At 47.0% G+C, this 288358-nt stretch overlaps 2 protein-coding genes, 1 long non-coding RNA gene and 1 other non-coding gene across 4 annotated transcripts; 2 read left to right on the top strand and 2 right to left on the bottom strand.

Moving 5' to 3' along the window:
- Positions 1–3492: 3492 nt before the first annotated feature.
- On the bottom strand, positions 3493–124846 carry LOC135908108 (sodium-coupled monocarboxylate transporter 2-like). The gene is made up of 10 exons (XM_070539547.1): positions 124716–124846; positions 95639–95768; positions 93940–94028; positions 91674–91783; positions 88631–88698; positions 86488–86574; positions 80476–80648; positions 52304–52407; positions 3673–3773; positions 3493–3611 (listed from the first exon to the last, which is right to left on the bottom strand). The coding sequence occupies exons 1-10, from the start codon at positions 124793–124795 to the stop codon at positions 3519–3521; spliced, it is 1035 nt and encodes a 344-aa protein (XP_070395648.1). The 5' UTR covers positions 124796–124846; the 3' UTR covers positions 3493–3518.
- Positions 29594–37734, bottom strand: LOC135908087 (uncharacterized). The gene is made up of 3 exons (XR_010566202.2): positions 37424–37734; positions 35810–35946; positions 29594–30684 (listed from the first exon to the last, which is right to left on the bottom strand). It is a non-coding gene; the product is annotated as an uncharacterized lncRNA (long non-coding RNA).
- On the top strand, positions 108944–109132 carry LOC135908126 (U2 spliceosomal RNA). Its single transcript, XR_010566211.1, has one exon. It is a non-coding gene; the product is annotated as a U2 spliceosomal RNA (small nuclear RNA).
- Positions 124847–242566: 117720 nt separating the features above from the next.
- Positions 242567–243055, top strand: LOC135908121 (uncharacterized). The gene has a single exon (XM_065439875.1). It carries the CDS (start codon positions 242567–242569, stop codon positions 243053–243055), a length of 489 nt encoding a protein of 162 aa, XP_065295947.1.
- Positions 243056–288358: the final 45303 nt, after the last annotated feature.

A 288358-nucleotide genomic window follows, 5' to 3' on the forward strand; every position in this document is an offset into this window, starting at 1 on the left:
TGTTTCGCTCAATCTAGCGCACCAACAAACTCCTCCACACAGGCCTGCATCCTCTGTTGTAGCGTTGTGTGCATCCCAGTCAGTGCAACGAACCGCCCTTCGTTGTGTGTACCACGTAAGATAGCCCAAAGAGCTGTACGTTAGTACGTTGTCACTGCTATGATTTTGATGACTGCGAATCAGGTTGTCGTATAGACGTAGGGTGCGCGAAGATCATAGTGACGTCTAGTGCGCTGGATCGGGCATTTTCGAAGGAGGTTGGCGGCCCGCCATTAAGAATGGCCAGGTTATTTCGATGTGCTGTGTCAAAGAGACGTCGAGCGCGGACCGACCACCTCCAGCACGCCCCGCTGAGGACGTGCATCGGACAATGCCTTTGCTTCCAGTGGGGAGAAAGTTCTTTGTTTGCTTGATTAATTCTGTTATGCATTAAAACTTGTGAACATTTATTGTACTGCATGCCTGTAGCCATGGTGTAGATACCATAAGCATATACGTGCGGCATTATGCGCTCATTTGAACTTACTCGGGTTGACCGATAAGCGCATTGGCAAAATCTTACGAGTGAAAGCTATTTGAAACGGACAATCACATTTTCGTCATACCATCATGACTTTGTCAGGTTCTTGTTCGGTATGGTATTGTTTCAACCGTCTCTTTGATATGAAACATCTGAAAAATAAATTCTTTAGGCGTTATGTGTCTCAATATATGTCGGATACGAAATTTTTCACCTCGACAACAGGGCCACAACATTTACGTAAAGGCATATTCAAGAAAATTAGGCGCAGGTTTGGGATATTGAGAGCTATGCATTTTTGTACACCGAATGTAGCGTCTGCAAAACGTAGGTAAAATCTGCTCATAACAATATACACAGGAGCAAACATCTGAGTATTTTTTGACACTGACTCGGGCATGCTTGAATAATGATTCAAATAATGCTAGTTTGGGTACCAATAGTGCACATGTATAGGGTACACTTTATTAGAGCATGGATGCCATTAGCTTTCCTAGCAACTTCCAAGGGTGCGCAAAATTGAAATGTAGCTGGTGCGTAAGTGGCCACACTTCCGCAATCAGCGTGACACGTTTGCCTTCGGTGTGAAATACCAGCGTCATTTGGGAATTTTTGAGCACGTCGGAGATTCCGAAGTGCAACAAGCACATTCGTACCAAGCCGCGCTGGGAAGTGCCCGTGAGCAGTGCGCCTGTGCTGCAAGTTCTTCCGCGCCACGCATGAGATTTATCACGCTTGGGCATGCTACATACGTGTCACGTTTACACTGAACACTTTCCGAACTTGCAAGTACATCATTCGTGAACATTCGAATCCCCGACACTCGTCGAAGTAGCGCGAGCGACACGCAGGCAACACTGATCAGTAAAATATCATTATCCAAATTCCTGTGCAGGGCGCAAAGATATGTTTGTAGTGTTAGACATATGATATGATTGTGGTTTGCAGACGCGAAAAACACAATATTATTTGCGCACAAATGGGTAATTACTTCTCTATGCACATTAAAGAACTCGAGGTGGTCAAAATTACTATGGAGTCCTCCACTAAGGCACATCTCATAATCAGATCGTGGCTTTGTCGCGCAAAGCCCCAGGGTTTCATTTTTTTTTACTTTTACATGGCAAGTGATTGACAAGTGTTCAGAGTAATTACGCTGAGGTAATTATTGAGTTACTAGGGTCTGCAATAGTAAAGCAACAAAATCAGCACGTGATTATATTTTTCATGCTAGGCGTTGTGCCAGGTTTTTGTTATAGGATTAGTAATTTTATAGCATTGAAGCACGAGTCTTTCATAACAGTCGCACAAGCCCACTTGAGTGTTTGACGAATAAGTTCTACATGTTCACTGCGTCACCCTGTCGTCATCGGAAAGCTTTGTGACACATTGAACATAATGTCGCATTGTACTCGATGGCTCGGCTCTACGTCCACAGTTGCCGAGCACTGTAGGCTCACGTTCGCCATACCGATCAAATGTTTATTTCTCGCTGATCAACTGTGGGCCGTCCGGCGCGCCGAGGAAGCCGCCCGAGTCCAACGACTCGAGGCCGTCACCTAGTCTTGGGTGCTTATGGCCCCACCCCGCCCAAATCGCCGGACATTTGCAATAAAGTTTTCACTCACTCACTGCAAACTTTTAGTGCTGATATATTTGTTCTTTATAGTAGCATGGTAACCCTTCTTTTGTCCAATGATTACCACTGTAGCCACTGCTTTACGAATAGCCTACTCTACTCAAAAGAGCAAAAGCTGAACAAACCTGTGCCATTGTGCAAGCAACCCAGTTAGAAAATATTGGCAGACGTATTCATGTCGATAATGCATTCTCTGTGATATTTTATAAAAATTTGCCACGTTTTCGCATGCTCAGGCAAGGTGATATGAATGTGTCTTTGGGAGCCTGCCACCAAATGGATGTAATATGAATTAGTCCATGCATGATACCAATCCTGGTAAAATTCACGCCCATTCTTTACACAGGATCCGTCGTGGTGGCGTAGTCGGTTTGTCACTGCGCTGCTATGCCCGAGGGCACGGGATCGAGTCCCTGCAGCGACGATTGCATTTCGTTTGGCACGAAATAAAAGAACTCCCGTGTATCGTGTGCACGGTAAAGAAGCACAGGTGGTCAAAATTTACATGAGCTGCCAATTGGGGGGCCATAAAACCCGATAATTGAATATTCTTCTCGCACAAATCTTGTTGAAACTTTTCACGTTGAAACGAATTAACTTCTCACAGTGCACACGATTTTTTTTTTCATTTGCAGAGCTCTCCCATAAAAAATGTTACCTGGGATATTTGTTCTTGCTTGTCTTTTTGCGTTCTGCTGCACACTTTGTAAAATGTTTATTTCAGAAGCAAACTGATTATCAGAAGGTGTTACCACCCGTTCTTGCGATGCAGTGAACGGGTCTACAGAGCCACAAAAATGCACACAAATTTAGAGCCGCGTCTTGATTCAACAACTTGTCTTTATTAGCTAGCCACCACCGAGTGGTATAAGGAACGCGCTAAAATTGGCCACACATGCCCTTAGCCTAAACTTTCTTTACTCTTGCCGTTAATTCTAATGCATAAATTCGCCAGACCAACTTACAGCAACCAGTAAGCGTTAGCAAAGGTAGGAGGCCGCGTGAACTACAACTAAACTTAGCACGATCTGTTCGCTACGCGTGACACTGCAGTAGTATCAACACAAAGTGTGTTGCACGTGTTCTGAAGGGCGTTCAATACATCATGATACACGTGGGAGGGCTTAAGCTATCGCTGATCTTGTTTTCTGGTGCTTCAAGACGGTTCCGATGGCTTTCTAGGCAATCCATCCTCAATCAGAGTGAACTGGACTATTACAACAATAAATAATAACTTGATCAAGGCAAATGTAGAGTGTTATTGTCCTGGCTGATTATGCGTCGACGTTTACATTATGACAGTATTTTTATATTTATAGAGATTATTGAATTTGTGACACTTCTTTATTCTTCATTGTTTTACAGTGATGACTCGTTCGGGATCGTCAGCATTGCTTCAATGTCCATATCATCTTCTTGGTTCAAAGCTCTATTATCTTTGGTCGTGTCTTCCTGTAAAGAATAAACATGAAAATTTTCAATGTGTCTCCTAAACGCTCCACAAATTTCTCACCTGCTGCTTTTGTATACGATGTAACAGGCCTGTTTTTTGCCAGACCTTCACCGCATAATCTGAGGAAAGGTGTTCTTTGCCTTGTTTAAGTCCTATTTCGCCTGCAAACGCAAATAGAATTTCGCAAACAAACGTATAGGCTTAAAGTTTTATGGAAGGATACGTACACATTCCAATCGATCAAAACACGATGCTGATTACATTTGCTAAGTGGCCCATAATTCAATTAAAAAAACAAGGCATTTTTCTACACGGTCTGAGAATATCGCTCAATAAGTGTTCAAGTTATTAGAGTGGGGATGGCTAGGAGTGTGGAGCAACGGCAAATATTTAGGAAAAATGCGGTTTACTCATGACGTTAACCTCTTCAGCTAAACTGAAGGTGACTAGCCACAAATTATTGCAGAGTTTAGCAGACGGGGTGTAAAGGTAGGGGTTAAATACGAATATGCTGAAGCCGAAAGTAGTGTTTAATAGCATGGAAAAAGATCGCGAAGTCTTGATTGGCAGTTAACCTCTACAATTGGTGCAAGAGTGCGTTTCACTAATCCAATTCCTCAGGACCACGATCAAGAAAAGGAAATGTAAGAAAATAAAGATGGGTACAAGCGCACGTGTTAAACATAACCAAAGCATGTTCGGCAGATTACCTCTATTTTTGAAAATTCTACTCACTCACGCACCAGTCCTATGGGGCTGAAGGACCACGCAACGGGCGATGGTACGACAACCATTCAGCGTAACGGTAAGAAACAAGAAGACCATGGTGTGAATTAGAGAGCCAACCGGGACAGCCGATATTTTAGTTCACGTTAGGAGGAAATAAATAAACTATGCAGGCTACGGTATGCATAGAGAGGATAATCGATTATCTGTCAAAGTTACAGATTGGGTGCCAAGGGAAAGGAAGCGAAGTCGAGGATGGTTAGTCGTGGACTAACTGTTTCTTCCATTAGTCTTGTTAGCGCTAGTAACTATGTCTCAGCAATCGAGCTCCTTTAATACGCACGTTACAAATGTCAATGCACTGTTCATGCGACAACTGCCAGAAGGCGAATTGTGCAGGCAACTTGGTTACACTGGTACTTGGTTATCTGATCGAGGATGCAGTAAGCGCGATTTACACAGACGCTGCAACGTAGGCGTAGGCCTTGTGTACCCCTACCTCAAAGTAGAACGACATAGAAGTACTTGTCCCCTACTGAAGCCGTTTCTTGTGCTCATTGGCAATCAATTACTGGAAGCGTGGTGCACTATGGCTACTTGTATGGGCAACAGCAGAGTTTGCCTTTGCCTGTATGGCACGGCATTGAAGGTAATGAGCAACACAATGTTCTGCATTGACTCGTGAGTATAGTGACGACGTCAGGTGCGTGTGTGCACTTGTGCCACTTTATTTGCATTTGCGTGAGCGCGAGTCTGTGTATGCATGCGTCAGCATGCAACGCACGGTGTGTGTTTGTGTTTGTGTGTGTGTGCGTGCGTGCGTACGCCAGCTGTTCGTGCGCTTGCCTGCGTTCATGCATGGATGCTTGTGAGTGTGCGTGTTTATGAAAGTGAAACTGACGCAAAGAAAACAGCGCCTGTGACGTCAATATCGGTGTCCTGCATTTCGTCGCGATGTAATCATGACCATCAGCACGGGATCGCGACGATCTGCATGGCCGTTCACCTTCGTTACCTTCCTTCTTTCGGCGGCTGCGCAATGTCAGGACGCTGGCAGAGCATTAAACTTGCACGATAATCGCGTCGTGCATCCTTTCTGCTGCGCAGCAAGCTTTCGACAGCCCACTTTCACTGCTATATCTATAAAAGGGTTAAGCTGCTCGCTTTCGAAAAGAGAAAGTGAATAAAGAAATTAAATCGGGCTGGCCACAAGTAGGTTGATCAGAGAGCCATTCCATTGATGACAATCACAATGTCACAATAACTTGCGCGAGGTGACGTCGACCTTATAGGTGTCCTTTTTCCGCGTAAGCTACGCATTTAGAGAACTTCGACATCCAAAATATTTGTGCGCGTAGCCCTTACAGAAATTTGCCCCCCCAAAAATTTCCTCGCTCAGTGGGACAATGTCGAGGACGGGCTCCACACCGCTTAATTAATTGCTTCAGCGACCTAAGATCAGCGATGATAGTTAAGCAACGTAGCTTGCTTAATTGCGCACTAATCTCCTTAACTTACTCTGTATGCAGAAGTTACAAATTTCAACATTTCAATGATGAAATAATGTCACAAAGATTTATATTGGTCTAACTGTTAAAATTTGGAGCAGGTAAGAAAAAATTGGAGGAGGCTTAAGCTTCGCCTTCAAGAGCGGAACGCGATAGCGTTATCGCACCCCGTTCGCACGGCCTACTCAAACGCGCTTCGCCAGCCAAACGTCGCGATCGGCACAGATAGCCGGGCCCCAACGCGTCATGAAGACGGACGCGATCATGGGGAGAGTGGCGCGCCACGTGTCGGGGCAGCGCCGTACATTGCGAGGAGGGGGCCTTCTGTGTTTGCCGCAAGATGGCTCTGCGTGTGCGCAGAAGAAATGTAGCGGAAACGTACTTCGCTACTCGTGAAACTGCGACTTCTGTAAGTTACGTGGTCATAATTACCGATATACACCGCAATATAACTTTCTACGGAACGTTTCTAAGGCAACACCGCATTCACTAGAGGTGATTTTGTCCCGTTTCCAACGAACGAACTCGTGGCTGAGTGGTAGCGTCTCCGTCTCACACTCCGGAGAACCTGGTTCGATTCCCGCCAAGCCCATCTTGCACGATGTTTTTATTTATGAAGTGACTTCTGGGATTTATCGCTCACGGCCAACGCCACTGACACCGACGACACCGGCTTTCTACAACACGAGCTCCTTAACGCTGTCGCGTTAGAACGTCCAGTACTTGATTATAAAGTTTCTTATGAAAGAAGTACGGAAAGCTTGGACAGGTTTTATTAATGCAAAGTTCATGAACTTAATCGCATGTGCCCAACCATGCACTTCTGCCTTTAAAATGGACTCTCCCACATTATACAGAAAGCACCTTATCACAAGGTGTGCGAGAACATTGTGTGCTCTCCTGTGTGTCGATTTCCGGGCAATAGTGGCATCAGGTACGGTTTCCTGGCGTCTTATCGAATAAAAATTCGAAGACACCTCAGTACTTCTTCAGAGTTGTTAATGCGAAAGCATTATAGCCGAAATGAACGACTCTGAGCGCTCAGTCGAGCCTTGCGCTGCGAGTAACGCACCATAACGGTACGTGCAGTCCGAGCCAGTAAATAGCAGCAGCCTTCGGTGCCAACGCCGCATGCCACCGACGTCCTGCGCAAGGAGAGACCGAAGCAGCAGTAGTGGCTACCAAGGCGAGAGAGAGCAAGAGAGAGAGAGAATACAGAGAAAAGCAGGGAGGTTCACCAGAGGTAGTTCCGCTTAGCTACCCTGTACGGGAAGTGGGAAGAATGGGGGATAAAAGTTGATGGAGAATACCTTAGCAACTTGCGATTCGCTGATGATATTGCCTTGCTTAGTAACTCAGGAGACCAATTGCAATGCATGCTCACTGACCTGGAGAGGCAAAGCAGAAGGGTGGGTCTGAAAATTATTCTGCAGAAAACTAAAGTAATGTTTAACAGCCTCGGAAGAGAACAGCAGTTTACGATAGGCAGCGAGACACTGGAAGTAGTAAGGGAATACATCTACTTAGGGCAGGTAGTGACGGCAGATCCGGATCATGAGACAGAAATAATCAGAAGAATAAGAATGGGCTGGAGTGCGTTTGGCAGGCATTCTCAGATCATGAACAGCAGGTTGCCATTATCCCTCAAGAGGAAAGTGTATAATAGCTGCGTCTTACCAGTACTCACCTACGGGGCAGAAACCTGGAGGCTTACGAAAAGGGTTCTACTCAAATTGAGGACGACGCAACGAGCTATGGAAAGAAGAATGATAGGTGTAACGTTAAGGGATAAGAAAAGAGCAGATTGGGTGAGGGAACAAACGCGAGTTAATGACATCTTAGTTGAAATCAAGAAAAAGAAATGGGCATGGGCAGGGCATGTAATGAGGAGGGAGGATAACCGATGGTCATTAAGGGTTACGGACTGGATCCCAAGGGAAGGGAAGCGTAGCAGGGGGCGGCAGAAAGTTAGATGGGCGGATGAGATTAAGAAGTTTGCAGGGACGGCATGGCCACAATTAGTACATGACCGGGGTTGTTGGAGAAGTATGGGAGAGGCCTTTGCCCTGCAGTGGGCGTAACCAGGCTGATGATGATGATGATGATGACCCTGTACGGGGGGAAGGGTTAAGGGGGTAAAAAGAGAAAGAGAGTGGAAGGGGGTAGAGAGAAAGCGAGACGAGCACTAACAAAGTGCGGAAAGGCGCGGCGTTATTAAAGCCTATCGTTAAGCCCTGTAGACCGCTGGAACCGTAGTAACGCGAGTAAGGCCTTCAACGCAGATTTTCTTTCAGAGCACTGACCTAAACTTTTCAGTTCTGATAGTGGACGATTGTCCAACTCATCGGGTACTTTGCACATCACTTGTCTCTGGGCACTATATCGCGGGCAGACGCAGATAGTATGTGTGAGCGTCTCTTCACTGTTGCATGTGTCGCACTTGGGGCTATTGGCCATTCCAATAAGGAAAGCATATGAGTTCGTAAAGCCAACCCCTAGCCACAGACGGTACAGCATGGTCTGTTCACGTCGTGGTAACCCAGGCGGCAGGTGCATCCGTAAGTCCGGAGACAAGGAACGCAAACGACACATGGTGAAAATGTTCGAGTCCCACAGGGGCAACGTACAGTCACAGAACATCAATCGCAGCCCAGCCGCAGCGTCTATTCGCGAAAGCGGAATGAAGACTCGTTGACCACTTTGACGTGCAGATCTGGCGGCTTCGTCGGCGTGGTCGTTCCCACTGATGTTACAATATCCTGAAAGCCATTGATAGATTATGTTGTGTCCCTTGTCATGGTTGTTTATTGTGTCCGTGGCGCATAGGGCTTTGTGTGCATTGAAGGGCTGCCTTGGAGTCATTAAAGACTGTCCATTGTTGCGGTGGTTCCTGCTTAATGAAATCAAGTGCAGCACGTAGTGCCGTGAGTTCTGCAGCCGTCGATGTGGTCACACATGAAGTTTTTAGTTTCATTTCTTCTGATTTTGCGGGGATGAAGACTGCAGCAGCAGAGCTGTTGAGTTTCACCGAACCATCTGTGTAGACATGTTGCCGGAATCTGTGCACCATGTGAATGTGTTCCAAGGTTGCTTCTTTCAAAGATTGCAAAGGCGCTCCAGCTTTGTTTGTGATGCCTGAAATTGTCACAACCACAACGGGTCGGATAGTCGTGTAGTAGGCGTAAATTGTGATGGCAAGTAGGACTGATGTCTTACAATGCTTTTGGCAAAAGTTTAATGTGGCCTTTTTGCTGGCAGGCAAGCAAGATGGGGGAAGGGAATCCGAGTCAGGTGTTCCATGTGTGCTCTCGGGACATCTGTATCGATGTAGACTGTCAAAGAAGCGTCTCGGGCAACGGCCATTGTCGCAATCGATGATGTAGTTTTTGGGAGACCGAGACAAGTTCTCAGTGATTGTGCTTGCACACTCTGTAGTTTGCGGATATTCGTAGTGCAAGTATTTCCTAGTACAGGTAAGCCCTGCCGCAGGAAGCCCAAGAAGAGTGTTTTATACAGTGGCAACATTGATGGTGCTGTTGCGCCCCAGAACTTCCCGCCGAGGAAAGCAAGAAGGTCCACAATGGCGGCCAAACGCTTTGTCATGTACGAGACGTGAGGGCTCCAAGACCAGCCTCTATCAGTGATGATGCCAAGAAATGGGTGTGTTCGTCTATATCGTATTGTTTGGTCATTTATCCGCAAATCATGAGGGGCCATCGCTTTGCGAGTAAAAGAAAAGCAACGAGTGCACATTTCTCAGCTGAAAGCTCCAGGCCTTGTCTTCTTAGGTATGTTGACACAGCCGTTGAAGATTTCTGAAGTCGCACGCGGACTTGTGCACGTGTCACTACTGAAGCCATATGCAAATGTCGTCTGCATATACGGAGAGCTGAACAGTTTGGGGTAACGTATAAGCGAGACCAAGGAGCACCAGGTTGAAAAGGGTAGTGCTGAATACTCCGCCTTGCGGTACACCACGACTGGTATAGCTAGACGGCATTGGTCCATCTTCAGTGAAAATAAAGAAATATGTTCCATTCAAATAGTTGCGTATCCAGCGAAAGGTGTGTCCACCAATCCCTACAGCTTCTAAGGCGTCCAGAATCGCATGATGATCTACATTGTCGTGCGCACCTTTAGCATCAAGAAATAAGGCCGGAGTGATTCGTTTCAGATGTTTCTGATGTTGTACGTGTGTTACAAGGTCGATAACGCTATCTATTGACGAGCGCCCTCGTCGAATACCAGCCATCACCTCTGGATAGGCATTAGAAAATTCCAAGTACCATTCCAACCACCTGTAAGGATCGTTCTCTCCATTACCTTTCCGACACAGCTGGCCAGTGCTATTGGATGGTAAGGTAACAATTCCAATGAAGATTTGCCAGCCTTGAGGAGTGGAACAAGGCGATTGGATTTTCACGTTATAGGGACAAGGCCGTCACGCCATGATGCGTTGTATAGGCCAAGAAGTGCATCTCTGGCCTATTGACCAAGGTTTGCCAGCGCAGAGTATGGGATGCCATTGGGTCCTGGTGACGAAGATCAGCTGCACCCAGCAAGTGCAGCCTCCAGTTCTTCGATGAACAAAAGCGCGTCCATGCGGGGATCTCGGGTGCGTGGCGCGACAATAGGAATAGGTGCGCAAGGTGAGTACGTGAACGCCGGACCCGTGATCCTTGCGCAGAAATATTCGGCTACATCGACTTCTCGGCGTCCTTGATGGAGGGCTAAATATTTAAATGGACGGCGCTCTTGAGGAGCTGTTCGAAGTCCGCGGATTGTTCTCCAGACAACCGACAGAGGTTTAAGCGGATGGCGAGACTCACAAAACGATTTAAAGCGTTGATCTTGCAGTACAACAAGGCGACGCTGAATTTTCTTTTGAATGCCTCTCGCCTTTCGGAGGTCGTAGACCGATTTCGTCCGTCTGTACCGTCGCTCCGCTCTCCGACGGATTGCAGGAGGCTCTGTATGTCCGCATCACAATCTGTGTATTTCTCCAATGGCCGAAATGAACGCGTAGCATCCTGCGTAGCCTTGGCAAACTCAAATTCTAGTGTGGATGAAAAGCCTTCGTGGCATGCGTCATTCATAAGTGATTTGAACACAGGCCAATCTATTTGTGTAAAATTTGATGGAGCGGATTTTGTTAGGCCTTTTATCTTCAGGTAGGTAAGAATGTGGTCGCTTCCGTGGTTTTCTATATCTGTGAACGAATGGACGCAGTGAGTGAGGCATCGCGAAACAAAAGCTAAGTCTAAACAACTACTGTACGCCCGGCCGCGCAGAAACGTGTGACTGCCATCATTTAGGCAACAAAGGTCGTGGTCGCAAGCAAAGGACACGAGACTTCTCCCTTTGGTATTTATCTTGCTGCTTCCCCAAAGTGAATGATGTGCGTTGAAGCCCACAACAAGAATCCATGGACCAGGAGTCGCATCTATAATGTCACTCAGATGTGTCTGTCGAAACGACTTGATGGAGAGAGGTAAGAGCCCACTGAATAAACGTAAGTTTCTCTTTTTTCACGGTCAAACACACATACTGATTACTGTCATGTGGCCCCACTGCATGAACAACGTAATTCAGTTCACACCGTATGTAAATGATAACTTTACTAATGTCATTACAAGTCGATGACACATAAGGTTCATAGCCTGAGATCCGGACGGGTTTCTGTAGGTTCGGTTCACAGAAGACAACAATGGGAAATTGATTGGTGAAAACGTAATGGCGAAAATCAACGTGGGATTTCAGGCCATGGGCATTCCATTGCATAATAGATGCTTCCTTGACTTGTCTGAATAACGGCTGACGCGGTAGAGCCATTGTACGTGCTACTCTAGGCTAGCAAGAACCGGATCCAGGCCGTGGAGCACTTGCAGTGCACCTCGAGCGGATGGCATCTGCATGCTATTTATCAGCACGCGAATGAATACCAAGGTCGGCATGGGTGTCGAACATCTAAGCCCATTAGAGTGCAGAAGGAGATATTAGGACCGCGCCAGCTTCCGACAGCGACAATGAAGGCGGTGGCGCGTCGCGCCGATGCCCTCTTCCTTATCCAAGACTTGGCGCGCCTTGGCTGCAGCAGGTGTTCGCCCGCTCTGCTCCGTCGAGGCGCACTCGTGACATGGTGTTGCACCCAATGAGAATTTAGGTACCATTTTGCTGCTACGGAAGACACACGGCGGCTTTATCTCCCAATGGGCCATTTGAGGCTTTCGCTTCAAAAGCAGCTCCCTGGAAATTATTTTTTATGAGAAGTACTGATAATTTTTTTAATAACTGGTATCATATGGGACTGCGTAGACACATGCGTTAGAACCAAAAATACTGAAATTTTGGGATGGGGCCTTTGCAGCATATAGTTTGGCTGGCTAAGGTAAACATCATACAAGAAAAATACAGCGTTATTGTAACTATACTGGCACACGTACAGTCCCGTTAAATGTGAGCACTGACATGGTTCCCTGGTCAAAGCGACCCCAACACTGCATGGCTACGTTGGCATACTAATTATTAGTCCACTGAAGAATGGCAATTGGAATAGTGGTTTGCTCTCCAGTGTTTGGGATGTCATTGCTGCTGTGCAGTCTTGATGGGCCCTTGCACCACGCGCACAATGTTTCATCTATTTAAGGCGGGTGTTCCATTTTCTATCTTTTTGCGAGGACCTGCAGCGCCTAATCGCTGCAACAAAGCTATAGCTTGAGTCAGGAGCTACCCGCCGTGGTTGCTTAGTGGCTATAGTGTTAGACTGCTGAGCACGAGGTCGTGGGATCGAATCCCGGCCACGGCGGCCGCATTTCTATGGGGGCGAAAACACCCGTGCACTTAGATTTAGGTGCACGTTAAAGAACCCCAGGTGGTCAAAATTTCTGGAGTCCTCCACTACGGCGTGCCTCATAATCAGAAAATGGTTTTGGCACGTAAAACCCCATAATTTAATTTATTTTTTGCTCAGGAGGTGCCTGTATGTATTTAAAATTTCCAGAATGCCGGCACCAGTTTCAATGGCGAGATTGTGAACTAATCAGATTGCGCGCGTATATCGAATACTGATGTCCGTATATCGCCGATCCCACACGAGCGCAAGCGAGTGCCCGGCAATGAACGATGATTCAAAGACGATTAACCAATGCCTTGACCCGTATGTCAGATTCCAATACCCGACGACAATGAGCGCAGATATAGTTGTGCTTTCAGCGTTACTTGGTTTTCACTGCCCAGGCTCGCCTATTAATGAGTTAGAATTGGGACACACAGTTTTTGAACTGTCTTGATCGTCATTACTACAGCATTATAACTAAAATTCCATTGAGTTAATAGTTGGAAATGGACTAGTACTTCTAAGCATAACACATTTTTAGCTGTCGTTCTCGGCGACCTCCTAGTGGCCTTGAGCCAAAAGCCAGCGCCGTTATCCCGGCACTCGGACAAAAACATTCGGGTGTCGTTGCGAGAATAAAACGAGATCATCTGGGTAACCAGTCAAAACTGAAGAAAATGCGCTCTCTGGCATCCAATCCTTTCTACAGAACCGCATTACATACCCTAGTTAGTGTCCAATAGCGACATCCAAAAGGCGGATACAGCGCAGCCTACATTTGATTGTCATCTTTCTGAGCTCTTTTCAACGTCAGTTCCGCGGTGCAGGTTTCGCGCCGCCTCCTTCGGGAGGTGGCGCCATGCTGCGTCACTAGGATGGCAACGTACGGCGCGCCACAGATGGTCAAGAGATGGGTGTTAGTAATCGTCGTAAGTATTCCAACCAATCTGCTTTTTCGGTAGCCATGTCATGCTTAAATGTACTATCGATTGCGGCAGAGCCAGCATTTTTGTTGAGTGCGCGCTTACTTTTCAGCGAAATAATGCATTATTCAGAGCTCACTTTTTCTTCTAAGAGGTTGTGAAGGAAAGCAACTTGGATATTAACAAGTGATGTCAAAAAAATTTTGCTTACTATTCAGCTTTCAGTAAACTGCAGGGAAGAAAACTTCAACAATATCTTTTTTATACTTAAAAGTCAATCCACTTTAAAGTTGTTCATTTCGGCCATTTGAGTTCCTCATTTGCACGCATTTTACCATGTAGTTTAGGTCCCTCTATTGTAAAGGCAGAACTGCATGCTCGAGTACACGCGTTTAAGTTCTTGAACTTTATTTGCGCCAGGAAAGTGAGTCGAGGCGTTCGCAATTGCCTTTTTTAAACCATCAATATTGCGGCGTTTTCATTTAACTCCACCAAAATAAAAATAAATATATGCAGGTAGATCTCGTTGACACTTTTGTTGTCAGCGAGTGTCCATATTGTTAATATATAAATGCGAAGGTGACCAGTCTTGTGCGTAATTAATAAAGCTAGATTTATTGCCTCGATAATAATTGATCTTGGGTAGCTAAAGCAAATGTGTAGTTTGGAGCCCATCCTGACGTTATCTAGCTTAGTGAAGAAATGTTTACTGAAGACGCTTCCACAAGACCTACGTAAGCAAATGTTTTGTATTAACTTGCTCGCTGAAAGTATAACTGATGCAGAAAAAGAACACCTATAACTTCGACTTCACCACGGCCTCGTTTTGTGATATTGCTAGTGTAATTAATGACATTACCTTCCCTACCGGGGGCCGGGGGCCTTCGCCTCCCGTTGCTTCAATAGAAGCGTGCAGAAGAGCCCCATCTGGAAGCGGCGAGAGCTCCGTCATGACTACGCCTGACCTGACACTGGGCCAGAGGCCACCGAATGGCCCTGAGAGCAACCGTGACTGTAAGCGACATAAGGCTAGAGAAACAGACGACGAGTCTACGCTTATTGATGATTGTGACATAGCTGACATCACAAATCTGGACGATGAAGGCTTGTGCGTCACCGCAAGAAGAGGACCGTCGGAATCTCAGTGATTATTACCGCTGCCACAGAAGGAGCCGACATGAAAAAAGTAAATCCCATTGTTCTGTCTAAGGAAATTGAAAAAATTCTTGGCGCATCGCCAGTTAGGAGCCGATTTACTCCTCAAGGAGCCCTGCTTCTAGATGTACAGACAGAAGAGCATGTGAATTCCCTTCTCAGCTGCAAGTCAATCTCAAGGACTGCAATCTCTGTACCAGTGCCCAATTCGTACCTGCAAAACGCGTCCATTATTAGAGGAGTGCCGAAGTGGTACACTGACGAGGAACTGTTGCTGTACCTAAAGCCACAAGGTGTTTACCATGCAAGGAGAGTCACGCGACGCGTTCAATATTCCTAATCCGATTGGGAGTCCAGGCGAACCAGCTCCGTGGCTCTTACGTTCGCTCCAAATACAGACCGTCCAGAGAAGATCAACTTGGGCTTCATAAGACACGATACCATTGACTACGTTGAGACACCACCTCGGTGCTTCAAGTGTCAGCGCTATGGACATGTGGTCAAGTACTGCCGTGGTGAGCAGCGGTGTAAGAGACGTGGAGGACCGCATGATTTCAAGATATGCGCGTGCAGCGAGAACGTTCTATGCGCAAACTGTAGTGGTGGTCATCCAGCTAGTTATAGCAAGTGTCCTACGCGGGCAGCGGCAATAAAGTGAAAGAAAACGTTTATCTTAGGGCCAACAGGAAAGGATGAGAAAAATACGACGAAGAAAAAGACGGAGTCGCAAAGATACCGACGAAATCAAATGGAGCTCAAAGAGTGAAACTGATTTTCCAAGCCTGAAGCCTTCTTCAGGAATCCAGGAAACAGTGGTGCCATCGCGCAGCGGACTGGCTAAAGCAACCAAATCAATGAACAGAGGCCCCGTAGACGAGAAGACAGCTGAACAACTGGAACAGCGACGTTATATGTCTGCACTGCACCGACCCCAATCACGTTGCGATGAAAAGCACCAGAGGACAACTGTCAGCAGGTGCTACGTGCTCTCTTCAAGGCCTTGCGGTCCCACATAGAGAAGATGCCGGCGAGCTCGATGAAGGACATGCTCGAAGTAGTCCTGGCTCTCGAGTCAGTGATTCTAAGCTCTACCTCTTCTTAAAACACCTAGCAATATGGATGCGGTCAGGACACATTGTTCACCATCTCGTCCACAGGTGCCACTTATTATGCAATGGAACTGTGCGGGTCTTGCGTACCATTTACCTGAACTGTCGCGCAACATGTCTGTGCCAATATTAGCCCTGTCCGAGGCTGGTCTGCCAAGTTCCAGATCAATTGCTGCTTATGTCGCACATGAAAACCAAAGTATTCCGACATTTCCGAACGGAAGCGCCATGCTATATGTCAGACGTGAAATACCAGGTTATGTTCTACCAGTTCAAGACCTTTGCAGCAGTGCTTTGGAAGTCACTGCTGTACAAGTGCGGCTGGGAAACTGGAGCCTCAGCATGGCCTCTGTATATGTGAGCTCTCGCATCAAGGTCTCGATAGGAGAAATTATAAGAGACCTCTGCAGCCGCTACCCAGCTCCGAGGATTATATATGGGGACTTTAACGCGTATCATACTTTCTGGGGCGACAAGGCGATTGATGCACGTGGGAAGCAAATTGTTAGTGCTTTAAACACCGAGGGACTCTGCACTTTTTCTGCCAAAGGCCAACGTTTTTTCGACCACCGGCCTCTTACAGTGTCATTGACTTGACATTATACTCAGCGGACATCCTCGCATCATCAACGACGAGTAAAAATAGAATCGGCAGTGATCATTTTCCTGTCTTCGTTAACATTGCTGGATATAAAACCAATGGCCGAAGAACCTGTCCTGTGACGCATTGGGATACGTGCAGGGACTGCCTAAGCGAATCATCTGGAGACCTGTACCCGGACATGGTACGTAGCAACAGATTTTCTACCGCTGAGCTGAAGCTACCCGACCACTTCTCCGCTCCGGATCTAAAGCTGAAAAATCTATGCGCTGCCGGTAGAAGTGCGGGACGGAGGCTGGTGAGGACGAAGGGCGACCCACCAATGAAGACAATATATAATATGATTAACGCAATGATTTGACGTTATACAAGGAAACTAAGAAGAGATCAATGGGCATCATTTTGTGCAAGCCTATCGGTCTTCACGCCAGTTCCAAGGATATGGTGGGTCGTTAACCTTGCTGGAAACATTCGACCAAAAAAGCCATTTGAAGTCCCAGCATTGAAGTTAGGCAAGACGCTCGCTTGTCTTGCGAATGCCTTTGCTGAAATATACTCTTCTGGCAAGTCAGCCTGCACAACTCTAATCGATGCTCCTTTCACACTCAGAGAGTTGGAACTAGCTATGAGCAGCCTCCGACGTCGCTGTGCAGTGGGACCTGACCTTATCAGTAATCACATGCTGACTAACCTACCGATTGAAAGACGACGTGATTTGCTGTCATATTTTAACTAAGTGTGGGCTAGTGGGGATATCCCACATAGAAGGTAGCATGGGTGGTACCAGTTCTGAACCCTGGAAAGACTCCTGCAGCTCTGGACTCATACAGACCGGTATCGCTGACCTCCTGTGCAGCGAAGCTAATAAAGAAGGTGGCGTGCACAAGACTCACTTGGTATGTCGAGCAGGGTCGAAAACTACCATCGTGCATGATTGGGTTTCGGCAGCGTCTAAGCGCTCAATACAGTGTGCTGGACCTGCTAAGCCACACAGAACATTACAGTGCGGATGGCCTGTCGACACCTGCTGTTTTCGTGGATGTTTCTAAAGCTTACGACAATGTGTCTCAAAGAGCCATCATCAGCCAGTTACAAGTTATAGGCGTCACGGGTCATCTCTTGCACTTCATACATACGTTCCTCAATGATCGTCGCATCAAAGTTCGTCTTGGCGACACTTTGAGCAACGAAATACGTATATTTCGCGGCGGGCCACAGGGGAGTGTTCTATGTCCCTTATTATTTAACATTGCCATTAGTAGGTTCCCAAGAGTACTGCACCATCGAACACCAGTGAAGATATCTATATATGCCGATGAAGAGGGGCAAGGAAGAGAAAAAAAAAGTGCTGCGGCAAGACAATTTGATCACATTTAAGGAGAAAACGGTACACCGCGCTGGTGAAAGAGGAATAAAGGCACAAGAAATCCAGTCAAGTGCTTCCTCTATAATAAAAGGGGACATAAGACTTCTGACTGCCAGGTCAGTTCGAAGAAGCCTTACTGCGACTATGGCCAAGGGCCAGGACATGGCACACGGGACTGCAGGAAGACAAAGGGTACCGCGAATACTACTTCAGCCTGCTGTATGACGATGGAAAACGAGGACGAAAAGCAAAAGGTATCGTGCGTCCTCCACAGTAACGAACAGAGAGATGAAAAAAACCTCTCCTTACAAGTCAACGGTATGCCGGTGCAGAACGATGAACTCTACGTCAAGGTAGCGTCCGTATTGCGAGACAATGGCAGCAACACCTTTTGATGCACCGGGCTCTCATACCCGATACTACTCTCACGGGTCCCGAGGCAATAATGTTACTGGTGGATAGCTGGAGCATCCAGGATCCAGAAGCCCAAGTGGAAATTCATTCGCCATACTTTTCAGGTAACATGGTAGCTAAGTGCTTCGAAAATCCCTTTTACGATGTGATCGTTGGAAACCTAGCCGGTTCTCGTCAACCAATGAGTCCGGCCGGCGAACTGACAACACCTTCAGGTCTTTAGATATCCCGAGACCCGAACGAATATGTCGACAAGAAGAATCTGCCTCGGGCGCCTTCTTCTTTTGTCGGGTCCCGGAAGCAAGTGTAGACGCGAAAGTAGGTTTTAGTTCCTTACAAGTGTCAAAACCCACTTTTTCTTCCGAACAAGAAAGGGAAAATCTCTAGATAGGTGTAGAGAATAAGTTGGGAAGACAGTGTCCGAAAGAAAAAAAACACGACTCATTTATTCTTTTACGACACGAGCGCCTTCTAGAAGACGTTTCAGCTTTGTCCGGGTCAATCAGTGCAGCAAGCCGTGGCACCGAAGTGTCTCAGACCCCAGGTGTTATCTCTGGCATACGAAAACACAATGGCAGGACAACAGGTCATCAAAAAGGCGACGGACTTAGTCCTCATATCTTCTTATTGACCCGGAGTGCAAGAAAACGTCCGCCGATAGCTACGCTCATGCAACATTTGCCAGCGGGCTTCTCGCAAAGGAAGACATGGCAAAGCGCCATGCCATGGCTGTAATGCCAGTAACAGGCACGCCTTTCCAGCGAGTGGCCGTCGACATTATTGGCACCCTGTCCCCCGTCTCAACCAAAGGAAACAGACATATATTGACGCTGGTGAATTTTTCCACAAGATATCCCGATGCTGTGCCCCTACCTTCCATCGATGCAGCCACCGTAACTGAAGGATTGGTGGTGATGTTCTCTCGTATTGGCATTCCTCAAGAGATCTTATGCAACCAGGCATCTTGTTTTACGTCAAACTTGATGAAAGAAATCAATGAATTGCAGCCAATGATGCACTTGAGTTTTGCGCCGTACCATCCAAAGCGCAAAGTAATAGCAGAGCGCTTTAATGGCACACTCAAGCAGATGCTGCGCAAGTTATGCCAGGAATAGCCTAAGTTCTGGGATCGTTTCCTGGCGTCCCTTCTTTTTGCATGCAGAGAAGTACCTCAAACAAGGCTGGGCTTTTCACCATTGGAATCGACATATGGAAGGCCCGTGCGGGGATCACTGGCTTTTCTAAAGAAGCTTTGGACTAGACAACACCTTAGTGACGAGATAAAGACTACATACTCTTAAGTTGTTGATCTTAGGCAGCGTCTCGAACAAACCTTGGAACTAGCACATGGAAACTTGCTGCGCGCTCAGAAGACTCAGAAGAAATATTTTGACAGGTGTTTCAAGTGCTCGCAACTGAAGGTCGGAGACCGAGCGTTGATCCTGCTCCCAATAGATAGCAACAAATTGCTAATGCAATGGAAGGGACAATTCCCGGTCATTGGAAAGAAGAATGATTATGATTACGGGGTATACTTAGGGCATTGTAAGAAGCTCTTCCACAGCAATATGTTAAAACGCTACAAGGAACGCTCTATACCACCTTGTCAAACTTCAGTGTCTGTCGTCATCGAAAAGACAGAGCGAAACACCGCTTCCTAGTTTTAAAACTGAAAAGACCAAAGGAATTGAGGCGATTACCATCACTGATGAGCTAGACAAGAGTCACCGTGCCTAGTTGCGCACGCTTTTAGAAATGTTCAAGGACACTTTTTCGGAGATTGCTCGGAAAACAAACTTACTGGAATGTCGCTCAGAACTGACTAATACCGAGCCCATCAATACCCCTCAATACCCGCTGCCGTTCACCATGAGAGAAGTTGTGGAGCAAGAAGTTAATTAGATGTTTCATTTAGGATTTGTGGTAATACATGGTACGCGGGAGTTGGAAGCATACACATATGAAGACAGTGCGCAGTGCGGTGGCGAAGAGGACCATCATCATCATCGACACCAATTTGGGAGCGTCGGCAGTAGTGACTCAAAAAGAGTGCGCGAGAGATTGAGACCCGTGGCGCTGTGGCGTGAGCAGTGCGCGAGGTTCGCCGTTGGACGTCAAAGAGCTTCTTCGCTGGGCGTCTGGCTCATAGAAGCTATCGCCGCGCGCGTCACTAGGTCACACCCGAGACAACGCTGTCTTCCACTGAGAGGCTACCTCGCCCCGGTCTTTCTCTGGGAAATTGGTCCAGGAGGGCTCGTGGTCCTGAACCGGGGTTATCGAGCGTTCGGGTGCGCGGCCACAGGGCTATACCGCCAGCTGTGGACGTGACCCGGTGACTGCGGCCATGGGCTCCCGAGCACAAACCCTGCCGGAGGGAAACCGGGCACGCGGAGGCTCCAGTATATCGACCCTGTTGTCAGACCCCGCTGGCCGACATCGGTTCCACGAGGTCTCCGACATGGCAACAAGTGCTTCCGCCTGAGCTGTAGGCCAATTATAATTGACCGATACATATATATAGCTGCATGACATCTATGAGGTATTTTGGGGAACTGTAGCGTGTGTGTGCCGTTTTCTGTGTGTTATGTGCGTCAATACAAGTCTGATGTGTGTTTGTGCTGCGTGCTGCTTCTGCCTCTTTCTGGAGTGATCCTGCACCCAATAACATCACAGGAGTTATACAGTGCCCTTAATCTACTTACGACTCGCCTTTGGTCCTTGTGCGAAAGCCTGACAGATGTTACCGTGCACGCAGTGACTTTCGCCGTATGAACAATGTGCTCACCGCCGATGCAAAACCCATCCCGAGAGCTGATATAATGTTTGCAGAAGTTGGGGCCAAGGCGTATTTTTCAATGTTTGACCCAACAAAAGGCTATTGGCAGGTACCATTAGCGGAGTCTTCAAGGGCCCGAATAGCTTTCTCCATTCAGTCTGGTCACTACCATTTTCTTTTCATGTCAATTGTGATCAAAACGGCATCCGCTATTTTCACTCGCTTGAGGAGGACCTTACTTCAGGGCCTGTAACACGTCGTCCATCATGTTAGCGATGTACTGGCGGCAATGTGGACATCGCCAGAACACCTCGACACTCTAAAGAAGCGCCTTCAACGAATAGGAGCGGCCGGTCTTATGATATAACCACAAAAGTGTGAGATCGCAGCGTCGTCAATCACGTTTTTAAGCCATCGCTTGAAAGACGGAAGTCCGACCTGTAGAAACTACGCACCAACATACTCAATGTACCTAAGCCGCAGACAAAGAAGCAAGTATGGTCTTTTCTAGGCTTGGTGGGATAGTATCGTGTCCTCTTTCCACGTTACGCTGAAACAGCACAGCCTCTGATGTAAATGACGCGGAAAGTGGAGGCAAACAAAGTGAATTGAAGGCCTCCTTCCGAGGCCGCATTCCCCATCGGAGCAGTCCGCTACGCTGCCACAGCATACGTCACACCGCCGGAGGACACAGCCAAAGGAGTCATACATAACATCCCTTCATATGACACGGAAGAAGACATTACGGACAGTCTCGTTTACAAGAAGAACCCTACGATTCTGCAGGCCCGACGCATGGGCAAGACTAATTCAGTGCTCATCGTATTCGACGGAAAGCAAGTACCGTACCATGTCTACTACCGCGGAGCAGAGTACAAATGCTATCTACATAAGAAGCGCATCGAGGTCTGCGACATCTGCGGGACCGTCGGCCACAGGGCCGATGTATGCCCCACTCCAACCCAGAAGAAATGCAAGAGCCGTGACACAGTAAATCGACCGGATGATCACCCCTGTCACCCTTGCTGCGCGCTCTGCGGCAAAGACCACCCGACTGGTGATAAGTCCTGCCATCGCCGCTTCCAGACACCACACCTCCTACTCCAACGACCATGGGAGCGCCTACGACTGGGACAACAAGGAGCTGACCAGGAGATGGGGCCATCGACTTCTGCAAATGGGGACTCAGCTCTGCCAACACCGAAGTCAACACTACAACCGCAGGCTCCCGAACGCAGCAATTCACGAGGACGCAGTCGGTCTCGTGGACGCAGCCGCTCCCGAGGTCGCAGTCAGTCACAAGGACGCAGTCACTCTCGGAGCGGACCGGATTCAACACCGTCGCAGCAGCAAGGAAACACAAGCCTTGGAACGACCACAGTCAAAGTGCAAGACGCACCCCCCAAGGTAAGCTGGGCCAGCATTGTCTCCCACACAGGTCACACCACACAACCTATAGCAACCCCAGAGAACACAGTTAGTGACGCTACCATGCACAGCTTCATGCTGGAGCTCCGATCCTTACGTGCTGAGATACAAGAACTCAAGACAGAAAACGCTAATCTCAAATCATAACTTGCAGACACACAACCCAAACATTTACCATCAAATGCAGACATCCTTCCTATCCCTGCAATAGATTGCCCGCAAACCACCCAACAACCAACCTCTAACAAACGCAAAGCTCTCGAACCAATCTCAAAAGCGGCAACACCAGCATACACTTCAGAAGGAAATGTCAACTGTGAGGCCCTCACTTGCACTGAGCTGCGACAGTGCAAGTGAGAGCACTCACTTGCACTGTTGCAAGTGAGTGCCTTCGATAACGTCACGCATGAGGCCATACTGAACCACCTGGCACAACTCCAGGTTGGACATCGAACCTATAACTACGTAAAGAATTTTCTTACAGGTCCCACGGCCACCATTACCATCGGAGGGTTGCAGTCGCCAATTATTCACTTAGGCAGTAAAGGCACGCCGCAAGGATCGGTAATATCCCCTTTTCTGTTTAACGTGGCCTTGCTCGGACTACCGCCTGCATTAGCTAGCATCCCCAACCTGAAGCATAGCCTCTACGCAGACGATATCGCCCTGTCGGTCACCGGGGGCAGCGACGGAGACATCCAAGACACGCTGCAGCAAGCCATCAACGAGGTCGTTGCATACGTAGAACCGCGCGGCCTGGCGTGTTCCCCACAGAAATCGGAGCTCCTTCTGTACAAGCCTAATTGGGGAGGTTGGCGTCAAGACCCTCACCCACCCGAGATAGAACTCCACGTGCACCAGCAACGCATACCTACAGTACCTAGCATTCGTATCCTTGGCTTACGTATCCAACAAAACAGCAGAAACACGGAGATACTCAAGCAATTAGATAATCATGTACACCAAACTACTCGCCTCATTGCACGCATCGGAAATCGACATCACGGCATGAAGGAAAGCAACCTTATACGCCTGGTAACCGCCTACGCCTTGAGCAGGATCACCTATGTCGCCCCGTACCTTAGCCTCAATGCAACTGAGAAGTCCAAACTCAATACCATGATCAAGAGGGCCTATAAACAAGCCCTACATCTTCCCATAACCACCTCTAACGAGAAACTGGACGCCCTAGGCATTCATAACACCATAGACGAGCTTATTGAAGCGCACCGTATTAGCCAATACGAACGACTTGCCAATTCCACCACGGGCAGGCACATTCTAGGCACCCTAGGCATAACCTACACCACCCAATTCGGACCAAAAGTACCCATCCCTCCAAACATTCGTGATCAGCTAGTTATCCCGCCCATACCTCGCAATATGCACCCTGAACACAATCCGGAGCGACGTGCAGAAAGAGCTAAACAACTACAAAAGCGCTACGACCAAGCCGCTGACGTAACCTACGTGGACGCAGCAGACTACCCCAAGCAAAACGCCATGGCGGTCGTCGCAGTCGCGGGTTCGCAGTACCACCTCTCCGCGGCCGCATCAATATTCGCCACGCAACCCGAAGTAGGAGAAGAAACGGCCATCGCTTTGGCCTACGCGGCTACCAATGCACACTGCATCATCAGCGACTCAAAAACGGCCACTCGTAACTACGCAAGAGGACTGATAGCACCCCAAGCGCAGAAGATTCTCTCTGGCACTCATCCCTCAAGGCAACGCCGCGTGCAGATCATCTGGGCCCCTGGTCACTCGGGTCTGGCTGGAAACGAAGCCGCCCACGATGCCACCCGAGCTCTCGCACACCGGGCGCATCATCCTTCTCCTGCGTCTTCCGATCCCGACCAGCCCTCTGTTCTGCATCGCGGTCACGCGCGGGACCGAATGGTCACGTTCCGAGAAATTCTACTGCACTACCGCAGAGAGCGGTTACGCTACCCCCCAGCACACAAAACACAGACTAAGTCTCAATCCACCACTTGGCGACTTCTTCAGACACGAACTTTTCCGAACCCCGTACTTTACAACCGCATGTACCCCGATGCATACTCACCACTCTGCAAAGCGTGCAAAGCCCGCGCCGACCTCAATCATATTATTTGGCAATGCCCCAAAGCCTCACCCACGAACACCTCCCGCCCTAACACACGCATCATTAGTACGGCCGAGCAGTGGGAGACATTGCTGCTCAGCTTGGACCCAGAGGAACAGCTCTGGTCCGTCCGGATGGCCGAAGACGCCGCCAGAAAACAAGAACTGGCCGCCGTCTGAGAAAGGGGGGATTGGGGGTTAGTCTCCCGACCCCCGCCACCCCTTAACCCCATCAAGGACACAATAAAGTTTTATCTCTCTCTCTCTCCACACTCAAGGCCGCGCTTTCATCAGGACCCGTGGTAAGGGCACACGATCCCGAAAAAGAATTTGTGCTTCGGACAGACGCATTCAACACAGGTTTGGGCGCAATTTCGCTGCAACAATATGATGGCATGCTTCACCCAGTCTCCTCTGCTAGTCGGCAACTTCGTCTACGCGAGACACGGTACTCGGCCATTGAACATGAGTGCTTGGCACTCACATGGGCGATCGAAAAATTCCACATATTATTGTATGGAAGCTTTCCCGTTGTGCAGACGGACCGTCAGCCGTTGCAATACCTTTCGCAGGCTAAACATTTCAACACCAAAGTACTTCATTGCAGCTTGGTCTTGCAGGAATACTTCTTCCGTGTGGAACACATCAAAGGGTCTGCAAATGTTGGTGCTGACTAGATGAGCCGATGTGAAAGGGCAGAGACTTGCAGGGATGTTCGGAGTGTAGAAGGTTATATTTACAACATATATACAAAATGAATCTGAGTAGTCAAGATGGCTGACCGCCAACAACCACCAAAAGCCAGCAATTCGCGATCTTGTTTTTCCCCTCTTCATTCATGCTTCCGGAACAGAACCACAGGGTGGTGAAGCGCCGTCTCGGCGCATGGCAGGCGAAAAATTGTGAGTGAAGTAGGGCTTCAGCCGCGAAACGTGAACGACGTCAACAGGCGTCGGACTTGAGGACGCATCAAACTGTAGCGGCGCAATCTCGTAATTTACGTCGTTGACTTGACGTAGGACTTCATAAGGCCCTGTGTAGCGAGAGAGAAGCTTCTGGGAGAGGCCAAACCGACGACATGGTGACCAAAGGAGCCCCCAGTACCTGGCACGAACTTAACATCGTGATGGCACCAGTCGTAACGCTCTTTTTGTATATGCTGCGAGGCTAATAAACGATATCGGGTGACATGACGTGCCATGTGATTGCAATCGATGACTTCACGAGCGTACTCAGTTGTAACATGTGGCACAGAAGGGAGGACGGTGTCGATCGGCAGTGCATTGGGTCGCAACTATACAAAAGATAAACGGGTGAATAACCTGCGGTGACATGTAGGGACAAGATATACGCGAGCGTCACGTAGGCCAGCGTGGCGTCCCTGTCGCGGTGATCGTTGGAGACGTACATCGACAGCATCTCTGTGATTATTCGGTTGAGACGTTCCGTAACACCGCTCGTTTGTTGGCGGTAGGCGGTGCACAGCTTGTCATCATCATCATCATCAGCCTGGGTACGCCCACTGCAGGGCAAAGGCCTCTCCAATATTTCTCCAACAACCTCAGTCATGTACTAATTGTGGCCATGCCGTCCCTGCAAACTTCTTAATCTCATCCGCCCACCTAACTTTCTGCCGTCCCCTGCTACGCTTCCCTTCCCTTGGAATCCAGTCCGTAACCCTTAATGACCATCGGTTATCTTCCCTCCTTATTACATGTCCTGCCCATGCCCATTTCTTTTTCTTGATTTCAACTAAGATGTCATTAACTCGCGTTTGTTCCCTCACCCAATCTGCTCTTTTCTTATCCCTTAACGTTACACCTATCATTCTTCTTTCCATAGCTCGTTGCGTCGTCCTCAATTTGAGTAGAACCCTTTTCGTAAGCCTCCAGGTATCTGCCCCGTAGGTGAGTACTGGTAAGCCACAGCTATTATACACTGTTCTCTTGAGGGATAATGGCAACCTGCTGTTCATGATCTGAGAATGCCTGCCAAACGCACCCCAGCCCATTCTTATTCTTCTGATTATTTCTGTCTCATGATCCGGATCCGCAGTCACTACCTGCCCTAAGTAGATGTATTCCCTTACTACTTCCAGTGCCTCGCTGTCTGTTGTAAACTGCTGTTCTCTTCCGAGACTGTTAAACATTACTTTAGTTTTCTGCAGAATAATTTTTAGACCCACTCTTCTGCTTTGCCTCTCCAGGTCAGTGAGCATGCATTGCAGTTGGTCCCCTGAGTTACTAAGCAAGGCAATATCATCAGCGAATCGCAAGTTACTAAGGTATTCTCCATAAACTTTTATCCCCATTTCTTCCCAATCCAGGTCTCTGAATACCTCCTGTAAACACGCTGTGAATAGCATTGGAGAGATCGTATCTCCCTGCCTGACGCCTTTCTTTATTGGGATTTTGTTGCTTTCTTTATGGAGGAATACGGTGTCTGTGGAGCCGCTATAGATATTTTTCAGTATTTTTGCATATGGCTCATCTACACCCTGATTCCGTAATGCCTCCATGACTGCTGAGGTTTCGACAGAATCAAATGCTTTCTCGTAATCAATGAAAGCTATATATAAGGGTTGGTTATATTCCGCACATTTCTCTATCACCTGATTGATAGTGTGAATATGATCTATTGTTGAGTAGCCTTTACGGAATCCTGCCTGGTCCTTTGCTTGACAGAAGTCTAAGGTGTTCCTGATTCTATTTGCGATTAGCTTAGTAAATAATTTGTAGGCAACGGACAGTAAGCTGATCGGTCTATAATTTTTCAAGTCTTTGGCGTCCCCTTTCTTATGGATTAGGATTATGCTAGCGTTTTTCCAAGATTCCGGTACGCTCGACGTTATGAGGCATTGCGTATACAGGGTGGCCAGTTTCTCTAGAACAATCTGCCCACCATCCTTCAACAAATCTGCTGTTACCTGATCCTCCCCAGCTGCCTTCCCCCTTTGCATATCACCCAAGGCTTTCTTTACTTCTTCCGGTGTTACCTGTGGGATTTCGAATTCCTCTAGACTATTTTCTCTTCCATTATCGTCGTGGGTGGCACTGGTACTGTATAAATCTCTATAGAACTCCTCAGCCACTTGTACTATCTCATCCATATTAGTAATGATGTGGCCGGCTTTGTCTCTTAACGTATACATCTGATTCTTGCCAATTCCTATTTTCATCTTCACTGTTTTTAGGCTTCCTCCGTTCCTGAGAGCATGTTCAATTCTATCCATATTATACTTCCTTACGTCTGCTGTCTTACGCTTGTTGATAAACTTCGAAATTTCTGCCAGTTCTGTTCTAGCTGTAGGCTTAGAGGCTTTCATACATTGGCGTTTCTTGACCAGATTTTTCGTCTCCTGCGATAGCTTACTGGTATTCTGTCTAACGGAGTTACCACCGACTTCTATTGCACACTGCTTAATGATGCCCACAAGACTGTCGTTCATTGATTCAACACTAAGGTCCTCTTCCTGAGCTAAAGCCGAATACCTGTTCTGTAGCTTGATCTGGAATTCCTCTATTTTCCCTCTTACCGCTAACTCATTCATCGGCTTTTTATGTACCAGTTTCTTCCGTTCCCTTCTCAGGTCTAGGCTAATTCGAGTTCTTACGATCCTGTGGTCACTGCAGCGCACCTTGCCGAGCACGTCCACATCTTTTATGATGCCAGGGTTAGCGCAGAGTATGAAGTCTATTTCATTTCTAGTCTCGCCGTTCGGGCCCCTCCATGTCCACTTTCAGCTATCCCGCTAGCGGAAGAAGGTATTCATTATCCTCATATTATTCTGTTCCGCAAACTCTACTAATAACTCCCCCCCTGATATTCCTACACTCTAAAAATTTTAACACCTTTAAGGGTGTAAATGACTTGTCCCGTGGGTGACACCCTTTTTGGGTGTATTGCTACACCTCAAGCAAAGGGTGCAAATTAACACCCTACAAGAGACGGGGTGTTAATATGACGTCACCTCGCCTATGGGTGTAAAGCTAACAACACCCTTTCTATATGGGGTGTAACAGAGACACCACCCTTTCAATATGGGTGTAGCATGGACAACACGCTTCCAAAAGGGTGTTATCCCTGCAAGTATTTTAGCGTTCACTACAGCCATGTAGTTAATGGGCAGATTAGCTGTTGTGAATGCTGCCTAGCCTTAGCTACGGTACTACCTTGTTCAGTATGAGCCAGAATCTGTGAGGCGTCGTCATATTGCGCTTCTGGTCCGTCATGTGGTAGCATAACGTGCGACCCTTTCAGGCAAACAATTGAAGGTTTCACCATTGCAGCAAGGCACACAGACCATGCTTTTCGTAATCTTCCTCTGCAGTGATAGTACACTGCCGGTCGGATGCAGAGCGCAATAACAATGCGCGCTGCACTAAGGACACAGGATCTCCCGCACCTTGGTGCACCAGTACTTATAACCCCGTGGAAACAGCACACAGCCAAAAGCATAGTTACATGCATTTCAGAAATAATTAAAAACCTCCACTTTTCTTGGTCAAACATTTTCGCAACACCAGCTCAACCAGGAGGGAAAGACACCACAGCTCGTTGTTGTAGCTCATATTGAATGCAATAGAGCACAAGCAATGCATGGATTGGCGACGGTAACAAGTACAGTACTACAGAAGCATATGTTTGCCTGTCAAACAGTTTTTTGCCGTTTTAAGCACACATTTTACACCTCTATTCATCAAAGTTGTCATTTATCGCCACGGGATGCTTCTACTACTACTTTGACACATGACTTAAAGGTAGCACTCAAAGCCAAAGAACAAAGTGCTTCCACGTCGAATCATGTTTCAGTATTTACGAACAAAACAGCATGTGTAGCTGTCCTTGCTGTTCAATATATAAGCATGCACTATTTCCTGAAATATATGTATGCTCCATTTACTGAAAGATACCTGCTTATACCCAATAACTTAGTTTATTTTTCACCATGTGCTTGCATTGAATATTGCAAAGGCATTGTAAGTTAAGCTACCAGAACAACAATCAGCTAGTCTAAGGTTACGTAATTGAACATCATTGTAAAATTTGTGACGAAATGTCAGAAGTATTTATTTCATTCAAGAGAAATGGTTACATAATAATGTTTGCACATTTTAAAAGTAAAAAGGAAGATGAGTAAAACCATACCAATACAAAGACATAAGCACCGAATAATGGCACAGGCTTGCTCAATTAAATTTTAAGCAGAACAGTTTTTTTAAATAACCTCACTACTAAATATCACGTTTTCATTCGAAAAGCACTGCATCTTATTATAAAGCACAAAAATAACAGGTCACATAAGTAAGAACAAGTCTGAGTGTGTCTTTAACACAAGGATAAAAAGTTGGGCGAGTTGGTACAGTAACATGATCTTGGATTGTAGCGCGAAGTGGCATGGACACAGACTAGAAGCAGACAGGATGAGCGCTAACTCTCAACTAAATTTTTGCAAGCTAGTCTCTTATCAAGTATACCTGTAGGCATTGCGACCACTGTGCTCCCAAGATGCATGAGGCATTAGTCATTGCAGAGTTGTAAGGACATGACAATCCTAGGATGATTATGTTCTTGAGGCTTTTTTTCCCCACTTTCCATCTTTTGAAATGTGTATACTTTAGTCATGAATACAAAAATGCTACAACTGGCATGTGATAAGTTTTGCATCTTATTTCCTAACAGCTCATTGAACCAAGCCACGATGACAAATTTAAATGCTGTTACCTCATCAGACATTCAAATTTCTTAAACACAAACAAAACCAGATAGGCATTAGAGTGAGCATCACTTAAATACATTACACTGGTTTAAAGTTATTGCGCCACTTTGTGCCAGGTAAAAACGTTAGAAACATCAAAAATGTTAAGATTCTACGGCCAACCGTGAAAACTAAATAAAAAAAATCATTAAGCTTTCTTAAACGGGTACAGGAGCTTTACAACTAGCCGTCTTGGTGATGGACACGCAGATAGATGGGCAGCCATTCCACTGAGACGAGAATGTTGAGGGCTTCGCATGGAAGTCTGTGAGACACTGCAGAGTAGTTCTTGGTCCACATGAAGGAGGTTGCTTGCATACACGTCTGGGCCACTATACTGAATGCATGGTGTTACCGGAGCTTTTTCCCCCTGCATTGTGGTAAAAAAGCATGGTTAAGTTTATAGGATATTTAATATGCAAAAAAAAAAGAGGCGAGACATGCAGACAGGACACGAGAGTAGAGAAGTGAACACGAACGCGAAAAACATGAAAAATTTCATTAAATCGTTTTATTAGATAAAATTTTTATACTATGTGTCATTCATTATGAGGGTTCATAACCGCAACACATTTAATATATAAGCAGGTAGAATTATCAGCTTGGTCAGTTTGTACAAGCTCGTTTGAGGCAAGAAATCGAGTTTCACAAACACAACCTCAACATTCTTGATTGAAAAAGGAACACTTCACATGACATGCAGTCCTGTGAGTGGAAATTTCACAGTTCAAGAAAAACAAATTAAAACTCACAGACCGATCCTGAAAAAGGAATAAGCACCTGCTACTGCACAAAGCGAATTAATTGATAGGTTTTAGTAGCACAAGGGCATCTTTGGCCAATTAGCGCCAAGCCTATACTGCAAAAAATAAACTTAGTGCATCTTTACAAAGCAAATATATAAAGATGACTAATGCCTCTCTGCACTACAGTTGCTTTGCTCTAGCGTGAAGTCATTTTAATGCATGCACACGTACATACACATGCTACACCCAAGTGTAACAGCTGCAGAATTAAAATTGGGAATCAACAAAGTCGCAACATTTAACCATTGATCCCAAGCTGTACTAGTGACTGGAGGTAGTACCAATATCGCCAATGACGAGTTGCACTCTTTCTTCCCAATGTTATGCTGCTCGTATTGTCAAAGATGAGTTACAGTCGGCATTGAGGGAAAGCTGCCCCCAAGAGCAGCTCTTATTTTTGTGTTATTTCTAACCAGAGACCAATGAAGTAATATATTTTTAGAATGAGAATGACGCCGAAAAATTGAGTACGTAAAAAATTTGGTGCATTTTTCCGGAATTAACTTGGGGGTTAACGGCTAAAGCGGCAATCCAGACACTAGAACAAGTTTTGACATGTTTGTTACCAGTGAATGCTAGAAAATATGTTGGCATTCTGTAGTTTTGTCCAACAATGCAAAAGGGATTCTTAATAACTGATGAAATAAATGGAAAAGTATCATGAAGTATATTTCGTGAATGTAACGCAGAATCACTCAACTTCTGTTACTATATAATCTCCACTAGATTAACCTGCACTTTCTGAACTAGTTCAGGAGGTGCTGAATTTCACTCCTCATTCCACCAGTTCAACGTGGCAGCACCTGCACGTTGTGATTCGTTTTACTTAGTGCAGGCTTTGTACAGGGCGAGTTCACAGCATTCCCTGCACTTGGCCGAAAGGTAGTGCATGTTTACGCAGCAGGTGTGGTGCCGCTTCTGCACGAGTGAGGCGCAGAAATCAGAGTTTCATACAATAATTACTAGAGGGAACTCTGACGTTAGTGTCCACAGGAGATCAAACAAGAACGGCTGTAGCAGCATGGAAATTATGGGAAGTACATGGATTTGCCTAAACTTCATCTGTTTGGCTTCAAACGGCTTTGTGACTTTGTAAACTAGTCATTCTCAACAATATACTGTGTAATAAATAAATAAACATGAAAATCGTCCGACGACAGGATTCAGACACAGGAACTCTAGAACAGAAGTCTGATATTGAAACCATTAAGCCACGGAGGCATGTAACGACAAGCGAGTGCAACGCCCTGATGAATTTATCGCGGGCATACCAGTGCCTTGAGACGCTTGGCGCCCTTCGATTTGGCTACCTGGACAAGCTCAATCGTTGCAATTAATAGCAATTGTGCGTGTTGACGCCGTCTTCTGCACTTCGAAGAGTATAGACTGCGCTGAAATTTACGGCAATGAGATTTATATAGCGTATAATATACGAAGCCACAAGAACGTCTGAATTCACAAGCACGATTATCCGACAAATCCATGTGCTTCCCATCATTCCCATGGTGGTACGACTGCAGCGCCAGAGTTCCCTCTAGTAATTACTGTAAGAAACTCTATGGCAGAAATAACCGAAGTGCCTCGCATTTCGTTCTGGAGTAATAAACTAAGTTTTGCTGGTTCCATAAATCTTACTGGTCATTAATTCCAAGTTTTAGTGCAGTCACATGTCTAGTAACCAATTGTGGTATTTTGCATAAACATTGCAAAGCCAACTGTGGTGAATGTTCACCCTGGTAAATTGTTTATGATGGAGTAGCATAGACTACTGAAGCAATCTCTGGAAGGCAAGTCAAGTAATTTTCTTATTAGCAGCCTCTAAACAGCATTCGAGCTTATGACACATGCACCTCAGATATGCAAATATTTCCTTGACTCAGCAAGAAGCGATGCTTCATGTTCCACGAGGCTACCTCTATCAAAGCAGTATTGGTGCTCTCTAAAAACAATGCCAATGCATATTATCCAAATATTTTTCAGGGGCAACAGTTATGCCTGAAATCATGCTAGATTAGTTTTTTTAAACATATGCTCAGACCATGTTAGAAGTGCTTCTTAAAATCCTCCTATTTATTAGACTAGTCATATATCTGTACACAAAGGCTACTAATTAGGTCCCATGCTATATCATCTTAACAAAAACTTCACTTAGTAATACACATGCTATGATAAGATTTGAGACCACATTGAGATACTGAACAAGGTGAATTCATTATTTTTAAAATGAAGCTCCTGTTTTTCCAAAGGAGAAGAAAGGATACTGAGGGTCAAAATTTTTCTTAATCACAGCTGGAAGATGCCAGGGAAGGCACGTGGAAACTTATTTGTAATTTTCTATTTAAATGTAGAAATGATAAAGGGAAATGAAAATGGTAAAAAAAAACAACCAGGCATGGGGGGAGAACGAACCTACAGCCTTTGCATTAGGCATGCGATGCACTAACCACTGTGCCACCAAGGCAGCATTCAACCGTCCACAATGGCCCCTAAGATTGTCGACGCTCGAACACGGCAGTAGTACCACAGTGGTTAGTATATCACATGTGTAATGTGAAGGTTATGGGTCCGTTCTCCACCCACAGGTGGATATCTTTTAATCCACTTTCACTTACCCAGAATTTATCATTTCTATACTTCATATAAAAAAACTTAACACATGTTCCTGTATGCTTTCCTTCGCCTCATTATCTGCTGGCTTCTTCCAGTTCTGTTACTTCCAACACTTATACATATTCTAATCTGGTAAGTAAACAGTTCTGCATGATGCTAGAATACAATATAAACATTATTGCATGGCAGTGTTATGTAGAATGCCTTACATTGCCCAGGCAAGGTGTATTTATGTCAATCTGAAAAAAAAAACCATTTCCACTCTAGGCAGAAATGCTGTGTACTGCTGTGTGCAACAGGGTTTAACGAAAACAACTTGTTCAGAAATAAAGCCACCAAACAACGAGGAAACATGAAAACTAGATGAAAATTTGTGCAGTTGCATGTTAAAAATTTAGCACAGCAACAGATAAAGACATAATGAAGGAAGCGCGAGGATGGTTTATTTTGGACACACGAGGCAACATACTTGAAAGATGCATATGAGCTTACACGTGGAGAAATATTGTTTATGTAGCAGCTAAACTACGAACAGGCCTAGAACACACTGATACAAGGTGTCGAGCATGTCAATCTTATCATGCCCTTAAGTCAAAGAAACATGGCTGTTTCTCATGATTCGCTACACATGGCTGGCTTACACAACTTAGCCACTTCTATATATGCCTTGTAATTACCAGGTGGTCTGTATAACACATGCAAGCTTTAAATATGTACAACTGCAACGTAGCTGGACAGCACCAAGGTAATGTCGTTCGCCATCGTTTTGAGGAAGTGAAACCAATTCTTGCATTTTTCGTAATTAGGTAATTAGTTAGCAACGATTACTTAACTGCTCAAATATTATATTCAAAGCAAAAGTGTCAGTGCGAAAATTGTAGAGCACCCTGAAAAATTCCCAATCCAGCTTTCTACTGCTCAATAGGTGCAACAAATGTTTCTTTCAAGCTTGAAAGAAGCCAGTGAACACATGCAAGTGCCGTGCAACTAACCGCTCGTGCACCTGAACACCATTTGGCTCCTCCTTTCATGCTTGAAAAAAAACTTTTTGAAAAGAATATTTTAGAAATTGATTAATTATTGACTATGTTTTAGGCAAAATGCATGAAATAGTGTGACTGCCACCTCCATTTTCGGCGACATGAATTGACTCCATTTTCATGTCCAAATCCAGCTATACATGGTGCGTGTTTTGAGCTGGTTCTGTAATTTAGGCTGGTTTTGACTAATTGAAGCTTCGCACTTTAATAATGGAGTCAGGTTAAAAAGAAATTGGTACATAAACAGTCGCTGTCAGTACTCCATACTCCTTTAACTTAGTGCAAAGTGCTTGTGAGCCAAGAAGTTGGTAGTTCTAAGCAGTATTTCTCATTTTGACCTAGTGTTATAGCCCACTTACTATGATGCCATGCTGCTCAGTCATGCTGGTCCCAGCTTCAATCTAGGCCATGACAGCTGCCCTCCAATGAGGGTAAAATGCAATAACGCTTATGCACTTATATTCAGGTGTACATTAAAGAAGGCCAGGTTCCCAAAACTTCAGGCTGTGACTTTGGTATGTAAAAGCCCATAATTTAATTTTAATATCTAAAGGTGCTTTATTAGGAGCAGGGGCATCATTTTGAGCTTTTACTGCACTGCCATGGCACCAAGAAGCTCTAAGTAAATAAAACAATTTCATAGACAATGTACATATCTTGCAAACATTTACAAACACTTCTCTGCATGCACCTCTGTTGCTGTTATATTTAGATCCGTATGCCAAGGCGGGTTATGATGTTAGAACTTGTTTCAAACTTGTTTTTTTACCGCTTTAAAGTTGTTGGTTACCTTGCATCTCATTGTGTGTCGAACGCACATTTCAGTGCATCAATTTCTTCAGAAAGTGAACTCCTCTTTATATATTTGTGCATGCAAAAAGGGTTCAGAAGAACTGCTTTCTGAAGGTCTGTATAAGAACAAAAAACAATTCTATGTAGGCTGCACAAAGAGAAAGGATTGGATTGTAAATATGTTATTTAGTTCTTAAAAAAAGAGGCAGCTGTCAGTATTCTGTTCCAAAGTAAAAATTGGCCCTACCTGGCTCTGCTTCAGTTTCCGATGTTGATGGTCCATTCGGGGGCACTCAACTGATAGGCTGCACTTTGGCGATGTCGGGTGTGCTGTCACCAGGCCCAAGGTCGATCGACAGCCTCACCAAAAGTCGAGTCCAAACGCTATAAAAGAAATATCATTTTGCTATCAGTTTTGTCATCTTGCGTGTTTCACACACGGCCGTCAGTGGAATATTTCGTCACTTGGATACTGAAAGAAATTCAAGCATTTTCTGGCAGCCAAGCTGATGATGATGATGTGTGGTGTTTTATGGCGCAAGGGCCACGTTTGGCCAAAGAGGGCCATGACAAGAGGTAATGTTGACGATGTATTATGGAAGATGTAACTTGGCTGTAAACTGGCCTAAAAATTGTCGCTGTAAAGTGCGTAAAATCTACGTGCTATAAAATTATGGCGATGACTAATGACAAATAGTATGAACATTAAAATCCATCGTGGAAGAATGATGCAAAATAGAAAATATACAGGATGGTAAAATTACTTCGAGCACTGCTGCCTCGCCAGAGCGCTTGAAACACAAGGGCCTAGAGGCATGTGCTATACGAAAGAGCTATCACAGCAGCATCCTCTGAAGAGAGGACGGCAGCCAAGCTGAATACACAGTAAATGGAGAACATTAAAGAGCAAATGCAGTTGTCACATTAGATTGATCAAGTACAGCAGAAATGGAAAATAAATCAGTGATACTCTGTTGGCTTTGAATGCAAGAAACGTAAAAACAGGAACTTGCAGCCACGCCACACTGAATTTCCCGCGTTTGCTACACCTCACAAGTTTGGCATCGTCCGGTACTCGGGGATAGTAACCGCTTAAAATCAAGATGAACGAGCGTCGGCATAAATTAACAGGATACTTAACCAGGCAATATTGGCGCATAAAACAACTCACGTAGCGAAGCTACTGTCAATTACCCGATGACGCATCTGCGGGCGAATTCAAAAAGGAAAGAGTTTCACTTGTTTCACGCCTACTAAGCTAAGACAGAATTCGAGTTTCTTACTAAACTATACTGGATATTTACGCTCCGAATAAAACGCTGGAAATTTTGTTACGTCACATTGCATACGTATGAAAGTGAGGAAATTGCTTTTGTTGTATTCTGCCCAGACGGCATGCAGCAGCTACCTCTCATGCAACAAAAGCATGAAAGTGGTACTCGTGACACCGAAAACAAGCATATACAGCGCCAACGTTACGCCCCTTGGAGTTGGAACTAAGCACGATAAAGCCAGTTAGTTTTCTAGCTTTCATAACGCCATGAACACGACCAAACATCGAGCGAAACAACTCTCTGCTCTCGAAAATTATTAGCGCTTCCATTTATATACTTATCGCTGCCACAAGCAAAAGTCAATGGGCTAGCTGTCCACAAGCCGCAGATTAGACTGACAGCAACATATTACGGTAACGTAAAACAATTTCCACGCTAACTTAGCAGCCGCGGTGTGCTCTAAATGCCAAAGTTCTCGTTTGCCGCTCGAAATTCACACCATGACGACGGGCACTGCATCTTTCACATGAAATATTGCACGCTTTGCGCCGGAGCTCAATAGGAGGGCGAAACGCATTTGCACGTACCTGAAATCCGCATGCCGGAAAGCCGTTGACGCTTCCGAGAACAGGGCGCACAGCCATACACCCGTACGGCGGCTTGACTCGGACGTGAGGCACTTCTACCAAACATTTCACATGCGACATGCTTCACACCGATTGCGCGAACACCAAAAAATGACGCAGGCCGCATTGCGACGCCGAGCAGACGTGCATCCACCGATGAGCTGCGTGCGCGGATTGCAGAGAACAAAGCCATACAAAACGTTAGGCGCGAGAAGATGGCGGCTCTCGTTGCGAAGACGAAGCGAACGAAGCAATGACGCGCGAATGAATGTTGCCAACTGTTGGTTCCGCGTTATGCCGGCGGTGGTTGCTTTAGTGGCGTGTGTTGCGGCTGTCTAATTTTTTATTTCTTTTTCCCAAACAGTATAATTAAGATCAGTTATTTGCTTGAATTTTTAACTGTGTCATTTGGCATTATCTTTGTCTTTTTATGCTATTAAGCGGCCAATTAGGGCCTCCCAGGTTCGCGCGCGCCAGCTGCGCGCGCAAATCTCAGAGGCCATAAGACAACTCGTTAGGAGATGCCGTTCTTGTCGTTAACGTTTCATCATCGTTTCTTCAACTGAGATAGGTAGTGTCCCTTTTCCCGGGGTTGGGAGGGGGCGATCAAGACGGCATCGCTCCGCGGGGCGCCGAGGAGTGGGTTGGTGTTGGTTCTTATCGCGAAATTCGCGAACCCTGCGATTTTTTTTATAACGTAAGCATTTATATACTTCTCCAACAAGAAAAAACATCCGTCCGTCAGTCCGTACCACACGATACGTTTCAAAATAGAACCCGCAACAGCGAGTGAATTCACCTTCGTGCTAGCTCTCGCTTCAACGCGACCGAAGCGGCGAGAACACTGCGCTCACGAAGCTCTCAGCCCATGCCGCACTATGCGCTTTTCGCAGAACACTTTCAAGATAGGTGTACGCGCGTCTGTTTTCAAAGCGAAGTAAACGGTGCGAACACAGCGCGGGAAGGTTTCAGCAGTGGGCACACTCTGTCCACAATGCAGTTCGCTTTCAAGATACGGTTCGCGCGGCCGTGCCACAAGCAGCCGCCGCCGGAGAACGGTTGATAATGTTTCGGCGCGGATGAGGAGGGCTAAAGAGCGATAACAGCTCAAAACGAACGGAACGTCACCAGCGCGCCTGGCCCCGCCACCTGCAGTACTTTGCTTGCGCCGCCGACCAGAGCAGCTCGAGTCGCCGCAGCGCTGTCGCTTATACTTGTCGGCTCAAGTCTCATAACATTGATAACGACATGGACTGCGTGTAGATGAGGAAGAGTCACAATGCTTACGCACACTTAGACAAATCCGAGAGGAGTTCCGGTGTGATTTTTTTTTTTTTTACCGGAAATGTACAGTGAGCGGTGGGACCCAGAGTTGACAATGCCTGTAAGAGGGGTGCCAAGCTTTTTTTTTTTTGTGAGAGTCTTGCCCAGCTCCCAAAGATCTGCTCAAGCTAAGACTTGCTGATGGCTGTATGGGTTTTTTTTATTGTCGCATGCCCTCGAACCGCCACAGATCCTACAGTGTAATGGCATTAGAGCAGTATTCACGTGCAAAGGGAAATGCAGCCGGTAATTGGGCTGCCTAAGGTTTGCGGCCCGGCGGCAGCTGCCCTCCCGTCCCCCGTTTCCGTTGACAAGTTACAGGGAGGGGTCTAGAGCAATCTTACACCCTCTCCCGACAGTGGCGTAACCAGAAAATTTTTTCGTGTGAGGGGGGGGGGGGTCCCAATTGGCCGTGGAGGGGGAAGGAGCGGGGCCATTGCCATAGCAGCAAAAATTTTACTGTTAGTGAGCGTTACAAGTGCCCGGCGTGCCCCACTTGGCTACGCCGCTACTAGCCCCCCTCCCTCCCCCCCGCGCAATCGACGCAAATCGAGCTATCAGAACGTGCATGACACGCATGCATGACATAACATGAATGACATGCCGCGAAGCTAGCATGGATGTCGTCACGTCATCATCATCATCAGCTTATTCTGACGTCCATCGCAGGACGAAATCTTCTCCAGCGATCTCCAATACCCCTGTCTTGTGCTAACTGGTTCCACGTGTCTTCAAGTTTCCCAATTCCATCACGTCCACATTATTCTCTGCCGTCCTCGACTGTGCTTCCCTTCCCTTAGCACCCATTCTGCAACTCCAATAGACCAGCAGTTCTCTCCCTTACGCATTGCAATGTCTGCCCAGCACGACTTCTTCCTCATAATGTCAACCAGAATATCAGCTATCCCCGTTCGCTCTCTAATCCAGATCGCTGTCTTCCAGTCTATTATCATCATGCCTAATAATTTTCATTGCATCGCTCGTTGCGCGGTCCTCAACGTCTTCCAAAGCTTCTTTGGTAACTTCCAAGTTTCGGCCCCATACGTTACTAACGGTAGAAAGCAATGGTTAGCAGTAAGCTCCCTGGTCATGATTTAGTAATGCCTGCCGTAAGCTCTCCAGCTAATATTTTATTTTTGTTAATTTCCTTGATCAGAGGCCCCTGCGACTAATTAAGCTCAATAAACGTATTTCTGCGCAGGTTCTAGAGGCTGACTGCCGACCATGACATTCGTTCTCTCGCCACGCTGCGGAACATTACTTTTCTCTTCTGCATACTAACTCTCAGTCAGACTTACACTTTCTTCGACATGTTCCTCAAACGTTTGTTGCAAATAGTCTGCAGTGTTGCTGAGTATGCCAATGTCATCTACAAACCGTAAGTTGGTGAGCTATTTACCGTTAGCCCTCACTTCTAACCATTCCCAGTCTAACTGGTTGCACACCTTTAAGCATTGAGTGATAGCATTGTAAATATTTTGCTATTGATCATATGAAGCCTTTTGCAGATATCTGGCTATGCAAAGTCTGCGCGTTAGTGTCATCCGTTCGATATCAACATTCGTGGGAAACTTCGTTTTTGACCACTGTTCGGAGCCAGTGCGCTGCTGCCTAGGTGCCCCGATCTAATCATTCCAGCTACCTGATTCAAGCGCAGGTAGCGCGCGTTTCATGTACAGCCAATATCAACGCCTTAACTGGCAATGTTCATTTATCATATACTGTAAGCTTGTTCACTTACTCCCTTATAATTAGGGTGTAAATTAGAAAGACTGTGGGTGTTCCAAGGGTGTTTTCTAGTTGAACGCCCTTTTGCGCTGAAAAAGGGCGTTTCAAGGGTGTTTACAAGGGGTGAAAAGATGAATACACCCGCATTACACCCATAAGGGTGTGAAAATTTCAAGAGTGTAGTGCCTATGCCATATTCCCCCACCGCCTTGTCTCCAGCCTGCTTTTTGCCTACCTTGGCATTAAAGTCACCCATTAGTATAGTGTATTTAGTTTTCACTCTACCCATCGCCGATTCCACGTCTTCATAGAAGCTTTCGACTTCCTGGTCATCATGACTGGATGTAGGGGCGTAGACCTGTACAATCTTCATTTTGTACCTCTTATTAAGTTTCACAACAAGACCTGCCACCCTTTCGTTAATGCTATAGAATTCCTGCATGTTACCAGCTATATTCTTATTAATCTGGAATCTGACGCCTAGTTCCCTTCTATCTGCTAAGCCCCGGTAGCACAGGACGTGCCTGCTTTTCAGCACTGTATATGCTTCTTTTGGCCTCCTAACTTCACTGAGCCCTATTATATCCCATTTACTGCCCTCTAATTCCTACAATAGCATTGCTAGACTCGCCTCACTAGATAACGTTCTAGCGCTAAACGTTGCCAGGTTCATATTCCAATGGCGGCCTGTCCGGACAGCTTGTGCTCAGTCGCAAAAGAGCGAAGGACGCCGTCGACAGCTCGATAGAAGAACGAGCGGCCATGGTCTGTAAGTAACTGTCGAGGTGCACCATGGTGGAGAATTATGTCGTGGAGGAGAAAATCGGTGACGTCTGTTGCGCAACTAATCGGCAACGCCTTTGTTATCGCGTAGCGTGTCTCGTAATCAGTAGTGCCGGCGATCCACTTATTTCTTCTAGTCGCCATCGGAAAAGGGCCAAGCAGCTAGGTCAAGACCTACGCGAAAGAACGGTTCAGAGGGAATTTCAGTTGGATGGAGTCGTCCGACAGGTGGCAGGAAATGTTTCTTCCGGCGCTGACACAATTCGCAAGTGGCGACACAGTGACGCACGGAGCATTACAGACCCGGCCAGAAGAACCGGCGTCGTACGCGGTCGTAAGTACGCAAAATGCCAAGATCTTCCGCCGTCGGCGCATAGTGAAGTTGTTCGAGAGCGACTGATCCCAGATGACGAGGAAGGACAAGGTGCAACTCAGGGCCGTCAGGGTTGACATTGGGGTGGTAGAGGATGCCGTCGTGCCGAACGAATATGCGGCACGTGACGTCAGTGCTGCCAGATTGCACTCCGGCGATGGTGGACCGTAAGGATTCATCGCGTTGCTGTTCAGCGTGCATGTCGGTCATGTCAATAAAAGCCACCACGCAGGTCACGGGATCATGCGTAGCAGGATCAGGGAATCCACGGGGTGACGAGAGAGGCAGTCTGCGTCCTTGTGCAGAGGTCTAGACTTATAGTGGAGAGCAAACGAAAATTTCTAGGGCCGCTAAGCCCAGCGACCAAGTCGTACGGTCGGGTCAAAGAGGGAAGACAGCCGGCAGGTCAGTAGTGGCCGAAAAGGTGCGACCGTACAAATATGACCGGAACTTGGCGACAGCCCAAACTAAAGCCAAGCATTCCCGCTCGGTGATAAAGTAATTTCTCTCGGCAGGTCACAGCAGATGGCTGGCGTAAGCTATCATGCTCTCGGTACCATTCTATTGTTGGTCGTGGTGGTAACACCTTTATCGAGACTCTGCTCAGTTATGATCTGGCAGGCCCGAGTCCTAGAATGGCCCCTCACGAGGAGCGACCCTTTCGGCCCAGGCAACGAGGGTTTTATGTACTTTTTCAACCGGCGTTCTGAGCAGCTCCTCCCACGCCTGTTGTGAGGGAGCTGGCAGGAGTGACCAGGGAGGGGGTAAGCCCTCGCACCCCCAAAGAATGTGATTTTGGGTAGCCAATGTTTGATTTGTGTAGTTTTGACATATTGGGTTCCATTGCCCGTTGGTAAATATGGCTAGCCAATGTGGGCTGGGGAAAGATTTAGTTTGGATTCGACGCAGGATCGAGGTTTGCGCTCGCGTGAGGCTTGCGTTTGGAGGCGGGTAGATTCGCCTTTTTGCTTGTAGTAGTTTGTTATTTCGTGGTATGTCGTCGGTGACTCATCCATGGGATCTGAGTCTGAAGGGCACACCTCCCGTTTGATTAGAACTCGGGCTACCTAGTGCGCCTCCTCATTCCCTTGATTCCCCGAATGGGCAGGGACCCATACGAGTTCAGCAGTATTTTCATTTGTAAAGTCCCGCAGGACTCGCGCTGCACAGACGCCTATGCTGCCTCTAGAAAAGTTGACTATTGCCCCTTCGGAGTCACTTATGATAGTTTGCACGGAGGTATTCATGATGGCCAAAGCAATGGCAGTCTCTTCCGCTTCCATGTTGGACGCTGTTTTTATGGTCGCGGCGTTAAGGATACTTCCCTCTCCGGTCACGACGCTCACTACGTAAGTTTGGTGATTTCGCTTTGCTGCTTCGACATAAGCGGTGTGCTGGTTGCTTTGGTGCCTTTCTTGAAGGGCCTTGGCTCTGGCAGACCGCCTCTTGTCGTCTCTCCCAGGGAGCATGTTCTTGGGTAAGGGTTTTATAACCGAACGGCGTTTGACCGCACCGAGTAATGTTGTTCTTCCTGCTGAATTCATAACGGCATTCAGCCCGAGTTTACTTAGAATGACACTGCCAGTTGCGGTGCGGGAGAGTCGTTCACGTTGGGCTGTTTTATGCGCCTCCACGAGTTCGCCTAGGGTATTGTATATACCTAGGTCAAGTAATCGTTAAGTGCTCGCATGCTTCGGGAGACCAAGGGCAGCTTTAGGAGCTTTGCGAATGACGCTGTTAACCTTTTCCTTGTCAGAAAGGCGTAGGTCGTAGTAAGGGAAGGAATACACGACGCGACTGATCAGGAAAGCCTGCGTCAGATGGCAGATATCAGCCTCCTTCTTACCGCGGTGTCGTGTGGCTACTCGTCTGATTAGGCCACATATTTGGCGGGCTGTCGTCCGTAACTGGACAATCGCCTCAGAATTATGGGTGTTATGTTATGCCGATGATATCACCATCTGGACCAATAGCGGTTGCGATGGAGAAATCACGGAAGCATTACAAGCGGCCGCGGATACCGTACAAAATTTTGTGCGACAGAATGGTCTAGCGTGCTCACCGACAAAATTGGAGCTTCTCGTCATCCGAGATAAATCAACCAAACACGCCACCTCACCTATACGAGTGAGTATAGAAGACGGCCCAGTTCCGCCAGTACTGATTATAGAGTCCTGGGCATACTAATTCTATTGTTGGGCGAGAACAGCGCCGATGCCATGTCCCGTTGTGTCAGTGTGGACTTCAGTCGGTGTAGAAGGATCAAAGTGGGCAAGTATGGGAGGGGTGGTTAGAAACAAAATCAGAGCAGTGAACGCGTGAGCTTGCTCAGGGCCCCATGAAAACGGCCTGTTCTTCTTTAGAAGATCTGTCAAGGGCCGAGCAACGTCGGCGAAGTTTTTGACGAAACGGTGAAAGTAACAACACAGGCTGACGAAACAGCGCACGTCAGAAGCAGAACGTGGTAAAGGGAAACTGTGCATGGCACAAACTTTTTCCGGGTATGGTTGGACACCGGATGCGTGAACGAGGTGTCCCAACACGGTAATCTAACGGTGCCCGAATTGACACTTCGTGGAGTTCAGTTGGAGGCCGGCTTTTCGGAAGACCGCAAGAATGGCAGCGAGTCCGGTAAGGGCATGGGCGAACAAACAATAACGTCGTCAAGGTAACAGACACAGGTGGTCCATTTGCAACCTCGCAGAAGAGAGTCCATCATACGTTCAAATGTCGAAGGAGCATTGCATAGGCCAAAGGGTATGACTTTGAACTGATATAAGCCATCTGGCGTGATTCAGGCCGTCTTCTCGTGATCAATTTCATAAACTGAAATCTCCTAGTAGCCGGATCGAAGATCGATGGACGAGAAGTATTTAGCTCCGTGCAAGCAGTCCAAGGCGTCATCGATGCGTCTTTTCACGTGATCTTGTTTAAGGGGCGATAATCGACGCAAAAACGCCAGGTACCATCTTTCTTTTTCACAAGGACGACAGGCGAAGCCCAAGGACTGGCTGATGCCTCGATGACCCCTTTGGGGAGCATTTTGTCCACTTCTGATTGGATGACTCGACGTTCAGCATGCGGCACACGATAGGGACGCCGATGAATAGAATTCGTGTCTTCAGTGTTTATACAGTGCTAAACCACAGATGTTTGGCCTAAGGCCTGTCGCCGAAATCAGACATCACTGTACGATGCAAGCAGGAGACGTATGTCCGTGGCCTGTGCAGAGGTGGGGTCAGGTCCAATCATTTTCGCGAAGTCATCCGTTAAGGGACCAGAGCTGTGAGCTGCAATTGGCGCTAATAAACCACTGTCGGCATTCAGACTCTCAATGTCAAATTCGGAACCACTAGGAACACTGGCCAAGAAAATGCCCGCCGGAATCACCTGAGGGCACAGGCTGAAATTCAGGAGCGGTAGAAGGGCATTGTTATAAGTAACCGTGACCAGCGTATGCGAAACAGCAACGTTTTGGTTCAAAAACATGTCGGTGATGGGGCGAAGCACATAGTCGCTGTCAGGAACCTGTGGCTGGGCGGTCAAAGTGACGTAAGTAACTGCCTCGGGTGACAGACGCACATCGTGAAGCGACCACAAGTGCGGTGAGGCGGTGCTCGGAGCATCGGCGAGTTGAGGCAGTTCTAACTGAAGAAGGCCGGTCACACAGTCGACGAGAGCGGAATGAATCGATAAAAAGTCCAATCCAAGGATGACACCGTAGGGGCAGTTGTCGATCACAGCAAAAAGAACAGAAGTAGGGCGGCCGGCTATACTTAAACGCGAAGTACACATTCCAAGAACAACTAGCACGCAGCCGTCGGCCACACGAAGCCCTCGGACAGCTGCTCGGGTGAGGACATTCTTTAAACATCTACGTAGGCTAGCACTAATCACAGATACGTTGGCTCCAGTGTAGACGAGTGCTTGAGCAGGTACGCCGTCTATTTTAACCTCAATTACACTTCTCCTTGTGGGCACAGACAGAGGATTTGCTGCAGTAGTCGGCAATGCAGCACCACCTCCGAGGGCTGCATTTCTACTTTTCCAAAAGGGTGCCGCCAAAAGCCACAGGGGACGAAAGGCGACATGGCTGCGGCGAAAGGGAAAATGGGCGACATGTTTGCGGTGAACGAGACTGGTGCCCGCGCGGCGATGGTGAGCGGCTGCACCACGTGTTCCTAGCAGAGTTGTCGGCGCTGTTAGACTCGGCGGTGGGCGAAACATTGCGGGCATTTCCACCAAAACGGCTCAGGTAGGTCGGCATGCGTGGTGCTGAGGGCCGCGAGTTGGAAAAGTATCAGGCGACATGACAAATGCGGCGACAGGTGAAACATATCGGCTAGTCATTCGCAGTTCTCCACTCAGTCGGGTTGCCATACCACGGAGAGAAGCGTCGCGTGAAATGAAAACAGTAGCAGGGCGTTCGTCGGCTGTGGGCTTGATGACAGCGCACACAGAATGTAAACCAACGTTTTCAAGTTCCTGGCGAACGATGGCTTGCACGAGAGGAACTGAAAATGTGGTAGCATCAGGGCTACGCGAACAGAAAGCTGCGGGCGCCATCGCATCCAGTTCACGGGTAACGATTCGCACCATATCCTCTGATGGCGACGCATGCTACTGTGCGGATTGATCTTCACAGGTCGATGTTGCGGCAGTATTGGGAAGTCGAGCGAATGGTTGCAAGATGCGTCGGCTTTTAGCCTGCTCAAATTGTCGGCACTCTTTAATGATTGCGTCAACTGTAGAGCAGTTTTTGCACATGAGCAGATTAAACGCGTCGTCAGCAATGCCCTTAAGCACATGCTTGACCTTCTCAGCTTCTGTCATGTCGTCATCGGCTTTGCGACAAAGTGCCAAAACGTCATGGATGTGCGAGACACAGGGCGTTGTGGGAGATTGAGCACGAGAGGCCAGTTCTGCTTTGCGGCACTTTTACGGCCAGCTGGTTTGCCAAACAACTCTGTCAACTTCTCTTTGCATTGATCCCAGCTGGTTAGCTCCTCTTCGTGGTTTTCCTACCACAGCTTTGCCGTGCCTCTGAGGTAGAACAACAGCTTAGCTAGCATAGGCGTAGGGTCCCACCTGTTGATTCCACACACGCGTTCGTGCATGGTCACCCACTCTTCTACGTCGGCGCCATCGGTCCCGGGGAAAGTTCCAGGATCCGTGGGTTGCACAACGACAATCGAAGGTGACAGCGACGCAGCATGCGATGGTGACGTAGGAGGCGGCAACGACGTTGATCCCGAGTGCTCATCATCGTTCTTGGTGCGGACGGTAACGCTACGTTTACTGCGGAGCTCCGTTTCCAGCCGTGGTACCCCGCACCTCTCACCAATATGTTATGGGGATGTTCGGAGTATAGAATATGGTATTTACAATATATATACAAAACTTCAGATTATATAAGATGGCTGACCACCAACAACACGCAGCAGCCGGCGTGCCGCGACCTTCTTCCTCTTCTTATCCTTCCGTAACAATATGCATGTACTCGGATCAGAACAGTTATCCTCTGTGAACATTGGGGATCTACTTGAACTCTGAACATTTTTCTTTCTTACTGCGAGCATGTGTTTCCCAGCAGTTTTTCATATTAAACAAACAAACAAAGATTTTCAAACGGGTGGCTTTTGTGATATGATGCGCGCCACATCGGACTGGTGCAGCGACGTTTTGTTTACGACTGCAACACGCAATGAATTGACTGAACTAATTTAATTTCTGAAGCTAAACTAGGCGTAAAAATTCTGAACTACGACTTGCACACGACCTACAGACCCCACAGTTCTCGGATTGTAATTTGAATATACGAGAAAACATAATTCTGTTACACGAAAACTCAGACCCCTTTTCGAGCGTTTCTATAATGCATATACCGGAGACGGCGTCCGCCATTTGCATACGCCGGTGCGTAAATATCTGGGAGTCCAGGAATCGGCGCTCCCGCTTCCTTAGAACACTTCCAAATGACGCTCGCCTCCACCGCATCGTGGCCCATGCAAGAGGCCGCGCTTCTACCAGAAAGCCCACCTTCTTGCATAGTGTTCGCTGCGAGCGTGTCGGTAACATTACGGTTAAATATGCTGCAGTTGCCGGGAAACCTAAGAAGCAGTCAGGCATCTTTGAATTCTACCGTGTTCCAGTCCTAATGGCGAAGCTTAGGCGTCGTCCAAATGTTTTTTATATATAGTAGCGAACATGGGGCGCAGAAGTGATATGACATTGCGCTGCCATCAAAGGAAAGAAGACAACAAAGGTTAACCACTACACAGCGGGGGTTTCGCTTTCATAAAGCGATATTACTATAAATCCAATGCCATTTGTGGTTGTCTCGTGGATTTATGCACGGAATTAACTGTATATGCCATTTGTATCCGAGAGTAAGTGCAAACAAGGAAATGCTCTATCACAAACACACACATACACACCGACGCAAACGCATGCATGCATGTTCACACGAACACGAATACGCGTTCGTTTACACACATTCACAGGCACCCATGCAAGCACACACGTAACTGCAGACACAGCTGGCTCATGCACGCACAAACACATACACTAACACGCGTGTACACACGAACATGCATGCACACGGACATGCCCACGCAAAGACACGCATACACACATGCATGTGCATGTAGGCTCACAGTTGCATACACGCATTAGTGTGCAAGCAAATATATATATGGGGACACACACATACGCGCACACAAACATACGCACGCACGCTCAAGAGAAGAACACGCATAATCTCCCTCTTTCCCTGCTGCAGCTCACAAACCTGCGCGTGCAAACAAAACTTAAAAAGACTCCCTCTGTCATTCCCATTCAAGCGCCACCTGTAATAAATCACTTTACGGTTTAAATTTGGCGCCTCTTCTTCAAGGCAATGCGCCTTCTGCCAGTAGCTTGCAAAACGATTTCATCGTATCCTCTGTACTTTCACCGCTCGTACCTGACCAAGGCACTGCTTTCACGCAGCATGAATATTACGAATAAGAGTTGCAATGCATATGTTGTTAGAAGGCTGTATTCTTTCGGCGCGGTTAGTTAAAACATTTTGATACCCGGCCGACCTTCTGAAATGCAATTTCCCAAAAAATCGGGCCCATTCAGTCACGCAGTTGCAATGCGTTGAATTTCCACAAACTGCCCCAAGGATCAATGTTTAAAATTCGTAGACATGCATGAGCTTCGAAACACGCGCACGGCAAAACCAAGCAAAACTATGTATGATGGGCCAACTATCAAGACCTTTGAAGCAGGTTCCATTAACTTTCTCGGTCTACATATTCCCAATGGCCACATTTGGGAACATAATTGTAGTGGCTGACTACACGAACCACTTTGCTAAAACTTTCGTCAGGTGGCGTAATTCGCGCTCTGTAGTGAGCATGCTCTTCACAATATGGTCGTGTTTCGGCACTGCGACCCCAAACACTGCTACACCAACCGTAGTGGTTTCATAGCTAGGATGCTGCGCTGCTAAGCACGAGATCGCGAGATCCAAGCCCGGCAACGGTGGTCGCACTTAGATAGCGGTGAAATGGGAGAAAGACGGCGCACCGTGGATTTAGCGCCTTTTAAAGAACCCTAGGTAGCCCAAATTAATTCGAAGCCCTCCAATACGACGTGCTTCATAATCAGATTGCGACTTCGGCGCCTAAAATCCCAGCATTCCTTTCGAATACTGATACGCGGTAAAGGTGCCAGCGTTGACGGTTGATCTCACGTCACAAGTTCTGCACCTCAGCCACATTTCGCGTCCTAGGACGATCGCATGTCCTCGCACTAACAGAATTTCTTTCTCTACGCAGACAGCGTATCAAATCCCTGTGAAGAACAGTGCATCCAGAAGTGCTTATGGGGACAGCGCCTGCGCATATCGACTGCCATTCGCAGATACCAATGCCGACACTTTCGTTCGCTACATAAGCATCTACAGAATCGCACAACGTGTTGCAAAACTTGATGACTCACGTTTACAATTTGCTGCTGCGTTCTTCGGCGTCCTTCTGCACGAAGCATTTACTGCCGCTACATGACGTTTTATTGTTTTCTTGACATTTATCAACAGATTTAGCTATCAAAATAAAACAAGGCGCTCAGGGCTTACTTTATTTAGGCCGTCAATAAAAATCAAGGTGTGGAAATATTTGGAGTTGTTCAAAACCGCCAAAACACGTCCCCAAGTGGGGGAACATTTCAATTGATTTGCTTTCTTCCAGTTATCTTTCTTTCTTTAACATTTATTATTATGTTTTCTTGCTGTGCTGCGCTGAGCGCTATAAGCCGTGCATATAAGGCACCGTACGTCTGCTAATAACAGCCTCAACGACCGTAAAATTGCTTTATCGACGTTTTTAGCATAGCGGCCAGCCGAATTATTTCAATTGAACAATGGGAATTTTAATTTTAACCCTTAGGCCGAGCTACCAGGGGGCGGGGGGAGGAATAGTTATTGAGACCGTTCAAGCCCGTCCAGGAGAGTGCATATCACGGCAAAAACTCAAAATGATGGAAGCATGTTTAGTGCGCAGACGTCTGTTTCTGCATGTTCATTTGCACAGCGATCATTGTTGGTAAAATGTGACTATAATTTTTATCACTGTCTTTGCTTATCAAATGACGGGAAATACAGGTTCCGCACAGGGAAGTTAATTTCTTTTTCATGTACACTTCTAGCCTACTACTTTCCTAATTGATCCAAGTAAAATTTCTAGTTAGATATGTTAAGAATAAAATTGATATCTTTGCATGCGATGATTCACACGCGCCTGGCCATAGCGTGTATTGGCTGTGAGTAGTAAATTCACAAGTTTCATTTCAAAGACTCACATTTGAAGCTCTGTAGAGTGTTTGGGCGGCGACATTCACGGAACTTTTAAACATTACGATGATCTCTTTGTCTTCGATTTATTTATTTATTTATTTATTCACTTATTTATTTATACATTTATTTATTTATTTGTGAATGCGTCTGGGATACTGGCTGGAAGATGGCTTTATTAATCTGAATCTACTCAGCCTTCTGCGACCCATTATCGTAACTGCAATAATGTCGCAAAATTATCGACTGAGTTACATCATGACATGGGTACCGGTAGCTTGCAAAGGTATGTTCAGCGCTGCATGGCAGATGAGCCTTTGTGAAACATGTTACAGAAAAGTGTACGCCACAATTCTGGCGCTGTAATGCCAGGATATCCCATTTTTGATTTATTTCAACCTACTTATGTCAAATGTACACGTAACCACCGACGCAAGCACGGGCGGTGAAACAAAAGGTTGTTTCAAACGCCCACTTAAACACTCTTCCATTTTATAGTAGGTGACTTGTTTCGTTTCAAAGCGAATAGCATTGCCTACCACGACTGGTATTTATCTAATTCTCTGACGAGAAGCGAGAAGCGCGAGGAAAAGGAGTAGGTTTCAGCGAGGCAGACCTAGCGCGTTTAAATTAGATAACAGGGTAAGGAGAGTGGATACGGCGTCTCTGATTGGTCTGCTTCCCCTGGCATAGCCTGCTGTAGCTCAACGATATTTGCAGCCTGCAATGGGACTTTAAAAAACGGCGCCAAAACAGATTCTCAGTTAAGAATATTTGGAACAGAGATGTCGAGGTACTTGCTGAAAAGGATCACCAAAGTTATATTTCCACACAAGAATATATTACGGCCAAAGAAATTCTCGCATGCAGCTTCGAGTACAGCCAATTAATGGACAGCAATCTTCTATTAATTTCAAAATGGGGCAGTCTACGGTTACGCCTAAGAAAAAGAAGTTCAGTTTTCGTCGGAATATTAATGTTACCTTTAATGTGTGAACGGCTCTTTGATGCGTCAGTTTCCACAGTTTTGTGATGTCGAATGACCGACAGGTGAATTAGATGTTGCCCGAAAACTTTTTCCCAATCGCGGGAGGCTACTCGTCAGTCGGAAGCAGACAATCATCGAAACAAATATTTTTTTTCTTTGACCTAATCATGCGTAATAAATGTGCACACGCCCCTTTAAAGTGGGGAGTTGTCGCTGTTTTCATGACGTCTCGTGACATACAGGTGAAGTAGGCGAGGCCCCAAATATTTTTGATGAATCGTAGGGGGTAAAGAATGAAATTAAATAGAAGGAGATTGGAATAATATTGCGTGATAACACCCCTGTAGTTGCACCCCTGTAGCTTGGTTTACCGTTGCGGAATTTCTTTCATGGGAAATTTTCGGTGCCGCTACTACTAGGGTACTTCTGCCTATTTGTGAACGCATGTTCTCTGGCTCCTCATGTTCCGTGCTTACTGTCATAGACGATACGTACGCTTTCACGCGCTCATACAAAATTGGCGGTACGTGAATCAGCTTTTAGAGCGATATTTATTACATTGATTAGGTTCATTCTTCTTTTCAAGAGTGTAAGCTTAAAACTTATAACAACGCCAAACCTAATTTGCAGTACATCTTATCAAAAATGCGAATGTCTTACTTTTTAATCAGCAAGGGAAACCTGGAGTGATGAGAACGTGATACTTCGTAGAAACAACGCTAACACTCGCTTGGACCTGTGGATTCACAACTCAGTATGAAACTAAGCTACAACAAATGCAAGATTGGGATCGTGTGAATCACTTACCTGTGATGGCGCTTACGAGCACTCCTATTGAAATGGTGACAAATATAACGAAGAAACTATTCCACAAATACGATAGGCGGAAAAGAATGAAGGTGTCGTTGGACCTGCAAAATATTTCATGCTCATTCGCAATGTGAGGTGTTCAAAAGATAAACAGCCCATTCATAGAAACATTTATTTCTTTATTACAGTCACCTCTATACCTACAATCTTACCAACCTACAGCTCATAAATGGTAACTAGGCCTCGATGGACATACTTATAAATGGCAGACCACATCACTACTCAAGCGGTATACTAGCCGTGCCAGACATCTACGAGCACGGGGATTCTTAGACAGGGTTCTTAACTCTTTCCCGAGTTCTTGTGTAAACAAGTGGGCCAAATTTAGTAGCATGCTCTTTTATTCCGGGAAATTAGTGGGCGATACATCGCGATTCGAAAAAGGTATGTCCGATGTAGAGCACCGCATGAGCGCGGGCCGGGTCAGGTAAGCTCTCCATTTCGGGCCCGGGCCATGCTCGGGCCAAGGAGCTTCACGCTTGGGTCGGGCCCTGGTCTTGGTCAGGCCCGTAATAAGCCCGGGTCTCCATCAGGACCGTAATAGGCCACGTACTCTATCGGTGTCTCTTGAAAACTACTTACTATGTGTAGGAAAAACGTTATTTCGGCAGCGTTGTTAGGTTAGGTAATTAGGCGTGCTTTCGTCAGGCGGGGCAGATGGTCATCAGTCGATGTTTCATGGTGACCTCTTCAGCTCCTTGTATGGCCGGGAGTTTGCTGTCCAGGCTAGAACTGCGCAGCCCCACCTCCCATGCTTCAGATAAGGTAGAGGCCATCAGGTAAGGAGGAGGCTTGTCCTCTTCGCCGCCCCATACAATGGGATTCAGTGTTGCTAGTTCCCCACAGAATCTAGAGTAGGCTCAGCCACTTGGACAGCGATGCAAAGCCTGTGCTACGGCCGAGGAGGAGAAACGCGCTTGCCTCTTCCTCCTTCCTCTAGCGCGCGCTCACTTTGCCCCCTACCCTCGCTCACCCTCTAGATATCTTTTCATCGCATGACCTCCAACATTGGGCACGCTGGAGGACGGCTCAACTATTTGGCACGTGTAGCACAGGCTTCCATATCATACGCTAACGCACGACTATAATGGGTTGAATATATAACCTTTCTTTCCATTTCACCTGTTCATTTATCAGCAAGAACACCAGACCAAGTCCTGACACAGTCAGACCAATCCCTAGAAAATGTCCTGTGCCGCGGACTGTGTCGTCACAATTACCGAGACCCGGGCCATGCGTTGATTACGCTCAAGGGCTAACGGACCGAGCCGGGCCGGGTCGGGCCGAGCCCCAATCTTTCGGGCCTGGGCCAGGTACGGATCAGGTTTGAGACTACTAAGTCGGGCTCGGGCCGGGCCCAGGCCTAAAAAAAACAGCCCGTGCAGTACTCTAGTGCGGTCTACCCCTGACAGTCGCACGACATATTAATAACAGTAGTCTCAGTAGAAAAATGTACCTTTGGTCAGTGCACATCATCATCATCATCATCATCATCATCATCATCATCAGCCTGGTTACGCCCACTGCAGGGCAAAGGCCTCTCCCATATTTCTCCAACAACCCCGGTCATGTACTAATTGTGGCCATGCCGTCCCTGCAAATTTCTTAATCTCATCCGCCCACCTAACTTTCTGCCGTCCCCTGCTACGCTTCCCTTCCCTTGGAATCCAGTCCGTAACCCTTAATGACCATCGGTTATCTTCCCTCCTCATTACATGTCCTGCCCATGCCCATTTCTTTTTCTTCATTTCAACTAAGATGTCATTAACTCGCGTTTGTTCCCTCACCCAATCTGCTCTTTTCTTATCCCTTAACGTTACAACTATCATTCTTCTTTCCATAGCTCGTTGCGTCGTCCTCAATTTGAGTAGAACCCTTTTCGTAAGCCTCCAGGTATCTGCCCCGTAGGTGAGTACTGGTAAGACACAGCTATTATACACTTTTCTCTTGAGGGATAATGGCAACCTGCTGTTCATGATCTGAGAATGCCTGCCAAACGCACCCCAGCCCATTCTTATTCTTCTGATTATTTCTGTCTCATGATCCGGATCCGCAGTCACTACCTGCCCTAAGTAGATGTATTCCCTTACGACTTCCAATGCCTCGCTGCCTATTGTAAACTGCTGTTCTCTTCCGAGACTGTTAAACATTACTTTCGTTTTCTGCAGATTAATTTCTAGACCCACTCTTCTGCTTTGCCTCTCCAGGTCAGTGAGCATGCATTGTAGTTGGTCCCCTGAGTTACTAAGCAAGGCAATATCATCAGCGAATCGCAAGTTACTAAGGTATTCTCCATTACCTTTTATCCCCATTTCTTCCCAATCCAGGCCTCTGAATACCTCCTGTAAACACGCTGTGAATAGCATTGGAGAGATCGTATCTCACTGCCTGACGCCTTTCTTTATTGGGATTTTGTTGCTTTCTTTATGGAGGACTACGGTGGCTGTGGAGCCGCTATAGATATTTTTCAGTATTTTTACATATGGCTCGTCTACACGCTGATTCCGTAATGCCTCCATGACTGCTGAGGTTTCGACAGAATCAAGTGCTTTCTCGTAATCAATGAAAGCTATATATAAGGGTTGGTTATATTCCGCACATTTCTCTATCACCTGATTGATAGTGTGACTATGATCTATTGTTGAGTAGCCTTTACGGAATCCTGCCTGGTCCTTTGCTTGACAGAAGTCTAACGTGTTCCTGATTCTATTTGCGATTACCTTAGTAAATACTTTGTAGGCAACGGACAGTAAGCTGATCGGTCTATAATTTTTCAAGTCTTTGGCGTCCCCTTCCTTATGCATTAGGATTATGTTAGCGTTTTTCCAAGATTCCGGTACGCTCGACGTTATGAGGCATTGCGTATACAGGGTGGCCAGATTCTCTAGAACAATCTGCCCACCATCCTTCAGTAAATCTGCTGTGACCTGATCCTCCCCAGCTGCCTTCCCAAGGCTTTCTTTACTTCTTCCGGCGTTACCTGTGGGATTTCGAATTCCTCTAGACTATTTTCTCTTTCATTATCGTCATCGGTGGCACTGGCACTGCATAAATCTCCATAGAACTCCTCAGCCACTTGTACTATCTCATCCATATTAGTAATGATATTGCCGGCTTTGTCTCTTAACGCATACATCTGATTCTTGCGAATTCCTCGTTTCTTCTTCACTACTTTTAGGCTTCCTCCGTTCCTGAGTGCATGTTCAATTCTATCCATATTGTACTTCCTTATGTCAGCTGTTTTACGCTTGTTGATTACCTTCGAAAGTTCTGCCAGTTCTATTCTTGCTGTAGGCTTAGAGGCTTTCATACATTGACGTTTCTTGATCAGATTTTTCGTCTCCTGCGATAGCTTGCTGGTATTCTGTCTAGCAGAGTTACCACCGACTTCTATTGCACACTCCTTAATGATGCCCACAAGATTGTTGTTCATTGCTTCAACACTAAGGTCCTCTTCCTGAGTTAAAGCCGAATACCTGTTCTGTAGGTTAATCTGAAATTGCTCTAATTTCTCTCTTACCGCTAACTCATTGATCGGCTTCTTATGTACCAGTTTCTTCCGTTCCCGCCTCAGGTCTAGGCTAATTCGAGTTCTTACCATCCTATGGTCACTGCAGATCACCTTGCTGAGCACGTCCTCATCTTGCATGATACCAGGGTTAGCGCAAAGTATGAAGTTTATTTCATTTCTAGTGTCGCCGTTCGGGCTCCTCCACATCCATATTCGGCTATCCCGCTGGCGGAAAAAGGTATTCATTATCCGCATATCATTCTGTTCCGCAAACTCTACTAATAACTCTCCCCTGCTATTCCTAGTGCCTATTCCATATTCCCCCACTGCCTTGTCTCCAGCCTGCTTCTTGCCTACCTTGGCATTGAAGTCGCCGATCAGTATAGTGTATTTTGTTTTGACTTTACCCATCGCCGATTCCACGTCTTCATAGAAGCTTTCGACTTCCTGGTCATCATGACTGGATGTAGGGGCTGTTACGTTTCGCCCACGACGCGCGGTATAGCCGGCGCGGATGCAACGGACGCCGAGGCTTCGTTCAAAGCGGCGGACATTTTGGCCCGTTCAGCGCTGCCGCAACACTTCCTGCCAAGCGCGTCCAGGCATGTTTCAATGCCATGTGTCTTCGTGTGTGTGTGTGTGTGTGTTTGTGTGTGTATATGTTGGTGCCCACGCTTGTCAAAGCGCGGCAGCCGGGGAGAGGGGCTCCCCAACTGTGAAGCGAGGAGGTCTGACCGGCGCCGGCCCGGCGAATGCACCACTACTCGTCTCAACGTGTCCGTCAGGCGCCGTCACGTGAGCCCCATCCCTAGGCGTTCTTTCTTGCCCTCGACCCCGAGACTATAAAAGCAGCTGCCACCGGACGCCAAGAGAGGCTCCGATTTCTTCTGTCGAGTAACGTGCTCTCCCGTCTCTCCACTTCAGTTGAGCTGACCGGCCGCTCTTTTGCGATGCTAGAATAAACAAGTTGTTCTCTTAGCAGTCGACTCACGCTTTGACAAGACCTTCGGATGCTTCCAGTTGTGCCCCAGGCCGCCAGGCCAACGCTACCCTTAGGGCTTGCAACCCAGATGCAACAGGGCGTAGGCCTGTACAACTTTCATTTTGTACCTCTTATTAAGTTTGATAATTTGAATAAATGATAATGAAAAAAATCAAATGCCTCGTGGTATATGTTTAGGTACCAATAAGAATAAATAACGAGAACTAAGTTGACGAGCTATGCCATAAAGTTAGCACACTGATTCCCACCGGTTAAGACCAAGTGCCTTATAATGTAAACCTATCCCAATATGTATTTATTCCAATCTCCTGATATCAAATTTGCGCAATCGCCGACGCAAACATCGGGCGGTGTTGTCTAAACAGACCAATCAAACACTCTCCTTTATTATAGGAAGTCGCTTTTGTTTGCTTTAAAACGAATAACATCGCCTACACTGATTAGCTTGTATTATCTAATTGGCTGAGAAGAGGCGAACAGTGCGCTCAAGTGGAGAGGGAGTCGATGGGTACGAGTCGGTGCACCGAAAATCGATAACCGGATGAAGAGGGTGGAGCCGGTGTCTAGGATTGGTCCGCTTTTCCTTACTTAGCTTGCGGTGGCTGGTCAAAAATCATGGCCGTATGCAACAGAAGGTTAAGAATGCCGCTAAAATGGATCCTTAGCAAAGAATATTTGCAGAGGGAGGTCATACGCGTGCCGAAAGTGCTCCATAACGTTACACGGCCACGTAAAAGGTTTTATTTTATGCAAATATATCCATACTCTAGGCAGGTGTGAGTAGCCAGTGCCTGAGCGATCGGTGGCAGCCATCTTTTATTTCATTCGGAACGGGGCAGCCTGCGACTATTCATCAAAAAATTTCACTTTTCTTCTGCATATTAATGCACCCTAAATGCGTGCATGCCACTTTGACCCGATGAGTTTTCGCGGTTTTGTGATGTCGCGTGACAGGCAGGTGAAGTGGGTACAGTCCGAAAACTTTTGACGAATTGTCGAGGGCTAATGGCAAAAAGGCCTCGAATCAGAAATGACTATTTTTCTTTTGTTCGACCCAATCATGCATAGTAAGTTTGTACACGTCATAACAGATGGGGAGCTATCACAGTTATCGACCAAACCCACAAACAGGCGATGTTGGGTTGGTCCAAAGAATTTTTGACCAATCGCAGAGGGCTGACTGTAGAATTGGAATAGAAAAGTTTGGAATAGCTTTACTTTATAGCGCCCCAAGTTATGCATTGAAATATACACATAAAACGATGTCATATAAAGCGGTGTCCAGTTGAGATTACCTCCAGTAATTGGTCTTCAGCTCTCCACCTAGTTCCTAACCAGGACAGTGACGACTGGCGGCCTTGTGGTGATTACAGAGCTTTGAATGCCGTCACTACTCCGAATCAATATCCCTTTCCCCACATATTCTTTGCAAGTCGCACAGACAACGTGCACAAAGAGCACCTTCGCCTTTTATTCGAGCGACTGGATGAACACGGCCTGGTCCTAAAGCACCAGAAAAGAATTTTCGGAGTTGAAGCTCTGGATTTTCTCGGTCATCCCTTTTCACCCCAAGGCATCAAGCCACTCAAAGCACGGGTGCGGGCCATCGAGGACTTCCCTTTCCCAACCTCCTTCCGAAAGTTGCGCGAGTCTCTGGGGCTCAAATTTCGCTTCATACCATTCTGTGCGCTAGTTCTTCAGCCACTTACCGACCTGCAGCGTCGCGACTCAAAGAAAGAACGCCTACCTTCTACTGTTCTTCGGAGCACCAACACTCCTTCGAGGAAGCTAAAATGCGGTTGGCGATTGCAGATTTGCTGATTCCTCCTCTGCCCGATGCACCAGTTCGCCTCATGGTAGACGCGTCCGCCACGGCAGCGGGCGATGTACTGCAGCAGCACGATGGCTCACACTGGAAGCCGCTGGGCTTCTTCTCAAAGCGCCTCAAACCTATAGAAGCTCTCTACAGCACCTTCCGGAAGGAGATGTTCGCCCTCTGTTGCGCTGTCAAGCATTTCCGCTTTTTCTTGAAGGCTGCAGGGTTCGCATTCTGACCGACCACAAGCCGTTAACCTTCGTGTTTAAGAACAACAGTTCCTCGTCCTCAGAACGCAAGCCTCGGCAATTTACCATTATCTCGGAATTTTCTACTCATATTCGTGATATCTCTGGGACCGAAAAGCAGGCAGTTTGTCATAGAATGGCGCTGTGCCTGCTGGCCTTCTGGATTCCCAAGCCCTAGCCTCCACCCAGCTAAACGACCCTGCGCTGCGCAAAGTGCGGGAAAAGGCTCATCACCCCAGCTTGCGGAAATGCTGTTTTCCTACACAACGTCGGCCACGTGTGACACGTCGCAGGCACCTCCTCGCCTGTTCGCGCCGCAACAATTTCGGCGGCCAATGTACGATTCACTGCACGGGCTACGCCCTCTCATCATCAGACACACACAGAGGCTTATCACAGACCACTTCGTCTGGCCATGGATCAACAGATGGTGGAAGCTGGGCAACAAACTGCCAAGCCTGTCAAGCCGTGAAAGGGACCGGCACACGCGTTCGCTGGTGCAGCCGTTTCGACCACCATAAGCCGTTTCGATTAGGTGCATTTAGACTTGGTGGGGCCTCTTCCGCCCTGCCAAGGTTTCAGGTTCCTCCTCAGGTATGGCAACCGGTACTCAAGGTGACCTGAGGCGACGCCTCTAAAAACATCACGGCCAAAACAGTGGTGGAAGCATTTGTTGCTACGTAGGTGTCGTGGTACGGTTGCTTTCTTTTTGCCTAACTACTGACCGAGGCCGACGATTCGAAAGTTCGCTTTTTTTCTACCCTGACGAGACTGCTCGGCACGCGCCTTCATAACACCACTACTTACCACCTACTGATCAAGGGCCTGGTCGAGCGCATTCACCGATAATTAAAGGCGTCATTGACCGCCACGCTCGACAGACAGCACTGAGTAGAAAGGCTACCCTTAGTACTACTGGTGTTACGAACAACAACCAAGGACGACCTCGGAGTCAGTGCAGCCGAGATGCTCTACCGGTCAGCTATCCGCGTTCCAGGCCAGTTTTTCGGCACCCAGCAAGGCACTCTGCCAGCGACTGTGCCGCACTTAGAGAGGCTACATTCCTGGTTCGACCAGCTTCGACCTAACCACCCACGTATCGCCAGTGGGCAGCCTGTTTTTAGTTTCCCGGCAATGGACACAACCACACACGTCTTTCTGTGACGCGACTTTGTTTAGCCACCATGGACTTCTTCCTATGAAGGCCCCTTTTGTGTGGTTTGGCGTTCAGAGAAAACCTTGAAGCTTGGCGTTCGCGGTAAAGAAGAGACATTGTCGTGCGATGGCGTGAAACAACCCTATCTTGAACATTAAATATTTATTGCTTCCGCCATTCACACCTAAGTCTCGGCAATTCTAGGGGGGAGCCACTGTAGCGACCGTCCGTCACTTCTTTGTCTCCGCCTTGGGGGTCAGTGCCTCCTACTCGAACTAAAGCGGCTGTCCAACTGGGACACCACCACTGCCAATCGGCAAACTAGCTTTTACTTTTGAATAAACCCAGTCGACTCTCCGTTCTCTACCTGTCAAAACGTGGAATCGTTGCCTTCGGTAAACCGAGCCACCTGGTGTACTCCGGATAACCGCCCCATCTCTTTCACATGCGGTGTTCCGCGCCATCCTGTACGTTTGTGACGAATAGGGCGTTTGGCAGGGCAAGAGGACCAGGAAGAAAAGGAAGAGGGCATGGTGGTGCTCAGCGGGCGGAACGCGCGCGTTTTGGTTCGGAATTGGATGGCTCGGCAGTACAATCACGTTATGGCGACGACCTGGTGGGACCGGCTCCAGAAGCGATTGAGTCGGCTACCGGTCTGTCTCGATCGCACACCCGGGCAGCCCCAACTATGAGCGGCTAACGGTCCGCTCGGGCAACCGTCCGAGGCGCCTGGAGACCTGAGAACGACTCCGGCAACCAACGGTTCATACTGGCGGCCGTGCCTGCGGTCCCGCCTGAGATCCGCCACCGAAACCGAATAGTGCTTCAGTTCGCGTGGCCGCCAGCAGTGCTTCCGGACCTGTTACGCTGGCAGGAACAAGAAAAGCGCGCCGCCAAAGGGCCTGTCACGCTCCTCGAGGCCAGTGCGGTGAGCGTTTTCTTCCCCCTCTTTCCCGGTGACGGGGGGTGGCAGCTCCACTAGACCGCATGGCTGCGGGCATTCGGAGTACCGAATGCCCGCAGTCCGAATGCCCGCAGCCCGCAGCCCGCAGTCATACAACGTAAGTCGCTGTATTACTGCCGCTGTGACGGCACACGATCGCAAGATGATCACGCGGGACTCGCCAGCTCCTACTGTGACAGTCCCCCTCTTAGCTACACGGACTGCGGGCGTTCGCTACAACCCTGAAAGGACTGGTTTGCCTTGCAACAAGTTCACGTCACTGGCATCGGCGACCTTTCTGCTCTTGTGGACACAGGCGCTCAACGGTCCGCAATACATCTACGTCATGCTCTATCCTGACTTCAAGCTTGGTCACAAACCACATCGCACTCAATAGAGACAGGGTTCTACCAGTCGGCATGTTACTTAACTTAACGATACGGACAGATGCTGGCAGCAGGCTCATCCCCGCCATGTCAGTCTTCGAGAACCTTCCTGCTAACGTTATCTTGTGGAACGACTATTTGCTCGACAATGAGGTCGTGCTCACCATTTCACAGGGGCATATGCAACTTAGCCATCCCGACTTCAACTAAGAGCCCGAAAGGTAAGCATTCTAACTGCGCTCCACCCTGAAGATGTCAACCATGCCGCTGAAGCCTTCGGTGAGGATTGTAACTGGCATCACGTTGAAGGTGTAAATCATAACGCCAAAGCTAGGCCACAGTACTCGAATAATGGCCACATGTAACAAAATAGCGGGTGACAGAACGTATTCTCCAAAGAAAGGGTGTCCAAAGTCAAACGAGAAGACATGGACTTGCTGTTATTTTTGGCGCGCCGTGACGAAGAATGCGAGCAGTCTAAATTTGTTCATGAAAGTTAGTATTTCTTCCGTAAATACTGGCAGAAGTACAGAGGAAAGTGACCTTATCGTAATCCCTCGCTCTCGGGGCTCCGGCGTTTCGAACAGCACCTACTCGACTCAATATAGGGACACATCGGTCAACAAGCCACGCTCTGTGTGGTGCAGCAGCAATTTTGGTGGCCGAAAATTAAAGTGACATCCGTCACTACGTCACCCCTTGAGACATGTGTCTGTCGTGCAAACTGCTACACGGGAACAAGCTGAGACTGAGCCAATATTTTGTACACGATCCTACTCAGAGCAACAAGTTAAAACTGATCTCAGAAAACCTGAGCCAACTCCCAGATTCTAAGTTACGGTGTCATCGATTCCGGAGCGATGAAATGTTGAAGAAAAATAGCGGTCGTACACAAGGAGATCACTATGACTTTTGACTTCCACGGGCGTGGAACAAGGGAGCACAGTTAGAGCAACGTGCTCAATGTCCCAACCGAATCTTTCGTGTTAACTTCGAAACGGCCTTCGTAATAACCGATCGCCTCGCAGAGAACACGTGGCCACTCTGCCGGCCTCGTATAGTAAGCCTAGACGAGACGAGAAATCTAACTTTCGTCCTGGACGTGTCGCGGCTAAAAACAAGTGACCATGATGCGCTTTCTTCTGTGTATTCGCAGTGAGGCCGAATGTAAGAAAGGGGAAGCGCGCTTGAACATGAAGGAGCGGTAAGTGGGACGCGATGAGGAAGAAGAGTAAAACAAGCTCTGAGAGGGAACGGTGTTCCGTCTCGCTTCTTCACGAATATATATATATATATATATATATATATATATATATATATATATATATATATATATATATATATATATATATATATATATATATATTGTAATGAAGCAGACGCGCCCCTGTGTATGTGCCGTCTGAAGAGGAAGACGAAGGGCCGTGCCGTGATCTCGAGCGACCCCGTGCTTCGGACAGCCCTTGCAGTGCCTTGTTTTGCCTAGCGTTCCACAACGTCGTGAACGAGAATAAACCTCATCGCATTTGGTGGAGGTTGCTGAGATCCTTCGCCTCGTCCTGGAGCTCCGCACTCGAACCCTGCCAACAAGATCGCCTTGCACTATGCCTGATCCCGCCACCTCGTTGCCCGCTCCACCGGCTGCCACTGTCATCTGCGCCGGCGTCCCTCGTCAGCGCGACCCACCCATTTTCAGTGGGACCGCCGAACACGACGTGGAAGACTGGCTCTCATCGTACGAACGTGTAAGTGCCCATAACCGATGGGATGACCAGTCTAAGCTGACCAACGTGCCGTTCTACCTCGCCGACGTAGCCAAACTTTGGTTCTTCAACCACGAATCAGACTTTACAAGCTGGTCCGCCTTTAAGACTCTGTTTGCAGAAGTGTTTGATCGCCCAGCTGTGCGTACGCTACGCGCTGAACAGCGTCTACGCCAGCGCGCACAGCAGCCTGGAGAAACATTCCCCAGCTACATCGAGGATGTTCTCGATTTGTGCAAGCGGGTCAATCCCAGCATGTCAGAGGATGACAAGATCAAACACATCCTCAAGGGCATCGAGGACAGCGCATTGCTGATGTTGCTGGCCAAAGGCCCAACTAGCGTATCCGTCCTCATTAACCTCTGCCAGAGCTTTGACGAGCTGCGCCGCCAACGTTCCATCGCCCGCCAGAACATCCAGCACGCCGATTCCGTCTCCAGCATCGCGGTTTCTACCGAATTCACCAACTCGACCCTCTCGCAGCATATCAAAGATTTTATCCGTGTAGAGGTGGCCAGGCAGCTCTCGCTGCTGCCTCACAGTGACGCACCTACGGCAGCTTTGCCTCCAACGCTGCAGGAAGCCATCCGAAATCACATATCTGAAGCGCTTCCTGCAGCTCCTACAACCCCCCCACCCAACCCTATGAGTGTGCCGCTGGCCCATACTAACTTTGCCAACCACCCTACGTCGCTGCCGCTCAGTTATGCAGCCGTGGTTGCACGGCCACCTGCGCAGACCGCTTCCTTTCCATCGCCCATGAATCCGGCTTCATTTCAAGTTGCCCGACCGTCACCACACTTTTTTCGTCCCACCGAGACGTGGCGCACTCAAGACAACCGGCCTATCTGCTTCGCCTGCGGCATTGCTGGCCATGTGGCACGCTTCTGTCGCCGCCGCGCCTCAACTGCGTGTACCAGCTTTGACAGGCCCCGCTACGCACCACAATACGCCGCCACGCCTCCATTATCACCGCGACGTCTCGACACTGATCGCCGGTTGGAAACTCGGCGTTCCCCTTCCCCTCGTCGGCGTTCGATTTCGCCCCTGCGTCGTCGAGTTCCCACTGAAGAGGGAAACTGACTGCTGCAGTTCCTGAGGCAAGAACTGCAAATACGTCGATTTTCTCAAGACCTCAATCTTCGCCGCAAAATGTAATTACCGTTTTTGTAGAGGGAGTACCAGCAGTGGCACTAGTCGATACCGGAGCAGCCGTTTCCGTCATTCACGAGGGCCTTTGCCGCAAGCTACGAAAAGTGACTACAGCTCGCTCTGGCCTGGTGCTCGCCACTGCCAGCGCGCAGCGAATCCACCCTTCAGCTGTATGCACGGCCCGTGTCGTCATCAACGACGTTCTGTACATAATCGAGTGTTTCGTGCTACCATCGTGCTCTCACGACCTCATCATTGGTTGGGATTTCCTGTCACGTCATCATGCTGTCATTGACTGTTCACGTGCAGAAGTGTCGCTTTTACCACTATGTGAATCACTGCCGACCAGCTCTCCTCACTTTGCCGACAAACTCTGTTGATGCCGACACAACCGTACCTCCTGAGTCGTCGATGGCTGTTGTCTTGTCGTCTGATTCCGCATCTGACGCCACCGTAGTGTTCACGCCGTCCGATGTGTTTGCTCAACGCAAGGGCATTGTTCTTCCGTTTGCCGTGCTTACTGTAACCTCTGGCTCAACTGTGATGCTGGTCACCAACTACTACCAGTACCCGATCAGCCTACTGCGTGGAGAGACGGTAGGATACTTTCAAGCGGTCGACTACGTCGACGACTACGATGTTCCTGCCGCCTCCCTCCGTCACCTTGACGCCATCGCTTCGGTCTCCGGCTCATCACCTTCAGTGGGTTTTGACAAGGCCATCGACCCTGCACTTTCCCCCTCTCATCGCCACCAACTTCTCGCTCTCCTTCACAAGTTTGTCTCTTCTTTCGACTGTCATCAGACGTCACTGGGCCGTGCCACCGGTGTTTCTCACATCATCGACACTGGTTCCCACTCCCCCTTGCGACAGCGCCCGTATCGTGTCTCCGCCGAAGAGCGCCGAATCATCACGGAGCACGTGGACGACATGCTTCAACGTAACGTCATCCGTCCCTCTCAAAGTCCTTGGTCTTCACTTGTCGTATTGGTGAGGAAAAAAGATGGCTCCATTCGCTTTTGTGTCGACTACAGACGCCTAAACAAGATAACGAGGAAAGACGTTTATCCTCTGCCTCGAATCGATGACGCTCTCGACTGTTTACAAGGCGCAGAATACTTCAGTTCCTTGGATCTGCGCTCCGGGTACTGGCAAGTTCCCATGGCCAAGCCTGACCGTCCGAAAACCGCATTCGTTACACCCGATGGCCTCTACGAATTTAACGTCATGCCCTTCGGGTTGTGCAACGCGCCTGCTACTTTTGAGCGTATGATCGACACCATCCTTCGTGGCCACAAATGGAAGACCTGTTTATGTTACCTCGACGACATCGTCGTCTTCTCAACCGATTTTCCGACGCACCTCGCTCGCCTGCATGACATTCTGACCTGTCTCGCCTCTGCCGGTCTACAGCTTAACCTCAAAAAGTGCCGCTTTGCTGCAAGCAAGCTAACCATATTGGGTCACGTTATCTCAAAAGACGGCGTCCTCCCGGATCCAGACAAGCTCCGCGCTGTTGCAGAGTTCCAAAGGCCCACGTCTATCAAAACCCTCCGAAGTTTTATTGGCTTATGTTCTTATTTTCGTCGCTTCGTACGCAATTTCGCATCCATCATGGCGCCTTTGACAAGTTTACTTTCCGCCAGTAACGGCATAGCAGCATGGTCACCTGAATGTGATGCAGCATTTCAGCAATTGCGCCACTTGTTGACCTCACCACCGATTCTTCGCCACTACGACCCTGATGCTCCCACGGAAGTCCATACTGACGCCAGCGGAGTTGGCCTTGGCGCGGTCTTAGCGCAACGGAAAGCTGGCTATGATGAATACGTCGTCGCTTATGCGAGCCGTACTCTAAAGAAAGCAGAATTAAATTACTCCGTCACAGAAAAGGAGTGTCTAGCGATCATCTGGGCATTAAGCAAGTTTCGCCCATACCTTTACGGCCGTTCTTTCGCCGTTGTTACTGACCACCATGCCCTTTGTTGGCTTTCTTCCTTGAAAGACCCGTCTGGACGCTTGGGACGTTGGGCGCTTCGCTTGCAAGAGTACGACATCCGCGTCATGTACCGCTCTGGTCGCAAGCACTCCGACGCTGATGCGCTCTCTCGCTCCCCACTGACGCCTGATTTGGCGTCGTTGTCAGCTTCCTCGTCCACCCTGTCACCGTTCACCATCCCTGACATGCTCACAGAGCAGCGCAAGGACCCATCCCTTGCAATGTTACTCGACTACCTTGCTGCTCCGTCTGATGTCCCTTCGACATGAGCACTGCGTCGCCAAGCAACCCACTTCTCAGTGCGGGACAACATTCTATATCGCCGAAACTACATGCCCGACGGACGCAAATGGCTCCTCGCTATACCTCGTCATATGCGCTCTGACGTCTGCGCGTCTTTTCACGCTGACCCCCTAAGCGCTCATGCCGGCGTCGTCAAAACTTACACAAGGTTGCGTCAGCGCTATTATTGGAGAGGCATGTACAACTTTGTGCAAAAGTACATTCAGTCTTGCACTACATGCCAACAAAGCAAAACACCTACACAGCGTTTCACAGGACCGTTGCAGCCGCTGCCATGCCCGTCTCGTCCGTTCGACCGCGTCGGCATCGACCTCTACGGCCCGTTTCCATGCAGCGGGCGTGGAAATCGGTGGATTATTGTCGGCGAAGATCACCTTACTCGCTACGCTGAGACTGCAGCACTGCCAGCAGCGACCGCCCGTGACGTTGGTTTTTTCATCCTTCGCAATTTTGTCCTTCGCCACGGTGCTCCCCGAGAATTACTGAGTGATAGGGGCCGTGTCTTCCTGTCGGAGGGCATCCAAGCCCTCCTCGCTGAGTGCAGGATAATTCATCGCAAATCGACCGCGTACCATCCCCAAACCAACGGTCTTACCGAGCGCTTCAATCGCACACTTGGCGACATGTTGCGGATGTATATTTCATCCGACCACTCCAACTGGGACACCGTACTCCCCTTTGTTACGTTCGCGTACAACACCGCAACGCAAGCGACCACCGGCTTTTCCCCCTTTTTCCTTGTGTATGGCCGTGAGCCATCATGCCCTTTGGACACCATACTGCCGTACCAACCTGACGCTACAGAGTATACTCCGCTTTCCGAAGTCGCCAAATATGCTGAAGATTGCCGTCAGCTGGCACGTGCCCTGACTAGTGAGACTCAAGAACGTCAAAAGACAAGACATGACCGTGCTCATCAACCACCGCCCAACTTTGTTCCTGGTTCACTTGCGTGGCTTTGGATACCAGCCAACATTCCTGGCCTTTCTTCCAAACTCCTGGCGCGTTATCACGGTCCATACCGTATAATCGAGGCCACTTCACCGGTCAACTACATCGTCGAGCCGCTCACCGTGTCACCAGACCTGCGTCGTCGTGGGCGAGAGACAGTACATGTCAACCGCCTGAAACCGTACTACGACCCGCTCATCTTCTCCGCGCCCTGAGTCGCCAGGATGGCTACGCTTAGCTCCCGGGGCATTGTAATGAAGCAGACGCGCCCCTGTGTATGTGCCGTCTGAAGAGGAAGACGAAGGGCCGTGCCGTGATCTCGAGCGACCCCGTGCTTCGGACAGCCCTTGCAGTGCCTTGTTTTGCCTAGCGTTCCACAACGTCGTGAACGAGAATAAACCTCATCGCAATATATATATATATATATATATATATATATATATATATATATATATATATATATTACAACAGAGGAGGAAACCTGCCTGGCCTCTTGAGCACCTCGTTTAATTGTGCCTCCAGTTCTTTCTTTCTACATGTTCCTACTCAGTTACGTCCTTCTCCTTCTTTCTTTACACTTTACAGTCACTCACACTGCATGGTAGACAGGTGAGAATCACAGCACACATCACTGTCCTCTCATGCTGTGGGGAGACGAATTCTCTTCCTAAGTCGCGAGGCGTGAATAACGAAGTGGTTCTTTCGTGGTCTGTCGAGATCGACTTCGTTGTCTGCGTTGCATACAAGCCAAGAGTTGTCACCGACGTGTTCGGTGATGGTGAAGGGCCCTTCAGTTTTTACAGACTTTTTGACCGAGCGTCTGTGCCGCTTTCTTTATCCAAACCTCGTCGCCGACTTGATGTCATGGTGCCACACCATGTCGGTGATCCAAGTAGCGTTTCCTCGTTTTTTGTTCCAGCTTAGTACTCTTGCAAAACTCTCTGTAGACAGTCTCGTATGTTGTTGTGCGCGTGGAGGCCGGGAAGTGTTGACTGCATAAGCGGCCGCCCTGAGATGTGTGTGCCAGTCGGCATTTCTGCAGTATGGAACCATTCGGGCTTAGATTCTTTGATTCGTTCTTTCCGTCAGCTATTAGCCTGCGGAAGGTTAGTCGATGCTCTACCCCTAGGCGATGGAAGTACGTTCGGAGTTCGCGGTAACAGAAAGCGCCTGCCAGATCAGATATAAGTTTTTTTGGAAGTCTGTGTCGCCATTAAACCTGATCTCTAAGAATTTAATCACATGTCTGGCAACAACACCTAGTACGGCAGCAACGTCTACGTATTTTGACATGTAGGCAACGTCGACCAAGACGTAGCAATTGGCAGCTGCCGTTCTTGGTAAAGCAACGTCATGAGCTATACCGACCGCCTGGAATATAGTCCCAGGAGGCGGAATAGGTTTGAACAGTCAAGCTTTGTACCCTGGAAGCCTCATTTGCTGTAGTCAGATTTCGCATCTCACGAAATACAAGCCGACACAACTCTTTATTTTCGACCACCAAAAGCGTTCTTCTACATTGCTATAGTGACTTGTGGACCAATCTATTTTCCCTTGTGGGTGCCGTGAACAGCACACAAAATTTGCGAACGGAGTGAGGGGAGATTGAATAATAAATAATGCTATTCTTGCTTGGTCTTGCTTAAGTGACAATGCAATACCGCCCTTACTGACACGAACATTTAGAAATTGTGTCCTACCTCCACAACACTATCCAACCGTCGCTGTTCCTAGGCATATCATTCCCGGTAGGTATTCTCGACAGAGCGTCAACAAATTGATACCTAGCCCCAGGGTGATGTATCACGCTGCAGTTATATCTTGTAACCTTATAATGTACAGAGTGAACTTCTGTTTTTGCTTTTGTTTCGCAATATATCAAGTCATATCTGTGTGGCTCTCACAATCGTAAACTTTCGTTCAACAAGGTAGTGTCTGAACTTGTGTCCGATACTCCAAGCCGCAACCAAGCATTACAGTTAGTTTAGGTGGTAATGTCGCTCTGCATTTGAAAGTTTACGGCGGGCGTACGCGACACCATGTTTGCCTACATTAGTGCCGCACTGCACCAGTACGGCTGGTGCAGCGCGGCCCGGCTGGCATCAGAATGAATCTCAACGGCCCATTGTAGAGAAGTGGATGAGCAACAGGCAAGGATTCACCTTGTGTTTGATGTCTCTAAAAGCTTTTTTTCAGGGATAAGCCTCATTCAGGCATTGCTCCTTTTTTGAGTAGATCCGTGAAAATAGACGCAGTCGTAAAATTTCCTACAAACTGTCTCAAATACGAAGCGATGAACGAAAATGACTGCACCTGCTTTAGACCACTTGACCTGGAGTATTTGGCTACCAATTCTCGGGAAGTTGCTGGACGCCGTGCTCGGAGATAATGTAATCAAGGTAAGAGAACGAATACCGGATGAACTGACATTTCTCTCGTTTCAACCTGAATGCTGCAGCAGAAAACTTTTTACAAAACGCCATGCAAGATTTAAAGACGTTCTTCACTTGTACTTGCGACTAAGATAGCTTCCAAAATATATGACCTAGGCTTTCACTTTAAGAGAGCTGAGTGAGGTGTTCATATCCCGCAGGAAGGTACTCGGAGCCTTACTTAATCCGAAAGGGGCACGGTAGAACTTGCACAATCCTGAAGTAGCACGGAACGCACTTACTTCTTCGGCAACCTCGATTCAACAATACGCCGCACGTAAATAAAATGACAAAAATATATTTGAATCCCGCGTCATATCGATGCGAGGCAGTGAATGCGTGTCGCGTTGGTATGATTATTGAGCTTTTTGTGGTCAAAGCAAAACCGCATGTTGTCCTTCTTTTTGCGAATGAGGACTGCACGTGTGGCACAAGATGGTCGGATGACTCCGGTGGCTAGCATTTTTTTTACACGTGTTCCTCAATCCCAGCACAGTCTTTTTCAGCATTGTGCCGCAACAGAACATACACTTGTGAGTGCTTAGCAGTATGAATGTGGGGGAGGAGCAAGTGGGTTTCGCGGAGCTGCTCTGTAATCTCGGCAAAGAAAGCGGCGTGGCGTTCAAAGAGCGGAGCGTGGCGTTCAAAAACACAACGTAGCGTCTACCGTCGAGAAAGCTCATCGTTCGAGCATTCAGTCACTGTGAATTGAGCAGCTATTGAATGTAACTTGCTTTCGCCGCTTGTCCGTGGCGAATGGATCACGTCTAGTGAGAGTAGACGGCGTACTGTCCTCAGTCTGAGAATGGGTAGCCGGCGAAGGGTGCCTTACATTGCCACATTAAATTATGAGCTGCTGGTCGTCTCACAGCCGGTAATAAGCTCCCAGAGTCATGTCGGCAGGCAGGTCCTCTGGGACAGCAACTCCTTGCAGTTTACTTCTTCCCGCATCAGTGCGGATCTGCGTGTCTACGATGCCTGCCGGCAGTGTGCCGCCGTCTAGCCTTTAAGAGGGAGATTCCATTCACGGCTGCAGTCTAAGTGAAGCTTGTCGTCGTAGCAACACTGTGCGATCCCCTCTGGTACCCAAAAGGGCCAAGAAATTTCCGATACCATTGACATCGATGCTGATAAAAGGAACTTGCCTACCTAATGGTGGAGGCGCTATCGTGAATATTGTGGAGAGCTCTTGCAGCCATGCTTCAGATGTCCGAAGGAAGGATGTCGCCGCATGGCGCCATTGGCTGCACAAGGCACAGACGTTCGGTATACTGGATGCTAACTGTTGGCGTTTTGCACGTACGCCACCTTGCACAAGAAGGTCTGAGGCATAGTGCCCGCTGCCAGCAAAGATACGATGGAATCATAATCGATTGATTGCAGAGGCCGTCGCGTACACACTGCTACGTACACTGAGAGACCTAGGAATGGCCGCAAGCATCCAGATGCCGTAACTGGTCATTGATGTATGCTGCTACCTATATATCCCTATGGTGCTCTCACTGACGAAATCTGATCCGCATAAAATTGTTGCCGTACGCATAGGACGTTTGCTGAATGTAGCTATTAGGGCGCGGCTCCATCTTGTCCACGTTAGGCGGTTTACATCCATAGTGCTTCGTACAATTACTAGGCGGAACTGTGGCGCTGGTGTCTACGGGAGCTGCAAGCAGGATAGGTCAGTCAGCATGGCAATGATGGGTATTACATGGATTTGCCTAAACTTCCTCCTCCTGCCTTTACTACGGCTTCGCGACATTGTAATAGGGCTATATATATGATACTACTGCGTTATACATAATTACCGAAATATTACAAAAATTATCCAACAGAAGCATTCGACCTCAGGACCTCAAGCAGAGAAGCCCAATATTTAAACTACTATGCCACAGACGCATGGACAAGCTGTACGACTGTATTTACCAGCGGTTATGCATGCTTGCAGAATTGTATCGTCGTCCGCATTCAAAATTATCAACTGCTTTGAAATGTAGCCCAATTCAGGCCCAGGTAAAGCGTAATAAATCAAGCCACAAGAACGTCTGAAGCCCCGAACACGAATATCAGATAAGTCCACGTACTACCCACTATTCCCATGTGGCTGAGCGATCGCAATGTCAGAGTTCCTTCCAATAATTGTAAGAAACACTATGGTTGTACCTCTACGTTGTTAGCCAGCGCCATCCAGAGCCATGGTGGGCGGATGTAGAATGTATTTTTCTTTGCGCGATGCCGCCACGTAACATGGCAGCCTTGATGTCATTAGATAGCATGCGAGTGTTCTTAAGTTACGTGACTGCTTTTATAGGTTCACGCGTTGTGTGACGCCATCGGGCACAAAATTATGTGCCACATCCGCCTGCCATGGCCTTGAGTGTTGCTGGTTAACACCCCCGCTAAACCTAGTAAACATAAATGCCCTAGTTATTGGGCGGATTCGGTAGTGCAACCCTCGCGTAATGCGGAGGTTGTGGGCTCCGCTCCCACCAGCGGCAAGTTACCTTTTCGTAGAGTATCCTTCTTTTACAGTGAAGCTGTATTTGACTAGCCGATTCATCCGTCCATTGCCTGTACGCTGAAAACAACTCCGGCGCAATCCCATGCGCATGCCCGAAAAAAATAAGAAGCGCGCGATTGGCTGCGCGACCTTGCGCTATCTAGGTGGTGTTGGTTTAGCTGCGGAGGTAGTGACAGTGCTGCTCTCCGTCGCAGCCGCGGGCGCGTGCAGCAGTTTCTCTCCGACTCCGAAATCGGTAGGCTATGCGTCATACGTACTTCTGACGAGCACAGCTTTTAATCAGCAACGCCACGAACAGAACCTGGAACGAGCTCGTTTGCGCCGCGCCGATGCTGCAGCACGTGTACAAGAACCGACTCCTGCAGCCGAGCACAAGTGGTACCTGTGTACTGAGGATCCAGCAGCCTACTAAGCCGTCGTTTAACGAAGCGTCCGGATTAACCTAGTGATAAACACCGGGGTCACACGTTTCAGCTTCGCTGGGTAACTATCTGTACGGAGCGCTTGGGCGGTGATTTTTTAATATTTTCTACGTTTTCAATTTATACAGGAGTCAATTTCTCCAATGGTTTCCTCGCCTTCATTGTCCATTGGGTTTATATTGTCATGAAAAACGAAAAATTGAGCCCCTCCGTTTCCCGTGTACTCGTTGCTCCATGGTGAAGGTCTCGAATATGGCAGCCTTGATATGGCTGCCTCAACAACCTTCAAAGTACTCAGAACCTTCCACACACTAAAACAGAAAATGTAATCTTACCGCTCAAAGACAAATGGCTAGACAGAGCGATTCCATCGCACTATAGCTGATATGTTATTGATCTGTATAGAAGCAGATAAAAAAGCTATGGCGCACCTCTTTCATTAGTGACGCTTGCTTATACACCGCAGTCCAACCAGCCTCTACTGGGTACTCTCCTTTCTACTCCGTATGCGCACCTGCACCGAAATTTAACCTTGACGCCTCACTCTTCAACGTCGCTACTAGCTCATTGGCGTGTGTGTCTCAAAAGCTTGCCGGATGACTTCATGAATGCCGACAACGTGTTCGACACAACACAGAAACCAACCAACAAGAACACAAGCGGTGTTAACACAGCATTCATCTCGACGTTTCCTTTCATACCGGAAATGAGGTGCTGCTCTGCACACCCGTTTGTACAGCAGCTTTTTGTGAGAAGTTAATCTCGTGCTTTTTAGAACGCTTCATCATTACAAAACAAACCTAACATGTCGAATAGCGTGTCAATTCCGTCGAAGTTCCTTCTCACCGTCACTACCGTCATTCCAAGATTTTTCAAATTTTTCGTCTCAAACCATACGGTCGGTGTTTTCTGCCAGTGCAATTGTCGGCCGGGCTGCCCAGTTACAGACACTACTAATCAATTTCATAACTACTTGTCGGCCCATATTGCAAGTGATTCATCTTAGACTTTAAGTTTGTAGGTCGTATCCACTTCAAATGAATTTCCAGGGTCACAGCTGTTCCGAGATATTATTTCCCAAAGTGGAAGACGAAATACGTGGGCATTCCAGTTACTTTCGTGCGTAAATGCGTAGAGAGAGAGAGAGAGAGAAAATAATGCCGAGAAAAGCAGGGAGGTTAACCAGAGGTAGTTCCGGTTGGCTACCCTGCGCAGGGGGAAGGGTTAAGGGGGATAAAAGGAGAAACAGAGTGGAAGGGGGAGATAGAAAGAAAGGGAGACAAGCCCGAACAAAGCGCGTACACTACAGAGCGGTAGGGGGCGGCATTCTTAGAGTCTGTCGTGAAGCCCCGTGGACCGCAAGAACCTTAATACCGTGAGTAAGGCCTTCAACGCGGATGTTCTTTCGGAGCATAGGCCTAAAGCTTTTAGTTCTGAAAGTGGACGATTGTCCAACTGGTCCAGTACTCTGCACATCACTTGTCTCTCAGCACTGTACCACGGGCAGACACAGATAATGAGATAACGTCAATGCGTAAAAGAGCATCTTGGTAAAGAACATTCTTAGGGCGAATTTGATGGCGCATACTCCAAACTGACGTCATTCTGGAGATTTATTCCAAGTGTATACGCCTTACAAACTCGCTGGCTACAATTCGTAAATTGCAACATGCGCCATAAAGTAGTTATTTAGAACATAATTTGTCAATTTTCTTTTATTAGGTGAATAGCTACTGCGAATTCTCGTGCAAGTAATGTCCGCCTCTCTGAATAATCCAGCTCAAGGACTACAAATATTTTATCTGCAACAGGCTATTTTTAAATATTACATAGAACTTAAAGATGATCATGCTACACAGTGGTTTCCTTAAAGCCTTCGGTCCAGTCCGGCGATATTCAAGTAGTCCAGAGCAACCCTTGTTGCTACTGTTTTTGCTACTGTTGTCTATTGTTGCTACTGTACGGCCACACATTTTGGACCAAAAATTACTTTCATACAATGTTTGCCTGTCAATGCCTGTCAGTGTCGAAGCCAGCGTCTTCCGCTGTGATGCATAGAAAGGGCAGTCGCAAAGCAGCTGTTGAAGAGTCTCAGACACTTGGCAGCGGTAACTGTTCGGTCTGTCCACACGGCCGATGAGATGCGCATAACGTCGACTGAAGGCGATGCCCAGGTGAATCCGGTGAAGCATGCTTGCTTGGCATCGTTTTACTTTAGCCGGGAGGCGAAAAATCCTGCAAGAGTCTATTTCTCGCAGGCTCCTATACCGATCGTGTCGGTAAGCCCAGTAATCTGGTGTGCAATCTCGCATGAGTGCAGTCAACAACGAGCACATCACTTAGCGAGTATGGAATCCTTACGTCGACGGCATTAGAAACAGCGGTTCTTGCTCCCGCCTCAGCTAGCTCGTTGCCGGCAAAGCCGCAGTGACTAGGTACTCATTGAAGGTAATTCAGTGTCCGTTCCCCTGACCAACAGTGGCGTAGCCAGAAATTTCGTTCGTGGGGGGCTCACTTTGCCGCTCGGCCTCCTCCTTACCGAATGAGTCGAGGCATCTATCTATCTATCTATATATATATATATATATATATATATATATATATATATATATATATATATATATATATATATATATATATATATATATATATATATATATATATATATATATATATATATATATATATATATATATATATATATAATTCAACAACCTTGTTTACATTTTTCGTACATATGCAAGGACCAGGGGAAAATCTCAATGACGCTTTCCTTTGTTGGAATGTATTGCGCAGGAGCAGCTGTCACCGCTCGTGTATTGCGAGCAATTGCTCCGAAATTATAGTCGCAACAGAGAGCACATGTAAAAAAGCAGGAGTTCTGCAAAATATACGAGGGCGAGTCAAATGAAAGTGACCCAATGCGAATAAATGATAAACGGGGTACTTTATTTAAAAGTGGTCACCATGAGTATTTAGACACTTGTCCTACTAACGAGCCGCGTAATTCCCGTCTCATAAAACTCCTTGGGTGGCTGCCTCAAAAATCTGTAAATAACTACACGTCATCTTCCGACACGAATCTGGTTCCCTTGAGCAGTTTTTTTTTTTCAAATTTTACCAAATGTGGAAGACGCAAGGAAACAGGTCTGGGCTGCATGAGGAATGTTGCAACGTTTCCCACTTGAACTTTGCCAGTTTCGTATTAACCACATCAGCGACGTGGGAACGGGCAATGTTGTGAAGCAACATGTTCCCAATGCTCAATTTTCGACGTCGTTTGTTCTTTATTGCGACACGCAGCCGATCCGACCTTTCACAATATCTGAAACGATTTAGAGTCCCTCCAGGTTTAGAAAATTCGATCAATAATGGCCCCTAACGATCTATAAAGAAGTCAACACTTTTCCGGCTGAAATGACCGCCTTTGTTTTCCTTGGGAGTGGTGAATTCAAATGCTTCCACTGTAAGCTTTGCCGTAGTGTTTCAGGCTAGTAGTAGCGGCACCATGAGTCATCGTCGGTCACAATTGCAGTCAAAATTTCATCTGGGGTTCTTTGACTTGCACTTAAATCTAAGTACGCGGGTGTCTTCGCATTTCGCCTCCATCGAAATTCAGCCGCCGTGACCGGGATTCGATCCCACAACCTCGTGCTCAGCAGCCCAACACCATAGCCACTGAGCAACCACGGCCTTTTCAATGGTGTAGGGGATGATTGCACAGTGGCTTTGGCCCGGCCATGGATCGTCTTTGTAACTTTCATGTCCTTCTTTGAACAGTTTGCTACAATGCTTCACAGTGGCCAATGAAACGCAATGTTCAACGCATACGGCAGCCATATGGCGAATGATTTCTTTTTGGGAAACATCTTCATTTGTCAAAAACCTCACGACACCAAGCTGTTCAACTTTTGGAGTGTCCATTATGTCACGTAACCCTGTTCAACCCAGTGTATGAGAACATTAAAGAACATTTAACCTGACCTCTGCATGTCACTTGTAAATAAGATGCGTATGTGCTACGCGCATGCGTCGAAAATAATGAACCGAACCATTATTGCGTGGGGCGGGTTGTCTCACTTTCATTTGACTCGCCTTCGTACATTAGAAATGCGAAGATACAAGGTAAATAAATATGTGAAGATGCAGCGTGATACAGGGCAAAAATTGGCACTGGAAACAAAATTCACTGCGCATATACAGAAAACCTCGCAACAAGATGTTTAAATATACGTATAAGTCTCCAATAAATCTACGTACCTAAGAAAAAGTGACTATATATAATGCGTCAAACAAGGCAAATAAACAGGTTGCGCAACCACAGATTCACAGATCACAGCACCCCCCCCCCCTCCACTCCCAAAATGTATCGCGTGCGACAGAAGGCGGCGCGCTTCCTCCCCGCTTTTCTCCCTTGCGCACACAGGCGAACGCGTTGCAATCCGTCGAGTCCCCGCAATGCTGGCGGCGAGCGACTATGCATTGTTTCTTTTTCTCGTCTGCTAGCCAGAAAGCGTCCAAAACTCTGCCAGGTGAAAAGGCAGTCGGCCAGAGAAAAACGAATGCGCATCCATGTGCGCCGCGCGGTTGTCGATGCAGCACGAGAAAAACGCATGCGCTCTGGCTGGATTGGCAGCCCGCGGGTTGCGAGAACACAAAGAAAAGATGAGAAAGTGGCTTAATGTATCCTCGCGAATAAAAATCTAGGCAGAAAAATAAATAAGAACTTAGTTACAATGGTGGCTTTAGTGTATTGACATGGATGCTTTGGCGCAGGTGAAAAAAAATTCATATTCTTTTCTGTGACCTGATGGCACAAATGAACCACCACTACGCTTTGTCTCATCGGACCTCGCTGCGTGCTTTGTCAACCTGTCTGATAGTATGTTGATTTGGCTTGTCTCGTTGTATGGCCCGATGTACGACATTAGAAAGGACGATGCACCTTTGGCGTCAAATGTTTACAACAGCATTAAACCCACGAAATTCCGGAATCGAAAATCTAAAGCACGACTTTGCAAATTTCAATGCACCTTTCGCATCAAAATGTTATGAGAACTTTATACCCACAAAGTTTCAGAATTGAAATCCAAGTGCTCGGTAGATTCCGCGGCCTCCACGAGATGCCGAGACGAGCCCGCTCGCCATCAAAACGCCCTTGAAATTTTGTGCTCGGTGGGGCTCCTTGCGTTACGGTATGTCACTCCCGATCCATGGGCGTTTCGGCGAAATGCAGCCCGATTTCGCTATGTTCGCGCTAAAATGTCTAAAATGTCTTCTCGAGCATGAATTCAGGACATTCTAGACATAATCGAGCATGATTTCCGGCGCCGGAAGTTCTTTTGGTCGGCGGCGCATGACAGCACGAAAAAATTTCGGGGGGGGGGGGGCTCAAGCCCCATAACTTCATAACTTCAATACTTCAATGTGACCTTGCATTAGTGCCACGGCTCCGGAAGAATATAATTGTTGCGTAGGCGCCTGAAAGCCCCGTAGAAACCGCATATCCTAGATAGAGGTTTTCTGGGTCCAGAGAACCAAAAAATGTCCCCCGGAGTTGCTTATCGGCTTTGTCGAGGTGCCCAAGTAGATGTCGTTGGGCTTGGCGAGAAGTAGAAAAGTAAGAAGGTGACGTCGTATTCCTGTAGGTTCGTTCGGCGCGGCGACGGATTACACATAAATGTTCGTGCTGTGCGTCAATCTGTGATATGGGTCTGGTAACGTTGACATGCCTTGTTCTTTAAGTTATAGCTGATGCAAAAACACGCTTTTGTTTCATTTCAGAAAAAAAGATTGGATGCTGCCGTACTAAGTATCGACGGGGGCTTGTAAAACTTGCCAGTCTATACATTGTACAGTAAGAAGAGCTGAACGGAGGAGCTATTTTGGCTATGTGTGTCGGGAGATGGCCACCTCCGTGTGTTTCTATGTCCACACACCAACATGTAGCAGACAAAAGGCTTCTCGTACAAAAAGAAACGTCCGCACAGCTGGCGTACGATGCACCACGATGATGCAGCCATCATTGATAGAATTGAGGCCTTGATTCAGTGCCAAGCCGAATCATTACACTAGCCTCGATCGGTTTGTTCTGCATGGCGCTTGTCCCACGATGTAGTTTGCTATGCGCATAAGAATCGTGCCAGACCTTTTTAAGCAACAAATACTGCAATTTCGTGGCCATGTATTTAAAAAAGCCCCAGTATTGCCCGAAAGCCGAAGCATCGTTTGCAATAGCAAATCAGTACACACTCATACGAAGTAAGGATAGTACCTTCATCGGCCATATAAACATCGAAGCATTGGGTGGCTATCTCAAAAAACAATCATGGTGTCAGTGCACGCAAGCAAGTATGAGCACATTACACCCGACGAGCGCGGGCACTCGCTGTCAAAACGCTGGTTTCAGCAAGCGCGGTTGCAGCAGCAAGCTAAGTGATCTTTGTCTATCGCTTGAACGCAACAGCGGCGAGATCACAGCGCGCACAAAGCCGTCTGCAGATGACTTTCAAGATGCGGCTCGCGCCACCGCGCGCGGCCGTGCACAGTGCGCACTTGTTGGCGGAGTCAAAGCCGCCCCCTCCCCGCCCCCTCCCCTCATCTCCCTCCCGTGCTTACTCCCTGCTTTCGGCCCTTCCGCGGGTGAGACTTTGGGAGACTGCTCCAATGGTCGCTTCCCCTTGCGCCCGGTCGAGAAATACCCTAACGAAATAAATACCCTAACGCCCGGTCGAGAAATACCACTAAAAGCGCAGCGCGTTAGCCGGCAGTCACGTGGTATTTTTTTTTAATTTCGCGCACATTAAGGAAAGGCTGGGAAAAAAATTTGACGGGACAGTTATATTGGCATAAACAAAATATTACGATGTTTCTGAACAAGCCCTACAACTTCTGTGTTGAAAATTTTGCCCTACAGTTACTATTTAAAAAGCTAATTAAGCAATCTTTGTTATTGACCCAGCTTGGTGGATTGAAAAAAATATAATAACATGCTCCATATAGCTGATAACAATACTGCGCCAATCTGATATGCGTAGCTGCTTCGTTTATTTTTTTAATACTTGGCCCAAGTTAGCTGAAACACCCTGTATATGGGCAGATGGCCCGCCTAAATTTGTGAAGGGTTGTAAAGTTTAAATATCGACGCATATGAAAGAATATACTTGCTGACAGCGCGAAAGAACGAGACAATGGGAAAACACGAGCAGCTGATTTTTTCTGCGCTCGTGCACCCTGGTGTTATTCCCGGCTTTCGCATTGTTCCCAAGTGTGCGCAAAGCTGCCTTAGGAAATATTACAATGGTTTTTTGAGAAGATGTTGTGTTTGCGTCGCTTGGTAAGCAAACCTACGGAGTTTCACTACACCATAAAATAATTTGCTGGAGGCTGCTTACACCTCCCCGAGCAGAAGATATTGGTTATGCGAGTTATAGAGAATGTATCGCGGTTAGTGCATTCCAGACTCTATTAGCATACATGTCACCATGTCGGTAGACGTACACTTACTCAGTTTGCGGTGCAAAGCGAGTCGCGTTGAAAGTGAAAGGAAGCTCGCTGTAGTTTGCATGGCAGTGCTCAAGCGACATATCCATCCTGGGTGGCCTCCTCCCACTTCGGATGACAGCGGTAGTGTGACACAATTGGTACACAACCATTAGAAGTGTGGACACTCCAGCTCCCTGCAGGCGGGCAAAATTTTTATCTGAATTTATTGTTATATATTGAATGCGCATAGCCTATTTATTTAATAGAACCCGAGAAGCATTTCTGACCCAGTGATGCGCGAGAAACACTATTCGATGTGAGTGCACAGCGGCCTCGGCACTCTGATCCCATAGGCTTACGAGTTGGCACTAAACACGCTTGGCATTCTTGCAAGGGGGGAAAGGGGGCTGATTGTGTTGGTACATCAATACGCGGCCTTCGTTTGCTTAGCCTTTTAGAGCGTCTGGAGGTGGCAAATTGCGTTATGCGAAATGTTATAAATTTTATACCCGTGTCACACGAGGAAATTCAGTAATACAACGAGCAAGTGTCACTTCGGCGGCGTGGCGCTAGACGGAAAAACGAAGTATCTTTCGGGATTTATGAAAATGCGATCTATTAAGCCACAGGAGTTGATATCATTCACGGTATTTTTTAGTTTTAGCAAGGGCAACTGCTTTCTTATAAAAAGAAACGATTATGTACAAGAACCTCCACCATGAAAATGGAAACACTGCAATCCCGTTACCATGTCTATTTCTTTGAAGCCAACGGAAGAAAGAAATATATCCAAAATCAGAATGACCAAACTGGTCGAACCAAATGGTGAAAATGGCGGAATATATTGAGAAACAACGTTTCAAGCGTTTTCTTTTTTCATTTTTAATGTTTCGCTGATGTCACAGAGAAGCTCAGAATTGGTATAAGAGTTAGTGCGGACTCAGCTATGCACAATTATTTATTTATTCTTGAAGCATTGCTATTGAGGCTGCAACACTTCAGCGCAGCGAAGTGATTTCATCGAGCACACCCGCTTGAAAGTGCACTCCCTAGCAAGCGTCAATAAACATTTCCCTCCGACAGCCTGCGAGTGCACCACTGATGAAGGGCACTCATTCGAAGCGTCAATCAATTTGTCCGTATTACTGGGCTATTAGCCTTTTTTAAAAAATAGCTGATTGTTCCTGCTTTGCGTGTGCTCGCTGCTGGTTGACAAGTCACTAAAAGTCGCGGATCGAACTGTCTCGATCGGCCATGTCGTATTGTCGGTTGGCTGGTAGGCTGTATTCAGCATCGCACTGCATTTAAAGCAAAATTTTCTCAAATGATGATCGCGCCATTTTAAGGCGATTGGCTACTGAATGATGTAAAGCAGGATAGGTCGGTCCCAGTGGTAATGCAAATCGACGTGACCCGGGGCAAGCATGTTATACTGAGTGCAGGCGCAAGTTTCGACACAAACAGAATGTGTGGAAGCCTTTATGAAATGTTGAGGAAATGGCAGCTTGGAATAAGTGTCTAAAACAGCAGGTACGTCACTGATACGCAGTGAAGCCTGGCAGCCATGACCACTAAGAAGCGTGGTGAATGCTTCACCCGAAAACCCGAAGCTCTGCATTCTCAATATGCAGTGACAGCAGCGAAAAGGCTCTGGGTAATTTACGCGTACATACAACTGCTTCGAGAAACACTTGGTGCAGAACGGGGTCAGCTCGGCGTGTTGTGTGCGCTACAGGCTGTGGGTGCGGTAGGATGCGATTCTCGGTCTGGGAGAGACACAAGCTCGTGGCATGGCGTTTCCCGCAGAGATCATGCTCGAATTCGCCTCGTGGATTCTACTTGGAAATGGTCGCCAGAAATGGCGGCTATTTCCTCGCAAACGCCGAAGCAAGCGTCGTCTAAACCAATTTTCATATGCGCAAGGACCGCGTAATTTATTTTTCGGATTCAACAGGGGAAGAGCGCGAAATGACAAAGGGCATGAACACACACCAGCACTGACTGACGAGTGAATTCTTTATTAAAGAATCTCAGTAACCTTCCACTCTGTGAAGAAGGATGACCAGTGAAGCTGTCTATGTGGGCCCCTTAATGGCAAACTGCACCTCCGCCGCGGGTCGTCCCGGCATTGCGCTATCTACGGGATCGGCCCAAGTATGGGGTGTGCTTAAAGTCTGCTTCACCTCCACCGCGGATTGGGCTAGTATTGCCCTATCTTTGGAATCGGCCCACGTATGGGAAGTGCTTAAGGCATGCTTCACCTCCACCGCGGGTCGGCCTGGAATTGCACTATCTTCGGGATCGCCCCCGTATGGGGAGTGCTTAACGTCTGGTTCACCTCCACCGCGGGTTGGCCCGGCATGCACTATCTTGGGGATCGCCCCACGTATGGGGAGGGCTTAACGCGTGCTTTACCTCCGCTGCAGGCGGGCCCGACATTGCACTATATTTGACCACGAACACGTACTTTGTGGTCCAAGCAATAAGACAACATGGACCACTGAGTCGGAGGAGAAGGCGTGAACGGCGACAGTAAGACGAGAGTCAGATCACGTAGCTGGAATGACAACGATTGAATGACCATGACGGCCAAGGTTTGGCTGTGTGACAACGAAGGCATGACGACTGTATGACGAGCATGGCATGGCGATGACATGACGATGAGGACGATGCAATGGCCACGACGGCATCACGACCACGAACAGGTACCTAGTGGTCCAAACTATTGGACAACTTGGGAAATTGGGTCAGGGCAGAAAGCGTGGCGACGACGTCGTGGCGACAGTAAGATATCCCGATGCTAGAATGACGACAATGGAACGGCCACAGCTCATCATGACCAGAAGGAAATCCACAGTGACCTAAGCAGGTAGACACCTTGGGCCACTGGGTCGGACTAGAAGACAGACAGACAGACAGACAGACAGACAGACAGACAGACAGACAGACAGACAGACAGACAGACAGACAGACAGACAGACAGACGGACGGACGGACGGACGGACGGACGGACACACAGACAGACAGACAGACAGACAGACAGACAGACAGACAGACAGACAGACAGACAGACAGACAGACAGACAGACAGACAGACAGATAGATAGATAGATAGATAGATAGATAGATAGATAGATAGATAGATAGATAGATAAATAGATAGATAGATAGATAGATAGATAGATAGATAGATAGATAGATAGATAGATAGATAGATAGATAGATAGATAGATAGATAGATAGATAGATAGATAGATAGATAGATAGATAGATAGATAGATAGATAGATAGGCACGCACACAGGCAGGCGTGCACGCACGCACGCACGCAGACAGGCACCAAACAGCTGAAATAGCCAAAGAATGTTATTCCCCTCATGGTTATATTGCGCTCAGTTCTACACACATGATATTAAGGAAGGACAGGACGCGGACGGACGTAGCGCAACGTCCGTCCATGTCAGACAGACAGACAGACAGACAGACAGACAGACAGACAGACAGACAGACAGACAGACAGACAGACAGACAGACAGACAGACAGACAGACAGACAGACAGACAGACAGACAGACAGACAGACAGACCATGAACCATGAACGTTCACCAACTAGCCCCCTTCATTGCTTTACTAAAAGTTATTCCCATCAAAAAGCAACTCTTTCCCTGGAGCGAAATAAAGTGCCGATGCTGTTTGCCGAATACTAGAATTTATAGAGTCGTTCGCTCCGCATTGGAGCTAAACCCCGTGTGGCCGCGCGAACCATTTTAAAAAAAGAAAGTGACAGCGCCATGGGATCCCGTTTCTCCTGAAGCGGCGGAGTCGGCACGATCCAGAAAACTGGGTAGCCGAATAAAGCTTAGTAGTACATCAGCGCAAGAGCGATACAGACACGGAGGAGAAAGAAATGACACATTGCTAGTCAGTTACTTCCGTTTTCTCCCTGTGCTTATTCACTACGATGCAATAATGTCAAATTTTCAGGCTAATATTATTCTAAATAAAAAGATATATTTGTTTTGAAGGCACCCTGCAACCATTGTATACTCGTTACCTTCTGCATCATACCACGTCCCTTCTGTTATCACTACAGTAATGCAAAAGCAAACGACAAGTTGACATGGCCAAACAAAAGTTAGTTAGCTTACAATTTCAAAATAAAAGTCAACAACGAAAAGAAGCATACCCTTTCGATTTCACTTATTGAACGAAGACTTTTGCAGCTTCAAATAAAAACACGACTTACATCCCGCGGTACCGGAAGCTTTATTTCCATTGTGGCCTTCCCACCGCAAGACAGTGCCGCGCTAGCCTCACGGTGTCGCTAGTGTGGTTACAATACCCGTGGGCGCCACACAGCAATAGAGGTTCAGCGTATTTAGGAACGCTGCATTTGTAATGTCCAGTAAACGTAAAGTTGAGTCCTCCGTGCGCGTCAACCGCAAGCGCAGACGACGAGATGCACTTCAGACCAGGAGCGCGAACAGACGCTATCACAGGTCTCATAATAATTATCATTTACTGGCATCCCCGTTGATACGGGTTGGTAAAGAATAGTCACTTAGCCTGCTTAATTTAATCAGGTCACTGGGTTTATCAGCGCCTTCAGCTTAAGGCGCCTGCAAGTGCACTATCTCCAGTAAATTTTACATATAACTCTCAGGTGTTTCGCAAAAATACATCGAACACACAGTCATATGCTTGTGGTACGTGCAAATACTTATTTTGAAATTGCATTTTGAACGTAGACCGTACTTGCAACCGAAATTATTTGTATTGCACAAATATGCGCGCTCTTTGTAGCTTTAAAAAGCGTAAAACAAGTTCTTATCTTTAAACTCATCATTGCTTGTATCGCACAAACAAGAACACTATATTCTTTGTGTCCAACGAATCAAAACGAACAACATAGGTCACGTGCCTTTGCCTGACATCCGCTGCCAAAAATTGTTGATGATAAGGTTGCAGTCACTTGCTTACAAGCGGAAATCTCTTACAGGGTCTAATATGGTGGTTTCCCTTATAGCTTTCGGATGGCTCAAAGCTGACATCGAAGATATGAAATTATTTCGTTCATCTGAGTATTCTCGCTTCTCTGGCAAAAGTTTCTGTTAGCTGTTAGATGACTGTGCATTTTTGTCATTGGAAGCATTCTCAGGCATTTAGCATTACTAACCTCACGTAAAATATTGGGGAATGAGCTGGAATCGGAATGCATTGTTCAGTAAAATAAAGACATAAAATTGATTTCTATAAGATGTCGAATAAGAACATCACGTGTCGCTGAGCACGAGGTCGCGGGATCGAATCCCGGCCACGGCGGCCGCATTTAGATGGGGGCGAAATGCGAAAACACCCGTGTGCTTAGATTTAGGTGCACGTTAAAGAACCCCAGGTGGTCAAAATTTCCGGAGTCCTCCACTACGGCGTGCCTCATAATCAGAAAGTGGTTTTGGCACGTAAAACTCCAAATATTATTAAGAACATCACGTGTCTCTTTTCGTACAATGATATGGACGTTATCATCAAGAGAATATATCACCTGTGTTTCTAATGCGCAAAACATTTGTGTGCTAATCTGATATACAGGGCGCACGAAATTTTCGTGTTTTACGTGCATGCCACTATAACAGTTTATTACATTAATGTTTACTACGACTGTTGTAAAATTAACACGAACGTAATTCATGTTATTGTTTTTGCTTTTTCGCTTCCTAAGGCGTTTTATTGTGTATACGTATCTTTTATACAATTGTGAATTTACCTATAACGATTCAGACCAGTAGGTTAGTTCATGCAACTCTGAAAGGCCCCTGAAGAAGTTCTCATATGTCATGACCTTCTGGCTGCAACTTCTAGAATTTTGAACTGAACACAATGTTGAGTTCCTTCCGTATGCTTCATTCCAATGTTATCTGTCCTGTCAAGTTCACGCTCTTTCATCTCTTAGGCCTTTGCGGTCGCTTACTTACTGACATTACCGACGCAGAGTGTATATTTTACTCATCTGTAAATGTGATGTGTCAATACCTACCTTTGAGTGAACAAAAGGAAAGAGGACAGCCAGTAGGCACAAGCCAACAAACGGTGCCGTCATGCCGTTGTAGACCATTAGAAATGCCTGCAAACAACGGTGAGCGCCCACTATTTTACAGCGTGACCTATGCGTATGTGGGTGTTTGCAGGAACAAAATGAGGAACAAATATTTGTCAGAGCATTTCTATCAACATTTTCTATGAAAAAGGACGCAAAAAATATTTTCCACACTTTCATAAAAAAATGCCTCGAACAAGAACATTCACATGCTTTCTAGGAATCTATTGGAGAAAAAAACGTGTACAGCAGTGCTCGCAAAATGAGTGGAAGGGTGTATTTTAAAAGCGTGTGATGTTCTAAAGAAGTACCAGTACTACAGCTGCAGTAAATTTCGTAATAAACTGACACCTGGGGCAACAAAACGTAAATTTTTATCATTTCACCTATGGAACGAATTTCTAAATCTCTACGTAACTTAGAATTCATGAACGTTTATACGGCTGCAGAGGTTTCCTCAGAAAAAATATATAATGTAGAATATTATATCGCAGGCAAACAGTTATTCAACATGATATATTATCTCTCTGTCTGACCAAAATGGTTGTTAAATTATAGAACTGGTCGTAATGGTTACTAGGTAGTTGGCAGCGCAAGTTCTCTTTAATCGCTTATAATATTCACACGTGTACCTGCTTATCTTTCTCCGGTGAGCACTTTTCACTGGCTAACAAATTCTTAACGTAATGGCTCGATCAGCTCAGGACACGCCTGCATGTATTGGAAGTGTCTCGAATGTTATCAATAGCTCAATCCATTGTCTGTTGTCATCAAACCTTGTGCCAACCGTAGACAAGCAGGCCTTCTTTGTGGCCGATGTCCATACCATCAGATGGGACTACGAGGTTTCATCGTGAACGCGTCGTGCTCGCGACAAGGGGAGCGTCTACGAGGCACCACCGACCACCTGGCAGCAACTGAGTGAAGATAGCGACGAGCTCCCGTTCGACGTCGCCTGGCCGCTCCCTTTCGTCCCAGCGATGACCGTGCACTAGCCCAATCCGCGCCAGGTCAGTTAGCTTGGTGCTCGAATGCACAAAACGACGTCTTGTCAAGAAAGTATAATTGGGACGTGAATGCTTTTCTCCGCTAAGATCGTGAGTTATAATCTCGAAACTAGTGCCAGCCTGACACTTCGTTCCAAGTGAATCCGTCTTGCTAAATCCATGGCTAGAATTTGTAAATTACAATATGGGCCATCAGGCAACCATTAAAAACTTAATTAGTGAATTATTGCGGTTTAGTCCATTATGCGTTCCAATTTTTATCTAAGTAATGTCCGACTCTTCGAGTGGACCAGCTCGTGAATTCGAATTGTGCTGTCTGCCACAGGCAACATTGAAAAAATTTTGAAAGTGCTTGCTGAAACACCAGGTATATGATTGGTGCTACAGGAAAAAAACATTCCGAATACAAAAAGGCGTGCTCTCGCCCGAAAATCGACGCATCGAGTGCGACAGAAAATTACTAGACAGCCATAGGAAGGAAGCATAACAGTTTTGTCGTCTGTATAAACTTGTAAACGTTCGATTGGTAACCTAATTAACAAGCATTGTGTAAGCGCGCACAAGTAAACATGAGAACCTCACACTCGATGACTACGAATACTCGGCGTCAAAGCGCTGGCGTGAGGAAGCGCGACAGCTGCAGCGAGCGAAGTGACCTTCGTGCTATCTATCGCTTACACATCAACTGAGCGGCGAAAACACAGCGCACGCAGAGCTACTAGCCTTCGGCCCATCTAGACCGTGCAACCAAAACAGATCCTTTTCAAGATAAAGCCCGCTTGACCACGCACCGCCCAAGTACAACGCCCCCCTCCTATGGTGCCCTGCGCGCGACAGAAGGCGGCGCGCTTCGTCCCCACTTTCCTCCCTTGCGCGCGCCAGATTGAGCCGCCATCGTCGGCTCACCCTCGCTCACTTTCACTCGCACATACAGCGTACGACGCGCGACGACGGTGTTATCGCCCTTGGACTTTATACGGAACATCACGGCCATTGCGACGCCATCGCGGACGGTTAAAGCTTGCGCGGGGTGCCAATATAATCCGCAATAAAAACGAACTCGAAGACGCACTCACCCTTGTCACAGATCCCATGTGTGCACAAAGCATACTGTACACTGTCACGGAAGTTCCTAAGGCAACGGCTGCAAATGCATATGCGGAGCAAGTGGTTCTTATCACTTTTAAACATCCAGTGTGCACATGAGGGTGTCGGAAATATGATTTAATCGTCATCCCCTTTATAAAACGCAATAAAATGGCTCTTCTTGCCTTAGAAATTGATTTCAGTTGCAGTATATCTTCCTTTTCGAGCATATACTTAGTTTATTCCTTTGTCACCAAAGTTGCAGCAATTATTTATGCTAAGCAATGCCGGTGCGCTTAGAATTGGCGGGTGGATTCCAGCACACCGTAGCTTGTTAAGGTATTGAAGAAACCGCACCACTTCGAATCTTAACACATTTGGGTGCCGTATGTAAAAAGTGTTAAAAGTTTATTGAAGTCAAAATGTATGACTTTATTTTCCTAATTAAAATTTTATATGCCATCTGTTATTAATTCCATAAACAAGGTCGGAGCTGTCAGAGAAATATCGGTTGCCAGGTGATGACTGATATCATTACTCTAAGCATGAACAAGAAGACGTCGTCTATACGATAAACTAAGGGTTTTAAACTTGTGAGTATAAATAAATGACATAATAATACACAAGTGAGAAACCAGACTCCGAGATCATTATTAGAACAATTGACATGTAAGAATTGTCTGCAGCTTTTCTGAATGTAAGGCTTAGGAGTGAATAAAATTTAAAGTTGGCCATGCAGAAACCCGGTATCACCAGCATAACCAGGACGTATATTTAAGACTGAGCTAATAAAGCTTGTAGGTTTTAGGGAAACAGCGAATTGAATTAATGAATTAGGGGGTTTTACGTGCCAAAACCACTTTCTGATTATGAGGCATGTCGTAGTGGGGCAGTCCGGCAATTTGCCCCACCTGGGGTTCTTTAAAGGGGCACTAAAGCGAAACAATAAATCAGTTTAGACTAATGAAGCATTGTTTGAGAACCCTGCCGGCAGTCATTTAAAAAAAAAGTAGTTTGAATATTAGATGAGAAAATGAAGGTCCAAGTATCAGTATTTTAATTTCGCGCCAAAACGCATTTGGGCCGCGTTGGCTGAATAAGGGTTCCAGAAACTTGCCATATTTAATATTTGGTTCCTTTAGAGCACAATGTAGTCAATCTGTACCGCTATATATAATTAGTAGGCCCTAGAAGATGCAATCGAAATCCAAGACGTCACAGCCCCCAGGTGCGGGAACTTAAGTAGGCGTCGCCACCCGTATTTCATTCTTGCGCTTTTTCTGGCTTACCAAACGTCTTATCGTTGTAAGAGTGGTGTTTTGGTGTTGTATAACGGTAATTTACTGATGCAGAAGAAATCATTTTTCACTTTAGTGTCCCTTTAACGTGCACCTAAATCTAGATACAATGGTGTTTATGCCCCCATCGAAATGCGGCCGCCGTGGCAGGGATTCGATCCCGCCAACCTCGCGCTCAGAAACCCAACACCACAACCACTAAGCAACCACGGCAGGTCGGAAACAGCGAGTTACAGGCCCATTTGATGAAGACCTCCCTTTACAGTGCAGCTTAGGCGCCCGTTCCTGCGGCAAACGCCGGCGGCGTAACCGAGCGGACAAGCATAAACAAGTGCAGCGAAAGATGAAAGGGCGAACGGGGAGGGGAGATGAAAGGAACCGAGCGGCCCCTTCAGTGACGTGTGCGAAGGAAACTGGTGTCATGCGGACCTGCTCGACCGCTCGTTTCGTACAATCGTGTGCCTGGGTCCAGTCTCGCTTGCTCCTTGTTTGGTTACCATTGTTTGGCATGTTCGCGCTTGCTTCCATTGTCATGGTTAGTGATTCTTGTAATGTGACTGTATGCGCGACGCCAGCTGTTTAGTAATTTCCAAAGGCAACGTCAGCATTAGCGATTACTGTGGAACTTTAGGCGAGCCATGTTTAAAAGCAGACGCCCTTGACCAGCAGATCAGATTCCCTACCATAGCCGACTCTGCTCGCTGCTACCTTTGTGCTGGAACGGTAATTGATTTGCTGGAACACGAGTTCACCCAATAAAGAGTTAAATTTGTAGCTCGCGGATTCGACACGGTGTCGTTCCTCACTGTCACTAATACGTCACACTATGATCATAATATAAAATTGTCTCACTAAGTTCTTTCCGAACAATGCGCGACGCAACCGGTGGAAGTGCTTCGTTTGCCGCAGCTGCTAAACTAGCTGCACGAGCAGAGGCTCAGCACCGCCGCCGAGAGGAACCTGTCGTGCAGAATGAAATATTTTCTACAATATATCGCGAACTCAAAGCACCTAAACACAGATGTGCTCAAAATTCGCATTAGTATCATACTCATCAACCTCTCTTTTTTTTTGCAACTGTAATGCTCGCTTCTACTGAAAACTAAGGGGGTTTATATGTTAGCTCAGTAGTTGTTCGAGGCAGATGGAACCATTCTTACAATAAGAGCTATGCTTAGCGATAAAGCAACCTCTTTCTTCTCAATATTCTGCCCATGAGGAACATTGTTATTATGCAAAAGTGTGAATGCACAGTGTAAAAAATACGCCAACGTTTTAGAAGAGCGCGGATTCATTTTTCTATTCACTATCTGTTAGTTTGCGACAGGTCTTGACAATCGTTTGTCATCCAACATAAAGAACGCGAATTACCTGGCTGTTTATTGATACATAATATTCCGAATTCCTGTTTCGCCTATATAAAGCACATGCTGTGACAATATTTACAGGTAAGTATATGTGCTTGTATCAATTATATTCTCCAAAGTACTTGCTCGTGACCGTGACTATCTTACGATAAACCATGTCGTTCATCGTGCAAATGCGCAAGCAGTGCACTATTTGAATCCGAAAGCGCTAACCATTTTTGGTGTGAATTTTCCTGCAAAGTAATATAACAAACACCCACAAACTACATATCCTATATCTACATTCTTGACATCTAGAAGTGATCATCGGGTGAAATCAGACTAATTAGATAGAAAGCGTATGATATTAGTAAGCGATTCTTATTTACCTGTGCCGCGCGTAATCCACAATACATGCTTCTCAGCGTTCTTGTATCGAGGAGCAATCACATCCACGTACAATATAGCGGCTTGAGAATTTACTGTAGAAGACACTGTACTGCAAAGTAGGTGAAACAAAAAGTGCAACGAAAGCTTGCAGTTGTAAAAACATTATTTTAAGTGCACGTCACTGAGCAATCCTATCTCATTGGTGCTTCCGTCGCAGTCCTTGTTGTTTAAAAGCTTCTTATAGCCTAATGGCCCATTATTTATTGGCACAAAGATTTGATAAAGCGATTACAGTATCGGTACTGAAAACAAAGCTCATGATTCCCTTCCTTTATATTTTGCGTGCTTGGATGCTTATTACTTAGCATAAAAGTATAATTATTACTGCAATAGTATTGGTCAGCTATTTTCATGCAGCAGAAGCTCCCAAAAGTGTATAGTTTAAAGTCAACAGTTTCTGTAGCTCTTTCAGCGGATTTTTTATTTATTTATTTACTTATTTATTTATTTATTTATTTATTTATTTATTTTTTGGTTGGTCGGTGATCGACCGATGATGGGTGGTCGAACTCCGCAAGGAAAACGCCTTGCTGGTTCTCCCTCCCTCTCGTTCTCTCACTGGCTCGCTCGATCTTTCGCGCGTTCTTTCGAACTATTCGCTCACATTCTCAATAATGTCGTTCTTCTGTATGAATAACAACTAATTTTTGACCATGAAACTGTTTCAAGAGCTTTGACATGTATGGTAGTCAGTGTCTTGATATAAATATGGCGCCACTACCCTTCCTCCACATTTACTTCGATTACCTAGGCTTTGCTTTAAGTGAGACTTAAGAAGCTTTATCTGTCAATTTAGAATAACTCTCGGTCTGTACCCCTCAAACCTACACGAAACAGCACCTGTACTACGACAATGTAGTGGACTCAGTTATCAAATATAAATAACTGTTTTGCTGCCGCATCTCTTTCCATTAGTATAGGATATCGACAAATGTAGATAGAGATAACATCGTCTATGAGTTCGATTCTCCAGTGCTGATATTACAGCGAAGCTGTTAAGGACTAGTTCCCCGAGGATGGTGTCCTTGTGTAGACAGAAAACTCCCCATACGTGGGCCGATTCCAAAGACAGTGCAGTACCGGGTCGACGCGCGGCGGAGGTGACGCAGGCGTTAAGCACTTCCCATACGTGGGCCCATCCCGAAAGCAATCTTTAAGCCCTCCCCATATGTGCGCCGATCCCCAAGATAGTGCAATGCCGGGCCGTGACGCGGCGGAGGTGCAGTTCGCCATAAAGGAGCCCACATACACAGCTTCGCTGGTCATCCTTCTTTACACAGTGGAAGGACACCGAGTGTTTCTTTTTTAATCAGTTGAGCTGCTACTTTAGTTATTAGAGCGATAGCTCTACCGCTCGAGGTACAAACCCAGAAAACGCTTCGTTCCGTGAATCTGACCTCCAAGCTAGACCATGACCACACTGGGAGTTAGCCTGCCTAATGCGTCTGGGGTGACAACGAGCAGCGTCTCAGGGTCAGTGCCGCCACCGCGAGAGGCGCTAGCTGCATCCAAGTTCACTGCACGTTCGCGCCGAGTGCGCCGAAGTCCCCGAGCAGCGTCTGTGTGTTGCCTTGTGGTGCCATTCTAGATGCGGATGTTGATGATACAAAAAAGGTAAGTCTCTACAAACCAGTGGTCTCGTCCTTTCCCAAAGCAAGCAAAACCAAGCTATCACTCGACAAACTTGGTCTAAACGCGTTTAACCACGGCAATCTTTCTTTTTTCAGAACTGGCACTGATAGAACAGTCGTAGCTAAGTCAGTTGAACATATGTAAAAAGGATATATGCTGCAACTAAGCACTACCCTACGCACCCGAAATAGCGTGTTTTTAATTTGAGATGTGAGTAAGACTTTATAAGAAATATACTATCCTTGTTTTTTCGCATCGTAGTATACAACTACCTTGCACCTATGTTCAGTAATATGTAAGCCTATCTCACACATGCCTGTTCTCTAATTAGCTGTTCAGGCATTCACCAATTCTCTGGTAATCTCTGTTAATCTAAAAGCCCATTTCACAACGAATGAGTGAGCTGTGGCGCTTCAGACTTTGTGCCTTTCGTTATGTGGTCACCACGGAGGAAGCAATAGACCTGTTATGCTCTTTATCGCTAGAATACAGGCGTATGAAGATCAATTAGCATGCAACAGATTCTAAGATCAAATACTCTAGTACACCATATTACGTGTGAAGATAGGATACCTCGTAGCAGCGCTGATGATTCCCGCTAGAAAGAGCCCCACAAATCCGGGCACGCTTACAAGGTACGTCTTCGCGTAGTATGGCAAGATCTGAAAAAGACAACAATTGGTGTGCAAGTAGAATAAAAGCCCAATTATTCGCTTTCTCTGTGCAGCGTTCACTTGATCATAGCAGTAACACGTGACAAAACTGCACAGGCAACAATACCGCAGACGCACAGTGTACAATATACAAAAGATGTTTGTAAAAATGAACAAATGCGATAATTTCTGAGCTAATTTACGTATTCTGAATGTGCAACTTCACGCCGCAAATAACGAAGATGTTTCGTACATTTTGTATCCTAATTTTTTTGGTGAAGTATGCGCTACAAAAAAATCAGATATGCCCTTAAGTAGGCCGTTCTCTAGTATATGTTGCTGCGAGATAATGAAGCAGCTAACAAGGATGGCTACAACAGCAATTTAAAGTAATAACATTTTGGCGACTCTTTTCCGTCACCATAAAAGTTCCGTATTATTGCAAATACAGCTGAACTTAGTTTTAAACACGCAAAAGTATGAAGGGGACAGACGTACCTGGGCAGTTCAATTTAAATGCAATCTTTGAAAATCTCGTTTTGGAAATATTGGGAAGAAAGCCCACACGGTGGCCACAAGGGTATAACGCAAATGTTGATGTTCGAGCTGCGGTGCGGGCTAGGCATTCTTGCTCTCAAGTTTTAGTTCGTTAAATCGCTTGGATGTATGATTTTTTTTTATTTTAGAGCACCAAGCTGCGTGTTCTGCAATATTTTGTTGCTTTACTTTTCACTGCATTTATGTATTACATGGAGATACATGCCGACTGTTGCGCACTGTAGTGGCCTGCGCAATGATTGGCGCATTGTCACACATTCAGTTGCCTTTTCGCCACGCGTTCCCCCTGAACTGCTGGATAATATATGTGTGCTTGAATTGATGAAATAATATTCCAAGGTACAATATCGTGTTTCCTCCATGATACTTTAGTGTAGAGGTTGTTTTAAGGCATTCTGGTTAAGACTACAACCCTCCGCTCTGTTGTTCGAGTGCTGGAGCTTTAGGCGCCTACACTGACGCATGCCATGATGTTAAAGACCATGGGTTCACGCGACGCCGCAACAATTGCTCACCCCACCACCAACTCAAGAAGAGTGAGGCGAGCCGTGATGGCGCCGCGGCAAACGTTCCACTCTACTGCGGGTCCACTTGGTGGGAACCGCCGCCCATGATGCGAGGAACCAAGCACAATCTGGCGGTGTAGCAGGAAACCAAGATTTGCATAACTTGAAGAAACCCTGCATTCTCATTGGTGGGTGCACATATGATCGCACATGCGCTTCCTCCAATGGATGCGCTGGCGGCGCCGACGAGAACGGCGCCAAATTGAGGAACGAGCTAAAAAAGCTAAAGGCTTCAAGAGAGAAATAAAATGAGGAATCCGCTGAGCCAAATAAAATAATCTGTTTTGTTGCGTCATCATAGCACAAAACAGATAAAGTAACTCGAATGTGGGGCCCTTTGCTGCAGTTCATGCCCACCTCTTTTTCTGCATTTCGCCATTCTAGGAAAAAAAACGTATGTTGTAGTGACAGTGGAACCAACATTACAGCCCTCTTTGATGAAAAATGTGCGCATAATTGTGCTATATTTGCTGTTTACAGTCAAGCGAATCTTACTTGGTCAATGCTTGCAATGGCTCCCAGTAAGGCAGGGTCGCAACCTCGAAACCAGATTGTAATCGCCACTCCGAGAAACAGGCCGGCGAAGTAAAGCAGAACAAGTAGCAGCACGCTTGTGAAGACGGTTCTGGTGACAAAATTAACCACACGTTCAGTAAGTGGGGGTCACTAACTGAATAACTTTCTTGCCCTGAAATTTGATTAGGCGAGTTCAATACAACCGGTGAATAAATTCCCATCGCAAAGGCAAATTTCCCTCTGGCAAACACTGAAAGTGTATTGTGTGAAAGCTGAGCAGCACCGAGTAGGGCTTGTTAGGTGTTCGTTATTATAGATGAACAGCACACGAATCTGGCAAACACGACAATGCGCACAAAGGCACAGACAAAGCTGTAGTTTCAACAAAATGGTAGTTTAGCTGGCTGACATGATTCATGTTGGTCGCAGCAACAACATATAGATATTACTTCTCATGGCACTAGAGAATACCAGCCAACTTGCGAACATTTAAGTTCGTAAGAAGCACATGGACATGAAAATGAGTGGGAGAATAGCACGCACTTTATTCACAGCGAAGCTGTTTATGGCTAGGATCAGGAAAAAAATGTGTCCGAGATAGTGTGCCGGAGCGATATGTCGTTGCACTGTTTCCGCTTGATGTTATCAGTCACCGCGGTCGCTTTGAATGTTCTGTTTCCTCGTGCGGGCATGTGGAGAGCGATGGACAAGAACAAGTGGGGGGAGGGGGGGGGGGTGACGAAATGTTGAGTGTTATCTCGCGCGCTTGTTCTTCGCAGGAAGTGCTGGGAAAGGGCGCGTGCATTTGGTCAAGTGCCCTTTCTTAGCTCTTCCATTGACGACGGCAAGTGGATACTATCATACAGAAAGGAATCTACAAGAGCGGACACTCGCATATCGCAGCGGCCGAATTGACTGCAGCCGCCGACATCAATACCTGAACCAAACTTTCGGTTTTGGGCGTGCGCGTTTTGAACGCTAGCTGGAACGCGTTATGCCGGTTGCGCTAATCGGCACGGCATTTTTTTTACTTCTACTGCTCAACCGTGCGCGGTCTTGGTGCGGAATCCTGTTATTATTAGGTAGAAATGATTGCGAACGATCTTACAAGCCTCCATCGAATGTGCGCTACGCGAACTTTCGTATTTAAGACCCAAGACGCCTTGTGAAATGAGGACCGGTTTACTTTGATCTATATAAATGCCTCCAACGCTGTGGCACCAGGTAAGCAACAGTGGTTCCCGTGCAAAGCTGCATCGGACGACATGAGCTAAACAAAAGTTCAATACAAGCAAGTTTCATATTGGTAATAACACCTTATAGGAATAATGCGTGTAGAGGCGAAACGCGTCGTAGTGGTGAATGGGCGGCATTACAAGCAAAACCAATTCGCTCTTACGTACATGGCGTAGAAAATACCCGACTCATCCCAAACAATACTGTACATAACGTATCCCGAAAACATCCCGTTTCCAAGCATTCCCCTATTCCCGAGCCTTATTCCCCGCAGGTTAATAGCACAAATACAGGGGCGACTGCGCGCTTCCAAAACAACTTGGCTTGAACCGACGCGATAGTACGCTACGTATACACAGAGGTGGCCAGAATACAGGCTCTCTGCCAGAGCATGATTGACGCTCTCAGAATTCCTTGTACTCGCACTCAACAGAAATCCTTGGCTCCAAAGTGTGTTTTCAGTTGATCAGAATACAGAATTTTCGAGTTACAAGTTTGTGGTGTTTGAGCTCCTGGGCGTCATATTTTGCGTGAGAATACAAGCGCTAAATCAGGTACTCGAACGCACCAACAGCAAAGAAATGTGATATACACGGACGCAGCTGCGTACAGAACTAACAACCGATTTGCAATCAGCGTGCTCGACGAGAAGGGCGAACAACTTACAGCCACATCCATACGTGCCAAGGACGCGAGCACCGCTTAAGAGCTGGGCACAGCCCTGGCCATCGCAACGTGCAAGAAGACCCTAGTTACCATGGTGACGGACTCGCAAGAAGCATGCAGAAAGTATGTGAACGGAAGGAACGGAAAAGTAGTACTTCAGGTCTTGAACAACACCGAGATAGGAGCAGCACAAATTATCTGGACGCCGGGAGACGAGTTTCTCGCGGGGAACCAGGTGGCGCACGCCACGGCTCGAGATAAAGCACGCCGAGCCATCTCCCACACTCAGAGAACACGGACCAACAACTCTGACCAGGATGATGATCGGATATCCAAGAAGTACTCGGATATCTTGGCACACTACAGGAAGCAGAGGCGTCGCTATACGCGCCCGCGCATAAGACGATGAGGGGGGAACAAGCGGTAACCTGGAGAAGACTCCAGGCTAGAACTTAGCTGCATGGAACACTGCTGCACGCCATGTATCCGGGCACCTACGGGCGAGACTGCAAGTTCTGCCCACCAGACACGCTCAACACCTTGCGCCATATGGTGCTGGGGTGCAGGAATAACCGAGAAATGCCACCGTCATCATCACCACCAAGCAATAACATGCAGGAAGAACCGGATTCAGAGGATAATAATAATAATAATAATATTTGGGGTTTTACGTGCCAAAACCACTTTCTGATTATGGGGCACGCCGTAGTGGAGGACTCCGGAAATTTTGACCACCTGGGGTTCTTTAACATGCGCCTAAATCTAAGCACACGGGTGTTTTCGCATTTCGCCCCCATCGAAATGCGGCCGCCGTGGCCGGGATTCGATCCCGCGACGTCGTGCTCAGCAGCCCAACACCATAGCCACTGAGCAACCACGGTGGGTGATTCAGAGGAAGACTCGGAAGACCAGTGGGAGGCTCTGCCGGTGACTCAAGACCCTGAGAACCAGCTACAGTTGGTGAACAGGCTCGGACGGCGGCAGCGAGTCATGGCTACCTGGACTGAGGAGGCCACCCACCGTTGGGCTCAAGAAGCCTGGTCTAGCAATAAGGTTTATTTCTCTCTCTATGCCGGCGCATGCAATGCACTCCCGGGTTATCACTGTTGACAATCGCTCGTCTCGTTTTCGACAAGCGTGAGTACCGAAAGAACGTTTATGTCATTGCGGAGCCATAAAAAGCGTCACAAACTTGTCCCACTAAGATTCAGTACACGCTCAACTAACTTTGTCACTATGGCCCAGGTACTTTTCGCTGCCTCACGACACGCGTGGCGAGCGTGCCTGAAAAGTATCCCAATCAGTAATAAAATTAATTACAATAATGCTCGGGGTCAGATAGAGCGTCACGAACTTGTCCCAGTAAGGTTCTGAACAAGCGAAACTAACTGCTTCACATGGCCGAGCTGCTCTTCCCGCTGATTGCGTCACAACACCAGGCTCGGCGAGCGCGCCCATAAACTACCGAATTAGTTACAATAATGCGGGCCCCACAGAAAGCGTTGCAAACGTCTCCTACTGCGAGTCAATAACTCAAATTACCGGCATCAGGACGAGTGAGCTGTTTTTCGCTAACTGCGTTACAAGTCTAGGTTCTGTGTCATAAGCCTAATTGCATGACACAAGAAACACACGAACACAGGTAACACAAGAAAACTAAGTCGCAATGTATAACTTAATTTATACGCAGAGCATTTAAGCTTTGCCGGGAGACAACAAAAAAGAATAAAACAATGTCTGTTAAATTTGTTTCCCACTTTTTTTTTTATGCTCGCGGCAGTAAGCGACTGATATTAATACTGGCGTGACGTATCTCTTGATCCCAGTTTTCGCATAGTGCCGCCTCTTCTTGGATTTTCTTTCTTATGATTTATCCTTCCAGTTGGAACGGTTGGATATTGAGTGCTGCACGGGCGTCAATGTACCGACAACGCGTCACCGGTAGTGCATAGATTTATCCTTTGGCAAGAGCGTGTCTAGTATATCAGTACAACCGATCGCGGTGTACCACAGCGATCACAAAGCTATGGTCAGTGGTAAAAGATAACAATCACGCAGTGACTTGTGTGTGACTTTGTTCAATCAACATAGCAATAACAATGTAAATAATATTAATCAATATAGTTCTCAATATAGTCATCCCAATAAAGATTCGCTGGTTATCCTTCTACACAAAGTGGAAGGGCACTAAAGCGCTTGGTCCTAAGAACCTGCTCCTTATGCGGCGTACATACGCAAATATTCGAAATTTTCGAAGAACGAATGTCACATTGCCCTATTCGATTAGGTGTTCGAATGAATAGTCACTTTTAATTAGTAAATACGAATCATTTCGAATAGCTTTTAAATTATTTAAAAATAGTCAAATGTTGTCTACAAAACGCGAAATTGGAGCAACTGTACTCTAAACTTTATCCTCTCAGCCATAGTATAGGCAAAAGCTATGACATGTTTTTAGTGGATGAGCATACCTCCCTCAAATAGCCAGATATTACCGGCTGTGCACTCTCTGAAGAGTCCTGAGAATGTGAAAAACACTCCGCATTTATTTCTAATGCTGCGCTTGGACATTTTAGTAAGCAAGCCTTGATAACGAGCATTGTGTAGCAACCATCTGTCACTTCGCTGTCCCCGCCGTGGCACTCAGTGCTCCTTATTCCGGAAATACAGTTTGCCTCGCCATAGGGGTCATTGCTACCTGCTCGAAACGAAGCAGGTGTCCGACAGGACCACCACCACTGCCACTCCACAAACCTACATTTATACATGAATAAAGGCAGTCGACTCTCCGATCTCAAACTGTCAAAAAGTTAATTAATTGCCAACACTAAACCGAGCTCCCAACAAATGTAATGAAAGGAACTTACTAACATTACTGATATGCCAACGAAAGCATCGTTTTTGATAATGATGAAAACAGGTCCTCGATAATTAAAAACTGCACGGTGTTGGAATCGCCTCTGATACTATTCGACTAGTGTTTGACTCGTTTTCTGGGTTTACTATTTGCCCATCCATAGCAATTTTTTTACGATGCTATACCTTAATAGGCGGCACACAAGCAGCTAAAAAACAAGGAAAACAGAATTGACGGCAATGCAAACCATTGTATTTTGGTCAGTAATTAACGGTCATAGAGTCATTGACGGCCGGCAGCAAATCGGACGCTGCGGTCCATGGCAAGAAGGAAGAAAAATTGAATGGATGAAGGAATGCATGTCTCATCTCCCTGTCTCTCGCTTTTAACCTCTTCGGTCTCTCGTGGTCACGTCATCTTCGGCCAATCGTTGCGCCCGCTCAGGTGTCGTCATTTTCGAAAACCCCTATGGTAGGCGCCCGTGCAAGTGCCGTCACACTCGGCAGATGGGGTCACTCCAAGGGCTCCACTGTCGGACATGTGACTTGTCACTGGCGTTGCCTCATGGTCTGCACGCGCTCAGCTAGAAGAGACAAGTTGTTCTTCGAACGACCTTTCTGAGCAGCAAAGAAGCTGTGCCCAGGACCAGGATCAACTACCTGGAGCCGTGCCAGGCTCCCGTTGCACTTTCGGGAAGAGTCAAGCAGGTGTGGATACAATAGCTCGACGCCGCATGAGGTGGGGGTCTCCAACTTCTCCGATAGGACCGGGAACGTGTTAAACGCGCTCCTGTGCACCTTATATGTATTGTGACGGCGAATATATGGGGTCGGGGAACTCCAGTGATTCCAGGTAAGGGGTCCGTATCTAACAATCGTTGACGTGCCATCCTTCAACACCCTTAAAACCTTTTTCGCGGGGACAACTTATTTTTCGTAAGACGACGCTACATTCGTCAAACCGTAGAACGAGTTTAAATTCTAATATTAACAAGAAAACTCAGTACCCTTCGACTCTGTGAATAAGGATGACCAGCGAAGCGGCGTATGTTGATAGTGAACTACACCTTTGCCGTGGGTCGGCCCGGCATTGCACTATCTTCGAGATTGGCCCACGTATAGGAAGTGCTTAACTCCTGCTTCACTTCCGCAGCGCGTCTGCCCGGTATTGCACTATCTTCGAGATCGGCTCAGGTATGCAGACTGCTTAACGCCTGCTCCACCTCCGCCGTGGATCAGCCTGGAACTAACGCGATAGCGTTAAAGGCCCCGTGCTGCAGAATATCCGGCGTCACCATCACGCATCGGCGTGCGGCGTCCAGGGTTGGACGCTACAAAACTAATAAAATTTCTAAGCTAAAATATGCAAAAAAGTCGTAAAGTACGACTTGCAAACAACCTACCGACAGGATAGCGCCGGACTGTAATTTGACTATACAATAAAACAGAATTCTGTTGCTTGAAAACTCAAAGAAACCCATTTTCCAGCGTTCCTACCACTCATGGACTAGCCACAGCGTCCGCCATTTGCGAGCGCCGGCACCTAAATATCTCGGGGGCCACGGAGTGGCGCGCCTGGTTCCTTGCACTTGGACAAGATTTAGCTCGCTGCCGTCGCATTGCGGCCCACGCAAGAGGGCGCGCTTGCACCAGAAAGCCCGCATTCATGCATGGCGTTCGCGGCCAGCGTGTCCCTGTAAGAATTATGGGGCCCTATAACGTAAAACTATTCCAATATGTTTTTATTCCATTCTCCTGACGTCAAATTTGCGTAACCGCCGATGCAAGCATCGGGCTGTCACCCACAGGGTTGTCTGAACAGACCAATCAAACGCTCCCCTCGTTCATAAGAGGTAACTTTTGTTGGCTTGAAAAACAAATAACATTGCCTACACTGAGCGGCTTGTCTTACCTAATTGGCTCACAAGAGGCAAGGAGCACGCTCCAGTCGAGAGGGATTCGATAGGACCGAGCCACTGCACTGAAAATCGATAACCGGATGAAGAGGGTGGTGCCGGTGTCTGCGATGGGTCCGCTTTCGCTTACTTTGCTTGCGGTGGCCCGTCGACAATCGTGACGGCATGCAACAAAAGCTTAAGAATGACGCTAAAACGGATCCTCAGCAAAGAAGAGTTGGCAAAATGAGGTCCTAAACGTGCCGAAAGTGCTCTAAAACGTTACACGGCCACGCAAAAAGTTTTATTACACGTAAATAAACCCATGCTCTTCAACAGGTGCGACTTGCCAGTGCCTGAGCGATCGGCGGCAGCCATCCTTTATTCGTTTCAGAACGGGGCAGCCTGCGGCTATTCAGAAGAAAATTAAGTTTTGTTCGGCATAATAATGCATCTTTATCGCGTACACGTCGCTTTGACATGGTGAGTTCTTGCGGTATTGTGACGTCGCGTGAGAGGCAGGTGAAGTGGGCGCAGCCCGAAAACTTTTGACCAATAACCGAGGGCTAATGGCGAAGAGGCATCGAATCAGAAATAACTATTTTTCTTTTGCTCGGTCAAATCATGCATAATCTGTGTGTACACGTTATACCAGATGGGGAGCCATCGCGGTTTTCGTGACGTCGCGTGACAGACAGGTGAAATGGGGGTGGTCCAAAAAGTTTTTGGCCAATCGCGGAGGGTTTTTCGCAGAATTGGAACAGAAAAGTTTGGAATAGTTTTACGTTATAGCGCCCATGGTTACATACGCTGCAGCTGCCTGGAAGGATGAGAAGCAGTCGGGGATCTTTGAATGCTATTGTGCTCCACCCTTAAAGGCGAGGCTTAAGCGTCCTCCATCTTTTGCACTATCTTCGGTATGGGCCCTCTTATGTGCCTGCACACGGACAGGACCATGGGGGAACTAGCTCTATACAGCTTCGCTGTAAATAATTCAGTACCATTCCCCTCTGTGAATGAGGGCAACCCCCGAAGCTTTGTAATATTAGCGAGGTTGCTAACGAAGTACAGAGTACTGCTGACCCGACAGACGTGGGCACCCATCTCGAGTCAGGGGTGCAATCTTGTACGCGTTCCAAAATAGAACGGAGGCGGTCCGTTCCACCGAGCCGCACACGATTGGTCAATTTGAACAGTGACGAACGCCATGATATCAATTGTGACGTGAGCCGTGGCGTTTTGCTGATGTCAATCATTCTGTGCTGTCTGCTATCGGACGAACGCAACGGAACGGACCGCTTATTTCCTGACGTAAAGAACGGACCACCTCCGTTCGATTTTGGAACGTGTACAAGATCGCACCCCAGATCTGCGTGCCGAAGTGAAGTGCCGGCTGGACGATGCAGTTGAGGGCCGGTCGCAGGATTGCGAGCTCTGTAGCTCAAGGGAAGACAACTGAATTGTTCAGGGATCGGTACAGCTCTCCGCCAGTCTAGGTAGCCAAGAGAGGGATGATTTAGTTAGGAATCATTCGCACTGTGTGGGTGAGACAGCGATAGAGATTGACGAGCTGTGTGCCGATGCACATCGTGAGCTGGGCAATGCAGTAGAGGGCAGCTCGCAAGATTGTGAGTTGTATCGCTCGAGTAAAGACTGCTGCATTGTTCGAGAATCGGTTGAGATGTCCGCCAGTCGAGGCAGAGGGAGAGTAGATTTAAATGAAAATCACTCAGACTGTGCGGGTAGGAGACCGATCCGGGCCGACGAGATGTGTACCGGCCAGCACGAGGCGCGAGAGAGCGGCGTGAAAAGGAATTCAAAGAGAAAGCGCCGTAGAAAGAAGTGCGGTAAAGACCGAAAGGCGGTGAATAATGGAGCGCAGCCAAAGATGGCGACAAACGCAAAATCCAGGGCGCAAGGAAAAGAAAGGTGCGGTCGTCGTTGGCGACGTGGGCGCATCAAGCGCGTTCTAGCCACCGGTCAAAAGGTGACCGAGAAGCATGTTCTGCACGGATGTGGACAAAGGGCGCGGGATAGTTTCGTTCCTCGTCGTTCCGTCGTTCTTCTCGGAGTGCAGTATGTAGTGCGAAGGAGTGCAAGGTGGCAAGACGAGACGAGGTGATAGGGAGTCGCGACGTGGTCAGTCGAGTTCGTGATGAACGCATGGCGCCAGGACGCAAATTGTCAGGAGACTCTAATGTCTTGGAGGAGCTCATAGTCTGTCAGCCCTTTTGTTGTTCCTCGGTAGCCAGAGTAGCTTTCGAACCGCGACCACCTCGAGTACGGCTCGAAAGTATGAGTCAGTTGTAAACATTTGAAACGGGAGGCCAAGAGAGCTTCCGTAGACGGAAAACGTGTTGTTTTGTTTTATTTTTGAACCTTCGAACATTTTCGCGATTTGAGGCTAGAGAGAGAGAGAGAGATATATAAGTTGAATGATACGAAATGCTGAGAGGTCGGCCTGAGGTATAATCCTCTAGCCAGCTACTCAGCATTGGGGGAAGGGGAAGAGGGAAAGAAAGAGGGAAGAAAGAGGTGCATGATGGGTGACGATGACGACAGAAAGAAGATGTAGAACATATGGCAAGCAATTTGGCATGCTCAAAGTCTGCAATCCAGGCCCGTAATTTTTAAATAGTTCAGTAATGCCTGGGTGGCCTTTAAACTCGATTGAGCATCTGGCAAAAGGCCTAAAATAACGTGCTCCGACAACGGTGCGCTGTCGAGACGCATAAGGTCATGTCCAACCTTTCACGCTCTTCCACGTACTTAGGGCAGTCACAAAGCACATGACCTATAGTCTTAGTCACAATGCACACCTCACAGTGTGGAGACTCGGTGCGTCGCATGAGGTGCACGTATCCGCGCGTAAACGCTACCCCCAACCTTAGTCTGTGCAGACGACTGGCACAGCTGCGTTGAATTTTCGGTGGTAGCCTAAAATGTATGGTAGGGTCCAATCTCTGGAGCCGTCTGTGGCGATTATCCGGATTGTCCCAGTGCTTTGCTGTCAATTTTCGGATGACACTGGAGAGGAGACAGTTGGCGTCCGCTCTTGAAAAAGGAATTGAAAGCAGTGACTCTCGTTCTTCGAGTGCTTTCTTCACTTCGGCGTCGGCCAGTTCGTTGCCCTGTATACCACAGTGACTGGGAATCCACTGAAATGTGATGTCGTGGCCATTTTCTTGCGCTAAAGTGCAGAGCTCGGCAGTTTGAAGAGCCAACACTCTGTAAGCGCTTTCTTTCAACACCACTCTAAGTAGTTCCAAAGTCGATTTTGTGTCACTGAAGATTGTCCATATTTGAGCAGGCTGTCGCGAAATATATTGAACGGCCTCTTTGATTGCCACTAGTTCCGTAGATGTTGTATTCATCTTGTTATGAAGACGAAACCGTCGAATGACTTGATGCGCCGGCACGACGAAAGCCGCTCCAGACGCATACGACGAGACCGATCCGTCTGTATACACGCTCACCGAGGAGTCATATACTTTCGACATTTATGCAAGTGTTAAATGTCTGATGTCGACGGTAGGTATTCAAGATTTTTTTAGAAATTCCGGGAATAGGTAGGCGTACCGGTATTTTGGACATACCCATGGGGGCATACGTGGAAGGTCAGCCGGGGCAAAGTATGCTGGTATGGCAGATTCTTGTTATTTAACGGCTCTTGAAAAAGTGGAGTCCGGCCGTATATCGGGTAGTGTCGATAAGGGATGGCGTCCATGACGGTACAGCAGTCGCAGGAATACTCGAAGAGGTTCGCATCGTAGATAGACAGGTAAAGGGGTGCCGCGAGTCTCCTCAATTGTTCCGTGGGTTGAGGTGCAACGTGGAACACCGAGACATGTTTTCAGCATCTGTGCCTGGGCACTTTCCAGCGTAGGCAAATATGACGGGCTCATAGTTGATAAAACTAGCAGGCTATACCAAATGTATCCGACGTAGAGCTTGGTACAGTCGGAGTAGCGAACGCTCAGATGGACCTCACTCATACCGGCCAGAAAGCGAAAAATTTGAGCAAGCGCAGTTAATTTTTTCGTTAACATTGCCACAAGTTTCGACCATGAAACACCGCGGTCAATGACAACGCCGAGGTATTTGTGGTGGGTGACATATGGGATGGAATTTCCATTGATCATAATTGGATACCAACACATAAGCTTCCTAGAATTCATTTCAATAAGTAAGGCACGAGCTTTAGGTTTTGTTTGAGAAGCTCCGAGATTTGAAAGATGCGATTTGGGTAAAAGTATTGTTTCGCGAGGTGTTAATGAATGAGTAGATAGGCTTTCTTTTTTTTGTGTGTGTGAGTAACCTGAAGGTCAAGGTTATCGGTGAGAGGCATATGGTAACGCGCGTGTGCATTAGTTAACCTTCTTTCTTTTAATAGGTGTATTTGAATTTTTTAATAGTAAGCGCGTAGGTTTGCAGTTAGTGCACAATTTGCACCGAGAAGCGTTCGTAGGTCTATTAGCGCGTGCCTTGTGTGCACGGAAGGAAGCAGGTTTATGACTGGGTTGCTCGTGTGTGTTGAGAGCGGCCGCGTTCTGGCTTCTCTAGTGAGCGCGCATGGAACGAGTTATTAGCAGACGCATTTTTTAACGGTTCTGCGGTGTGCGTGAGTTACGCAAGTTTAGTTGCGCGGTTAGGTAACGTGTCCTGTATGGACTAGAGAAAGACACGTGAGTAAGCGTGATGAAACGTTTGCGAAAAACGCAAGCACATGCTCGGAATAGGGACCACAAAGCTAGCGTGATTGTGATTACGTACCTATGGAGTTGGCCAGACTGTTCAGTGGCAACAGTACGTGAGATAAGTACGCCACTGCGGTAAGGTAAGAACAGGCTGATCGTGAAGTTAGGCTGCTTAAGTTATGTTTGGGTATTGGTATTTCAGAGCCTTCGGTTTAGTTCTGCGTAAACCTCGACTCTTGTGCTGCGCGACGGTCAGGTTTGGACGAACTCAAGGGGAACATGAACGCTCGCGTTGGTGGCACGAAATTTTGGGGCAAAATTTGGGGTTCCCAGTTGAGTGGCTTGCATTGAAAATTTTGATAGGAAGCCTAGTGGGTTAACAGCTGATTCCGGGCGTTTGCACGCTGAGTGGTATTGTGTTGCCGGGATCGACTCTTCTGTGCCGGTTGTTGTGAGATGGTTTAAGGCATTCGAAATGCGCAGGGACTGCAGAGAGCAAAGCCATATTCTTGCTCGTCAGCCATTCTCCTCCTGCCCAGTGGTTGTCAACACTGGCCAGGCGAGATTTTTCGGGCCATGGAGGAACTGTTAGGATCGGCCTGCAGGGGTAGTGCTCTGCAAAACATCTCAGACCGCTGCAGGTACTTCGATCGACCCGCGGTGGTGGCGCCCTTCAGAGAACCTGAGAGGACGACAGCGCTAACCGACCATAAACTTCCTTCGGAGAACTGTAGACTGCGGCAGCGTTAATCCACCATGCGCCTCGTTCGGAGAATCGGCGACGGCAGCAGGGCTGGTCACGTTTGGCGCCACATGCATTGTTGGTTGATTTGCCGGGTCTTCATGGTCTCTCTGCAGCAAGAGCTTCCCTAACAAAAGGGTGCTTTGCGGTACGTTTTCCCCGGGCCCCAGGATTCGTCGCAGTCTGCTGACACTCGTGGCGACTACAGGAGAAATGCAGCTCTGGAATTTAGAGGTGCCGGCTGGGGTCAGGCGTGACCACCTGGCTACGAGGAGGCACTCAACTCGGGTTCTGGGAATCCAAATTGCGAACGTGTATTTGTGAGCCCTCCTCCTCCAAAAAGGCGGGTCAACTTCGATGACGTTGGACGCTACGAATTGGCGGTGAACTGCTGTTTCCCTCACCTTGGGATCTAGGGAGAACGGAGTGTTTATAAGCAGCTGATCGTCGGCTGCTAGGGTGTGCTCGTCAGTGTGCTCTCTGATCGTGTTCGTGAGCTGTGTGCTCATGCTCGAGAAGCAATGTGTTTGGAGCTTCGTGCTCGTATGCTGTATGCTTCGTCTTGCGTGCTCCATTTGGGAGTCACGCTAGATTGTCGAATGTATCCCCTGTTTGAATGTAAAAATATGTAAATCAATCCTGCACACCTTGTCCTGTCCCCCCCCCCAAGTTCCTCCCTACGACCTACAACTCTTACAACTGTATGCCAGCGGCGGGATCGACCTCTCCAACTCTTACAGTACGTGGGTCCTTTAATGGCGAACTGTCCGTTGCCGTGCGTCAAACGCGGCATGCACATAAATGGAAAGCGAGGTGCGACTAGTCACTCCTCCACTATGTTGAGCCTCGGAAGATGATAAAGCACCGGGAGGTACTTGCGGGAGGTGCATGTGGTCACAAAAGACGGCATGACACCTTTTACTAACGAGTCCCGGCGCGTAGAAAAGACTCGCGCCTCACCGCACTCCATGGGCACACTCTGCTTCACCGTAGCCGAGGCGATCGTGTTTTGGTCGACATGCCAATGCTTGTGAGGTCACTCGAAAACCGTAAGTGGTCACCACAACGCAAGCCACACAAGATTAGTGCCCTAAACACCCCCTCTGAAAGCTGGCCGCTGCTTCGTTCACAAATTCAAAGTTTGCGGGATCGCAACGACCGGTTGGAACGCCGACAGAGAGAGGATGGTGCGAATGCAGACCCGGCCGAAGGCGGGTCCAAGTGTAGTATCTGCTCTTATCAGCCTAATATATTAGACGCGTTGTATTTGGACCTAAATATTAAACTTATTTTTGCATGTTGGCGGAGTGTTCAAAACCTCCTTTATCTCTACTGCGGGTGGGCCCGGTATTGCAGAATCTTCGTGATCGGCTCAAGTATGGGGTCAAATTCTCAACCTGCACGACTCGATAGATGGGCGCAATTTTTTCGAGGAACTAGCCACATACAGCTTTGCTTTAAAACACAGAAACCAGGTACATAATTAAAATGAAGTTGTCGAATCGATTGAGCCACCATGCACGTTGGCCTTTTCTTCTTTAGCATGGACATTTGGTAGAACCTAAGTTTTATGCCCTTACTTTGATTGCCTTTGTTCCCTTTAGCTGCTCACGTTCTTTCCCAGAAAACATTCATGCCCCTCGCTCGCTCATTGCATAGCGAATGTCTCATGTCTGGCGCATTTCATGCATAGGTACTGCTAGCGGAGGTTATCTGTCTAGCTAACGGAGGTTAGCGGCTGCTAAGTGTGAGCTGTGACAATTCCGATGTTCCACATCCTTAGCCATGGCTTTGAGTAGTAATCCCAATGCTAAGCTTAATACGCATGCAACCTGTCCAAAAAGGTGCACAGAGGCGCCACCGCTAGCGGTGCTCAACAGATAGAGTATGGCAGGCGTAATGCGAAAATTTTGGGTTCGAATTGCACTAGCGTCAAACTGCCCTGTGGGACGTTCCTTTCTCTTTCGGGCAGTCAATTAACTTGCAGTTAGTTTTACCACTATTTTTCGCGGGCTGCCTATTTATTGATTTGTTTGATTGTTTGGTTAAGGAAAAATCGAGCACTTCGGCTCCCTCATTTCTCACTGAACCCTGCGGTAATGCACAATGTTTGTGTTGTTTCTATGAATTTCCAGTTGCATGTTCCATGCTGATGCGTCAATTATAAATTGTGGGCAATGGTGGAGCAACGTGAAGGGTAATGAGCAATTGTGTTGGCATCTCTTGGTTTTAAATAATATCCCCACCAGTGGGACTAAAATGTAAACAATGTATTTACTTCTCCCGCCAGCTCGGTGGGGGTGGCGAGGCGAGGTTGGTCAGCAGAAGATCCTCTAGGAAACTCCGGAGGATGTGGTTTAGTGAGGCAACGTCGCCGCACAGGTAGCAGCATCGACCCATGACACCTCGATGAATGTGCGAATACGCATGGAGGGGGGGGGTGCGAAAGGTTGCGGATCTGAGGCCCATTCTCTCCACAACCAACCGAGACTTCCAGACACGGGTCCTGGCACGTGCTAAAGACGTCATCGAGAAGTACAGCCTGTGAGCCTACGTTGCTTAGCCTCACTTACGCCCCCCCCCCCCACACACACACACCTTGTATTAATAAAGTTGTTGCTCACTAACTCTCCCACCAGCTTTATTATCCGGCTCTTGTCTTGTCTTGATGGCCTTCGTTATCACGCCATCGTTGTCCCACCGTGATCATGATGCTGTCGTCATCGCGCCATCGTCGTCATACGGGCTTCATGATACAGTCGCCCTCATGCGATTGTTGTCGTACACTCTTCGTCATCAAAGTACCCTCATGCAATTGCCATGCGATCGTCGTCATTGTGCCGTCGTCGTAAATTCATCGCCGTGCATTCGCTCTCATGCAGTCATCGTGATGCCGTCGCGGTCGGTGCATCGGAGTCATTTTAAAGGGTAGCTGAGACCTTTTCCGGAAAAAATGAGTGAAGAGGAGTACGTCATGGTTTTCAACCCTCTGAATTCGAATATCGCATCGAAATTGAGCAAAAGAAAGCGCAAACAGATTTTATTTCGGCGATAAGTGCAGCAGCAGACTCAGGGTAGCTCGCGCCCCTCGTTTTCGCATGTGATTGGTCGGGAGCCTCGTGACGTCACCAATGGTGTTCGGCCGGACCGACTGCTGCCGCTACACACGAAGCACGGTGCAAGGTAGTTTAGTGCTATTTTGCTCAGACGGTCATGAAAAATTTCGCGACCTTGCGTTTCTCTGAGGCGTTCGGCGTTAGGTCCAAACCCCACGAGAGCGATTTTGCGCGCGACGGCCACGGGCGACGGATCGAGCGACAAAACAGGCCGTCGCTTGAAGAGATCGCTCGGTGTTGTCGCTCGATCGCTCGTTTCTAGAAATCTAGAGCTCGTCGCCCGGAAGTGGTATGAGCGACTACCCAATGGGCGTCTTGCGCTGGAGTTTGAGGTATAGTAGCGGCGCCTGGTGGCAGCGCGCGAAACGTTATCTGGGTAAAACCGGCTTGGGTAGTATTGATCCCTGGCTGTGGCGAAGTACGTTTCTAGCGTGGGCTTTGCGTCGATTCGCCCTTTTTTCTGCCCTGTTGCGAATGTGAAAAGGCTCGTCACTTCTCACAGACCACGCCGACCACGCTGCGAGCTGGCCGCAGCCTACAGTTTAATGGTACGCCCACACTAGCGACAAAAACGCGCGCGACACGCCGCACGCGGCAAGCGCCCGCATGGCAGACGCGTGCGGGCAAGTCCACAGTCGCGTTTTGCGGCACGCGGCAGCGGCCCGTGGAGTCCCGCGTTGTCTCGTTCCATTCGATACTTCTCGCGACAACGCGCTCTCCGTTCTGCCCATTTCGTCTTCCATCGGAAGTGTGTGTGTTTTTTTGCGCCACTGCCGGCCACGCTCAGGCATGTCGGATACGGACGAGAAGCTACTGGTGACTGTGAACACTATAATACTTGTTTGTTCTTTACTTGTGCGACGCCGACGTGCCAGACAGCGGACGAGAAAGTTTTGAGTGCGGTACAGGGACACTGAGGGCCAGGCGCACACTCTGCTTCCCCACCTTCACCAATTACTCACCTGTCATGCCAAACTGCTGTCCATAATGTGCCAGCGGTTGGCGCGCAGCTCCTTGTCCGACGCTCGATTTATCATAGAGGTACGCATATCCGCGAACGGTTTCTAAAAACGCCTCCATTGCGAGGCGAATTCTTCGTCGACGCCTCAGTGGCGGTGTGGTAAGGCTTAACAAAAACAGGCCCCTTGACTGGAAATGGCCTCTGAGATTTTACGGCGCGCGTGTCACTGTTCAGTCTCAGAGCCCATAGGTTATGATTCTTTGCTTATGCGACAGGTGGCGCCACAACAGCGCGGCTCGTAAAGCGGCTCGCTTCTGATTGGTGGACGTTTCGCGTCTGCCGCGAAAAATGGGTCTCGCACTCATTTGCGCGTTTGCCGCGCTTTGCTGCCGCTTTTCGTGAATCTTGCCGCGCGCGACAGCACCGCTCGCCGCGCGCGTTGTGTCGCGCGCCTTTTTGTCGCTAGTGTGGACGTACCATAACGAAAACGGACTCTCCGTGAGACGTAACGCTGGAAGCAGGAGGAATCGGCGACGCCGATCCGGAGTGACCGAGCTCAGCCTCGAAAGAGCGTCACCGTCGTTACGTCTGCGTCGTGGGCTGCCATGAACAAGATGGCCTGAATCCCAACATCAGATTCTACCATTTCCTCCAAAGCCTCACGAAGCGGAGCGTCGGGCGCGCGGGATAGCTGCAGTTCGTCGCGTTGTGTAAGCGAAACTTCGCGCCATGCTGACTGCTTCACCTGTCTTGAAGCTTGATTGATTAGCTGCGTTCTAAAATTCGGTCTTTTGCACCTACAGTCCCGACGGCAGACCACGGCATATCAGCAGGCATGGCTCGTGATTCCCGATTTGAGACCCGGCCGCAGCGAAAATTAACAATTCAACTGGTGCGAAGTGGTGAAGTGACCGGGTGTGTGCAAATGACCACAAATTGTCGGGCTGATTCGGTGAGAATTCACTACCCCACTACGAGCAGCACAGGTTAGAGAGATAAATGTGCCCATCCTTGACCTCAAGCCAGCACGTTGAGGCAGCGCAGCAAGGTAGTACTGATTGCAGCACATCGATGTTCGAGCGCTCTCATTAAAAGCTGCATCAAGCGAGAAACGCACGAGCTCGCGCTGCAGCGTGATTTGCTCGTACGTTACTGCGTGCTCATATGCATTGCATCAGTTATTTATCAGTTGCTAAAGGGACAAATGGCCGCTACTGCATTGTAGGAGGCCCGCCGCTTCGCAGCATGCTGAAAGACCGCTGCCGTCGCGGCGCGTACCGTCGTGTGCTCGAGCAGTTCCGTACACAAGATGTCTGCTTATCGCTGCTGTGAATTCATTGATAGCAAGCATTTGCTCCTGTTTGTGCGCCTGAATCTAGCAGCGTGCAAACCTTTCCTGAAGTTCAACTTCGTACGCGACTCGCTTCACTTGTGATTGACACCACGCTAAAACTTCGCCGCTTATTTCTTCAACAGCGTACACGTCTTCGGCGTTGCATAATCTATTGCCTCTACGCAGTGTGCCACCCCCGAAAAAATTTTCGGCGCCCGATATTCGCTGCAAACCATGGCACAACAAACTCGAAAGTGGCGGGTCCATATTGTAAACGTGCTTTCCGAAGCAGATGACCGAGCTTGGTACTACCCAGTTCAGGACAGAGGGCGCTTTTTAACTCCCTTTTCGCAGCGTCCCCTGGGCAATGCAAAAGACCTATGGTGCGAAGCCGGAACTGGATGTACATAATTCAAATACTACTGCTTGTCGCACGGAACGAGCAAACTATTGAATTTTGCACGTGCAAGAATAAGAACCTAGTGCAAGACCTTCAAAATATTTTGTGCTCCTTTTTACAGTAAAATACATCAACTTCAATTGATAAAGCACGAGTCACGCTAGTTTCGGCGCACATATTGCTGCCCTCATACCTGGAAGTCGTCGCTCAAAGCCGTCGCTCGCGTGGAGTTCGGCTTGTAGGCGACGAGTGAACGCGACAGCCATCGCCTCGCTTGTCGCGGTCGCGTGCAAGATCGCTTGTATGGGGTTTATACTTGTACATGTGCTTGTCCCTAGCTGTACGAGCTGTTTACGAAGAGCCGGCCTCTCCAAGAAGCAAAAAATGCTGGTGCAAACAGTGCTTTCCAGGCGAACGAAGGCGAAGTGTTAGCATCTCCTTGTGTTGGAAATGTTCTTTGGTGAGTATGTTTTTTGCTTATCTGCACTCAGCGAGCGAGTGAGTACGTTTCCGGGCAAACAACTGTGGTGCTATGTTCCTGCATGCCCCCTCGTAGAACGTAAACGGTGATGCGATCTTCGTCATTCGTACGCTGTCCCGAAGCTGTCGGCAATTTACACAGACGGTTTAAACGCGGTAAAAGTTTACCGGCTGTTGTAGCAAGTGTAGTATAGAACCTTCATCAGCGCGTCATCCGCACGCTACTCGTAACCGCCGAATTCCGTCGGCTATATGAGATGGTCGGTTTCTCTATGTGCGCGAGAGAAGGGGGAGTGCAGTGTCCTGGCGTGAGCCGGCTTTCACACACATGCAAACTTTACACTTGCACTGCATTATGATAGCTGCATGCAGGCTGTTTGACAACACACGTGCGAATAGAAACTTCGCGGTGCATGGCAATGAAACCTGCGTCAAGGGTGGTACATAAACATGTAACTTCCGTTCAGCATGCTAACACGAAGGAGAATCCAAAGCACGCATTATTGATAAACTGGTAGCAATCGTCGTCACGTAAGTGGTTAGAGCAGAGCACTGTTGTTCTTGAGCGCTTGAAGTTCTTTCGCTTCACAGCAGCCTCCCACTTATCTGAATCCTTCTTGTCTTGCGGGAACTAATGCAACATCGGAACATTGTCGCGGCTGCTGGTGTTCGTGCAACCGTAGGCTGCACAGAACACCGGCACGATCGGCCTACAATTTCAATTGATGCTGCGCACCTCAACTACCACTCTACATACACACAAACAAAGGAATGTTGGGTCGAGCGAAGCAGATTAGGACGGCACGCACGTAGAAATAAGCACGGTCAGGCACGGTCGCGGAGACTGCGATGGAACGGAACACCAGTGGTGACGTCACTAGGCCGCGATTTCCGGTCTCCGCTCGCACCGTCAGCGTCAGCAGCAGCGCGCGGCATTCGACGGAGGGCGCCGCGCGCCCCCCGACCGCGCAATTTTTACCGATGATTACGTCGCTCCTAAGCGAAAACTCCCCCCCCCCAAAATTTTACCTGCATGGTTTATAAGGTTCCCGCATCCGTATCATTATCATCATCATCGTCAGCCTGGTTACGCCCACTGCAGGGCAAAGGCCTCTACCAAACGTTTCCAACAACCCCGGTCATGTACTGATTGTGGCCACGTCGTCCCTGCAAACTTCTTAATCTCATCCGCCCACCTAACTTTCTGCCACCCTCTGATACGCTTCCCTTCCCATGGAATCCAGTTCGCAACCCTTAATGACCATCGGGTATCTTCCCTCCTCATTACATGTCCTGCCCATGCCCATTTCTTTTTCTTGATTTCAACTAAGATGTCATTCTCTTGCGTTTGTTCCCTCACCCAATCTGCTCTTTTCTTATCCCTTAACGTTACACCCATCATTCTTCTTTCTATAGCTCGTTGCGTCGTCCTCAAATTAAGTAGAACCCTTTTTCGTAAGCCTCCAGGTTTCTGCCCCATAGGTGAGTATTGGTAAGACACAGCTACTAAACAGTTTTCTCTTGAGGGATAATGGCAACCTGCTGTTCATGATCTGAGAATGCCTGCCAAACGCACTCCAGCCCATTCTTATTCTTCTGATTATTGCAGTCTCATGATCCGGATCCGCCGTCACTACCTGCACTAAGTAGATGTATTCCCTTACCACATCCAGTGCCTCGCTGCCTATTGTAAATTGCTGTTCTCTTCCGAGACTGTTAAACATTACTTTAGTTTTCTGCAGATTAATTTCTAGACCCACCCTTCTGCTGTCCCTCTCCAGGTCAGTGAGCATGCATTGCAATTGGTTCCCTGAGTTACTAAGCAAGACAATATCATCAGCGAATCGCAAGTTACTAAGGTATTTTCCATTAACTTTTATCCCCAATTCTTCCCAATCCAGGTCTCTGAATACTTCCTGTAAACACGCTGTGAATAGCATTGGAGAGATGGTATCTCCCTGCCTGACGCCTTTCTTTATTGGAATTTTGTTCGCATCCGTATCCGCATACGTATATGGGCGTCTTATTGAATTCGACAGACTCTTCAGCTTCCCTTTAACTTTTTCGTCTGAACGTCGTCATGCTGTCATCGTCACGCCATCACCGTACAGTCTATGTCACTCGATCTTCTTCGGGCACTCGGTTTCATTCGAGTGTCCTGATCTTATTGTCATGTCATCGGTGTGATTGCGTCTTCGTCATACAGTCGTCGGGAAGCCGCCGCAGTTTGCTCGCCGTTTACAATATTGCTCCACTCGTGTGGTATTTGCTTGTTCAAGCGATGCGCGTGGGCGCCATCAGCCGAGAAAAGAGGAGGAAGAATGAACTGGGTTCGCACTGAGAATGTAATCGGTCAGCGCTGCAACCGCTGTTGTAAATATAACCTGTAAATTGTTGCTCGTCTTAATGACTCGTCCTTCGCGTAACAATATTTCACTGCATTTGCCATCATGTTTACCGCATATTTGGCTATAATAAACTTCCTTTTTATTTCTTACTTGCTTTGAGCTGGTATATGACATATGAACATGAATATATATAGCTCAATAAAACCTGTTGTTGAGCGAGTTGGTTCGTAACGTGCACGAGAAGATGCTGCCCCAAAAACAGTCAAAGATGAGAGGGTGTGAACACGGACAAGCGGAATTTTTCAACTAAATTGTATTGCCTTCAGATGCGACAATATATGGGGTTTACGAAACATGCGCAATGAAGGAAGAAACAAATCCAGCGAGATATGAGCATAATAATTACGTCATCGCACATGCTTGGTGCTTGGTGGAGGGTGCCGCTCCCCGTCCTCACCACGGAGCTCCGCAGCGGCCGCACCGCCCTGCTTTCCGCCATGGCTCCCGGTGATGACACCTTGTCTCCTTCTACTCCTGCGACCCCGACAACAATGTACGTTACGGTTACCAATCCCCCCGATCCTGGCATAATCTCCGGCAAAGATAATGTCGACGTTGAGGACTGGGTCAACCTGTATGAGCGTGCGTGTCAGCCAAAAAAAAAAAACGCTGGCACCCTACCATTATGCTCGCGAATCTCCTATTCTACTTGGCCGGAACTCCTCGTGTCTGGTTCCGGGAACACGAGGATGAGATCTCTAGCTGGGATGCTTTCAAGGAGAAGCTCGTCGACCTCTTTGGAAATCCCACCAGTCGGCAGCTGGCTGCTAGAAAAGAGCTTGCTACCCGAGTTCAGTTTTCTACTGAGTCGTATGTCTCGTGCATGCAAGACGTGCTCGGTCTTTGCCGTAAAGTCGACGAGAAAATGGCCGAGGTTGACAAAGTCAGCCACGTACTTAAAGGGATCGCGGACGACGCCTTGAACTTGTTGGTCTTCAACAATGTGTCCACCATCGACGTCATTGTCAAGGAATGCCGCCGCTTTGAGCTCACCAAAAGCCGCCGCGACATTCCATAGTTCTCCCAGCTCCCTTCGTCGTCTTGGGTTGACCTTAGCGATTCACTTCCTTTAAATGAGCACCTCACACGTATTGTTCGCCGCGCACTCGAGACTAAAAGTCCTGCGCTGTTCCATTCACGCCCACTTGAACCCACCATTGACCAACCAGCCCCAGCGATCTCCTTCATTCAGGCAGTTGTACGGCAAGAATTTGAAAACGTAGGTTTTGCTGCTGCTTGCTCCGTCTCCCGACCTGTTACCCAACCGGTGCTGACTGCTCCACCTCACAGCGATCTGTATTCCCCTCCCAGATGCCGCAACCCTGCCGAGTGGAGACCTCCGGACGACAAGCCCATTTGCTTCCGTTGCCTCCGCATTCGCCACGTCGCTCGCCACTGCCGTACCTCCTGGACGTCGCCGCATTCGACCTCCTTTTTCCCATCTCCTCGCCCATATGCCGACCCGCGCCGTTACTCACCTCGCCGTATTCCTCCTACCTCTGACGTATCCATCGATGTCAGTCGTCCTGCCCAGCTGAGGCGCCGTCGGTCCCCATCGCCTCAGTCACGCCGCTATTCGTCGCCAAACAATTATGCACCATCGCGGACGGAAAACTAGGCCATGGAGCTCTTGGAGGCAGTGCTGCATTGCGTTCGTCCTGTACAAATCCTCCGTTGACGCTCCTCACCCACACGAACCTAACTGAAGTAGACGTAGATGGTGTTCCGTTGACGGCATGAATTGATGCTGGAGTCCGTGTCCATAATGAGCGCCAACCTATGTCGTCGCCTCAAAAACGTTCTTACGCCTGCCATCACTCGAGCCATGCGCGTCGCCAATGGCGCCTCTGTTGCCGTAAGGGGTACGTGCACTGCTCGCATAGGAATTGCTGGCCGCCAAGTTCCAGTCCTGTTCACAGTGCTGACCAGTTGCCCTCATGACCACATCTTCGGTTTCAACTTTCTGACGACGCATTCTGCCCTCATCGACTGTGCCACCGGTACGCTGTGCCTCGAGCTTCCTCTTCTTTCAGACATTCAACCCGAACAAGTGAACCCCCTCTGCACTACAGCGTTCGTTCGCTTACCTCGAAAAGGCCTAAGCTTCGTCGAATTGGCCCCAACGGCAACCATGCCTGATGGCGACTATGTCGTCGCACCTATTCGTGATGTCCTCCTGGCGCGCGACATCTTTGTGCCACACCCATCGTAACCATTGCCGCTAATCGGATGTCTCCCCGTTATCAATTTTGGCTTGACGAAGCAAGTGTTACCTGAAGGCATAGCGGTGGCCACGCTCCGGTAATTGACAGACGACCACGTCACGGCTTTTGTAGCCGACGCATCTCCAGATCATCCTGATTACCCGCACAATGCCTTGAACCTCGACGGCCCATTCCATCCCATGGTCGCTCCGGACCTCGCACCTGACCAAGCAGCCACCCTATATCGCATTTTGCTTTCCTACCGCGACATATTTGATACTGACAATCGACCACTTGGTCAGACGTCCCTTATTAAGCATCGGATAAACACCGGGGATGCTGCTCCCATTCACCGCCATTAGAATCGCGTGTCCACGGCAGAGCGGCAAGTTATTCAGTAAGAAGTCCACAAGATGCTCGCCAGAGGCATTGTTAAGCCCTCGTCGTGTCCTTGGGCGTCACCGGTCGTGCTCGTCAAGAATAAAGATGGCACGTGGTGTTTCTGCGTTTATTACCACCACCTAATCCGAATTACTAAAGAGACGTTTAGCCTTTACGACGAATCGACGACGCTCTTGGTTGTCTTCACGGTGCCCAATCCTTTTCTTCCATCGACCTTCGATCTGGTTATTGGGAAATTTCCGTTGATGAGCAAGAAAAAGAAGAGACCGCTTTCGTCACTCCAGAAGGCCTCTAATATTTCAAGGTTATGCCATTCGGTTTAGGCAATGCCCCAGCCACGTTCGAACGGATGATCGACTCTCTGCTTCAAGGTTTCAAATGGTCAACTTGCCTTTGTTACCTATATGACGTCGTTGTGCCTTCTCCTACATTTCAGACGCACCTTGAGCGCGTCGCAACTATCCTTGCCGTCTTTCGCAAGGCTGGGCTCCAATTAAATTATTCAAAGTGCCACTTCAGGCACCGACAGATTACAGTGCTAGGTCATTTCGTCGATGCTTCCGGAGTACAACCCGACCCGGAGAAGGTTCGAGCCGTGACAGCTTTTCTGCACCTGAGTCTGTCAAAGACGTCCGGAGTTTTGTGGGGCACTGTTGTTATTTCCGATGGTTCGTGAAAGATTTCACAGCAATCGATCGACCACTCACTGAACTTCTGAAGAAAGACGTGCCTTTTACCTGGTGTTCCCCTCAGGCTGCCGCATTTTCATGCCTTATCACGGTTCTCACCAATCCACCAGTCTTGGCCCACCTTGGTCCTTCCGCCCCTACAGAGGTCGGAACCGATGCCAGTGGTTATGGGATCATCATCAGCAGCAGCAGCAGCAGCTTTGTTAAGCCCACTGCAGGGCAAAGGCCTCTCCCATACTTCTCCAACTACCCCGGCCATGTACTAATTGTGGCCATGTTGTCCCTCCAAACTTCCTAATCTCATCTGCCCACCTAACATTCTGTCGCCCCCTGCTACGCTTCCCTTCCCTTGGAATCCAATCCGTAACCCTTAATTACCATCGGTTATCGTCCCTCCTCATTACATGTCCTGCTCCTGCCCATTTCTTTTTCTTGATTTGAACTACGATGTCATTAACACGCGTTTGTTCCCTCACCCAATCTGCTCTTTTCTTATCCCTCAACGTTACACCTATCATTCTTCTTTCCATAGCTCGTTGCGTCGTCCTCAATTTAAGTACAACCCTTTTCGTAAGCCTCCAGGTTTCTGCCCCGTACATGAGTACCGGTAAGACACAGCTGTTATACACTTTTCTCTTGAGGGATAATGGCAACCTGCTGTTCATGATCTGAGATTGGCTGCCAAACGCACCCAGCCCATTTTTATTCTTCTGATTATTTCACTCTCATGATCCGGATCAGCAGTCACTACCTGTCCTAAGAAGATATATTCCTTCACCACTTCCAGTGCCTCGCTATCTATCGTAAACTGCTGTTTTCTTCCGAGACTGTTAAACATTACTTTAGTTTTCTGCAGATTGATTTTTAGTCCCACCCATCTGCTTTGCCTCTCCAGGTCAGTGAGCATGGATTGCAGTTGGTCCCCTGAGTTACTAAGCAAGGCAATATCATCAGCGAAGCGCAAGTTACTAAGGTATTCTCCATTTACTCTTATCCCCAATTCTTCCTAATCCAGGTCTCTGAATACCTCCTGTAAACGCGCCGTGAATAGCATCGGAGAGATCGTACCTTCCCTCCTGACGCCTTTCTTTTATGCGAAGCATAATACGAGAGCTCAACCCAGCTCCTCAGGCGCGGCGGTGTCGCCATGAAACCACGTGACACCGTGACGTCACGACAGAGGAGAAGTGGCTTTGGCTCAACTCTTGCAAGACGGGCTGGGTGGGAATCGAACCAGGGTCTCCGGAGAGTGGGACGGAGACGCTACCACTGAGCCACGAGTACGATGCTTCAAAGCGGTACAAAAGCGCCTCTAGTGAATGCGGTGTTGCCTTAGAAACGAGCTGTTTCTAAGGCGTGCGTCTCTTGCTCAGGCGCACATTTCGTTGCCGCGCCGAACGCTGCTTTGCTCGACGCTCACCGCGTCCAATGCGGGGCGCGTAGTCGCTGCCCTGTAGCCCATTGTCTTACACACCTTGGCGGGTCGACGGTAACGCTGTCGCGTTCCACTCTTGAAGGCGAAGCAGTAATGCATGAGTTGTTTCTTCGTCTAGCCGAACCAAATATAGCCAAGCAACAGCAGTTCACCAGGCTAAACAGTGGTTCAACAACTAAAATAAAGGCTAGTATGCTTCGCATCCTGGGCTTAACCTTACCTAAGCCACAGCCATTTTATTGGGATTTTGTTGCTTTCTTTATGGAGTACTACAGTGGCTGTGGAGCAGCTATAGGTATCTTTCAGTATCTTTACATATGGCTCGTCTACACCCTGATTCCGCAATGCCTCCATGACTGCTGAGGTTTTGACTGAAACAAACGCTGTCTCGTAATCAATGAAAGCTATATAGAATGGTTCGTTATATTTCGCACATTTCTTTATCACCTGATGGTTATGGGATCACTGCCGTCTTAATGCAACACGGACACGACCACGTCATAGCCTACGCTAGCCGGCTCCTCACAACTGCAGTGCGCAACTATTCGATTACCGAAAGCGACTCTCTTGCTCTCGCCTGGACTGTTTCAGATTTCCGCCCATACTTATGTGGCAAGCCCTTCTCAGTATTCACAGACCATCATGCGTTCTGTTGGCTTTCGTCGTTCAAGGATCCTACTGGCCGACTCGGTCGTTGGGCCCTCTGACTACCAGAATATCTCTACACAGTGACTTACAAGTCGGGACGCCAACACCAGGACGCAGATTGCCTTTCTCGCTACCCAGTCGAAGACGCGACCTCAACGTCTGATACTGACACCGACGCCAGTGTTCTCTCTATTTTTCCACTGCTCCATGACGCCGATGAACAGCGCCGTGACCCGTCCTTGCCTATAACCATTGACCACACTTCAACATGGCGTACTCTACCGCCACAACGTTCACCGCGGCGGCCCTGCATTATTGCTTGTGACGAACTTCACGACCTCCTGACTGCCGGTCACCTGGTTGTGTCACGTACCTGCGACTGGATCCGCCGACGCTTCTTTTGGCCAGGGTTTGCTCGCTCCGTTCGAAGATACGTAGCTGCGTGTGAGAAATGCCAACGACGCAAGACACCATCTACGCTCCCTGCTGGGTACCTTCAACCACTCGACATTCTGGCGCAACCATTCTTTTGGTTTAGTTTCGACTTACTTGGCCTTTTTCTCTTTCTACCTCTGGGAACAGGTGGATCACTGTGGCCACGGATTCCGCCAAGCACTACGCTATCACCCGAGCGCCTCCCGACAAGGTGCGCCACAGACGTCGCCCATTTTCTTGTACGCTACGTGGTTTCATTACATGAAGCTCCTCGACAACTTTTCACACACCGTGGCTGGACAGTCCCACCAAAAGTTATCATGGACACCCTGCAGTCCTGTGCCACGAGGCACAAGCTATCCACGTCATACCATCCGCAACCAAATGGCCTTACGGAGCGTCTCAATCGCACTCTCACAGACATTCTCGCGAAATATGTCTCTTCAGACCACATTGACTGGGACCTCGCTCTACCGTTTGTCACATTTGCTTATAATTCCTCGCGCCACGACACCGCCGGTTATTCGCCACTTTTCCTTCTGTTCGGCCTAGAACCAGCACTGCCTATCGACACAACCCTCCCGGCACACACGGCACCGACCACTGTGCATATGCACTTGACGCCATCGCCCGCTCTGCCCACGCAAGGGAAATTTCCCGTGACCACCTTTTGAAGTCGCAAGAGAGTGAAAGGCGTTTGTACGACCGGCGACGCCAAGATGTGCACTTCCCGCCTGGTTCTTTGCTGCTTCTATGGTCTCCGTCGCGTCAGCTCGACCTGTGAGGAAACTGCGGTCTCGTTACGCAGGCCCATACTGAGATCTTCGTGCCGTGACTGCCGTCACCTACGAGATCGCCCCTGACGCCCCATCTGCTTCCCAGACCAGTGATGTGCACGTTTCACGACTGAAGCAGTATCACCCTCCCAGTGATACTGCAGTGAGCGCCATCAGCCGAGAAAAGAGGAGGAAGAATGAACTGGGTTCGCACTGTGAATGTAATCGGTCAGCGCTGCAACCGCTGTTGTAAATATAACCTGTAAATAGTTGCTTGTCTTACTGACTCGTCCTTCGCGTAACAATATTTCACTGCATTTGCCATCATGTTTACCGCATATTTGGCTATAATAAACTTCCTTTTTATTTCTTACTTGCTTTGAGCTGGTATAAGACATATGAACATGAATATATATAGCTCAATAAAACCTGTTGTTGAGCGAGTTGGTTCGTAACGTGCACGAGAAGATGCTGCCCCAAAAACAGTCAATGATGAGAGGGTGTAAACACGGACAAGCGGAATTTGTCAACTAAATTGTATTGCCTTCAGATGCGACAATATATGGGGTTTACGAAAGATGCGCAATGAAGGAAGAAACAAATCCAGCGAAATATGAGCATAATAATTACGTCATCGCACATGCTTACGTAACTATGTGTAAACGTGTGGCGCGGAGACGAAAGAATGTTGCACATTTGGTAATGCATTAGGTTATACGATCGCAGGGGTCAGACTTATTACAAAACATAACGAGCTCCAGTGTAAAGTAAACGTGTGACAAGCCGTTGTCTGCGAGTTTCGGTCTACGCTGCCGTCCCGCATCATCGTGATGCTGCTTTCGCAGTTGGGTTTCTTCAGCTCGTTTTCAACGCTCAGCTGCGGCTTCGCGCGATTGTAAAACGGGGTCAGACTCGCGCCAACGACGTTTCTCTTCGACTTTACGTTGCATCCACTCAGGAGGAGAAAGCAGCACCCGCGGTAGAGCGCCTTGCTCCGACGGGTTCGCACGTCACGCCTCGTTTCTCGCATGACGAACATCCTTGGCCGTAGCGTACTTCCGAGGAGGGTATGCAATACCTTACTGGTTATATTATACTGGATGATTCGGATGCTTGTATTGAGCTTGTTCTTTATTGAAACGTTTGTTGTTCTATGTGTTGTATGGGTGATTTTAATGAATGTATGCACTGTTCGCTTCACTTTGCTGAGCGCTTGTAGCCTCTGCCTTAAGGGGACATGAGGCAGTGCACTTTTTCCTTGCCTACGGGGGTATGAGCCATTGCTGATGATGATAATTTTTGTACCAGTTGACTAAACGCCGCGTTTTTTAGGTATGAGCTATTGCAACGAGTCACTTAGGGCTTTCGCTTTAAAATTTAGTTGACAGTTCTCGCGTGTTCCATACCCTCTCCTAGGCGCTGCAACTTTTTGTAAGCATCTCTAAAACAGTAGGATGTTCTTTTTTCGTTATCTTTTCTGGAAAAGGCCAGGTAGCCTGAATTACATGATCACCATCTCAAGGCGAATGAAATACCCGCAGTTTTTGTGAAAGTGCGGATGATTTCTTGTGCTTTCCTGCTTTTAGTTTTAGAATTTACATTTATGCCCTACATCTAGCAAACAGAAGAGCCGGTTTGATCTTGCGACTGGAAATGGCTATCGAAGTTGAAAGTTACCTTTGAGCTTCCTTGAGCGTCCGAGATGCCAGCAGCCTTTGGACCACCATTTGGTCCAGGCATACGCGGTATATTGACATTGCAGTAGAGCCCAAAAAGCAAGACCAAACCGTTTCGTCACTCGTAATGTCGAAACTGTAGCTGTTAAGAGAAAATTACAGAATTACCGCTATGTTGGGATTGGTATTCACTATTTTTATAATCACTAAATGCTCTGCTTGCTACTTTTAGTTGCGCTTATATAGAAAATACCACAGTTGCCCGCACACATGCTGATCACCAATCTAGAGGGTCTTCGCTTTTTGCGAATGTCTATCCACTTCAATGAACACTGTACTCCTCCTCCCTCACGAGGTGCATAAATCAGCGCACCTACAATGTCACCTTTATAGATAAAGATATCAAAGTGCTTTTATCTGGTAAAGCTACCATAAGTCATTGGGTATAAGTATCAATAACGGAGTGATCATTCTCAGACCTTCAGTGTTATGGGGCGCTATAACGTAAAACTATCCCAAAGCTTTCTATTCCAATTCTGTAATGAGAACTCCGCGATTGGTCAAAAACTTTTTTTGTACCACCCCACTTCTCCAGTCTGTCACGCGACGTCACGAAAACCGCGAGAGCTCCCCATCTGATATGACGTGCACAAAATGATTATGCATGATTTGACCAAAAAAAAATTATTTCTGATTCGACGCCTTTTCGCCATTCGCCCCCGCCTATTGGTCAAAAGCTTTCGGGCTGCACCCACTTCGCCTGCCTGTCACGTGACCTCACAAAACTGCAGAAACTCACCGCGTCAAAGTGACGTGTACGCATTAAAGATGCAATAATATGCCGAACAAAACTGAATTTTCCTCTGAATAGCCGCAGGCTGCCCCATTCCGAAAGGAATAAAAGATGGCTGCCGCCGGTCGCTCAGGCGCTCGCTCCTCGCACCTGCCGGAGAGCATAAGTTCATTTGCGCATAATAAAAGTTCTTGTGTGGCCGTGTAACATTTTCAAGCACTTTTGGCACGTTTACGAATTCATTCGGCCAACTCTCTTTTGCTGAGGATCCATTTAGGCGTCATTGTTAAGCTTCCGTTGCATGCCGCCGCGATTTTCGACCAGCCACCGCAACCCAAGTAAGGGAAAGCGGACCAATCGCGGACGCCGGCACCACCTTCTTCATCCGGTTATCGACTTTCATTGCAGTGGCTCAGCCCTATCGAATCCTTCTCCACTTGAGCGTGCTCCTCGCCTCTTGTCAGCCAAATAGATAAGACAAGCCGCTTAGTGCAGGCAATGTTATTCGTTTTTCAAGCAAATAAAGGTAACCTCCTATGAACGAAAAGAGTGTTTGATTGGGCTGTTCAGACAACCCTGTAGGTTACCGCCCGGTGCTTGCGTCGGCGGTTACGCAAATTTTATGTTAGAAGATTGGAATAAAAACATATTGGAATAGTTTTGCGTTATAGGGTCCATGAATTCAGTTCCATGACAGTTTGCAATTATTTCTTTAGAAATACTGGGGTTGATAACAAAAATTTTCGAACGTTTAGGTTTATTCACTGAGCATAAAGACAGCAAATTGACAACCAAGTGTAAAGTAGCCAAACAAGGCATCAAAGACTGAAAATTTCACCACTAGCCTGGACCAAAGATCATTCTTGGTCATGGCTGCAGATAAAGGCGGCATAATATTTCTTAGTAAGGACTTCCACGCGCTTTCTCCTGCCAGTATTCCACTTTCACTGCTACAATCCAGCTCTAGGTCCGTATGAACGGTAAAGACAAATTTGTCAGCCAGCTGTCATAAGTTGCACAATTTAAAATACTGAAAATATTGAAAATATTGAAAATATGAAAACATGCTGACCTCCGGCCGCCGAAAAAAAAAGTACATTGTGTTATCAGGTAGCAATTTGTGGCTCTCACATCTGTCCTAGTCAATACTGACGCAAGGTATTCATTGTCAAAAATACCTTTACAAATTTTGTGCCTCAGAAGTTTCAAACGTAGAATGTGTTTTAGTTTCGGTAGCATGCACGGCTGATCCCGTAAAAGAATGTTCTGAGTTGCTAAAGGAACGTCGCGGACGGCAGCAGTTTCTTCGAGAACCGAAGTGCCACCATTGATTTTCGCTCAGATTTATTCAGCTGCTACCAGGCCAGCCGTGACATCGTTTTGTTTCGCTCGACATTGCGTGCACAGTTGCAAAAGCATTATGCGAATAAATTATTGTCTTTCTAAGAAACATTACGCCAGGAATTATCCTCTGCCCCAAATCTTTATTCATTGGCGAAAACCTACCTAGCACACGCTGCTCTGGTTCACATGCTGTACATCACGTTGCTTTTTTTTTTTCAAACTACTGTTGCTTCCAGCACGTGTTCTGGTGGTTAATAAAGGAAACCAGGGACGCATGCGGCATCGTTAAAAAGGCTCACGCGCTAGCAATCGTTCTATTTATGGTGATTATGTCTTGGCTACGTTTGAACACACGTCCCTAACTTAGTCTTCAAGTGATTACTTTCTATTTTACACACACCATCGCAACGTATTTGATTCCTTAGCAAGGTCGAACTAGACTTACCTATCTATCTCATTTATGTTTGTTTTTCAGAATTCAGTTACCGCTAGACTGCCCTTCCAAAATTTATTAAACAGAACCACTATGCAGTATTAGGTATAGGGTGTCCCAGGTAACTAGCGCCAAAATTTTAAAATATGGGAGTGCGACGTAGCTGGGCAGAACCTAGGTGATGTCGCTTGCCGTTCCTTGCAGCATGTCGGCTGTCTTTTGTATTTCATCTGATTTCCTAATTAGTTATTATTATTTAAGCGACTTCATTAAATATTATCTTCAGAGCAAAAGCGACAATGACAAAATGCTAGACCATCCTGAAAATTCCCGATCCATCTTTTTGTGGCTCTATGTGTGCTGAATAAAAATGGTTCCCCAGCAAGAAAGAAGCCCGCAAAAGCCCAGCAAATAGTGTCGCACGCCTCTTCGCGCGGCAACTTTTTGTGCTTCGCCTATCTGAGGTACTATCTCTTTTTATCTAACTTCTATACAGTTTCTTCTTTTATTTTCTTCTCTTGCTTCTATAGCTCTTAAGAAGCAGTAAAGCGGAAACACAACTTACTCTGCCATGTATCTCATGATGTCATGATTGTCAAATGACTGCACCGCAGAGTTCGGAGAAAAGGAATCAATTATTATCTTAGAGACAACCGTCGTTGGGGCAATCAGTATCAAAAAGAATTGCATGCAGTCCGTCCATACAACGCCTCGTAGCCCACCCTGCAAGAAAAAAAATAACGTCCATTTCGCAAGTGCTCTTAATCTGTTGAATACAGTTGGACAAGTGTAAGAAATGTTTCATTGACAGGTTATTCACTTCACTATTACAGTTTACTTCCTATTAACTATATAGCCGGTCCAGTACCGAATATTATTCACGGAACCAGTAGCAATTCTCTTTACAGACAGAAAGCAACCGTGAAGTGCGTCTTTGGCAACGCGGAAAGGCGGGCTGACTGGTCGCAAAACAGAAGAAAAGACGCTCACTATAAAAAAACGTCACCGCCCAAGCGCTCCGTACATGTCGTTAACTAGTGAAGATGAAAGTACGGCCTGAGTGTTTATCACTGTGCTAACCCTGGTTCATTGAACGACGGCTTGGTAGGCTGCCAGATCCTCGGTACGCAGTTGCCGCTTGATCTCGGCTGCACGAACCTGTTCTTGTGCCCGGGCTGCAGCATCGGCACGGCGTAGACGAGATCGTTGCAGGTTCTTCTCGTGGCGTGGCTGATCGAAAGCTGCCTGCTCCTCAGGAGTACGTATGATGCATGGCCTACCCATTTCGGAGCCGGAGAGGAAGTGCTGCGCGCGCGCAGCGTTGCGATGGAGAGCAACGATGTCACTACGGGAGCCGCCAATCGCGCGCCTCTCTCCTTTTCGCGCATAGGCATGGGTTGCGCCGGAGGCGTTTTCGGCATACAGGTGACAGACGGATCGACGGAGAGACGGACTATCGGCTAGCCATATAGAGCTTTCGCTGTAAAAAAAGCTAATATCGAAGAGACGAGCGCTATACAACACTAACCGAGGCAGAAAGCATGCATGCTGCGAGTTTTTTTTTTCTGCAAGGGTTCATACTCATGTGCCGTTTACCACGGGGCAAATGTGTGCCAACTTTTGAGAGGCAGAGAAAACAGCAGCGAGTGCACACTTTGTTGCTACATGTCTGCAGCGGCAGGATAACATAATCCAGGGCAAACAGATTTGCGCCAAATTTCGGTGACTTGTATATGCTCTAACAAATACCTCATTCATTTTTTACCTCCAATCGGAAGCTTTTTGCAACCAAGACTCGCCGGTCCATAAGGCAACAAGAACCCTTGCGGTGTTTTGCTTGGCATTGCAGGCTTTGTCCGATGGAGTCTTTAGGTGACTTTCCTAGAGCAGATAGGGAGCAGTTCATGGTAATACCTCGTTTTAGTAAACGTGAAAGGTGATGAACCACATCCGAAGAATAATATTGGGGCAAAACTTTTTTTATTTCTGTCACCTCCTATGCGGCTGATTGGTGGTGGACTTTCGTTGGTGGATACTTCGGCCTTGCTGACTAAAGAAAAACTTCGGCCACGGAGTACGTCCCCTGATAGACAACTTGGGACGCAATATTTCTACAGTTGAGCATTGGAACATTATTGGCGAAATTTTCAGAATGTGTCAGGTCCACTGGGCCACGGCCCGAATTGAGAAGCGGATGGGTGGATGGAGGGAAAACTTTATTTGGCCCTAAAATTAGTGATAATTAACGACTAAGCGGGCCGCTCCCACGTCGGGACCGGAAGGCCAAGCCTCACGGCCACGTCGTGAGCCTGCTGGACAGCCCAGAATTGTTCATCCAGGTCCGGGCTGCGAAGGGCAGCCTCCCACCTGGACGCGTCCTTGATCGCCAAGTCGTCAATTCTTTCACAAGACCAGAGCATGTGTTCGAGCGTGGCTAAAGCACCACAATCCTGGCAATAAGGCTCTGTATACGTCTCAGGATAAAACAAGTTCAGACTCCGTGGGCAAGGATAAGTACCAGTGTGTAGTAAGCGTAATATAAATGCCTGAGCCGTGTTTAGTTTAGGATGCGGCAAATCGTAAACCCTGCGATTAAGAAGGTAATACTTCGTGATCTCATTGTATGTGGAAGGGGAGTCTCCGTTCTCGGGGAGTACCGCCCCGCCGTAGCGCAGCCCAGAGCGGAGGGTGAGATTTCTCACTGGCTCACGAGCGGACTCATTGAAATTCGGAGGGGCTCCCTTGATCATCCCAAGGTGAGCAGGGAACCAACATAAGTAGTGTTGAAATATCTCACATGTATGCATAATTTTAAAAGAAACCTTAGCCACCGAGCCCTTCCCAAAGGCCCTAACGGCTGACTTTGAATCACTGTATACAAAAGGCATGTGCCTGTCAACCAGAGCGAGCGCAATAGCCGCTTTCTCCGCGACCTCTGGCCTATCAGTCCGAAGGTAGCAGCGTTAATGGCATTGTCCTCATTGTCCACAACAGCTACGGTAAACACCTTCCTCTCCTCGTTAAAAGAAGCATCGACGAAGCCAACCTTCTGATTCTCATCACGAATGAGTCCCAGCAGGCAAGCCCCCCTGTCCTTTCTTCTACCCAGATTTCGCTCCAGATGCATGTTCCTGGAAACAGGATTGACGTGATACCGCTTACGGACGTTCAAGGGAATACCAACGTGAAGCTGCGAAATCTCTTGAGAAACACCTAACTCTCTCAGAATCTGCCGACCCCGCGCTAGTCGTAGAGAGACGTACCATCTGCGTCCTCTCCTGAGCCTCAGCTGTCTCCTCCAATGTATTATGAATGCCCAGCTTGAGAAGTCGGTCGTTGCTGGTGCACATTGGCACTCCCAACACGTTCCTGGTGATCTTCCTAATCTGCGTGTCAAGCTTCTTCTTCTCTTGTGGTTTTCACTTGTGCATGGCCACCACATAAGTAAAGTGACACAACTCAAATGCGTGCGTAAGCCTAATCAGACTATCCTCCTTCAACGCTGTCTCCCTGTTGGCCACCCTCTTCACTAGGCATGCCGCATTTTCTGTCTTGGCAATGATCTTCTGTATCGTCAGCGTGTTGGCGCCGTTCGACTCAATCATCATCCCCAAAACCCTGATCTTATCTACCCTAGGCATGAGATCGCCATTTCTTGTGCGAAGCTGAATGCTCAGCTTGTCCACGGGGATCCATCCCCTTGGCTTGGGTCCCCTTCTAGTGGGACTGTACAGCAAAAACTCCGACTTGGAGGACGAGTACCTTAACCCCGTCGGTTCCAAATAAGTCTCGATTACATCTACTGCCTCCGGCAGAACACTCTCGATATAGCCCTCACTACCCCCAAGATACCATATGGTCACGTCATCTGCATACATGGTGTGCTTAATCCCCTCAATCTCCAAGAGCTTCTGGGCCAATCCGACCATGGCCAGATTGAACAATGTGGGCGAGATAACGGCACCCTGAGGAGTGCCCCTGCCTCCCATATTTAACATCTTTAACTCCAGCTCCGCAACCCTCAGGTTAGCCTTTCTGCCTGACAGCAAGGACCTGACATAGTCATGAAAGCGCGCGCCGAGGCCAAGATCCGAAATGCACTTAAGAATATAAGAGTGCCGAACGTTGTCAAAAGACTTCTCCAGGTCCAGCCCTAGGATGGCCTTAACGCCCCTTCCATCTCCGTCAATGACCTGGTGCTTGATGAGCTTCATTGCGTCTTGAGTTGACAGCCCGGCCCGAAAACCAATCATAGTGTGGAGGTAGACGTCGTTCTCCTCAAGGTACCTTGTCAGCTGATTAAGCACCGCATGCTCGGCCACCTTGCCCAGACACGAAGTGAGCGAAATAGGCCTTAAGTTATCTATGCTCGGGACTCTGTCAGCCTTGGGAACAAGAGGTAAAAATTGAAGACGTGAGCCACGGGGAACGGAGAAAGTAGACAGCAGAAGCAGCCAAGTGTGGCGAAGTAAGTGAAGGAAACAAAGTTGGACCAGAGCATGCGTTGAGCCAGGTGCGTTTTCTTACAGAGAAATTAAAAAGAAATCACCCACAAAGCAGCCGAGTCTGGGTAAATATGTTCATTGGACGAAATGTGACCAGAGCATGCATTAAATGAGGAGCGTGAAGCTACATAGGAGTGAAGAAGCGTGAGTCGGGAAGAGGAAACAATTCAATAAACATCAAAGAAAGCGTCCCTTATCACCGATTGACACATGTGCATGGAATCCAACGCATTCTTGATTGTGGCCTGCGACTCCGGCTAGCATGGCCTTAGGATTTTAAAAGAGCGTAAGAACCCGTTCTCATACCTTAAAATGAAAATCTGACATTTGTCGGTCAAGACAAAGCACGCGATAACGCGTTTGCTGCAATGGGCCTCTAAAATTTCGTAACGCATTCGTCCTGTTGTGAACGAGCGAAAGTACTGTGGCAGTTGGAGAAAGCAATACTGCACGAACAACACGTGCCATGCAGTTAGGCATTCGATGCAAGACACACTTTCATGTGCGAAGTGTTACATTGGTCAAACCAGGAAGTGTCTCAAGACGTGATACGATACAAGAGCAGAGCCGGCGAGGCCCCGGTAGCAAGCGTAAATTTGGCTGCTCATTGTCACCGCAGTCAACGCAATATATCCTTCATCTCCATGCTCGTCGCCATCGCCATATAGTGCACAAGAAGGATGACCAAGCGGTCAAGAAAATTTCTCGAGCCCTCACTTTGAACCACAAGGTTAGCAAATTTATGTGCGCTCCTTCTGTGGCATTGACACAAAAAGAGTTCCAGTTTCTGAACGGTACCTAGGGCCGTATAACGCAAAACTATTCCAATATGTTTTTATTCCAATCTCCTGACGTCAAGTTTGCGTAACCGCCCACATAAGCATCGGGCGGCCACCCGCAGGGTTTTCTGAACAAACCAATCAAATGCTCGACTCGTTCATAGGAGGCCACTTTATTTGCTTGAAAAACGAATAACATTGCCCACCCTCACCGGCTTGTCTCATCTAATTGGCTCACAAGAGGCGAGGAGCATGCTGAAGTGGAGAGGGATTCGATGGGCCGAGACACTGCACTGAATATCGATAATCGGATGAAGAGGGTGGTGCCGCCGTCCGCGATTGGTCCGTTTTCTCTTACTTGGGTTGCGGTGGCTGGTCGACAATCGCGGCGGCGTGCAACGGAAGCTTAAGAATGACGCTAAAACGGATGCTCAGCAAAGAAAATTTGGCAGAACGAGGGGATAAACGTGCCGACAGTTCTCGAAAACGTTACACGGCCACGCAAAAAGTTTTATTACACGCAAATAAACCAATGCTCTCCGGCAGGGGTGAGTAGCCAGTGCCGGAGCGATCAGCGGCAGCCATCTTTTATTCTTTTCGGAACGGGGCAGCCTGCGGCTATTCAGAAGAAAATTCAGTTTTGTTCGGCATATTAATGAACCTTTAACACGTACGCGTCACTTTGACGCGGTAAGATTTTGCGGTTTTGTGACGTCTCCTGAGAGGCAGGTGAAGTGGGTGCAGCCCGAAAACTTTTGACCAATAGCCGAGGGCTAATGGCAAAAAGACGTCGAATCAGAAATAACTATTCTTGTTTTGTTCGGTCAAACTATGCCTAATCAGTGTATACAGGTCATACTAGATGGCAAGCTATCGCGGTTTTCATGACGTCGCGTGACAGACAGGTGAAGTGGGAGTGGTCCAAAAAAGTTTTTGACTAATCGCGGTTGGCTGATTGAAAAATTGGAATAGAAGGGCTTAGAATAGTTTTACGTTATAGCGCCCCTAGTCAGGCCTACAGTGGTATTTTTTCACGTAGGCATTCGTTTCTAGGACATTGGTCTTTGACAACGATTAGCAAATACGAGGGTTTTCGTTCTCACTCGTTTGCAATGTTTGTGTTTGCGTGCACATTTATGATATTGTTACGGGGTTAAAAACAGTCACACGTATATTTACAGGATATTTAATGTTAGCTGCTGACATGATGGTAGACAGCGCGCGAAGCCCAAAGCGTCGTCTTCCGATCAAGATGAACGCATCTTCTTCGTCAGCGTGTCACATGAACCCCGGCGGCTGATGCACCAGCTCGGTGCTGGTTAGGAGGCGGGCGAGTGATACAACTTAAGACACGTGACGTGGACCACGTCAGAGCGATGCTGAGCCACGGTTGCCTCAAGAGGGGCGATTGTGTACGTGACGTCAGTTACTTGACGCAGGACACGGTAAGGGCCAGAGTAGCGCGAAAGTAACTTCTCCGAGAGGCCAACGCGTCGAGACGGCGACCATAGGAGACCCAGGGCGCCCGGTGTGTAATGCACGTCACGATGGCGGGCGTCATATAAGCGTCGCTGATTGTCCTGTGACTCCCCGATTCGACGTCGGGCAATATGGCGTGCTTCTTGGGCTGTGGGTAAGGCTTAACGGGCGTACTCTGTTGTGGAATTCAGACTAGCAGGCAGAACGGTGTCGAAAGGTAGCGTAGGTCGCGGCCAAACAAGAGGAAGAATGGAGAGAATATTGCGGTATCATGGCGAGACAAAATATGGGCGAAAGTAACGAACGGCAGCGCAACGTCCCAGCCGCCATGGTCAGCGGAGACATACATGGACAGCGTGTCAGTAAGGGTGCGGTTAAGGCGCTCGGTTAGACCGTTCGTTTGTGGATGGTAAACAGCAATAAGTTTGTGTTTAGTCGCGCACGAGTGTAGAATGTCATTGACAACTTTAGAAAGAAAGTAGCGGCCTCGGTCGGTGAGGAGCTGTCGAGGGGCGCCGTGGTGAAGGATGATGTTCTCTAGGAGGAAGTCGGCCACATCGGTTGCACAGCTTGTCGGAAGAGCCCGTGTGATTTCATACTGGGTGACGTAGTCTGTTGCTACAGTAATCCACTTGTTTCCCGAAGCAGACGTAGAGAAAGGGCCTAAACAATCAGCACCTACACGGAAGAATGGTTCCGATGGTACGTCAAGTGGTTGAACGCGACCAGCAGGGACTGTAGTCGGCTGTTTGCGTCGTTGACAAAGGTCCCATGAAACGACCTAACGGCAGATGTCACGGTATAGACCAGGCCAAAAGAAGCGCCGACGAACGTGGTCATAAGTCCGTGACACGCCAAGGTTACCGGCAGTGGGTACATCATGAAGCTGGGCGAGGACAGTCTGACGCAGATGCTCAGGCACAACGAAGAGTCGGTCGGGGCCGTGCGGGCGCATGCTAGAGCGGTACAATATACCATCTTTCAGTTCAAACATGCGAAGGCAAGGATCGGGCGTCGTTGAGTAGTAGTAGAAACACTTATTTCGAAGGGAAAGAAGTAGTTGTTGAAGACTTGGGCGGCGGATGGAGAACTCATTTCAGAGCCCCTGTGGCCTGTGCTGCTGCCCTTGCCTGCTGTACCAGGCTGCGCTGGGTTGTCAGGTCCGAGCTGGACAGAGAGGCCTCCCACTGCTCCCTCGTTTGAAGTGTTCATAAGTGTATGGGTTTATCCCCCGTGCACCCTCACGTAACATGGAAGGAGGTGGGGTGACCGTCGCACCATGGGCAGGTAGGTCTGTAGCGTTCTGGAAACAGAATGTGATATTTATACAGGTTGGGGAAAGTGTCCGTCTGGAGTTGTCTCCAGTCGCGGGCTTCCTGCGCAGTAAGTTGTCTATGTGGTGGTGGTAGGAACTGGCGCATGAGGCGTTGATGATGGAGCCTAATATTATAAACTGTTGACATTGGTTGAAGTAGTGAGTAGTCGGGGGAGATTGTGTTTTGATCCGCTCGGCTAGTGTAACCTCGAGCTAGACCGTCAGCTATCTCGTTCCCTTCCAACCCAGAGTGTGCGGGGGTCCAAGTGATCTGGTGTTTCACGTGAGTCTGATCCTGGCCTGCTTTGAACAAGGTGGAGCAGTCTTTTATGGATTCTTCCTGCTAGGAGGAGCTGACAAGCCGCCTGCGAGTCGGTGATAATATGAAGGGATTGGTTGATAGCATTCCCGTGTTGTATGGCGAGTGCTATCGCAGCCACTTCTGCTTCCAGGACGGAGCAGTTTGATATGGTTAGACGGGCGTCGTTGAAGTGAGCCGTTTTATAAGATGTTGTAAGGAGGCGTCTCGACGTATTTCGGCTCCAATATCGCGAAAAACAGCCAGACAGAGAACGGGTACAGGTATGCCGCCCGCAGAATCATCAGGAGGGTCGATTGGATGGCGTATTTTTGAGCCACTCGGATTGCAAAAATAACCTAAATAAAAATGAGGGAAACCCGCGCAACAAGCTGTCCGCATCTTGATGTAACCGGCCGGTCTTGTATACAACTGAACGGTGGTATTCTTGAAGGCGGAGAGCCCAGGGGCCAAGGCGCCCTGAAGGATCTTTGAGGGACGGAAGCCAATAAAGAGCGTGGTGATCAGGGATGACTGTGAAGTGGCGGCCGTGCAAATAGGGATGGAATTTAGCCACTGCCCAAACGAGGGACAGACACTCACGTTCGGTGACATAATAATTGTGCTCGGCAGAGGAAAGAAGGCAGCTGGCGTAGGCAATAACACGTCCTCGCCCTTGTTGCTTCTGTATTACGAAGGAACAGCGCCAACGAAGATGATCAGAAGTGGGGAGAACGACACAGGACAAAGCGTCTTGTTGGTTCTTGTTGCTAAAGCGTCTTGTAGCTTCTGTGCCAAGATAGCTCCAATACTGTGGCCACTGGCATCGGTACGAACTTCTGTTGGAGCTGAAACATCAAAGTGAGCGAGAATGGGCGGCGACGTAAGCAACCCAATCAGCTCCGTGAAAGCCCCAGCTTGCTAAGGGCCCTAAATGAATGCAGCGTCTTTCTTAAGGAGCTGATTGAGAGGGCGCGCCACGTTCGCAAAATTTTGGACAAACCGACGGAAGTAGGAGCAAAGACCCAAGAAGCTGTGAACATCCTTGGCACATGTTGGCACGAGAATGTCTTTCACTGCCCGTATTTTATCGTGATCAGGGCGTACACCAGAAGAATCGACGAGATGCCCGAGCACAGAAATTTCACTACAACCGAAGTGGCACTTGGACAAATTTAGATGTAGCCCCACCTGACGGAAAACAGATAGGATCGTCGATAGGCGTTCGAGGTATGTCGCAAAAGTCGGAGAAAAAATGATCATGTCGTTCAGGTAACAGAGGCCGATGGGCCACTTGAAAGCGTGTAGGAGGGCGTCCATCATTCATGCAAATGTGGCCGGGGCATTACACAAACCGAAAGGCATCACTTTGAACTGATACAGGCCATCGGGAGTAATAAAAGCTGTCTTCTCGCAGTCCATGTCATCGATGGCAATTTGCCAGCAGCCGGAGCGAAGGTCGATGGACGAAAAATATTGTGCTCCATGCAGGTAATCCTGGACGTCGTCAATTCGTGGTAGCGGATAAACGTCTTTCTTTGTTACCTTGTTGAGGTGTCGATAATCGACGCAAAATCGCCAACTGTAGTCCTTTTTAACTAGCACAACAGAGGATGCCCACGGGCTGCAAGAAGGTTCGATGATGTCTCGAGAAAGCATCTTCTCAACTTCATGTTGGATGATAAGTCCCTCAGTAGGCGAGGCGCGGTAGGGTAGCCGATGGATCAGGCTCGCATCAACCGTGTTTATTCAATGTTTTACGACAGATGTTTGTCCTAGAGGGCACTCTCCAAGGTCGAATATGTCCCAGTATGAGGCAAGGAGACAACGTAGTTCTTGAGCACTCTGGAGCGAAAGGTCGGGAGCAATCATTTTTGTTAGGGCATTCAAGTCTGAAGGGACAGGGGGCGAAGCAAGAGTTGAACACGAGGAGCTGTCACAAGTTAAGCGAAAATGTGGTAGTCTCTGGCTGGCGTTATTTGCGCCAGGGATATTCCGCGCGGGAGTACTTGTGTACAAAGCTCAAAGTTCATAAGCGGAAGGCAGGACGTGCTGTCCTAAATGGTAATGATGGTGTGAGGAAAAGCGACGTTATGCGAGAGCAGGACATCCGGATTAGAGGATACGATGTAGTCACCGTCTGTTACAGGAGGAACGGGGGAGATACCTATGTAGGTAACGGCACGGTGAGGGCCAGAGTAGCGTGAAACTAACTTCTCCGAGAGGCCAACGCGTCGCGACGACGACCAAAGGAGACCCAGGGCGCCCGGTGTGTAATGGACGTCACGATGGCTGGTGTCATATAAGCGCCGCTAATTGTCCTGTGACTTCACAAGTCGACGTCGGGCAATATCTCGTGCTTCTTGTGCTTTGATGATATTGTTAAGAATTCAGTTCCTCTCGCCCAGTCCATATCGGTTCTTTCTTTGCGTGCTTATTTTCTTTGATGTTGAGCTACCACTATGAATGCATGTTTGTTTGGTCCTATGAAAGTGACTGCTAAACACGAATTCATGATGATTTAGGATTTAGTGGTGGAGCAACATTACAGGCCGTAATGTGCCTAGCACACGTTTTTAGAAGCACCTGATGTATTCAAATGTAAGTTTGCGTAAATTGCCAAGTAAAAGTATAAAACCGTGAAATGCGCTACATTTCCTCTAGGGTTCCGGTGGCCTTTAAATACTTAAAAATATCCTGATGTGGCACAAACGCTTCATCGCGGAATAAAGCATGGGATGTATAGGAATTCTTTGTTCGTAAAAGCATTTAAAATATATTTGCCTCCATTTTTCTAAGCTGGGTAATGTTGTTAAAATGAGTAGCACATTTGAAACTTCGCCGCAGTGTTGGCAAGCTGGTTGTCGTTTATTATTTAATAAGCAACTGTGCCTATTAGGCATAGTTGCCTAATAGGCCTTATGGGACCAATTCTCAGGCGACATAGGATTACCTCGCAAAATCTTTCTCTCTGGCGACAGCTGTGCCATTCCTACAAAGCAAGTTTTATGCAATAAAGTTTGTTATGCTCTTGCTGATTCCATAGCTTCTGCCAGTGTTTTAAAACTGCCGTTTGAACATGCATTTATAATCGTACCACAGTGCGCCGACATCGTATAGCTCCAGATCATTGATGTCAACCGCCATAAAATCTGTTCTTTCGTTACCGGGGATTCTTACACGAGTAGGAAACCAGCAGAAAGTGACGTTTAAACTTCTGTTATAACATTTGGCGCACTGATTTTGTATTTTGCTCAGTTCATTATTTCTCGGTGGTACACTACATGTGAGAGCTTGAAGAGGGCTCAGTGAGTCACCGAATACTACAGACTGGTCATTTTCTCTTTTCAGTATGTCTTCAAGAAATGACGAGAAGGCGGAGAATTCTTCAGAAAACACAGTGGCATGGCTAGAAAGCCTGATTTGCTTTTCAATATGACTGGATGTTACTGCAGCACCTACATTATCATAGCTATTCGATCTGTTTGTAAAATATTTTCTGCATAAATTATATTCTGAGAATATTTCCAATTATTTACCTAGCAAAGCCTATTTTGGGGAAGATTCACCTCCTAAGGAGCTAAAGTTTCATGATAGATGTATAAGCGTGACTGAACGAGTACGTAGAAATAAACAGATACACAGAGACAGCGCTTCTCTGCGTATCTGCTTCTTTCTACGTCCCCGTTCAGTCGCACTTATACACTGGATCGTGGATTCTAACCAACTAGCCCGCCAGCGTGTTTTAGCAAAAGGTTCAACCTACAAAAAATATTCTGTTGTCTATCTTATGACATAAGTCTGTATTGAGTTTTTGGTACCTAATAGAAAACGATGGTATCACTGCCGGTTTGTTGCTAAAATGTGTTTCAAAGCGCGGACTTCTAAATAGTATTCTACAAGAGTGTGTTGAACATGACAAAACCGTCATTATATACATGTTCCAAGAAATAGTCTTGTGTGTTCCAAAGACAACTGGTTTGTTTCTCCATACAAGCATGGTATGGACGACGTTCGGAAAACACCAGAATACAGCCGTAGTCCAAGATCGTGCACAGCTCCAACAGCCTCCAAAGAACATTTCGAGCTGAGCCATACACAAAGCACTGTAGTCGAACTGCGACTCGACAGTTATATTGAATATGCGAAGCAGGCATGCTCTATCTGAACCCCATGGTCTGTGAGATAGGTGCAGTATCTCTGCCAGGGAGTGAACAGGCAAGGGTCCCAACGGGAAAAACGGTGTTTATTGCCCGATGATGATGATGTGTGGTTTTTTGTGGCGCAAGGGCCAGGTTTGGCCAAAGAGCGCCATGACAAGTGGTAATGTTGACGATGTATTATGGAAGATGTGACTTGGCTGTAAAGTGGCCTAAAAATATTCGCTGTAAAGTGCGTAAAATTAACTTGTTATAAAATTATGGCGATGACAGATGACGAATACTATGAACACTAAAATCCATCGTGAAAGAATGATGCAGAATAGAAAATATATGAGATGGTAAAAATGCCTGGAGCACTGTTGCCTCGCCAGAGCCCTTGAAACACAAGGGCCTAGAGGCACGTGCTACACGAAAGAACTATCGCAGCGCCATCCTCTGAAGAGAGGAGACGCTACGAACATGTTGGGCTAACAACATGCAACACAACATCTTTCAGATAACTTAGGACTGCGTTAGTGTCGAAGAGCGGTTCTGGGCCGAGTAACATTACAGGATGGAGGGGAATATGCTGCCGGTATGCTAACGGAAAATGTTTCTTTCTGTCAGATTCGGCTTTCCGACACTCCAGGAGGACATGGAGGACGGTCAGCCTCTCCCCGCATCTACCGCAGGTTGGAGGATCATTTTCAGTGAGTAAGAAGTTGTGTGTACCAAATGTGTGTCCTATTCTGAGGCGACAGAATAGGACATCTGTTCGCCGTGATTTTGTTACGGAGGGCCAAGAACCTAACTGTGGCTTTATCACGTGCAGTTTGTTATTTACTTCTGCGTCCCACTTACGTTGCCAGTGGTTTCGCAGTTTCCTTCTTAAGAAAGGCTTCAGGTCCGTGACAGGGACCGAAGCAGTAGGACTGACTGTGTGCAATGAAATTGATGTCGCCATCTGGTCTGCTAGAACGTTACCCTCGATGCCCCTATGTCCAGGCACCCAGCATATAATGACATGCTGGTTAGACATATACGCTCTACAGAGGACGGAATAGAGCTCAATAATTACGGGGTTTCTGGGTTTACAGTGTGACTTCAAGGCTTTTACCACGCTTAAGGAGTCTGTAAATAAAATTGTTTTTTGAATATTTGATTTTCTGATATGTTTCATAGCCGACAGTAGTGCATGGGCCTCAGCCGTAAATATGCTTGTTTCAGGGTGCAGTACATCGGATTCCGAGAAGGATGGGCCAATGGCTGCGTAGGACACCCCGGCATGCGACTTAGAAGCGTCTGTATAAAACTCTGTGCACGAGTACTTGTACTGGAGCTCCAGGAAGTGCATTTTGATATGTGTCTCTGACGCATGTTTAGTGACCTGTACAAAGGATGTGTCACATTCTATCAGCTGCCACTCCCAGGGTGGTACTAGCTTAGCTGGAGGCATTAGGCGTTGGTCGAGAACTGGGACATCCATTTCCGTGCTAAGTTCTCTTGCACGCAGTGAGAAAGGAAGTCTCACAGAGGGTCTGTTATGAAAAAGTGTTTCACATGTCAAGTCGTTAACGGTTGTGAAACACGGATGTTCCTTATTAGAGCGCACTTTCAGAAAATAGTTGAAACTGATGTAAGTTCTCCGAAAATGGAGTGACCACTCGTCGGACTCAACATACAAACTTTCAACAGGGCTTGTTCTAAATGCCCCAGTGGCCAGACGGATTCCCAGATGGTGTACGGGGTCTAACATCTTTAGCGCGCTCGGGGCGGCAGAGTGATACACTGCGGCTCCATAGTCTATTCGCGACCGAACTAGGCTCCTGTAAAGATTCAACAGGCACTTCCTGTCGCTACCCCATGTTGTGTATGATAGGATTTTATGTAGGTTCATTGTTTTTAGACATTTTTCTTTAACATGTTTTATGTGAGGAATGAAAGTGAGCCTAGAGTCAAGAATAACACCAAGGAATTTGTGTTCTTTGCTGACAGGAATTTGGTGTCCGCCCAGTTCTACACAAGGATCTAGGACCAGGCCTCTCTTTCTTGTGAAGAGAACACAAGCACTTTTGTGGGGGTTGACCTTAAATCCGTTTTCGTCTGCCCACTTGGAAACCTTGTTCAAGCCCTGCTGTACCTGTCTTTCGCATACTGTAAGGTTGCAGGATTTGAAGCCTATTTGTATATCATCTACGTATACGGAATAAAAAATGGCAGGTGGTAGTGAAGCACGTAGCGTGTTCATCTTTACGATAAAGAGAGTGCAGCTGAGCACGCCTCCCTGGGGTACACCAGTTTCTTGCGTAAAGGGACGTGAGAGTTCATTGCCGACTTTTACTCGGAAGGTACGATTTGACAAATAGCTTTCAATTGTGTTCAGCATATTTCCACGGATGCCAATTTCCGACAGGTCTCGTAAGATCCCGTAACGCCATGCCGTGTCATATGCCTTCTCCATATCGAGGAATATCGATAGAAAAAACTGTTTATGTATGAAGGCATCGCGGATATTTCCTTCCATGCGCACAAGATGATCGGTTGTGGACCGCCCTTCTCGGAATCCACACTGATAAGGATCGAGTATATTGTTGAGCTCAAGGAAATGTATAAGTCTGCGATTTATGATTTTTTCAAAAAGCTTACACAGACAATTAGTTAGAGCTATCGGACGGTAACTAGCCGCCAAGGAAGGGTCTTTTCCCTGCTTTAGGACAGGAACCACAATCGCTTCTTTCCATGTGGATGGGAGGTATCCCGAAGCCCAAATAGTATTGTATAGTGTAAGAAGTGTAACTTGTGCGTCAGTATGTAGGTGCCTGATCATGTCATACATGACTCTGTCTGGTCCCGGTGCAGTGCTTTTACATGTGTTCAAGGCAGCTCTCAACTCGGCAATACCGAAAGGCTGGTTATACTGTTCATTCTGCCTGGATTTCCGTATGATTGGCTGACGTTCTATTATTTCTTTATGTTTAAGAAAGGACTGGGAATAATTGATTGAGCTTGACACACGCTCAAAGTGCTCCCCAAGTGAATCTGCCTGGTCTTGCAGGGTTTCGCCTTGTGTGTTTACTAAGGGGAGGGAGTATGTTTGTCACCCTCTTATTCTACTAACCCTGTTCCAGACTTTGGCCTCATCTGTATACGAGTTGATACCTGTTAAAACGTTCTGCCAGCTCTCTCTTCTGGCCTGTCGGCGGGTTCGCCTGCCTTGGGATTTTACTTTTTTAAAATTGATAAGATTCTCCGCAGTGGGGGAGGCGCGTAGCAACCCCCACGCTTTATTTTGTTTCTTACGAGCGATCCTACAATCATCGTTCCACCAGGGGACACGCCGTTTGCCTGCCAATCCATTTACTTGTGATATACATTTAGTAGCGGCATCTATGATGAAGGCTGTAAAGTACTCCACAGCTGCATCGATTTCTAAAGAAGACATGTCAGCCAGCGAGATGTTAGTAAGTGTTCGGAATTTCTCCCAGTCGGCTGTATGTATCTTCCACCTAGGAGCTTGTGGAGGAAATTCATTTTCTTTAGATGTTCTTAGCAGTACGGGGAAGTGATCGCTCCCGTAAGGATTGCTCGTAACTTCCCATTCGAGTTCGGGCAGTATAGACGCGGAAACTATACTAAGATCTATTGACGAAAAGGTTCTGTTTGCAAGAGAGTAATATGTGGGTTCTTTCTTATTGAGAAGGCACGCTCCAGAAGAAAAAAGGAACTGCTCAACGAGACGACCTCGCGCATCAATACGAGAGTCTCCCCACAAGCTGCTGTGTGCATTGAAATCGCCAAGAACAAGATAAGGTTCTGGCAATTGATCTATCAAGGACTGAAATTCATGTTTGTTTAGTTGGTAATGCGGGGGTACGTAAATCGAACAAATAGTGATGAGTTTGTTCAGCAGGACAACTCGAACCGCTACTGCTTCGAGGGCTGTTCGTAGCTGGAAACATCGACACGCTATGCTTTTTTGAATTACAATGGCAACACCGCCAGATGATGCCATAGCATCATCGCGATCTTTGCGGAAAGTAATGTGCTGTCGAAGAAAATTTGTGTGTTTTGGTTTTAAGTGTGTTTCCTGTAGACACAGCACTTTTGGATTGTGTTTTTGAATGAGCTCTTGCACGTCATCAAGGTTTCTGAGAAGACCTCTGACGTTCCATTGAATTATTTGTGTATCCATATTGGGAGATATGTGCTGTGTGTACAGAAACAGAAGTAGTGTTTATGGAAATTACAGTGATTAAATTACAGAGCCCTTTCGAGGCCCTGTAACGGGAGTTTTGCCCTTTCTGGAGCGTTCGAGTGAACCTCGCCGCTCCTTAGGCGCTTGGCGCCCCTGGAGGATAGGTGTAGTGTCCATTGCCTCTTGTGAGGCGCCGGACACGTGCTCTTGCGAGCGAGAAGTTATCAGGGAGAGTCCCGCCTTGGAGGGCAAGACCGCTGCGCCCACCGGCCCGGAGGTCGATGGGGCTCCCTGGGGAATTTGGCTGCGCCGGCTGTGGCCAGCGCTGGAAGGGGCCGGGGTGGTTGGAGCAGCCTCAGCTGCGCCCAACTTCGGGGTAGAAGGTCCCTTCTGCTCGGTTGGCGGAGCAGCGCTAGCTGCAACCACCGTGGGGGCAGACGGCGTAACTGCCGACTCACTGTTTGTGGGTCGGACAGGCGCCGGACGCCGTTGTGACGCTGCCCCCTGACGCGTCACTTCGGCAAAGCTTTTCTTTGGCAGGTATGCAACCCGCCTGCGTGCCTCCTTGAATGAGATATTTTCTTTCACTTTGATCGTTACTATTTCTTTTTCTTTCTTCCAGGATGGGCACGACCGTGAGTACGCGGCGTGCTCCCCATCACAGTTTACACACTGGAGAGCGTTCTCACAAGTTTCAGTGGTGTGTTCTGTGGCACTGCATTTAGCACAAGTTTGGCGGCCGCGGCAGCTCTGCGAGCTGTGGCCGAAGCGCTGACATTTGAAACAACGGAGTGGATTGGGCACGTAAGGCCTGACACGGAGCTTTATGTACCCGGCCTCGATCGATTCGGGCAGGACACTTGAATTGAATGTGAGAATTAGGTGTTTGGTCGCAATTTCCTTACCATCCCGCCTCATCTTTATTCTTCTGACGTTGATCACATTTTGTTCGCTGAAGCCCTCCAGGAGTTCCGCTTCAGTCAGCTCAAGTAAATCATCATCTGACACAACACCACGGGTGGTGTTCATTGTGCGGTGTGGGGTTACTGTTATGGGGGTCTCGCCAAATGAAACTAGTTGCGGTAGTTTCTCGTATTGTTTTACATCGCGGAGCTCCAAGAGGAGGTCGCCGCTTGCCATCCTCGACACCTTGTAGCCTGGACCAAAAGCATCAGTCAGGGATTTTGAAACAAGGAATGGAGAAATGTTTCGGACTACTTTGTTTGGCTTTTCAGAATGAATAACGTGAAAGCGGGGAAAATTCTGGGTTTGACGTCCAAAAAACTTGAAAACATCTTCGGTGCGCCCTCGTTTCTGAGGGCGATCAGCAAGGGAGGGGAAAGAAGTTTCCATGAAAAATTGTATATATTCGGCAACAGCGCCGACCGCCCACCACGGAGCCCAACGAGGGGACGCGGCAGAGCTTGCATACAAGTCTGCACGACGCCAGTCGTACGCCGTCACTATAACCGAATATGGTGTACCCAAGGTTGGATAGCCACACAGGGTTAACCCTTGCCGCCAGGAGAAAGGAAGTAAAAAGAAGAGAGAAGGAGACAGGAAAGGTAAAAAAGTGAGAGATAAAGACGAAGATTTGAGGAGGGAGAGACAGGAAAAGGCGACTGCCGATGTCCTCCAGGTGGGTCAGTCTGGAGGTGCCGTCTATGTGAAGCAGAGGCCAAAGGGGTGTGTTGCGTCCGCCGGGGGGCCTTAAAGGTCCAAACACCCAGCATCGGCTCAACCCCCAGGATCCCCTTTTCCCCAGACACGGCTAAGCCGCGCACGGCTACACGCGGGAGGGTCCAACCCTCGTGTGCTCGGGTCCGTGGTGTCGCCACACACCAAACGCCTGCTGACGCAGACGCCCCTGCGGGGTTTATTGCCCGAAGCTTACGGGCTCATGGTTACATCAGGAATCAGCGGTTAGCGCACATAGCACGACATTATAAGCACTTGTGCGCCCATGCGCAATACCAACAGTACGATTATCAGGCGTGCTATCGCCGACACAACATTTCCGCTTTTATTATGAAACTATCGAAGTTCACGTTACTGCTTGGAATCGATCAGGTGGTCGACGATTTCGAATCGGGTAGCGTCGATCCTCGTCACCCTGTGAAGTGTCAGCCTGTGACGTTGGTCGTGAAGGAGAAATATTAGCTGGTGGTACTGAAAGTGCTGGTCCCGATCCGGGGTCACTGTCTGGCCCCACGGAGAACCCATCGTCTTGAACGACGTTTTTCGCAGGCACTGTCGTGCTATGAAGTAACTGGTTCTTGTGACGCCGCCGCTCCAAACATTCTGAAGGGGTCGATACACGAACCTTGAACGACACTGGTCCAGTCTGAGCTGTCACAACTGCTGGCATCTCTTTTGGCTGTCCCTTCTATTTTGCCATCTATTTTGGAGTCACTTCGCGCACTTGATATGGTTGGGTCACCGTCTGCTTGAACTGTTCGTAAGCCAACCTCTCCCCCACTGCGGGTTTGAGCATGTCAACGCCCGCACGCAAACGTCGACCAAACAACAAGATGGCCGGCGCCTCATGCGTTGTAGAGTGAGTGTTCCGATAGGTGAGCAGAAACTTGTTGAGCTTTACCTTGAGTGGTTGGCGCGTGTCATCCTTTCGTAGTGCATTCTTCAAAGCTGGCACGAAACGTTCCGCGAGCCCATTTAGGCTAGGATTGTACGGTGCTGCTTGAACGTGTCGGCAGCCCATCTCTCGGACGAACTGTTTGATGTCATGTGACCTGAACTGCGGGCAGTTATCGGACAGAATTGTTTCCGGGAAACCAAAACGGGCAAATACAACTCTTAAACACTGAATTGTGACATTGTAGTAGTCGACTGCACCACGAAAACTTCTGGCCACTTGGAGTGGGCATCGACCACCATGAGAAACATGGATTGTTGGAATGGTCCTGCGAACTCAATGTGTATGCGTTGCCAAGGCGCTGTGGGCCAGGACCACGGGTGCAATAGTGCTGTGCAAGAGACACTGCGTTTTTCTTGGCAATTTTCACATGCTTAATTTGCACCGTACGCTCGAGGTCCCCCCCGATGGACGGCCACCAGAAGTCACCTCGCGCGAGTGCCTTGCTGCGAACAATACCCGGGTGAGACTCGTGTAAACCGTCCAAAACTGCACTCTTCAGCTTTGCGGGGATGACTACTCGTGCTCCCTGCAAAATTCATCCTTGATGCAAGCTTAATTCATTGCGCCTGGTGATCTGATGTTTCAGCTTGCCTTCACCGACCCATCTTGGCCAACCTGTACTTATGAACTCTTTTGCTTGTACCAGCTCGTTGTCGCGTTCCGTAGCACGCGCAATTTCTTTACTCGACACTGGCAGGGAGGCCAGTCGTAATGTATAAAAAGTTTCTTCGCTTGCTTGCGTTTCGTCCTTGACATATGAAAGCGGCAAACGGGAGCAAGACTCAGCTTCGCCGTTATCGGCTGTCTTCTTAAATAGAAGGTTGCAGCTGTACGCCGATAACGTTACAGCACCACGCTGTAATCGCGCAGCTGCAATAGTCGGGGTCCCAGTTGTTGGTCCCAAAATTTGCTGTAAATACTTATGATCCGTGATTAGAGTGAATGCTCGACCATAAATGTAGTAGTGAAACTTCTCTATGCCAAAAATTATGGCAAATGCCTCTTTTTCAAGGTGGCTGTATTTCTTTTCCCGCTCTCAGTCTGCGCGATGCGAAAGCAACCTGTCTAGACCTTATGTCCTCGAAAACGTGGGAAAGTACTGCACCTACTCGGTACTGCGACGCGTCACAGGCCAGCTTCAACGGTCTATCCGCGTCGTAATGCACCAGCACTTGTGGTGTTGGTAGTATTGTTTTGACTCGCTCGAACGCTGCGCGGCAGCGGTCATCCCAGCACCAAACATCCTTCCGCAAAAGCCGGTAAAAGGGGTTAGCAACAGTTGATAGATTAGGCATGAACTTCCCGTAATAGTTCACGGCACCTAGGAAGGACTGCAGTTGTTGCTTTGTTATCGGTGCAACAGCCTTGATAACTGCCTCAATTTTTTCCGGTGACGCAGCGATTCCTTCGGCACTTATTTCGTGCCCCAGGTAGCAGAGCTCGTTTTGAAAAAGCACACATTTTTCTTTCTTCACCCTGACACCACGCTCTGACAGACGTTTCAAGAGAGCCTTTAGGTTTATCAAATGTTCTTCAGCGGTTTTTTCTGTGGCTAAAATGTCATCGAGATAACAACACCCTCCACTCAGGCCCTTCAGCATCATGTTCATTATTTGCAGAAAAATACTTTGCGCTGACGCGATTCCTAAAGGTAGCCTGTTAACTTTAAACAGACCTTCCTGCGTGTGTAACGTCAAGTACTTCGTCGACTCTTCGGCCATGAATACTTGCTGGTATGCCATGTTCAGATCGATCTTCGCAAAATGCAGTCCCCGGCCAGCGCTGCCAGTAGATCATCTGTCTTAGGCAGCGGATAGTGCGTGATGTCAAGTGAGGGGTTTATCGTCGTCTTGTAATTTCCACATAGGCGTATGCTGCCATCTTTCTTTATCACGGGCAGTGCAGGCGTGGCAGACTCCGCTGTATTCACTGGCGTGAGTATTTGTAGTTCAAACAATTTCGCTATCTCGGCTTCTACAGCTGACTGCAATGCGAATGGCACATTCCTTGCTTTCGGGAACCTCGGCCAGTGGTCCGCTTTGAAAAACAGCTCAGCCCGTTCATCTGTGATAGCACCTAACTCATCTTTGAACAGAGCTTCGTACTTGGCTAGCTGGGAATCGAACCTTTCTTTCGTTCGGGAAGATGAGCCAAACACTGACCTTGAGTCGTGCTTCAGACCCAAAATCCTGTCCCAGTCTAGACGTAGTGTGCGCAGCCACTCTCGTCCTAGAAGTGGTGGTCCTCCTTGGTCGACGAGGTAGAGCGGCAGTTTCGCCGTCCGTCCACTATGCTGCACGTTGACAGCTGCAGTGCCACAAGGTCAGACGAGTGCTCCGGTATAGGTCCGTAGGGTGCCGTCAGTTGATCGGTAGCTGTTAGATGAAAGCTGCTTCTTGAACTGCTTGAAAGACATGATTGACACTGCAGCTCCCGTGTCAAGTTCCATTTCTTGCAGTGGATCATTCATTTAGTTCAGCAAAAATGAGAGTGCGGCTGGCAGCCCTGTGTCACAATTTTTAGCGTTCTCAAGCTCCATTTTTTATTATACCCGTCATGAGATTGCCTGTTGCTGCTCCGACAGGCTCTTTGAATGTGTCCTTTCTTCGCACTCTTACAACAGATGTATTTAATGTGAGGGCATACTACATGAGTGTGGCTCGGGGAACCACAGTGGTAACAAACCAGCCCTCGCTTGCACCTCGTACAGGTCATAATGTACCTCATTACTCTCTTCTTCAACTTTGTGCACATGTGTGGCCAGTGACTCCACGGCTCGAGTCTCGGCGACATTCTTCCGCGCTGCTTCCGTGGCCAGGGCGTGATCCACTGCTCTCGAAAACCTCAATGTGTCGTCCTCGGAAAAAAGTACTCGCTGCACGTCCTCACGGAGCAGTGCTCAAACGAAACGGTCCCGCAGGTCTTCATCTAAACTGGCTCCAAACTGGCCGGTCTGAGACAACTTACGAAATTCCGCAACATATTCAGGCAGGCACTCGCCTTCGTGCTGTGCTCTGCGGTGAAACTTAGCTCGTTCGCCGACTATGGACGGCACTGGAGCCAGGTGAGCGTCCAAGGTGCTCTTCAGCTGCTCGAAACTTTTGGCTGACGGCAGGTCAGGCGCCGTCAACGACTCCAGCAACCCATTCGTTCGCGGGCCGATGATGCTGAGGAATGCGTGCACCTTGTCGCTGTGAGGAGCTTTGTTGACAATCAGAAGAGAGGTCAACCTTTCCTTGTATGCCGTCCAGTCATTTGCAGTAACAGCAAACGACTCCATCTGGCCAAGCTGTCCAGTCGACTGCATTGTCGCTTCTTGGTTATCTATGCACAGACAGCAGCACAATCAGCACTCTTTAAAATCCAACTTGAACACAGGATAATTTCGGAAAGACTTGCCTTCTTCACCAAACCGATCGCCATCCTCGTCGCCAGTGTATTATCTGTGCCAAGAAGTCAACAGGCAAGGGTTCTAACGAGAAAAACGGTGTTTATTGCCCGAAGCTTACGTGCTCATGGTTTCATCAGGAATCGGCGGTTAGCGCACATAGCACGACATTATAAGCACTTGTGCACACATGCACACTGACAGCAGTTTGCTTATCAGTCACGCTATTGCGGACACAACAATAGGAGTTTTATTAGATTTATGGATTTGAGAGATTTGTGTTTTGCGCACACAATATGAGCTTTCAAGTTGAGCTTCTTGTCAAATGTTACACCTAGAAATTTGTGTTCATTATTTACAGTTATTTGCTTTCCTCTCATGTGAAATGTTTGGTTCAGTACGAGGCCCCTGTGTAGACTAAAAGGTATGAACATAGTTTTATCCACGCAAAATTTAAAACCACCTCTACCGCACCACAGAGTTTAAGAGCTTGCACCCGCAACTAACCATGTCACCAGAGGAGCGACTTTATTTATTTTATTTATTTTTTTATTTACATATACTGCCATCTTGCATAGCAAGATATTGCAGGAGTGAGTGCATACATATGTCAATCAGTTGAAGAATACATTTGAGTGGCAAAAAGAAAACAAACAATCGAAAAAAAAAACAACATCAGGAATATCAGGAACAATATCAGGAAACAATATCAGGACTGAGTTGCATGTCATCCTCATATAAATAATACGTTAAGGAAGACGACATACCTGTTGTAATCGGCTAGAGCGGAATAGAACAGCTAGACAGAGTTGCGCTGAACATCAACTGAAAGATTTGGTCCCCCAGATAGATTTTTATTGCACCAAACATGCGTCTTTTTAGTCCATATTTGTGCAAGTCCATTAACACCCCATGTACCCGTGTCGCATCAGAAGCTTTTGATAACTTTAAGAAAATAGAGCAATGTTCCCTTTGGATGAAGATTCACGCATTTTCTTCATTAGCCTGGTAGGTCGATTGTGCTGCGATTGGAGCTAAAACCACACTGATACTGATCGACTAGCCCGTTACATTCCACAAAGTGCACAGTTGTTGATCCTTCTTTCAAATGTTTTCCCCAAACTGCTGGTTAAAGCAATATGATGACAAATTTAGGGATCTGAGCGTACCTTTCCTGGTTTCTGAAGAGGTATAACCCGTCGCCTTCTTCCACGCTTTTGGAAAATAGCCTTCCGCCCACGATCTCTTAAAGAGGTGCAGGATTGTGTCGTATGTGTTCGTGTGTAGGTGTCCCATTTCATAGCGTATGTTTTCCGGACTTCCTGAATGGCTCTTTCCTAAATTGCTCATTTCGAAGAGTTCGGTTCTGGTAAAAGGACAGTTATGCATCTCGGTACTATTCAGTAATATCCGAGGTATCTTCTTTTCTGCAGTAGACTTGGCGTTAAGAAACTCAGGATGGTAGTGACTACCACTCAAATTCCAGCAAAGCGTTCTCAAGTATATCTGCTTGTCCTTTACGATGAGATTTATTTTTGAATATACGGAGTGTGTATTCTTTGAGAACACCGTCAATCCAATTTTCTCCCAGACTATTTTACTACATGTGTGACTGTTTACAAAGCTGACGTATTCCTCCCATGATTATCTTTTTGTCATGCGTCTTTTTCTTCTAGTCTCACAGCTCTTTTGTTTAAGCAACAAATTTTCCATTGGGCATCCGTTTAGTTGAGACCACGCACAGTTTTGTTTCCTATGAACTACCGCGTTCTACCACGGTTTTTGTCTACGTGGAAGCTTCTCTTGCGAAAGCGGTATCAAGTTTTCAGCTGCATCTAGAACTTTTTCGGTTACCACATTGCATAAGTTGTCAATATCGTGTGCCATGACTTCGTCAATTTTTATTTTAAAAGCTTGCAAAATTGAAACCAGTCCGCTTCGCTCAGTTACCATCTCTGTCTTCGTAGTGGCACAGCTGGAGGCGCGTCAATTAGTTTAAGTACAATAGGAAAGTGGTCGCTGCCATGTGGGTTTTCCCAAACGTCCCAAAATAAAGTGTAGAAAGAGACAGTATGCCACAAGAGAGGTCTATGCTTGAAATATATTGTGCTTTTGCAATAAAATATGTTGGCTTTCAATCATTCAAGAGTTGCATGTTGCAGTTGCCTAAAAACTGTGTTTCCATTCGGCCCCTCGCGTCGGTATGGCTATTGTCCTGTGTAATGTTATGAGCATTAAAACCCCCCAGTAAAATAAAAAGTTCATTAAGTACCTTTACAACATTTTCGAGCTTGTTTGTTATGATATTTTGACACCTGCACAGCTGACACCTGTAAAGACAGAGAGCATGCTGCAATTGATTTTTCTGTCTGAACCTTTACCACAACAGCTTTTAACTATTTCGTTACGGCGACAATATGGTTGTTTCTTATAGGTCTCAGGAAAGAATTATTTACTGCTACAAACAATATTTCAGCACACATTGCAGCATAGCGTATTGTGCATAATGAAATGCTCTTTCTATAAACATACGTTGCCAAACTAAATAAGTTATTCGGTAAAACATAAAATGCTGGAAAGCGTCATTTTGCTGCCAGATAATAATAATAATAATAATAACAATAATGTGACGCAGCAGTTATCAAAACGTTTATTCCGCGTCGGAGATGCGGCGAACCAACCCAGCCCGAAACACAGACCACACTCGAGAGAAAGCCTTACAAGCGACGATGAAGAAGAACCTCATGTGAACCCCGCGTAGTGATGATCTTGTACAAATGACAAAGAACAGCTTAATAAATGCTCACATTAACGCGGTTAGTGTGGGTATTTATGGGCAGAACACGGTTGTCAATCTTAAATTGCGTCAGCTGTCGACGTATGCGGGCGTTAGGTGGGAGCGAAGCACCTTGAAGGTGTTCTATGATGCACCGACAATAAGAGTGAGCAAGTTGGTGATATTGGAATAATTTGTTGTCGCGAGGAGGCATCGCGTCTACAGTGGCCAAAGAGAAAGCATGTGAAGAGGGGTCGTGCGAAAGCTCGTAATGAATGGTAGTTGGAGGCCCATTGCATGGTGTCGCAGGAAGCGACCAGCGAGAAAGCGCGTCTACATCCTGGTGTTTTTACCGCACTTGTAGGTAATGGATTCTTGTAGGTAAGGGATTGTAGGTAATGGATTCTTGCAGACGAAGAATCCACCAACCAAGTCGTCCAGACAAGTTCTTCAGCGTAGAAAGCCTGCATAAGGCATGATAGTCTGTAAATGGTAAAATGGTGGCCGTGAAGATGAGGGCGAAACTTCAGCACAGACCAAACGATAGCTAGGCCTTCCTGCTCAGTGATGGTGTAATTCTTTTCGGTGTTTGTCAGAACACGACTTGCGTACGCGACGACCCTCTCACCTAAAGAGCCGTCTCGTTGTAGGAGAATGCCACCAATTCCGTGACCATTAGCATATGTATGCCGGTGGGTAGGAGCAGCTTCATCAAAATGGCGTAGTACTGGTTGAGATGTGAGAGCGCACTTCAGGTGAGCGAACGCTGATTCACATTCGGGAGACCGAAAAAAGGGAACCTTAGAACCCAGCAATTTGTGCAGAGGTGACGATATTGAGGCGAAGTCTAGTATGAATCGGCAAAAATAGGAAGCGAGGCCTAGGAAACTACGCAAATCTTTTGTCTTTTCGGGACAAGGGAAGTACCCAACTACCGAAACCTTGTCAGGATCAGGACGAGTGCCGTCTTTGCTCACAATATGACCTAACAGCTTGATTGTCTTGCTCGCAAAATGGCATTTCTTGGTGTTTAGCTGAAGTCCTGCGTTGGCAAGGGGCATGAGAACTTGGTCCAGACGTTTCAGGTACTGAGAGAAGGTTGACGAGAACCCCCCCCCCCCCCCCCACTTGTGACGCAGCAGTTATCACGACATTTGCTACGCGTCGGAGATGCAGCGAACTGACCACGCCCAAAGCACAGATCGCACTCAACAGAAAGCCCCAGAAGCGATGATGAAGAAGATCCCTATGTGAACCCCACCTGATGATTATCAAGTATAGATGCCAAAGAATAGCTGAATAAATGGCCCCACTAATGATAATAATAATGATGATGATGATGATGATGACGATGATGATGGTGATGATGATGTATTTTTTTCGTCATCACACTGATGAAGGAAGTAGTAGGTAAAAGCTGCTCTCCGTAGAGGCAGCTTTACAGAGACACATAGCTACCTTTGTACGAAACAGTCAGCAGCGGCCATTGCAATAACATGCAAAATAGAGCAAGAAAAGAAAAAGAAACACAAAGGACATCTTAGTTTCATAAACAGTCAAAGCACAGGAACAAGTATAAGGGTGACCAGAGAAGCAATGCAGTTTAAACACCTAGCCTTTGCAGTTTTCACAATTCGTCTGGTGTACCCTGCAGGAAATCTATACCGGCTTTCACATATATATAAGTAGCGTTGGCATTTTGTAGGATAACTTATCTTTGGAGTAATTTGTGTTCGGTCTTATCACTCTCTAAATTTATTTATATCGTTTATTAGGCGATGTAATGTTTTGTTGCAGATGCGAAAGGTCATGTCGAAAATGACGATTTTCCTTAATTTCGCGCCTATTCTCTACGGTTAACTTATAAGTGTAGAATGTAGAGGTTGTGTACGCATAAAATTCCAGCCTGCTAAAACAATTCACCCGTGTGGTGAATCATGGAAAGCTAAACATTATTCTGAAGCAACAATAAAAAACATGATATGTACAAAAATATTAATGCCAAAGAAAATTTAGAATATACATTTCAAAGATAACTAATCCAGGAAAAGTGTCTGAAAAAGAAATGCTCAGTACACCGACATTCGTCGGACACAAAAAAGAAACTAAGACCAGTTCATCGCACATGCCATGCGGTGAAGCAGTTCCTGGACCTTGGGAAGCATAGGTGGACTTAAGAATTTTCCCACAAAACTTATGGTTTTCGTTCTACTTTGTAGTCCTCGTAACATATTTTTCAGTTGCGCCTTTTCAGCATCTTTTGAGGATGGTTCGATGAGAAGTTCAGGAACGTACTTCACCAGTTTGTCTAGAGTCATGCACCTCTTTCAGGACGCTATCTCTCTCAGCATAGCTCGGCAACTACAGGATTATGCATCCAAGCATGTCTCTTTGGATTTTTCACATTGTCTTTATCACCTCTGCAGAGAAGAACGGTCGAAAGAAATCCCACGCCGTTGTAAACTGTCTAGCGCTGATCTAGCGATGATAGGTTGAGATGTGATACGCGTGGCCTTCTTCGTGTGAACGGAAATTTCTTTGCTGACGATGGCAGCACATCATAAGCAAGCGAAGTATGCACCCTGAAGATAATCAGTAGACCTCGCAGGTCATGAAAAGAGGTCGGCAGATAAGCACGTACAAGGACACCGCTCGTGTACGTAAAGGAAACTCGCCAGTGAACGGCTGCGGATGTTCTATGCTGACTCAAAGCATCATCGTCGTCAATGCTTGAATCTTCTTTACTGTCGTCTTCAGAATAATAACTCGAGTCCTCATCCCTAAAATAAAGTGCGGGTGTAGCATAGTTTCGAGCAGGACGCCTTTCTCGCGACGCAGCCGCAAGGGACGACGCCATGGGAGCGACTTTCGATGACAGCGCAGTGACACCGGCAGCGCCCCTTGCTGGAATTTTATAAGAGATGCGTTACCGAAACTCTCGGAAACTGGTTGCAGAAGCCGGCTCCACACGTTGGACACGCGGTGGACCTTCAGAAGTACACTTTAGTGGAATAAAACCACTCGACTCTAAAGCAGTGCTCACCACTGAACTGGTAGCGTAATTTTTGGTTCATTATCACCGCTCATAACTGCCGGACGGCAAAGCCGGCGATATAGCTCAATTCGTGGCGTGCAGGGCGTCAATTCATTACAAAAGTTTGATGCTGGTGCAGCGCTTGATGCTCGAGCGCGCATAAGGTGACAGCCACGCCTCTTTTCTTTGCAACATACGCAGATTAGAGTGCAAGAAGATCTGTTAAAAAATCACGACAGCATCGGAGTGCGAAAATTTAAACTAATTCTGAAAGTTCTGTGCCTGCACTTACTACTGGATGGCATTATATGGATGAAAGGCGGCTCCAATAAGTCGAAATATGGGATCTAAAACACCGTTCACCAGTGATCGATTTGATCTGGCTTGGTAACGAAAGATGTAAATCTGTTTTCAGCTTTACTTTGCTGACTGGGAGTCCGTGAGCAACCACTACAGCAACTCCTCCGGACGCGACTAAAAACTGCTCCCTATCTTTCCGAAAAGACGCTATATCGACGTAGAGGTTGTTTATGGCAACCTTTCAAATGAGTTTCTTCCAAACACGTGACACAAGCCTCAGCTTCTACAAGAAATTCGTAAATATTATCAATATTAGCTCTTAAACCGTGGTAGTTCAAGAGCCCTACAGTAGCCATACTTGTGTAGGATAACTACACAATATGGATAATAGGATAACTACACAATGTGTTTTACGAGGGCCGTTTTTCTTTCAACCTCCGATAGGCTATAAATAAAAGACAAATCCATCTAAAACAATAATTTTATTACCAAAACATTAGTACAGTTACGGTTACTTTTCGACATAATCACCGAAGAGATTGAGGCATTTGTCATATCTGTGGACAAGCTTTGCAATACCCTCTTCAAAAAAAGTTGCCGCCAATGAATTCAAGTAGTCCTTGACGTTGGTTTGAAGGTCGCCATTGGTTTGAAAGCGCTTCCCACCAAGCCACGTCTTCAGTCCAGGAAAAAGATGAAAGTCACAGGGTGCTAAGTCTGGACTGTATGGCGGATGATCGAAAATGTCTCATCCAAATTGTTCGAGAAGCCGTTGAGTTGCTCCAGCAGTGTGTGGACGGGCATTGTCATGGATCAGAACAACTCCAGCGGTCAGCTTTCCTCTTCGTTTGTTCTGAATGGCTCTACGCAAACGTTGTAAAGTTTCACAATAAAGAGCTGCAGTGATTGTGGTTCCGGGCTCCATAAACTCCGCAAGCAACACACCTTGTTGATCCCAAAACAAAGTAGCCATGGTCTTTGTGTTGTTGAAGGTTTTCTTGAATTTCTTTGGTTTGTTTGGTGAATTTGAACGCATCCATTGTTGTGATTGTCGTTTTGTTTCCGGTGTGTCGTATTGAATACAGGTTTCATTCCCAGTCACGATTGATTTCAAAAGGCTGTCTCCTTCATCCTGATAACGCTCAAGGAACTCCAAAGCTGACGCCATTCGTCGAGCTTTGTGGCCGTCCGTCAACATTTTTGGGACCCAACGTGCACAATTTTTTTTTGTAGCGTAACCGTTCAGTTATAATAGAGTACAAAACAGACCATTAAACTTCTGGAAATTCCGTAGATAAAGCAGTAATGGTGAATCTGCGGTTTTCTTTAACCATTCCTCTCAACTCGTTGAACCAGGTCATCTGAAACGACAGATTTGCGTCCTTGGCCCCCTTCATCATGCACATCATTAGGTCCATGTTTAAAATTTCGACACCATTCACGCACAACACCATCACTCATGAAGTTTTCCCCATACACTCGACTCATTCTCGGATGGATTTCTTCAGCACCATGGCCTTCAGCCTGTAGAAAACGAATAACACTTCGCAATTCACACTTGGCGGGAGCAACAATAATGGCAGCCATGTTTACGTGGCTGTAGCACAATGCCAACTGACACCTGAATGTCAACACTGTCGGAGTGTGTAGTGCGAGAGCTGCGCAGTTGCCTACAGCGCATGTCCGCTTTCTGCTGCCCGCGTAGCGCCTGCACGGAGCGATCGGAGGTTGAAAAAAAAACGGCCCTCGTATTAAGTACTTCATGTAGAAAATCACGAGCATTGCATATGTAAATGTGCAAAAAGCTTGCCAAAATGTGTTTCAGGTCACATGCCCTTTGGAAGGACACTGATAGGAAGTCTACTCTCTCTTTGTCTGCCAGAGAGCACAGCAGAATGTTTTGTTAGCCTACCAAGTGTAGGCTCTTTTGTTTCATTCGTGTCCGGCGGACATACTTTCATCAGCTCAGCGCCCTGTGGGGGGTCTTCGTTAATAGTGCTTAGTGACGATGCCGTTTTTTTTTTTTGAACGAAACCAATCATTCGACACCTTGGTGTGGCCTCCACCAGTCGGTGGCTGCCGCGAACCCCAGCAGAAGCCTCTGGGCCTCTGAGGGGAGGGGTACTACGTGCGTCTGTTTTTTCTCTGGGTGAGGGCTGGGACGCTGACACCTTTTCCAGTAGTTCAAACAGGGTGCCAACTATGACCATTGGCGGCGCATGCCCTCTATTCGCAGCCTGTGCATAAGTTCGTCATTGGCAAACGCTGTTCCCTTTCTGGCTTCAATGTATATGTTCTCCCGTACCTGCCATGCGATCACTTCTGTTGGGAGCTCGGTGTAGCGGAGACAAGGAATACACGTTTTGACAGCTTGAGAACAAATAGTCGACTGGCTTTATTCAAAAGTGAAAGCAGGTTTGCCGAGTGGTTGTAGTGGCGCCCCCGTCGGGCGAGCAGGGTGCAATCCCTCCCACGGCGAGGCAAACTGGATTTTCGAGGAGCGGGGACAACGAAGTGACGGACGGTCAGTACACTTCTTTTTCTTTTTTTCACTCAGGACAAGATCTGGAAAAGGCCACGTGCTGGCTTTCGCAGTATGCATGGCGTCACTCATTTGTGCACGTTTCATTGCCGTGGTCAGCCTGACTGTATTTAGTGCAAGTTGCCCCCCGCGACATGACAGGGCTGCGTGCCCTTATTCCTGACACCGAAAACAGCGGCGAGGATTGGGCAGATATGGTCTCACTCTAAGGTACAGGTAAATGGTCTTAATAGTATTAGGAAGCGTTGCAATGTTGAAAGTCAGTGCTACGTGTTCGGTTGGAATTTCGTTGTCATTTTTCCTAAACTCTATTCTTCTTGCAGCTAGAATACCTTGATCGCTCAAAGCTTCTCCGATTTCCTCGTCTGTGCAATTTCGACGTTCCGTGTCTGAGATTACACCTCTAGAATAGTCCAACGTACAATGTGGTGTGATCGACACAGTGCTGTCGCCGATCTTCTCAAATTACTTCATCTGTCTGCTACGTTCAGCGGTCGTCACTTCGAGCAAGAGGTCTCCGGAATTGGTTTTCTTGGCTTTGTAGCTCCAGCGAATACACCCACTGAGTGCTTTCCAGATGAGGAAGAGGGACATGTGTTGAGTTTTTTCGTTCAGTTTCGGACGTAATAAAAAAAACTGCCTGAAGCTATCACTAGGTTTACTAAAGCTTACTTCCTCGGTCCGGTGCCTTTTCGGCCTCTGATTATGTTTTGCTGAAGACGGGGTTTTATCCACGAAATAACATATACGTTCAGCAGCAAAGCTGGCCGCCCACCTAAAGCCCAACGCGCGAGTTTTTTAAAGACCATATGTGACTGCTATAACTATACGACCATGACCAAGGAAGGCCATGCCCAAATGGTTATGGCCTCCTGGAAACTTGGAAATGAAGTGAACCGGAAACAGGAAACATAATAGTAAAATGGAAAGATGAAGGTTTAAGAGGAGGACAGGAAAAGATGACTGCCAATTTCCTTCGGGTTGGTCAGTCCGAAGGTGCCGCCTACGTGAAGCAAAATGAAAGAGATGTGTTGCCTCCGCCGGGCGCCTTAAGGGTCCGAACACCCGGCCTCGGCTCAACCCCCCCTGATTCCATTTTCGCCGGACATGGCTATGCCGTCCACTGCTACACGCGGGAGGGTCCAACCTCCATGTGCTCGGGCACATGGTGTCGCAAACACCAAACGCCTACTGAAGCAGGCACCCCTTCGGTGACACGAATATCGTATTCGCGAAGAGTTATTATTGCTAAAGCATTATATACTCCACTGCGCGAAAATCCGTCGGCTTCGGCAGCTTAACCGATCGATGGTACCAAAACTAGCCAACGGCACAAATTCTAAAAAACACTTGGGGAGGAGGTGGCGCCACGTTTTGAGCGTATAAATGAGCGCGCTGCTTCCCTCGCGTGTTGCTTTTCGGCTTTCATAGGTGCTGCGTCTACTGCGAGGGACTCTCGACGTGACGTCATCGGTGTATAAAACAAACCGGTCTCTGGCCAACATATGCGCAAGCACACACACACACACACTGAATCAGCAGAAACAACTTTAATGCATGGTGAGAAAATCAATCGAATAAATTCACCAAAAGTACTCTAATGCTTTTGCATTCCCACACGTAAGCAGTCCTAAATGCCTCTGCTGAAATTTCGCTTAAATGATTTATTTTATTTATTCTTTTTCTTTTAAAACTTTCTATAATCCAACAAACGTCCGATGAGTCTTATCAATGCCATCACCATTCTATGGGGATGAAATGAAACAGTGTCTCAAATTGTCGTAGTTGATGTAAGGTGTCTTCTATCAGAGGCCACGCTTTCGAAGGGACATTGGATGAAACTGCGAGGGTGTATTCTAAGGGAATGCTACACTGAAATGTAGCCACGTATCAATGCGATAGCCTTCACGCTGGTGGACAAGACTAAAGAAATGGGAGCGTAACATATACGCATAAATACTTACTTTATTATTCCTTTTATTCCGGACCAGGCCAGACTGACAGAATTAGAGCGGCTGCAGTTAGGAATTTAGGCACAGTCTTACGCATCGTATGACCTTCGTGTGCCATCTTTAAAAATATCCCTGCGTTTGGTTCCCTGTTTTTTGTTCATGTTCACCGAGTTATTTACACGTGTCGTATGACGTCTTGAGGGTATATATAGCAACGAGAACTGTAAATAAATTTGTTGTTCAATGTTAGCGCTGCGTGGTTGTCAGATGTGCCTCTCTGTTGCCCCTGTCGTTCACCTTGCGCTACAACAAAATAGAATATGAGTACCTTCGTAATGTTTTCATCAACGAACTCCTGGGCCAACCGCGTGTTAGGCAATTTATTCATTGCGTGATGCAATAATCAACATGGTAGAACCAATGCTTGGGCTATGTCCCTGAAATGCGCCTTCGAACGGCACCGTAAAACACGTACCCGAAAGAACGTACACGACTTGCCAGAGTGTTTTAGGATGCCTATTACCTGTGGTGCGTCCATGTTTCGCGCTGCCTTTGAAATATGCAATAGACGAAGGTAGTGGCTAGTCAGCGGTCATGTCGTGCCTTTGTTGACTCCGCTCTCCTCTTTATGCGCTCTTCCCACGCTTGTTAAGACGAATCAACTTGCCCAACATGGCATCTTTTTCCATCTTATTATTCCTTTACTAAATGTTGCATGAGAGAAAACCATGACAGTGAACTTGATTCAACACCACTCAGACCAGTGAAAACTTCATTTCTATTGATTTTGAAGTCTGCAGGAAAGTACGGCCAAAGACAGGGGTAAAAAAAGTTTGTGAATAGCTGCGCAAGCGTCGACAGCTGTGCATCAAATACATAGAACAGCTGACAGTATGGCTTTAGACGTTTTATCAAAAGCCATAATTTGTATTTACTATCCCCTATCTTTAGGGGGCCCCCTCCCCCCCCCCCCTTCCTGCACAGGACACGGACGTTTTCGCATTTCGCCCCCATCGAAACGCAGCCACCGCGGCCGGGATTTGATTCCGCGACATCGTGCTTAGCAGGGCAACATCACAGCCGTTAAGCCAGCGTGGCAGGTCTTTTAGAACATTCACTGCGGCGTGGACCCTCGGTGCATCACGTCGCATATTGATCCTGTGTGGCTGTGTGGACTGTCTTGCAGTGTGCAAGCGACAGCTTTCTTAGAAATGAACGGCCTGAAAACAATATTGTTGTTTCTGATCTGACGCGTCTTGGTGCCGTCTCTCTAGAGTTTGAAAGGAGTTTCAAAGGAGAACAGCTCCCTGGTGACGTACCGGTGGGTCACGACACACACGAATCAATGCGACAAGGAACTTAGGCGCAGTGATCATTCTAATGATTGGTGCTGCCTCGCACGTCCTGTATCGGCCGCAGCCAGAGTGACAGTTTCCTTTTTCAGCGTTGGCTTTTGCAGTACTGCGGTTTGATTGAAAGCAATTTTTCTGGCAGAGTCTTTCAAATGTTCCACAAATGCACCATGTAGTTGAGAGCTGTTATCACGTTTTCTTTCTGCTTAATTTCTTCTCAAACGCTGCACTCTACATGGTCTAAGTCTCAAGAATCAGCCGAGTTAGTGCCGGAACGTAAGGATAAAATATGCGCACATTTATTGCTTACAGACGCTGTTAACTTTCCAAATAGGCCCTCTATACCACATACAAAACGGAACACACAGCGTAGGGCCCTATAACGTAAAGCCATTCCAATGTGCTTTTATTCCAATCTCCTGACGTCAAATTTACGTAATCTCCGATGCAACCGTCGTGCGGTGACCCTTAGCGGTGCCTGAACAGCCCAATCAAACTCTCTCCTCGCTTATTCGGGGTAATTTTGTTTGCTTTCAAAACGAATAACACTGCCTACATTGAGCGGTTTTTCTAATCTAATTGGCTGACAAGACGCGAGCAGCACGCTCAAGGGGATAGCGTATCGACGGGGTCGAGCCACTGCACTGAAAATCGATAACCGGATGAAGAAGGTGGCGCCAGCGTTTGCAATTGGTCAGCTTTCCCTTAATTAGCTTGCGGTGGCTGGTCGAAAATAGTGGCGGCATGCAACGGATGGTTAAGAATGCCACTAAAACATATCCCCAGCAAAGAAGAGTTGGCAGAGCGAGGTCATAAACGTGCCCAACGTGCTCCAAACTGTTACACGGCCACGCAAGAAGATTATTATACGCAAATACACCCATGCTCTCCGGCAGGTGCGAGTAGCCAGTGCCTGAGCGATTGGTGGCAGCCATCATTTATTCCTTTCAGAACGGGGCCGCCTGCCGTTATTCAGAAAAAATGCAGTTTTGTTCGGCATAATAATGCAGCTTCACGTGTACACGTCCCTTTGACGCAATGAATTCTCGTGGTTTTGTGACTTCGAGTGACAGACAGGTGAGGTGGGTGCAGCCTGAAAGCTTTTGACCAATAGCAGAGGGTTAATAGCGAAAATGTGTCGATTCAAAATTATTTATTTTTCTTTTATTCGGTTGATTCATGCATAATCAGTGTGTACACGTCATGTCATATAGGAAACTATCGTGGTTTTCGTGACGTCGCATGACCGACAGGCGAAGCGCGGGTTGGCCAAAAATCTTTTTGACCAATCGCGGAGGGCTGATTGTGGAATAGAAATAGAAAAGTTTGGAATACCTTTACGTTCTAGCGCCCCTAGTTCAACAGAATTCTACAGCCAGTTGGCTGTGAACCAGCAAATGTACAAATTTCGAGAATATACTTACCAGCGCGGTGTAGAACGTTCCCGACATTCCTATGAACACGTTGCACCATAAAAGCGGCAAGTTGAATACTGAAAAATTCAGAACTCTGTATTTACCATAAATTTAGCACCATGTCACAGGATAACAATGGGAAAACGTGGTTCACGGCAACATAATCCTTGCAACATTGTTAAAATATTTAAATGCCTATCTGCAGGAGACAGGTAAAAATGCTAACAGCAATGCATGCGAGTGGCAGTGCGACATACTCATTGCTGTAATATTTCATTACCATGGTTATTATGGCGCAGAGACGTAGATTACTTCCAACGCCTTGTCTTTCTGTGCCATGGTAGCGTTTAAAGTGGTCGTTTATTTGTGTTTGGGAGATGTACTTGGTTGAGAAACTTCAGGAAACGCTAGGCATTTACATTAGATTGATAAAACCTAACTTTGCATTGCCTTCATATTGAATGTATCACGTCGAACTACGTTTCAAATGGAGATACCAAGTCCATCTCCTTAAAAGAAATTACCTTCCTTCCACCTTCTTTCTCGATCTCGTTTAGGGTCTTTCACTTTCTCTTCCCCTGCCTTGTGTAGAGTAGCCTGTGGGCAACTATACAGACGCCGGTAGGAATATCTGCGTTATATAAATGGCTTTTTTCCTCTCTCTCTCGCTGCCGTACTCACATGATGCGCCGGACTGTGCAGTGGAAAGCGCGAATAGCAGCCCACCATGAGCCACAGAATTCTAGTCCAATCAGTATTTTTATCAAGCACGCAGCTAGAAATTGCCGTATTCTGTGCGCCCAAATTCGCTTAGTGAATGAGAACTCGAAAGTTCGTCACAGATAACACTCCTTGCGCAAAACGAAAAAAAAATTCAAAGTTTCAGTCAAGAGCCAATATAATTGCGCCGAATGTTCGGGACATGAAAAGATTGAACATCGAGCACTTTATCCGAGATTTGTTCGATAAAAACTGAGACTGATAATCTGAAATCTTTGTTTCTAAAGTTTATAAGCATATAAAAAATAAAATGCCGATGAACACGTTTCAGAAATATAGATTGCAGAGTATGAGTCTAACTCGTTATTTCAAAATCCATATATAACTATACCTTCAAAGCCAAGTTTTGGCAGCGGCTCCTACCACATACTTGTTTCTGGAAGCAACATATGTACGGTGCAACACTGGCGCTGATCCCATGTAAACCTGCATGAAAAGCGTTCGATGGCGTGCGTAATGCCGAGCCATCTACGCTTCTTTGCTAATTTTATCCTTATAATATAAATATAAACTACAATCATTGACCGATGCATTTTACATTTAGGAGGGGTACGTGTGCAGCAACAGAGGCGGGAATTCTACCCCATATATCAATTTCAATATGTCTAATACAACGTTCCACCAACCACTGTTTTCACGCGATCGCCGCATGGAATGCCCTTTTTTTATGGAAGAACTAGAAGCTGCGCTGGCTTTGTGCAGGCGTTCTTCAGCGCCAGGACCGGACGGCATTACATAACGTGCCCTGTGTAACCTAGGGGACCAAGCTCGGAAGGCACTCCTGCTCCTGTACAACGACTCCTGGCAGACGGGTACGGTTCCGCAAGAATAGAAGTCAACTCGCCTCATTCCACTTCTCAAAGCTGGCAAGTCGCCTTTGGACATTTCACATACATACATACACACATGCATACATATGCATATATATATATATTGAAGCGGTCTGCGCTGGACGCATGAAAGAAGACGAAGGAAGGTGCTAGGGGAGAAGTGAGAAGGAAGAAGTTGGAATAAAATGGCGGACGACACCCGTCTCACTTAGATGATGTCATTTCTGTTGCCGTTCTAGTTAGGAACGCTACATTTTGGCGCAGCCGACAGTTTTCGAAGACCAGCGATGCTGGTGACGTTTTTCGTCGACCAGGCGTCATCAGAGTCTGTTGTGTTCACCCGATACCAAGTTCACGGTGAGCCAGCGACGGACCTTCCTCTTGAAGTTAGTTCTACCGCGCTGATCAACGTGGTACTGCAACAAGCTGCAATCAGCCGCCAAGCCCTCGTGCAAACAGGATCGGTGACAGTGAATCTACAACTGCAGACACTGAGCGAACTCGTTCTGGAACCCATACGACGTGGCACCCTCAAAGAGGAAACGCCTGCCGGGAAGGTGAGCCTAGACTTGAGTGTTATGGAACTGCAAAGGAACATTATACAACAGATCGAAATAATGAGAACTTTCGTCCAAGCGCTTAGTCGAGAGCAGTCAGCACGAAGTATTGTTGAACCAGATGTTTTTGAAGGAAAATCGCAAAATGCACACTACTGGCTGTGTTTTTTCGAGTACGCCTGTGACAAGAATCTGTGGCACTCCGACGACACAAAGATTTTGCATATGCGCCGCTATTTGGGCGGTATAGCCAGAAAATGGTATGACGTGCAACTCATGGATTATGGAACAACATGTTGGGAACTGTGGAAAAGCAACTTTTTAGGGGCTTTCGAAGGCAACGCAGTAGAAAGATGGGATGCAGCACTGCGGTTCAGTTATACAGGTGGCTCTCTGCTTGAGTACTGTCTTGAGAAGCGTCGCCTGTTGTATTCTGCAGAACCGAAGCTGTCGTCTTCTGCTGTTGTATCTTTGATAACGCAAGGGTTGTGTATCGAGATCCGTTGTCATGTCCAGCTCAAAGGTCCAAGAACGTTTGATGACCTTCTGAACTTTCTACAGACCCCAGTGCCAAGAATTGCATCGAGAAGACAGCCAGATGGTAGAACAGAGCAACTTGATTCCAATCTAGAGTCGTTGCCGTCAACTGAATGTGAACACAGCTTCATAAACAAATCTCTGGGAAGCGTAAATCATGACTGTGAGGATGGTGAAGAACCAATTACCGCAGTTCACGGCAACCTACTTCCACATAATCTGTCTACCGTGCATCACAAGCCCCAGAAAAAGAGCTTCAGTGAGACAGTATATTTGGTGTCGTCAAGCTTATTGTACGCCCCCATTAAGGTAGATGGCATTGAAGTGAAGGCTCTCGTTGACAGTGGAGCTTCGGTATCTATTATCAACAAGACTCGAGTGGATGCCAGTCGTCTGCACGCTGGTAGAACATTGCGTGTCCAAGCCTACGATGGGTCAGTGACCATGCATAGCGAATGGGTAACCCTGGCTATTGAATTTCAAGGAAATGCTATTACCAGTGACGTATTGGCCATTCCCAATGTCACCTACGATTTTCTTTTGTCCCGTCCAGACATGAAAAAACTTAAGATGAACCTCTATTGGGATGACAAGGTAATGGCCGAAGACACGATAAGAACAGAAGACCCTGGTGAAGAACCTAGTGTATCAAGGCTAATTTTTCACCACGAAGACATCAAGACTAAGTACCCAGAGCTTATATGCATAGGAAGCTACCCTCCAGCAATGAAATCCCATGTCGTTCCTTTCGAGCTCGCAGATAAAACAGTGGTTCGTAGAACCCCCTATAATATGTCCAGAGATAAAAAGGTGTGGCTGAAAAAGGAGTTGCAAGAAATGTTAGACGCAGGTATCATCCGGCCTTCTGTATCCCCATTTGCTTCTCCTATCACTATTGCACCTAAAGAAGACGGGACATTCCGCCTCTGCACAGACTACCGGGCTCTCAATCGTCAAACTGAATTGATACCTTATCCAATGCCGAGAATCGACGACATCATTGACGAAACCGGTGGTTGCCATTGGTTTTCACGAATAGATCTCTGCAAGGGCTTTTGGCAGATTCCACTAAGTGAAGAAACGAAGAAGTACACCGCGTTCATAACCCCATTTGACTTGTTTGAGTACAACCGCCTACCATTTGGTTGGAAAAACTCCCCTGCGTGGTTTCAGAAGATTATGACGGACATTCTGAAACCTTACCTGGGCACATTTTGCAATGTGTACATCGACGACATCATCATCTACTCAAAGACAAAGGACGAACACCGTAGTCATCTTTCAAAAGTTCTTCATGCCCTCAGTCTTGCCCAACTCAAAGTCAACTTCAAGAAAAGTGCGTTCTTTCAAGATACCGTAGTATTTCTTGGCAGGGTGTTTGATGGACAGACTAAAAGCACCAAGCAAGAATCGGTAGAGAGAATCTCCAAGCTGGTAAAGCCTTATGATGTGCACTCCCTGCGCGTTTTTCTTGGCCTTGCAGGACACTTCCGGGCGTTTATCAAAGACTACGCACTGAGAACAAGGTGCCTCACACGTTTAACTCAGAAAGACGTGCCTTTTCATTGGGACGAGAAGTGCGAAGCTGTCTATCGTGAGCTTGTAAAACTAATATCGTCGGACCCCATCTTGCGAATACCGGATTTTTCCTTGCCTTTCGTGCTGAACACGGACGCATCACATTATGCTACCAGTGCAGTTCTATACCAGAAGCCATCCAAACAAGCTGATCAAACCAAACACTACGTCGTGGGGTACTACAGCTATACCCTGAAACCCGCCAAAATCAATTACTGTACCACAGAAAAGGAAGCTCTGGCCGTCTTAAAAGCTGTGCAGTACTTTCGTACTTACCTGGAAGGTGCCAAATTCATACTTTTCACGGACCATCAAGCATTGACTCAACTTCTGAGCATGGCCCAGCCAAGAGGCCGCATTGCTAGATGGGTGAACTATCTGCAACAATTTGATTTCGTAATTTCGCACCGTCCTGGCCCACTCCTCACTGACGCTGACGCACTATCAAGATTACTTGTACAGGAATCAAGCAATGATCCAGATACAATCAATCATATTAAGCTATGGGAAGGTACAGAAGAGCTCCAGTTTATCAATGGAAGGTATCACGTATCACCAACTATGATTCCAAGGATTCTTCATCTATACCACGACACCCCTGAATCGGGTGGACATGATGGCTTCTGGCGCACTTATAAGAAATTGCTCATGAGATTCACATGGCCGGGCATGAAAAACGACATCAGCCATTACATCCGCACATGCCACCTCTGCCAGGTGAACAAAGTTAAATTCAAGCAATCGACAGACGTTATGACAAACCCTGAATATTCAAGCATCCCGTTCGAAGTAATTCATTTGGACTTCGCGGAGCTCAAAAAGAAGGGGGAAGGAGTCAAGCGAACGCAAGCTTTCTTGCTCTCCATAGATGAGTGCACACGGACGATTGCGGCTAAAGCTGGCAAAGAAGACGCAAACAGCGTAATAGACCTCCTCAAAGCTGAGTGTTTTAAACACACAAAGACGCTCGTCTGCGACAACGGGCCGGCTTTTCGGAGTGCCAAATTATCAAAGTGGGCCCAGGAGCACGGCATCATGATAAAGTATTCTTCTCCATACCACCCGGCAGCAAACGGCCTAGCGGAACGTGCCATACGAGACATCAAACAGTATCTGAAGATGTATCCAGACTTTGCCGGTGGCTGGAAGTGCTGTCTCGAGGCCGCTGTGAAGCATCACAACAGATCATACACCACGAGTTTAGGCTGCAGCCCTCATTTTGTAACTTCAGGTACAGCGCCCATACTTCCTGCAGATCGTGAGCTAGGTCTCCTAGAGAACCTCGAACTTGCGGAAGTAAGGAAAACTGTCAAAGAACAGGAGATCTACAAGCGCCGCATGAAGCGAAACTTTGATAAAAGGCACAGTAGCGAGATACCGGACATACAGCCTGGAGACTATGTCCTTGTAAGGAAAGGAGCTGTGCCCTCAAATTCAAAATATTGCGGACCATTTCAAGTTATTAAGACTGCATGCCAGCATGGAATATTGAAGAATGTCTGGTACGCCGGAGCCTCGGGCCAAACGGAGTGCGCCGCTATTGGAAACGTATTCAAGTATTACCCCAGGAGGTGTAATTAAAAGAAATCCGGAAGAGTGAAGCGGTCTGCGCTGGACGCATGAAAGAAGACGAAGGAAGGTGCTAGGGGAGAAGTGAGAAGGAAGAAGTTGGAATAAAATGGCGGACGACACCCGTCTCACTTAGATGATGTCATTTCTGTTGCCGTTCTAGTTAGGAACGCTACATATATATATAAATATATATATATACATATATATATATATATATATATATATATATATATATATATATATATATATATATATATATATATATATATATATATATATATATATATATATATGGTAGCTTCATTATTACAACAAGTGCTATATATCCCCTTCCGCCCAGGGAAGGGGATATATACAACGTGTTGTATTAATGAAGCTACTTACGAAAGCTTATTGTTTGTACTGCGGATGTGTGTGATGCCGAAGTTGCCTGGTGGTGGCCCCCTGGCCTCGTCAAGCTGTATGTTTACAGCTTTCTTGCCAGGGTGGCCTTCAACACTGTAGTTTGTACATGTTGTAAATAAACTTCACTTGACATGACTTGACTACCGGCCGATCGCTCATGCCAGCTGTGTTGGAAAAACAATAGAAAGAATGAATTTAACACGTCTGGAATAGTACTTAGAGTACTATGAAATCTATCCAGATGCTATGGCTGGATTCAGACGTGGGCGTACGTCAACAGACAACGTTGTTGACTTGATAACCTGTGTGCAACAGCAAAAGGCCTGTAAGCGACTACCTGCTGCTCTGTTCCTAGACGTTAAAGGGGCTTATGATAATGTCACCCATGAAGCCATCCTTAGCGCGTTAGAAGCCGTCGGACCTGGTGGTAAGATGTATATGTGGGTGTGCAACTACTTACAGAGGAGACCATTCTACGTGCACACAGAAAATGGCCCGACATCCAAGCATTACGCTAGCCGAGGAGTCCTTCAAGGCGGAGTGCTTAGCCCCACTCTTTTCAATCTCACCCTCGAGGATTAGTTTACAACCTGCCCAGCACCGTACGACTTTCCATCTATGCGGACGACATCTGCATTTGGGCATCAGGTGTGACACGACTTCAGCTTTGCGCTCGGCTTCCGAAGGCAGCCACAATGACATCTTGCCACCTTCTTGAACAAGGACTTGAGATTTCATGCGGAAAGGGCGCAATGGTGGCATTCACGAGGAAGCCAATGTCTGGTTACGGCGTATCTATTAACGGACAACTGATACCATACAGCAGAAGTTACAGGTTCTTGGGAGTCGTAATAGGCAGAGGCCTGTCTTGGACTCCGCACGTGAATTACGTAAAAAAGCGGCTTCTATCTGTCACCTGTTCAGGTTTCTTGCAGGAAAAAGTTGGGGAGTATCTATACACGCTATGTTACAGCTGTGCATGGCGTTGTTCGTTGGATTCCTGCGATACAGCCTGCCTGCAATATCCGACACCTGCAAGACTAACCTGCGTATTATTCAGAGTATTCAAGTTCAAGCCCTTAAGATATGTCTTGGCTTACCAGGCAGTGCATCAACGGCTGAAACCATTGCCCTTGCGCAGCATTACCCAATCACGACGCACATTACCGTTGAGACAATGCGTCTCAGGCATTATGCTAGGACCACTTCCCACCACTTGGCGAGCCTCACTGCTGCAAGGCCCTGCTCGACATTTAGCGGTATTGTCAGTGCACATCGTGCGTCCTTTACTTCAGGGTACGCACCTGTGGCCAAGCGGGCGTTTCCTCCATGGCGTTTGAGCCGTCCACAAGTATATATAATGATTGCAGGACTACAGAAGAAAACAGCTCTACTGGCCCCTGCTCAAAAACAGCTGAGCTTACTTCTTTTGCATGAAAAGTACAGCAACCACGTGCACATCTATACCGATGGATCGACTTCGTCGTGGAGTTCTGGTGGTGCCGTGGTTATACCAACGCGAGGAATGACACTGGGGTTCAAGACATCGCATGTCACGGCCTCAATGGCGGCAGAACTAACGGCCATGCGTCGAGCACTGGAATTCATTGATTCTGAAAGACCTAGAAAATGGGCTTTGTTCTGTGATTCAAAACCGGCATTACAGTGCACGCAGTCAGTTCTCCGACACGGATGTCATGACCAATTCACATACGAAATCGTGATACGTTACCATCACGTCCAACAAAAAGGTCACGAAGTCGTTTTTTAATGGGTACCTGGCCATTGTGGAATCAGTGGCAATGGTTCCGCCGATAACGCTGCTCGCACAGCACATCAAGAAGAGCACAGCGTTCCAATTCCACTTTCGAGGACAGACGCTGCAAGGCAGCTTCGACACCTGGCACCCTGTCTCACAGTTGCCGAGTGAAACTAGCCAAACTTACGACTTACACGACTGCATCGACTAAACCCCTCCCTGCAACTCTGACCTCCACTCGGACTTCCTCGACATGAAGCTACGCTTCTCTGTCGATTTTGGTTAGGTGTTGCCTTCACAAAGGCATACTCAACATTAATTGGAGTGACTGACATTGCAGCATGCCATGTCTGTGGCAGCAAAGAAACCATGGACCACCTGCTGTGCCACTGCCCACAATATGCCCCAGAGAGACAAGAACTTGCCAAAGCTTTCCAAAAACTGGACAATCGGCCGCGTTCTGTCCAGCTGCTGCTGGAACACCGCCCCCATCGCCCGTCGGCCCATAAAGCGGTGAAGGCGTTTTGTGCTTCTTAAAGACGACGGGTTAGTGCGACCATCTGTGAATATTGATGCAACTTCTGCAAGAATACACGAGTTAACGAACTCACCACAATTTCCTTCTTTCCTTACCTCCTCTCTCTCCCTGTGATCTTCGTTTTCCCCTTTCCCATTCCCCTGGTGTAGGGTAGCCAACCGGACGTTATTCTGGTTAACCTCCCTGCCTTCTACTTTCCTGTTTCCTCCCCCCTCCCAATACAATATGCCTAAAATTTGCTTTCCTAATATTTTTTTACCTAACAGCTAAACGTAACTCGTGAACTATCACCTTGCATACATATAAAAAAACAAAATGTTTTGCTTTGCTACAAAGCACTATGAGATCGTCCCATCAACTAATGAAATTACAAAAGTACTGAAAGAACAAAGTTACTGAATTTTCAACTTATCTTGGTCTTGCACTTGTAGAGGGCGCTATAAAGGTTACAAAATTCACTGTTAATTTAACGGTATTTTTTCCCGCACGTTTCTGTACGTTTCCGACCTTCTCTGTACCTCAAACGTCACGGCAATCCCAAGCAAACGGGCAGCACACTTCACATTACCTGTAACAAGTGTCAGGGACGCCGCATAAATTGAGATGGCACCGACGCTCTGCTGTAAAATGAAAACAGCAAATATATGAAAGCCGTCAGCAGACATCGCAATTAATGTCTGCGTATGCAAGCCGCCACCTCAACGATATTAAACGACACTACGCAACCTTGATATTTGCACGTCAACGGAGGATTCAAGATTCGTCGTAACCTGTGCTACAAAAGCGATACTATTTCTTTGTCATTTTAATTTACATTAACTATATTTCTAGCTATATGTTCGGAACAATAATAAATTATTTATAAACGGTGATGCCGTACGGAATGCCCTTGGAAGCCAAGCCACGTGGGCACACGCGTCGATACACCAAATGTGGGAATCATTTTGATATGCGGATTTCGCAAAAACAAATCCTAAATAAATGAGGCTTCGTTGCCAACTTGAAGTGCATGCGTAGGTCTGCAGTGTACACTAAAAATGCGTTTTTTATTGGGATAGCAAATATATAGGCGCTCCAATCGAATAATTGCCGTCATCTCCGTCGACGACATGGGGCTCCGCATATATATGTATACGCACTACATGTTTATCCATGCCGTATATGCGGGTCATATTGCTACACCATTAAATCACAAAAGTTGCTGATACCGAGGGCCTTATAACGTAAAACTATTCCAATATGTTCTTATTCCAATCTCCTGACCTCTAGATTGCTTAACCACCAACGCAAGCGTCGGGAGGCGACGGGCCAAGCATTGGGGCAAGCATGGGCGCAGGGATTGTCTGAACAGACCAATCAAACGCTCTCCTCATTCATGGGAGGTCACTTATGTTTGGTTTAAAAACGAATACCATTGTCTACACTGGGCGGCTTGTCTTATCTACTTGGCTGATAAGAGTCGAGGAGCCCGCTCAAGTGGAGAGGGATTCGACGGGCCCGAGCCAGGGCACTGAAAATCGATAACCGGATGAAGAAGGTGGTGCTGGCGTCTGCGATTGGTCCGCTTTCCCTTAGTTAGCTTGCGGTGGCTGGTAGAAAGTCGCGGTGGCGCGCAACGGAAAAACCACGATAGCTCCCCATCTGATATGACGTGTATACACTGATTATGCATGATTGGACCAAACAAAAGAAAAATAGTTGTTGCTCATTCGACACCTTTTCACCATTAGTCCTCGGCTATTGGGCAAAGTTTTCGGACTGCACCACTTCACCAGCCTGCTACGCGACGTCACAAAACTGCGAAAACTCACCGCGTCAGAGTGACGTGTAAAATTTGAGCTTTACATCGCAATATTAAAATTACCTTCTTTTATAGTCGATTGAAACTCTGCATTCTCAATTGCTTTGGATTTCATGCGGAGTTCATTTCTCGATTTCCAGTCGTTTGCCGCATCCTTCACGCCTGCGTATTACAGCAATTTAAGATGTAGATGTAGATGTAGATAGATGTAAGATGTAAGATGTAGATGTAGATTTAGGATGTGATGCAGGCGTGACCATCACAATTCATTCCGTAAGGCATTAGAACTGGAGGACCCTTAAGCTTCGCGTTTAAGAGTGGCACGCGATAGAATTGAAAGATGTCTGACTGCTTCTGACGCTTCCCAGTAACTCCAACTCTTGTAACCATAATGTTTACCGAGAAACGCTGGGGGTGAACGAACGCTATGCACGAAGGCGAGCTTCCTGATAGAAACACTACTTCTTGCGTGGGGCGATCCCGGAGGTAGGGTACAGCCGCGGCAAAATATTTACATTATTTTCACATTTCTTTTATTGCTTCACACTTCTACTATTTCATTCTGAGAAGCTTTAACATTGAAGGCATGCGTTCTCGGTGTTTTCTTCCATCGCATTTGTTTGTGGGCTTTCATTCTGAAAATTCCTAGGAATAACTTTGCAAAGAGTGTAAGACAAGGTATAAGCAACTTTAGTGATAGAGTGCTGTGGAAATATGAACCGCATGTATCACAAGTCGTATAGCAAGGCTGGTCATATATATATATATATATATATATATATATATATATATATATATATATATATATATATATATATATATGTATATATATATATATATATATATATATATATATATATATATATATATATATATATATATATATTATTAAGTAAATAAATAAATATATGTATGCGGCAATTTTAGCTCTAGGGACGCCGGGGCTGACGCCGACGCCGGACGCCAACGCTAGATTTTCTGCCACACGGGCCCCTTAACAAAAAAAAAAAAGCTAACATTCCTTAGCGCAAAAGAATAGCAAGAAGTGATAGAGACAGATATCTGCCAGCTAGCTTCTTGTCAAAAGCACATCAAGTTCTTATTCATAATATTGTGGATCTAAGCAGCAAACGGTCATTGCAAAGCCATCTTAACTTCGTGCCTCAATCTTGGTCTTTAGCGACAGTACAAAACCGCGGGTTTCTGCGGGTGGCTTACCGTGAGAAAAATGTAAATCATGCATGCCGTCAGCGAAATGGTGGTGTTGAAGCGCAGGCGTAGGTACTGCAGAAATAAGAACAGTAAGAAAAAAAGCATATGTAAACTCAAAGAAATATTGTGTGCAAGAAATTTTGACTCCCTAAACTTTGTTTATGGTTTATTGCTGTAATACTGCGGACCTCTGATAAGAGGGTTAAGGAAGGAGTGAGCCATAAAAGAAGAAAACAAAAATATTAGTCGCAATGGTAATAATAGCTGTGCGGAAGCAGAACAGCAATTTAAAGGCGAGACAAACAAATTGATTAAGCTCTGAGCACTAAAACAATAATGATTACATTCGGTTCTCCATAATGAAACAAAAGCGATTCTGAAGGAACTTATACAATAGATAACGCTAAGTGTCTGTCGCCTAGACATGCTGAAAAATAAAAAAAGAATGTGTGAATGATAACAGACAGCACTAAATCGAAGCGCGAACAATCACAGCTTTTGGGAATTGAAATTTTCCATACCCATTGATGCAAAAGGCGATAACAAAATGTAGTTGTTTGGGCATACAGAAATTCGGGATAAAGTGATAGAGAAATCGCAATGTGGTGGCGCTTACGTTAAGTCAGGGGTGATCTACACAAAAAAAGGAAATCAACCGCCCCCACTGTGGTGAATGGATGGGGCCGTGTAAGTACTGGCGGTCGCGCTGCGTAGGTGCAAATCATGCCAGCTGGGATGGCCCTGCTGTCGCTAACGAAGTATACTGTCTTGTTATAGGTAATCACCCAACGAGACTCGTAGGCAACGTGCACCTTCCAGTAGTGCTTTAAATTAAATTGGGAAGAAGAAGAAGAGCACGGAGCAGACACGTCTCTCACATCGGCTCCGTCTTTTTCGATGTTCCGCTGGCCAATTTTTCGAGGTACGACGATTTCAAGCGCATCATCAGATTCGTGAAGTTGCCCAGACTCGACTGATACGAAGGTTTGAGGTGGGAACCATTTTTTTAGAATTTTCTTGGACTTTCTCTGTTCATCCCACTACGTGCGGAGCTAACCCTAGCGAGGAGCAGGGCCCATTAGGCCTTGCCGGCCTACGTGCCAGTGGGACATGGCAGACTCCCGTATGGAAGAGGACAACAACGAGGAAGATTTCGGTTGGCAAGTGGCTACCGGACGACGATACCGTGCTGGAAAGAAGAGCAGCAACGCGGCGAACGCGACGCCAAGTACCTCGCAAGCGTCCGGCGGAGACGCCGCTACCGGCGGCAGCAAGGGACCCGCCACCAACACCGACTCGATCAAGTACCGTATAGTCAAGGCCTCAAGGATGCCCCAACTGCCCGAGGAGCATCGGAAAATTATAATCAGGCCACGATGAGGACGAAATTTGAGCAAAGTAAGTACCACCGCTATTGGAACTGCAGTGATCGAGGCTTCAGGCCTAACGACAGAGCAAGCAAGTGAAGACATGGTGTGCCCCAACTTCACGCAAAATATCGTGGTGGTGAGCACGCCTGAACCAGACCATGCGGCAAGGTACGTGAGAATGAAGTCCTTCAAAATCGTGGAAACGGAGTACGAGGTCAATGCGTACGAGACGGGCCCGCACGCCACGTGCAAAAGGGTGATCAGACAAGTCGACATCAGGGACTCCCAGTCTACTATCACAAGGAATATCGTGCATGAGCGCAACCCGCTCGCTTTGGCCGCCAAGCGCATCAAGACGTCGGGCTCAGTCATCGTCCTCTTCGATGGACGCAGAGTGCCAAACTTTGTGCACTACGGGCCGACCTTGTTGAGATGTTATCTCTACAGGAAACAATTTGATGTGTGTTTTGCTTGTGGTAGGGTAGGACACCGCTCGGACGTGTGCCCCACGCCGGACTCTGTTCAGTGTAGAGGGTGTGGAGCCCCCAACCCACGAGCGGACCACGTTTGCACGCCCAAGTGCAAGTTCTGTGGAGGAGACCATCCCACCGGAGACAAGGCGTGCAAGCAGAGATTTCAAACACCCTATGTGGTACGAGCTCGCCGAAGGGAACGGGCCCGGTCACGATTGGCCACGAGGGAGAGAAGCCGCTCCAAGTCGGGAGGATCGCAGGTGCAAAGGGTGCGCGCCCGGTCGCGATCGGCCGCGAGGGAGAGAAGCCGCTCCAAGTCGGGAGGAGCGCAGGCGCGCCTAGAAGATGGAACACCTGGTGCCAAGCCGACAGTTGGGACCGCCTGGGCGGATAAAGTCAAAGGTACGGTGAGAATCGTTGGTGGCGCCACTACGCCGGCGGTGACTGAAAGCAATGATGCCAGAATAGAACAGTTGATTAGGGAGGTAAATTCTTTGCGTAAAGCTAATGAAGAGCTGACCAAACAGGCAGCAGAACTGAAAAAGAAGGCACAACCGAGCCCTGCCAGCGTAGCAGTAGCCAGACCAGTAGGTCAAAGCAACGAACCAAGCGAGGGAGATAACTCCCCCGCCCCGAAAAAAAGAGCAGTAAGCCCCGAAACTGACTCGGTTTTCTCAGCCCTCAGCGAGCTGAAAGAGGTAATCAAAGAAATTAGAGAGACGACGGAAAGGACTAACTTTAAAGTGGATAAACTATGGAAGTGGAGGTTAACGGCCGAACAGCGATTCAAGAAACTCGAAACGCAATGCGACGACGACGAATTCTTGCCGTCAGAATCAGAAAGCGTAAAATCGCTCTCCGGAACGTCAGGGGGCGCTCCAAAGAGATCGATCGCGGGTAACAGCAAAATTAACCCATTCAATAATCATGGATAGCGCCCACAGTTTTAGTGTGTGGCAGTGGAATTGTCGCGGATTCCACAACAAAAAGGCATCGCTGCGCCAATTATTTAGATCGATGGGGGTCAAACCAAAAGTAATTATGCTGCAGGAAACTTTAGCGGACGAAGTAAAGCTAACCGGGTACAAATCGGTATGTAGAGAAAAAGATACCGGAAGGGGATTGGCCACCCTCGTTGACAAAAAGTTACCCTTTATCGAACACGATATCCATCTCGGATTGAGTAAAATCGAGTATATCCTAGTAGAAGTCGTACTCAAAAGGCACAAGGGCAGGGCGCCGAGTATCTTCTGCCTGAACATTTATAGGAGTCCCACCTACAAGAAACAAAGCTTTAGGGCACTTTTCAACAAGGCACTAGCATTCGCAAAGAACTCCCCGCTCATCATCGGAGGGGACTTTAATGCCCCCTACCAAGCGTGGGGATACGCTTGGAATACAAAGAAAGGTGAGGGGTTATGGAACCTTGCCACGGACCTGGGACTGTGCCTGATCACCGATCCGTCTTTCCCCACCCGCTGTGGCACGTCCACGTGCAGGGACTCTACGCCCGACCTAACTTTTGTCAACAACTCGAAACAAGCTGGTTGGGAAAACTCGGGCACCGATCTAGGCAGCGACCACTATATCATACACATAGGTATAGGTATGCCGAAACAAGAGACTAGAACCTTTCGGTGCACGGACTGGGACCTTTTTAGGAAAGTTAGAGCGAAGAGACTAGAATCGGAACCGATAGAAGCGGGCAGACAGTCCTTCCAGACCTGGATCAACCAGCTCGAAGAGGACCTCAGGGAGGCCACTAAAGAAATTAAGACCGAAGAAAACGTAGAGAGCATAGACAGTAGGCTCGCGCATCTGATCGAGGCCAAACAATCCATTCTGCAAAGATGGAAAACGCAAAGACTGAACCGAAAGCTCAGGAAAAAGATAGCGTTGCTAAACAGACAGATCGAGGAGCATTTGAGAACGCTCGTTAAACAGCAGTGGGACGAAGTTTGCCACTTGGCAGACGGCAGAATCAAACATGGAGGCAGTTGGAACATCCTCAAACATCTATTGAACGAGAGCGACACTAAGTCAAACAAGAGAACAGCAATTACAAAACTGGTACATCAAGTCAGCCAGTGCATGACTCAGGAGGCAGTCATGAGACAGCTCGCGGACAAATATCTACCGCTCGAACAACCGGGCTATAGCGACGAACGCGTGGAGTACATGGGAGGACCGTGCGAGGAAATGGACCGCGATTTCACTGAGGGTGAGGTACGGGCCGCCCTCTATGGTCTCTCTAGTAGATCGGCAGCCGGACCCGATGGTATTACCAATAAACTCTTAATGAATCTAGACGATGAGTCGATCACTTTCCTGACGGATCATTTCACCGAGTTGTGGAGAAAGGGAGACTATCCGGAGGAATGGAAGATAGCTAACAGCATCCTCATACCAAAACCGGGCAAACCACTCCATCTGGATAACCTACGTCCAATCTCGCTTACATCGTGCATAGGTAAAGCTATGGAACACGTTATTCTTAACAGACTCGCTAGATACGTCGAGCAAAATGACACACTCCCGTTTAACGTGATCGGTTTCCGCCCCGGACTATCGACTCAGGACGCCATGCTCCTGATCAAACACCAGCTCATACACGTTAGCCCTGTGCACGCGAGAGCGATTCTGGGACTAGACGTCGAAAAAGCTTTTGGTCGCATAGAGCCCAAGGCCATCCTCGAGGCCCTGTCCGAGCTGGGGTTGGGCGAGAGGCTATACAGTGTAGTCAAGGCGTTTCTGGGCGGTAGGCAAGCGATCCTCACGCTAGGTGAACTAAAATCGAAGGTGATGAACCCGCAAGGGGCCGTACTTTCGCCCATGCTATTTAATCTAGCAATGACCAGAGTCGCGAGGAAACTGGAGAGTATAGAAGTTATACACTTTGCAATATACGCCGACGACATAACCATATGGAGCACCAACGGTAACGTAGGCCAAACGGAGACCAGACTGCAGGAGAGCATACACGCCGTGGAAAGCACGCTAGGTGAGATGGGACTCAACTGTTCGGCGGCAAAGTCGGAGCTTTTGGTCCTAAAACATCGACGCAAGGGTTGAAGACCCAGGGGCTACGTCCCCTGGGAGGAACCCAAGATTATGTTACGCTGTCACGACGGATCCGCGATCAGGCAGGTGGAAAAGAATGAAGTTTTACGCTTCCACACAGCAGCGGGAGGTACCAACCTGAATGCCATTCAACGCATTTCAAACAAGACGGACCAAGTCATCAGGTTACTAAGGAGAATCAGCAACAGACACAGAGGCCTGGGTGAGGACAGCGCTCTAAGGTTAGTGCACGCCTTCGCTCTATGTCACTTCACCTACGTGGCAAGTCTATTTAAATGGTCGCAGGCAGAGCTGAACAAGCTAAACACTCTGATCAGAAAGTTAGTGAAGGCTACCCTAGGTATACCCATCAGCACCTCGAACGTGAAGCTCATGAACCTAGGGGTGCACAATACGATAGAAGAGATGGGGGAAGCGCAACAGATGGCGCAGCAGGAAAGACTGACAAAAACGCGAGCGGGCAGGCTTATACTCAAAGCGATAGGGACAGACCCAAATAGGTCGATGAACCCGAAGAAATCCGAGGTAGAATTGAGCGCGAAACTTAGAGAAGCGATCAGAACCGCCCCCCTTCCGAGAAATATGCACCCGGAACACAATGTTAGCAGGAGAAAAGCGAGAGCGAAAGCTTTGTTGAAAGAAATTGAACAGCTAGGACAACAGGCGGCCCTTGTAGAGGCTGCCTGGGTCAAAGGCAAAGAGGCCTACACCGCCGTGGTGGTCGACAGCCGGGGCGAGGTACGGGACGCCATCACCATCTTCACTAAGGATCCCACGGTGGCGGAGCAAGCCGCGATTGCTCTAGCCATCAGGAACCGTAAATGGTCTTTCATCTATAGTGATTCCAAAGCGGCAATTAAGAGCTTTGAGAAAGGCTATGTAGCTGGGACTGCGGCTAAAATTATCGACAAGGTCGAAACTATCAAAACTGAAATCCGATGGTTTCCTGCACATATGGGACAAGTGGACGAGACTCGGCCCAACCTCAACGAGGTAACGAACGACCTGGCACGAGGACTTGCTTGCCGTGCCGGTCAGAACCGAACCGACGCCCACTACCACTCCGGGGAGCATAAAGATCAGTTACTAACTTACAACGACATCACTAAATATTACTACTTGGGGCGTAGGCAATTCCCTCTGCCACACGTAAAATTGAACAGGGCTCAGGCAGTGACGCTACGTTTACTGCAAACCGGGACGTACCCCACTCCGTATTCCATAAATAAAATTCACCCCGAAAGAGAAATTAGGAAAGAATGTGACGTGTGCGATGGCATCATTGACATCAGACACATGCTGGCGGGCTATCCCGCGACTCTCGCCGACCCCGAAGAAAAATGGCTTTACTGGCACCAGTTGATAACAAGCTCTTCATATCAAGATCAGCTACGGGCTGCCCAGAGGGTCCACGATGACGCCATAAGACTTGGCCTGGTGGTGCCGACGTGGACGTGGCCCGCCTCGGTCTGAAAAGACCGGGCTTCAGGAACCTAATAAAGTTTTGTGAATGAATGAATGAAGCATCAACTGGTCAGTAGTCGAGATAACCAAGATGTGTTTAGAGTGTTGGAACAAAGAAGTAGAGAAGAACCTAATAGGACTGGATCCATTACATGGTATGGGTAATGGTACAAGGTAAATAAGATGGTTTAACGAATAGAAAAGGGATTAGGGAAAGGTATTCAAAATACTGGAATGAAAATAATTTTCGGCATGCTTCATCACATCAAGCAGGCTACGTGATTATTTGTCACCGCACTGTTTCAAAGTGAGAGCCAATAAATCATCACCGTCATCATAACACCCTACTCGCCTCAGGAGCTGGGCGAGCGTGTCCCCAATGAGCCAGCGTCTTGGCGCTACGGCCAATACTGTACGCATGTTTGACGTCGCCTTACAGTTTACGGTGTCAGACGCATGCCCGTAACAATAAGAAGCTGTGCGTAACGACGCGATGTGAATCATAAATCTAACTGTGCAAGCAAGATGACTAGAATGCTGCTGCCGAAATTCCAGGTATACCAATCTGAGGATTCTGAGCGAAAGCTGTCTTTTACAAAAGTTCTACACTTTCTTTGACCGTCTTAAAGCATGTACAACCTTTAAATACATTGTTTTTGGTACAGCGGCGTTCACATTGCGGCTATAATATGAACCGTGGGTGGGTTATGAGTGAACGTATTCCGAGTTCCTACATCTCGAGGCACACACGTACAAACACAGTGTCGAAAGATTTGAAAGACTGCATGTATATTTTGGTACGTCATGAACGTCACGCAGCCAGCAGTTTAAAACCACATTCAGAAGAACCCAGATGTGAAGGCACATTCACACACATCATGCTCCGTCTGGAAACGCTTCTTTTTCCTAACATGATATGATCCACTATCGCACAGCCAGATAGGGAAATAAAAATGAAAAGAACTTCAACGATTACGATACTCCCTAACGCGAAATTTGAGCGCAGCTCTACACGTGTTGTCATTTCGCGATATATTGGCTGGCGCGGACAATGTGCCTTGTGTGCACGTTGCAAGCGGAGCGAAGTGTGGCACGACTTCCTGGCTAATCGGGAGGTCGCGAGATGCAGTGCCTGGGTGACTAAGCGCGTGAAACCCCTCAATGTTTAAATGTTGCGCCATCCTGTGAACTTTACCGCCGCTGCGCGGGCACTCCGGCTTTCTCCCTTACCCGTGCCCTCTGCCTTTCTCCATTGCGCTGATTTTTCATCCGAGAAAAAAGCGCGCCCTTTTGGAAGTCTCTCCGCCGCCATCTTCACTGTGAACGAATGAATACGCGCCGTAGCGTACGTAGTACGGGGTTTATTTTGTGACAGGAGCTTCCGTTGTGAGCCCGTCGTGAAGACCAGCGCGCTTCCTTGGCTCTGTTTCTCCTCTTCGTCGTGAGTTGCTGTGCCTGCGGCTGCTGTAATCGCTGCAATGACAGAAAAAATCTTCCTACGCTGCCGTCCAGCAAGCGTGATGTAGAGCAAAGAAAGATATGAATGCACCGGATTGGTCGCGCAATGTTGAAAAGGCCGCCGTCCGCGCGCCTTTCTGCGGCAAGTAGGAATATTCTAAATAATAGGGTGGATCTGACGTATCTATTCCCACGCTTCCACAGCGTACTACGTTGGCACGTATGTAATAGGCGGAAAGTGTTCATCCAGGTGGGAGGGAGGGTAGGGGGGTGCTGGGGCCCGACCAGCTTTCCGACCTCGTCCCATTTCTATATATATATATATATATATATATATATATATATATATATATATATATATATATATATATATATATATATATATATATATAGTTCAATTTCAGTTCAATGACAGTTCAATTTCACAGCCTGAGTCCTCTTCCACCTCCAAGAATCTGGCGTCTCTCGGTGGCGTAATTTTCCTTCGTGTAATTGTCGTATACTTGCCTATCACTAATACTGCTTCGCCTTTCCGGCGCAACTGCAGCCTCTCTCTGTCTTTTTTTCTTTTTTTTCTGTGAGTGAGTACAAGCGCCCCTGCTCATGACTGCTGTTGATTCTGATTTCGAGTGAATCCGCCTTGGCCTCATTAAGGTTACTGAGTGAATTATACAGGGTGACCCAAATATGATGCAGCAAGACCTAAAAAAAGAGCAATTGTGTTACTCGAAGAAAACCTAGTGCATATTGTTTCCAGTACAGTGGAGAAGCCGCCAACGATTCCTTCGTTCCTGAAAATTAATCCGACAATTGCAATTAAATATCTCATTTGAGAAGTACTCTCCTAAATATCAAAGTGTCAATGAGGCATTTGTAGGAACCCCCAGGCACCCCCAAATGACATCTAACTGCTGTGTTTTCAGCGACGTCCTAATTCCGTGCATTTTTTTCCGACTGGCGAAATATGAAAAATACTACGTGACTGCGCTCCCGCCCGCATCCCTTAAAGCAGTGTCTCAAATAAGCTGATTGAAAGCAGCTGCATTGCCTGTCGCAAACCCAAAGAGGCAGCGCGTAACATTGATAATGGTACCAACGGAGCACCAACAGCAGGTTTCGCGACTTTGTAGCTATTCCTTCCTCTCTACGTCACACTTATCCGTCTTTCAAGGCCAACTGGTCAAATTGATAGCAAACGCTCCATGATAACGCTGCCGAAGCGCCGCTCTGACCATGCACGAAACGCGACCATCAATGTAATCGGCATAGTATTCTTCAAGATCCTGGCTTTGGTCGCACCGCATCGACACAGTGTGCGGGCAGCTATATCTCGCACTAGAAACTTGCTTCGCACCAGAAACTTGCTTCGCACCAAAGCCTAATTAAAGTGGTGGTCTTATTTTTCATGACAGTGCGTACTTGCTGCAAAAACAGGTCCATGGCATCAAATAAAACTGAAATAAACAGACCAGAAAGCGACTCACGTGTTGAGAAAAGGCAAAAGCGATCCGTTCAAGAAAATAAATAACCACTTCTAAATGAGCCGAAATAGCAATCGGGACGCCTGCACAGAAACAAACAAACAAACAATTACATCACGCTTCAGTGTGCCCTTATTATCTACGAATTCGTAAGCGCCCTTGAGCGCCAGCTGCTGCCTAGAGGACGTGTTCAAATAGGTTTTCGTCTGTAGCTACCCAGTACTGAATCCGGTTTATCACATCTTCAGTGACTTTCTTGATGACCGGCGCTCGAATTCCATAGTAGACATCCGTTATGCTTGACTTGACCTAATTTGACGTCCGTCTCGATCATGTAAACATGATTTTTACATGACTCCAAACAAAGAAATCGAGTGGAGACAGGTCAGGTGACCTAGCCGGCCAATTTACAGGCCCGTGCTTCCAAACTATTGCGCATGAAAAAGTCGCATCCAGCCAGTTTCGTGCTCGGCTGCAGCTGTGTGGTAGGGCCCCATCTTGCTGATACCACAGAAGTGGAATACGTGACAGCGGTACTTCGCTGAGAAACTCATCTACCACTCGTTCAAGGATTTCGTCCACGTAACGCTGTGCAGTCATTGTGTGATCGAAGAAGATGGGACTGATTACAGCACCGGCGTAAATTCCGCACCCCACATTGAACGAGCACTGGTACTGGTGCCGATTGCACTTTATCCAGTATGCCTTGTAGTCACTCCAATATTGTGCATTATGGAAATTTACCTGGGAGTTTCTATGAAGGCCGTACTCATCTGTACACATGATGTTGCTCGAAAAGTCCGGTGACTTTTTCGAGAAATCTTGACGATTCTACAAGTCCCTGTCTTCCAAGCATTGGTGCTGGTTTAGGTGGTACGGGTGAAAGGCCGTCGTTTAGAATTCTCCAAACTGATAATTTGGAAATTGGTACCTTGGCGGCCACGTCCCGCACGCTAGCACCAGAGTTCGAGGCTATAAATACTCGAACATTCGTGCGTACGCTAGGACTCAAGGAGTCCTGCGCCGCTGTTTCTTGAAGCTGCTGGTTTGTGTCAGGCTTTCATAATTTCTCATGATAGTCCACGCGTTTAGTCTGGCTAACTGATATATATTTGCGGCCTGCCTCATATTGTCACTTGCAGCTCCCAACCAAGGCTCAGTTTTACCTTCTGCTCGTTAGATAAAGACAAGGTGACTGGGACGAAAGAAAACGCACTTTTAAACACTTGCCCTGACGTTGTCAATTCCCTTTTGTGATGATAGGCTTTGTGGCAAAAAAGAAAGGTGAACCATCCCTGCACTCTATCTACGCAAAGAAAACATCTATCACAGCTTTTTCAAACACCAAACGCGACATAATACTTCGGACGAGGCGCGGCAGATAAGGCACTAGCTCGATCCCGATGACTTACAGCGAAGTTGTATATGGCTAGCCGATTCGTCCATCCATCAGTGCATCGCCTGTACACCGAAAACTCCTCCGGCGCAAACCCATGCGAATGCACGAAAAAGAAAGCAAAAGAGAGGCGCATGATTGGCTGCTTCATTAGTGAAGTCGTTGCTCTCCGTCACAGTCCTGCGGGCGCGCAGCAGTGTCTCTCCGGTGCCGAAATGGGTAGGCCACGCGCCATACGTATACCTTGACCTCTTTCGTGTAAAGGCAGTCCTAGGGTCAGTCAGGCTCGCGTCCTTTAAGACCGACATGGCTGTTTGTGTGTTGAGTGCAGTAACTCTGTTGTGCTGCACCACAGCAGCCCCCTTGTGCGGGAAGGACCGCTGGCCCAAACCAAAGCCTCCCACCCAGTCATCCCGGGTAGAGGGGGAGCGCCGGGGTCAATGTACCGAATGATGCTGGGTTGACGAGTACATGAAAGCTCTGGGACGCGACACCTCCTGGTGCCAACTCCTCTTCCCATCTCACAACGGCACGCACTCCTGAGGAGCAGGTAGCTATCGATCAGCAACGCGGCGAGCAGAACCGGGAACGAGTTCGTCTACGTGTCACGATACTGCAGCCCCGGCACAAGAACAGGCTTGTGCAGCCGAGCGCAAGCTGCACTGCATAGCGAGGATCCGGCAGCCTAACAAGCCGTCAATTAATGCACCGTTGTGATAACCCAATGATAAATACTGGGACCCACATTTCAGCTTCGCTGGTTAACCATCCGTATGGTGTGCTTGGGTGGTAATTTTTTTATTTGCTTCATTTTATCCTGGCTAACTTAAAAGGAGCCTGTTCGAGGGCGCTGCTTTAGGATGCGAGTGGTGAAGTCACGTGGTGTTCGCCATATGTCGTAGGGTTTACTTATCCGTCCGAAAAAATTACTACGCAATTAGTACGTCGCTGAAAATACAGCAGTTAGCTGTCCCTTGGCTGCGCCTACAAATGCTTCAATTACACTTTGATGATTATGATAGTACTCCTCGAGTTAGATAATTATATACAATTACCTATTGAAATCTGAGCAACGAAAGAATTACTGACAGTTACTTCACTGTACTGGAAACAATATCCAATAGGTTTTCTTCGACAAACGCATTTATTTTTTTAACCTTGGTCTATAACAGTTCAATAATATTTACCTAATATTTACCTTTTTGCAGATAACTGTGTTATCCTCTGTGAAATCTCGGACAAATCTGATCACAGGTTCTTACAAGACAATATAAACGCTATCTCTAACTATTGTGACGTACGCTTAATGCAACTTAATGTAACTAAATGTAAATGTATGCGTGTAACTCGCAGCAATATTCCTCCACCGAACTATTACCTTAATGATACTTCCCTGCAGGTCGTAACCTCCTATAAATACCTAGGCGTCCAAATAACCTCGTCACTTTCCTGGTCGTTGCACATCGACAACGTCATTAACAATACTAATCGCATGCTAGGTTATCTTCGCCAAACTTTTTCTTCTGCTCCTACATAATTAAAATTAATCCTATACAAAACGCTTATTAGGAGTAAAATGGAGTACGCTTCATCCATCTGGGACCCGCACCTCGAAACCCTTACTCAATCACTTGAACTAATCCAAAACAATGCCGCACGTTTCATTCATAGCAATTACAGCCGTACATCAAGCGTAACTGGCATGAAAAACTCTTTGCTGCTTGCTCCTCTCCCAGCCCGGTGTAAGTGTTTTCGCCTTGCTTTATTTCATAAACTATATTTCCACAATTCGTATCTACGCGATAATCTAATATTATCTCCTACCTACATTTCCTCTCGCATCGACCATAGCCATAAGGTTGGAATCATTCAGTGCTGCACCAGAACCTGTAACGAATCATTTATTCCTAGGACCTCTCAGGAATGGAACCACCTTCCCGGCGCAGTTGTCCCAATCAAGGACAACTCAAAGTTTCGTTCGGCCTTATCAGACATCATTACTCTCGGCTACAATTAACTAATCAAATTTGCTGGTTATTGCTGCTTTGTTTATTTACTTGCGTATGTTTTTTACCCGCTCCCCTCTGTAGTACTTCGGTCTTGAGGGTACAATAACATCAAAAAAAATTGGGAGACCCCATATATATATATATATATATATATATATATATATATATATATATATATATATATATATATATATATATATATATATATATATATATATATATATAACCACTGCATGCAGGTGGCGGTGTTTCCATCCCTAATTGTTATAAATTATTAGAACTGTTTTTATTGAGTCGTTAGCTTTACTTACGGGAAAGGGAAGCGATACTGGCACATGTCATTCACGTGCATTGGACACCCCGTTAATAAAAGACTCTGCCGAAGGGTTCACTAAGATATACAAGTATTTTTTTCAAGGTCAGAAAGGAACGCAAAGCATTTTGAATCGAGGGGAGCATACAGCAACGTATTCATTCTCTAGGCATAAGTTATCCATACCTTTAGAAATAATTGTTAATTGGCTACCTCCCTCACTTTAAAAATATAAAAGACTTTGTCCAGTGTATATATTTAAATATGTTGTGCATGTGCATGGTGTGTACAGGGGAAACCTAAAACAATGTGGAAGTGAGAAAATACGGATGAGGCAGCAGCCACTGATACTTCTAATGCGCTTGTTCCTCTGTTATGATTTTCAGAAATAAAGCCAAGTGTGAATTAAAATCCGTGCACGTGCACGTCAACAATTATGCAGTAAGATAGTAGCCACAATATTACTTTCAGTGAAAAGGTCGAGGCAGGTAAAAAGAAATCTCCAATGACATGGGTGACAAAACTCTCGCAATGACACGTTGGGGGGGGGGGGGGATAAGCTTCGGAATAGCTGGGGCGGGAGGGGGGAGGGCCCCGGAGCCCCCCGATAGTCGGCGCCTATGGCGTATGTCGTGCGCTACTTCGCTGTGCAACATGGCTACGCAGTTTTTATTCCTTGAGCAATAGTGTGCTCTTTTTTATATATAAGAAAAACTGAGTAATATCTCAAGAGTAAAATTTGTGTTTTTTAAGCTTGTGTGTTTAGCCGTGAAAAAATATACGGCGTCATTTAAAACTGTCACAATACTCAAGAAACAAATCAGTCTTGCACGCAATTCTACTTTCGCTAAAGAAATGGTGTTCCAGCTGTGAAAATTCTCTGATCGAAGTGTGCGATCTCCTTACGAAGCTTTTTCATTAATTTTTGTTTGCCACGAATTGTTTTCGCAACGTATAATGTTTAATTTGTGCAAGACATTTTTTTTCTTTTATTGAGTATTTAGGATCATTTTTCGGGCGACTAATTTGAGACTTTGATTGCATCGAGAAAGTTCTTTGTGGACCGCATTACTGCGGTAATGGAGTCTTCTTCGTCTAACTACTTAGTGAAGATAAATTCCGCATCACCAAACTGAGCGCTACGGTGCTCAAAACAAAGCTTGCATTCTGAGAAAATAATCGGATGGTACAAGTGTACGAGGTTGTTCAAACAATGTTAGTGTTAACCACACTCCGGCCTTACACGAGAGCTCCATTTGTGTTCTGGCTAACCAAAATAGGAAGCCGCTTTTATGGTGCAGGTAAACGGAATAAATAAATAAATAATGTAGCACCTCTGTGCAAACCCTTAAACAGTAACGCGAAGGCGTGTACTCCCGCTACCCTGTTGTGACTCCAAAGCATAAGCTTTTTTACGTTTTCCCCCTAAAGCTTCCTTCATACCGCCTTTTCTTCTTCCCAGTGCTGAAATAAGGCTCTCGGCTGTAACTACATTGCGAGAGGAAATAAATAGGAGCTAATACAAAAGTTCCAAACTAAAATATTCTCACCACGCTCGCATTATCACGTGGCGTCTTCCGCTACGCTGCAACAGACAAGGGGGCGCCACCACCGAGGGGCGAGAGCGCGTGAGGAGAAAAGAGCTCGAAGTTGGGGAGGCCGGCGGAGATGGCGCTGTTTTGAATCATTCCAGAGTTTTAGACGCGCACCGCTCTTACGCCATCTCGTAGCCATCGTTGCCGCAGAGCGCCTCTTGCCGTCTTTCATCCGCCACTGCGCTCCGCTTTCGCTCTTTCGCCCTTCGCTATGCTCGTTCGATCGGCTACGCCAACGCTCGCCGCAGAAACAGGCGCCTAAGAGTTACGCTTTAAAAGTTTTTCCAGATGGTTTTTCCATTCTCTCCAGAAGGAGGGAATGCTTGGGTGTGGAGGACAGACGAAGCTTTCTGCTACGTTGAAAAGGGGAGGGGACATGCGAAGAGGGACATTACCGTGAGGAAGGTTGTGCAGTTTCGCACCCTTGAGGGCTTTCTCACCATTTAGGCCTCAGAAGGAAGTCTCAGTAGACACACTCTTTAGAAAGCCACTGTGGCCCACGCGTGTCCAACTGCGCGTTCTTGTTTCTTAGCGACCGCCTGGCTATGGTGGGCTTAGGATAACTTAGAACACAAGAAGTAGCATTTCCGCAATGCGTGACGCACCCATTAGCGGTGACATTCGCTGTGTTTTTTATTGGGGCCACACTGAAACTACCCTATCATTGATGTCAAGTCTGCAATCTCACGCGCGATATACATCGATGACACAGACCCGTGGGCCAAACGATGGTCAGCGGACGAACAGCAAGACTCGCTACAGCTTACACAGCTTAACGAGACTCTACAAACAAGTATATCCAGAGCTGTAGCAGAGAATCCAGAAGCGGAAGAGAATCCTGTGGTTACAATTCAAAGTGATGGTGAGAGCATGACCACATTATATAATTTCAGACAGTCGTTCACGGGAATCTCATACGTAATGCCACGCATTGCGAACAGGCAGCTTGGCCAATGGAGCAACACTCATAATCACGCACGTCCTCATCATCAGTCACTATACTTAGGGCGCACCCTACCTCACCCTACCTCAGGCTAAAAGAAATTAAACAGCTTGATACGACTTGCGTCCGAGGATGCGATGGCGCTTTATGCTAGAAATGCTGGGTGTGCGCAATACCACTGCAGAAACCACCGAGGCGTAGCAGACGAGCCGACGAAAGCGGTTCGCCAACACGACAGCCGGACGAACTGTCCTCGTCTGTCTAGGTTGGCCGCTGCCACGTGGAATTGGTGTCCACATACAGCACACCCTTCCGAGAATTTGAGACGGCATACAAGTGTCATCGGCACCGCAGAACATGCACCCGAAGCATCGAAAACGCCTATGTTGGGCTAGAGCCACGATCCTGTAACAATACGCCAACTCCCCAGACACCTCGTACACGTACGCAGCGTTTTACGGAAACACAAATACTCATGACTACTCGATAAAACGCAGTTTCCATGAGGTCGTCGAGGTATCCTTAGAGCAACTATACCACCACAAGGAACAAAAAGGCCTACTAGAGCCAATTTACGAGGAGAAAACATCACCATCCTCAAAGGATCACATGCAGCGTACAAACAGTGCGCCTTACGAAGGCTCCCGCAAGCCTTACTTCGAGTGCTTCAATACCTCCCGCTCTCACCACAACTACAGTGACCCCCGAACATAACTCACTGGCCGAATTTTTGTTTTCCTAAGGCCGACAATAATTTTGTCAACATTATGGGAAATCAAGTCACCTCATGCTATTCTGAACGCCCAGAGCATCGTCCGCAGATTTCATGCACGCTAAAGAATCTCAGGTGGTCAAAATTAATGCGGAGACTCTTACTACAGTAGGCCTCATAATAAAACGGTTAATTTCACATATAAAACCACCAGAATTTCATTTCAAGTGCGTCTCATCAAGCAGACGCAAAATGTGTGATTTAATATACAAGGATTATATGGTCGTTAGATATTTTGCCTCTGCAATGGTGGGGTAATGATCACTGCTTCAAGGAAACCTAAAAAAAGTCGTGTTTTCTTTTTCTTCTTTCATGACGGGAATATTAGCTGTTCCATAGTAATCCGCTGCGAATCCCCCGACCATGTTCATGTCAATAAACCTTAACGTTTGCCACTACCCTGGATGCCATATGACCTCATTAAGGACGTCAATGTTATGCTTGTAAAAATGTAAACGACATTCATGGCTACGACAGTATGCAAAACAATAGTCTTTTAGCCTTATATGGAAGTCCACTGTGTACTAAAATGAACGTAGTGACTAGAATTGTCTTTCAACGAGCATGTTAAGCCTGAATAAGTGATGTTTCGAATCAGTGTTGCAATCGCAAGTGGAATCAAATGGGTGAAGATCCGATGATTTACACTGAAGCCATTTATGGAGAAATGCACAAGCTTTAGCAGTTGAACTGAAATGGCTGCATGTCCCACGAGGCCCTGAGGCTGGGTTATAATCATATTCATTCTGAAGGGATAGTGTGCATGCCATAACTTGGCAATAATTTTACGCGAGAATGCCCATTGCTTGAATGATATTTTCCGAAGTGTTCTTCAACACTGTAGCAAAGTAAATAAGCTACAGGAGCATTGGTTAGCTGGTTTATTCACTAAAGCATAGTTATAGAAGAAATGGGACTATTATTACTAATAACGGCTAACAGCATGACTTAAACACTGACGGGAGTGCCAACATTTAATTCCTTCATAAGTGTGTCGCGTGTGTTATATCGCATGTGGAGAAAAGTGAGAACTGTGTGTATCTTAGTTTGTCTCATACATCTCGGAATGTACTGTGTGTAGGTTAGTGTCTTGTTGAGAATAAATAATCCTACACTACTATTTGTACTGCGGTTATGTCTTGAAATTTTTGTGAGAACATATACAAGAACATCAATTGAACAAAATTAACCATTTGTTGGGCGTTAAATGTCGATTTCTATGTCAGCAGTTATTGCTCCTTGACGTCGTACGCATTGTGCGCTCATTGCTGGACTATACCATGAATTAGTAGTACTTTCTTGAAGTGAGAGCGGGGGCGAAATGCGATGATTAAGCTTCGGTTCGGCCAGGGGTGTTTACCGATGAGCTGAAAAGGAAGATGTGCGGGTGACGGGCCGCTGTTTTCGATCGGGCGTTTGGGGCTTCGGACCCTCCTTGCTGGGCAGTTGCATTATGATGGCACAACCGGGCCACAGGGGCAACCGACACAATAGTCCCATCCTTCTGCTGGCACCTAAGACACGTTTCTATCGTGAGTTCCTACGACGAGCCTACTTGCAAGTCCTAGAATTTTAAATGAACTTTCCGCTCTGCGCCTGTGTTTGTTACAATGTCATGAATGAAAGGTCGACGACTTCACTAGAATCCCAGCAGAAGCGTTTCCCAACGGTACTGGACCAACTGTTTGCGTATAGTCCTCTGGCACGTGCCAAACAATTTTGCAAATTGTGTGACGTCTGATTGTAGGCCGGGCCAGTAGAACTTTTGAAGCACGCGGTCCGTGGTTCACTTGATTTCTTGGTGTCCTGAAAAGATTCCTTCTTGAGCCATTTTCATCACAAAATGACGAAGGGTGTTTGGGACTACAAGCTGCTTCATTTGGTTCTTGGAACGTAACGTGTACTGTCAGTACAGAATTTCATCTTGTAAAATGAACTGAATGTCAGTGAGTCTAGTCGTCACCTCGTTGCCCACAGGCTCTACACACTTCCGCAGTGTGCTGCCATCCCTTTCTTTGGCACTCAGGTCAGCTGGACTGATGTCCCGCGGACTTTTGGCCGGTGTCGGCAGCTGTCTAGAGCCTGGTGTTCCCTGTCTCGTAACTGCAGCATCTTCTGACTGGTCGCCGGTTTCAGTAACAGAGGAGGACGAGGTGTCCGCCGAGGAGAGTCTGCTGGCAGAATAGGGGGAGGGGGGTCCATTTCGTCTGCTGCTGAAGTTCTGATTGGTTGGGCTGGGGTACACGTCTGAAGGAAACAGGCGCTCTCAGCCAAACAGCACTTAAGCAGCACACGAAATGCACATGTCTACAAGGTGGACACTTACAGAATACCCCCTGCGCTCTTCTGCTTTAACGGATGCTTGTCATTTCTCCACCGTATGCGAGATATTGAGATGTCTCCTGCGCCCGCTCTCAGGATTCGAGATAACACGAACTCGTTTTACATAACCTAGGATGATGCCACACAAGGGATGATCCATGCAGATGATGGTAGTGGGGCCTGTGAAGAAAGGTGAAATTCGGCGTCTACTTCTGGTAACTTCAAAATTCTTCTGTCCAGAAGACAGACATAGGAAATTTTCCCTGTTGACTTATATTCTAGAATGGGAGACCTTTTAGCAATCCTGTATCCCCAAAACAATACCTGAATGCTCTTCAAGTACACTTTTGGACGTCGGCATATATTTTCCCTTTTAGTTGCGTTCCTCTCCGAATCTACTGGAACATGCCGCAACGGCTCAGTGTCTTGATCAGATGCGTTAGACACACCGACGTGCTGTATTCATCACAAGACCTTGCCAACAATACTGGTCTCTTTAGAACGATCATCTGTTTTATGCCCAGTACGGCGGCATTTCCCGCTAAAAGTTGTCTTTGTAGTATGACCTTTCGTTTTGGCGCAGTAAAAGGCAGCTTTGTACGTGCCTTTGTCACAAAGGACGCAGCGGGGCTTTCCTTCCACGTCTGGATGCTCAGACATTCCACCTGATGGCTTGCCCAGCTATCGTTCTTCCTTGCCCTTACCAAGGTTTAGCAACCTGTTTGCATAGACGTAGTGATCAGTAGAGTCTGCTAGCTTGTCCATCTCTTGACAATTCCGTTCCTTCTGGAACATTACCAGTTTCTCATGACATCAAATGAAGAACTCCGAGATGATCTTGTCTCGCAGAGCATCATATAAATCTGGCCCATTTTCCTCATTTCCTGCCAGTGTTATAGAAAACATTGACCGCCCTTCCATTACTATGAAGACGAGTGCAAGCAAACCTCGCTATCCGCGACCATTTGTTATCGTAACGCCTTGGCTTCGCGCTCTCTCACGGCGAGGTTAGCACGTCGACGACGAGCCACTCCTTCAGCGAGTTCACGGCGGCGTTCATCAAACGCCGCCGTTCCTACCACGTTGCCTCGTCGTTGGCAGAACGAACCAAACGTGGCCTACACAACTGATCGGCCTCCCCGCCTGAACCGGCGGAGAACGGCGGGCAAGGTACACGTACCTGGTAGCGAAGCTTCCATAGAAGCTCATACGTTCAAATCATGGTTGTTCATCGGCGGTTCATGGGGCTTAGCGCCATCTGTACGAGGAAGGAACACTACCGGTGGAAGAAAAAACAGTGTGAACACATATCCGTTAGAAACACAAGCAACATCGATTTGTTCTCAAAGGCACGAAATTTGTTTCGGTGGTCTGCAATTGAAGCTATATATTTAAATGCCCAGTCATTCGACTTGATGGGCGCTTCGAACTTTCAGCGCAGGAAACCGATGCAAGAAAAGGTGAGCCGTACGGCTGTAGAAATCGCACCCCTGAATAAAACATACTTTCTTGGGAAGCTGACGAAAGCTTTAGATGCAGATGCATGGTTCTATCGTCGGACGCCGAGCCCGCTGGCCTACGCACTCTCACGAAAACAACTCAAGTAAGCAATTATCTGGCAGTTCTAACTTACTTCTTTTGACTAAACACGTTGAGAAACGATGAAGCTACCCGCGCCACCAAATTCAGACAAACGTCGAGAAGCAAAGGCGCACAACGTTCCAGGGGGGTGTATAATAACAGCTAAACTTTACGAGCGCACTTTTCTGAACACTTCAAGAACTACATTGCTTTGCAAGCGATAGCGGCGCCAACGCCCCATCCTACGATGGGCGCTAAAGAACGTATTTATTGCTAATAATAAAATAAAAGGGTTGTTTTTTTCTTCACTGGTCACGCATATAAAAAATTGATAAGCCATTTTACTTTCGTTGAATGAATTTAACTGTGTCTCGCTTGAATAAAGAAATACTTGTTTCTTTCCCAATGTTTGTTCCCTCCAAACCTAGTGGTGCTTCAATCGCTGCTTCAATGACCACCCTTTCTGATGTCGGTGACAATTCGTTCTGAACCGCTTTTCGCCCGAAGCTTCGCGATCTATCTGGATCGACCTTGCGGTGGGTGCGAGGCGAGCGAACACGCGATAACACCCTTTCTCTCCTCCGGAGAGAGGGTCACCTGTGGTTGGCTCGCGCCTTGGGCTGCGTCTACTTCTTCATGCATATAAAAGCATGCTTTATTTGCCGTACATTGTGAACCGACAGTGGCTCTATCGGTTAGCGTGGTGGTCGCGCAACCGGAAAAGCAGCTTTCATTTGCCCGCGGCTTCAGCGTTTTCGCACGGCAACACCAACGCTGACACGAGCGAGGCCATACAAGCTTCGCTTGAATAAACTAGAAGAAGACCTGCGAACTATCTGCCGGCTTCGGATTTATTTGGCTTCTTTTACCCAAACTTTGTTCGGTAGCATTCTTCCGTGGTGGACGCAGCGGTGCCGCAGAGGTAGACCACCCGCCTGGCGTGCAAGAGGTCCGTGGTTCGAATCCCAATGCCGCGCAATTTTCCACCGGATAAAAATAGGACCTCCGCGTGTTGATAAAATTGCAAAACAGGCCTGGAGTGTGACCAGAACCAGTAACGCACTCCAACGCCAGAGCAGGATTGGCCACAACCACCTATACGAACACAACAATCAAACCCCGGCTCTCAGTCCCAGCAGCTGCGAAGCAACTGACAACGGCGGCGGTCAGACCTGCGACACAGCAGTGGGTGCTAAGAATCCCTGGCTCCGGACAGGCCGCCATTGTAATATGAACCTGGCAACGTTTAACGCTAGATCGTTATCTAGTGAGGCGAGTCTAGCAGTGCTATTGGAAGAAGTAGAGGGCAGCAAATGGGATATAATACGGCTCAGTGAAGTTAGGAGGACAAAAGAAGCATATACAGAGCTAAAAAGTGGGCACGTCCTATGCTACCGGGGATTAGCGGAGAGACGAGAACTAGGAGTCGGATTCTTGAATAATAAGAATATAGCTGTTAACATACAGGAGCTCTATAGCATTAACGAGAGGGTCGCAGGTCTTCTTGTGAAACTTATTAAGAGGTACAGAATGGAGGTCGTAATCGTCTACGACCCTAAATCCAGTCATGGTGACCATGAAGTCGAAAGCTTCGAGGAAGACGTGTAATCGGCGATGGGTAGAGTGAAAACAAAACACACTATACTGATGGGCTACTTCAATGCCAAGGTAGGCAAGAAGCAGGCTGTAGACAAGGAAGTGGGGGAATACGCCATAGGCACTACGAATACCAGAGGAGAGTTATTAGTAGAGTTTGCGGAACAGAATATTATGCGGATAATGAATACCTTCTTCGGCAAGCGGGATAGCCGAAAGTGGACGTGAAGGAGCCCGAACGGCAACACTTGAAATGAAATAGACCTCATACTCTGCGCTAACTCTGGCATCATACAAGATGTGGACGTGCTCGGCAAGGTCCGCTGCAGTGATCATAAGATCGTAAGAACTCGAATTAGCCTAGACTTGAGGAGGGAACGGAAGAAACTAGTACATAAGAAGCCCATCAATCAGCTAGCGGTAAGAGGGGAAATAGAGGAATTCCAGATTAAGCTACAGAACAGGTATTCGGCTTTAACTCAGGCAGAAGACCTTAGTGTTGAAGCAATGAACGACAACCTTATGGGCATCATTAAGGAGTGCGCAATAGAAGTCGGTGGTAACTCCGTTAGACAGGATACCAGTGAGCTATCGCAGGAGACGAAAGATCTGATCAAGAAACGCCAATTTATGAGAGCATCTAATTCTACAGCTAGTATAAAACTGGCAGAACTTTTGAAGTTAATCAACAAGCGTAAGACAGCTGACACAAGGAAGTATAATATGGATAGAATTGAACATGCTCTCAGGAACGGGGAAAGCCTAAAAGCAGTGAAGAAGAAACTAGGAATTGGCAAGAAGCAGATGTTTGCGTTAAGAGACAAAGCCGGCAATATCATTACTAATATGGATGAGATAGTTCAAGTGGCTGAGGAGTTCTATAGAGATTTGTACAGTACCAGTAGCACCCACGACGATAATGGAACAGAGAATAGTCTAGAGAAATTCGACGTCCCACAGGTAACGCCGGAAGAAGTAAAGAAAGTCTTGGGAGCTACGCAAAGGGGAAAGGCAGCTGGGGAGGATTAGGTAAAAGCAGATTTGCTGAAGCATAGTGGGCAGATTGTCCTAGAGAAACTGGCCACCCTGTATACGCAATGCCTCATGACCTCGAGCGTACCGGAATCTTGGAAGAACGCTAACATAATCCTAATACACAAGAAATGGGACGCCAAAGACTTGAAAAACTATAGACCAATCAGCTTGCTGTCAGTTGCTAACAAACTATTTACATAGGTAATCGCAAATAGAATCACCAACACCTTAGACTTCTGTCAAGCAAAGGACTCGGCAGGATTCCGCAAAGGCTACTCAACAGTAGACCATATTCACACTATCAATCAGGTGATAGAGAAATGTGCGCAATATAACCAACCCTTATATATAGCTTTCATTGATTACGAGAAAGCGTTTGATTCAGTCGAAACCTCAGCAGTCATGGGGGCATTACGGAATCAGGGTGTAGACGAGCCATATGTAAAAATACAGAAAAATATCTATAACGGCTCCACAGCCACCATAGTCCTCCATAAAGAAAGCAACAAAATCCCAATAAAGAAAGGCGTCAGAAAGGAGATACAATCTCTCCAATGCTATTCACAGCGTGTTTACAGGAGGTATTCAGAGACCTGGATTGGGAAGAAATGGGGATAAATGTTAATGGAGAATACCTTAGTAACGTGTGATTCGCTGATGATATTGCCTTGCTTAGTAACTCAGGGGACCAATTGCAATACATGCTCACTGACCTGGAGAGGCAAAGCAGAAGAGTGGGTCTAAAATTAATCTGCAGAAAACTAAAGTAATCTTTAAGAGTCTCGGAAGAGAACAGCAGTTTGCGATAGGTAGCGAGGCACTGGAAGTGGTAAGGGAATACATCTACTTAGGGCAAGTAGTGACCACGGATCCGGAGCATAAGACTGAAGTAACCAGAAGAATAAGAAAGGGCTGGGGTGCGTTTGGCAGGCATTCTGAAATCATGAACAGCAGGTTGCCACTATCCCTCAAAAGGAAAGTGTATAACAGCTGTGTGTTACCAGTACTCACATATGGGGCAGAAACCTGGAGGCTTATGAAAAGGGTTCTGCTGAAATCGAGGACGACGCAACGAGCTATGGAAAGAAGAATGATCGGTGTAACGTTAAGGGATAAGAAAAGAGCAGATTGGGTGAGGCAACAAACGCGGGTAAATGACATCTTAGTTGAAATCAAGAAAAAGAAATGGGCATGGGCGGAGGACATGTAATGAGGAGGGAAGATAACCGATGGTCATTAAGGGTTACGGACTGGATTCCAAGGGAAGGGAAGCGTAGCAGGGGGCGGCAGAAAGTTAGGTGGGTGGATGAAATTGAGAAGTTTGCAGGGACGACATGGCCACAAGTAGTACATGACCGGGGTTGTTGGAGAAGTATGGGAGAAACCTTTGCCCTGCAGTGGGCGTAACCAGGCTGATGATGACTCTTCCGTGAATGTAGAGCCCCACTAAAGCATTTTCTTTAATGTAGAGTAGTCTATAGCATAGTAATGCACCATCCTGCCCTCAACACTTAAAGCTTCCCCCGTCAAAGATAGGCTTAGCGATAGAGCCAATTTATCTTGTGGCCAAGTATGGCTTCTAGCGACACACTCGAACTGTTTAAGATGCACATCTAGGTCACCACGTCCTTCAATAAATGCTGGAATGAGCTGATGTGGGCCTTGGTAGCTCTGGGCAGCGCTTACTGGTGTACTGTCAGTTAGCTTAGTAACCGTGCTTGCCGTTCTCCCACCTTGCTCACGCAGTTTTAACTTGAGGTCAAGTACTTTGTCTTGCGCCTGCATTCTGCATCCTGCTTCTGTTTTTTTGAGGTATTTCGTTCAGTAGGACGCGCGTCACGCGCTTCCCTTTCACGTAGGCGTTACTCGTCTACCCATTCTTTCAGTGTTGAGCCTACTAACTTTAGTTCTTTGACTCAACCAGAAGCCGGTAGTAGTCTCGAACGGACGACGGTAGCAGTCTCGAGCGTAAGACGCCAACAAACTCGTGCCATCACTACCTCGCGCTTCTGGAGACCACCCGAAGCATTACCCGTCCTGTAGACGGCAGCTCGATCTTCAGGACGCCAGCTGTATATGCGGGTTCATCTGTCTCTGTGGTTCTGGTCTCATCCACCCGGTCGAGCGACATTCGAACGATCTCATCCGACTGACGTTCACTCGCGTTGCCAAGAGCGACTTTTTCTTGAATAGCATGATACCTTTCCTTCTATTTGTCATACTTTTGTTGGATTCACCTGCTTCGCCGTCTACTATCCTTTCTGTATCTAATTCTACCATGTACTTCATTACATCATGCCTTTGCCTCTATGTAGCTGGAATCATACCAGCTGATATGATCTCGCTCTACGAAGTCCGTTTCGAATGTTCATGAAGCGTGTTTTAAAATATCATTTCACAAATCTTCAGACACAGCAATGTGGTCACGCTCAGAATGCTCCCGATTACGCACAATGCATTGTTTCCACATTTCCTTCCATTGCTGGAAACACCCGTGGAACTCCTCTTCGGCTTGGCGCAGTAGAAGTTATGTCGTTTCCTTTGGAGTCGTCGCTACATCCCTGTATTACTGCTCCAAGAGCGCACCTTAGAACCTGGGGTGGAGAGGGAATTCGCTGGGGAGCTACATCCGGCTAGTAGTCCAGGGAAAACAGGGGGAAGGCGGGAGATGGAAATTCAAGACGATAAGCAAAACTAGAACAAGGGAAAAGTGAGAACCAACGTTTCGACAAGTGCACTTATCGAAACGTTGGCTCCCGATTTCACCTCTTTCTCGCTTTGCTCATCATCGGACTAGTAGGCAGGACTTATCAACACACCTATGAAATCGCGCTCCAAAAACTCAAGCACCATCAATGCAAAGTGTGCAAGGACATTATTGGCTACAGAAATCCAGGGCCACCTTTCTGACAAATCTTGTCGCGCACTACGCACAACGTCTTGTAGGTGTTTCAGGACCACCAAGTAACATGATGCATCGGCCATTTAACTTTGAAGTGTAAATTTTAGTGGAGAATTTGTGTACGATAAACACCATCAACATCATCCTTGACCTTTTATTTATTTCTCACTTGTTTGTCGTTGGCACATCCTTTCTTTCCACAGCTTGTACTGCAGTTTCATGCAGTATTCACAAATGCAAGTCAGCGGCGACAACTTTTTGCAAGGACTGATCCACATCGTCTGAAGTTTTCCGATAAATGCAACATTTTTTTCGCCGCAACTTTGGCCGTAGAGCTACAATTTTCGGAACTACGTCGGCGCAACCATTTTTCGTTTTCATATTTTCAGTCAAAATGAGGTAAACCAACGAATTTAACAAATCAAGTGCTGCTGATATCAATGTAGCGGTCATTCGGCGGTCAGCACAACAGAACGCACGAAATCTATAGCTTTCATCTGCCGACGAGGCGGAGGGGCGTCCTGATCTCGGGCTTCGTCCTTGGAGTCTTCATGGCCCAAACACGGTTCACCCATTTGAACGCACTTCTTTCCTTTAGGGCCTCCTTTCTCTAGGACATTTGCGTCATTTCTGAACATTGAACAATTTTTTACAATTTTCTTGCCCTATTTTAACTGAACTCGAGATTGATTATTTGTTCAATTTATTCGTTGATATTGTTACGGAGATATTGTCGAATATTGCGCCCACGGTTCTCTCCAACGGATATTGTTGGAGAGGACCGTGCGCGCAAGAAGGAGACGAAAAGGAAGTGGTAGACTGTCTCCTGGCGCCGTGACATTTGCACCAGCCTGCGCGATTACCACCAACTTTCCCCGCGTAAATAGTTGTACATACTTTTGCGCATCGGCCTTTTTCTTTGTAACATTTGATGGAGGTGTATGATATCGATGCCAGTACAAGTCCGGCAGCTTACATCTGGATGCCGACTGCTTGTCTCACCGTCTCGTCGATCCTCTTCACAACGACGAACAGGATGCCGAAACTTGCCTTCTGGCCATTTCTGATTTTCACAACGTCGTTACTGAGCAGCCAAAGTACGACTCTCTCCGGTCAATCATTGAGCACTTGACTTCAGGTCGATCATATCGCTCAAACATAATGTTTGTGCCCCATGACGGCACTCTTTATCGACGCAACGCCAGCTCTGATGGACAAGAATTACTGCTAGTTGTCCCTCGTCATCCCTGTTCTAGTGCTCTTGCTGAGCTCCACCACGCACTGACTGTGGCACAACTTCGCAGCTCCCACCCTTACGACAGATTTCGACGTCGCTTCTTCTGGCCAGGCCTTTACCGCTCTGTGTGAGCTTGCGACCCCTGCCAGCGTCGAAAGAAAGACGCCATGTGCGCAACCTACTGGCCACCTTCAGCCAATCGATGTTCCCATGGAGCCTTTCTTTCGTGTCACCACGGACCTTCTTGGCTCCTTCCCTACATCCATAAAACGGAACAAATGGAGAGCTGTGGCCGCAGGTGATGCGGCGCGCTGTGCCATCACACGTTCCCTGCCCACCAGCTGTGCTACAAATGTAGCTGGCTTTTTAGTTCAAGACGTGATTCTTCACCATGGCGCGCCAAGGCAGCTGCTCACAGATGGTGGCCGCTACTTCATGTCCTAAGTTGTGGAAGACATACTACGTTCATGCTCCTCCAAACACAAGTTCGCAACCGCAGATAACCCGCAAGCGAACGGACTCACTGAACGGCTGAATCGCGCTCTTACACAGATGTTGTCCACGTACGTTCCACCAGACCATGGCCACTGGGCCAGCACTTTTTCCTACGCGACATTTGCCTACAATTCGTCACGGCATGATAAGGTTTCTCGCCTTTGTACCTCTTATTTGATCACTATCCTACTTTGTCTTTTGACACCTTACAACCGTCGGTGTCGCAACTCGGTACTCGGTACGAGAGTCGCCACCGGAACCTTCAACTCTCTCCCAGAAATCTCGTTCTGTAGACTCCAAGTGACCATGTCGGCCTGTCCGAAATACTGCTGTCATGCTATACCGGGCCCTACCGGTTATTGCGAGGACTAGGTCACCTAAATTACAAAATCGCCCCCATCGACGACACGCCGTCCTCGTCCCAGCTTCGAACTGACATTATCCACGTGTCTCGCCTAAAACCATACTGTTTATCGAGTTTGCTAGCATTATAAGATGCGCCGGGACGGTGCTCCAGTCCCTGGAGGTTTTGTGACGGTGAATTTTGACAGTACCGTGCGCGCAAGAGGAAGACGAAGAGGAAGGCGTAAACTGTCTCCTGGAGCCGTGACATTTGTACCAGCCTGCGCGATTATCAGCAACATTCCCCATGTGAATAGTTGTACATGCATTTGTACATCGGGCTTCCTCTTTGTATCAATATCCATTTGCGAAGAATAAAATTAGCTTGCACACAAAGTTCCCACATAAAACCCTGTCTCGTCAAACAGCAGTCCGGCTCATACTAGAAGTCAACGGAGTCCGATTTTTCTAAATTTTTCCTGGCTCAGTGAACGAATTGTTACGACAGACCTCCTACGCGCACCTTATTTCCTTGACGCAAGTGGTCACTTCTAGCGGCTGCCCCATCCTTTTAGAGCGCAGCTCTTTGGCGCCCGTTCCTGCGTTTCACGTCGCCACCGCCGTTGTGCCTCACCGTACCCAGCTCCGTAGCCGGGACCAGCGCGTTGCTCCAGCTGCACGCGCTCCAGGCGCCATCTCTCGCGCATGGCGAAAGCCTTGCCCTCTTCGCACCGCCTCCTATCCCACCTCCGTGCTTTTGTGTTTCCCCCAGATAAAAAAAACGAAAAAAAATGTATGGGGTTGGTCCGCACCACCAACAGGTACAACGAGAAGAAAACCAAATCGAAAATAAGTGAGTATGGGCTACGGGAACAGCCCAAAGGAACTTTAAGAAAAAGTCAATAAAGAAAAATAGGAAGCTAAGCCTGGAGGAGACGGACATAATATCAAGGACATATGAAGTAAGCGAAATTGAAAGATGCACGCCGTAGACGATGAGTCGCGCTTCTTTTAATAGTTAGAGCAGCTGGATTCGACAGTGATGTGCAGTTGTCACTCTGCTGTCGGTTTATTGAATTCCGTCAAAGGGAGGATGAAGCTCCACAGAAAAACGGACAGGAGATGTGCAGCCCACAAGGTGTCCACTGCATGATGGTGATGCCTTGACTAGAACGTGGGCAGAGCAGCAAGCACCCAGAGAAGCATGTACCATGAGCGTGCATGGCCTGTGGGCTAGAGAGTGATGATAAGAAGAGGCAAGGAAAAGAAGAAGCATGAGAAAGACGGTAAAAAGGACAGGGGAAAGCATGTGAGGGTTAAGAGTAACATGAAGATGAAGCATGCAGTCAATGCCAATTATCACGAGGATAATTCCGCCATGGTTGGCTTAAACAGTGTAGTTGGCGTGCAAGAATCGTGTAAAAGTAATACGAAAACAAAGGAAACGTGCAGCAGAAAAAGTATTAATGGGCATCTGGAAACGAGGAGCATAGAAGAACGGCAGGAACAGACTGAGTAATTTGGCGTGCCAGTTGTAAGAGCAATGCGCGCGTAACCTTATTGGTGAAGAGGGTAGGATAATTATCAGGGGAAATGTGGTCGATAGGTAAGGCGGCGTGCTCTTGTGACACTAAGCGCGCAGTGCGCGGGCACGAAGTAACATAATGAAGCTCACTTTCGCAGGCTGCACCACATGCACACTGATTTGAAGCCCAGAGGTAAAACCGAAACAGATAGTATGGAAAGTGGCCGTGCCTTGTAAATAAGTGTGTGAGAAAGCGACGAGGGGGAAACCAATGTGAAACCGTGTAGACGCTTCGCACCCACCGGTAGACGCTGGCGTCCCTCCCCTCACGTTGTCAACATTGGTGCCAGGAGTTGAGGGAAGTTTGGTACATTCACCCGCGGATCCAACGAACCAAGAGTAGGCTCTCACGACTGAAGCCAGTAGAACCCGCGGACGCCGCAGATGAGTCGACAAGCTCGTTACCGACTGCCCCTATATGTTCCGGGACATTAAATAAGCGAATAAGACGCCCTTTGAGCACTAGGGAAAGGAGGCCACGCTTAATCGAGCGAACCCTCGCATCTGTGACGCGAAGGCGCGAAAGGGTCAGAAGCAAAGCAAGACAGTCCGCGTAAATATGCAACGGAGCCGCATTGGGCAAGGTGGGAGTGTAGGTCAGTGCCTCCGCGAGCGCGACCAGCTCCGTGCAATACGCGCCATATGCATTCACCACGCGAAATTTGTGTACCAATTTAGGCAGCAGTAGCAATCAAAGACGACATAAGCCGCGCCCGCCGAGGTGCCGGTAAGGGTACCGTCAGTGTACACATGATGCACCGACAATTCTATACAGTGAAAGCTCGTTAATTCGAACTTCAATAATTCGAATTTATGGATAATTCGAACTGTACGATTTGGTCCGGCCAAGCTCCACAGAAGTCTATGTATAAAAAAGTCCGTTAATTCGAACGCGAGAAGGTTCCCTCACGGTTAATTCGAACTACGCTGGCCTGGCACACGGCCAGAGAAACGCGCTTACTGCCTACACACAAGGCTGTATTGCCTCCGAAACGGAGAGAACGGTGAGAGGAGGCAAAATCGGAAAAAAATCTAACCGACGCGGGGTCAGCCAGAAGGCAGCGGCGGCTGCCGCCTCTCCGTTCTACGTAACCTCCGAGACTTTTTGCCCGTTGCGAATCTCGGAGGCATTGCAAATCTTGTACAGCTGCTAATGTTGTGCGGAGATGGCACGGCAAGCTCCAAAACACAGCGAATCAAGTACGTCGCAGCTGCGCTTGCAATCAAGAACCAACGAATCAGGGCCTTCGCCACCTTCACATGTTCAGCGTCTTTGTCTCGGCAGTCTTCATCGGTTGTGCACCTCTGTTTTCAGCTTAGTAGGTATCGGTCGTCGCGATTCATTGTGATGGTGTTAAGCCTCGGCTAACGTTCGTTTCGGTGGACATCGGTGGTGTGGCACAGTCGGACCCAGAGCTTCGACTTGAAGATGGCGTGTGCCCGCGGCACACGCCATCACTTTCTGTCACGCCAAATTTCTGACATGCCCTACTGCTTCCAAATCGCAGTGTACTGTTGCCCTCCTTCACTTTCGTTAGTTCGAACTTTCGTTAATTCGAACTGAAGCGGCTTCCCCTTGCGGTTCGAATTAACGAGCTTTTACTGTATTTATCTCGGGGATGATCCGACCACGGGTCGCAAGGGAATAGCACCTAGGAGGGACAAAAGGTGTCCAGGCCGAAGTGCATTACCTGATGAAAAGTAAACAAAGGAAATTTAGCAGCCAACCTGTCCAGTTTTATCGTAAGCGGAGGACATTTAGTCAGGATGTGGAGCGCCGAGATGCGGTGGCGTGATAGGCGCCTGTCAGCGCAACTAAAGAAGAACGTCGCACCGACCGAATGCGGGTTATCAAATGCGTCGTGGGAAAGGAGGGCCACCAGACGGTGGAGCAATAAGCAATTGCAGGCACCAAGACCTGCCTGTACAAGCGACGAATTATCGCAGGGTTAAGCGTGAAATGGGAGCGGATGAAATTAAGGGATCGTGTAACCAATACCTCGGCTTTAGTCTTGGTGTAATAAACATGGGCATGAAAGCTGAGTTCATCATCAAAGACCACGCCAAGCAGTTTAATGCGGTTCTTCAGTTTAGAAAAGCGCCATACAATCGAACGGACGGACGCCGCTTGGCCATTGTTGAAGAAGGCTAAAAATGATTTTTGGTGACCAATTTGGACATTGTTTTGCCGGTCCCAATTGCAAACGAAGGTAAGTGCAGAGTCTGCAAGTGCCCGCAATTGCAAACGCGACGTTCCTGTAATGAGGAGGACGGTGTCGTCCGCATAAGCTTGGATATATGCTCCATCAGGAAACTCGATGTCCAAAAGGCAGTGGATGACTACATTCCACAAAATAGGGCTGATGGGTGAACCCTGCGGGCTGCCAGTCGAAGGATGGGCCGACACCTCCTCCCACGTTCACTTCACTTCACTTTATTTCCTTAAAGACCCCACAAGGGGTTGTTACATAAGGGGTGGGTTGTACAGAGATGTTACAAATGCCACAGGTATTTAACAAGACAGGTATATGGATACACTTTGAATAAAACGTGATGGACAGGTGATTGAAACAATGTCGTGGGGAAGGCCATTCCATTCTGAAGCTGCGCGGCAAAAAAATGGTGCAGAAAAAGTAGTGGTGCCAGAACGGGGTCGGGTGACTTGAAGTGGATGGCCCGTGCGGGGGGATGTGCGAGCGGCGGGAGCGATGTAAGGTGGATGGCTGAAAGAACTGTGATAAAACTTGTGGTAAAGTGATAGTGTGGCGATCCTGCGGCGAGACGAAAGAGTGGGCAGACCAGAGTCATTCTTAAGGGATGACACGCTGATATCATATGAATAAGAACAATGAATGAAGCGAGCAGCACGATTTTGCACTGCTTCGATAGCGTTAATCAAATAAACTTGGTGAGGGCTCCAGATTGGTGATGCGTACTCAAGTTTGGGTCGAATTAACGATTGGTAAGCCAAAAGTCTTACGTGGTAGGGTGAGTGACGCAGATGACGTTTTAGAAATCCTAATGATCGGTTAGCCGATGAAATGATATTCGTGACATGGGTGCGCCAGGAAAGATCAGGGGTTAGTGTTACACCAAGGTATTTATAGGATTCACTTGTTCCAACTGGTATGTTAGCGATTTTATAGGGAAATTGGAGCGGGTTTTTGCGGCGGTGGAAGGAAACTAATTTACATTTGTTAGGATTAAGGGTCATTAGCCAGCGGTTACACCAGTCGAACACTTTATTAAGATCATTTTGTAGGGCTGTTTGGTCAGATATGTTAGTTATTTTGCGGTAGATAACACAGTCGTCAGCGAACATGCTGATGTTACATGATGAATTATTAGGCAAGTCGTTGATATATATTAGAAATAAAAGTGGGCCGAGGACAGATCCCTGTGGCACGCCGGACGTTACAGGGAGCGAGTCAGACTTGACATTGTTAAGGGAAACAAACTGAGAGCGGTTAGTCAGAAATTGGGCGATCCAGTTTAGAACGTCGTGTGGCAGATTTAGTTGAGAGAGCTTCATTAGTAGATGCTCGTGTGGTGCTTTATCAAAAGCCTTGGTGAAGTCAAGAAAAATGGCATCTGTTTGTAGGTTAGTGTCGAGGTTAGCATTCAGGTCGTGAAGAAAAAGGGCTAGTTGGGATTCGCATGAGAGGCCTTTTCGAAATCCGGGTTGAGAGGGATTAAAAAAGCTGTTAGAATCAAGGAAATGCATGACCTGAGAGTATATGATATGTTCCATGAGTTTGCAGCACACACTGGTTATAGATATGGGGCGGTAATTTAACGGACAGTCTCTGTTGCCTGCTTTGTGAACTGGAATGACCTTCCCACACTTCCAGTCGTAAGGGAGAATTCCTGAGGAAAGTGACTGGGAAAACAGTAACAGTAAAAATTCGGCAGATATGTGCTTAGTGTTTTTCAAGAGCTTGGAATTTATTTCGTCCGTACCAGTAGAAGATGACAATTTCATTTTTTCAATTAAGGACAGGATACCAGCGAAAGTAATGCTTATGGGTGGCATTTCTGGTAAACCAGCGGAAAACGGTTCTGTTTCAGTAGGGTTAGGTTCATTTGTAAAGACAAACGAAAAGGCTGTATTAAATATATTGGCACTTTCTGAACAACTTGCTTCTTGACCAGATTGATTAGTAAGGATAACGGGAGGGGTGTCATGTGGGTTTAGAATTTGCCAGAAACGTTTGGGTGAATCAGCAAGGATTTTTGATAGCTCAGTGTGAAAGAATGAGTATTTAGCGTTGCGCACTTCTGTTAAGTATGCTTTTTCTGCAATGTTGTATTTGTCCCATGCGCAAACACTGTTTCTAGTCTTGGCGATACGAAAAAGACGTTTCTTCTTGTTTTCAAACGATTTTAATGACTTAGTAAACCAAGGTTTTTGGCGGGTAGGACGGAAAGTTACCTTAGGGACGAAGTCATCAGCTAATCGGTTCATTTTGTTTTTGAAGAGTGACCAGTTTTCGTTAATAGGTCGTTCCCAAAAACCATCTTGAAACGAGGGGAAAAAGGCATTAAGTTCACTAATGATGGCCCCATAGTTCCCCTTGTCATATAGTCGAATTGTTTTCCTGCAAGCGTGGCGTATTTCGGGGACAAAGGCAAAATTAGCATGAATTATTTGTGGTCACTTATTTCTTTTAGAAATGTTATAGAAGACAGGCTCCCTGGATCTGTTGTTAAGATTATGTCAAGAATATTGGCGGTATCGGAAGTGACTCGTGTAGGTTGTGATACCAGCTGAGTAAGATTAAAGTTTAGGCAAACGTCAAGAAATTCGTTAGCTTCTTTCGCATTGGGTGCTGACGAGGTTAGGGTCATCCAATCGATATTCGGAAAGTTAAAGTCTCCAAAGAGAACGACGCGAGCATTAGGGTATTTAGTCGAAAGTTTGGTTAAAATATTAAGTTCGCGTGAAAAATCTGGAGTGTGTCTAGGAGGCCTGTAGCAAACTCCCAAGAGCACCGACTGTGGTGCGGAACGACAGATTAACCATAATATTTCAAGGTCGGAGGATATTTTGATAACAGAACACGAAAGCTGTTTGTTTGCAGCAATGAGGACGCCACCGCCGCGCGTGCCGAGACGATCCTTTCTAAAAAGATTAAAGTTGGGCAAGTCCGATAAAACTTCGCCATCGGTGACGTCAGAGGTCAACCACGTTTCAGTTAGAATAAGTAAATTGCTACTGGATGAAGATACAAGGCTTGACAAGTGGTGGCGTTTAGAAAGAAAGCTGCAAATGTTTGTGAAAATAATCGAAATAGAGAGATTAGCTTTGTGACCAGAAACGGAACCATTTAATGATTTGGGGCGGGGAGGGGGTTGCTATGATTTTTCTTCGATAGTTTCGGTTGCATCGTCGAATACGTAGCGTTTGGAGCCCATAAATAATGTTTTATATCGTAAAAGAAAAGGACCAGATTTTTCTTTAGCAAAAGCGAGAAGGTGCTTCCGTGCGTTCCGAACGAGAGGCGAGAAATCTTCCCCAATGCTAAAATGTGTATTTTTGAGTTTAGAGCCATTAGCGAGAACAGTTTCCTTGGTTTTAAATGAGGTAAATTTTACTATTATGGGGCGGCACCGGTCTTGCAAGTGGCGACCAAGACGGCGGGCACGCTCGATTTCCTTAGATTCGATGGCTACATTGAAATGGTCCCTGCAAAACGCCGTGATTAGCTCCTCAGACTGAGCGTTGGTCTCGGATGGCGTATCGTCCGCTATGCCGTAAAACAACAAGTTGTTTCGTCGGGAGCGGTTTTCCATGTCATCAAGCCGAGTCTCCAATATCGAGACCTGTCGAGTAGTCTGAGAGGTGGTGGTTGCAACGGTGTCTAATTCCGTTCGGAGCGTTTGAAGCTGGTGGTAGTGAGATTCTAAACTGTCGATTCTTTTGCCTAGTTCGCAAATGGTTTTATCGGAGCTTGAGAGCTGGCTCTTTAGGCTCTGCACGTCTCCAATGAGCTGGGCTTGACCAGAAGACAAGCCTTTTACTTCATTTAGTATTTCATTTAGGGTGGGGGGTCCTGGGTTAGTTTCAATGTCTCCGGATAACATAAGTAGCAAAGAACAAACACTGTTAATACAATCAGACATGATACAAACACAGCACTGAGGGCTCGGTAGCTGAATAAGGCATCTATTGCTAGATTTTTTAGCGAAAAGGCGACACTGGTTAGTGACCTGCATTGTGAACAAAAGTGGGTTAAGCCGTGTCGTGGCACAACTACCGAGCCCACAGAGCGCGCCCGGCTGGCGGGGATGATTTATACGCAGTGTGCCTGATGAAGTCGATGACGGTGTGACCATGAATTCCTCTTCGAGTGTCCAGTTTCCAGGTTCCAGCGCCGCAGAAACTACAGTGGCCAACGCTGGAAGTAGGCGCCAGTTGTCCACGGTGACGAAGCAAGCCGGGAAAGGGTAGTTCACGTGGATGGCTGAAACCGGGCCCAGAAGAACGGGGAACAGCACGCAGGAGATAGCGCAAACGAAATCCTGCATGGTGAACAGAAGTGGGTTAAGCCGTGTCGTGGCACAGCTACCGAGCCCAGGTCGTGTTTCGTCAGGTGTTTCGTCAGGTCGTGTTTCGTTCGAAACACGACCTGACGGTCCGTGAAAAAGGACTTCAGCAGATGGTACAGATTATTGGGGCATCTGTTCTTACGAAAGAAGAGCAGAACGATGTCATGCCACGCGCTATCGAAAGCGCCCGTAAAATCAAGTGACACTAAGACTGCTTGAGTTTTTGCAGCCTTCAGGGTACTCAACAGCTGCTTTAGGCGTATAGGGCTAGAAGGGCACTACGCGCATGTTTGAATCCAAATTCGTGGCTGTGTAAGAGGTGACGGGAGTGTACAAAATAAAAGAGACGGGAATTTAGTAAGCGTTGTAAAGCTTTGCCGAATAGGAGAATTCCTTACGATGGGCCGATAGGCGGAAGGAAGGTGAGGCGAACGGCCGGGTTGCGCGAGGAAAATAATGCGACCCAGCTTCCAGCGACAAGCAAAACGCCCCAATCGTAGAACCGCATTAAACAGGAGAACAAAAAATTGTGGTTCTACCTGAAACAAATCTCGAATAAACATTCCGCTGAGCCCGTCCAGCCCTGGTGCCGCGCGCGGGTTCCCCGAGTAAACAGCGTGCCCAATGTCCATCACCGTGAAGGGGTAGTCATCGGATATTAACGGGTAAGGGCAATAGTAAGGCTGCGCACTGAGCTGTGAAAGACGCTGTCAGCAGCCCGATTGTCCTCAGCGCAGGGACGTAGCTAGGGGGGGGGGGGGGGCTTATGGGGCTTCAGCCCCCTCCCCCCCAATATTTTTTCGTGCTGTCCATGCACCGCCAACCAAAGCAAGTCCCAGTGCCGGAAATCATTCTGAATTTTGTCCAGAACGTCCTTTTTGCGTACAAAAAGACATTTCACCGCGAGCATTGCGAACTCGGGCTGGATTTCGCGGCAACGCCCATGCACCGGGAGTCACATAACGACCAAGAAGCCCCATCCGAGCACAAAGTTTCAAGAGCGTTTTGATGGCGAACGGGCTCGCCGCGGAATCTACGGAGCGCATGGATGTCAGTCCTGAAACTAGACGGGTGTAAAGTTAACATGTGTGATATGACTTTTTATGTGAAAAGACATTGACATTTCCAAAGTTGTGCTTTAGATTTTCGATTGCGGAATTTTGTGGGTTTAATGTTCCTATAAATATTTGACGCCAAAGGTGCATTGACTTTTGTAAAGTCTTACATCGGGACATACAAGGAGAAAAGCCGAATCAACACACTATCAGACAAATTGACAAAGCCTGCAGCGAGGTCTGATGAGATGAAGCGTTGTGGCGGTTCATTTGTGCCGTCATGACATAAAGATAGCACCATTTTTCTTCACCTACGCCAATGCATCCATGTCAAGACACGTCGTGGGGATTGGAGTGAGGGGGGCTGTGATCTGCGAATCGGTTGTTGCGCAACATGTTGATTTGCCTTGTTTGACGCATTATATACAGTGACTTTTTTAGATACGTATATTTATTGGAGACTTATATGTATACTTACATATCTTTTTGCGAGGTTTTGTGTATACGTACAGTGAACTTTGTTTCGAGTGACACTTTCTTGCCTTTTATCAAGCTGTATCTTCGCATTTGTATATTCTATTGTATCTTCACATTTCTAATGTACGAGGGCGAGTCAACTGAAAGTGAGCCTACCCACCCCATTCTATAATGAACAGTTCATTATCTCTGAAGCATGCGCGTAGCCCACAGACATATCTCATTTACAAAAGTGACACGCAGGTGTAAGGATAAATGTTTTTTAATGCTCTCATACACTGGGCTGAACATGGTTGCGTGATGTAATGGACGCTACAGAAGTTGAGCAGCGTGGTGCCCTGAGGTTTTTGGCAGCTGAAGGTATTTCCCGAAACTAAATTGGTCGCTGTATGGCTGCCGTTCACGTTGAACATTGTATTATTTGGCCACTGTGAAGCGTTCGAGCAAACGACTCAAAGAAGGACGTGAAAGTTGCAAAGACTATCCAAGACCGGGCCAAAGCCATCGTGCAATCACCCCTAACAATATAATATAGCAGAGGTTGGGGAGGTGTTGAGACAAGAACGGAAGATAAGCACTGATGAACTGCCAGCGCGTGTGAACATCAGTCACCGTTCGGTTCACGCCATAATTCATGAATATCTCGGTTATTGGCTCTTGTGTGCGCAAGGGGTGCCCAAGATTTTGAGCCACCGCCAGAAGACGGAGAAGTTCAGCGCTGCCTTCACTCATCTGAACCGGTATCACAATGAGGGTGACGACTTCTTGTCTGCACTTGTGATCGGGGACGAGCCATGGTGTCACTACTACGAGCCTAAAACACGACGGCAAAGCTTACAGGGGAAACATTCGTATTCACCACCCCCAAAGAAAGGAAAGGCCGTCATTTCCGCTGGAAAGGTGTTGTTGACTTTCTTTTCAATCGCCAGGGGCTATTCCTGATAGAATTAGCTAAATCGTGAGAAATTATCAATTCTTTTAGTTATTGTTAAACGCCGGATCGGCTGCATGTCCCAATAAGAGAACAAACTACGTGGAAAATTGACGAATGGGGTCATCTTGTTCTACGACAATGCCGTCCCCACGTCGCTGATGTGGTTAATACAAAACTGGCAAAGTTCAAGTTGGAAACGTTGCAACATCTGCCATACAGCTCATACCTGTCACCTTGCGACTACCACGTTTTGGGCAACCGAAAAGACCGCTCAAGGGAATCATATTCGTGTCGCACAATGACGTGAAAGAGTCCGTTGTAGGTTTTTTGAAACAGCCACCCAAGGAGCTTAATGAGACGGGAATCACGCGACTCGTTAAGCGATGAGACAAATGTCTAAATGCTCATGGAGACTACTTTTAAATGAAGTACCCCGTTTGTCATATATTCGCATTGGCTCATTTTCATTTGACTTGCCGTCGTATATGTTGCAGAACTCCTGCTTTTTATATGAACTTTCTGTTGCGGCTGTAATTTCGGTCCAATTACTCCGGATACACGACCGGTGACAGCTGCTCCTGCGTAATACATTGGAACAAATGACAGCGCCCTTGAAATTTTTAACTGTCCATTGCATATGTACAAGAATCTAATCAAGGTTCTTGAATGAAAAAATTTCATTAACATATTTGTCCTCAACTTGGTAATTTCATGGCATTTACATTTTTCATATCAGCGGCATGCACTGCTTTGATGGTATCGAACTGATATAGTTCTAAAGTTCATGTGATATTTTCTTTACTTATTAAATAGACAAAAATATGGAAGCATGGATACAGTTATTCTGGGCACAATTTTGGCACATACAATTATATTCTTTTATGAAAAAATACGTATTTTACATGGTTTGACACTGCGTAGCATTCAAGAATTCGTTTGCAGCATCTTTGGCAATGGCAATGCAGTTATTATTCATGTATTTGATCCCCAGACAAATTATTTAAGAGGAATGTTTAGCTCGGGCCCAACTCCGGCGCGGCCTATTCAAATACATGTAAAACAGAGAAACGCTTTTCTGAGATAACCTCTAGATCGCTTTTAATGAAATTTGTTGCACTTGCGAGAGAAAGTTTAGTTCTAGTGCCTATTGGAAGCGTAATTTCGATTTAGGACCTGAACATTGTTTGAAATATTTTGAAAAACTCGAAAGCTAGAAAAAAATAGAAGCACGACGTTTACAAACTAACAGCTCTGCATAAAGAACATATGTCGCTGTTCTGTAAAGGGCATCCGTTATAACAGTCAAAGCGGACAAATTTGGTATCTCAATTCGTATCTTACGTGAATTGGTTACGTTGTATACAAGGTTTCTGCGAAAGCTGTATTACCATAATACTGAATTCTTGAGATTCATGTGTAACATAGTAATTTTGTCCGCTATAGATGTACTATTAGGTGCAATTCACAGAATTGTGATATTATTTTTCTTTGCTGGGTTACAGAGTTTTGAACTTGATAGTTTCGTTTTCTGAAAATTTGCGATTTTGGTCAATTTTTGATAAAGCATTGACAATCTAAATGAAAAAATCCAAACAATCACTAGAATTAACGTTTTTCTTTTAAATGCAACAAACCTTATCAAATTTGGTGCATTGGTCGCCGAGAAAAACGAATTCTCCTTCTACGTGCATTTAGATACGCGCACCCGAGCTAAACCTTCCTCTTAAAGCGGAGGCCCGAACGAAATTTCTGGTTATGCCACTGCCTCGGCGATATGGGCTCGCAGTAAAAGCGCGGCGGAATCCAATATTGAAGCGGTAAAGATGTCATTTGGTCCCTCGAGTGGGGGGAGGTGCGGGGCAGGTTGAAGCTTCTCGAAGGCTAATTTAAACGGCAAGCCGAAAATGTTTCGTGTTGTAATGGTCTGACGAAAGGCCTTGTCCGCCGCCTGCTTGGCGAGCCGTATATGCTGTTTCTACAGCGCGAACGCCCCTGCATACTCCCTACGAAATACCTCTCGCAGGTCCGGATTGACCACTCGCTGGTAGCTGCGGCGCATCGCTCGCACCCGAAGCCACTCCTCTCCCTATTGGGGAATCCACCACGGCTTTGCATCGGGGCTGCGCCCCTTCACTTTACGTAGGAAGTGCTTGTAGAGGGCATATTTATTGGAATAAAATCGCCCCACAACAAGGCCGAGTGCCAGCCCCGATGAAAAACTGCATTCGTGCGCTCTGTCCAGGCATCCCTCATGAGACATTCCAAAATCTGAGCACGCGCAAGGTTCGTGAGGCGTCGCACCGGCAAACAGCGAGAATTCAATGTAGCGGTAATAAGGCATGGTTTCGGCTTCGGATACTGAGCAACTATAGCCATTTCGTATCGGTGGAAGGGGCACAAGGGAGGCATCCATCCACGGCCGTGCATAAGGGGTCTCAAAAGTGGGGATGGAAATCTGGTCGTTTAATATGGTCAGACTATTGGCACATGCAAACTGAACGAGTAACGCCCCACGAACCTCGCCAACATCCGGTCCCCAAAATGTGTGGAGGGTTAAAATCCCCGGCCAAAACAAATGTGTTCTGAGCGTGACAGAAGAAAAGTTGGCTCGTTTCGTCTAGAGTCCAGATGCAAAGGGAGCGATGCCAGGTCTGCGCGCAAGTACAACCACACGCGGGTTACTTGATGCGTGGAACTGATGCAACTCATGCGGTGAGTTGGGGATCCTATGCTCCCGCGTGTAAGGTTCGGAAACCACCGCGAACGAGAAATTGCCCGTCAAATATGATGGACGAGCAACTTAGTGGCGTCGCGGATGTTAGCAAGGTTATCCTGAAAATATTTGATCCTGGTACCACTATCCATGACAGGCAGCAAAGTGGACAGTCCAGCAAAATATACCGCGTGAGCACGACCAGACCAACGAAAACATACAAGGGAAGCAAAACATGCCCCACAAAAACACTCTCGGTGCAAACCGAGCATGAGAGAGACAACACGCCAGCGGGGCAGCCGCGCAAGGAAAACTTAGCGGGAAAGCAATGCCTAAGAAATTTGTACAGTGCCGTACAACTGGCAGCCACGACATAGAACAAGAGGGCATGAGAATGCGTGAAAAACAGGTAGTAAGGCGAAGAAAATGAAAGACAAAAAAGGAAACGGTAAGAAAGAATGAACCAAGAAGAAAGGTACACCCCCGAAGGAAAGGGCGCGGCGGCAGGCCCCGACAGGCCCACGCGCGGTCGCCCGCAAGCGCGAACCCCGTCGGCAGCCGCAGACGCCGTAGGACCGCCGCACCGTGCCCAAAGGGGCTGTCCATACTCAGTTCTAGCCCTCATACAGGCGACCCGGCTAACTAAGAGAAAGCAACTTTTATCACCGGTCGGGTGGGAAACAAGTTTGCCCACCCGTCCACATCCATTGCAACACATTGTCGCATTCCCCATAAGCACAGTGCACTGCTCCCCCAAATGCGGTCCCGCGCAACTCGTGCACACAACCTTATCGGTGATCTAACGGGGCAGGCGCGTCGGGGCTGGCTGTACTAGGCACAAAACGTGCATGTGGCAACATGGAGGTCTTCAACTACAGAGGCAGACATCCAACTCACCGTGACGAGCCCGCGGCCCATGAGAGCGCGGTAACTGGCCGGGTCGACCTCAAGATCGTGGTTGAAGTTACACGATCGCTCCTGGAATGACACCCGCACCGCGAACAGGGCGGGATCGAGAATTAAATCGTCGTTGCGCGCGTTGATCTGCAGGATCACATTGATGGCAGGGAGGTCGGGGTCAACACCGGTGAGTTTAACATGCGTTTTACGTTTCCGTGCCATCCTGATCGGCATGGATGTGTGCGAAATGGGACTGCGTTCGCAATCGCTGTCCGTAAGCGCAGCACAGACACCAAATCATTAGACAAAACAGTTAGGCCATGCGGTGTTTTGCGAATGGTTACTTCTCCGATCTCTTCTTTAATGGGGTCCACGTTAGCATTAATTAGACTGCATAAGTCGTGTGCTGCCGTGGATGTGGGAACCATAGGTATTAGAAATATGATGTGAGCATGCTCTCGCCTGATCGCATTGTCTGCCACTTCGTCACTGAAAGCGGGAGCCAGGGCCAGCGAGGCCGCAGCAGCTCCGGCACCAGGCACCACCAGAGGGACCGAGCGAACTGCAACCCCGGCCACGGCAGCGTAAGTTGCCGCAGGTGCCGTCGATGGAGCAGCCCCCGGTAGTTGCGCAAGACCGGACGCACGCATCCTTACCAGCTGGTCTCGCAACTCATCAGCCCGGCCGCAGTGATGTGCCGCCACAGCACGAACATCCGCACATTCCCGTACCATAACACGCAGGAGTACCAGAATTTGCGAATGGAGATTATTTGTAAGTTTGCAGCTGGAGTCGAATAGGACATCAGAAATCTGCTTCTGGTATTCCATGGCACGGTGAAGAGACGTCGTCAGGACCTCATGCACAACGCTGTGTTCCGAACTGGCCTTGCCCGCACGAGGGCCGGTCACTGCTCGGGCAGCCAGTACGCTTGTACGGAACATTGCCGCGGGTGGCGACGTCCCAGTGAAACCGGGATAGGTGGTTTCACTGCGAGGACATCGGTAGGAGGCTCTTCCTTCACGCCTGTACGGCGGCAGTAGAGCGCCGGCACAGTGGCGGCTGATCTCGATGATGTGTTGCTGCCCAAGCTGAAACGCATAGCCGTCGCCGTTCACCACTGCGCGTTCCCCTTCCGCCCACCTCCTCCGTGGCGGCGACCATGCGAGAGCGCACGGTGTTCCCTGGCTGTCGAATCACTGGCTCTTTATCGGCGGATCACGGTGTATGCATGTGCACGCTTCCCAAGTCGAAACGCAGAGCCACCTTCAGTTCACTCGCTAGCACCGTCAGTGACGTCAGTCAGTCGCTGCCATCTCTTCGGCGCGCAACGTTCCTACGCGCCTACGCGCTGCCTCCCTCGACCTCCCAATAATGGTGGATCCACACGACGGACGAAATCCGTCTTTTTCGCGACGGACGGCGCATCACGTGCCGTCCGCGCGTCGTCCGCGACCCCCACGGACGGAAAATGCCGAGCTATTTTTCGCATCCGGATTTTGGGGGTCGAATGCTGCCGATTTCGCCTAGCATGCTCTACAGCCTGGCAACAAGCGCGGCTTTGGAATCTTTCTGAAACAGCTTCATCGCTGCTGACACCATTCGTGTCCAATTCGGACAAAACAACAGCCATTGCGGCCAACCGTCATTTCCTTTCGATCTCCATTTTCATTCAGAGTGAAAAACACCTATGACAAAGTGTTTGTTACACCGATGACTCCCTCTAGAGTGAGTAGAAACAAGCAATCATGTTAACTCACGGCCACTGAGATCCGCCCGGGCCGCCGCAACATCTTCGAAGCCATGTTCAGTCAATACAGCCACTCTAAACCTACACGCCGAGAATCTGAGTATCGCTTTCGGAAACGGTGCCTACTCATCACGAATACATTGCTGTCGAAGCTTCTGGACACAAATTTAAGCCAAATACAATCCTCAGTTTGAAAGTTACGGGCTTCACAGTGGACGACGACGACTTGACAGGTTCGAGGCGGACGGCAGTCGCTTCGGGCGGTGCCGCCATCTTTATTTTTCCGGCGCGGTCGTCTGCTCAGTCCGTCCGTCGTCTGGATGCGCTTCGCAGCCGGACGGGCGGCGGAATAAGCGTCCGCGGCACAGATTTGCGCGGAGCCGTCCATCGTGTGGATACACCATAAGCGAGGCAGTTGCCCCAAGCTACACTCCGTTTGCGGTGGCTGGTGCGCAATGTTCCGCACAAGACGGATTGTCCGAGGCTCACGGACGGTTTAGATTATGATGTAATCCGTCAGCCTATGTAAATTGTTTATTCTGAGCCAGCTCGTTCGGACCCATTCGCGAGGCAACCGGTGGAAGTCCTTCGTCTGCCGCTGCTGCTAAACGAGCTGCCCGAGCAGAGGCCCAGCGCTGTCGCCGCCACAACCCGGAGGTGCGCTACGCCGAACCAGGCATTGGGGCAGCAAGTCGAGCATATATCCAACTATTACTCCGATCACAAAGCTTCCTTCATGACAATCAAGAACTGGGAGTGGAGTGCTTCTTGAAGAAGAAATATGTGTGATGAATAAAAAAGTTGTCTGTAACTGTACACACATGTCTTGCTCGAATTCTTTTCCTCAATATATCGAAAAGCCGAAACAGCTGAAAAGCTGCGCTCAAATTTCGCATTACGAAGTAACGTAATCATCACCATATTTTGGTAACAAGAAGAAAAATAAATATTTTGTATTTGGTATTTTTATTATTTAACATATCTGTACTTTCTTGGCTCGGTCAAAAGTGACCGGCTTCGTCAGGTGCTCTGCAAACGAGACACAAGTTTCGTTCAAGGTAGCTTTCAATCGACGCTAAGTGTTAAAAATATCTACACAGAATTTTTTTGATGATTGCAGAAAACCTCCAAGCTCCACCAAAATGTCACAGGTAGAGAGACAAATGGCAATTTACCGAAGCAGACTACATACAAATTATCACATGCAGCCGACGTAGCGGATAGTCTTCCTCTTATGTCTTTGTCACTCTGCTTGCTGCACAGTGACAATACGCGGAACATTCCAGTGGACACATAAGAACTAATGGAAATATTTGTATTCTCTGCTCTAATAGAGCTGCAATATTAATAACTGATAAAAATACTCCTGCTGCAATAAAACTTACCACAAGCTTTGCGCTTGCGTGTCAGTTATCCTGTTTCCTGTATCCTGTTATCCTGTAGGTTTATAAACACTACAAGTATGGTTTTCCCATCATTTACTAACTTATGTTTCAACTGCATTATCTGTAGGTGACCGAATATACATTACAAGATTATCTTTTAGACATTGGTATCCTAAAGGCATTGGTTGACCCCTAATGACCGTTCTGCATCAGAAAAGCTAAAGTTGGAAGGGCTAATGTGGATATGTTTCGCCTCTTAAAATGGTTGCACCCTTTGGGGTGTATTTTTGACCCACAACGATAATCGTCATCTGCATTGTTTGCGTTTCCTTTCTTGAAAACTCGGCGCTCGCTACTTTCGTGTCGAGAACGCTGTGTCACAGTAATAACACACAAGCAGTTCGTGACTGGGAAGTACAGGGCTCGCAGCGTTAAAGAAAGGAAACGCGGGCAAGACAAATGACGATTGTTGTTGTGGGACAAGGTAAGTCAAAAAAGTCTAATTTTTTTAGGAGTGAATGCATCTTTTCTTTTTTTCGCGTTGTACAACACATCTCTGATTGGCTCTTTCATTGGGTAAAGTGACCGGTTACTTAACGAATTCCCTCGCAAGCGGTATTCTCAATCTCAGAATGGAGCCGAACAAATAGCAATCTACTCTCACCACTCGCAATCACCTCTTCCCTGACGTCACCGTAAGACATAAGCAGCAATACTAAAGACTGAGTGCTGTCATAATGTTCACACAATCTGTCACTTGTAGGCCGCAACTGTAATGTTGCAAGAATGTTGTTGGTGCCTATACCCTACGAAAGGAGTATTATGACCTCCATCAGGCAGCCGCTTCGAGCTCGGTAATTACAAATTCTCTATGGACATTACTTAAAACATAATTGAATTGATCGGCAGTTTAGGTTAGATAAATCTGCCATGTTCACAACAAATGGAATTTATCGGTAAATTGACATTGTACGACACACATACTACTATAAATACCGTAAAGGCGCGTGTGACGGCCTACATTTGACAGTCTCGTGAGCAAGTAACACAGAAATGGGACGCCCCCATGGCGCTATACGCACACACACCGGCGCACGCCACCCACCGGCAGCATGCTGACGCCCCCTACCTCCCAGAGCCATTCCAGGCGAGTTTCCATGGCGCGATGATCTCGTTTTATTAAGGCTGGTGTCTAATAAAATGGTCATGCAGAAGGTTATCCAGCCTAATTCCTTATGGAAAGCTTAGGTGTCCGTTTTCCAGAATCGTTAATGATCCCCTTGGAGCCAAAATTAAACCGCAGTCCCCCACTAGAGCGTGAGTCATAATCAAATCGTGGTTTCAGCACGTAAAACGCCAGAATCCAACGCGTTTACCAGAAGAAGCCTTTTCTAAACTTCGTTTCGCTCATACGAATACAAAACTAAAATTTCGCTAGCTGACTTTATCGTCGTGAAATTTTACGAAATTTTTATCGTGCTCATTAGGCTGGCCGTCGAATTCGAAGGACCTTGTCCGTTCTCGATATAGCCATCTCGCAAAACGTACATCAGCAGATGGAAATTCTCCTTCAGTAGTGCCATTCATTCGAAACTGCACGTTGTGGGGGGCGTTGCGTGACGAACAAGCGCTGATAGTTGTGGCATCTGTGCATGTGTTCATTGCATAGCGGTTTCTGCTAGAAAGAAGATAGTGTCTGCGTTCGCAGCCTGCTTATGTCGCCTCAAATAGGTTCAGCATCAGAGAAAATGATCCAGGCTACATGTTCCTTTTGTTAATATAATATCATTGACCATCGCACCCTTCGCGAATGTCATGCATCGTTATTCCAATGGCTTTATCGATGAAATAGTCGTAAAAACACCAAAAGGTAGGCCCGTTCGGCGGTGGCATTTAATATCCCAAATTCTTTTTTCAGCCTCAATTTACATGAAGCCAAAATCATTTTACTCGACAAAAGTTAGCGCCGAAGCAATGTGTGCCTTTACTGGAACGGATTTCTACCCTTTTTTCGAGTATACCTACCAGATTAATTTCGCGACCTCTTCCATAAAGCAATAAATTCTGACAGCATATACAAAAAAGAGGACACCGAGGCGCATGTTCACTGGCGTCAGGGCTGCTCTTTTCCTGTGTTGCAGCTTGTCTGCCGGCTCGAAGGATATATTGTCAAGTGCCAACATGCGTCACACACGTGGCTATTGTGGAGAAAACTATGCTTGGAAAGGTATATCATAAACGGACGCAGCGGCACGACTGCTTGCAGTACCAGCAGACAGGTGTATTGCTGTCTGACACCGCGTCCATCATTTCTTAGTTGTGTTCCACAGCAGTGAAATATATTTATGTGCTTTGCCAGAACACAATGGCCTCTGTGTTCTTTATTAAATAAAAATGTCGTGGCTGTAAAGCCAATGATGCCTCGCTATATCGCGAATCTGGAAAACACGCCATTTTCCTAGTATAAGCCCTAACACAACTTTTTGCGTGGCTTGCGTGATGCACTGATGTGCACGCACTCTTTGAAAGCGTTCTCTGCCGCAAAGTATTTGACTGAAGTATCAGTTAACATTGCAGAATTCATCTGTAGATGTTGCCAAATACTTTGATATTACAAATAAACCATGACACTAAACTTCATATTCTAACTCTACCTCCTGTGGAGTAACCATGGGTATTACGTTGAATTCCCTAGACATCGTGCATTCAATATTACAAATAATCTGTTTTATCAGTTTGCTTTCTCTCGTTTCTTTTTTGCGCACAACACTCGGCCCGACTATTTTTAGTCCAGTCAGCCAAATAAATGGCAATAAAAATTTATCTGTTACCCTTTCTTCGTTCTCTGTGTGCATTGCCTTTTCGATATAGCACCTAATCACATTTTACAGTAACTCGCTAGAGAATAATTTGTTGTCTAGTTATTAACAGCAAGTTTTCACTTGAATGTCTCAGTCTGACCGTCCTGCCGTTTATAAGATGTTATATGTATTGAAATGACTGATTAGCAACCGAAAGAATTAAAGCGTGGCCATAGCTACATTAGAAACATCACCCAGAAAAATTTGATCCTTACAAGAATAGTGAAATGAACATATAAAGGATATTGCAATGTGAAAAAACAGACATGCCGGTAAAAAAAAAATATTGATGGGAGAGATGCAGCGCTTTCTTTTTAATGCGTAAGCATTCTTTGGCGAGCTTTGTAGCCCTGTCACGCGAAAAGTGCATTGCCTTGTATCTGCACCAAAATGCGTAATTTTCAAGGTTAGGATATTTAATCGTTATGATAGCGTAGATATTGATTGTTGGTACCGTTTAATGCAATGAGGAACAATTTAGAGCAAAAACGTTAAATAAAAAGAGAATAACCATAGAGCTGCATAGGGCTCTATCGAAAATGCATGGGGAAGCTATAGTAGGGGTGGGCCAACTGAAATTTCGGGGCGGGTAAAGTTGAAATTTGGAGGTGGGACAACTTAAATTCAGGGGCAAGCCGACTTGAAATTTCCAAGTGGGCTAAATAAATCAGGGGGTCGGTCAACTTAAAATTCGGGGTGGGCCAAATGGAAATCTAGGAGTGGGCCAATTGAAATTTGGGGGGTGGGTCAACCTAATTTTGGGGCTGCGCCAACTTAAAATTTGAGGGTGGCCCAACTCAAATTTGTGGGTGGATGAACTTGAAATTCGGGGACAGGCTAACTTATATTTCTGGATGGGACAAGTTAAAATCTGGGGGTTGGCAAGCTTAAATTTGGGGTGGTCCAAATGAAATTTCGGGTGAGTCAACTTAAATTTGGGGGTAAGCCTACTTGAATTTTGGGTGTGGGACAACTTGAGGTTTTAGTTAAACAAACGTCCAATTAAACGCTGCTGAGCGTCCTTCGAGTTGCGAACACCTCGTGGTCAAGTGAGCGCGTTGAGGCGCTTTGCGCGTCATTGGGCCTTACCAAGGCGCCGTCAGAACGCAGGTGAGAGCTCGCGTGGACAAGGAACGCATGCGTAGCACCGACTTGCGAGAGCGACAGTGAGTGCGACATGGCATCGCGGCGATGCACTCTACCCTCACGTAACGCCTCGCGCACTACTGCGGCAGCTGTTCCCTTTCGAGCCCGGCGTTTCAACTCAATCGCTACGATTGTATTTAGGAGGCCGGATGCCACGAGAAGATCTGGCAATTATCTGCTAATGTTTAAAAATTCTTTGCCATCGGAAATGCCATGGGTAGACGCGCATGAGCTTGCAAAAGCAAATGAGCAAAACTAAGCAAAAAGGAAGTCACAGCTGAGCCAAACAAGCCTTACGCATTTGCAGATAATTCCCAGAATCTCTGTAGCTTTCTCGTCTTTCCATTTATTCTGCGTCAGTGAGAACAGCTGCTATATCAGGGTAAGAGGAAATGAACTCTGTTCCACGTTTGGTAGCAGATCAGTAATAAAATCCTGGAAGAGAGGCACCTATAGGCTTAATAAGTTACACGAGTGTACATGGCAGCGTGCAACTTGGGAAGTGTAGACAAAAAATGGCTGTGGCTTAGCTAAGGTTAAGCCCAGGATGCAAAGCATACTAGCCTTTATTTTAGTTGTTGAACCACTGTTTAGCCTGGTGAACTGCTGTTGCTTGGCTATATTTGGTTCGGCTAGACGAAGAAACAACTCATGCAGGCGAGCGCACGAGCTGAGACCCGGCTATGTAGCTATGCGGCCGCAAGCGAGCGCACGAGTTGAGCCTCCACTTTTGCAGCTGTTATGACGTCATATGGTAGCTACGCGGCCGCGCGCGGCGCAGCAAGGAAGAGCGTGGTTGTGCGGCTAGTATGCTTCGCATAAAAATATGATACACCACACCATGCTATACTGCGAAAAATTGCAATAAAGTCATAACGGAGGGACATGGCCATGGATGTTTATAACTGAACAAAAAAACTAATTTAAGTCGAATCACACTACACCGTCTAACATCGCAAATAACTCTAGGGCTATGAGGCACTCGTTTAGTTGGGAGGCAGGCTTCGGAATAATTATCACCGCCCTGTGTTGCAGAAGCGTTCCGCAGCGAGCTGTCATCAGGTAGCTTATTCTACTCAAAGTGTAACAAAAAATGATAACACCGAATGCGACTTACACCTTTGTAGTTCGCGCAACACGTTACTGCTTCCCCTCTAGCTGTGTGTTGTGAAGCTGTACACAAAAGTTCTAATAAACTGCTGCAAGACGAACTAATGAACAGAAAAAGAAAGCAAAGTTTGCGAGCATTTTCACATTTTATACCCGTTGGAATGCGGCCTCCTCCCCACAGAAATAAACCCTTGACGTCGTGCTCGGCAGAGGAACGCGTAGTGAGGAAGCTACCGCAGTATATGCAAAATGAATAGTCATTAACCTTATGACACAAAAGAAAAGCATGTTATATAGCAATACTTATCCTGAAAATTAGGAACAGAGGTGTTTACGAACATTAAAAGTGAAATTCTGGAGTTTTAATTATGCGCCAAATTGACGGTCTCTTTACGCGGCAGGCCTTAGTGGAAGGCTCTCATAATAATTTTGACCACCTCCGGTTTTTAACATGCACCTAGTGTACGGTATATGCGTGCTTTTGGATTTTCTCTCCATCGGAATGCGGCGGCCATGGCCGCGTATAGAACCCCCGACCTCAGGTTTCCTAGCGCACGCCATAGTTGCTAAGCCTTGGTAACTTTAGTGTTAGTGATCTTGAAGGAACCACTTTTAGAGCGAAGCTGTTAGCCTCTAGTTGGTCGGGATTTTTCGTCACCTCGTGCTCATCCAAAAATAGTACCCCCATCTTGCGGCCACGGCCACTCAAGTAGACCTCAGACGGCAGCTGGAAAAGCCTTTGTCTTTGAGTTTCCGCATTACAGAATTATGTGTTCTTGTATATTCGAATTAAAATCTGAAGCTACGAGTATCATTTCTCGAGCTTGTCTGTCATGTCTGCAGCTACATATTTTCGGACGCTATCTACTTTGAAAAACCAAATACTTTACTTGCATTGCGGAGGGTCTACAAGAGTGCGGATGTATGCTGCACTGCCGGGACACGTGTATGCGCGCGACATGCCTGTTGGCAGAATGTACTCGTCCTTGGTGCGTTGGCATTCTGCCCGTTGCATGTGTCGCACAGCGTGTGCTCCGTAAACGACATTGCGGCAAACACTGTCCAAACACAGTACCGCCATCTAAGGGCCGCTGCCGCTCAAACAGACCACAAACGGCACCTGGAAAAGGGGGCGTGTGGTCTAACGCCACTAGACAGAGCGCGTCTGCAGATGGCACCGTCTGCATTGACATCAATCGGCGCAACCCAACGGCGGGGGCCTTTTCAAGGAGAAGTAGCCTAGCAACGAATTTCAGTATCGTTGCGGCTGCGCATATCCGTAAGTCTGCCGTAAAGCAGCGTCGGTGCGAACAACGGCGGACGGAAAAGAAAGGGCAGTACGACCAGCAGCAGCATGCTTCCAAACTCGAGGAACTTCGTGCGCAAGGGGCCAAGTCTGTAACGTCGTCTAACGTTAGTTGAAGTAGTGGTACTTGTCTAACGTCGGCCAGAGCTTTTTGTACATCCAGTTTCGCATGGTGGAACGGAGGCGGAACTTCAGGTCTAATGTGTCCACAGAGGAAGCGGTGAGCGACGATGCGGTGCGCAGACGGAAATGTGCTGCCACCGAGGCAATGGAGGAGCGCTTGCAGACGCTTCTCTAAACAATATGTGACTACACAGACATATCAATTCGCATTGTTAAACTAAGATCGCGTTGCATTTCCTTGGTACGAAGAGCAAGAAACGACTATCCACATAGGCTGTGCCAGCCAATACAGCGTCCCGAGTCGGCAGTTTGTTTGAGATCATTTTTTTTTGCCTAGTTAAAAGTACCAATCGTAAATAAACTCAGTGTTGTGGCACATTACTGCACCCTGACAATATATTTTTTCTGTTTGGTAGAGGTGTAAGGCAGTGGCGTAGTTAAAAACTTGGTTCGGGGGGAGGGCGAGCTGTCGTTGCAGCTCGGCCTCCTCTTTAAATAATTTGCCGAGGGATCAGATACATGAATAATAACTGCATCGCAATTGCCAAAAATGTTGCAAGCGAATTGTCACAATTGCTGACAGGAAGTCGTCGCCCTCATTGTGATACCGGATGAGATGAGTCAAGGCAGCGCCAACATCTCAGTTTTCTGGTGGTGGTTCGAAATCTTGGGCATCCATTGCGCACACAAGAGCCGATAACCTCGATGCTCATGAAATATGGTGGGAATAGAACCGTGACTGATGTTTACATGCTCTGCCTGTTCATCTATGCTTTCTGTTCTTGTCTAAACAGCTCGTCAACCTTGGCGATTGCGTTGGGAGTGATTGCACGGTGGCTTTGGCCCGGTCTTGGATCGTCTTTGCAACTTTCACGTCCTTCTTTGAACCATTTTCTCACCCGCTTCGCAGTGGCCAATCAAATACAACGTTACAATAAGAGGCAGCCATACCACTACTAATTTATTTTTTGGGAAACACCCTCAGCTGTCGAAAAACTCACGACACCACGCTGTTCAACCTTTGGAGCTTTCAATATGTCATGCAACCCCATTCAACACAGTGTATGAAAGCAATAAAGTACATTTATCTTCACACCTGCGTGTCACTTTTGTAAATGAGAAATGCTTGTGTGCCACGCGCATGCCTCGCAACCGAACCATAACTGCGCGCGGTGGGTCGGCTCACTCTCATTTGACTAGCCCTCGTACATTAGAAATGCGAAGATACCATCGAATATACAAATGCCAAGGTACAGCTTGATAAAGGGCAGAAAGGTGTCACTGGAAACAAAGTTCCCTGCACGTATACATGAAAGTTCCCAACAAGATATTTAAATAGACGTATAAGTCTCCAATAAATATACGTATCTAAGCAAAAGTCGCTATATATTATGCGTCAAACAAGGCAAAGCAACATGTTGCGCAACCACAGATTCACAGATCACAGCCAACCCCCCCCCCCCCTCCCTCCACTTCACCTGATTTATCGGGCGCGACAGGAGGCGGCGCGCTTCCTCCCCGCTTTTCTCCCTTGCGCACAGAAGACAGAGCCACCATCGTCGGCTGACGCATGGCGCCCCCCCCCCTACGCTTTCACTCGTACATACAGCATGCGGCGCGCGGTCACGATGCGCCGTCACGCCTTGGACTTTGTGCGGAACATGAGGGCGACTGCGACGGCAGGAATGCGCCTGGAGTGTCCATGTAATTGCTATCCCGATAATATAATAAGAGTATCCCGCAACAGAAGCGTCCCGTAGCCCCATTCCTTTCCGCAAAAGAAAAAGTAACGAACTCGAATTTTCACCATGCCACAATTCGCTGCGCCACAACAATGTCTTTTGTTTTGTTCGTTTGTTTTTCTTTTGTGGGGTGGCGGTACCGAAATGAAAAAATGCCAAGGAAAGCATGCTGGCCATAATCGAATGCCTACTTTGGGCACCTAATCTGGCCACCGAAGAAATATCGAAGCAAACGCGACCCGCTTGGTCCACCGAGAACCATACGCATACTGCTCGGTATTCTACACCGGCGAGACAAGACTTTCCGGAGAGGTTGCGCTCAAGCGAACGCGTTGCGATCTGTGGAGTCCCTGCAGTGATGGCGCGAGCGACCACAGTTTATTATGCGAAGCATACTAACCACACAACCACGCTCTTCCTTGCTGCGCCGCGCACGGCCGCGTAGCTACCATATGACGTCATAACAGCTGCAAAGCGGACGCTTAAGCTTCGCCTTCAAGAGTGGAACGCGACAGCGTTCCCGTCAACCCGTCAATGGGCTACGGCGCAGCGACTACGCGCCCCGCATCGGACGCGGTGAGCGTCGAGCAAAGCAGCGTTCGGCGCGACAACGATATGTGCGCCTGAGCAAGCGACGCACGCCTGAGCCTTAGAAACAGCTCGTTTCTAAGGCAACACCGCGTTCACTAGAGGCGCTTTTGTACCACTTTGAAGCATCGAACTCGTGGCTCAGTGTAAATGAAGAAAAAAAAACTCGTGACTCAGTGGTAACGTCTCCGTCTCACACTCCGGAGACCCTGGTTCGATTCCCACCCAGCCCATCTTGCAAGTTGTTTTTTTTTCATGAAGTGCCTGCTGGGATTTATCGCTCACGGCCAACGCCACAGACGCCGACACCGACGCCGACGACACCGGCTTTTCTGCGACACGAGCTCCTTAACGCTGTCGCGTTAAAATAGAGGCTAGTATGCTTCGCATCCTGGGCTTAACCTTAGCTAAGCCACAGCCATTTGTTTTTGCGTCTGCTCGCCAGAAAGCGTCCAAAACTCTGTCAGGCAGAGAAAAACGAACGCGCATGGTCGGGGCAACACGAAAAAAACTCGATGCACTCTGGCTGGCTCCTGCAGCCCGCGGGTAGCGAGAACAAGAAAATTGTAGAGGCTCAATGGGTCCTCGCGTATAAAAGTCAAAGTAGAAGAATAAATAAGAACGTAGTTACATTTCCTAGCTTTAGTGTCTTGACATGAACGCTTTGGCGCAGGTGAAAAAAAATGGTGATATTCTTTTCTGCGACGTGACGGCAAAAATGAAACACCGCAACGCCTCGTCTCATCGGACCTCGCTGCGTGCTTTGTCAACTTGTCTGATAGTGTGTTGATTCGGGTTGTCTCGTTGTATGCTCCGATATACGCCTTTAGGGAAGTCAATGCACCTTTGGCGTCAAATGTTTATAACAACATTAAACCCACAAATTTCCGGAGTTTAAAATCTAAAGTACGACTTTGGAAATGTCAATGCACCTTTCGCGTCAAAAGTTTATGAGAACTTTACGCCCTTAAAGTTTCGGAATTGAAATCTATGCGCTCCGTAGATGCCGCGACCAGCCCGCTGGCCATCAAAACACCCTTAAAACTTTGTGCTCGTGTGGGTCTCCTTGCGTTAAGTGACTCCCAGTGCCTGGGCATTGCCACGAAGTCCAGCCCGATTTCACATCGTTCGCGCTGAAATGTCTTTTCGAGCGTGAAAAAGACAATCTACACAAAATCCAGAATGACTTTTGCAGGGAGTTGTTTCGTCTGGTGCTGCATGACAGCACGTAAAAATTGCGAAGGAGTGGCTGAAGCTCCATAAGCCCCCTCCCCTTCCCTGGCTACGCCCCTGGAGCAAGGTCTAGTTACAGGAAGAAAGTGTCTCTACCATGTCTTTGCGCGATATGTCAACACGAACGAAAACTCGGTCTGCTTCTTGACATGATAAATTATCCGCACTGCGCGTCGTTCCGGTTTCGCCTCTGGGTTGGTTACTGGTATTTATGATCTCGCAAACGAGAGGTTCAAATTTTGGTGGCGCTAGTATTTTGTAATATTTTTCTTAACTTAAATTTATTATACCGCAATTCTATCTGTTACTTTCTTTATTTAAAAGTTCATATACTGTAGCCAGGCATCGCATTGTTTCTCTCTGGAGCTGTTTTTGCACCATTACTCAGGGACATCCCAGCATGCCGCGCCAACCAAGTGGTCACGGGAATCATATTTGGAGCGAATTTTGGCTCCCTAAACCACTTATTCTAGCCGAAAATTCCAACAAACATCACTGCAAATAGATAGAAGCAAACACTTCTATCTATTTATAGAAGAAGAATGGCTGCACAAACTGCACAATGTCGCCTGCCATATTCTGCTGCTTTGCACACCAAAATATCTTATATAATAATTTTTTCGCAGAATCATGTTCCACGTACGTGAGCAAACTTCAGAAGCACGTCACTCAAATTCAAAATTCCTTAAGCCTCAATCTACTGCTAAGTGCCTCTGCCGAAGGTAGCAAATATCTGTGACGTTTTACAAGGAAATCTGATATGGTCTACTGATGCGTCGGGGACAACGACAGTCATTCACCTAGGCATTAGAGACCAGCCCAATATCAGAATTAACAACAGTGTTCATCATCTCTTGAACCCATTGGGCGAGCTTTTTCCACAAAAAATAAGCCGATTATTTCCATATATTACAAATGCGCAGTCGTGAATGTGATGTACTGCTTGGTGTCTCTTGTTGTATCACCTACCAAAAGCACTTGCACAGGTCAATGCAAGAAAAGCATGTGCAGCCTCCTGTTTAATCGATCATGGTGAAACATGACCAGCATAGGAAAAGAAATTGGCGCTGTACAGCACGGTGCAGGATGTAGAAGTGATAGGTTGGGCAAAATGCAGTGACCATTGGTTAGTGAGGTCTAGGATTTCGCAAAACTTGAAGAGAGCCAGAGTAAAATTAGTCACGAAGAAACGCCAACCTAGACACAGTAAGAATAAAAGCAGACGAATGGAGGCTGGTGCTCGCAAACAAGCATGCAGGTTTAGAATAAGAAGATGAAGATAAGGTAGAGGTAATGAATAAAACGGTAAGTTGTCTTCAGAAGCAGCAATTGAAGCAGGAGGTATGGCACCAAGGCAACCAGTAGGAAAACTATCCCAAGCAACAAAGGACTTAATTCAAAAACGACAAAGCGTGATTGTGTACAACTCAAGAGATCAGATAGAATTCGCTGAACTGTCAAAGCTGATCAACAAAAAATAAGATAGGAAGGTTTCAAATTATAATGTTGAAAATATTCAGGAACCACTTAAAATGGCTGCACAATAAAATCATTGAAAATAAAACTTGGCATAGGAAGACGGTACAATGAATACACTAAAAAATAAGCAGGATAATGTCATCATCAATTTTGATGATAAAGTAAATGCAGCTGAATAATATACTGACTTTTACAGTACCCAGAGAAGCCACGCTAACTTCACTATAAGTAATGCACGATACAAAGGTTCCTTCTATAACTAGAGATCAAGTTAAAAGCAAGACATGACACAGGGGAACGCGGCTGACAGAGATGAAATAACATTTCAAAATATGGAAAAGATATCATGCTTGGAAAACCTTCCGCCTTCATACACAATGCTTTACGGTTTCAAGTGTACCAGAGAGCTAGAAGAATGCCGACATTACACTAATCCATAGGAAGGGAGACGTGAAAGCATTGAAGAAATATAGATCCATCACCTTGCTTTCAGCATTATATAATATTTAATGCTGAAGATGTGAAAGAATTGAAGAATTATAGGTCCATGACCTTGCTTTCAGCATTATATAAAATGTTCATCAAGATAATGTCCAACAGAATCGGAGCAACATTTTACTACGATCAACCAAGGGAACAGGCAGGCTTCAGCAAGGCATATTCTACAAAAAGAACTCATGAGCCATTCCACTCCGTGAAGGTGGACGACCAGCGAAACTGCTTAGCACACGACACAGATGTGACACTGAATTTGCAACAAAGGTGCGAAGACATTATTGCCTTATCGGTGGTTATCGTGACGAAAGCTGCGCACACACATTCAAGTTTGGAAGGACACTTAAGCTTTACCTTTAAGAGCGGAACGCGATAGCAACCAAAGATACCTGCCTGCTTTTGACCCTTCCCGGCATCTGCAGCTTATGTAACAACAATGTTTTCCTTCAAACGCTGGTGGGAAGCGCTATGCACGAAGGCGAGCTTAGTGGTTCTTTTTTTTTGGTGGCGTTTTAAGGAACCGAGCGAGCCACGCCACTTCTACATTTAGACAGACCTCATACAGCAGCCGGAAAAGTCGTTTGTGCTTGAGTTATTGCATAGCAGAATTTTGTTTTCTTGCATATTCAAATTACAGTCCGACACTATCATGTCTGTAGGTTTTGTGCAAATCGCATTTCACGAATTTTCTGACGCATTTTACTTTCAGAAATTCAATTAGTTCACTAACTCCTTGGCGCCATGCGGAGGGCTTGCATGGTCAAAAATGAGTGGTTTGAGATGATTGTGTTCTCGCAGAAGAAAAATGCAAAAAAAAATTATTGTGGGTGTCTCGAATCTGGCAGCCTCGATATCATTAAGTAGGTAGCATGAGACAGTTTATTAGCCACATGCCCGCTCTCCTAAGATCACGTGTTACTTGACGCCATCGGGCAAAAAAGGGTGTTCCACATCCGCCCACCTTGGCTCTGAGTGGCGCGGGCTAACACTCCTAGGGCTAGATCTAGTAAACACTGTGGGAACTGCGTGGTCCTTCAATTATCCATGCCTGCAAGCCCCAGCCCTGACCAGCCGCGCCCAAGAGCGCCAAGCCGAGCCTCGAACCACCGCACGCGCTCACGAATCACTTTGTCCTGCTGCTGGCTCCGATGCCGGTGTTTCCAAACTGCCCCTCCCTCTGCGAAGGCGATGATAGCACTGGCCCACGGCGGCTTACAGCGACGGCAAAGTACCCCCGGCGGAACGAAAACCTTGCAGACTGCTGCACTGAACGAGGATCGGCGAAGCATGCAACGTCCGAGTCACCAAGGTCTTCCAGGAACCCGAAGGCCCAAAACTTGGCTGGCTTCCCGCACATACATTTCGCCAAGATGCGGCCTCGCCGCCTGGTTTGGAGCCACGCGTAGTCTCCGTGCTTCGACAACTTCGACAACTTCGGCGAGCACTACTGCATAGCCTTAAAGCAAAATCCACCCCGGCAGGTTCCTTCTCCACGGTGGCGCTGGGGGCTTCAGCAGCGCGTGTGAGACCGCTCGGCCTGCGTGTCCCATGCCAGACTCGATGACGGTGACAGAGGAGGAGCCGGCGGAAACGCTCTTCAGCGAACGCCAGAGCTGCAACTCGTACCGCGAAGATGGTCACGCACCAGGCCAGGCAGACGTCACTACTGGCCTACTTCCCCACGATCACGCTCTGTCCCGGAACGTAGCCCGGGGCCCTACGTTACGGGTGCCAGTGCAGGAACGGCGCGGTCCCTCAGTCCATGCCAGCAGGCCCCAGTCCTGGTCGGCCGCGCCCAGCCGAGTCTCAAACCACCGCTCGCGCTCACCAGTCACTTTCTCCTCCACTTCGCCGACTGCTGTCTCAGATGACGGAGTTCCCATAATAACAGTTAGTGGACGGTTTGATAGCTGTCACCGTAGCCCACTTGGTAGTGCAACGCACGCGTTTATCGACCACCAGGTTCATCTGTCGATGTATTACGCATCCTTAATGATTATTTGAACATACAAACATTCAAGCTGTCTAATCTTATTTTGATGGGCGATTTCAACGCTGCAGGTATCCATTGGCCATCGTTTAAGTTTTCTGGTCGGGATACATCCATCTGTCAAGAATTGCTGAACATTTGCTTGTTCTTCGATCTAAAGCAAATTGTTAACGGAGCAACACAAGGTGACTCGCTCCTTGACTTGGTCTTTCTCGGTTCAAATATTTATCAGTGTGGTTTCGAATGTGATATTGTTGATGGAATTTCGTACCACAAGGCTGTGGTAGTTATTATTAACTGTCCTGTTTTCGCGCCGCTGTCGAGTTTCACTACATTTCCTGATTTCGCTCGCGCTGACGATATTGCTATCACCGATTTTCTTGCTTCTTCTTTCGATGCATTTCACACGATTAGTCACATGGCTGACATCAACGAAATAGTCAGTAAATTTTAAACTATTGTCAGTGACTGCATGCAACCTTTTGTTCCGCTAAAAACAAAGAAAAGGAACCTCAAAGTACCCTGGATGACACGTGATATCCTTCACGTATCACGCCGCGTCGGATGCCTCAGGCGCGTGAAGCGTTTATCAGACCTTAATAGTCCTATCAGGTTTCGTAGGGCAAAGGAAGAACTGCGAGTAATTCCGAAATCGGCAAAAGATCGTTTCTTCAATGTCCAGTTAGGAAATCTTCTAAAAACTGATCCTCGCAAATTTTGGCGCTCTGTCTTGCCAACAGTCTACATCGGCATCTATAATCGTCAGTGATGAAACAACTAATGATCCGTTAATAATAGCTGATGCTTTTAATGCCTACTTTAAATCTTTGTTTTCATCAGATACTCACGAAGTTCCATCCTTTGAGCCTCCTAAAGTTACAACTCCGATTACTTATATCATGATCAATGAGCACAGTGTACTGAACCTAATACTACAGTAAGACACTAAAAAATCAACCGGTCCTGATGGTATACCCAATTCCTTTCTCCTTCGTTATTCATTGTGGTCTGCTCGCGACCTAACCATCATCTTTCAAACGTCCCTCAATACCGGCATTGTTCCATCCTCAGGGAAGCTGGCCAAAGTACATCCTTTATTCAAATCTGGTAATAAGCAACTCTTATCTAAATGTAGACCTATTTCATTAACATCATATTCGAGTAAGATGCTGGAGCACATAATTCACAAACATATAGTGGAATTTGTGGAATCTAATAAGATGCTTTCTAGCTTTCAGCATGGTTTTAGGAAAGGTTTCAGCACCTTAACACAACTAGTTGAATTCTCACACGGCATCCTCTGCGCCTTTGATATCGGCACCCAGGTCGACACCGTATTTATAGATTTTTCCGAGGCTTTCGACACTGTACTGCATTCTAATCTCTTAATAAAGCTTAACATGATCTTGAAAAATTCTCACTTGGCTAGTTGGATTGCCAGTTTCCTTTCTTGTCGGTCGCAATTCGTATGTTATAATTCAACTAAATCTTCTTCTGTTGACGTGTAATCTGGTGTACCCCAAGGGTCGGTTCTTGGTCCTTTACTATTTTTACTATGCAATAATGACTTACCTCAAAACGTCACTTCACACATACGCCTTTAAGTGGACGACTCTGTTTCGTATCGCGTGATTAACACACCAGAAGATCATCTTGAACTAGATTCCTAATTTGTCAGCTTCTGTACCTGGTGCCACACTTGGCAAATGAAAATAAATTTTCATATTGAAAATGTCATTTTCTAATAGTGCCTCTCCTTCATTGACCAGTTACGCTTTGAACGACTTATCCTTGCACAGGGTCTCAGAATACAAGTATCTTGGCGTGATATTTACCATTAACATGTTCTGGTCAAAATACATTAACTTCATTTGCACTAAAGCACTCCGGAAGCTCGGGTAGTTGAGGGGCAATTTTAACAATTCTCCAAAGGAAACTATGTTACTAATGTATAAAACTTTGATTCGCCCAATCCTAGATTATGCTTCTCCTGTCTGGAACCCTCATAAGCAGTGCGACATTAACTCCACTGAGAGCATACAATGAAAACCTGTTAGGTTCATATATCGTCGCTATGATCACTATTTTTCACCCTCTCGTGCCTTATCTTCTTTGAACCTAACCACTTTATCCATACGCCGTCACATTGAGTCATTGAAGTTTCTGCATGGCATCGTCCATTTTTCTTATCGTGTCTCACATCCCATATATATTCCGTCAGACATTCCTCGGTCAAGTAGGAGTTACCATAGCTTTAATATTAGGCCTTACTTTGCTCGTCTAATAAATTTAAATACAGCTTTTTCCCACGTACTATTGAATTCTGAAACTTAATTCCCGGCACAATTAGGTCACTGCCATTAGGCGATTTCCTGTTAAAAGTTAACCAAACCTGATTTTATGTATTTTCTTGTTGTTACAGTGTATTTACTCATTCTCATTTTTGTACTGACTCTCAGGGTTGCTGTTATTTTGAGTTTCATTTGTGTCATCTGCCTTATTTCTTGTGAATTTTTAATATGTTATTGTTTACTTGTTTTTTTGTATGACTTCTTGTCTAACCCACTCCTGCAATAGCCCCATAAAGGGGCTGCAGTATGTATAGATAAATAAATAAAATAAATAATGTGGAGGTTGTACGTTCGGCTTCTACCGGCTACACGTTATCTTTTCGTCCCCTTTCGTTTCCCTTTCCCCTTTATTATTTTATAAGTTTGAATTTAAACTACACGCAATCCCCGATACTCTCCATGGCTTTTTTGTCTGTTGACATTATGTGTTCCCTGTAATAGATGACATCCATGTCATAAATAAGGTAACTGACAAATCTGCGAAGTACAATCAACCTTTCTATATGACTCATATATTATGAAAAGGTATTTCATTCACTAGAGATACCAGCAGCCATAGAGGCATTGCGTAATGAAGGACTACAGCAGGCATACGTGAATATCTTGGCAAATACCTGGAAAGATTCTAGAGCTGCCTTGGTTCTCCACAAGTGGAAAGTTATCTATCAATGAAGCAGTCATCCAAGGAGACACAATCTACCCAATAATATTCACTGCATGCATAAAAGAAGAAATTGTGGCTATTAGACTAAAAAAGCTAAGGAGTGAGGATCAACGGCGATTATCTCAGCAACCTTCAGCTTTCAGGTGACATTGTCCTGTTCAGTAATACTGGAGCCGTATTACAGCAAAGCATCGAGGCCCTTGACCAATAAAGTGTACGAATAGGGTTAGATATTAACATGCAGAAGACAAATATAATGGTCCTGGCACCAGAACAATAATTCAGGATCACAAGTTAACCTTTCGATAAGGAAATTTACAAAGAATAAAATGGATTGAAGTGCACATGGCGTGCCTGAGTGGCAGCTTACCACTGCTGTTGAAAAGAAAAAGTCTACAATCATTGCATTCTACCGGTGCTAACATATGGAGTAAAAACTTGGAGGTTAACAAAGAAGCTGGAGCACACGTTAAGGACTGCGCAAAGAGCGATGGAATGAAAAATGTTAGGCGTAACGTTAAGACAGAGGAAGAAAGCGACATTTGTCAGAGAACAAACGGGCATTGCCCATGTTCCAGTTGACGTTAAGAGAAAGACATGAAGCTTGGCAGGCCATGTAATAAGTAGAGTAGATAGCTAGTCAGCCATTGCAGTTACAGAATGGGTGCCAAGGGAAGTGAAACACTGTGGATGACGTGAGATAATTAGGTGGGGTGATGAAATTAAGAACGTTGGGGTAATTGGAGCTCGCAAGTTGAGGCCTTCGTGTAGGTGGCCTGTCGACTACAAGAACCGTCGTTATGTGATAACAGCGAAACGGAATCGAAGTCCGGACACACAGACCGGGCACACGGAGAAGAAAACCCCAAATTGGAACAACTAACTGCTGTCGCAGTTGCAAGTAGCTGGACAATACGCGACACAATTCACTTGACTTCATTCACTTGAACGCTGGACAGATTCCCTAAACGTTCTTGATCAAGTGACATTGCTGCTGTATGTTATAGCACCTTCCACAAGGCCTTCAATAAACCTGAGCTCCACGTTTTCTCGGTACCACATAGACATATTTATTCATGACCGCCGAATATATATATTTAGCTTTATGCCTAATTTTAAAAAATAAATGGAGGAATATGGCTTTCCAACCGCATTGTTTTGTTGGAACTCTAACTGTGTCACTGATCATTCAAACATTATCTCCGAAGTTTCAATTCATCAGCGTTTGTTACCTCGTGAATATCAATCCGCGAAAGTATCATAGTTTTCATCAAGCTCTATTCCTCTCATAAGTGCTTTTAATATATCCCTAATTACGTAACAGCTAAAGATAAGGCCACCTTAGTTAGCATCTCTTCTTTTGATTGCCAACATGGGTGTCGAAGAAAAATTTTTCTGTAGCGTAACAGGTATGTGTGATTGAATATTTTCCATTAATTTTATAATTTATTTGAAGATAATGGTATATTCTTGGCTAAGGCGCATTTCAGATGAGTTGGCCTGTTTTGTAATATTAGGTAATTACTGATTGCATTTTTCTGGATGTCTGCAGAACGTGCCATATGGTATGACTCAATATTGTTGCTCAGACTAGTTAATATACAAACATAATGCAGCGACAGTCATTGATAGCATATTTTGAGGACAAGGAAAACAGAGTTCTAATAAATTGAACATGCTCAAAGTAGAAATATATCACATTTGTGTCTTAGATCTCAACTTGAGACCTCTTTTTGTTCTATATATCAATGATAGTTTTGATGTCCTGCCCTGTAAAATACGTGCATTCTTGCGTGCTGCATTCAAATGTATGCAATAAATTAAACTGTACTCGACTGCGTACGAATTTGAAGCGAAGAAGTAATGTGTATAATATGAGATGTCCTTAAAGATATAGAAGTATGCACATATGACTGTAACGCAAATAAAGAACGCAATAGCAATAAAGTTTTTTAGCATCGAAGGAATAATATGAACGCAATGAAATTCTTAGGTATATGCTTGTTCAAAAGTGGCTTGTGGCCAGAAGGGACCAATTACTCTGAAGGGCTGAGGGCTGTCTTTAATCTTTAAAGCAATTCAATCCATTTGAGCAGCGAGACAAATGGTGTCGACTACAAATCTCAAGGGCTGTCTGTCTTGGAACGCACAGATCTTGTGTGGGAACCTAAGTCTACATATCAATGTTCTTGCATACATCCTATTGCTGCAAGATTGGTCATGGTAAAATACTACCGGAATTTATTCTTCACAAAAACAAGGCGAGACTTAGCTGAGTTTTCCTAGTGAAGAGGTTCAAGAACTCCGGGCTTAATAATACTGCGTGCGAAAAAAGCACAGGCGAAAAATACTATTTGCAATGTATTTACTAGAGCAGGCCAGCCAGAGACCAAGATAGAAACGAGCTCGTGCCCAGAAGACTTATCCACTTCTCAGCCTTCCTTTCAGCCACTCTCTTACTCAGCCAGTATCTTAAGCGTATGTTGTATCTGAACAATTCCTTTCATTCAATCTACGACAATAAATTTTTTTAAGCACCCATGTTTGCCTTCCAAACGTTCGTGTGATGGTTGGTTTAGAACCCGGTTCCTTCAGCACAGCAGCCTGATGCGTTACCTATTCGATCACGGACTTCCTGAGTGACCCAGGTTGACGCGATACCGGTTATCACAAAGATAAATAGATACGTACATACAAACACAGATCATTCTTGGAAGGTTCGTGAAGTACCTTAATCATTCCAGTGCATTAACACGTTGAACACCGCAAAAACAACCTTGCGACACTCTGAGACTTACCGAATAAACAGTAGAGAATGTCCAAAACGTTGACAGAAATGCGCACTGCATGATGATGGAAAAACTGAGGTTTGACGGCAACACAACTTTACTACATCGATCGATGCGTGTTTCTACAACTGTACACAGCTTCTGAAAAACAGCGGCACCATATCAAATGGATGCATTGTAATATAGTAGGTTTTCTCCATGTATATGTGAAAGTGTGCATAATTTATCATATTATTAAAGCTGATCATAAATACGCAATCTTTGTGAGTTATCCTAGCAGTGCAAACGAGAAAAACATTAGGGAACATGCCCTCGAGAAAAAAAGCCTATCAGAAGCTGCTTCCATGATCATACAAACAGAAACACAGCCCCCATAATTAAATTTTAGCACATCCAGCATGGATCGTCTCAGCACGGCAACTTTCATATTTTGCTAGAAGAAACTAGTGCAACTTCCTTTTGCGCAATCATTCAGACAACTTGCCTCAAATATGGACGTGATGCGAAGGCGGTAAAGCACAGGGACGAACATGTGCGTGCCCAGCGGAATGAACACCAAGGGAGTCAGGTAAGACCACATCATGTGCCACCCGTAGGCATAGTAGTGGCCCGAGTAGCCGACAAGGCCAGTTGATGAGAATAGAGAGACTACGGACGAGGCGGCCAGTGGGAGGGTCTTGAGCATCCGGCTTCCCAAGAACACTTCTGCCGTCGTCGAAGCACCTCCACGCCTAAGTTCGGCCTTTCGGAAGGAGAAGTAGAGGCCAACGCAGATGTTGGCCGCCACCAGGACGCCGAACAAGGCATATTCCAGAACTCGCACCATTCCAGGCGCCTGTCGTGCCACGGGTACAAGTCTCTGGCTCCTTGCAGCACTTCGATCTTAAGTTCCTAGAATACGTAAACGTAAATGAAGCAGGGATGAATTATACTGTGAGGCCTCTGTGCGTACAGAAATGCCAGGGCGCAGATCGCATAATATACAAATTGGGAGGACGCTTAAGCTTCGCCTTTAAGAGTGGAACGGGATAGCATTCAAAGATTCCTGACTACTTTTCATGCTTCCCGGCAAATGCAGCTTATGTAACCATAAATTTTACCGTGAAACGCTGGCGGCAAAAGCTATGCACGAGCTTTTTGTTAGAAACGCGGCCTCTTGCGGGGTCAAATCTCTTGTTATTGTTTTGCACTTTTAATCGTTCAGTCTGAAAAGAGCTAGCATATAAGGTATGCGCTTAAGATGTTCTTTTTTTTGTTCACGAACAAGCTCGAAGATCTTAGGCATGCCAATTATAGTCTTAGGAAAGAAAACCCACAGTTCAAGTAGGAAATCAGTTGGCTAGCCACCGAGATGGCATAAATACGAAGATTGGCGCTCACACCGCCGGCTCCTCAGCCTGCCGCACGCTCGTCGGCCATAGACACGGCGGAGCACCCCGCCTCCCCCCCCCCCCCAAGACAGTAACAGTGAAGCGTCCACCCCTGTATGGCCCGAGGGGAGACGACTTGTAAAACTTAGCGGAAGTCTGACTTAGGGAGCCACGGATTTTTGCCAAGCACATCTACTGCACAAGTCCCAAACTTGTACAGCATCAATGCCTCACCGACGTAGGGTGCCATTCTGAATGCGGCACTTTTGCATCCATGCCCAAGCCCAAACATGGATAACGGAACTAACGTCATAACAGTGTGGCATTGGAATTGCGCAGGGTTCGTCAGCAAACCGGGGCCCTGAAACAATACATAAAAAGTGTAAAGGACAAACCCCAAGTAATCGCCTTGCAAGAAAGGATGACATCATCACCCATCAAGCTCCCCAGTTTCCTAACGGCGGCTTCCAGTGAAGGGGGAAGGGGGTCGCTACTGTGGTCAGTAAAAAGTTTACGTGCATTCAGCGAGACCTCGGTCCCGTGGACAATGAGGTCGAGCACGTAATGGCCGAACTACTTGTCGAGCACCCTATGCGTTCATAGAGACAGGGCTGGTGACATTCTCAAGAAGACCGTGCATTTTGCCGGCTGTCAACTTCTAGTCGTCACGGGGGATTTATGGGGGAATCAGAAGAGAGATTTGGCGAAAGCTGTCCACTTGGCCACCGACTAGATTGCAGAAGAAGCGGTCATGAAGCACCTCATAGACAAGTACCTGGCGGTCGCGGACGATCCGGTGCACCCCCCCCCCCCCAGTTTCCCGACTACGAAGGGCGCGACGTGCCATCGATGGACGAGAATTTTACCGTGGCTGAGCCCAAGCGGGTTCTTGCATCCCTCAACGGCAGATCAGCTCCTGGGCCCGACGAGGTCACCAACAAGATGCTCAAACATCTCGACGACGTCTCAATTGAGTTTCTTAGGTAGAAGATGAACGAAATCTGGTGGAGCGGCCTCATTCCCTAGAGCTGGAAAGCAGCCTACGCAGTGCTCATAACCAAGTAAAGTGGGGTGCCGAGCATCGACAATCTAAAGCCCATCTTCCTGACGTTGTGGGTCGGAAAGATGGCCGAGCACGCCATGCTTAACCACCTCACTGACCACCTCGAGTCTAACGAATGCTATATTCCCAACATGATTGATTTTCGGTCGGGGCTCTCTACTCAGGACGCCATGAAGCTGATCAAGCACCATATCATTCACTCCTCCTCCGCCGACACTAAGGCAATTCTCGGCTTGGATTTGCAAAAGGCTTTTCACAACATATCGCACACCTTTATTCTCAAGAGCCCGACAGAGTTTTACTCTGTCAGGCTCTTGCGGGCGTACAAGCGGGCGCACCATTTCGTACGCTTTTTTCATTCCTCGCGGTCCGCTAGACTTAAAATTGACGAGTTTGTGACCCACGACATTCAGCTTGGACCAAAGAGAACACCTCAGGGGGCGGTGATCTGCCCGACGCTGTTCAACATCTCCATGGCCAACCTGTCGAGGGTCTTGAACAAGATTACGAACATTAACCACACGATCTACGCGGACGACACAACCATCTGATGGACCAACGGAAGTGAGGGTCATGTCGAGGGTGCTTTGCAAGAGTCCATCGATGTGATGGAGCGTTATCTAGTCCCCACCAGTCTACGGTGATCGCACGCTAAATCCGAGCTTTTGCTATACAAGAAGAGGCCCAGAGCCATTTCTCACCGATCCTGGAAGCCAGCAACGGAGAGCCACATTACGTTATTCACCGGTAACGGATCCCCAGTTCCGCGGGTGGACACTATAAGGGTCCTAGGAACGATTATCGATTCTAACGGGACCAAGTGCAGGTCTTGATAATATGCATTCAAATCATATTAAGCGGGTGACATTCCCACTAATTGCCCACTTAATCTCAGATGTTCTCGCAAGTATTATTAACCCATTATTAAAGACTGGAACCTTCCCACAAGAGCAAAACAAGGTGGAATTACTCCTGTATTTAAAAAGGATGACCATGCCTTGATTACTAATTATAGGCCCATTTGCATTCTACCCTTCTTAAGCAAAGTTATTCAACGGCTGGTAGAAAAGCGCCTAACTAATTACCTACATAAATTTTGTATTCTTTCACCACTCCAATTCGGCTTCCGCAAGGACTATACAACCGAACTTGCTCTTATCGCCCTAATTGAACAAATAAAGATGGCAATCAATAAGTGCATGTATGCCGGATCAGTGTTCGTGGATCTAACTAAAGCCTTTGATAAAATTAACCATCACATTTTATCCTTTAAACGGGAATCTATCGGAATAACAGGTCCTGCATTAACTTTGTTACAATATTACTTAAACGATAGAACACAGAGTTAGAATTAATGGTGTTCTTCCTAAATCAATGACAACAAACATGGGTGTACCTCAGGGATCCATACTTGGCCCACCCTTGTTTTTAATGTATGTTAACTACCTGCCTAATTGCCTGCTTTCTTCTAACTGCATTCTTTATGCCGACGACACAATTATCTTTAACTCTGACATTTGTGTAGCGAACCTAGTTTCTAAACTTAATACCAACAAAAACAACGTGTTAATGCAACGTGTTATTGGTTCAATATTACCCAGCTCAATATAAGCTCGTCTAAAACTAAATTTCTTTTATTCACATCCCACCAACGCTCATCCACATTCATTCCTTCGCTCTACCTTGGTAATAATCTTATCCCGCGTAGTACTTCCTGTAACTACTAGGGTGTAGAACTTGATTCTAACCTCAAATTTCATCAAAACATAGCCAACGTTAGGCGGAGGGCAACATATGGAATAAGAACACATTTAAAAGCTCGGTATGTGTTTAACCAGGAAACACTACTCTCTTTATACTACTCATTTATCCATTCACATATAAAATATTGCATTGCATACTGGGGCAATGCGTATCGTACCCACTTACAATCATCCCAAGTACTACAAAACCAGGCTGTTAGAATAATCACATTTAGTCCTAACCATTTCAATTCCAAATAGTTATTACATAACTATAATATTCTTACTGTGTACGAGCTTATGAACTTTAGTCTTGGTACGTTTTTATATCGACAAATAGATAACGCTTACCGCAACACTCTGATACCTCAATCTTGTCTAACAAATACTAATCCTACGCGATTTGCACTTAACAATAACATTATTCTCCCCATGGTACGCACAAATTATGGTAAGCAGGGTGTCCACCTTTCGTCCGTTTCCTTCTGGAACACACTACCTCCTACTATTAGGTCATGTAAATCAATTCAATTTAAACGACAACTAAAAGACCACATTTTATCATCTGCAACCACTTAGATAAGTATTTTCCCCCTCCAAATGTATATTTGGTTATGCAACACAAATTATAGTTCAATTGGTTAAGTCTCATTATCCATTTACTTCCATAATGGTGTTATAGTTCTGTAATTAGTCGAGTGTAATAATAATTATTATATTTTTACTAGCATGACTGCAGCTGATTTGTCTGTTATCTTTTGAATATTTTACGCTATTTGTTGCAACTGTTGTTGTTTATATTTTTACTTATACACTGTACAGGAGGTCCCATTACAGTCTTTGACCCCGGGAACTCCTCCTGTATATTATTGCCGTGTACTGTATCTTGTCTATTAATAATAAAACCTCAACCAACCTCAACCAATGGAGTCGCCCTCAAACGCATTTGTTCCAAGACCGAAAGCGCCCTCAGTCTGATCCGAAGAATCGTCAACAGACACCGCGGAATCAGGGAGGACAATCTGATCCGGATTATTCACGCATTCATGCTATGCCACCTCGCTTATTGGGTGGCTATGCACAACTGGCTCGTGTCGGAGCGCAACAAGATCAACGGCCTAATCACAAGAGTCTTCAAGCTTGCCCTCGGCCTTCGCGTCTGAACGCACACAGAGCTCCTCAAGTTGGGAATCCACAACACATTCGAAGAAATTGTTGAAGCCCAAGAGTTTTTCCCGTTTGTCAGACTCTCTGGCACCCCAGCGGCCCGAGCCATACTTGGCATGCTGGGACGCAACACCATTCGGTCCCGACGCTGTGAAGCTGCCTACCAACGTAAGATCCAAGATTTCCATACACCGGATGCCACACAATATGCATCTGACCTACAACAAAGGACTAAGACAAGCCATGGGCAAAGCTCTGCTCGCCAGTGCCCGCTTGGACAAGGATTGAACATGCTTCGTAGACGCGGCTTCGTGCGCTCAAGTAGAAGCCTTCTCCTCAGTGGTCATCGGCTGGGATTACAAAACTTTCAGCTGCGCTACCATCCGCAGTTCTAGTTTCAGCGTTGCAGAGCAGGTTGCAGTTGCTTTTGCATTGACGGACGGCGTACATGACACAATTTATTCCAACTCCAAGGCCGCTATCAGGGCCTTTCATATGGGAATGGTGGCTCCCCAGGCCCTACGTATCATCCAAAAAGCTAAATACCTCAAAGATCACTCATTTTCCTGGTTCCCTGCGCGCCTGGAGGCGTACTTGGCTGCACGGGGTTTGACTGACCATGCGCCGCGTAACGCGTCCTCCCCTTGGCGACCCGAGCCTCTCTGCTCGTAGAACAAGATCTGCAAGCATAATTATCTCTCAAGAAGACTACTGCCTTTGCCGCATTTCTCGCTGTGCAGGGCCCCGGCAGTCACTCTCAAACTTCTGCAAACAAGCACTCACTCGAGCCCCGTGGCACTGCACACAATGAACCCTGAACGGTTCCCAAGCCCGGACTGCCCCCTGTGTGGTAGTTTTATTTATTTATTTATTTTTATTTATTCATTTCATACCTGGTTCGCCTTTGCAGGCATTACAGCAGGGGGATACATAAAAATAAGCATCATATTTGAGACCAATAACAAAGAAACTAATTACACAAAGCGCGGTAAAAATCTTCATTAGAAACAATGGATACAATCATAGGCGGAAGAGCATTCCACGCACGTATAGATCTAACAAAAATGATTAGCGCGAGACGTCACCTTTCAAGAAAAATTCATTTACTTTACGACTGTGGTGACTTCTTTGGGATATGTACGACGGCGCTTAGTAGTACTTCTCCTTATAGATTTCAATTTTGTAATGGTAGGTATTATGAAAAAAAATTCAACCTGAGGTGTCATCTACGATCTACGATACTAAGTTGTCGATCCCAATTACCTAAAACGAATCGCACTGCCATAGCTTGTATCTTTTCAAGCGTATCGGCCAGCTCTTTGGTATACGGATCACAGCAAGCGCATGCATACTCTAACAATAAGCGCACATGAGTGAAATACAGTTGTTCTTTCAAGTTAGATGGAAGTTCGCTGAAATTTTGTCTTAAACAGCCCAAAACACGTGCAGCATTAACTTTCATTCGGTGAACGTGCCTAGGCCACCTCATATCACTCGTTAAATAAACTCATATTATATATATATATATATATATATATATATATATATATATATATACATATATATATATATATATATATATATATATATATGTGTGTGTGTGTGTGTGTGTGTGTGTGTGTGTGTGTGTGTGTGTGTGTGTGTATTCCCTGTGATTCAACTGTTACGAACGTTTCAGACTTATTAACATTCAACGACATTTTTTCATGGGCACGCCAGGATGCTATTACATTCAAATCATGATGCAGGTATTAGGAATCACGTTCCTTCTCTATAGTCCTGTAAACCAAACAGTCATCTTCGAATATTCTGAACGAAGATTTGAGGCCAATAGTAATATCATTTATATGCAACAGAAACAAATGAGGGCCCAGAACTGAGCCCAAGGCTATCCATGGAATAAAGGATTCATTCAGTTTATAGCCCCGTAATTTACTAACAAGAAGGTCATCAGGAATAACATCGAATGCTTTTTTGAAGTCCAAGAAAATACAGTCAACTACTTTATGCTTATCTATTGCTAGAGCCAAATCATGCGTGAAGTCAACAAGCTGCGTTAAGCAAGGAAAACCTTGCCGAAATCCGTGTTGTCTAGGATGCAGACGTTTATGTTTAACCAAATGCCTCATTATAGAACTATAAAGGACATATTAAAATATTTTACATGTTATACTAGTTAAAGACACCGGCTTGTAGTTCTCAATCCATTCTTAAGAACAGGTGCTACACGTGCTAATTTCCAATCACGAGGTAGGGCTTTCTCAACTAAGCACTTCCGAAATAAACAGTGAAAGTACAAAGATAACGTTGCCGAACAGTTCCTTATTATGGCTGCAGGAATATCATCTTGGCCAGACGCTTTAGCTGGTTTGACACTTTCTAAGAATTTTCGAATACCAGGCACACTAAAAGTGACCTCAGGCAACACTTATGCTTTAGTTGAAGAAACCGTGTTAACAACGCGCGAACAACTTTGACGAAAGACGGACAGAAATCATTCCTAAAGATAGTTGCCTTAGACGCATCGTCGTCAACAATTGTGTGAGAATATTTTAGAGGAGAAATAGATGGATTTTCTTAACATTGAGACGAACGTATTTCAAAAACTATTTCTAGTCCTCTGCGAACTTCTTACCAAGACTCGAGAAGTAAGAATTCTTAGCTACTTTAGTTAGCCTTTGAAAATTCGGTTTCAGTCTTTTTAGCTCACACTTGTTTTCAAAGAATTTTTTTTTGCATTTCCTGTACATTCGACTTAGACGTCGCAGTAGAGTACGCAGATGAGCGTTAAACCATGGTTTATCCCTAGTGCGTTTAGATGAAAAGACTCAAACACTTCGAGCATATCCTGCGGGGCTGCGCCTCTGGCGGTCCCCCTTTCACCCAAGAGGAAATGAAGATTATTAAGGCCTAGGACCGGACTTCTCCAATCCCGGCAGTCCAGAGGGCCCGTGAGAGGGCTGTCAGGTTTGACCTGACGGTCCCCGAGTGGGCCTAGCCAGGTGACATTGAGTTTACTCGCGCGTATTGTGGACCGAATAAAGTTGTTTCCCTCACTCATGACATTTGCGTATGCGCCGTTATTCTCAAAATTCGGAGGAATAATTTGTAAAAAATGAAAGACAACATATGAGCAACTTTGGTGATAGAATAGTAGTTGTGCATGCGTGGTTCGGAATGATTTTTGCCGAATAGACGGTCGACGCTAGAGGCGGGACCCAGGATTTTCTGCGACATGGAGCCCTTAATGCTGTCGCGTTAAAATTTGGTCGTGCATCGACCAATACCTCCTATTCTTGGCTGAAGCTTGTCCACATGCACTTTTGAGAATGCGTAAAACGGGCCTTGCTCCAACTAGTATAAGACTCGGTGTACACCGCTGAAGTATTTGAGGAAGTTTCTCGATTTATTTATATACCTCATACCAGTGCAGCCCCCTGTGTTAACAAGTCTGTCTCTTCATTAACTAGGTAAAAGCCCTACGCCAACTGGCTAAAGCCTTAGAGCGGCGAACAATCTGGATTGTGCCACTTGCTATAAGCAAGCAAGGTAAAAAACACGCTTTCCATTAGCAGAAGTTTACACTGACTTTCACTTCTTTTTGGGACATCCGCGCTAGACAGGCATTCCACCATGGAGAAGAAATACATGCAGAAACACGATCAGCTGTGACACGCGCGTTTACGCAGATCCTACCCTACTTAACAAACTATTTCTTCCACAACTCCCATATTCAATAAGATAATTGGACATATGGGAAAACGGGTTTTTACACAGGACAGTATTGGTTGATTTCGGAAAATTGAATATTGTGGTTACGGTCATCTTCGACTAAGCGGCCGCTAATTAGACAAAGCCAAGTTCAGCATGTCTGCGAACTTTTTCCGAACTGTTGTCAAACTTTTGTCTTACCCGCTGCAGGCTGCCGAATGAGCATACAGCCAAGCCGAGATGATGATACTTCTCATATACTTGTGGCTCCTATGGCCAGTGTAGCTGTCGAGATTTCATGCTGATCATAAAGCGCGCTAAAACACGACGAGAACAGTAATAAAAGGTGGTTTCCTTACGTTGAGTATTCGGCGTGGCTTCCGGCTTTGTCTTACGTTCCGCTGCTCACAGGACAAACGCAACCAACTGAGGTCACCTGCGTCGCAGTGCCTTATTCTGTCGCTCTTTTCAAGCTTTCGCAGCTGGTCGCCAAATACGCTCGACGAGCATCTGGTCCTTTCCTAGAGCTAGCGAAATGTGTCAGCATGTGTGTGCCAGTGAACGAAGGTCTACGCGCATGCGCTTCCGTTTGCGTGAACCTATGTGCTTAATGATAAAAAGCTAGCGGGAGACTCCACAAAATATATCCAAGGGCATGTGGGAGTAATGACGCGGTGGGGGCAACACACTCAACCTTCCTGCTGCTGCAGTAAATCGCGGTAAAAACATTTTTTATCCTTTCGCCTAGCCTCCTCTCGCCCTTCCCTCTCCCAATATTGGGAGAAGACAGCTCGCTCAGGAGCGCTACCTTCCGAAGAATTTAAGGAGCTTGAGAGCACCTTCATCTTAATAGCGCCTCAAGGCACGCAGAACACAGCTCTGGTACATCACTAGACCTGACAGCTGTGAGTAGGCATTCCGAAAGTCACAAGCAAGGCACAAGGGCCGAAATTTTATGTGCAGTTCACTGCACATTCACGTGCACGATGTGCAAGGCACTCATGGAACGTGCGCTGAACATTTCTGGTATGGACAAAAGGAGCGCAGGCGTGAAGTTTTATGCATTCACAGGCAGCATTTGAGAAATGCAGATGCGTGTGGCTTCTATAATTTTACTGGAAGCCACAATGGCCGCCCATTAGTCAGGAATGTTGCATGTATTGTTTGATGAAAGGCTGGCTATGTGTGATGTAGTCGCACGTATTCTTATCTTTATAAGTAGTTTAATGGCACCTCGGTTAGACATTAGACATTAAACATTATTTATTTCATCATAAATTTGTACATCAACATAAGCAAACAACTGTTGGGCCTATAGCCAAGGCTAGTGTGGGCCCATGTGGTATACATGCATATGTGCTACGGTGATCAGGACAGTGATGAACAAATGCGTATTTATTATACATAATTGTACAGGATGAGAAACAAGAGGGGAAAAAACAAACATAAGTGCACAAATAGAATAGCATCACTGAAAAATATCACCACAACGACAGAGCAACATTCTTAACTAATATTTGAGAGATATAATCTTTTTATGGAAAACAAGAAGTTGCTGGCACTCTTCACTTTTATTGGTAAGCCGTTCCATATTTTTGTACCACGATAATGAATTAGTCTTTGACCGTATGGGATTCGGGTAACTGGTAAATTGAACTTTATGTTAGTAGCGTATCTAGTATTTCGTGTAGGAATCAAAAATATACTAAACGACAATGAGTGATTGCGACATATTATGTTATTCACTAAAATAGCAACTTTCATTTCGGAGGATAGGGTAAAGGGAAGTATTTTAAACCTGCAAAATAAATGACTGCTGGATTCCAATGGACAAGAAAACGTAATTATCCGCACCGCTCTCTTTCGTAAGCGCAAAATTGGACCCAAATATGTTTTAAATGTGGACGACCATGATTCGCAACAGTATGCCATATGAAAATTAAAGAGAGAAAAGTAGATTATTTTCAGTACCGAAATATCGAAGCATGCCCTCGCCTTTAAGAGCCCATAACACGCTGACACTAGCTTCGAACATACATTATCAATGTGTGGCTTCCAGTTTAACCTACTGTCTAGTGTCACGCCCAGATGTTTAATTGTGTTCACCTGCTCCAGAGTGCTATTATCGAGACATATTTGCAGAGGTGCACTGTTAACATGACTATGCCTAGAATGAAAAATCATGTGGTGAGTTTTAGCTATATTGAGTGTAAGTTTATTTGCTCCAAACCACGATGAAACACAGATTAGTTCTTTGTTAGCAATCTGTATTACTTCGTGAAGTGCTTTGCCTGTAAACACTAGTGCGGTATCGTCCGCGTACATGACAGCTTTGGCAGATGTGAGAGTTGAAGGAAAATCGTTGACATACAAAGAAAATAAAATTGGTCCTAGGACAGACCCCTGTGGCACACCAGCTTTAACAGAAGAATACGAAGACGTAAAGTTAGTAATTTTAACAAACTGCTGTCGGGTGGTTAAGTAGCTAGAAAATAAGTTGAAAGTACTGGCACTGAAACGGTAGTATTCAAATTTCTTTAATAGTATGGAATGAATAACTGTATCGAAAGCCTTCTTGAGGGCTAGAAATATTACTAAGGCTAATACATTATTATGGAGTGCTTCCTTTATATGCTGCGACAACTTTAGTACTTCTGAGGACGTAGAGCGACCGGTTCTGAAGCCATGCTGAGATTCATTTAAAATGTTGTATGTGCTCAGGTACTCTTTCAATTGAATAGAAATAACCTTCTCAAACACGGTATTAATAACAGTCAAAACAGAAATTGGTCGATGACTTCCAGGGTCATTATTATCACCGCATTTATATATAGGAGATACTTTAGCAATCTTTAGAGTTTCAGGGTATGTACCGTGTGCGATATTAAGATTGAATATGGTTGTAAGAACAGGGCAGCTGAGGTCAACGTTATCTTTTAAAACTTTGACAGTATTGCCATTGTGGCCAGCCGCCTTGTTAGCATTCATATCGGTTAATACATTTTGTACTAGAGTATCTTCTATTGGTTTAAGGCAAAATGTGCTGCATACTAACGGGTAATTAACATCACATGTCTGGTGGGTTATACAGTCAGCTAGAACTGGCCCAACGTTAGTAAAGTATGTATTAAACTCATCAACCTTTTCGGTGTCAATATGGCCAGGAGCAATGTGCCTTTTCACAGGTGCACTAATTACATTGTTAATAATGTCCCACATCTTTCTAGAATTACCCTGAGCCTTACGGATCAGTTGTGCGTTAAACTCTTTTTTCCTGTTACTAATGATTGCAACGACAAAATTGCGGGAGCTACGAAACTGCTGTGAATAGTACATATTGTGTCTTTGCTGTTTCCACTTCTGATACCAAGTGTCTCTTTCCTTAATGGCGCTTAATATAGTTTTATTCGTCCATGGACATAACGGCTGCTCGTACCTGTGATGATTGGTTGTTTTGCATTCAGACATGACACGGGAGAGGGTTTTCAGTAGCTTGTCACATTCGGTATTGTTGTCTGCAGTGAGTACGTCAGAGAAATTTATCTTCTTAATTTTATAACGAAGCAGCGAGTAATTTATTTGACCTGTGCATGGATTTAGTTCATTCCTAGTAATGCTTCCATCATTAGGTATCAATGCGAAGACAGAAGTGTGATCTGTTATACTCGTATTCTATACACCTGCGAGAATATTATTATGATTGCATAGAATATGGTCGATGACTGTGGCTGAGGTTGCTGTAATTCTTGTGGGTTCGGAGATTGTGTTCTTGCAATTGTGTGATTGTAATAACAAATAATAATCGGCATTTAGGTCTCCGTAAGTGCCTATGTTGAAGTCCCAGGTTACCACTACAGAGTTAAAGTTTCTCTCGGTCAAACCGGAAAGAATGGTTTCCAGAACTCTGTAAAACTGTTGTAAAATTGAACTGGGTGGGATGACCATGCCTGTAGGTATTGCGATAAAAAGTGATTCAATGTTATCATTACTTATAAGCAATTGAGGCATTTCGATGAGGGTTAGTTCTTGTCTAACATATAAAGCAACACCTCCGCCACGTGATGAAGTCTGTCTTGGGTTAGATAGAAAACGATAACCGAAAATCGGAATGTGTTCGCTGTTTCTCAGCGATTTTTCGGAAAGCGCAATGATGTACGAAAACTGATGCTGCGCCAACAATGCGCACAATAAATCTTTGTTTCTATTCAGGCTTCTGATGTTGCAGTGAAGTATAGACATGCATGGCTTTGCATGAAATTCGGCATTAACTTCGGTCATTGAATATGCCATAAGGACGACGAGCAGTAGCTAGTTAGAGATATGAACACTAGACAACGTTGGCTAGGTCTTCTTCAGTTCTTATGTGCAGCACAGTGGAATTTTCAAGCTTCCTCATTAGGATCTTAGATTGTGACACCCAAGCGAACTTCCAGTTTTCATCCCACTTCGTTTGTATGGCTTTGCTGAGCAAGATCTTGTACTCTGGACAAAGTTGCTCATTGATGTACATAGGTTCGTTCTTTTCAAGACCAAGTGACGATGTCGTTAACCTGTTACGTTTAGCACTCTGCAGTAGACGGTCACGAACGTTCCTGGAAGCAAACTTAACGACAATGTTTGGTCGTCCTTTGTCTTTTGTCGAAACCCGATGAACCACATCAATGTCTTCCAGTTGAAGCTCCTCCTTCAGGCATGTGGCTAGCTTCAGCATCATATCGGGTAAAGATTCTTCAGAAGATGCAAGGACGTTTTTGATTTCTAAGTTGTTCCGACGGCTATATCGTTTTAGCTCTATCATTTTCTTCCTCATGCTCTTTACTTGACTGTTTAATTCCTTTATATTTCGACTGTGGTCGGACTGCTTATCCTTTACCTCAGCGAGTTCGCTGCACACACCTTTCACATCTGCTCTGAGTTGCTCAGATATGCTGTTCATGTGGGTCATGGAATCTTTGAGTCCTTTCATATCGGTAGATGACTTCTTGTATCATCAGCTATACTTTTGATGTCTGCTCTGATGATTGTAGGGATCTGTTCAAGGCGCAAAGTAACATGAACTAGAGCCTTAGCCAGTTCTTTTAAAGTCGACGGTGGTTTGTCAGCAAGCGTCTGTCCAAGGCTTTTTAAAGGATTATCACCCATATTTAACAAAAAACAGCAGAAACAGAGCGATCCAGGAGCCTAAGAATAATATCAAGCAGAAAAAACAGCTGTAGAACGCACCTGCAGAAAGCAGTAGAAAAGACTTAGTTTCGAGCTGTTGCTTGCAGCTGCCTGGATCGCTCTGAATTGTGGCCGATGAAGGTCGGGCACGTCCTTTTAAGCGGTAGCCAGTTGCGCAGAAAGGGCTGAAGTCTTGATATGCGCATGATATGCCACTGCCACACCAAGTCACTGGATCTTCCATATCAGGTTGTTCACGTGTAGCGAAGTGCCCTTACAAAAATTTTTAATGTGTTTTTTTAGAAAGTCTTTTGAACTTTCTCTATAGAACTCTATTGTGTTTATTTTGATTGCCTATAGAATTTTCCTATAGAGTTTCAAAAGTTATTTGGCCACCGCATTCTTATAGGAACTCTAAAGACACATTTCTATAGAACATTTCTATCGAGTTGCTTTAGAGATGCTAAAGACAAATTTCTATAGAATATTTCTATCGAGTTTCTTTAGAGATGCTAAAGGCAAATTTCTATAGAATATTTCTATCGAGTTGCTTTAGAGATGCTAAAGACAAATTTCTATAGAATATTTCTATCGAGTTGCTTTAGAGATGCTAAAGACAAATTTCTATAGAATATTTCTATCGAGTTCCTTTAGAGATGCTAAAGATAAATTTCTATAGAATATTTCTATCGAGTTTCTTTAGAGATGCTAAAGGCAAATTTCTATAGAATATTTCTATCGAGTTGCTTTAGAGATGCTAAAGGCAAATTTCTATAGAATATTTCTATCGCGTTGCTTTAGAGATGCTAAAGACAAAAATTCTATAGAATATTTCTATGCAGTTGCTTTCGAGTCCCTACAAGCAAATGCCTATAAAAGCTAGGCCGATGTGTGTAAAGTACTTGCAATTTACCAAAGTTCTACTGTAGGCAATAAGGACTACAGTATATGCAGTGGCAAAATAATTGGTGCTACAACCACAAAGTATTCAGTTTGAAATGTTTATTGCACTTCAGACTAGATACATGCTTCATATATGTGACATACACACTTCAGACTAGAACTTGCAACACACAAACTGTAGCTGCCAACATGCTTCTCAGGTCAAGCTGGTGGTGCAAACACACGAAACATGAGGTAAAAGAATCAGTGGCAGACTTGATTACAGTTGACACCTCGCAATAACAGGCTTGACTAGGACAAGAAACCATACCATTAAAACTGCAAAAGGAGTGCCTGTTCCAGCAGTGCACATTAAATGTTTGGATACTAAAGCCTGAAAATAGACTGATATGAATGTGCACTGCAATGTTGTGTCAGCCTGACGAAACGACACAGCATTTTAGTCTGAGCAAAAATAACACTGGCAGTCGCTGCAAAAATGTGGCAAATAATGGCTTTCACAGATAAGTACACCATATACCGAAACCACACAGCATTTTAGTCTATGTTTATGTGTAAAATTAGCACTGGTAGGCCCTGCAAAAATGTGGCAAACAGGGGTTATCATAGAGCAGTACAGCATATATCGTAAAAAGTTTAAAAGCTTGTATTTCGTTCTAAGGGAAACAATTTTGAGATCAGAGCCAATATTCTAATTAGGGTGAGAAATACAAACCAGACCGACACACGCAATGACTAAAAAAGATATCTAGCTCAGGAGCTCCTATGTAATGCACATGAACAGCAAAATCGTTTTTCTCGGCAACTATGCAACCAAATTTGATGAGGTTTGATACATTTAGAAATGTTTAAATTATAGTTTTTACATTAACACCATCAATTTTTATTAAAATTTGCTGAAAATAGCAAAACTTGAAGGAAAAGGACTTAGTTTGCAACTGTAAATAAAAAAAAGAGCTAGCACAAGTTCGTTAATTCTGTAAATTTTCCTACTCAAATACATCCAAAATACAGAAATACTTTTGAGACAACCACAGCACTAATTTGAATTAAGTTTGCGGCATTTGAGAATTCTACCTGTTGCAGGAAGAACTATTTGGCAGGTTTAAGAAAAATAACACCACGAAGCTTACTAATCCCCGTCTCTGTGCCAGAAAGAGATATCATAGTTCTGCAGACTCCATCTGCTATGTCTAAAGTCAACAAACTGTATATATGAATTTACAGATTGCATGAAATTGTTGCTACGTTTGAGAGTTTCGCGCATCTACTCATAAATTAGTGATTGTATATTAGAGCAGCATATGGTATCTCTAATTTGACAGATTAAATTATGGTATTAGGTCCAACAGAAATGTTATCTCATTTTTGTTATATAAGATTTGTTAACCTTACTGCTCTGTTTCTTCAAAATTTAGTTTCCATGAATTCGTGCTACGTGAATTATGCTTTTTCAAATGTTTACTTTGATGCAACAATATTTCTTTATTTTACCTGACTCCTTGCTAAAAAAACTGCACAGTATTCATGAGATATGAATAAATAAATATTAAGTGAATAAGTAAAGAAATAAATATTGCGGTTTGTCTTATCATTCCACCACCAGCATGAACTGTAGGGAGCTTTGGCTACTGCCCACATGGTTGCAAGTTCATTCTTACATGACCACCTGCTATTTCACTTCCCAGGAATGGAGCAAGGAAAGGCTAGTTTTTGGCCTCATTTGGTCCGTCTAGTAACGGCGACGGTGGAGCCTGGAAAATAAAATTGAAATTAATTTTCAAAAGGTGTAATGAACATTCAGTCATAATGTATTAGCAGGCACAAACATGCCACAGATATCTATATAGTTGTAGCATTATGCTAAGTTTCATTTCAGTATTTCAGAAAAAAATTATAACAGAAAGGTGGCAGAACGCCCCACCTCCCCACCACTCTGCCAAACAGTGGCAGTTCTTTTGAGAATCACTTTTGAGAATATTTTTACTTTCCCAAGATTCGGTGACATCAGCACTGGGCCAATGTGCCTGGCAGTAGAATATCATTGCTGATGACAAAAAGCATCTCCGAACGACAACAGCCTAGTCACACATTAATCTCATCTTGCAATGACAACACACTCCCATTTATAACATAAGCAAGCAGGAACACCCATGAGCTAAGAGTCCTATACAGATGTCACACTATGCATAGAAAAATTTTTTTTTGAAAAGAAGGGAATGACCTACTGGCTTCTATTGCTGAGCGGTAGACAAAATTATATTCCATCCGCTATTAGCCATAGTTGGTATGTACTATGCTTAATATGCGAATAATAAATTTCTCACATGCAGCTTGGGCATCTAAGTATGCATTGTATGGGGAACAATAATGTTTTAAGTTGTTTTCGCAAACTATGATGGATAACTGCCAATTTGTGGTATTTGGAACACAGTTGCGGTGTCACTGTCAGATACAATGGACACAGTATATTTGTGCTTTTTGAGTTATTGAAACAATTAGTTTCTAATCTAGTACGGGTATGTACACTGATATGTATCCTAAACGCAATGATAAGACTGCCCAATTGCAATTGAAATGTTAATTCAGTTTTAATTAAAAAGGGTCCTTCTTGCAACCTGGCATGTGAAAAACAGAAAACAAAAATTATACTAATCAAGTAACTTTGAAAACTGATTGCATAACTGCTCTATAGGTCAAGCAGAAAATTTAACAAGAAATAACGTGCTTAAAACTAGTTGCAACAAACAAATTTGTTACTACGAAGGTTGCGGACAATTCAGTAAACAGATTGTGACCCAGTCTTTTTATGTGGCATTTCTCAGCGATGTTGTTGGTCAATTGGTTGCCGCAGCTGAACAGTCTAAATCTGGTGCGCAGCCCCAGTCCCATCGGTGCATGGTCAAGTGGGACGAACATACTGATCCGGGGAGTGAATTATGGTGCTGTCTTAGGTACGTGTTGAGGCACCGGCCAATCTGTTGCATGTACATTTGACCAAATATACACATGATCACAAGAATAGACTACACTACCCCTGTCAGACAAGACAAATTTAGTGGTACCTAAGCAAGCCTTTCTTGTCAGGGTGCCATATGCACAGCAGTGTGCAAGAGAATTGAGAAAGGCAAGCAGGCAAGGGAGGCTTGCTCGGTGAAAGATACCACCAAATTTGTCGTGTGTCACAGGCAGTGAGTGCACTGTATCCCTTTCACATGTGGTCAAGCGTACATACGGCAAACTGGCCGGTATCTTCTCATGTGTATAAGAGATCACCATATTTCATTTAAAAGACCAGTATGGTCATCCAACTTGGCCGTACATTTCCACAACGGGGCTTCATGTTGGATTACAATCGTTCATCTGTTTTCATCCACCGTAAAAACTGACAAGTGAAATCGATGAGGCATACCACATATATAGTAAGAGATGTGGGTGAGCCCCCATATTTAATGCAACAAACAAAAAAGGCATCCTGTGTAGGTCACAAGGTATCCATATCAGTCTGTGCCTATGTACTACAGAAGTAAATGCAGCTTAGTAAATACTGACCTTCATATTAATTTTCAAGAAATTAAAGCTCACCAAATGTGTATTTTGCAGTGGCTGTTACTATGGGAACAGAGAAGTAACTGTAAAGATGATAATGATAAACAAAGATGTGCACACTACGTGCTTAGACCTGTGACATATTTAGTCCACTACCCTTCGAATTCCTACATGCACAGAAAACTGCACGACATTCTAGCACAAACAGAAAAAAAATATGCAAATAGGGGTACAGCATAGGAAATAGTTTTCAAAGAATAAAACCCCAATAAAAAGTCACAAATACCCTATGTACAAAGCAAAAAATATATGTAACTTGCAGGTAAGCAACTTACGCAAAAGAAATACTAAACATCAGGAATGGTTGGGTATAGTTTTATACAGAACACAATCATGTGGGCATAATGGCTATGCACACTAATAGGTAGCAAGTTCAATAAGGTTGCATAAATATTTAGTCTCTTTAGTATGCTGCATTAAGTAATGTGTCGACAAACTTCACCATGAATGACACCAAGCCCCCTTTTTGGAACACGTACATTTCATACACACCTGTCATGACGATCCAGATCACACGCCGTGCTGCTGCAGCCATATATCCACAGGGTCTGCATTTCTTGGGGCTCCTCGATCTTGTAGTTTATGTTGTGGGTCACGGCCTCGCCACTACAAAATCAATTCTATGTTAGCTTATAGCAGTGGCACAATAAAGCTGTGATATCGTGAAAACATGCAATCAGCACCTAAAAGAGTCACGAAAACAATGTCTGCACTAATGTGGAAAGAGAGCAAATGCTTGAAATCATCGAATGTCATGACAATGCCGACCTCTACATCAAATTTGGACGCACCGCAGCAGCAGATTACAATCTAAACTTAATGTTTTTTTTTTCCATTACTTAGTATAGGCAACGTTCCCCTGTCATGCTTAGTTAAGTCAGTTATGTCAACACATCTTGCCTTGGAAATAAAGCTGTACTAGTAGCAAGCTGTGATTGGCTTACATTTTTTACTTAGAACTGTTCGTTAGCCAAAAACCTCGTAAGCAGAGATTGTGCACAACGTCGAAGCATTTATAAGTGAGGAAAAGTCATTGAAGAAAGAATCGATGAAGAGGTAGACGGGTCGTTACTATGCAACTTTAGCAGACAAGCGGGACCTCACGCACAACTGCACAAGGCGAACACGATTTCCGAAACTTTTCTCAGGGGAAGCAAACGCTTATCAGGATTATCAATTCCGCACTGTGGCAATAGAGTTGCGTACACAATTCTTACAACCAGCGCGTAGCAAGTATCAGCACAGGGTTCACTGTTGTCGTGGGTGTTCCACTTACTACGTTCGCAAGGCACTCTATACACACACGGGAAGCACACACAACACGGATGAACGCACGTGTGGTTGGCGAGCACGATTGCTTACCGTTTCAACAGTACGGCGAGGTCGAAAGGCACTCTCCAAGTTTCCAGTGATGCGTCTGCGATGTTACTTGCAGCAAACAAGCCACTGGGTAGTGGACGAGCTGAGGCGCGCTAATAATACGCATTACTTCTCTGCGCCGTCCACCAAACTTTCCACGAACACAAGCGGAGACAAAGGGAACGCACTCCATGGCATGAAAATCGTTGGTCCACATTTAGCTGGCGCGCCACGCATACGGCGTGCTTACAGCGAGACTCAAGCCATCTTCTGGCACTTTCGTGCTCGCGAACTACGTCTCATTTCATTACAGCAAACCTAATAACACACGGTCAAACAAACACATCGACGCAGCTCGCACGACAACTGTTGAAGACGGAGCAATAACAACACGCCGTAGCTTCGTATTCTACCTGTCGCGTTGAATACGAAAATACCGGCGCCGCCAGCGCCGTCTGTATAATAGTGCGGCTGCTGTGGCCTCCGTGATTCCTTCAATAATACCCACTACAGCAGGTTTTGTGCCGTTTTGAGCCGGCCTTTGAGCCGAACTACATACATATGTTGCTAGACAAGAAGAAACATTGACATGCTCATATTGTGTGCTATAGTTTAGGGCAGAAATAAATTACATGCAGTATTCTTGCTTTTGAATCGCTTATGCCACATGTAGTCAGCAAAAAGCATGGCCTTCAAGATCTCGACAATTTACCCTGTGTAAGCTATCGCTGCGGTGTGATTTTAACGATTTCAACCTCGGTCACTGGCCTTAAAACCCTAACTGACTTTATGCGCAGCCGTTACCTGCAGTGCCTGTGCCCTCACTTCGTTTCTCATTGAAGTAACTTCCTGCTGTCGTTTAAATGTAGCCCAGAAACTGTCGACACAACCTCGGAGGTCCACGTGTGCAGTGTGTGATGTTTCCGTGCGCTTGTGTCCGTCGCACAGCAACGTATATACGATGATGTTTAATTTTACCCGTGAGGTACAGGTTACGCTTATGTGTTCCCTATCTTGCTTTCGTGGCGATGCGCTTATCATGCGCGGATCGCGCTCATGTGGTCTGTGACTGTTCAAGATTCCTTGAAAAAAAAAATCGTTTCTGCAGCGTGCATTTGTCGCATTTGAGTGGTATGTGCCAGAAATGTGCGGCGGCGTTCGATCTGTTTCCGCCCCAAGTGCTGCAGTCACTGCATGCCAGCAAATAGATATGACGCGATTGCTAAGGCGCAGTTTTGCTTAGTGTTTCTTGGTATACATCTTTGTGATTTACCTGCATATGCGATATAAACCACAATGCGCGCTTCCGTTATATTTCTTTGGTTTTCCTAATTTCGATTAGTGTGATGTTTGCCTTGGTCAATGAGTGTCTTTTTAACGATGCTCTTACTTGATAGTAAAAAACCTCTGAAATGCCGATTGCAAGAACCAGCGTCTTCCAGTGCCTTCCAGTGTGAAACCAGCGCGTTTTTCTTTTTTCTTTTTCTTTCTTTTTTTTAAAGCACTGGATCGCACTGGGTACGCTGGCGCTCGCTGGGACTCACTCCAGACCAGTGAGAACGCTGGATAAGAGCTGGGTCACACTGGAAGAGACGCTCGCATTGGAAACGGCGCTGGTTGTGTTTGTGCCGCGCTGGCTCCAGCACGCAAGGACGAGCGCTGCTGAATATTAAATGCTTTATACAATTTCATGGCTTGATACTAGTCTCTTGTCCTAAATAACGCTATATCTTAGGGTCATACAACTATTTCGTGTCGCAGCATGGAATAAAGGTGCGTGAGCTGCCTTGTTTATTCCTGCACATGTGACACTGAAAATCACTTTCGTTTTTTGCATTTTGCCTTGTGACAGGGCGGACAGCTAAATTCTTTAACGAAACCACGCAAAGACGGAGGACGCCGCTTTTTTAGTAGTTCGCACGTAACGTATGACTGGGAGTTATCGCCATTGTCGCAGTGTTGTGGAGTGGACATGAAATCCAGAAGTCGTTCAGACGCGCTCGAACGGACCCCGAGTTCGAAGCCTACCGCTGCTTGATATTATCGCACCGATAACAAGGCTGAGGCGATTCGTGCGCTTCCACTTTCCCTATTGTACTAAAAAGAGTTCTGAGGCTCAAATACACACATTTTAGCTTTCGCCAGCTACCCGCGCCGAGATCAGTCCCCATCGAAGCTTAGGCATAGCGTATCCGCCGAGTCCGTCTGCACGCTATCGGCGCGTCTAACCTCAAGAATCAAGAAGTCTAAAAAGGATAAATTACTTTATATTTAAGATTTCGCATCGGTGCTTTTAAATAAACAATTTTTTCATGTCTACAGTGCCAGCACAAGAAGTGAGGAGCGCCGATGTGACGCATCATAAACGCAGGTATATGTGCTGTCGCCGAAGGCTCCCAGCACTAGCCTGCGTTTCTCTGACGAATACATATGGCTAGACAGACGTGTAGACTGAAAGGCATCACTGAACTATGAAAACATTGCATACCCCTCGCGTGAAGAACAAGAAACGGCTATCGAAATCGGCAGTAACAGCCCATTCATGCAGCGTCCCGGGTCGGTGGTTTATTTAGGACTTTTTTGCGAAGCTAAAATACCAATCGCAGTCGATGTTATGGCACTTCCGAGCACACTATTGAATATGGAGAGCAAATTTTTCTTTGTGGTACAGGCGTGAGTTTTAGTTGCTGGCCGATAGCGCATCTACCACGTCTGTGCAAGACTTCTCTCTGTGAAACTAAAACTGCTTCTCGATTTTGATAAGCTAAATTATCCACCCAAGTCCCTATGCTGACGTGGCGTAGCGGTAATGAGCCGGGCTGGGGATCTGCAGGTACGACGATCGAATCCTGGTCAGAGCACTTCCGTTTTTACATGTTCATTTTTTCGATTTATATTGTACTAAAACGCTATCTGTTGCTTTCTGTATTAAAAAAAAAATACATACGGTGTCCAGGCACCACGTATTTAACGCGCTAGAGCTGTTTTTCGCACCAGTAACCAGCACCTCCCAGTACGCCGCGCTTGCCCAGCGCCCCATGCATCCAGCGCGCGGCACTGGACCCATAATCCGGCGATGCACTGGATACTGGGTACTGTTTATAGAGTGAAAATATAGAGCCGTTCTTAGACAGGCCGCACTTTAGCTTGTTTAATTTCCTATAAACGTTCCTTTACAGAACTCAGTACGTATGCCACATGATGGCACACTTTTAGAACGGGAATGGAGAGCCAGTCTAGAGACAGGCCGCATTAGAAGTTCTGAAAACGTTTTATAAATTTTTCTATAGAATATGGTACATAAGAGGTCAACACGACCTCTATAGAACTTTTATGGAGGATGTAGAGCCATTCTATAGACAGGCCGCATTAGAAGTTCTGAAAAGGTTCTATTAAAATTTTTCTGTAGGATTTGGCATATAAGATGTTAATACGACCTCTATAGAACGTTTCGGAAAACGTTCTATAAATTTTTTTCTATAGAATTTGGTACATAAAATGTCAATACGACCTCTATAGAACATTTATGGAGGGTGAATGGAGAGTCAGTCTATAGACAAGTCGCATTAGAAGTGTTAAAAACTTTCTATAGACATTATTTTATAGAATATTGTACATATAATGACAATAAACCCTCTATAGACTGCCTATAGAGCGTGAATGGAGAGTCAGTCTATAGACAAGCCGCATTAGAAGTGTTAAAAACTTTCTATAGACATTATTTTATAGAATTTAGTACATATGATATCAATACAATCTCTATAGAACATTTATAGAGAACGAATGGAGAGCCATTCTATAGACAGGTCGCGTTAGAAGTTTTAAAGACATTCTATAAAAATTACTTTATAGAATTCAGTACATAGGACGTCAATACACCCTCTATAGAACATCTATTGTGTGTGAAATGACTTGTTTCTATAGAAAGGTTTCTATAGACTTCTTATAGAGATTCTATGCAGACGACTCTATAGATCGCGAGTTCCTATAGAGTCCCTTTTGACTCCATAGGAACTCATTAGGAGTTCTAAAGGAACTCTAAATCCATTTTCATAAGGGTGTGCAGGTTGTTGAAGGGACCAGTCACCTGTGCGGCTATCGATGGCAAGCGTGGTGCAGCAGTCAGGTCGGGCGCCGGATCCTGCAGAAAGCAGTAGAAAAGGCTTAGTTTCGAGCTGTTGCTTGCAGCTGCCTGGATCACTCTGAATTGTCAGAGCCTGCCTGATCGCTCTGAAGACAGTGCCTTCCCTGTAGCCGCGAAAGAGAACATCAGTCTACTAACGTTGATACTCCCGAAGTGAACTCATTCATGAAGAACCATTAGCTATTTTTTCGTGTTTCTTTCTTTCTAGGGTGTTCAAAATCTCAAAAGAATGGCTGCTCCCGCTGCATCCCTTTCAACTGCACCATGTAGTGGCAGTCTTGCTGCACCTCAGAGAAATGTCCGCGAAACAGGTGGCCTCTCTGTTTCTAATCTTTGAATCAGTTGGAGCGATGCCACAACCAGCATTACTAGATTAGGTTACGAGTCTCCAAGAACCTTCCGTTGCACAAAGCCACCACCCGACTTGCGAGGTCGTGGCGCTCCACTTGTACCGCACTACAGCATGCGCTCTGGAAGCCGTAGCCAGGCGTAGCGATAAGTGAGGCGTAAACTCGTAAAGGCTCATGGGAGGCGTCGTATGCTCGGCGCTTCCGGTTCAACAGATGACGGTTCGGGCGCATGATTCTCCGTTCGCGGGGCCGGTCACGCTTGGTCTCTGTGCACCTCCATCACAAGGCATCGCCCACGCTGCTAATTTCTGGAGCCTGTGATGGTCGCCTCGATGACTGACCACGAAATCTAAGCATAGGCAGTCATTTAAAATACCTTTTTTAGCCGAACGGACAGAACATGTGAATTAGCTTTGCGCGCTGTCGCACTTTCGTGCTTATCTTGAATGGTGAGTCGCACTTTCTTGTCCTCAAGTGATTCCATTCGTGCCAACGACAACTTTTTTTTACTTATTTCATGTAAATTTCACTGGGCTGATTTAAACATACATGGTTTAGTAGTGAATGCACTAAAAGTGGGCAAGCTTTTCCAGTCCAAGCTTTTTCTTGGCATGAATGTCTTGGAACACAATTTATGCAGACACTTTGCATATTATAGCGACTGTAATTTGGTGTTCGATGCAAGGCGGGCTGGGTGTACCGGAAGAATGCGAAAGACGTACACCGTAATTTTTCTCGTATATTTCGTGAAAGGTGCAGGGGTGCTATAACGTAACACAATTCCAAACATTTCTATTCAAATCCTGCAATCAGCCCCACGCGATTGGTCAAAAACTTTTTTGTACCACCCTCCTTTCACCTGTCTGTCACGTGACGTCACGGAAAGCGCGATAGCTCCCCATCTGATATGACGTGTTCACAGTGATTATGCATGATTTGACCAAACGAAAGAAAAATAGCTGTTTTTGATTTGACGCCTTTCAGCCATTAGCCCTCGGCTATTGGTCAAAAGCTTTTGGGCTGCACCCACTTCACCTGCCTGTCACGCGACGTCACAAAACCACAATAACTCACCACGTCAAAGTGAGGTGTACGCATTAAAGATGCATTATTATACCGAACAAAATGGAGTTTTCTTCTGAATAGCCGCAGGCTGCCCCGTTCCGAAAGGAAAAAAAGATGGTTGCCGCCGATTGCTCAGGCACTGACTACACGCACCTGCCGGAAAGCATGGGCTCATTTGCGTATGACAAAGCTTCTTGCGTGGCCATGTAACGTTTTCGAGCATTTTCAGCACGTTTATGACCTCGTTCTGCCAAACCTTCTTTGCTGAGGATCCGTTTTAGCGTCACTCTTAAGCTTCCGTTGCATGCCGCCGCGATTTTCGCCCAGCCATCGCAAGCTAAGTAAGGTAAAGCGGACCAATCGCAGACACCGGCACTACACTCTTCATTCGGTTATCAATTTTCAGTGCAGTGGCTCGGCCCCATCGAATACCTCTCAACTTGAGCGGGCTCCTCACCTCTTGTAAACCAATTAGGTAAGACAACCCACTCAGCGTAGGCAATGTTCTTCGTTTTTCAAGCACACAAAAGTGACCTCCTATGAACGAGGAGAGCGTTTGATTGGTCTGTTCAGACAACCCTGCCGGTGGCCGCCCGATGCTTGCATCGGCGGTTGCGCGAATTTGACGTCAGGAAATTGGAATAAGAACATATGGAATAGTCTTACGTTATAGGACCCCAGGTTGCGAGAAACACTACCCTAATGATTACAAAGCTGCAGTCTTTTTCTTTTAAAGAGACGTCGAAAACATATTAAGACTGACTTAAGCGTGTAGGAAAACCAGCTACAACCAACGAACACTTCAAGCACGACTCAACTTCCATATCTCACACAAATATCACAAAGTTTCCCAAAGACACTGCAGCTTTGAACGCGTTAGAGACTTTTATAACAAGTGTTTTGGTGAAGTTGGAGAAAGATACAACGTTAAAGTATGGTTAAACCATGCCAGCCGTGTGGTTAACGTTTCGTTATTACGCATGTTCCAGGAAATGTCAGTAACGTGGACAGCAATTCACAAAACAAGAATGTTTCATATGGAAACGTCGCAAAACGTGTACCGTTCTTTGTAAAATGGCATAAATGTCCAAGTATGTGGTACCAACTTGCCCAAGCATCTACATTTGCAGTGATATAAAGATTCTAGAAGCCAAATGTCTGGACGGTATTTTTCTTAGGGAAGGCCAAGGTTCTTTGCAGCTGTACGCACTCGCTCAAAGCGATTTTTCAATAGCTATGACAGGTGAACACGTCAGCGTAAAAGACGGGCTCTAGCGTAAATCTGACATTGACTATCGAAATGTTACAAAATCACTCACGTCCTTGCCCCGAATAGAATTGACGTGAGAACAAGTGTGATCCGTCATTCAAGTTAAGCACGAGACTGCAACAGCCCGCATACCTAATTCACGCGTTCGATCAATCGGCGAGAAAAATATTTTAACTGACTTCCCACGCTAAGACTTCGTGATCAGTCATTGATGCGACTATAACACGATCTAGAAACTAGCAGCATGGACGATATCTTGCGATGAAGGTGCACATCTCCATACACCTTCATCAGCAAGCACGACCGGCCCAGCGAACGGAGAATCATGCGCCAGAACCGCCGTCTGTTGAACCGGAAGAGCCGAGCAGACGACGGGTCCCATAGGCCTTTACGGGTTTACACATCACCTATAGGAGCCCTTCGCAGCTTTTGTCCTAGTTACTGCAGGTGCGCGTTCGGTGCGGTCGTCCATGCACATGACTGTGGCTAAGCATCGCAATGAAAACACCTACACGGGGGACAAGAAGACAATACAGCGCATTGTGTTGCCCTTTTTCCCCGCGTACGTGTTTTCCTTGCGCGGTATATATTATGGGGTTTTGCGTGCCAAATCCACTTTCTGATCATGAGGCACGGCTCAGTGGAGGACTCCGGAAATTTCGACCAGCTGGGGTTCTTTAACGTGCACTTAAATATAAGTACACGGGGTGTTTTCACATGTCGCCTTGCGCGGTGCAAAAAAGTCCATACCGGCTAGATCAACTTTCATTGCTTATGTATACAGGGTGTCCTAACTATGGTGCACCAATGTTTAAATATATGCACATGGTCGCGATTACATGCAAAACTGCAGCGCCACTAGGCACTTGAGCCACTTTGCGTGTATTCGCGGGCTTCTTTCACGCTGTTAAAAGCACATTTATGTGGCACGTACTGAGCAACAGGGAGTCGTATCGGGAGTTTTTCATGGTGCTCTACAATTTCATCATTGGACTTTTTAACTAATTATAATATTTGAGAAGTAGAATAATTATGACCAATGTAATTAGGCGGAATGAAAAAAAAATATCTATCTCCAAGCGACGGCAAACAACACTACCTCGGTTCTGTCCAGCTACGTGGCATTTGCATATTTTAAATTTTGGTGCACGCTAGTTGGGACACCCTGTATATCAGATGTCAGGCTGTGGGGACCATGCCAACCTGTTCCGTGCCTGATGTAAGGTGTAAAATCCTTAATGAGAGCAGCATTCCGGGCAAGTTGGTAATCCATTGCTTAAATGATACTGCGCGACAAAAAAAAACGACACGGACGTGAGAGAAGACGTCTTCTCTCACGTCCATGTCGTTTTTTTTTGTTTGTTTGCGCAATATCATTTAAGCAGTGTAATATCAACGTGCGTGTGGTGCAGCAGCCAGCCGAAGTGTTTTAAAGATGACGACGAATACGTACGGCAGTCCTCGGCGTGAAGGCATGTGCCGGCGCAATAAAGAAAACATATCAAGAGCACTAATCAGCGAGCACCACGGGATCCAACGAGAGAGCAGATGAAGAAAAGGGAGCTGAGCGGGGGAGAATGCCACGCCGTCGAAAACAATCATGCCGACTAGGTAGGGGCCTCGCAGGCTTTGGACCTCGTGTCTGGTTTGTTCCTGCACCTCCGCTAGCAAGACACCTTGGCTCCTTCGAGTCCCAATCGACGTGTGCTCTCTCCAGCTCCCTTTGCTTCCTCTTCTCTCTCGGTAGAAACCGTAGTGCTCGTTGCTTAGTGCTCGTGATTCTCGGCGGCATGTTCTTTTCCATGTGCTAAACAGACCCAAGGAAGAATGTCGCAAACAAACAGGGACGAGATAGAAAAACACGAACGCGTGCGTACCAGCAACAATGGTTTATTGTGAAAAACACGCAATATATATACCCTGGCACAAACACGCGTAACAACTTAAAGATTAGTGGTTAAATAATCAATTTCTAGTTCGTGCAAACTCACCGATGGCCTCGCAACGAACATGTCACCGGACATATGAATAAAGAATGTTTCAGCAATCTTCCTCGCTTTGCTATCTTTGTGTCATGACAGCACCTTGGTTTTACTTATCAACGGTTGTTGCGGCACGAGCTGGCATTTAGGCCAGGAATCTCCCAAGCCCATCGACGAGTACGCCCGGTAGTAGGAATGAAGAAAAGGGTTTATTTTACATTATTTGCATGGCTCGAGGTACGGAAGCCCACTCCATGCAGGAGCATATTAGACGTCTGAATTCACATCGCAAGACGTCAGCACCCCTCACTGCACGAAAGGTTCCGGCTTTTAATACTGCCGTCTTCCCTAGGAAATTAAACTAGGGAATCTGATGGCAATCGTTCAATCGGTCGAAATATCCCACCAACTAAATCGCACCATTCCGCATAACTGCGCTTCCGATGTTGTAGCTTCGCCCCCACTTATTTAGCAAGCGCGTAGCAATCTGGGAATCTGAGGTGGAAGCCGTCCCCGCCGTAGCATTCGACGTCGGCCCTTTTTCTCATTACTTCAGGTTGTCAGGTGCAGGTAAAGGGGTCTTTGTTGGCCCTTCAACAGCGTTGACCTATGAATAGGCGCTGATGAAGGCGTTGTGGTGTCTAGTGGTAAACTTTTGTGCCCATGGTCGTGTTCAGATGTAAGATGATTTGTACTTACAGTCTATGCAATGCAGGCACAGATTCGACGACGGCTGCCGTGTCAAGAAAGCTTTTTAGGTCCATCATTCGGTTATTCACACACCGTCCTGTTTGGCCAATGTATCACTTCCCGCAGGACAAATGAATGTGATACACTACACCCTTTCCACACTCAGCCAACCTGTCACGCTTGTTTAACGTCACGATCACTCCACTTCTGGGTATTACGTTCAACCTTTCATCTTGCCGCTGCGCAGATGCACAACAATTATTTTATTCCCGAAAAGAGGGCATTTACGCTGAATCTACTACCCACCTTTTTTTCACGCGGTGAAATATGGCGTGCAGATATGGAATTCTCGCGACTGGCCTATTATTAGCGTTGGTCTCTCTTGTCAAGACACCTTTTGCTTCCAATTTTAACTTCCCCAATAACATTTCACTGAGGAAGGCTAAAGTGCTTAATGAATAACTTGGCTGCCTGAGCCTTTGAGGTGATTACAAGAAGCTTCAATCATTCGACTCGGGCAAAACTTGTGCAAGGCAGCTTCTAAACATGATGTGGCAATACCGCTCTTCACTAGCTTCGAGTGACCAGAACTGAAAAAGGTGGGTAGTAGATTTGGCGTAAACGTCGTTTTCTGGCAAAAAACCGGTTGCGCGGCATCTGAGAAACGATAGGAAAGAAGGTTGAAGCTAATACAGAGAAACGGAGTGATTGTGTCGTTAAACACCGCGAAAGGTTGGTTCAGTGTGGTAAGGGTGCAGTGCATCACATTCCCTTGTCCTGCAGGAAGTGGTGCACCGCCAAACAGGACAGTGTTTGAAGAAACCATTAAGGGGCCACGGAGCTTCTTTAAAAGGGCAGCCGTCATCGAAACTCTGCCTACATTGCAAACAATGTAAGTGCAAACAGTGGCTAAATAAAACCAGGGTGCTTGCTGTCAAGACACAAGACAGGATAGCGAGGGTGATTGCTGAAGTATTTCTTATTCATAAGTATGGTGATATGTGCATTACAAGGCCATCGGTGAGCCCGCAAGAAATAGAAATTGGTTATTCAACCACTAATCTCTCAGCTGTTACACTTGCTTGTGCCAGTCTTTACACTTGCATGTTTTTATTGCGATAGCAATTATAAGAAGACTCCAGGTACACTACTGCCATTGGCGTCGCCATGAGGTTCCGCATAAAATTCAAGGCGATAAAATCGTCGCCACGCGTCGATTGCTGTACGTGCGAGTGAAAAGCGCCTGCCGTGATTTATCGCTCACGGTCAACGCCGCAAACGCCGACACCCGACGCCGACGACACCGGCTTTTCTGCGACACGAGCTCTTTAACGCTATCGCGTTAAAACGTGCGAGGGTGAGCCAGCGATCGCGGCTCAATCTGGCGCGCGAAGGAAGAAAGCGGAGAGCAAACACGCCGTCTTCTGTCGAGCGAAAGGCCGTGTGGGGATGGGAAGGAGGCAGTGGGGGGGGGGGGGGGCGTGGTACTCCGGCAGCAACTGGGCATTTCGAGACCAAGCGCAAGGGGAACTGACCATCGCGGCTCAATTTCGCGCGCCATATATGGAAGAAAGCAGGGAGACAGCCCGGGTGGAAAGGCTTCGACTCCGCCGAAAATTGCGTACTCTTCAAGGCCGCGCGCCGTATTTTGAAAGGGATCCGCAGACGGCTCATATCTTTGTGAGCGCTGTTTTCTCGTCGCTCTTGCGTTGAAGCAAAAGACCGCACGAAGGACTCTTCAAGGTCAATTCACATGGTCACGAAGGCGAGGCTGAAATGCGGTTCCGTGCGATCGAAGCGCGTCTATATCTTGCGCGGCAAAGCAGTAGTTCATGAAAATTATGCATTCAATACATTGCCAATGGGAACGTACACTTGAAAAAGTTCAAAAAATGTCGTTAAAATAGGAAAATGTGAAGGCACAGGCTGTTTGCTTTCAACTCCAAATAATTATGCTCCAAATGATTAGATATGCTGAGATGGTATTAGCGTATTTAACACTGTAATGTCGTCAAAACTCTCTTATGCCTAGTCATAAAAAGTAATGACAATATATGTAGTACTAACTTTAGGATACTTGATCAGTAATTTTATTTTTAGCTGTCTTTTCAATGAAGAATGTTTTACCTATGTCTTCAGTACCAGAGAAAAGTGCGGGTTTTGTTAATTATTTCAATTTAATGTTAATTTTATTTCAACACCGAAATATCATATGTGTGTTGGTACATTGGGTGATCTTGGGCGACCCTGGGCAACCTTGGGCGATCGGAACGCACGTGATCTGCCCCTGGCCGGTTGGAAAAAGGTGCTTTGTTCCGGCCACAGAGCTTCATGTCTCAGTAAGGTGCCTGGCGTAGTCTCGTGCGGACGCCATCCTCTCGGTAAGCGCGGAGAGTATCTTATATTCCCTCATCTTTTAAAATGTTCAATACTTAGAAGCATTTCTCTCGGAAACGTTACTTAGTTCAAGGGAATTCTCCATGTCTCAATAATTTCTCTTGTCGTATTCGAGTGATGATTGCCATGTTATCTGTGGTTAACGTAGCTTATTCTCAAAGTCTTTAAATTTTATGCGAAGCATATTACGAGAGCTCAACCCAGCTCCTCAGGCGCGGCGGTGTCGCCTTCAATGACCTTTGACCCCATGCCATACCACGTGACACCGTGACGTCACGACAGAGGAGAAACGGGGCTCCAACTCGCGCCGTCGCTCGCGGCGTCGCTCAACTGTCGCAAGATGGGCTGGGTGGGAATCGAACCAGGGTCTCCGGAGTGTGAGACGGAGACACTACCACTGAGCCACGAGTATTTTTTTTTCTTTATTGCCGACGATGCTTCAAAGCGGTACAAAAGCGCCTCTAGTGAATGCGGTGTTGCCTTAGAAACGAGCTGTTTTAAGGCTCAGGCGTGCGTCGCTTGCTCAGGCGCACATTTCGTTGCCGCGCCGAACGCTGCGTTGCTCGACGCTCACCGCGTCCAATGCGGGGCGCGTAGTCACTGGCGGGTCGACGGGAACGCTGTCGCGTTCCACTCTTGAAGGCGAAGCAGAGTAACGCATGAGTTGTTTCTTCGTCTAGCCGAACCAAATATAGCCAAGCAACAGCAGTTCACCAGGCTAAACAGTGGTTCAACAACTAAAATAAAGGCTAGTATGCTTCGCATCCTGGGCTTAACCTTAGCTAAGCCACAGCCATTTTTATTAAGGCAGTTTTTCGCGTGCGCACCATGGCCATGCACGTTTATATCTCCTTCCGTTCCTCTACCGCGGGTGCGCTTTAGAACCACGGCACTGCAATTATGTTAGAGTAATTTTCTTTTTTCCTCTTCTTTTTTTTTCCTCCCTTAAACTCGTTCTCTTTATTACTACACGCAGAAACAAATGAACAGCGCTCGCATTCGATCCCATAAATGATATATATATATATATATATATATATATATATTAGTGTAAGCATTTATGCGGACTTCATCTTCATCTGTACAAAGTCATCATCAATCATCGGCTCGTGTTCGTTTTTGCATCAGCGTCATTTTTCCTTCTTGGAATAAAGCGCCGTCTCGACCGTGGAATTTCAAGTGGTGGAGGCGCTTTAAGATCCCTTCGACCTCAATCCACTTCAAGATCTCTCCTGGAGCTGCGTTCGGGACGCCGCTTACGCCAAGAGGCCGCCATGTCGCAAGACCAGACCGCAGCGTCCACCATCTCGGTTCAAGCATAGGTTCAAGTGCCAGCCACCCCCACTCCCAGCCCCGCCAACAACCGGTGTCGCAATCCTGAAATCTTCTCTGGCTTGACTGGTAAGGATGTTGAAGACTGGCTCGACAACTACGATCGTGTCAGCGAATTAAACAAATGGAACGAGACATAGAGGTTAAACAACGTGCTATTTTACGTCTCTCAAGTAGCTCAAGACATGGTTCCTGAATCATGAGTGGCTTCCGTGATTGGTCGTCTTTCAGGGAGCAGCTACGGCGGATTTTTGGCACACCCACGGTTCGTTCGCAAGTTGCGAAAAAGAGGCTGTCTGAGCACGTCCAGCATTATGGCGAGTCGTATACCTCGTACATTGAGGACATCCTCGCGCTTTGCCGCCATGTCGACAGTGTCATGCCAGAACCTGATCACGTGCGACACCTTCTTAATGGTATCGGATCTACTGCCTTCAACGCACTCGCCGCTCAAAATTCTTCGATGGTGTCGGACGTCGTCTCCGTCTGTCAGCGCCTCGACGCCCTGCAATCAATCCGCTTGCAACCGGACTTTTCCGACAACCCCCTGGCAAACAGTAATGAGCTCCGGTCTATCATTCCAGCCACAATTCGTGAGGAATTGCAAGTGCATGGATCACCCCCTTGCAGCAGCGCTCACGTCCAACCTGCTTCTACTGACCTGCGCGGTATTATTAAGGAGGAATTGGCCTCCCTGCAGAACGCCTAGCGTACCAACGCTTCTCCTTGCCCACAACCGGCTTCTTACGCCCAGGTTGCTGCAATGCCAGCCGCGCCGTCTCCAATCACACCATCTGCGCCTGTTCACGATCACCTGGCACCTTTAGACGCCCGAGCTCCGAAGCCGCCTTACTACTCTGCCTGGCGTTCGTCAAGGCCTATCTGCTACTACTGCGGCTTTCAAGGACATATCTCCCGGTTTTGCCAACGCCGCCAGCAAGACGAACGTCGTGGTTACGCGGCCTTTGAACGCGATGAGCCACCTCCTCGCGTTTACAAGCATATGATTTCGACGTCATATATAAGTACGGAAGGAAGCACCAAGATGCCGATGCTCTTTCACGATGCCCATTACCACCATCATCGGAGCACATCACATCACCTTGTCAAATTGGCCGCACGGAGGACGCCTCGTCTATTACAATTTCTTCCTTGACTCCATCAAACCGCCCTTCAGTGCTTTCCACTCACCAGCGCGCCGATTCCTATTGCCATGGTATCATCAATCGCCTTAGCGGTGTTTCATCTCCACCCAATGCCAGGCTACGGAAAAAGCTCAAATTGTTCAAGTTTGAAGACGACGTGCTCTACCGGTACATTGTTCACCCGGAAGGCCATCGATGGGTTCCCGTTCTACCACGCTCCCTTCACGCTGCAGTTCTGCAGGCCTCACACGATGACCCTACGTCAGGCCACTTGGGTTACCACAAAACACACGAGCGCACACGCAGCCGATTCTATTGGCCAGGCCTTTCCACGAGCATAGCTAGATATGTTGCCTCGTGCACGCTTTGCCAACACCGTAAGCGACCTAGTACTGCTCCGGTCGAGACGCTACAACCACTTCCTTGTCCAGCAGAACCCTTCTCTGTCGTTGGCATTGACCTTTCCGGGCTACTGCTGCCTACTGCAGACGGCAACAGATGGATCGTCACTGCTGTTGACCATTTGACCCGGTACGCTGAAACAGCCTCAATACGCTCAGGAGCTGCCTCAGAAGTAGCGGCCTTCTTCTTGCAGGCTGTCTACTTACGTCACGGGGCGCCTCACGTTCTTTTGAGCGGCCGAGACAAGGCATTTCTTTCAAGCACTCTTAATCAAGTTCTGCAAGCGTCCAACACCGTGCACAAGACAACGTGTAGCTACTACCCTCAAACCAACGGCCTAAAAGAGCGATTTCATCGCACGCTGCGCGACATGCTGTCCATGTATATTCAACATAATCATCGTAACTGGGATGCGATTCTCCCATTTGTAACATTTGCGTACAACACGTCTGTTCAACGGACCACCGGATACTATCCGTTTTTCTTAGTATACGGCCGCCACCCAACCTCATCACTCGATGTTTCTTTCTTCTCTGGCCCCGTCAACGTTTCACCATTCATTTGCCACCAGTTTGAGTCTCGTCTTGCCCAATGTCGTCGTCGCACCAGTATGAACACTGCAGCCAGCCAAGACGATCGCAAACATCGGTACGATGCCTCTCACCGCGTCGTTTCCTACCGCCCTGGTAACGACGTGCTCCAATGGACACCTGCACGAACACCCGGTTTATGTGAGAAGCTGGAGTCTCGATATATTGGCCCCTATAAGGTCACATAGCAGACCTCGCCGGTGAACTATCGCGTTACACCTGTTCAGGCCCCAACCGACCGACGCTGCCGCGGAACAGAGATCGTGCACGTTTCTTGCCTGAAGCCCTTGCATCTCCGTTCCACTGTCTATGTGCGGCCAGGCTGGCCGCTTCCGTCCACGGGGAAAATTAGTGTACGCATTCATGCGGACTTCATCTTCATCTGTACAAAGTCATGATCAATCATCGGCTCGTGTTCGTTTTTGCATCGGCGCCATTTTTCCTTCTTGGAATAAAGCGTCTGCGCGACGAGTGCGTGTCCTCGCCGGACCTGCAATAAAAGTTTCTTCACTCACTCACTCGACCGTGGCATATCAATATATATATATATATATATATATATATATATATATATATATATATATATATATATATATATATATATATATATATATATATATATATATATATATATATATATATATATATATATTTATATATATATATATTGCTACGGAAAATATGTGCGATCATGAAAAGGCGAGCAGCGCGAGAAGCTAGCGCGGGCTGTTGCCTCTTGGCCAAGCGCAGCCTATTTTCTTGTAAATATACTTGTACATAGCTTTTCGTCTGCGTCTTCCTATGTAACATATCTGGCGGAGGTGGACGTTCCCTGCACCTCGTCACGGTGCTTCGCAGTGGACGGTACGTTGAGCCTTCCTTCATGGCTCCCGGCGACGACAACCGGACTCCCCCGGCTCCAACAACTGCTGCCACTTCGACGACCTACATCACTCTCCCCGCGCCCCGTGATACTGGCGTATTCTCGGGCAAAGATGGGGAAGACGTCGATTACTGGATCAGCCTGTATGAACACATCAGCCGCAATAACCGGTGGGACCCTGCAATTATGCTCGTCAACGTAGTCTTTTACCTCAGTGGCACATCTAGAGTTTGGTATCGCACGCACAAAGATGAGCTCACCAGTAGGGATTCACTTAAGACACAGCTTCGGGACTTGTTCGGCAACCCCTACGGTCACCAACTTGCCGCGCAGAAGGCGCTTTCCGGCCGTGTGCAGACGCGAACAGAGCCCTATGTCGCGTACATTCAGGACGTCTTGGCTCTGTGCCGCAAAGTTGACACCCACATGACTGAGTCAGACAAGGTTGTCCACATCCTCAAAGGCATTGCCGATGACGCCTTCAACTTGCTCGTTTGCAACAACGAAGCGACTGTGGATGCTGTTATAAAAGAGTGCCGCTGCCTGGAACTCGCTAAAAGCCGACGTATTGACCAGCAGTTTGCCCGTCTGCCCAACAACCCGGCGACATCGTCCTGTGCCGACACTCCTCGTACCAACAACACTGCCGATGTTACCAGGATCGTTCAGCATGAGATCGAGGCCGCCTATCCGGCTGCCTTCGACTCCAGTCCCACCAACACATCTGCAGTCATGGTCTCACTGATCCAGGCAGTTGTCCGCCAAGAGTTCGAAAACATGGGTCTTCACACCATCTGTTCGGCCCATCGTCCTGATACCCGCCCGGCTTCTTCGATTCCGCCCCGTCCCGCACCTTCTTACCCACCACCTTTCCGCAACCCATCTGAATGGCGCACTGCTGACGACAAGCCCATTTGTTTCCACTGCCATCGAATCGGGCACATTTCTCGGCACTGTCGCAGTCGCTGCAGTTCCCCGACCCGGTCTACTTATACTGCCTACTTCCGCCGCCCAGGTGGCCCTTCTCGTCCCTATGCCGCACGCTCCGATAAAGCCGCCGCTGATTCTCCTGCACCGAACCGCTCCAATTCTCGTTCGCCTTCACCCCAACAACGAAAATCTCGCCCTCCCCAGCCCCGTCGCTCCTATTCGCCGACTCCCTTCGGACGCCGCTCCCAGCCGGAAAACTAGACGATGCAGCGCCTCAAGGTAACGCTGCATTGCTCCCTACGCCGCAAAATCCTCTACTGACGTTGCCCACTCATCTGAACCTTCTTGACGTGCAAGTCGACGGTCTTTCTGTGTCTGGACTCATAGACACTGGGGCGCATTTGTCCGTAATGAGCGCCGACTTTCGTAACCGGCTCAAGAAAATTATCACGCCCGCCGCGACGCCTGTTGTCCGTGTCGCGGATGGCGGAACAGCCCCCGTAATTGGTATGTGTACCGCCCGCGTCTCCTTCGCCGAACGCTCAACAGTCGTGCTATTCACAGTCATCGCCCACTTTCCCCATGACATCATCCTCGGCTTAGACTTCCTCTCCGCACATTCTTCTCTCATCGATTGTTCCGCCAGTACTCTCCGCCTTGACCTGCCTGTTCAGGATCCTGCTGAACCACACCCCAGTCGCCTCAGTTCCGTCGACTTCGTTCGCTTGCCACCTTCGGCACTGACCTACGTTGACCTAGTGTCTTCCCCACCAGTCCCCGACGGTCACCACATCGCGGCTCCTATGCAAGACGTCCTCCTTACACACGGGATCACAGTACCTCATACAGTTTTATCTATTACGGCGAATTGCGTCTGCCTGCCAGTGGTCAACTTTGGCGTGACGACACAAGTGCTGCCACGCGGGATGTCTCTGTCCCAGCTATGCTCACTCGCGGATCACTCAGTAGCATCCATTGCAGTAGACGACACTTCATCCGATGCTCCTCTTCCATCGCAGTCGGCAAATTGTACCATCGCTGACTTACAGAAAAGATTGCGCCCGACTTGCCGTCCGAGCACGCTCCTGAACTCTACCGCGTTCTGTTTTCCTACCACGATGTTTTTGACTTTGATCGTCCTTTGGCCCAAACTACAGCTGTCAAACATCGCATTAATACCGGCGATGCCCCTCCTATTCATGGCCGCCCGTATCGAGTGTCACCAGCTGAGTGTCAAGTGATTCAAGCAGAAGTTCGCAAAATGCTTGCCAAGAACATTATTGAACCATCATATAGTCCATGGGCGTCACCTGTTGTACTGGTCAAAAAGAAGGATGGCTCATGGCGCTTTTGCGTGGACTATCGGCACCTCATCAGCGTTACCAAAAAGGACGTGTATCCCCTACCTCGGATTGATGACGCCCTTGACTGCCTCCACGGTGCTCGCTATTTCTCTTCTATTGACCTCCGCTCCGGCTACTGGCAGATTGCCGTCGACGAACACGACCGCGAGAAGAGTGCTTTTGTAACACCCGACGGTCTTTATCAATTCAAAGTGATGCCGTTCGTTCTATGTAACGCCCCTACCACTTTTGAACGCATGATGGACTCTGTTCTTCACGGTTTCAAGTGGTCCACGTGCCTGTGCTACTTGGATGACGTTATCATATTTTCCCCAACGTTCGCTACGCACCTCGAGCGCCTCTCAGCAGTCCTGGACGTTTTTCGTCGAGCCGGTCTGCAACTCAGCGCATCGAAGTGTCAATTCGGCCGTCGCCAGATTACCATCCTTGCACATCTCGTTGACGCCAACGGAGTGCAACCGGACCTAGGCAAGATCCATGCTGTTGCGCACTTCCCTGTTCCGAAGTGTGTCAAGGATGTGCGCAGCTTCATTGGCGTTTGTTCGTACTTCCGCCGTTTCGTGAGAAATTTCGCCGCCATAGCACGACCACTAACCGAGCTTTTGAAAAAAGACGCCCCTTTCCAGTGCGGCGATAACGAGGCCTCTGCATTCTCACATCTAATCGACATTCTCACAACGCCTCCCGTTCTGGCCCATTTCGATCCTTCTGCGCCTACCGAAGTCCGTACTGATGCCAGCGGTCACGGAATTGGCGCAGTACTGGCACAACGCGAGCATGGCCACGACCGTGTTATCGCTTACGCCAGCAGCCTCCTCTCACCCGCAGAGCGCATCTATTCCATCACTGAGCGTGAGTGTCTGGCCCTAGTTTGGGCGGTTGCGAAATGCCGCCCATACTTATATGGCCGACCCTTTTCCGTTGTCACAGACCATCACGCGCTTTGCTGGTTATGCTCACTGAAAGATCCTAAAGGAAGACTTGGTCGCTGGGCCTTACGCCTCCAAGAATATTCGTATAATGTCACCTATAAATCTGGCCGTATACACAAGGACGCTGACTGCCCGTCTTGCTACCCGGTCGACGAGCCTGACGACGCCGACAGTAGTAGCGCCAACGGCATTTTCTCTGTGTCTGCCTTCGCTAACATCGCCGATGAGCAGTACCGAGACCTATCGCTGCGAGCACTTATCGAGCGTCTGCGCTCAACACCTACCGACGCATCCGTTCGCCGATATGTCCTCCAAGGCGGCATTCTGTATCGAAGGAACTTCCTCCCTGACGGCTCTGATTTTCTTCTTGTCGTGCCAAAACAGCTAGGACAGACTGTGCTTTTTGAGATGCATGACGCACCCACTGCAGGACATCTTGGGGTAACCCGCACGTACGACCGCGTCCGCCGCCGCTTCTATTAGCCTGGTCTCGCTCGCTCCGTTCGACGCTATGTTGCTGCCTGTGATCCCTGCCAGCGTTGGAAAACACCTCAGGTGCTCAGTCACCTGAGGTGAGACACCCCAGCCGATCACCGTCCCTGTAGAACCGTTCTTTTGTGTTGGATTAGACCTGCTAGGTCCCTTTCCCATGTCATCCTCGGCTTACCGATATCTTACCGGTATGCTGCCCAAGTGCGTTTCCAAAGACCACCACGACTAGGACATTGCCCTTCCTTACGCAACATTTGCGTACAATTCTTCCCGGCATGACACCGCCAGATTTTCTCCATTTTATCTACTGTACGGTCGCGAACCTACCTTGCCCCTAGACACGGCACTTCCTCCTGCTTCGGTCTCAACAAGCGAGTATGCGCGCGACGCCATCGCCCTCACCGACCATGCACGCCAGCTTTCCCGTGCTCGACTGACGACCTCACGAGCCACTCAGCAGTGTCATTACAACGCCCGCCATCGTGACGTACAGTTTTCGCCTGGAGCGCTCGTGCTCCTGTGGTCGCCTTCCCGTCACGTCGGACTTTCGGAGAAGCTCCTTTCTCGATATACAGGGCCCTACCGCGTGCTGCGCCAGGTGACGCCCGTGACTTACGAAATTGCTCTTCTGGGTTCAACCTCGTCCTCTCTTCTGGCATCAAGTGATGTCATGCATGTCAGTAGGCTCAAGGCCTACTACACTGCATCCGAGTCCGATCTTTAGTCGCTCCGGGACGGCGCTTTTGCAGCCGGGGGTAGTGCTACGGAAGAATATGCGCGATCACGAAAAGGCGAGCAGTGCGAAGACGACGGCGACGATGAGAAGCTAGCTCGGGCTGTTGCCTCTTGGCCTAGCGCAGCGTATTTTATTGTAAACATACTTGTACATAGCTCTTCGTCTGCGTCTTCCTACGTAACAATATTATCTAAACAGCACATGTCCGAGCAGTGAGGTTCCCTGGCCTTTGCAGTCGGACGCCCTGTGTCCCGGTTTGTTATACTAGAAACACTTCAACTGAGCTTTCTTGCGTGGAGTTTCTTCCTAGTCTTTACGGTGTTCAGACCATTGTTTGAGCAAAACATGATATTACAACGCTGTGCTTCCATAAGGCAATCGTGAACTTCTGTCATCTCTTTAATCGTCTTACTATCTATCTCTCGGAGGAACACGACCAGTCGACTGTTCCAGGTGTTGAGAAACTGCTCTACCACGATTAAACTACGTAGGGATTGAAACGACTGTTTTAGAGATGTTTGCCCAGTGGTCTAAAAAGCTGACAAGCCTTGCGACGTATTGGCTACCAATTTCACCGTTTTACGGTTTGCTTTCGCCAAGCTTCTGTCGATACCTTTCTGCGGTAAAACGAAATTGCTTCCAACAGTGCTATCTTCGCCTTTTCATAACCCATAGAATCTACAGGCGACAAGCACTGCAAGACTACAAGAGCATTCCCCCCGAGGCATAGGCTCAGTGAGGTGGGCCACTTTGGGCTAATCTTCTCCCGTAGCCACATGCTCAAAGTGTTTTAAACACGCGTCAAGGTCGTCTCGAGGCTCGTTGAATACGGGAATCAGACTGTGCGCGTTTAGCAGGATCGAGACTTCTCGTTGTTTAGGGTTGCCGGAAACATCCGAACTTCTTTCTTCCGATTCAGCGAGCCTCAAAATCAGTTGCAAATTTTTTATTCCAACTGAAGTCGCTGTTTTTCCGCATTCCATTCAGAGGTTAATCCACCAGTATGAAGGAACAGAAGAACAACTGCTCCAAGCAGTACGGGAAAAATGCTACGGAAAGATCTCGATAGAAGGCTACCGAGGCGACTACCAGGGTGACGAAAACTCAACTACGGACCGACCCATCACAAGAGAAGAGGTCGTCGAGGCTGTAAGGGCTGCAACAAAGAACACAGCAGCAGGGGCGGACAAAATCCGAAACTCGCTAATTCGAAACCTCAGCGACGAAGCAATTGATCAGCTCACCCTCTACCTCAACAAACTATGGGAGGATGGCAAAGTACCAGTGGAGTGGAAACACGCCGTAGTGGTGATGATTCCCAAACATGGCAAAAAACTCCAAATTGAAAATCTCAGACCAATTTCGCTTACATCATGCCTAGGCAAGCTGTACGAAAGAATAGTGACCCGAAGAATCCAAACGCATCTTGAAGACGGAGGATGGTACCCCAACACCATGTTTGGCTTCAGGGCAAACTTGTCTACCCAAGATATCTTGCTACAGCTAAAAGAAGAGGTACTCGAGACAATGCCGAAACACGGGGAAAACGTGGTCATGGCCATCGACATCAAGGGAGCCTTTGACAACGTCTCCCACGCCGCCATTATGGAGGGGATTAACACCACTAATTGCGGGAAGAAAGTCCATGACTATATCAGAAGCTTCCTAACCGACAGAACAGCGACAGTAGGCCTAGGAGACCTACGGAGTGACGCCTTTCAAACGCCATGCAAGGGCACTCCGCAGGGCTCAGTAATCTCGCCAGTACTCTTCAACATAGCGATGGTCAACCTTACCAAGAAACTTAGCAAGATCCAAGGAATCAGTCACGCAATATACGCGGACGACATAACGATCTGGACTACTCAAGGCTCACTAGGGGATAAACAAGAGGCACTACAAGAAGCTGCCACCTGCATCGAAGAATACACAAAGCAAAGAGGCCTCAGATGCTCCACGGAGAAATCTGAACTCCTCAGGGTGGGCAGACACCCCACTGATGCCCCGCTAAAAGTAAGGCTAGAAGGACAGAACATCCCGGAACAAAAGATGATTAGAATCCTCGGCATGTGGTTGCAAGGAAGCCGGAAATGCAGCCACACAATTTGCCTGCTAAACAAAGCAGCAGGACAGGTGGGCCGAATGATTAGCAGAGTGGCACACAAGCGATATGGCATGAAAGAGGAGGACACACTCAGGTTGGTCAACAGCCTGATAGTCAGCCGGGTCACATACTCACTGCCGTACCATGCAATCACCAAAACCGAAAAAGAGCAAGTGGAGACCATCCTCCGGAAAGCGTATAAAACAGCTCTCCACCTCCCAAGGAACACATCCAACGACAAACTCATGCAACTTGGAATCAGCAACACTTTTGAAGAACTAAGGGAATGCCAGCTCAACGCACAAGTACGAAGACTCAGCAATACAACGACGGGAAGGGCGCTCCTGACAAAGCTAGGTCGGGAAGTAGAAAAATCACAAAGTAGCAGGGCCACAATACCAGACCCACTAAGAAAGAAACTACGCATACAACCTATCCCTCGCAACATGGACCCAAACCTCCATGCGAGTAGGAGACAGGCTAGGGCAGAGTTTTATGAAAAGACGATGGGACATCGGGACAATACAGTCTATACCGATGCGTCCCTATACTCACACGCACACAAAAACAACGCGGCAGCGGTAGTAGTAAATAATCAAGGAGAATTAATCACAGGACTCACGGCCGAGGTGGCTAACATAACCGAGGCAGAGGAAATTGCTGTCGCACTGGCAGCGGAAGAAGGTTATAGAACAGGAATATCGCTCAATATTCTAACAGATTCACAAGAGGCGTGCCGGAGCTATATAAGAGGCAAAATAAGTAACACGGCGCTCAAGATCATCAGCAGAGTTCCAATCGCTGAGGGACAACCCACACATAACATTATCTGGATACCAAGCCACGCAGGGATCAGGGGCAACGAAGGGGCGGACTGCCTAGCTCGAGGGATGACCAGCCGAGCAGGAACGTCAACCGCCCCAGAGGGGCCACAGATCAACTGCGGGAACAGCTATTCAGAGCTATTAAACCTCTATAAGGGTCTAAGATATCAATATCCGCCACCACATAAAGCATTAACAAAGGAGGAGGCCGCAGGATGGCGGAGACTGCAAACGGGCACCTCTCCAAACTTACACATACTAAGTAGGATGTTCCCCACGCAGTATAGCGCAACCTGTCCGTGGTGTGGAGCTAAGCCAACATTATACCACATTACATGGGAGTGTACAAGAAACCAGGCATTCCACAAACACAAAACACCAAGTGCGGAGCAATGGGAGAGCTGGCTCACCAGCCGCGAGCTAGAGACTCAAAGAGCTCTAATAGCGCACGCGTGCGAGGCGGCCCGGCTCAGTGGAGCCCTGGACTAGGGGCCCATCCATGGCTGAAGAGGACTCAAGCTTCAAGAATGAAGACTTCGGCCTCGACCCGCTAAAACCTTTAAAGAGTGATTAAAGTTTTCCATTCCATTCCATTCCGCATCTCTTTCGCAGCTCGTTCCTCACGTGCCTTCCTGTCTTCCTCACGAGCCCTAATGGACCACTCGTCTTCCCAAGCTCTTATATCAGCGCCCGTGAGCCCCAAGCGCTAGCCCGACATAAAAATTAGACAACCTATTGGTAATCACTCTCCAATAAAGCAGCTCGTAACCGGCTTTGTCCTGTCGCGGTCGCCAATTGTTAATGTCAGGTTCTTTTAAGAAACACACGCTAAACGCATACGAGGTGTTGTCTCGGTGTTACCAACAAGTGACAAAGTCAGCTGTCATGAAAACGTGCAAAAAACATCTTTAACACCTACTAAATAACAGCAGCAAACAGTCGCTATTAACATGGCACTGTACACTTAAAGGAAAATCATTTCTACGCGTAAAATTTCACAACAGTTAATTAGTATCGTGATGAACCTTGCAAAAAACGTGAAAGCATTCACCAGGTATAAGTCCACTGCGTTCGACAGCGAGCGCTGCTGGCTTGCCTCAGGCCGTAGTCCGCGGCTTGAACATTTACATTATGCTTGATACAACACACAGCTGTCCGGCTCCAGCAATTGAACTACGTCAAATTGAAGTTGACGATAAATGGATTCAACCAATTTTCCGACATTTGAAGGCAAGCAAATCACCGCCTGAGCACTCCGTACAGATGGTTAACCAGTGAAGGTAAAACGTGCGGCCCTGGTATTTATCACTGGGTTAATACCGACGGTTCATTAAACGACGGCTTGGTAGGCCGCCGGGTCCTCGATATGCAGTTGCTGCTTGTACTCGGCAGCACGAGCCTGTTCTTGTGCCCGGGATGCAGCAGCGGCATGGCGTAGACGTTCCCGATTCTGCAAGGGGCGTTGCTGATCGAAATCTGCCTGCTCTTAAGGAGTACGTACGATGTGTGGCCTGCCCATTTCGGGGCGGGAGAGAAATTGCTGCGCGCGCGCTCGGCTGCGGCGGTGAGCAACAACATGACTACTGGCGCATCTAATCCAGCACCACCTAGAAGCACAAGGCCTCTTCACTGCGACCTATGACGTTATGTTACCTGGCCAGACTGCCATACAATATAATGGGACTACTCTCGAGTAGGCAAGAGTGATTTTGACGTCAGTGCTTTCATCACGCCAGTCTTATCAATGGAAATTTCGGGTTAGGTAGCATTATGTCTTGGATTGGAATAAGCAGGCCTTGTGCTATCTAGGTGGTGTTGGCTAATCGCGCGCCTCTCTTTGCATCTATTTTTGCGCATGAGCACGAGTTTGCACCGGAGGAGTTTTCGGCGTACGGGTGGCCGACAGACGTACGGACGGATGGGTGGACGGACGGACGAATCGGCTAGCCATATACAGCTTCACTGCAAAAAACACAAAAGAACAAGTAGGGTGAATGTACACAAGCAAATAGCTATCCTGACCTGTGAACTGAAGGAAGTAATGCTGAAAGCGAAAGCAACAGCACAACCACATACAAGGTGGCTTTCTAGTGAACCGACGTATATTTTGGAATGCTCATAGAGGGGCACGTTGTCAAAACGTAAATGTTTCTTTTTTGCAGTTGCCGCCTTTGCGGTTTTGCTGCACTTTGCTTTTGTACTATATACTTTCATTTTAACAAACTGAGCAAAAGTGACATTTTATTTAGTGCCTTTTTGTGCAAGACACAAATAATATTACTCTTCAAATCGTACTCCATGCAGACACAGATGCTATCAAAAGCTGCACTTCTGCAATTTATCATCAATACGATTTCTAATGACATCTTTAGTGACGTTCTGATGCACATATAGCTATAACAGTGTCATTAAACTGCTTGAAAGTACATATAGCTGTGGCTTTTAAATTATGCTGGATACAACAAACAATTGTCTAGCTCCAGCAATTCAATTTCATTATATTTAAGGTGCACGTTTTCAATATGCGCTTTACTACATTTTAGAAAATTTAGAAAACAAAAACGTCACACGAAAACATGTAGGGTGAATTTACACGAGCAAATAGCTCTCTTGAACCACAAACTTAAGGATGCGGTGATGAAATCTAAAGAAACCTATTGATACGCTTGTTTGATTTACAGAGGAAAGCACCTTCGAGTTTTTGGCAATTTATACCACCTAATACCTAAAATTCTGATCACTTTCTTATAGATAGTGCTTCCGCATCTGATCCCAAATGGTATTTCTAATGCGATGAATGAGACCTTTTTTTTATCTGTATCACTTCCATTGATGCAGTCACCATGTGTTCGACAAGTTTTAAGGGTAGGAAAGGAATAAACTTTATTTGTCCAACGGTTGTTGATGTTGGTGCCCGGGGCTAGGCTGCCAGCGGTCCATCGCCCGAGGAAGATCTTTCGAGATCCTCGGCAACGGCCCTGGCCCGCTGGACGGCCCACTCCTGGTCTTCGGTTGCCTCGCTGAGGAGAGCGGCTTGCCATCTCTCAGCGAGGCGCCCCGCTTCAGAGGGTTACACTGTTGTCTTACCCCTTCCTCTTTGTCCTTGTTCCACGTGGCGTTGGCATTCCCAAAGCACATGGGCCATATCGGCCCGTTCGTGCTCGCACCACGGGCAGCCAGGCGACGGGTGCAGCCCGGGCCACAGGCGGTGCAGGTGGTAGGGGTTGGTGAAAGTGCCCGTCTGCAACCGTCTCAGGTCGACCACCTGGGACCTGTCTAGACGCCCGTGGGGTTGTGGATAATTTCTTCTTTCTTTCCTATAGTGACCAATTACCTCTCTGTACGTTGCCGGAAACTCCCTGACATCGCAGTCGGCGTCCGCGTGATCCCCAGCTCCGTCCACAGCGATTTGTGTTGTATTGGTAACGACAGCGGCCGCGTCAGACGGGGTGGCAGCCGCCTTCGCCGTCACTCCTCCGCTGGGGTCCCGCACAACAACGGCAGCGGCTGCCCTCTGGGTGACCGCGTCGTGGCGGGTAAGCGGCCTCGCGACGAGGTGGGCGCGCTCGTTGTGGTTGGGTGGAGTGTCGTTGCGTCTTCGGCCGTTAGCAATGTGGGTGTCATTGTTGCTGTTACTGCCAAGCTCCCCGACGTGCGCGGGGAACCACTTAAGGGACTTGTTTGTAATGGTGCCGGATCCGAAGTCCCCGGCCCGGGCGTTGAGCATGCGCGCCACATCCGCGGACACCCAACCTTTGATGTAATTCCGAATCGCTGATTTGGAGTCGCTGATAATCAGGTTATCCTCCGCACCTCCGTGCAGTACCGCGAGGGCTATGGCCATCTCTTCCGCTGGTTCGGCCGACGGCAGCCTCGCTGATGCCGTGACTCGGATCATTCCCTTTGTATCTACGACTGCCATGGAGAAGGCGGGCGCCGCCGCCGTCGGCCGGCCGTGTCGATGTTGCCGTTGTTGCTGCTGCCGTTGTTGTCGTAGTAGCAGTAGTGGTGGTGGTGCTGGTAAATGCGGCTCGCCTCGCCCTCGGCTCGCCTTCCCTTGTAGCGGCGGTGGTGGTCGACGTTCCTCGTCGCCATCAGTCACCGACTGGTCGCGGGTACCTGGCTGCATCGACGAAGAGGACGCCTTCTTGTCTTCCTTGCTTCTCGAGAATTGCTACCGCCCTGCGTATACGTCTTTGCACGTCATGCACCGGGTGCATATTCTTCGGCATGTTTTCCGTCTGTATGGCGTCCCTGACTTCCGGTAGCAATGATTCTTTCAGTCCACGCGCCTCGTGATATCGAATCCCGAGCAAGTGCAGGATTCGTCTTCCCGTTACGGTGCTCGACAGCCTCTCCAGCTGCGCGATTCTCTGCGCCTCGGCGATCTCCTCGAGCGTGTTGTGTACGCCCAACTCGAGGAGCCTGTGGGTTGGCGTGTACTGGGACACTCCCAGGGCGGTCTTGAACGCCCGGCGGATCGCCACGTTCAGCTTGTCGGTTTCGCTCCTGTTCCAGTCGGCGTATGCGGCGACGTACGCTATGTGGCTCAGCGCGTATGCCTGTAT

This window comes from Dermacentor albipictus, chromosome 5 (genome assembly GCF_038994185.2).
Source record: "Dermacentor albipictus isolate Rhodes 1998 colony chromosome 5, USDA_Dalb.pri_finalv2, whole genome shotgun sequence".
NCBI lineage: Eukaryota > Metazoa > Arthropoda > Arachnida > Ixodida > Ixodidae > Dermacentor > Dermacentor albipictus.

What these genes read in the sequence shown, in the direction of transcription:
- LOC135908108 (XM_070539547.1), bottom strand. Translation starts at nt 124,795, where the DNA reads ATGTCAATATACCGCGTATGCCTGGACCAAATGGTGGTCCAAAGGCTG. An exon ending in ATCATCAGCGCTGCTACGAG is followed by an intron (nt 91,784 to 93,939) that starts GTATCCTATCTT and finishes CCTACTTTGCAG; the next exon opens with TACAGTGTCTTCTACAGTAA. An exon ending in GCTCGTAAGCGCCATCACAG is followed by an intron (nt 3,774 to 52,303) that starts GTAAGTGATTCA and finishes TTGCGTTTGCAG; the next exon opens with GCGAAATAGGACTTAAACAA.
- LOC135908121 (XM_065439875.1), top strand. Translation starts at nt 242,567, where the DNA reads ATGGCCGAGCACGCCATGCTTAACCACCTCACTGACCACCTCGAGTCT.